The sequence below is a fragment of the Bubalus bubalis genome, chromosome 4, assembly GCF_019923935.1.
Source record: "Bubalus bubalis isolate 160015118507 breed Murrah chromosome 4, NDDB_SH_1, whole genome shotgun sequence".
NCBI lineage: Eukaryota > Metazoa > Chordata > Mammalia > Artiodactyla > Bovidae > Bubalus > Bubalus bubalis.
Window position 1 is genome coordinate 93,693,743 of NC_059160.1, and position 285,295 is coordinate 93,979,037.

General features: G+C 44.1%; 8 protein-coding genes, 1 long non-coding RNA gene, 1 other non-coding gene and 2 pseudogenes across 49 annotated transcripts; 7 read left to right on the forward strand and 5 right to left on the reverse strand.

Moving 5' to 3' along the window:
* The first annotated feature begins 873 nt into the window (after positions 1-873).
* Positions 874-5,231, forward strand: LOC102393982 (annotated as a pseudogene).
* Positions 5,232-12,315: 7,084 nt separating this feature from the next.
* Positions 12,316-15,809, forward strand: PRR13 (proline rich 13). The gene is made up of 4 exons (XM_006047470.3): positions 12,316-12,460; positions 13,066-13,104; positions 13,459-13,823; positions 15,140-15,809. The coding sequence occupies exons 2-4, from the start codon at positions 13,086-13,088 to the stop codon at positions 15,179-15,181; spliced, it is 426 nt and encodes a 141-aa protein (XP_006047532.1). The 5' UTR covers positions 12,316-12,460; positions 13,066-13,085; the 3' UTR covers positions 15,182-15,809.
* Positions 15,810-21,818: 6,009 nt separating this feature from the next.
* On the forward strand, positions 21,819-43,088 carry PCBP2 (poly(rC) binding protein 2). Of its 24 annotated transcripts, none has more exons than XM_025284262.2 (15): positions 21,819-21,914; positions 24,226-24,368; positions 24,926-24,949; positions 25,038-25,070; positions 25,597-25,713; positions 27,686-27,817; positions 28,774-28,902; positions 29,930-30,016; positions 31,829-31,921; positions 33,030-33,071; positions 34,301-34,373; positions 34,857-34,895; positions 35,834-35,889; positions 36,633-36,802; positions 39,267-39,952. In XM_025284262.2, the coding sequence occupies exons 2-15, from the start codon at positions 24,300-24,302 to the stop codon at positions 39,616-39,618; spliced, it is 1,416 nt and encodes a 471-aa protein (XP_025140047.1). In that variant the 5' UTR covers positions 21,819-21,914; positions 24,226-24,299; the 3' UTR covers positions 39,619-39,952. The 24 variants fall into 24 exon arrangements, with proteins under 24 accessions (XP_025140047.1, XP_025140048.1, XP_025140050.1 ...); XM_025284263.2 differs by having other exon boundaries at positions 35,837-35,889; XM_025284282.2 differs by lacking the exon at positions 39,267-39,952 and adding an exon at positions 42,635-43,088 and having other exon boundaries at positions 21,820-21,914.
* LOC112584776 lies at positions 26,122-26,228 on the forward strand. Its single transcript, XR_003109181.1, has one exon. It is a non-coding gene; the product is annotated as a U6 spliceosomal RNA (small nuclear RNA).
* A 576-nt stretch (positions 43,089-43,664) lies between the features above and the next one.
* MAP3K12 (mitogen-activated protein kinase kinase kinase 12) lies at positions 43,665-58,246 on the reverse strand. Of its 4 annotated transcripts, none has more exons than XM_025284252.2 (15): positions 58,114-58,241; positions 57,601-57,662; positions 49,525-50,006; positions 49,003-49,186; positions 48,620-48,811; positions 48,187-48,345; positions 47,874-48,032; positions 47,068-47,176; positions 46,703-46,812; positions 46,460-46,576; positions 46,199-46,336; positions 45,398-46,022; positions 45,162-45,232; positions 44,799-45,072; positions 43,665-44,407 (listed from the first exon to the last, which is right to left on the reverse strand). In XM_025284252.2, the coding sequence occupies exons 2-15, from the start codon at positions 57,606-57,608 to the stop codon at positions 44,288-44,290; spliced, it is 2,748 nt and encodes a 915-aa protein (XP_025140037.1). In that variant the 5' UTR covers positions 57,609-57,662; positions 58,114-58,241; the 3' UTR covers positions 43,665-44,287. The 4 variants fall into 4 exon arrangements, with proteins under 4 accessions (XP_025140037.1, XP_006047535.1, XP_006047536.1 ...); XM_006047473.3 differs by lacking the exons at positions 57,601-57,662; positions 58,114-58,241 and adding an exon at positions 50,143-52,772 and having other exon boundaries at positions 49,525-49,733; positions 49,833-50,006; XM_006047474.3 differs by lacking the exon at positions 57,601-57,662 and having other exon boundaries at positions 58,114-58,246.
* Positions 58,247-59,849: 1,603 nt separating this feature from the next.
* Positions 59,850-65,308, forward strand: TARBP2 (TARBP2 subunit of RISC loading complex). 4 transcript variants are annotated; one of them, XM_025284293.2, is made up of 9 exons: positions 59,850-60,161; positions 60,715-60,879; positions 61,672-61,774; positions 62,370-62,465; positions 63,032-63,104; positions 63,333-63,450; positions 63,746-63,873; positions 64,522-64,723; positions 64,877-65,308. In XM_025284293.2, the coding sequence occupies exons 2-9, from the start codon at positions 60,720-60,722 to the stop codon at positions 65,032-65,034; spliced, it is 1,038 nt and encodes a 345-aa protein (XP_025140078.1). In that variant the 5' UTR covers positions 59,850-60,161; positions 60,715-60,719; the 3' UTR covers positions 65,035-65,308. The 4 variants fall into 4 exon arrangements, with proteins under 4 accessions (XP_025140078.1, XP_006047555.1, XP_006047556.1 ...); XM_006047493.3 differs by having other exon boundaries at positions 59,853-60,161; positions 60,710-60,879; XM_006047494.3 differs by lacking the exon at positions 59,850-60,161 and adding an exon at positions 60,263-60,409 and having other exon boundaries at positions 60,710-60,879.
* Positions 65,309-65,558: 250 nt separating this feature from the next.
* NPFF (neuropeptide FF-amide peptide precursor) lies at positions 65,559-69,257 on the reverse strand. Its single transcript, XM_006047495.3, has 3 exons — positions 66,355-69,257; positions 65,870-65,991; positions 65,559-65,757 (listed from the first exon to the last, which is right to left on the reverse strand). Exons 1-3 carry the CDS (start codon positions 66,580-66,582, stop codon positions 65,640-65,642), a joined length of 468 nt encoding a protein of 155 aa, XP_006047557.1. The 5' UTR covers positions 66,583-69,257; the 3' UTR covers positions 65,559-65,639.
* A 157-nt stretch (positions 69,258-69,414) lies between these two features.
* Positions 69,415-167,059, reverse strand: ATF7 (activating transcription factor 7). Of its 9 annotated transcripts, none has more exons than XM_025284257.2 (12): positions 166,905-167,059; positions 149,510-149,578; positions 99,768-99,864; positions 94,821-94,939; positions 90,518-90,655; positions 86,216-86,373; positions 85,086-85,185; positions 84,443-84,556; positions 83,713-83,865; positions 80,689-80,886; positions 79,315-79,423; positions 69,415-74,901 (listed from the first exon to the last, which is right to left on the reverse strand). In XM_025284257.2, exons 2-12 carry the CDS (start codon positions 149,555-149,557, stop codon positions 74,684-74,686), a joined length of 1,452 nt encoding a protein of 483 aa, XP_025140042.1. In that variant the 5' UTR covers positions 149,558-149,578; positions 166,905-167,059; the 3' UTR covers positions 69,415-74,683. The 9 variants fall into 9 exon arrangements, with proteins under 9 accessions (XP_025140042.1, XP_025140044.1, XP_025140043.1 ...); XM_025284259.2 differs by lacking the exon at positions 166,905-167,059 and adding an exon at positions 166,572-166,889; XM_025284258.2 differs by lacking the exon at positions 166,905-167,059 and adding an exon at positions 165,300-166,546.
* Positions 167,060-203,936: 36,877 nt separating this feature from the next.
* On the forward strand, positions 203,937-204,522 carry LOC123333313 (annotated as a pseudogene).
* A 4,934-nt stretch (positions 204,523-209,456) lies between these two features.
* On the reverse strand, positions 209,457-218,206 carry ATP5MC2 (ATP synthase membrane subunit c locus 2). Its single transcript, XM_006063736.3, has 5 exons — positions 218,117-218,206; positions 213,359-213,428; positions 212,221-212,298; positions 211,340-211,539; positions 209,457-209,715 (listed from the first exon to the last, which is right to left on the reverse strand). Exons 2-5 carry the CDS (start codon positions 213,395-213,397, stop codon positions 209,601-209,603), a joined length of 432 nt encoding a protein of 143 aa, XP_006063798.1. The 5' UTR covers positions 213,398-213,428; positions 218,117-218,206; the 3' UTR covers positions 209,457-209,600.
* LOC112584612 lies at positions 217,258-234,167 on the forward strand. Its single transcript, XR_003108923.2, has 2 exons — positions 217,258-217,571; positions 233,247-234,167. It is a non-coding gene; the product is annotated as an uncharacterized LOC112584612 (long non-coding RNA).
* Positions 234,168-245,618: 11,451 nt separating this feature from the next.
* On the reverse strand, positions 245,619-259,784 carry CALCOCO1 (calcium binding and coiled-coil domain 1). Of its 3 annotated transcripts, none has more exons than XM_025284299.2 (15): positions 259,637-259,784; positions 257,319-257,498; positions 256,878-256,980; positions 255,745-255,935; positions 254,138-254,296; positions 253,583-253,731; positions 251,857-251,947; positions 250,750-250,905; positions 250,293-250,547; positions 249,710-249,835; positions 249,130-249,225; positions 248,675-248,783; positions 248,273-248,475; positions 247,620-247,723; positions 245,619-246,646 (listed from the first exon to the last, which is right to left on the reverse strand). In XM_025284299.2, exons 2-15 carry the CDS (start codon positions 257,472-257,474, stop codon positions 246,469-246,471), a joined length of 2,076 nt encoding a protein of 691 aa, XP_025140084.1. In that variant the 5' UTR covers positions 257,475-257,498; positions 259,637-259,784; the 3' UTR covers positions 245,619-246,468. The 3 variants fall into 3 exon arrangements, with proteins under 3 accessions (XP_025140084.1, XP_025140083.1, XP_025140086.1); XM_025284298.2 differs by having other exon boundaries at positions 247,620-247,726; XM_025284301.2 differs by lacking the exon at positions 250,293-250,547 and having other exon boundaries at positions 247,620-247,726.
* Positions 259,785-285,295: the final 25,511 nt, after the last annotated feature.

Genomic DNA, 285,295 nt, shown 5'->3' on the forward strand with positions numbered 1-285,295 from the left:
GGGTTTGATCCCTGATCAGAGAACTAAAATCCTGCAAGCTAGGCTTCCCTGGTGGCTCAGTGGTAAAGAATCTGCCTGCTAATGCAGGAGACACGAGTTCGATCTCTGGTCCAGGAAGATCCCACGCTCTGCAGCATGTGCTGCAGAGCAACTAAGCCCAGGAACCACAACTACTGAGCCTGTGCTCTAGAGCCTGGGGACCTCAACTACTGAGCCCATGTGCTGCAGTTACTGAAGCCTGGGACCCCTGGAGCCTGTGCTCTTCAATAAGAGACGCCACTGCAATGAGAAGCCTGCACACTGCAACTAGACACCAGCCCCTATGCAAGCCCCCACAACTAAAGAAAAGCCCATGCAGTAAGGAAGACCCGCCACAACCAAAAACAAATAAAATAATTGAAATCCTGCAAGCCGCACAGTGCAGTCAAAAAAAAAAAAAGAAATCTGAGTTTCAACCTGAGGAAGAATTTCCCAACTAACAGGTAAGTGAAGAGAGGTATGGAAGATACTGGCAATCTATAAGGGTCCTGTAGGGAGATTAAAAATCATCCTGAGTGAAAGTCGTTTAGTTGCATCCGACTCTTTGCGACCCCACAGACTATACCGTTCATGGCATTCTCCAGGCCAGAATACTGGAGTGAGTAGCCTTTCCCTTCTCCAGGGGATCTTCCCAAGGCAGGGATCGAACCCAGGTCTCCTGCATTGGAGGTGGATTCTTTACCAGCTGAGCCACAAGGGAAGGCGAAGAATCCTGGGAATCACCTGAATCTAACAGTAATAGTTCTTAATATAAATGAGAATCATGATACTACTACATGGTAGCATATAAGTGCTTATTATGTGACAGATACACAATTATCTCATCACAACCCTATGAGGTAGGTACCATTGCCACTGTTTTACAAATGAGGAAATTGATGATCCAAGGGGTTACCTTATTCAAGGTCACACCTAAGTGTCAAAGTCATGATTTGAATCCAGGTCTGTCTGACTAACTCCAGAACCATCATGCTCTATTCCTCCATTTGTTCATTCATTCATTCATGTAGTTATTTAAGTTTATTCATTGATACCCTCCTATGTACCAGGCACTGTGTGAACTGTTAACTGTGAAGTGTCCTTCCTTTCAAGAAGCTTACAGTCGAATGCAGGAAGCTAACATAAGTAATTACTCATTCATGCATGATTATAAGCTGAGATAGATATGCTAAAGGGAAGGCTAGGACCTACTAGCGGCTACAACAAAGGAGTTTACCTGACTAGAGTATCAAGGAGGCGTCCCTGAAGAAGTGATCCTGGAGCTGAGAGCTGATGAATGAGCAGGAGTTAAGTAGGCAAAGTGGAGAGAAATGGGGAGAGCATTCCAGCCTGCAGGGGCAGCAAGTGCAAAAGCCCTCCCGCAAAAGGAACTAAGATTTTCTGCAGGGAAGAAAGAGGCCTGGGGGCTGAAGAGCAGAGAACGAGGGGTGAGGAGTATGAGAGGAGAGCAGAGAGGCAGTAGGGTCAGACCACTGCAGACACTGCAGTAATACGATGTTGAGTTTTTTTGGTTTGACAAGTTGGAAGAAACAGATACTCATACAGCTGGTGAGAAGGTGAAAGTGAAAAATGAAAGTCTTAGTTGCTCGGCCACGTCCGACTCTTTGTGACCCCATGGACTGTAGCCCGCCACGCTCCTCTGTCCATGGAATTCTCCAGGCAAGAATACTGGAGTGAGTAGCCATTCCCTTCTCCAGGGGATCTTCCCAACCAAGGGCTGGAACCCAGGTTTCCTGTATCACAGGCGGATTCTTCACCGTCTGGGCCTCCAGGGAAGCCTGGTGAGAAGTAAATTAATATAACCTCTATGGAGGATAATTCATCAATATCTATAAAAAGCCAAAATATGTAAAATGACATATCAGGGTTATTTATTTCAGCATTGTTTTTAGTAGCAGAAGATTGAAAATAACACAAATCTCTCGATTGGTTAAACTGATTATGGTACATCATATAAAAGAATAAAATGTAGTTGTGAAAAAGAGTGAGGACATACTCTCTACTGATATAGAAACATCTCCAAGATATATTTAGTGGGGGAGAAAAGTTGCAAACTAAACTCTGCATAGTTTGCTGTTTGTATATTTAAGAGAGGGGATATAAATTTATGTCAGCATTTGCTTGATTATAATGAAGAGAATGTGGAAATGTATACAAGAAACCAATTATGTGGTTATATGTGTTATGTGAATTGGGAAAGTTGGGTAAATGGAGAACAGGAGTGAAAGGGAGACTTTTCCCTTTATACCACTTGGTCCTTTTTGGTTTTCTAACATATTACCTTTTCAACAAAAATGAATACATTCATGTAAAAATAGTTTCAACCTTTGTCTAAAGGATAATGCAATGCCGCTGAAGAATTTTAGGCAGCAGGGTGATGTCAGAGTTGGCTTTAGAAGACAATTTCCAAGGTTGAAATGTGGAGAATGAATTGAAAGAGGGCCAGAGTGGATGCTGACAGGACAGTCAATGAGACACCACTTCATTCGCACTAGAATGTCTATACCCATAAAGACAGACAGTAACAAGTGTTGGCGCAGATGGGGGGAAATTGGAACCCTTAGACATGGTTGGTGGGGATATAAAATGGTGTGGCTATTTTGGTAAATAATTTGGCAGTTCCTCAAAAATGTTAAACAAAGAGTTACCATCAGTTCAGTTCAGTTCAGTCGCTCAGTCGTGTCCGACTCTTTGCAACCCCATGAACTGTAGCACGCCAGGCCTCCCTGTCCATCACCAACTCCCGGAGTTCACTCAAACTCACATCCATCGAGTTGGTGATGCCATCCAGCCATCTCATCCTCTGTCATCCCCCTCTCCTCCTGCCCCCAATCCCTCCCAGCATCAGAGTCTTTTCCAATGAGTCAACTCTTCGCATGAGGTGGCCAAAGTACTGGAGTTTCAGCTTTAGCATCATTCCTTACAAAGAAATCCCAGGACTGATCTCCTTCAGGATGGACTGATTGGATCTCCTTACAGTCCAAGGGACTCTCAAGAGTCTTCTCCAACACCACAGTTCAAAAGCATCAATTCTTCGGCGCTCAGCTTTCTTCACAGTCCAACTCTGACATCCATACATGATTACTGGAAAAACCATAGCCTTGACTAGATGGACCTTTATTGGCAAAGTAATGTCTCTGCTTTTCAATATGCTATCTAGGTTGGTCATAACTTTCCTTCCAAGGAGTAAGCATCTTTTAATTTCATGGCTGCAGTCACCATCTACAGTGATTTTGGAGCCCCCCAAAATAAAGTCTGACACTGTTTCCACTGTTTCCCTATGTATTTCCCATGAAGTGACGGGATCAGATGCCATGATCTTAGTTTTCTGAATGTTGAGCTTTAAGCCAACTTTTTCACTCTCATCTTTCACTTTCATCAAGAGGCTTTTTAGTTCCTCTTCACTTTCTGCCATAAGGGTAGTGTCATCTGCATATCTGAGGTTATTGATATTTCTCCTGGCAATCTTGATTCCAGCTTGTGCTTCTTCCAGCCCAGCATTTCTCATGATGTACTCTGCATATAAGTTAAAGAAGCAGGGTGACAATATACAGCCTTGATGTACTCCTTATGACCCAGCAATTCCTCTCATAAGTAAATACCTAATAGAATTGAAAATATATGTCAGTGCTCATGTCCCATGCACCCTTGCAGTGAGTGGGTGAGCTAGGGCAGCAAGGCAGCCTCCTTATAGCTCTGTGGAGTGCCTCTAGCCTCCCTACTGGAGTTGCTGGCAGGGGCCAGCCTTGCAGTGGTGTGTTCTACATCAATGGCTCTAGCTGGATTCATTGGACTAGGCAAATGGGGCATCCCATGGCAAAAAAAAAAAAAAAAAAAAAAAAAAATATATATATATATATATATATATATATACCACGGACATGGCTATCTGCTTGTAATTTATGATGTGTTTCCTGACGCATGCAGAGAATTTCTAGAAGCAAGTGAACAGGTAGTGTCTTCTCCAGCAGATGTAGCCGGCAAGGACAGAATTATTACAATGTTGCCCACCAGTATCAATGGAATAGAAGCTTATTCTGGAGCAAATGGGATTCCAAAAAAAGCAAAGTAAGGCTCACTATTAACAGACTCTAGTACTGCTGCTGCTGCTGCTAAGTCGCTTCAGTCGTGTCCGACTCTGTGCGACCCCATAGACGGCAGCCCACCAGGCTCCCCGTCCCTGGGATTCTCCAGGCAAGAGTACTGGAGTGGGTTGCCATTTCCTTCTCCAATGCATGAAAGTGAAAAGTGAAAGTGAAGTCGCTCAGTCGTGTCCGACTCTTAGCGACCCCATGGACCGCAGCCTACCAGGCTCCTCTGCCCATGGGATTTTCCAGGCAAGAGTACTGGAGTGGGTTGCCATTGCCTTCTCCGATAGTTTGGGAAGATTTGGCCAAAGAAGTTGAGAAAATGGGAGCAATTTTCAGGGTTGCCCCTGTTTCTGGTGGTGTGGAAGCTGCTCAGTCTGGGGACCTCACGTTTGTGGTGGGAGGTGTGCTGTGCCAAGTTGCTTCAGTTGTGTCCTACTCTTTGCGACTCTATGGACTGTAGTCCGCCAGATTCCTGTCCATGGGGATTCTCTAGGCAAGAATACTGGAGCGGGGTGCCATTTCTTACTCCAGGAAATCTTCCTGACCCAGGGATCAATCCTGTGTCTCTTATGTCTCCAGTGTTGGTAGGTGGGTTCTTTATCACTAGTGCCACTGAAGGAGTCACAGACAAATTTGCTGCTGCCCAAGAGTTGCTGGGGAGCAAGGATTCCAATGCGCTGTACTGTGAAGCCTGTGGGCCTGTGCAGGCTCTGAGGATCTGCTACAACATACTGTTAGCTATTGGTATGAGTGAAACTGCTGATGCTATGAATCTGGGAATCAGGTTAGGACCTGACCCAAAACTATCGGCCAAAATCCTAAATGTGAGCTCAGGACAGCATTGGTAAAGTGCTGCTTATAATCCCATATCTGGGGTGATTGATGGAGTTCCCTTCCCTAATAAATATCAGGGTGGATTCAGAACAACACTCATGGTTAACGATCTGGGATTAGCACAAGACTCTAATGTTAGCACAAACACACCAATCTTTCTGGGCAGTCAAATCCATCAGATCTCTGTGGATGATGTGTGCAAAGGGCTGTTCAAAGAAAAGCTGCTTGTCCGTGTTCCAGTTTCTATGAGAAGAGGAGACATTCTGAGTCTGTCCACCTTTGGCAGTGGACACTGTTGGAAACCAAACTCTATCTCGGAACCTCTTTCTCTTGCTCACTCTGCAAGTAAATAGGTCTGTTTGTTTTCAATTGTCTAGGTCACAGTAAACCCTGGGATTTTTTTCACCCATTTTTAGCTGCTTACTCTTTTTTAAATCTATTTAGCAAATATGTAATACCTGAAATTTTTTTCCCTGTAAGCCACTAATGATCCCTTGCTAACTAGCTGATTGGCTTTTTCAAAAATTTGAGAACTTCTCTGGTGGTATAAGGATCCCCCTGCCAATGCAGGGGACACGGGTTTGATCTCTGGTCAGGGAAGATCCCACATGCTGCGGAGCCACCAAGCCCATGTGCCACAATTACCAAGCCTATGTGCTGCAGCTGCTGAAGCCGGTGCACCCAGAGCCTGTGCTCCACAACAAGAGAAGCCACCACGAGAAGCCCGGGCCCCACAACAAAGAGTAGCCCCAGCTCACCGCAACTAGAGGAAGCCCGAGCGCAGGAACGAAGACCCAGGACAACCAAAAGATAAAAGATCCCTGAGCATCTTTAAGTAAATTGTTGCATATTTCAATTACTACAATTGACAAATAAAACCTATTTTTTTCAATACAATAAAACCCATTTTAGAGGGAAGAAAAGAAACTGCCCTGAGGGAAGGAGATAGAAAAAAGGAAAGAATAGTGAATTACTACCGATGTCCCTCAGAAAGTTTGTCCCTTTTGTAGTATTCTTGCATTACTGTCGTTGTTCAGTCGTTCAGTTGTGTTTGACTCTTTGTGACCCCATGGACTGCAGCACGCTGGGCTTCCCTGTCCTTCATCATCTCCCAGAGTTTGCTCAAATTCATATCCATTGAGTCAACGATGATGCATTACTGAGGTTACTGATTTATTTTCTAGGAGTTGATAAAGCAAGAGAACGCCTTGCGGTATGTTGTATAATTTGGACTCTGTTACATTTATCTTGGTGTGTCCCTCTGTACAACTCCCAATACTTAGTAAGCTTGTTTTTTATATATTTGCTTCCTTGTACATTCTTACTACATATTTTTGACTTCAAAAGTATACCTTTATAACTGTTTCAAAGCCAAGAATGATACGTGCTTTCGATAATTATTACATTATTCTAAATATAACCATATAATCTTGAATTCAAATAAATTTCTGTGCTGATAATAAAAAAAAAAACATATGGTCACACAAACTTGTCCATGAATGTCCACAGCACCAAGTACATAATAGGCAAAAATGTAAGACAATTCAAATGTTCTTCAAGTGAATGGATAACTAAATGTGGTATAGCCAAAGACTGGCATACTAGTCAGTACTTCCTTCATAAAAAGGAATGAAGATTCATACTATGTCATGGGTGAACCTCGAAAATATGCTAAGTGAAAGCAGCCAATCACAATAGGTCACATATACAATTTTCCATTTGTATGAAATGTTTCAGTTCAGTTCAGTTCGGTTCAGTTGCTCAGTCGTGTCCGAAATGTTTAGAATAAGACAATTTATAGCAAACATTAATTAGTGGTTGCTTAGGGCTTGAGTAAAATGAGGGAGAGGTAAGGAGACAAATGAGGATTCACTATTAATGGGTATGAAATTATTTTAAGGGGGACAAAAAAATCTTCTAAAATTAGATAATGGCGATGGTTACACAAGCTCATGAAATGCTAAAAACTATTGAACTGTACACTGTACATGGGTGAATTGTATGAACTGTATTTCAATAAAGCTACTTTAAATAAGAGATAGTTTTCAAATTTCTCTCTGGTGGTCCAGTGGTTAAGAATCCATCTTGCAATGAAAAGGAACCAAGTTCAATTGCTGGTCGGTGAACTAAGACCCCACATGCTGCAAGGCAACTAAGCCCACACACCGCAGCTACTGAGCCCCCATGTTGCAACTACTGAAGCCTGTGTGTCTAGCCTGTACTCCACTAGAGGAGCCGCTGCAATAAGAAGCCTGCGAACCAGTGAAGACTAGCCCCCGCCTGCCACACTAGAGAAAACCTGTGCACAGCAACAAAGACCCAGTGCAACCAAAAGACAATAAATAAATGATAAATTCTAAGAGGAATCATGCCCATACAGACATACTCATAATTTCTTTCAAACTCAATGATCTTTCAAGAAAGAAAAAAAATCAGGTATCAGTTCAGTTCAGTTGCTCAGTCGTGTCCGACTCTTTGCGACCCCATGAATTGCAGCACACCAGGCCTCCCTGTCCATCACCAACTCCCGGAGTTCACCCAGACTCACATTGATCGAGTTGGTGATGCCATCCAGCCATCTCATCCTCTGTCATCCCCCTCTCCTCCTGCCCCCAATCCCTCCCAGCATCAGAGTCTTTTCCAATGAGTCAACTCTTCGCATGAGGTGGCCAAAGTACTGGAGTTTCAGCTTTAGCATCATTCCTTCCAAAGAAATCCCAGGGCTGATCTCCTTCAGAATGGACTGCTTGGATCTCCTTGCAGTCCAAGAGACTCTCAAGAGTCTTCTCCAACACCACAGTTCAAAAACATCAATTCTTCGGCACTCAGGCTTCTTCACAGTCCAACTCTCACATCCACGCATGACCACAGGAAAAACCATAGCCTTGACTAGACGAACCTTTGTTGACAAAGTAATGTCTCTGCTTTTGAATGTGCTATCTAGGCTGGTCATAACTTTCCTTCCAAGGAGTAAGTGTCTTTTAATTTCATGGCTGCAGTCACCATCTGCAGTGATTTTGGAGCCCAGAAAAATAAAGTCTAACACTGTTTCCACTGTTTCCCCATCTATTTCCCATGAAGTGATGGGACCGGATGCCATGATCTTCATTTTCTGAATGTTGAGCTTTAAGCCAACTTTTTCACTCTCCACTTTCACTTTCATCAAGAGGCTTTTGAGTTCCTCTTCACTTTCTGCCATAAGGGTGGTGTCATCTGCATATCTGAGGTTATTGATATTTCTCCTGGCAATCTTGATTCCAGCTTGTGTTTCTTCCAGTCCAGCGTTTCTCATGATGTACTCTGCATATAAGTGAAATAAGCAGGGTGACAATATACAGCCTTGATGTACTCCTTTTCCCATTTGGAACCAGTCTGTTGTTCAACGTCCAGTTCTAACTGTTGCTTCCTGACCTGCATACAGATTTCTCAAGAGGCAGGTGGTCTGGTATTCCCATCTCTTTCAGAATTTTCCACAGTTTATTGTGATCCACACAGTCAAAGGCTTTGGCATAGTCAATAGCAGAAACAGATGTTTTTCTGGAACTCTCTTGCTTTCTCCATGATCCAGCGGATATTGGCAATTTGATCTCTGGTTCCTCTGCCTTTTCTAAAACCAGCTTGAACATCTGGAAGTTCACGGTTCATGTATTGCTGAAGCCTGGCTTGGAGAATTTTGAGCATTACTTTACAAGCGTGTGAGATGAGTGCAATTGTGTGGTAGTTTGAGCATTCTTTGGCTTTAAAAAAAGTTCCAATTCATCTTAAATACCTAGTAGAAGCCTGATATAAAAACACATCAAATTGTACTGTGGTTATGCAAAACATAGTATTGTATGTCAAGTGTATTTCAATAAAATATATAGCAAAAACTTTTTTTTTTTAATTTTATTTTATTTTTAAACTTTACATAATTGTATTAGTTTTGCCAAATATCAAAATGAATCCACCACAGGTATACATGTGTTCCCCATCCTGAACCCTCCTCCCTCCTCCCTCCCCATTCCATCCCTCTGGGTCGTCCCAGTGAACCAGCCCCAAGCATCCAGTATCGTGCTTCGAACCTGGACTGGCAACTCATTTCATACATGATATTTTACATGTTTCAATGCCATTCTCCCAAATCTTCCCACCCTCTCCCTCTCCCACAGAGTCCATAAGACTGTTCTATACATCAGTGTCTCTTTTGCTGTCTCGTACACAGGGTTATTGTTACCATCTTTCTAAATTCCATATATATGCGTTAGTATACTGTATTGGTGTTTTTCTTTCTGGCTTACTTCACTCTGTATAATAGGCTCATAGCAAAAACTTTTAATTAAAAAATTAAAATCTATCAATTTTTGTTCAAGACGATAAACTCAGCATAAGATATATCTTCATATTTTTGTACCTTACAAATTGGGGATGTAATATTTCATTATGGTTTGGTTTAAAGTATTTCATTTCCATACTATTTTATTCTTTGACTCAGAGTTATTTGGAAGACTTTTGCCTTTTTAACTTCCAAATATATGTTTGTTTTGTTGAATGCACACAAGCTCATGTGTCCAACACACAGTGAAGGCCAAACAAACCAGAACATTGGAGTTTGGAACAGAGAAAGGTATGTTGCTGAATTGAGCAAGGAGAATTGGTGGTTAGTGTTCAAAAAACCCAAACTTTTGTGATAGTTTTTGGAGAGGAGTTTTTATAAGCAAAATTGGGGGCTAAGCCTGCAAGGCACATGACTTTCTTCTGATTGGTTGGTGGTGAGGTAACAGGATGGTATTACATGAATGTTGGGCTCAGAAGAAAGCTACCATTCTTTACCTGGTTGGGGGTCTTATTTCCCACAGAAAAACTAAAAAATAAATTGTTATATATTTCCCTTGAGGAGAAACCAGGGCTCTGCTTTATGACTGCACTATTGTTTTTTAACAGTTCCTCCTTTTTTTTTGCATTCTCTATCTTCCCAGATTAGCCACTATTTGAATCTGCCCTTTGGAATTCTGGGACAGTCTAGGAAGCTGAGGGCTTCCCAGGTGGCACTAGCGGTAAAGAACCCACCCGCCAGTGCAGGAGACATAAGAGATGTAGGTTCGATCCCTGGGTTGGGAAGATTCCCTGGAGCGGGGCACAGCAACCCATTCCAATATTCTTGCCTGGGGAACCCATGAACAGAGGAGCCTGGAGGGCTACAGTCCATATGATCTTGACAGAAGTGATTTAGCATGCATGCTAGGAAGTTAAATCCGTTTTCCTACAAACAAGAAAAGGGGACCAGGAAAAGGCTTGTGGGGCCTTCACGGGTACATGTGAAGGCCCCACAGGGCCCTGCTCAGTTTCATTTGTATTTATATTTTACACTGTGGTCAAAGAATACAGTATGTATTACACAATTCTCAAGTTTGAATTACATTCGTTGAGACCGATTTTTATAAATGTTTTATGTACACTTAAAAGGGATAAGTAGTTTTTACTTTGGGTGAATGGTTCTACATGTTTATTAAATCAAGCTTGTTAAGTGGGTTACTAAAAAAAAAAAAAAAAAAAATTGAGGCCATTGCAGCAGTCCAGTTAAGAGATGATGGTAGGCTAGGAGCAGAGAAGATGGAGAGAAGTATAGAGATTCCAGATTTATTTGGGAAACAAAACAGACCCTTCCTGATGTTGGAGGGGGATGGGAGGAATGTGGAGAGATCCATTAAGGATGACTTTCTTGGTTTCTGGTTTATGCAATTTGCCAGATGGCAGATATATGAAATTAAAAAAAAATTTTTTTTTAAGTTCTACCAGTTTATTGCCAGCAACCCATCTCCCTCCACCCTCATGCATGCATGCTCAGTATATAACCCCATGGACTGCAGCCCGCCAGGTTCCTCAGTCCATGGACTTTTCCAGGCAAGAATACTGGAGTGGGTTGCCAAGATATATGAAATTGAGATAGGGAATTCTAGGAGAGATTAGACATCTATATTTCCCCCAAGAATGTTTCTTTGCTTTCTATGGGGGCTAAGAGGGCAGTGGCAAATATTGAGGCTATGGGTGAGAGCATCTCCCTGCCATTCCTTAAGCCCTCTGCGTATGTATGTGTATCTGTACAACACATCACAGTACAGTAAGTCCCTATGGAAGAATGAGTTCCATTCCAAGAGTGTGTTCTTAAGTCCAATTTGTTTGTAAGTTCAACAAAGTTAGCCTGGTTACCTAACTAATTTTGGCTATATAGGCTAACACAATAGGCTTTATAGTTGTTCTTCGGTTGCTAAGTCACATCCCACTCTTTGTGACCCCACAGACTGCAGCACACCAGGCTTCCCTGTCCTTCACTATCTCCTGGAGTTTGCTCAAACTCATGTCCATTGAGTCGGTGATGCCATCCAACATCTTGTCCTCTGTCGTCCCCTTCTCCTGCCTTCCATCCTTCCCAGCATCAGGGTGTCTTTCAATGCGTCGGCTCTTCCCATCAGGTGGCCACAGTATTTCAGCTTCAGCATCAGTCCTTTCAATGAGTATTCAAGGTTGATTTCCTTTAGGATTGACTGGTTTGATCTCTTTGCAGTCCAAGGGACTCTCAAGAGTCTTCTCTAGGACCACAACTGGAAAACATCAATTCTTCAGCCTTCTTTATGGTCCAACTCTCACATCCATACATGACTATTGGAAAAACCATAGCTTTGACCATATGGGACCTTAGTCAGCAGAGTGATGTCTCTGTACTGTAATAGGTTTATAATACTTTCACACAAATAATACATACAAAAAATAAGGAAAATAAATTTAAAGTACCTTGAAAATTATAGTAGTACAGTACAGCTGGCATACAGTAGTGGTAGTAGCTGGCATACAATAGTACAGCAGCTGACATACAGGAGCTGGCATCAAGAGAACAGGGAAGAAAAATTACTGACTGGAGGAGGGAGAAGAGGTGGCCGAGGGTAGAGCGGAGGGATTCGTCAGCAATAAGAGACAGAGGGCAAACTGCACGTGACAATGTACGCCAGACGAGTGAACCAACTTACCTAATTGGACACGTGAACATACGCACATTCACATCTTCGAAAGTTCATAACTTGAACGTAAATTCATATTGGAAGGGTGTGGCACCCACTAGACGAACAGCTCAGAAGTCAAGGGTCGAATTTCCTCTAGGCACTTGGGGACCTCGCCCTGAAACTGCCCAGCCCTCTCCTAGCTTCTCTGAGCCCCGCCCACGGGGATTTCCGGCTGCCCTTTTGCACCCGCCTCTCCCTGAAGCCCTTGGCTCCGCCCCTACTGCCACCGTTGCCTTCTAGCCTAGAGAGGGAATGGAGTGATTGACGAGTAAGTTCTCCAATCCTAACGCAGAATGAACACATATTACCAATTAGACGGTAGCAGGGGCGGATGCTGAAGCCTATGGTTAGGAGGGTTACCAGGAAGTGAGTGGAGGCTAAGAAGGACAAGTCCGCCCAGGCAGTGGTCTAAGGGTGACCGGACAGCTAGATACCCCAGTCTCCTCCTTTCTCCATTCCTGGGTGAGGAGTCCCTTCGCAGCTGGGAGTCAGGATCTTTATTTGCCCTTTTGAATGGCGGGGGGGAGGGGGTGCGTCTACTATGTAAGCATTTGAGGATCTTTCCTGATTCTCCTACCTCCTTTCGCCTCAAGTCAGGTCCTTCTCTTAGCCTGGGGTGGGGGTCTTGTCCCCCGTCTCTCTCCGCCGGGAGCGGTAAAGTGTTTAAGGTCTTTCCGCAGCCTCTGGGTGGTTAAAGTCTTCCGGACTCGGTCATGGAAAGGCAGATGAGTTTATAGGGAGTTTAGGTTTAGGGAGATTGGCGGACTCAGCCTCTCTCCCGACAGGAGAGAGGAGTTAGAAGCCTCCTGCCGCGGCCAGAACTAGTGGAAGGTGGAGGGGCTCTGGGAGCTAGGTTCCTGTGGCTAGGGAACTAGGGATAGAATTAGGTATTGGCAGGCGAAAGAATGTGTGGAAAGAAACATTTCTTCCGTGGAGGTCGTGGAAGTTCTCTAAGGGACTGCATAGAGTGGAGCCGGAGTCGTTGGAGTTGGGCCTGGGGCTTGGTCTCTAAAACCCCCACCTACTTGTGGGCCATCAGCTGTTTGCCTTCATTTCTTTCTCCTCAGGCTGAAAGAGACATCTGAACATGTGGAATCCCAATGCCGGTAGGTGTTTGGGGGATCGCTTCTCTCGCCCCAACCCCTTTTCAGATGGGCCACAACAGGGGGTTTCTGCGTCAGTTTCTCCTCCTCCTCTCCACTAACCCGCAAAAGCAAAGTCCTTAGTTGCTGACCCATCCTCTCGTCTTTCCCTAGAGTTCACTGTCTCCATTTCTCCCCCGCCCTGACAGGGCCCTTCCCTTTTCTCTCTCTACTGTTAAGTTTGCCTCCCCTTCCCTTCGTTCTCTTTCCTCACCTTCCCATTTGCCCTTAACTATCGAGTGATTCTTTTTGTTGTTGTTTGTTGTCAGAGGCTCTGGGCAGTTGTAATCTTAATTTATTCTTTGTTTCTTCCACCAGGGCAGCCAGGACCATATCCACACCCCCCTAACACTGGGTATCCTGGAGCTTGCAATCCTGCCCATCCACCACCTGCCAACCCTCCCTTTCCTCCAGGCCCCTTTCCCACTCCCCCAGGAGCACCCCAGGGGAATCCAGCCTTTCCCCCTGGTGGGCCCTGTCATCCTGTGCCACAGCCAGGATATCCAGGATGCCAGCCCTCAGGTCCCTACCCGCCTCCATACCCACCACCTGGCCCTGGCATGTGTCCTGTGAATCCATTGGTTCCTGGTATAGTGGGACCAGGAATAGTGATTGACAAGAAGGTGCACAAGAAAATGAAGAAAGCTCATAAAAAGAAGCAGAAACACCATAAGCATGGCAAGGTAAGTGCCCCTGGAGCCTGGCTGGGAAGGGGTGCCCCTTCCAAGGGACTAAGGAGGCAGGGGAGGGCAAGGAATGGGGGGTTTGAAGTCTGAGGATGTGGGACAGTGACTGTGTAAAGGATTCCCACTGGGAAGAATCTGATAAGCCTAAAAAATTTTATTAGGCTTATTAGGCCTTCTATCTGGGAGGTGCTAGGCTGAGCTACAGAATGGATGTCAGCATCAAAAGTCTTTCTAGTTTGCCTTTCTCTTCCTAGAACTCCCCACCCCACCCGCACCCCATGCTTGTTTTAGCAAGTTGGACACACCCACTGAGGTGGTCAAACATCAAGTAATAGAGTCAGTCCTTTGACAAAGCAATGTCTTATATAATGATTAACTTGTAATAATCTGGCCCTAGGTCCTGGAGTTTCTTTCTCTCCTTCAGTGTTCTCAGGGTGTTGTGTTAGTTACATGGGCCCCATTGTCCTACTGTTCAGTAGGGAAACTGAGGACGAGAGCAGTCAGTGACTCTCAGCTTCTAATAAAACCTGAGTTTCATGCTCAGCCCCAAGGCTAAATATCTTTACTCCAGAGGATTGTTCATTAGCAAGAGTAAAAGTAGCTCTCAGGACAACTCTGGAAGGAGTGAACCAACCCTGATCTTGAGGAGGCCTTAATTTACATTTTTCTGCCCAATATTTATTTGCCTTATGGCTTTGGATGCTAACTCTAGTTCTTCATCTTTGGTAGAAGTCTGAGGAGGAGGAAAGGTGAGCTTGAATGGAGACACTCAAAAATGTTTTTGGTGACAGTTTTGATGGGAGTATACATGTAAAGAACCTTGACTAGGACTCTCCCAGCCTCCTCTCCCACTTTCCTCACTTTCTCCCAGTTGGGACTTAGGAAAAAGTAGAGATAGATGCACACACAGCTACTGGTTCTACTCACTTTTCTTAGTCTCATAGCCATTAGGAATGTCCATGCAGCTAATAAATACTATAAGGGACCAGCTGTTTCCTTGTATAATTCTACTCTAGTGCCTATAATTTATTCCTTGCCTAGGCATTGGCTCAGGTAAAGAAAATTGGAAACTTTCTCCAAATGCAGCATGTTAAATTCTGTGCAATGATTTAGGATGGTTTCATCCATTCCTGTATGCTCACTGCTGAAGGAAATCCTTGCTTTTGCTGTTTAAGGGACAGTCGAGTTGAAGACTCCTGACCTTCTTAGAAAGCAGAGGGCACTGGGGTGGAGGTATAGGGCACCAAAGAATGTCCCACAAAGTAACAAAAGTCATTTGGATCTGATGTATCCTTTCCCCTTTCCCCTTGCAGCATTCTTCCTCCTCCTCCTCTTCCAGCAGTGACTCTGACTGAATACAGGGCCTGGACCCTTCCCTCAAGTCTCTCCAGTTCAGCTCTCCCATCAAGCTTCAGATGCCATCTTGTACTGGGGGAAGTTAACTCTTGCTACCCCTTCCCCCCACCCCTGCAATCTAAGCCTCATTCTGCTGTTCAGCATTAACTAGCTAGGACAAATTGGAAAAGAATTGCCATGGGCTAACAAAGGCCGTCTTCTCACTGCTTGGATAGAACTTTTAGCTGATGGGTTTGATAGAACTGTTTTTTGAAGATGGTAAGATTTGAGCTAAAATACTAAAGACAAGTCTAAGATCTGTAAAATGTGATTTTTGTTTTTTTTACTTTCTTTTGTAATACTTATGATTGAGGAGATGCTGTGGACATTGAGTTATGGAAAGGAAAAACGACCTGTACCTTTCTTAGAATTGTAGCATGCTTGGGTGATTCAGTGGCAAATAAACATTTCCCAGCAGGCCTCTTATTGGTGGCGCTCACTGCAAGGCTGATGGCAGGTCGAGTCTATTTGGTGGATGAGCCCTGACTGCCATTTTGAAAACTAATCTCTCTTCTCTCACTCAGTATGCTGTCTCAGGCCCTCCTCCCACTCTCCAACTCTCAGTCCAAATAAAGCTGTTTCTCCTGGTCTCTGTTCACCTGTACCATTACCTTGGTTAGCACCTTCTACTAGTTCTGCCCTAAAAAAAAGGATAGATTTATCAAGTGGATGGTGGAGAGGAGCTGGGAAAGGCGTGTGCTTAGGGAACAGGGTCTAAAGCTCCACAGCATGTTTGGGAATCACAGGTATCCATCCCAGTGGGGCTAGATTAGTTCCCTGCTGCCAAGTCGCTTCAGTCATGTCCAACTCTGTGTGACCCCATGGACTGCAGCCTACCAGGCTTCTCTGTCCATGGGATTCTCCAGGCAAGAACACTGGAGTGGGTTGCCATTTCCTTCTCCAGATTAGTTCCCTAGAAAGTGTTTATTGAGGAAATACTGTGTTCTGGTGCTGAAGGTACAAAGATTTAGAATAACACAGTCTCTGCCCTTCATGGCCTTTGAGAGCTAATGAAGCAGATAGTCATGTGAATATATGAATGGGTTATTATAGTATTGTAGAAGTGAATGAGGCAGGGATCAAGCAGTTGGGGAGCAAAGGAGGAGTGACAATGCCACTGGGAAATGAGTGAGGTCCTGGCTGGGCCTCAGGGGTTTCCCTGTTATAAATTACAAAAGCTAACACCCAGCATTCATTATGCCCCAGGCACTAAGCGCTTTGCATTTATAACTTGTGTTCATCTTCATGGCAGCTCTATGAGGTAGGTACTACTGTTCCCATTTTGAGGAAGAAGAAAACTTCAGTCAGGATTTGAACTTGGGCAGTGTGGGTCCTGTGTCTGTGCTTGTAACCCAGTGGGTTTCCAGCAGAAGAAGCAGTTTTGTAGAGGCAAAGATTTGTAAAAAGGTGAAGGATGGACGTTCAGGAATTCCTGAGCCGGAGATACCAGAGCCTGATAGCAGAAGGAGTGGACCTGAGCGATGTTTCTTAGGTGGAACCCACAGGGTTTTAGGGATTTAAGTGTGGGACTTGAACAGGGAAGTTGTGTTTTCAGTTGACTGGGTTTCATCTATGACTTGTCCTGGGGGTGAGATATATGAAGTACATGCTTAAATATATTAGATCTAGCTTCTAATTTTATTAGGAAATCCAAGACCAAGCTGGAGAAGGAAATGGCAACCCACTCCAGTATTCTTGCCTGGAAAATTCCATGGACAGAGGAGCCTGGCGGGCTACAGTCCATGGGGTCACAAAGAGTCAGACAGGACTGAGCAACTGAGCACCAAGACCTGTTTTCCAGTGTCCTAATTTTGGGGCCATTCTAAGGCCCCATTCTAAATTTTCTTCCTCTGTAACACTGTTTTCATTTATTTATTAGCTCTTCCTTTTCCAGGAGGAGAAGGGAAAGGTGGGCATAAGGGGATTGTGAGGTGAAAGAAAAACAGTGTTGAAAAAATAAACCACAAATTAAGGAGAGACAATGAGAAATGGCTCAAGGGGGAGAACACAAAGAGAAACAAGTTAGGGAGAAAATTCACCCACCTGCTTGCCCAGTTTTAATCATAAACAGCCCATTTCCCCTTCCTGCCTTTTATTTTTCTAACAGCACCTTGCTATTTTGCTATCCTTGTATCTTCAAAAGTCCATTAACTTTTTGAAAGCTAAAAGTAATACATGTACCTGGGGGGCGGGGGTGCGGAATGTAACGTTTCTAATAGGATGTTCAGCAGAAAAGTAAGGTTCTCCTCATAGCAGACATCTAGTTTACTCCCCAAAGGCAACTATGACTACTAAATTATTTTGTGAACTTTCAGAGCTGTTCTGCACATAAGTAAACATCCTCTCTGTTTCTACCTTACATGGTTCCTATTGCTTCTAGCCCACTTTATATCAAATGAGAGCCCTCTTTTGGATCTAACATTTTCCCATTTAATTATCTATTGGAGTTGATTCCATATCAGTGTGTGTGTGTAACATTTTTTTTTTTGGTAACATTGTTTTTAATAGCATTTTATTCAATTTTTTTTTTTTTTTTTTTGCTGGAATTTAAAAATGTTTCCATCTTTGCTATACACTTAACTGCTGTGGGAAATTTTGGTATGTATATCTTTGCCAGAGGTTGGAACATTGGTTGCTCATGGCTATTTCTGGCTATGGACTTTTTTTTTTTTTTGAGGGACTATGTTAATTATCAGACCTTTTCAATAAAGGTTTGGATTTCACGTTTCTGAAGACAGAAATTTCTGAACCACTACTGACCCTTCCTTATAGATGGATTCTATACTCTCCAGGGGCTTCCCTGGTGGCACAAGTGGTAAAGAACCCGCCTGCCAATGCAGGAGATATAAGAGGCTTGGGTTCAATCCCCTGGAGGAGGTCAGGGCAACCCACTCCAGTATTCTTGCCTGGAGAATCCCATGGACGGAGGAGCCTGGTGGGCTACAGTCCATAGGGTCGCAAAGAGTCGGACACGACTGAAGTGACTCAGCAGGCAGGCAGGCATGCTCTCCAGTCTTAATCGTCCTTTCAGCCTCCTGTTGCCTTTCTTCAGGCAAGTTACATTAGTTGCCTGGCTCTCCGGAGCATTGGGTTGGCACGCCCTGTTTTGTGCATTAGTGTAAGACTCCAAAGATAGTGGTTGTCAAATGTTTTTATTTTATGCCCTATGTCCATGAGAGGATCTGGAGTTCTACCATTCTGTCCTTACTAGAAACTAAGTATAGTAAGAGTTCCACACAATTAATTGAAAATGGGAAAGGATAGGAAACCCATTAAATCTGAAATGCAAATTGACACTTCAACTTTGAGGACTGTAAGTCATGGGGCGAAGCATCAGTTTGCTGTCTTTCCGGAATCATTTCCCTGTATCAGGGTGTTTTGTAGTCATAGACAAGTTCACTCTCTTGACTAGTTTGGTTCTCCTTCTGAGAAGAATTTATTAATTCATAAAACCATTGAATGTTGTTATTGGCTGCATCTCTTTCAAAGCTGGCTGCAACTGTTGGCTGGCCCCACCAGAAGCCAGGTTATTGTTAATAGAGTTATGTTGTGTTACTTTGTTGTTCAGTCACTAAGTCGTGTTATTTTATCAACTTTTAATTTGATCTTTGTTTTGTCTACCATTATTAGAGATGACTTCACAGATAGCCACTCACTTTATTTTTTTGCCACTCACTTCTACTCCAGCTCTTAGAGTCCCTGGGGTGTAAATGACCCAACTGCAAAATCTTGAGGTTAATTTGACCTTCAGCCCAGGCCCTCACTGGGGCTTCCCAGGTGGTTCAATGGGTAAAGAATCTGCCTGAAAAGCTAGAATAGACGTGGGTTTGATCCCTAGGTCAGGAACATCCCCTGGAGAAGGGCATGGCAATCCACTTCAGTATTCTTGCTTGGAGAATCCTATGGACAGAGATGCCTGGTGGGCTACAGTCCATGGGATCACAAAGAATCAGGCATGAAGTGACTGAGCAACCCAGGCCTCATTGGAAGACTGCTCTTTGGTTTGCTTTTCTCTGTGTGTCCTAACATTTTCCTACTTCCTTTACTCTCGTTCAGTATTTGCTCTGCTCTTTGCTTTTGTTAAACGACAGACTTCTTTTTATTTCTCACACTGTTCCTAATGCCCACCTATCATTTGGAGGGTGGCAGGAAAGACGTTGGAGTCCCCAAGCTTTATTTTCCACTTCAGAAAGCTATCTCTTTCAGATAACTCCACTGAATTGGAGTTGCCCAATAAAACCTGATGAATATAAAGGCCAGAACTGACACCCAAAGAAGTTGAACATGGGATAAACAATAACCCTATAGTAGCTATCTCTTTCAATAGCCTTTTTTAAAATTTCGTTTTGTTCTCTTTCAGAGTTCTTCTCTATTTTTTGAACAAAGGTTTTAATGTGGAAACTTACAGATATGTAAGAGTAGGGAAAGCAGATTTCCCATAACCTAGCTACAGTAATTATTAACAGTTTGTTCATCTTTTTTTTGTTTGGCTTTGTGTGTGTGTGTGTGTGTGTGTGTGTGTGTATTTCACACACCCCAACCACTGATCAATCCTGAAACCCCTGCAGTGGAAGCACAGAGACTTTTTTAAAAGCATTTAAAAAATATGACCCAGCAGTACCTTGCTTTATTTATTCATTTATTTGGCTGTGCTGGGTTGTAGTTGGCGGCACATGGGTTCTTTGTTGCCACACACAGGATCTTCCTTGTGGCATGTGGGATCTAGTTCCCTGACTAGGGATGAAACCTGGGCCCCCTGGGAGCGTGGAGTCTTAGCCACTGGACCGGACCACCAAGGAAGTCCCACAATTTGCAATCTTGTTCCATTCCACATCATATTTTCCCCAATTTTTATTATGAAAATTATTATTATTATTCTTGTTATTTTTGGGCATGCCACACAACTTGTAGGATCTTAGCTCCTCGACCAGGGATTGAACCTGGGCCACAGCAGTGAAGGTGCAGAGTCCTAGTCAATGGAGCAAAAGGGGATTCCCTGAAAATTATTTTTTAAAAGTCTGAAGAACAGTACAATGATCACCTATAAACCTACCATCTGTACTCAACAACTGTCAACATTTTTTACCAAATTTGCTTTATTGATTTAATCATGTGAAATATTTGAATCTGTTCCCATGCATCACGACACTTCATTTTAAATAGTTCATTATGTACCTCTTAGAACAGCGTTTCTCTTGGATATCCATAATTCCATTACCACACTTAAGAAAATTAACAATACCTCCTAATATTAGCTAATATTCATGTCTGAATTTCCTCCGCTGTCTCCAAAATGTCTTATATAGCTATATAAAAAAAAACCCAGAATCCAAACAAGATCCACACTTTATATTTGTTTATTATTGTCTTTTGAATTTATCCTCTCTTTCGTCCCACTCTGTTCTATTAAATTATCATTTTGATGAGAACAGGCTAGTTGTCTTGTTGAATGTCTTGGATTCTGGATTTGCTGATTATCTCCATGATATGTTTAACTTTTTCCTTGGTCCCTTGTAAATTTCCTGTAAATTGCAAGTTGGGTCTGAAGGTTTAATTCGATTAAGATTAAACACTTGAGAAGAATACTTAATAGATGATGCTATGTACTTACTGCATCTCATCAAGGTACTATGTCAGAGTTGTACTATTAGTGATACAAGGTTTGATCACTTGGATAAGGGGGTGACCTATCTGATCTTTCCATTTAAAACTTTTGGGTTCCTTTTTTATTTTTTTTTGCAAATAATCATGTGGTGATATTTGTCACCAGGTTAGTATCCTTTTCCCTAACAAATTTTCCCTTAAAGCTTTGATGATTGATGACACTTGCTTAAGTCAATTATTTCATTTTGGGTTGGAGAATGAATGATTTTCTAATTTTTAAATTTCTCTACATTCATTATATGGAATTCTTGAAAAAAAAGTTTTCCCTTGTGGACTAAAGATGAACTACAGTTCTTCCTAAAAGAAAAAGTGCTTCTTTCATTTTAATTAACAATTTTCAGAGTAAAGAGTTGGTGTAAAAGTGACCTCCAAGGTGGCAAATTAGCTTTTTTCCTATTTGTATTACTATAGACTAGGGGTTTGTCCCAGTAGTCTCTTCTTACACATCCCATTTTCCTGTCTGGTTTATCCATGACGATTGCCAAGTCTCTCTGCACTTAAACGTCTGGGCTTTCGAACCAGCCCGCTAGGGGTCACTAGTTTCCTCCCTGCCCCACGCTGCCGCTCTATCATGCTCTTCGCCATTTGCTACCGGTTGTTCTCTCGCTGGTGCCAACGCTGTCCACGGAGCCGCTCTAGGCTGTTGGGAGGCCGTCCTCATAGCGTGGGGAAGGTTTGGACGACGCAGTCGCCTCGCCGGCCCCCTGGGCGGTTAGAGCTTCCAGGGTCGGAGGGTGCGCGGGGTTGAAAGCGGGCCGCTCCGCCCCGTCCCCCTCCCAGACCAGCAGAGGCAGCCGCCGGAGCCTGCGCCCTCTCCCGTCGCCTCCCGCCGCCCTCCACCCCCCGCCCGGGGTCTCTTTCCCCCTTCCTCCTCCTTCTCCTCCTCCTCCACCCCCTCCCCTTCCTTCTCCGCCTGCCCGCGGGCCCCCCCCTCGCCTTCCCGCCCGCCCCTATTGTTCCGCCCCCGGCCTCCCGCACTTCCCCTTCCCGCCCGCTCCCCTTTTCCCCTCACTCCCCTCGCGCCTGCAGGTAAGCTTCAAATTTTTCCCTCCGCCCGCGGCTATGGCTCTATTTCTACGCTTGCCATCTTTCTTAGCGGGCTCCGGTGCTCGTCACGAGCCCCGGCCTCGCGTAGTCCCGCGTGAGCGCCTGCCCTCTCCCTCTGTCTGGCCGGCCATTCACGCGAGGCCCTGGCTCCGACGAGGCCTAGTAGGCCTCGCGCAAGGCCTCCTCCCCTTCTAATCGCCTTTTCCCGGTGGCGGCAGCGCAGGAGTCAAGGAGGGCGCGCGCGCGGCAGGGGGAGGGGTGCGGCGGTGGATTTGTTGCTTGAGGGGGGTTGGGGAGGCGATGGCCGGCTTGCTGGCCTGGCGGGTGAGCGCGGCTCCCCGCGGGGGTCAGGCGCTGGCGCAGCCACTCGAGGAGGCGCTACTAGTCTGGCCCCTCCCCCTGGATCGCAGCGCCCCCCCCCGACCGAACCGTTTATTTTTTCCTTCTCTTTTTCTAGTGGAGGGATGGGGGGGTACATTTTTTGAGTGGAAAATGCTTGGATGGCCAAGGGGAGGGGGGCTGTGGAGTTAAAGAAAGGGTAGACGGGCTCCCAGTTACCGAGTTATTCAGGACGTTTTCTCTGGGTAACGAATTTTGAAATTACAAAATGCCTGCCGCTATAGACCCAGACCGAGCTATTTATAGGAGAAGGGGTAATGGATGCAGGATTAACAGCTGGATTCCTGGGATTGGGTACACTTACATTCTCCTAATCAGGAGAGAAACATGACAGGGATTTCTTGAGTGGTTTGGTGTTGGAAATGCACCTTTGTGCCATACCTCAAGAAATGGCTGCAAATAGGTTTCCAATTTTCTTGCCCTTTCGAATTTGCTTTTGTCATGGTATTTGTAAAGTGCTTCTTATTCTGTGAGTGAGGATAAGGGATTAAACTGCCACGTTTTTTCCATGTCTTATTAAAGTCGTCCTTACAGACCCAACTATTTTCTCCCTACCCCCAGTACAGTTGTTTTTCCTTGAGTGAAAAGTGTTGAATTCTGGGATTTTTTTCAGCAATTGTATTCTGAAAATGGGGGAATGAGGTTCTTTGGGGATGCAAAGCCCTTCTTTTAAGTAATCACACACTTGAGGTAGCCATGGGGCAGCTTGCTATATACAGGATGGTCTGGCAGCTACTTAACACTTTTAGGATGTTTAGGATATGGCTTTGTGTTAGAGCAAAGTTGAAAAGGTGGCTGGTTTGGTGAAGGAGGAAGACTGGCTGTAGGAGAGACATTGATGTTGTTTTGAACAAGAGGTGGATACAAAAAATGTCACTGGAGACATTTCACCACTTTGGGGAGGTCCTTTTCAAAACTAACACTGTTAGGTCCTAAGGAAGCATTGTAGGCTGACGTATATTCAAAAACATTCTTTATCAGTTAAAGCAGAAATGTTAGTAACATTGCTTTAGTGCTTACGTGGGGAAAGGGCCTCAGTAGGAAAGTCTCATTACTGCTCTTGCTTAAAACAACCACACAATAAATTTTTAGAGATACCAGCTATCATTTTGATTGTTTCCTTTGGAAGAAAATTTAAGATTAAATAATTTGAATAAAGACTTGAGTAGTAACAGGTTAATAAGGAAACAGGTAAATTCAGATCTTGAGTGACTATCAAGTTTGGTTGGGAAAAGAGGACTCAGGCTGCACTTAATGTATTGAGTCATTTCCCAAAGGGGAATGTGGAACCCAGCCTGCATAGAAGGCATTTCAGATAATGCCTTTTTCAGTGAGGTTGTTGATTTAAATCTTTTAAAAATTATTTGGTGACATGTATTCACATTCAGAATTTTAAGGTGAAGATACATCTTAATTTTTTTAACCTAGAAATTGCTGCCAATAAAAACATTTACATGTGTCCTTTGTAGCTTTCAACCTGAATGGCTTCATAACAGGGAAGCCAAAGTCATAGCCCTCAGTGTATAGTTAGCTTGAGGTTTGCCCTCATAATTTCCAGGTGTTTCTGTATTCTTTTGAAGCTTATTCTGCTGAAGGACAACTGGTGCACGTTCAGCAGTTCCCTTAGAACCATTGCCAGTTGAAGGAATCTTTCACATCCTGAGAGTCAGCGGAAACCCTATCATTAATGAGAGTAGACTGGAAAGTTGCTTTATATACTTTGTAACAGAATCTGAGCTGTTACTGCAGTTGTGCTGGATGTATACAAGCCTGCCGACTGATACACTGTCATTTAAGGAAGAGTCAGCTAGAAAACATTGATAATGACTAAAGTAACATTGGGAAATATTTCTATTGTTTTCCTACTCTGATTTTGGTCATGTTTGCATTTCAGTTTTTGGCTTTCACCCCCACCAGTGACCAAAGACTTGACCACTCAAAGTCCAGCTCCTCAGAACACTGCTCGACATGGACACCGGAGTGATTGAAGGTGGATTAAATGTCACTCTCACCATCCGGCTACTTATGCATGGAAAGGTATGCAACAGCTTGGGAAATTGGGTCATAGTAACTGCTAGAGGAGGGGCCAGGAAGAGAGGGCATGGATCTTGGAGCTCATCAGATTAGCTCTGTGGGAAGTCTGGCTTTAGCACTCCTTCTCTAGTGGACTAGATGAGAGTGTAGTGGGAAAATGGACAGACTTTACTAGGAAGCTCCACTGAGCACGAAAGGCTTAACCAGAGGCTAGAGCCAAAACTATCTAGATGATAAGATTTTTCTCATGGATGTTGTTATAGCTTGTGATAGGTAGATTTCCACTGCCCAAACAATTTTGGGTAACTTTAAGGTGAACTGGTACTTGATATTTTAAAAAATGATTTATATTAAAGACAGCACTTTATTACTCCACTATTTCTTGACAATTCTTTGATAGCTTCCCTTATGTTTTGAGCAAAGAAAATAATAAGCCTTTCCATTCCCCTTCCCAGTGAATCCTAGTTTTTCCATTGCTTTGGATTGTTTTAAAAATTACTTTTTGTGATAACCATTGCTTCAAGTTTCCTCATATTTGACACAAGTATTCTCCATTGTAGGAAGTTGGCAGTATCATCGGAAAGGTAAGGCATCAGTTGAACTCTAATTACTATTTAGTCAGCCTGGGTTTAAGTAATAATTGGAACTCATTTTTTACTTTTCCTCTTTCAGAAAGGAGAATCAGTTAAGAAGATGCGCGAGGAGGTGAGTTATTGGGGATGGAGGGATAGGGACTGTTAACTTGGAAAGTTAGAAACTTCTAAAACAAAAGCAAAGTTTCTGTTTAATGAGAGATTGGTAGGGAGACTTTTTTTTTTTTTTTAATAGTTTGGCTGCACTGTGGGAATGTGGGATCTTAGTTCCCCAACCTGGGCAGTGGAAGCATGGAGTCTTAACCACTGAACCACCAGGGAAGTGTCCCAGAAAAGGGAAGATCTTAATAGGAGAAGCTGGTTATTTTTCTGGCTTGGGTTATTTGTATGACAAATAGTATGCTGGGAAATGTAGTTTTAGGAAGTCTGCATTCAAGACTTAAAGCAGCTTCTGTAGTTTGTTGGAGGATAAATATGGAGCTGTATTTTAAATGATGTTGATGGTGCCTTTTATCAGGATCATGTACATAGGCAGCTTCTTGCCCGTCTTGTTTAAGAGGGATTATTTATGTATTTGTATGTGTGTCTGTGCTTAGATCTTTTTTGTCTATTAACTTTTTGGCTTTGTTTCTATCCAGAGTGGTGCACGTATAAACATCTCAGAAGGGAATTGTCCTGAAAGGATTATCACTTTGGCTGGACCCACTAATGCCATCTTCAAAGCCTTTGCTATGATCATTGATAAACTGGAAGAGGTTTGTTGTTCCCTGCCCCTCATTCTTTATTTTTTATTGCTTCTTGATAGCTTAGTGATTTCCAAGAGCTTTTAAAATTGAAGAACAGACTAGGTCATAAAGCTCTGTAAATGGGTTCTTTACTCCCATTCAGCATCCCCAAAATCGGACCATTTATAGTTAAAAAGTCACTTGAGTTGGTTAGAAAAATACCATTGACCATAGAAGAACATGAGTTTGAACTATGCTGGTCTGCTTGTAGTTTGATTGTTTCAATAAATAATGTATTACAGTAGTATAAAATATGTACTGTGGAATTACACAGTCAGCGATTGGTTGAATCTGTGGATGTGGAACTATGGATAAGTTAGACTTAGACTTTTGACTGGGGTGGGGGGTCAGCACCCCTAACTTCCAGCTATAGTTAGAGTGCTCACTTTGGCAGCACATATGCTACAATTGGAATGATACAGAAGAGATTGATGTGGCCCCTGTGCAAGGATAATACACAAATTTGTGACGCATTCCATATTTTCCCAATTATGAGTCGTTGGGGGTTTATATATACAGTATAAGGAATGTAGTCAGTAATACTGTAATAACTTTGGTAACAAACGGTTACTAGACTTACTTTGGTGATTTTTTTAATGAATTTAAATGTCAAACAATACGTGTACACCTGAAACCAGAGTGTACATTGACTGTGCTTGAATTTAAAAAACAACAACCAAAAAAACCCCAAATAGTTTGTTATTAGGAACTCTAAAAAAATGTAAAAAAACAGCATCTTTTACTTCTTTACCAACAATTTGAAGGTATGCCACCATTGTGTTCATAATTCTGTCCCCTGACTTTTAGTTGAGTGAACTAAATTAATAGGGATTTGTTAGGAGCCCTGCTAAACACTAATATACTCTATAAATACAGGTAGGCAGTTACACATTTAAAAAAAAAAGCCTGGAAACTGTCAGAGCTATACTTGGAGGGGAGGGAATAGTTACCAGAAGCAAAATGTCAGTAGTGGGGATTTTTTTCTGTTTGTTAAACTTGCTCAGCCTTACAGTGCTGAACCATCATTGCCCTCGGTTCATCCAGTTTTCAGCGTCCCAGCTTCTGTAGTAATGCTGCTAATAATGGAATTGATACTGCAGGCAGAGTAGGGCTTCTGGGCTGTTGCTAATGCCTTAATGGTGCCTGAAATCTTACTCTTGCCAAGATCAGAAATGTTATCTTTTTGACCTGTAAGACCTTGCTAACCCAGAGCTTGTAGCTTTAAAAAAATTCAGAAAATCTATTCATACTTTAACAAATAAGAAACATGGTCTTGACTTAAGGGGCTTATGTCTGAGAAATTCCCAGGTCTATCTAAATACATACATACTATATACATAGAGATTAGGCTAAATTCTCAGAAGGCTAAATTTAATTAGTTTATAGACAAGATGCAGCATATTGTTATGGGAGATACTATGGGCTTTGAAGCCAATACAGTCTTTTAGTTTAAAATCTACAACTTTTCAGATGTGATTGGGGTAAGTACTCAGCTTCAATTTCATACCAAGAAAAAAGGATAAATAAAAGTACACTATTTTTAATCTCTACATAGTTTAAGAGGACAAAATTGGTCGCTTGAATTTGGGTTGCATTGTCTCATCTTTTCTCTTCAAGTTTAATGTTGACTTCACCAGTATGGTTTTATTTTGCTGAGAAAACTTCTTATTTTACTTAACAAAATAAGTTTTCTCTCTACTAAGAACACTGCTTTTGGCATGAAGGAACATATATTTAAGGCTAAATCTGAGGATATTTGTAGGCCATTTTATTTTTTTAGTAATAAGTTGTTACTGTTTGGGGCAGGGGCAATGTTTAAATGTTGTTGGAGATCATGACATAATATGTCCCTCATAAGGTTCTTTTATGCCAGTTAGGGGTTCCCAGGGATCTCTTTAAACTTGTATATTCTTGTGGTGTTTTGACCAATTGCTTTTTGTAGGACATCAGCAGCTCTATGACCAATAGCACAGCTGCCAGTAGACCCCCAGTCACCCTGAGGCTGGTGGTCCCTGCTAGCCAGTGTGGCTCTCTCATTGGGAAAGGTGGTTGCAAGATCAAGGAAATACGAGAGGTTGGTTAATTTGTGCTCTTTCTCTTTTTGAAGTGTAAATTCTAAATGAGCTTCCTCTACTAGCTTTTATTATCTAGGAAAAGTTAGCATTTATTGAGATGAAGATTTTTATTAAAGTAATAGTCCTAGAAGACTATAATTTGGTTGATATGCATATTTTTCTTAGATTTCATATATGTCAACAACAGTAAATCAGAAAAGTTAACCAGAATTTCTAGCTATTGCGTGGGACCTGTTGGTGACTTTTCCATGAGGCTACATAATCCTTTTTTATGTCTAAAGAACTTATAATTTGATATGTAATAATATCAAGTGTTTTTCTTGGCCAAATTCTTAAATAGCATGGAGGAAATGAAGGTATATTGGGATGTAGTTGTAATTCTCCCTTCAAAATTATGAAAGTTAATGGTGAATTATGGGAGCTTTTATTTATATCTGGGAGTTACTGAATTGGATGTTGGGATGAAATTTGAACAGCTCCTATTTGAATTGGACTTACCTGGGAGCCTATTACACATACTATGTGAGCAGGGATTTTTATTTTGCTCATTGATACATTCCAAGTACCTGGGATTGTGCTTGGCACATAGAATGGGCTTAATATAAACATTTGCTGAATAAAAGGTGGGTAATATTTATGAATATTTTGTTTGATGACCCATAGAGCTATCATTAAATGAGAGGAAACTGTCTAGAAGGACCTTTCTCTTAAGAGCAGGTTAAATTTAGGCTGTTATTCAGGCTTATTCTCAGCTTTCAGAGGCTAATTTATTTATAACTGTGATTAAACAGTCTTATCTGGAATAAGAAAAGAGAGGGGAGGAAGGATTAAAAGGGTTAGATAGGAGATGGGATAAATGTTTACTGAGCTTCAGACTCTAAAATTTCTGCAGGGAGATGTAAATGGTATGAATGATCTGTTTCTCTGATTTTTAAAATTTCCTTTTACCCCAAAGAGTACAGGGGCTCAGGTCCAAGTGGCAGGGGATATGCTCCCCAACTCAACTGAGCGGGCCATCACTATTGCTGGCATTCCGCAATCCATCATTGAGTGTGTGAAACAGATCTGCGTGGTTATGTTGGAGGTAAGCCCTCAGGCTCATGCTGAGAATGGGGGGGAGGGTGATTTAGGGAGACAGACTGATCTATATTTAGTAAGACTAGAATTAGGTGAGGCTGTTAGAAGCCTCACATGGGGGTGGGGAAGAGGTTCCCTGAGTTCATCTTTTCCTTCTCCTAGCTTTGACTTTTCTTACAGTCCAAGCAAAAATAGAAACTTAAGCAGCAGTGATCATTTGGTTTATAGCAATTTTAGCAGGGTTGGTAGGGGGAAGATTTGCCACTTGGAATTCGAGGACAAAAGATGTATCTGGGGTCTTGAGAAGCTAAGTTAAATTTTCTTTCAGGTTACAGTATTTTGGCTACATGCAACTTTGATACGTTTAAATTAATTTCTATGTTATAAGGCAGGATTATTCAAAATGATTGATAATAACAAAAAATATCCATAGTAGTGTTTCTGAATGACTTACGAGGTCCTGGTGGATGTTATTCAATTAACAAAAAGAATAATAAAATTAAGGAGAATTAAACCTTTCTAGAATTGTCATAGGGAATTGGTCCCATATTGGTGAGAAAGGAAAGTAGAGCTTTTAGGTCGAGTTTAGCAAACTATTGACTGAATCATTGAGCTATTAATGGAAAGTCCTGAATTACCCTAGATTAAAAGTTTGAGAGCTTTATTTCCTATTTGATTTTATTTCCTATTCAGGTCAAAATGTAGTTACCAACTCAAAGGTACATGGGTACATCTAGAGGTTTTGGTTTTTTGTGTTAATTAGAACAATTTGAACACATGGAAATAATGCCTAAATTATTACAGGGGAATCTGCCTTGGTGAGAATTAGTGTGAACTGTATAGTCCACGGACCACCTTACTGTTTTAGAGGCAAATAACTGCTGATGATTTGAGATTAGATTTAGCCAGAGACAAAGTTGGTAGGTGAAGGGGTGGAAATAATAAAGTTTTTAATTTAACTGACCTGTGTGAGCTTAAGCCACACAGCTGAAGCAGCTTTGAAACCTTATCTCTTTTTGTTTTTTTCCCCTCTGACTCTCTCCCAGTCCCCCCCGAAGGGCGTGACCATCCCGTACCGGCCCAAGCCGTCCAGTTCTCCGGTCATCTTTGCAGGTGGTCAGGTAAGAAGTTTTTTATTGGTGGGCTAAGGTGAACAAGATTGTATTTGAAATGTCAACTTTGCCAGCAGCACACCAGGCCACTCTGCATGCTTGCTGAAACCTGTACTCTGGCCATAGTTTGACCTGCTTTCAGTTTTATTTTTTGTACTGAAGACAGCTATGAATGCCACCTTATTTAATTATTAGCAGGCATTGGGAGTTTTGTAGGCACTCGGAAGAGGTAATCTGCTTAGTAATTTAAGGTGGGTTGGGTTAGAAGAAAAGATAAAATTGCTTTGATGTCACTGCTCTCCCTACCCCCACCCCATCCATGTTTTTTCATGTGTGGGGTGTTCTTTAGAGGTCCAAATGAAACATAATAAGGAGTTGGACCTATGAAATAGATTCTTGGATGGTGGTCTCAAATTGGGGGCTCCTGAAATTGAGTGTCCTACAAACTTCCCCTTTTCCCCACCTCACCTCCCCTACTCCTTCCCCTTCACTCCCAAATTCCAGTGTGTTGTCCCTGGGCTCTTAACCTCAAACACTGGTTTGAACCCACATGGCATAACTGAAATCAGCTGGGGTAAGAGTTCAGTGTCTAGGAGCGGGAAGAGCATGTTGGGCTGTGACCTTTGGTGTTAGAGTAAGAACACCAAAGCACCCCTTGGCCTCTCCTCCTTCACCAACCTAAACTCTGGATCCTTGGTACATGGTTTATTCTGAAGTTAGAGTTTTATGACAAAAGGCACTGATTAGCATCATGTTAGTTTTATGCTTTTTGGTTAGTGTTTGAGGCATAGGTAGGTCAGTTTTAAAATAATTGGGATTCAGGCTGAAATAGTGACCTTCATTTTGGTAGCTGCCTAAACAAGTACAAGTGTCCCTTTTCCTACGTGGGGCTGACCTGTTAACAAACGCAGATAACTCACCTATTTCCATCTTGTATTTAAACTGGGGGAGCTCTTAGAGTCCATCTCATTCCCATTCTATTGAATTGTCATAAAACTGAACAAGTTTTGGGGAACTTAGTTTGTCTTGTAATTCTGGAAGCGTTCATAGGAAGTTAATCATATCACAGTTTTGTACCTTTTAATACTAGCATTGTACAAACTGGTTTGGTCAAAGTGTGCTTCGTGAGTCTGGGTAGTTAGGCGGATAAACAAAGGCCCAGAGTTAGAGTAGCAGGGAGGTTTAGCTTCAGGTGTTTTCCCTTCTCCCCTGGAACTACAAGTTCCTACTTTTCTGGATTCTTCCAGGTCACTTGGGATTATCTAGAGTCCATACCGCACAGCAGCAGTCCTCTCTGTTTACAATTCTGCCTTCATTTCCCTTTCCTTCCTTCCTCTTCCCACTTCCTCCTTCTTACCTCTTTGCTTTCCTTCCCTCCCTCCCCTTTATTCAGTTGACCACTCTAAAAGCTTGCAGCTTCTTCTTCCACGAGTGGCCCTGTCTTGGATTATTCCCATGGGCCTTTTTAAATGGACCAGTTTATGCATTGTCCACAGGTGAACCTGTGTCTTTTGTTCCTTTGTGACAAAGTGGGCTCTATAGGGGTGCAGTTTAATCCCACATTGACCAGGAGCTGGCATCAGCTCTGTTGCCCCACTCCTTCATTCTTACTGAAAATAGTCCAATTGTGCAGTGTGAAATCTGCCACTATAGGTAACTTTTTTTTTAAATTCACTGATTGCAGCTCGTTTCAAATTGTGTTGTGAGCTCCTTTTTAAAGGAAAAGAAAAAATTAAACAACTTTTTTTGTGTGAATTTCATGCTGGTGACAAGGTGCCGGATTGACAGCCCTGGAGACTGAAATCCTCTATTTATCCACAGGACAGGTACAGCACAGGCAGCGACAGTGCGAGCTTTCCCCACACCACCCCGTCCATGTGCCTCAACCCTGACCTGGAGGGACCACCTCTAGAGGTGAGAGGGGATGTTCAGTCTCCAAGGCTCACTCAATCCTTCCGCCTCAGCCGAGACTGCCAACACGCGGGGGGCCAGTGGCGCTGGTGATTTTTGTGCTGTGGACACCACCTGTCCACGGGGACCTGGACTGACCCCCCCACCTCATTTCACACAGGCTGCGTAGCCCACCAGATGGTAACACCAACTCTCTTTTTTTTTTTCCCCTTTTTTTTTTCTTTTTTTGTTCAACCCCTTTTCCCTGTCTCCTATTCCTCCTACCCCATTTTCACCTTCCCACCCCCACCTGGGTACACTTTTGGGGGTACTGGCCACTGTGATGTGAGAAGCTTCACATCCTGTTAACCAGCTGCTCCTTTCTTCCCTTCCTGATTCTCCTTGTCCCCCACCCCATTGCCCTAAAGACCCAGCTCCCTTTTTGGGAGGTTATGGTGTGGGGGGAGGAGGGCGTAGTGGGAGCTGCAAGTGCCTTTTATGGAGGGGAGGTGGGAGAAAGCAGGACCTAGAACATAAGATTTTTTCTTTTTTTTTTTTTGTATATGTGTTCCTACGGTCAGCTCCCTAGTGCTAGGGACCCAACTAGCTTCCAGTGCACTTAAGGTCATTAGGCAGATGTAGAGAAAAGTAAGATAGGAAAAGGGAAGTGTTTTGTTTTAACATGCCGTGTGGGTCTGTGCAGATATAAAACATGTCACCATGATTGGTAGAAGGGTTGGGGTGGTTGAGGAAAAAAAATCATTTTCCTCTTAGGCCATCTTGTACAAAGGGAGAAAGAAGGGGGCTCAGGCAATCAAGGCATTGTTTAATCCTATCTCCCACATTTTTGTTAAGAAACAAATGTGTTATTTTGTCTTTGATTGCAGGGAACATGGCTCCCTTTATAGGCATCCTGAAATAAGCCATCATATTTAGGGTATAAAGAAGGCCAACTCGGGTTTGACTGTATTTGTGAGATACCATCTACTGCTCAACCCCTGGCCTCCCCATTCTCTGGTTCAACTCTGGCTTCCTGGCTAGTTGAAATCTGTCTCCCCCCACCCCCCCACCCCCCAACTGGGTGGCTGTCCGTGATTGGTTTTTAATAGGAACTGTTTTCCTCCTTTTGTAGGCCTATACCATTCAAGGACAGTATGCCATTCCACAGCCAGATGTAAGTTTTGTTTTCACTTGTTTTGAAAAGCTCCCTCTCCCATCCAAAATTGTCTCAGTCCTTTCTCTGTAGGCAGAAGTGAGCTGGGTCTCAAACATTTGCAGTATTGTTTCCCTCACAAGGTGAAGTCTGTATTTTGACCCTTAAATAATCTTTAATCAGGAAAAAGTAGCACCTTGTTTTGAAATTTAATCCCTGGAAATTATAATGTAATAGATTATTATATTCTACTTTCTCCCGTGTTACAGATTACTCTGAAAGAGAAATGTTCCACTGTTTACCGTCATTGGTTATCCCAGGGCACAATGTAAATTTACAGTGTGGACTGTGCATCTTTGCATGAAGTCCTTTCTATGGAGGGAGGGTGAGGGGGTGGGAGGTTGGGTTCGCTTTTGTGTACTCAGTCTGAGGTGGTAATGTAAAAAGCATCTGGAGGGGTGGGAAAGGGACTTATTTAACAGGGAGGGTTAGGAGCGAAATAATTTGGATTCAACTCAGTGAGATTCCTTGTCACTAAAAACTCCAATTTAAAAAGTGCTGGTATTTAGACTTTTAAGGGCATTTCCTTCTGCACTTACTCTCTGCCCTTACTAACCTTTTCAGGTGCTGAGAGCTTTAGATTTGAAAAGTTGGGAGTTTGGCTTTTGGTTAGTGGTAGGCCCCTGGAGGAGAAGTAGACTTGGAGAGAGATGGTTTTACAACAGCCAGGACAGTTTATATAGATGAAGAAAAATAGCTAGAGAAATCATAGGGTCAGGGTTGCTAAACCCAGTTTGGTTTCGCCTTAATCTCTCCTCCTCGCAGTCTCCCTATCCCCTCATTTCCTTCCCTCCTCCCAGTACTGACGGAACCCTGCATGGTGTGTTTTCCCTAGCACCACTGCACAGTTTGTTTACCTAGCCTGTCTGTGCTTGTCCCTGGGGGCAACTGTTGCAATGGCTGCAAACACCTTCATTAAATAGCCCACAAGGGGGTGGTTGTCAGGCGGTGCTGCTGCATTTCACACACCCCAAACGCATATATTCTCTTTGTACTGATACTCCATTTCTAACCCTCACCTTGTGCCCATCCCCAGGATTGTGATACCAGCCCCATTCCTTAGCCTCTGTCATAGTTTGAGTAGTAGCCAACTTTGAGGATCAGGAGCTCTACATTTTCTAATTTGAATGTGCTTGAGCTTTGGCTGTGTTACTCTTTTAATGTCAACCTCTTCTGTTTCCTTCCTGCAGTTGACCAAGCTGCACCAGTTGGCAATGCAACAGTCTCATTTTCCCATGACGCATGGCAACACCGGATTCAGTGGTATGGATACCTCAGTGTTGATTTTTGTAAGGTGTAGGACAAGACAGAGGCCAGCCCCAAGGTCTCCATTTGACATCTGTTTAAAACAAACTTCATTACCCAGCGTCCTGCTGGCTTAAACTTGCCTGTTTTCTATGGCTAAACCGAAGGAGGTAATATGTTTGTTAACTTGGTTTTCATTTGGGGTGAGTTATTCTAAAAGAGAAGAAAGGCCCTTGGAAGGTTTGGGGTGAGGTCTGGGGATGCTTGTCAGGCAAAGGGTAGGCTGATATTTCTTCTAACCCATCCTTATTGCTGCCCCTTTGATCTGATCGGCACCCCCTTTCTCTCCACCAGCTATTCATAGATCTGGGTAGAAACAATCCATTTGTGTAGTGTGTTTTTGTTTTGTTTTGTTTTTTTGGGCTTTTCTATATAAGGAATAACTTGTCCGATAGGGTTAGGATGAGACCACCAAACTCATTTTCACTTGTATCTTAACAGGCATTGAATCCAGCTCTCCAGAGGTGAAAGGCTATTGGGGTAATGATTAAAAAAAAAATCTGTAGTATTCTACTGTTATATTAATAAACTGGTGGGAGTCTTGTTTCACTGCCCATGACATACCAGCAGAACATGCACATGGCAAAAAGGAGCTGAGAGAGCAAAGCGGGGGTGGGCCTGGTGCCCCTGAGGGTCCCTTGATGGATCTGGCCTACCCCCTTCTAAAAATCTTGTTTCAGCAGCCACAGCTGAGAGCAGGACTAGACTTACGAGTTAGCCAGCTGGCCTTGTCTAGTCCAGGTGTCATATAGATGGGTATGGGTGTTTGCTGATAGCATTTTTTTTTCTTCTTCTTTTTCTTTGGAAAGCAAAAACCAGAACAAATTATTGAGCAAAGGACAGGGAGTAGTTTGGAGAAATGAAATTCCCACACCTCACTGCCATTTCTTTCTCACTGACCTTTAAGTATAGGTTAGGGTAAGGGTGTTGGGATTGGTTAATCTGGTATAGGTATATTTAAAGCAACTCTGCATGTGTGCCAAAAGTCCATGTTACCCAGTAATAGGCATGGTAGTGGTGCTGGTGATAGCATCAGGTGAGATAAAATTGGGATACAACAATAGGAAATCCAACCAGAAAAGGGGAGAAGTGCAGAAGGACTTGGTTAGATTTCGGTCCTGAGAATTGAGAATACCACATCCCCTTGCCCCGTGCTTCCACCCCCTTAAACCCTAATAGCCTGGGCTTTGCAGGAAATGGCATGAAATCAGCCTCTTTTGTTGGTACAGAGGAACCTTTCCAGCATTATTTCTACACCCCTCTCCCCCTCTTTCCTCTTTGGAGGTTTCCAAGTTAGAGATGAATCCCAACAGCCAATGCTGGGTTTCCAGTTCATTTTCCTTCTGTTAGGTTAATGTGCAAATCAGTGGGAGTTGTATGCTGTGCCTTGAACTTCTTTGCTGTCTTCTGTCTTTTAGCAGGTTTGGATGCATCTGCTCAGACTACTTCTCATGAACTCACCATTCCAAACGATGTAAGTAAAAATAGAGGTTGTGCTACTCTTAACACCTTGGGGAAGAAAATGGAGTTACAGGCACTAAAATTCTTAAGACTGTAAAATCTCAAATAAAAACTGATGGAGATTGATGAAATTATTGTGTGAGTTATCTTGAGCCAGAGGAAACTTTTTGTCTCAAATAGAAATTCCCATTTGCTTTTGCTTCTTGTAGAATCTGCATATGTAATCCCTAATGGAGTGGTCATTGGATGTTGTCTGTGCTGTCCAACATGGTAGTCACTAAGCACATGTAGCTGTTTGAATTGAGAATAATAAAATGATAAACTCAAGTTTGTCAATCTCACTGGCCACATCAATGTTCAGTAATGACATTATTAGTGTCTACAGTATTGGAGAGTGCAAATGTTGACCAATTGTTTACTTTTTTCCTAGGCAAAAGCGTTAGAAATTAGCCAGAATCCTTGTCACTATAGTAAAGTAATAATCATGGCAGGATGAGTTAAGGCATCTTTATTGCCAAAAACAGAATATACTTTTACATTTAGCCCTGGTAAAGTAGGTTTATCATCATCTTTGTACTGCTTTGTCTTTGGAATTAGTACTCTGAAGAAATGAGCTAATGGTCCTAGGAGTCACTCAGTTCAGAGTTGAATGCCATGTTTGTGGGCCTGAGGTATAGAAGCCTGAGGGGTGGGGTGGAATGCTGGGACCTAGCCATGCAACTCTTAATTTGGTATGCCTTGTTTTTCTTCCTTAAGTTGATTGGCTGCATAATCGGGCGTCAAGGCGCCAAAATCAATGAGATCCGTCAGATGTCTGGGGCGCAGATCAAAATTGCGAACCCAGTGGAAGGATCTACTGATAGGCAGGTTACCATCACTGGATCTGCTGCCAGCATTAGCCTGGCTCAATATCTAATCAATGTCAGGTAAGGGTTCCCTATCTTTTGTGTTATTGATGCCAACACAAGTAATGTGTGTGTTGGGAAAAGTTACACTGTAATATTAAGTATGGGATTCTCTGGGGGATGGAAATGGGAAGGGTAGAGATTGCAAAAGAAAAAGTATCTAGCTCTACTTCTCATCCTTTAGTATAGGGGGAAAAGTAATCAGACTGTAATGAGTTTGCATGGGGTTGGGGGAAGGGAAGTGGATTGTTTGCATTTGACGTTTTGTTGGTTTGGGGAATGGAAGGTATGGAGCATGTCTTCCCTTTGTAGGACTGCTCTGGCTGGAGCACCCATACTGACTTAAAACCAAATGTAGGTCTCATTGTAGGTGTCATACAGACTAATACTTCACTGGGTTTAGGCTCCCAAGCACCCTTAATTGAAATAAAGATAATGACAGCAAGATAGTTGCTTCGAAGCAGTCATTACTGTTTATTCTGAACACATCCATTTGTGCCATTGTGTTCCATTGTTTAGAGCTTGTGTGAAAGGAGAGGTACAGGTATTGGAAATTTCTAGAAATGCTTAGTATTTTCTTTACCGCCCACCATCTCATCTCATCCCGTATTGACCTGCTGAGGTTTTACTTTTCTTATCCAAAGGTAGCTAATGTTAACACACACAGTTGTAGCAGCACTGTTACAGTTAGTGGGCATCTTTCAGGGCATTTTGTATTTCTTGCTTTCTCAGCACATGTACTTAAGTCGTGTTCTTAATTGCTTACTAACATCTTAAAGCAGCCCATTCTGTAAGGGACTTAGTTTTCCCTTTTATGTAGACTTTTACCTAAGTTGTTTATCTCTGTCACAACTAGTTGGTCTCTGTTGTATAGACAGATTTTATGGGTTCCTAAATGTAGTGCAAGAGAAAGGAATTCATAAGTATGGTATGGGGTCTATTTTTTGCCATGCTTACGCTGACCATATATTTATTCCATGGTCTTTTATCCCCTGTAAGAATTTATCAGTTTCCCAATAGTGGTTCCAACTGTTACCATATCTCTTCATGCCTTGAAGTATTTTCTTGTCTCTGTGTAGAAAAGATTTCTATACCTAGATCTGCTTTCTATCTTCTTGCTGTTTGCAAGGGTTTGTTCCCCTGTTTCTGATTGTGGTGCTGTATTGTTAAGAGGCAAGAATTACGTTCTTGGAAGCTGGACGCGTCTGCTTGAGTAGATGTGCACTGAATATTGTCAGATAGTGTTTCCATGTAACCTGCTTGCCTGACCCCTCTACTAGGTTGATGGCTAAGTCTTAAGGAAGCAAAACTTGGCTCCACCTTCATTTCTTGATTTAGTCACTCTTTTCAGGACCATCCTTTTTACATGAAACTGCCCAAGCTGTGGATTTGGGACAAAACTTTTAAAAAACTTGATTTATTAACAATCAAGGACTATGCATGCACGCAGCTAACTCATATTGGTCCAATTTGAACACAGAAGACTGATTTTATTATGAATATTAGGCAAGAAAGATGTCTCTGTTTTTAGTAATAGACTTTGAGAGTTTCTGCTGATTGTGGCAGCTTTTATGGATTTTAACTGTCCTTGGATTTAGGTAGACAAAATGGGAGTCTTGAGGAGCCTCCCTGCCTTGGAAGAGTTAGTCTTATGCCATAGGATGTCCAACAGACTTCAGCACATAGCTGCAGTTCTGGCATAGGCCCATGGAGGCATTGGGAGCTACAGGTCATCACTATTACTTAGAGCTCATTTTAGAAGTAGAAGTGATGTTTTTAGCTCATTAAACTGAATTTTTCAGCAGTGCATGAAGTTTCTCTTCTCTAGTTTTGTAAAGTCTGTGTAAGAAGCATGGTCAGTTAAACAAAAGAACCTTCTTTTCTCCTCACCCATCACCAGAAATAAGGCTTATCTGTGCTTCTGTTTTCAGCATTTTTCATTGAAAATGCTACAGAGTTTGAAATGAGTGACCTACTTTGGGCTCTTGTCCCTTTCTATCCTGATAATATTAGTTAGTTGACTGGCAATGGAAACAAATTTTGATATTAATTACAGGGGGAAAAAAAACAATTTGAAAAATTCTTGGGGTTAGTGTCCTAAAGCTTCACAAGTGCTTGGTGGATGAAACATTTATTTGGGAATTGATGAGTATTCTTTCATTTTCTGCTTGAAATCTTTTTCTGCCTTTTGGGTTGCATCAGTATGTCAGGTACATGAAAGTGTGTGATGTCTTTTTTCAGTCCGTCAGCCTTTTCTTCACGTAGAAGTTCTCGATAGCATTGGAATGGAATTTGGCAAAGAATGCATTTTTAGAGGGTGGGACACAGAATAAAAGCTTGTCACAAGCTGATAGAAGTTTTCGTAGTTGGCAACCAGAGGCACTTACTGATAACTGAAGCGGATTTTGTCCTGTACTTTTTCCCTTTTGTGGTCTTCCCTTCCACCCACCCTTTTTTTTTTGTTCCTTTTTTTCCTCTGTTACAGTTTAGAAAACGCTAAACCCTCCTCCCAGGCAGCCTCCGTCACGATCCCCGATCACCTCAGCATCAACCTCTCTCAACCCTCCACCCCTTCTTCTTCTTCTTCCTCCTCCACCACCACCCCCTCGCTCGCCACAGCGGGGACCTCCGACGCACCCTCCAGCCTCCCCAACCCTCTTCCGACCGCCCCTTGTGTCTCCAGTCTGCTTGGCATGAAACCCATCCCTCTCCTGGCTCTAAATGTTGTGTCTGCTGCTAAGGGTACCGGGGCTTCAGCTACCACCACCACCACCTCTGCTGTGCCATGTGTAACTAACAAACTGAAAGGCGAGAAACAGAGATTCTCTCCCTACTGATGGCATATGTCTTGGGGCACCCCCTCAAGTATTTCTTGGTTTTTTTTCCCCTTTGTTAAATATTGGTGAGAACCAAACAATTGTGAGCTTGTGACCGTTTCCTTTTTACTGTTTCGGGGGGGTGACAGGGTGGGGGTAGGGGCTATGGGAAACTGTTTAGGTTTAGGCCATTTCTGCTGAGTGCCTGTTTCAGAGTCTGACTTGTTGAATTCTTTATCTAGAGCCACAGTTCTTGCTCTTCTTTCTCATTCTGTTACTTTTTGTAGCTTTATTCTGCCTTGCAATATAACAATGTGTTAGGCTCTGTGTTAATGAATAAAAAATTCTCAGTTAACTTTTTTTTTCTTTTAATTATTTCATGGTTAAGTTATCAGCTGTCCTCCTTGGCCAGATTTGTGTTTCTAGTTGTAATAAAGTTGCCACAGTAAGAACCTTAGTTGACTGCTGTGTAGGAAAGAAGTTTTTCTTTACCCAAAATGGGGAGGCAAGTTGGGAAAAGTCTAATAAAGTTTGCCAGCTTCTGTCTGCATTCCTCTGAACTAGTATTACTTAAATCTCAACCAACCAACCAGTGACATTGCCTCAAATTTGGCAAGATCCTGCCTGTTTATCCTAAATCAACTCTGATTACTCAAACAGGACCCTTTACCCTTTTATCCCCACCAACCTGTCTGTCCCTCGGTACCAACCCTGTCATACTTAGAGGATTAAAGACCTGTAAGATCAACTTTAACTCATTGATCCACTTAAGATTGTTCTAAATTCTCCCAAGCCTTATTCTTTTTTGTATCCCAAGATCACAGTTCTCTCTCCATAAGAGTAGAGATGCCCTGAGTAAAATGGTGGAAGGCCTCTGATAGTCTCCACTTAGCCTGAGTATATATTGCCAGGGTAATGAAAGTACAGTGCTCTTAGGGCTTATGAGAACCAGTGTGGAGACATTTTTTTCCCGGTGACCTTTTCCCACATCCCCCTTCAGCTTACATTGTTTAAAAAAACCTAATTATATTGTAGTATATTAACTACAGTATATTGTTGGCCTTAAGATTGGGGCTGTAAAAAAGTCTGCATGAAGGACTAGTGGGGTGAGTTTCATTGTCCAGATGGGGGTTTTGTTGGTTGTTAGATGATGCTTTATCATGTGGTGCAGTGCCCCTTAATAAGCTTTTTTAATAGCTTGCTGATACCATCTCTCCCCAGAAACCTTTTTTTTTTATTATTATTTTTTACCTAGTTCTTTACCTAATGAGTACTCCCTAAAGGATTGCTGGGAAGAAAGTCAGAGGTTTTTTTTTTCCTAAGTGCTGACTAAAATCCAGAGGTCCTTGGTGTTCAATTTTTTTTAGCAGCTTACAGCTCCCCCATGTGGTCTTTCTTTTGTAGAGTCCTTAATATATTTTAGTTGGGTTTTCCCTTTCTTTGTTCTCTGTCCCTGCCACCCCCAATTCCTGCCCATACAGGGCGTAAGTTCTGGACAGTCCTTTTTGAGTTCTTTTTGGTGTCAGAGTGCCACCACCTTCTTGTGTGAACTTACTAATTTTTTTAAGTCCTAGATCTGTTTGCAGCAGCTCCTTTCCTGAACCTTCAGTTCCTACTTAAGTCTTTGATTAACGGTCTGTTTTTTATGTTGCCCTAGATCATCCCATTTTGAGGTTGGCAAGAATCTGTCCCCTATTAACTGTTTTCCTTTATACTGAGGTCAAAATACCATTTCTGACTTGAAACTATATGCAGTTTGTAATTGAAGGAGCTCTGTGTTTCCTGGCTTTCCTCCTGGCCAGTTTTTCAATTTGCATTATTCTGGAAGAGATTCAAATGGGGAAGTATTCATGTTCTCTTGACAAGGAATGCCATTACATTTAAATCTTTACAAAATAAAGTTACAAAGTGCAAGGCTTCCCTGGTAGTCCATTGGTTCAGCTTGCACACTTCCTTTGCAGGGGGATGGAGAAGCTCCACACGCCCCAAGGTGAGGGTGTGCTGTGCTTAGTAGGTGCTCAGTTGCTCAGCTGTGTCCATGGGCTGTAGCCCGCCAGGCTCCTCTGTCCATGGGGATTCTCCAGGGAAGAATACTGGAGTGGTTTGCCATCCTTTCCTCCAGGGGATCTTCCCAATCCAGGGATTGAACCCTGGTCTCCTGCATTACAGGCAGATTCCTTAACTGTCTGAGCCACTGGGGAAGCCCTGAAGTGCGCCACCCGCCCACAAAAAAAAAAAGTAAAAATGAGACTGGGTCTTAGACATTTAGCTCTGTTCAAAATGGGAGCCAAGTCTTGCTGCCTACTTAGTATCAGAGAAGCAAGCTGATCACTGAACACCTAAAAGACCTTTCCTTCAAAGCCCCAAGCTGGATTCCAGGACTTCGAATGATCTATTTGAAACAGGCATTGTTGCCACATGTATTTGAATGGAGAGTTTGGCCTAATAAGACCACAAATTGGGGAGCCCTTAGAGCAAGCCTAGGGAGTTGCTGAAAATGGTTTTGATTTCCACTCCAAGTCTTGAAAACTAGACCTAAAAATTTTAGGTTGAGTATAATTCTTAATCCAAATTTACTGTATTTGCTCCCTCTTTAACATGGCTTAGTTATAAAACACTAGTATCTCTTAATAGTAATAGTCTTTACATTGATAGAGAAACCCAGGACTGTTCTGTCAGCTTAGAAGAAGCCAAAATAAAGCTGGGCAGTAAAGTCCTAAGAGGAGGCTTTTGTGTGTGTGGTGTATTTTTGAGAGAATGCTTAATGTATCCCACAGAGATACTAAGAAGAGCATAGTTTGAGAGAGAACTATGGTTCTGAGGTAATTTGCCCTAGGAAGCTTGGATTGCAGGGCTTATATAGGACCACGGTACTGGTTAACCCAAGAAATCTTAAAATCAATGTCTCCCTTGATGCAGAAACAGATTTATGTACTCCTTCACATCTTATCAACCAGACTAAAAGTTTTGGAGGTGAGGTACTGCCGGGCACTCAGGAAACTAACTTCGAGTTTTTTTTTTTGTGTGTGTGTTACAGGCTTTCCTCGGAGACGGGTGGCATGGGGAGCAGCTAGAACAATGCAGATTCATCCATAATCCTTTCTGCTGTTCACCACCACCCATGATCCATCTGTGTAGTTTCTGAACAGTCAGCGATTCCAGGTTTTAAATAGTTTGTAAATTTTCAGTTTCTACACACTTTTATCATCCACTCGTGATTTTTTAATTAAAGCGTTTTAATTCCTTTCTCTGTTCAGCTGTTAATGCTGAGATCCATATTTAGTTTTATAAGCTTCTCCCTGTTTTTTTTTTTTTTTTTTTTTTGGCTCATGAATTTTTTTCGTTTGTCATGGAAATGTAAGAGTGGAATATTAATACATTTCAGTTTAGTTCTGTAATGTCAGGAATTTTTCAAAAAAATTAAAAGATGGACTGGAGCTTTTTCTTTGTGAATAGAAACTGGATGCCACAGTGATTTCATGTGGGTTTTATTCTGGTGTCTTGCTGTTATTTTTGCACCTTTTATCCCTCAAAAGGATAAGTACCCTGCTTGGGTTTTTAAGCGTTTGTTCCAGTGAAGATGTTTTCTTCTGTTTTACCACTCCCATCTTTTTCTGTAGCCCTTGAGCGTGCATTGCAGAGTGATCTTAATAATAGCTATAGCAAGCTGGCTGTGCCCTTGGTCCAAAAGAAGGGGGATTACAGTTTTCTAAGACATGCCTGCAAAATGTAAGCAAGCACTTCCCACTGGAAGGGTGCACACGCATACACACAGAAGCAGCAGAATTTGTCTCACTGGGATTCACCTTCCTGGGAATACCTACACCCTTGTCCAGAAATCACTCTGTTTAATAAGGATGGATATTATCTAAGGTCTGTCCTAGTACAATCCTTTATAAAGATAGACCTGTTTATGCAGGTTTTAGGTTGGTGCTCTTAAGTGGTTAGCATCACTTAAAGCATGAAAGGAGCAAGTCATTCAGCGTTTTAGGTAATTTCCAAAGCCCACGGCTCCTACTTAACCATGCAAGCTACCCCATTCATTCACCAAGAAAACCCTCAACAGCTGGGCCTGCATGGAGTGGTTATATTTCAAGGTTTTTCACAGGGGTTACAATATGACAGTCCCCACCCCAGTCAGGCACCAAGATAAAAGTAGGGACTTAAAACAATACCCCAGTTCTTCAGCCTGAGCCATCACATGCTTTCACAATCTCCTGGCCTCCCCTAGGCCCTAAGCCAGGGCTTGGGCAGAGAAATGGAGGGACAAAGAAATTACATTGCCACCTGAGAAACCTCAGAGGGGAGGACCCAGCCTTAGCCTCCCTCCTCCCAAGTGCAAAATGTGTAAACAGAGTAAACAGAAAACAAAAAAAAGTGCAGTCTAAATGGCTCCCTTTCCTGCTCCTTAGGGGTTGGGTAGAAAAAGTAAAGGAACATAGGCAAGTTGGGCTTTCATGTTGCCTCACCACTGGTTTAACTCATGGGGGTGAAGCAGGAAGGGGCCAGTTTGCCCTTAACCATATCTCTAGGGCAGTATTTATCCTTCATTCCCACAGCTGCCAGTGTCCCTAGAGTTTATCAGGTGACTTGGTTAGGGGTCAGTCTCCCTTGAGCCCAACTTAAGGCTGGGACAGCCCTGTCTGTATTGATTATGTGGCGCATATATATTACTTATATAAATCTCTCTCTATGTACAGGGACGAGGGTGGCTCTCGTGGAGGGAGGGAGGCGGGGGCCGCAAGGCTTCACCGCTGTTGGCGTCCAGTTCAGCGCTGTCACAGTCTGAGTCCTCAGAGTTGGGAGGGCCCTGTGAGGCAGAAGACAGTGAGGTGAGACTCGGCGTCTCTTGGCAAATAGATTGCTTCAGAATCCTTCACTGAGATCTTTGTAGTAACAAGTTAGTGATTTTACTGTCTCTAAATTTCAGTGGTTCAGGCCATTCTCCAAGGCACCAGACTGTCAGGATTTCCCCCTGGTTGCAATTTATAGGTAGCATGCAAGCAACCTTACTAAGTACTCTAAACCTCCCAGAGTCGATCAGGTGAATATCTGCTCTTCAGTATGGGAGGGAACAGCTTCAGCTACAGAGTGACAGAGGCTAAGTACCTCTCTCTCTGGCCTGTGCATCTGTCAACCCAGTGGCCCTCAAATGATCAGGCTGTCTCCTCCCTGGTCGGTACCTGGTTGGTGTGACGTACCTGCTCCCCTCTGAGTAGGTCGTGGTGTGGGACGGGCAAGGAGCTGGGTTCTGGGCCAGTAACCACCTCAGAAGCTGGTGGGTCCAGTGGGATTTCTGAGCCCTGCGAGCACATGTCATCAGACCGTTCATCCGGCCGCTCATCTGTGTTGGTACTGCCGACTTCAGGTGTGCCGCTGGGGGAAGGCTCACTAGCTGTGCCCTCCTCCCCATCTGATGGATTCTCTGAGCTGAAGGTAGATAGTGACTGGCGCATTTTCAGGCCCTGAGGCCACCTGTTTGTGGGAACAACCAGGGTCACAGCTTGACTACACCTTGCAGTGGAAAGCGAAGAATGCCATTACCTCCTAATTCCATCACTCACCTCTGGCTTGAGGTCAGTTCCACTTCACTGTCCACCTCTCCTTCCTCTTCCTCTGATGAGATGCCACGTTTCTGCAGGAAAGATGAGTGGACTGGTCAGAGGAGGAAAGAGGTCAAGAACTCAGGATAAGGAAACGGTTATATAAAGTGTTAGAATGGCTTGAGAAAAAGAACGGAAGGTGGGAGCTACACTGGGGAGAAGGGAAGGGGAAGAGGTCAGGCAGCATCGTACTTTACCTGACTTCGGGTGACGGCAGCCCTGTACAGCAGTGCGGCTGGGGTCAAGTGCTGGGACCCAGCCCGGCTTCCTCCCCGTCCCGCCGTCCCTTCCCTTCCAGTTCCCAGCAGCCCTACACTGTCACCAGGTCCTACTGGTGGAGGCGGCTCCCCTTTGGCTCCCCCTGGTGAATCCGGGCTGGTGGAGCCAGGTGCTGAGCCCTCGCTTGGGGGCGTGTCTCCCCGGGCTGGAGGTGGTGAGCCAGGATCCCCAGCTCCCCCCGTAGCCCCCCGGCCCCGGGCTCCCAATGCTGCTGACAGCAGATCTGGCGATGATGAAGACATCTTTCGGAGCAGGAGATCATGGTGGAGCCCGCGGAGGGCTGGAGGGCAGGCTTCCCAGGCTGAGGGTCCCCCGCCTAGCCCCACGGGGCTTCCTGGTCCCCCAGGTTCATGGGGTGGCACGGCTGCACGAAGCCCAGGCAGGTCCCCACAGCTGCCCTTGGCGCTGGCCTTGCGGTGACGAGTCTTGCCACGGCGACTCCGTCCTGGTGAGGGGGGGCCCTTAGCACACCCAGGAAGCCCCACCCCACTCAGGGCTGCATCTAGTTTGGGTAGCAAAGACTCAGTCTTGAGGATATCTGGCCTGGTGGGAGAGGGAAAGTGCAAGTTGGAGATTTAACACATTACTTAGGCAGTAAAAGGTACCTCTCTCCCACCTAAGTATCGTCTATCCTGGCATTCTTGAGCCCTACACCTGTCTCTCCAGCACCCCCTTGCCATTCTGGAACTGTGGCACTTGTCAACTCTGGTTGGTCCTACCTTTTGCTGTGGGGCGACAGTTTCTGTGGGACATTCCTCTTCTTGATTAGTTTCTCCATTGTGTTCCCGTGCAGCAGGCCCCGGGAAGGGTGTGACTTCAGCAGACCTGGACACCGCCGCTCTAAAGCTTGCTCCCTCCTAAAGACAAAACGCCTTAGGCATGTGACCAGGGAGCTGGGCCAAGGCTCAGTAGACTCTGGGAGTCAGGTACAGCTTTAGAAGATGGGAATTGGTGCTTGAGGTGAGGGCGTGTGTGGTTACCTGAGTAGCTCCCGTTCCTTCAGCTCCAGCTGCAACATAAGGGCATTAAGTTCCATGTACAGGTTGTTGGCTCTCTCCAGTTTCCGCTCATAGTGCTCCCTAATGTCCAGGGCATGTCTGAAATGGGTAGAAGTGTTGAGAGGTGAGCTGGCTTCACCTGCTGCCATCATTTATCCCAGTCTCTGGGAACCACTCTACCGGCCCTGCAGTTGGTGAGGTCACCTTGCCAAACACGGCACGCACCTGAGCTCCTCCCTCCTCCGCATCACCAGCTCCTCTTCTAGGCGGTGCAGACAGGTCCCTTCTGACTTAATTTTTTCAAAATGCAGCTTTACCTCTTCACGCCACTCTGCCTGGGGGTGGAGAGACATTTCGCAGTGAGGGACATCCCTTTACCTGTCACACCTGTAGGTGCCTGCGCTGCTGCAGACTGTGGTGTGTGGGAGCAAAAAGGATTGGGGCACGGGATCAACCAAGACAGGTCCCAGCCCTTCAAGAGCTGATCTACCCATCCCCAGCCACCCTTCTTCCCAGCCTCCCCTCAAAGGGTATCATTATCTCTGCAAAGAGAGGGAGCCGGGGCATTCATCTTCCTCTCCACAGCACACCTGGGACTTAAAGTAAGTCTCCTGGGGTGTGGAGAGTACGTCGGCTGAGGCAATGTCCAGATGCAGCAGGATCTGTCGGAATGATGGGCGGTTTCGTGGTTTGCTGTTCCTAGATGGAATAAAGTTTGTGGGGGAGAGAGGCATTTCAGGAAGGAATTAGAGCACCCTTTCCCGAAGTGTGTCCTGGTCCTGGAGAATCCAACCCTAGAATGTTTGCTGTGACAAAAGGATTCCCTGGTCAACTAGCCAGGACATGTTACAAGCTGTCTGTAGTACCTCAAAGTCCTGCAGTAAGGAAACCTATTTAATCCTACCTTGCAACTTGTTTGCCAAAACAAACCTTTTTGAGTAACTCCATTAAAAAAACACTTTGGGAAATGGCTTAGTGAAAAATTAGAAATCTCCCACCTTCCTCCACGGTCTAGGTTCCAAACAAGGATGCAGGGCCCTGGCCTTCCAGGGAGTGTCCTGAGGCAGTCTACTTGAGGTCCAGCCAGCCGTGCTCGGCGGCTGTGCTGGGCCTGCACTGGCGCTTCATAAGCACCCTCTCTATCAGATGCTGCTGTCCCTATTTTGCAGATAAGGAAACAGGTCACACACACCCCTGCAGACTACTGGTCTCCCCAGCTCCTCTCAGTTCTTTATCCTAGCGCCCCTGATCCATACTCTGAATCCTAGGGTCTTGGAGAGCCGTATCTGGGAGCCCGGTTCCCCTTTCCCTGTTGAGGATTCTGGGCCTGGATGCCCGGATCCTGGGTGCTGGCTAACCATCATCCATACTCCCTTGCTTCCCAGGTGGTCCTTACCAGCACTGGCGAAGCAGGATTTTGAAGCCGTCTGGGCAGCTGGAGGGCACAGGTAGATGGAGACTGTTGCTTCCCACACCCCAGATGATGGCTGAGGAATCTACGTCTTTGTAGGGGATCTCACCAGTCAGCAGCTCCCACAGCACCACGCCAAAGGACCTAGGGATGAGAGGGGACAGCACTTTGGAGGAGGCCCTCCTCCAGAGGCCCTGCTCACTGCAGGCTCATCTCACTTGCACTCAGGCCCTGGAACAACCCTCTCCCCACCCACCGCTGGCCACCTGCCACCCTCAGTCCTCAACCTGGCCCTCACCAGATGTCAACCTTCTCAGACACAGGTTCGTTGCGGATCACTTCAGGGGCCATCCAGGCTACTGTCCCTGCAAAGGACATCTTGGTGCTCTTGTCACTCAGCTCCTTGGAAGTGCCAAAATCGGAGATCTTCACCACATCGTCGTAGGTGATTAGCATGCTGGTAAAGAGTGTAGTCAGCTGGGGTCCGCGCCCCTCCACGCGCCTCCTCTAGCTGCAGCAACTCTTACTGTTTGAAGTCGTTTGGGACACCCGGAAATGGAGGGCTTACCACAGCCCTCTCAAGATAGGGCTGTCACTTGGGAAGGGTTTCTGACATGGCCATGTGGACTTTAGGACAGGGTCTGAAAGCAGGGAGATGGCCACACTGCCCTGGGTGGGGACACCTACGGGAGACTGCACAGGCGCGTCTCCCTGCTCGCTCGCTTACTCACTTGGGGGACTTGAGGTCCCGATGGATAATCTTGTGCAGGTGCAGGTAGTTCATGCCGCCGGCGATGCCCATGGACCAGTCAACCAGCAAGGAGGGCGTGACGGGGCGGCCAGCCCGCAGCACCTCGTACAGCTGGCCCTGGGCGCAGAACTCCATGAGGATGCAGTAGCAGGGAGCCTGGGTGCACACACCCCTGGGGGCCGAACACAGTGGGATGAAGGCCTCAGCCATCCCAACAGCCCCGTGATTCACACCTGGTACCCCCTTCCCAACTGTGCCATTTTGATACCCACTTCAGGAAGATCCCTTGCTACCCAAGTAGGTCTCTGCCCTCAGAAGAGTGCGCTGAGGGGAGAGTACCACGGCCCCTGCCCTGGACCTTACTTGAAGGTGATGATGTTTGGGTGCTTCAGCTTTCGCAGGTGCTTGATGTCAGTTTCTTTCAGGTCCCGCACCTTCTTCACAGCCACCTCCTCCCCATGGAAGCGCCCCAGGAAGACGGCGCCCTGGGCCCCTGAGCCCACCCACTGCAGGTCCAGGATTTCCTCAAAGGGGACCTCCCAAAGGTCTGTGGACAGGAGGCACAGTGCCATAGGCTCAGAGAGCCACACTCAGGGCCTTGGGGTGGTCAGGCACAGGGGAAAGCCTGGGGTTGGCTGAAATGACTCAAAGAGGGTGAGGTAGAAAAGCAGCTAAAATAGGCCAAGAAGGTTAGATTTGAGGGGACAGGAGGAAATGAAGAGGTGGCCTAAAATAAAGCTGGGGACTCAGCGGCTGATGGACAAATAAGGGGCGGGGGCTGGGCTCTGGGGGGTGAAAGGGTCATCAGGCGACTTTGGTGCGGCTGTCCAAACACATCTCGGGCTCAGGGAGACGGGAAAGGGCCCCCTTATGGACACAGCCTACCTTCCTGCTGCTGCTTGTGCTCCGTGGAGTAGGCTTTGCCGATCATGGTCCAGACAGGGCGCAGGCAGCCGAAGAGGCCCTCCAGGAAGCCGCTGCCGCTCTGGCACTGGAGCCGTACCTCATCCGCTCGGACCCTGGACGCCCGACTCTCAGGGGACCCAGTGGCTCCCCCTGGGCCCCCTGCATCCTGCTCGTGGAGCTGCAGGACACTGTTGGCAAAAGGCTCAGGGGGCGGCTCTCCACCTGGGGAGGGGCTGGGCCCGCCCCCGCCCTGACCCCCGAGCGGCACTACGTCTCGGAGTACACACTGGGTAGGCGTCAGGTCCTTCTCGGGGGTGCAGTCGGAAGTGTCTGGGTCCAGCTTGCGCATGGATGCCTCGCTTAGGGTGGACACGAAACCCCCAAAGGAAGGGGAGGGTGTGCGGGTCTCATGGAGGCAGGCCATGGCCTCTGGGCCCCAGTGTGGTGGTAAGCGGTGGGCCCTGTGGAAAAAGAGGGAGGAGCTGTCAAAGCCACAGGTGCCCAGCTCAGGTACATAGAGGCAGAGGCACAAGTTGGGGAGCTGGGCACACAAGAACACTCTTAGAAGTAACACGTATTTTAGCTTCAGGTACCCACCTTCCTCCAAGTTTCAGCTGGGACCCATCTTGGGGAACCTGATACACAGGCTTCCTCTCTAGCATCTATTAGTAACATAAGTCTTCCTTCAGTTCGGTTCAGTTCAGTCGCTCAGTCGTGTCCGACTCTTTGCGACCCCATGGATCACAACACGCCAGGCCTCCCTGTCCATCACCAACTCCCGGAGTTTTCCTTACTCAGGTATATAGGCAACATACCTAAGTATCACTCTCAGGCGGATACAGCTAACAGCCCTGCTCAGGTAGATACTGGGGAAGTATATCCCAATCTCAAGTATGGTAACAGACTAGATCCCTTCTCCCTGTAAGAGTGCTGTAATTCACCTCTGGAAAACATGTTTCTTTCACTTGAGGCTCACATGCACACGAGTGTTGTATTAGGGTCTTTCAGATACACAACTTTTACTTTGAGTCTCAATCTTACACATGTTAACAGTAACATGCAGGCCTCCCTCGCACTGAAGCAAAGACAGATGACACTGCTCAGACTCTGCCCTCAGGCACTCTCAATGACATCTCCACCCCTCCTGCGTGCATGTGATACACCGGGGCCTCACACTCATGTACTTGATACGTGATCCTGCTGAGAGTCTTATCCTAAGGCACACTCAAGGCTCACATCTGGGTCTCTCAGGTGCTCACAGCTACACACCTGGGCTGATCCAAGCGACAGCTGATCAGCTCTGTGCCCAGCACAGACACAGAGGGAAAAAGGTAGAACTGTCCAAGGAGGAGGCAGAAGCTGTCAGGGCAGGCTGTGTAGCCAGCTCGCTGGGTCCCCCCTCTCCACCATCCACCCACCTTATCCCTCCCATTAGTCCAGCTGCTCCCTCAGGGCTCACTTAGAGAAGGGCCTATCTCCTTTCCTCTTCATTACTCTGTCTTCTACTACCTAGCTTTCCAATCAGTGGAGATTTGTCCCAATTGATAGCTGACCTCAGCCAAGCTGTATCTGAGCCTTGATTTCTCCAACTGCACAAAAGGACAGACTAGCTATCGTTCAGGCACAGCAGATTTTTCAGCCTGACAGAAGTCATCTCATCTCCCATCTCCCACCACATCTTACTAGTTACCAGATTCTGAGAGGTAGGGATTTCGGAGGCCAAAATGCCTCTCTAACACTACTCAGTATAGTAGGGTCCCTCCTTGACCCCTTGCACCGGAGCTTCTGAGTCACTACTGGAGAGGGGTGGCAGGAATCTACAATAAAAAGGACTCCCTGGGTGGGGATGTATGCACAGAGAGGCCTGGCACCTCTGATGGGCTCAGCTCTTTTAACAATTTCCAGGCCTCTCAAATACCTAAGTGTTTAACAAGCACCTGAGGTGATACTTACGCCTGGCACATCAGTAAAGACCAGAACCAATGCCTTACTAGTTTCTCCTCTATTCCACACTACTGCCTTAATCCAGGCCTCAGTAGCTGTCACGTGACCTAGGACAACTGCCCCTTGAATGGTCTCCAAGTTCTTCCAAGATCCCCCTCCACCCCATTCTCCACCCACCCTTTAGAAGGATCTTTCTAAAGCACAAATTGGCCTTTTGGAGCTCCCCTTTTCTTCAAACCCTCTAGTAGCCCCTCCTTGGTCCTGTAGCCTCACCTCCATGCTCTTGGCCCCTCCCCAGCCTCATCTTCCATTGCTGTTTGTACCCAGGCCCTACTGAACTGAGCCTGTTCCCAAGCTTCATCAGGTGTTTGGGCCAGGGCACCTAATGAGAATGGCTCACACTTATGGAAAGCCGCCGCCTATATTAGCCTCTGTTATAGGTCCATTAGCTTATTTAATCCTAAAATCTCTTAAGTTAGGCGTCTAAGTTACTCTCATTTAACAGAGGTATTACAGGTCTTAAATAACCTGTCCTAAGTACTTCAGCTAGGATGAGGCTCCAGCTCAGTGCCCAGTCGTTCTCAGTCTGGAAGGCGCTTCTCACACACCATCTGTTGTCCTCCAAGTTTCACTTCATCCTGGAAGTGCCCCCCCCCTCCCCATGCTCTGAGTTAATGTCCCGTCTGAGCTGTGCTTCCTGCATGATGGCTCCCATCATCCTGGAGGCACAGTACGGTCGGGCGTCCTTTGAGAGCCTGTACTCCTGAGAGTGACGACGCCACACGGGATCCCAGGGCTTCCAACAGCATCCAGAGCGCATGAAGGTGCCCAGTTAGGTGCAACCACTGTTCTTTGCATCCGAGGATCGTCCTAAGGACCACATGTACTCTACGCAAGCATTAGCTCCCTCACTCCTCAGAACTCTCCAGGGAAGGAGGTATTATTATAGGTCTCTTTACACTCTTGAGAAAACCGAGGCTCAGAAAGATGAAATCCCAGCCTCCGGACCCCCAACATATCCTGCGAGATAACGGGGGCTTCAAGGAGTGAGATGCACATAGTAAGACAAACGACAGGCCAATTCGCTGGAGAACGTCCGCTGGAGGACCCGAGGGCTTTTGCCTGTGCCCCCTCAAGCCGACCGCCCCTTTGGGGCCGCTGAGAACGAAGGCTGGGGCTCCCGGCACTCCGCCCGGGCGGGTCTGCGGGGAGGGCTGGCGGGACCGGGGCGCTCAGACAGCTAGAAGCCAGAGTGAGGGCGGTTCGCAGCGGAGACGAAGGGGTTACGGCCCCAGCGCCCCCTCCCCCTTCCCGACCTCCTTCCTGGCCGTCACGTGGAGCGGAGCTGGGGGCGGGGCGGGGGCCCGGCCGTGAGAGGAGGGGGTCCGGGAGGGGACGCAGCGGGTTGGGGGAAGCGCTGGGCGCTGCGGCGTAACCATGACGACTGGACCCGAGGCGGCGCGTGAAGTCACCGGGACAAGATTAGCCCGGAGTCACGTGAGCGGCGACCGCGGGGGTGGGGCCGCGCCAGGGCCCCGCCCCTGACCTGGGCTGGCCCACGTGCTGGTTGCGGGCTCGCAGGCAGGGACCACTGACCCCAGCCACCCCACCGCGTCTGCGTCCCGTCTTCCCCATGTTCATCCCCGTCCCCGAGTGCAGCGGAGGGAGAGCTGTGGTGAAGAGAGCGGACTTGGGTCGGCATTGGGGGTGCGGTGCCATAGAGAAAGCAGGAAATGGGAAAACTGGGAGACTGGACAGGAGAAAGGGCGAAAGGCAGACCAGAAAAGGAGGGCCTGTCTAGCTGAGAAACAGAAGAGCGTGAAACACTGGGAGAGGCAGTCCTAAGAAGGATGGACTGAAAAACTGATTTGGGAAGCAAAGGACACGGAAAAAGGAGCTGAATGAAAGGGGATTGAAAAACAGGAGATCTGTGCCCTCCCTGATTCCTTTCCTATTTAGAAGCTGAGTTCTGAGTAGGTACAACACCTGGCTTTGTAAAGGAATTTTTCAGCCTTCATCTGGTGTTTGGCAACCAGGAGGCTTAGGCATAGAGAGGGTGACACGATCCATGACACTTGAAGCCAATCTTCCCTCCAGCTGCCCAGGTCTCCCCAGGGGCCCCTCCTGTATCCAGGGCCGGCAGCTGGGGAGCGAGAGAAGCCATTTCACCTGTTTGTCTTTTCGGGCAGCGGAAGAAGCTGAAGAAGTAGTGGATGGGACCAAAGAAAAGGGAGAGAACCCAGCCAGGCTCAACCCACCCTTTCCAGGTTCTCAGGCTAATGACAGCTCTTCCAGATTGACCTGAAGGAGTGAGTGTGGTGTGCACGTGCGTGTGTGTGCTGAGGGGAGTGGAGGTGGCAGAGCTGAGGCCCCAGGGAATTCTAGTGAAGGAGAGATTCCTCTCTCCCCGTGCACACCCTCTCTGTGTCCTTTATCTCTGACCTGCCAGCTGTGTCCCACTGCCCCCCAGCTGGGCCCTGGCGCCGAGGCTTTGGAGGGGGATATCACGGCTAGGAGCCCCTGGCCCAGACACCCGGTCACCCGGGGGGAGGGGAGCTGTCTCCCTGGCCATCAATTATGCAGAGTGTGGGGGAAGGGCTGGGATGTGATGGGAGCGGGTGGACCTGTCAGTCATTCTGTCACCCATGTTTATCAAATGCTCACAGTGCAGAATTCTGCTTCAGATTGGGTATGGGGCAGAGTGGCCCGTAAATTATGCAAAAGAGGCTCTGTGAGCACCCGGGGCGGGGGGGGGGGGGCCAGATCAGTTTCAGGTACCAGATTCTCTGTTTGCTGATGGTACTGTGGGGGCAGGAAGTACCCGCCCCCCCCCCAACCTTGGTTCTCCTGCCTAAAAGGCTGGAGGCCTGTGGCAAGGTAAGCCTTTAAGTCCTTTCTCTCTCCCTCCTGTTTAACAGCAGAATGTCAACGCCAGGCTGCTTGTCTGGCTGTCTTGGGGGTTCAGTTGAGAGGCCAGGCCATCTGTCTAAGTCTTGGGCTCCCATAATGAGCCCTCGCCACTGTCTTGGACTCTGTTTTGCACTCAGGAAAGGGAGGAAGATTCCCCATCTCTCTTGAGTGGGGGTGTAAGGAATGTCTTCCCAGGGAAAGGAGCCCCAAGACATGGGACTGGGAATGATCTCAGTGCAGGATTTGAGATCCTGAGAGAATAAAGGACTCTAACCCCTCCTGGCCAAGGGTCCTGGCCCCAGGGTTATTCTCAGCTGGAAAGAACTGTAGCTTGTCTGTTATGTCCTCCTGAGGGGGGAATGCTTTCCCCTGAGAGCCAGGGTAAAACTGGAGATCACCCCTAACTCCAGGCCCCCAGCCTCACACAGGTCCAGCCCCTAAACCTCTAGCTAGCACCACTTCTTCCAGTAGAGTGGGTACTGAAAGGGCTGGGAGGGGGCAGTACTGCTTAGGAAAAAAGGAACCAGCTTTGGATTTGGAGAGATCAGAACTAGAACCTTGGTTTTGCCACGAATTAGTTTAAGGACCATAATCCCTCTGAGATTCCCACCCCTACCTTATGGGGTAGTGAGGGCTAAGTAAGATGATGTAGGGAATGCCATGAGCACAGTGCCGGGCTCCTGGCTTTGTCTTTCTGGTTGGCTGGACACCAGGTCTTTGTAGATTCTGGAGTCTGGAGAGGCCGTCTCTTCTCTCTGGTCAGAAGGGAGACTTGGGTCTCCAACCTATTTCCCCAGGACACAACTTGTTTTCAGGTCCCAATGGCAGTGGTGTGCTTAGAGGCCCCCCGTCCTTCCTCTGCAAATCCTTATATCCCACCTCCTCTGAACTGAGGGGGAAGGCCTCCTTCTCTGCACCCTGTCGTCACCCCATGGTTCTCGTGGCCCAGGATCACCCCTCAGCCCTACCGTTAAGATGTGAGGGGAAGGGGAGGCAAATAGCAAGGTATGGTGGCTCATAGGGGTCCCTGCTACTCAGGACTTCAGGTGGGCCTGGAAGAAGTTCTGTGTATTTTTAACAAATTGTTCCTGAGCCGGGTGCTATTGAAAAAGATATGGAAGGACAGATACCAATGTATAACCATTGCTAAGTAGATGGAATTGTGGGTATTTTTATTAAGAAATTTAAAAACCTATTTTAAGTTGAAAAAGAAGAAATGAAAATTACAGAATGCCTTTTATTGATTTCTGTCACCCAGCCTTGGACAGTAAGATAGGGAGGGAGCATGGATGACCTGAGAAGCAGAGTGGCCTGGTTGAGGGCCTGTCTCTGCTCTTGACCGCAGTCTCCAGCTGGGTGACCTGGACTACGAGACTTTTTTTTGGCCGCGTGACATGAGGCATGTGGGATCTTAGTTTCCTGACCAGGGATTGAACTTGTGCCTCCTGTATTGGGAGCATGGAGTCTTGACCACTGGACCACCTGCAGAGTCCCTGCCTGAGACTTAACAAACCTCAGTTTCTTCATCTCTAAATGGGGACTCACTAATTCACACGGTGGCAATGCAAGCTATTACGAGGGTGAGAACACAGGCTCTGGGTCAGACACACCTGGATTCAAATCCTAAACTCTTTGGCCACTGATTTTTTGATTTTGAACAGATTACTTAACTTCTTTAAGTTTCAGTTTCCTCATCCCTAAAATAGAGATGATGATCACACTACCTCTCAGTATTGTTATGAGTGGTATTGAGATAATCCAAATAAAGTTTGTGGGCCTGTTACCTGGCATACAGGAAGCTCCCTATAAACATTAGCATATGGAAAGGACCTAAGAAGCAGCAGTAGGTTTTTATAAACAGTGTCCCTTCCCTTCTTTCCCCTGTCTGCCTCCTCATAGCAAGAGGCAGCGGGGAAGGTACAAATGGAGAGAGAGTTGGGTAAACACAGGGGATAGAAAAGGGAGTAAGGAGAGAAGGAACCAGAGAAAGATCCTTAGTCTACTCTGGAGTAAGCGCCCCTGCCTCCTCATCACCTTTCCCCAACACACAGCTGCCCCTAGTTCTTCTGGGAGCAAATGAAGCAGACAGACCAGTGTCTGTGGCCAGCCATCGTGAAGCTCCTGTGTCCCCTGCTGGTGTCATTTCCACACTGTCCTCTGTTCTGCCCCAACAGGGACTCCTGAAAGGGTTGATTCCCTAATCCTTTCTTTCTCCCAGCCCAGCAGGGCAAGGTGGGACTGCCTGTGCTAAGTCACAGGGCGAGTCCATGTAGTGGGTACTAGAATTTAGGGTCCTCTTCCTGGCAAAGCCAGAGTAACACATCATCACCTCTCGGGGAGGAGCCTACAAACAGCAGTTGGATTTTAGACGGGTTCTGACTTCCTTAGCTGGAAGGACACCCAAGAAGTCCTGAGCCACTTTTTTATGTAAACTTCTTGACTCTCCTGCCCGTAACTGGGTTGAATTACAGGGTGGATATTTAGTTGCTTGTTTTCACAAGTGCTGGAGTTAGTGTCTCACACCATTGGTCTTCCCAGCATCCCGTAGTCCCTATAGTGAGTGAGTGGATGGGCTGCCCGGCTGGAGAGGGCAGAATTTTTTTCCACTTTTAAGTGTGAGATAGGACAGAGCAGGCCCTAAAGCTTCAGAGAAACTTCAGTGTCTGGACAGGAAGACCCAGGGCTTTTACTCAAGTCCTTTCCTTCCTGAATCCCTGCTACTTGCCTTCCCTAGGTATGACCCTCTGGCTGAAAAAGCAGAGCTCTCAAAGCCATGGTGTCCATTCTGTGAGCTGGAAGGGAAATGGTGTTTAGAGGGAGGCACTGACTGTGGCTTGAGAGGACCCTGAGTGCAGGAGAGACCTCGTGTGCACCCCTTCCTAAGGCCCTGACCCACTCTCCTCCCAAGACGGAGCTAACGGTGGGACTTTTCCTTCAGTTCTAAGGGACACCCCACTATTTCCTTCCATTGTCATGCACACTCTGACCCCTTAGCCAAGGCCATGGTTAGAGGAGTTTTAACTCTGTGGAAAGGATTCTTGCTTATTTTTAGGCCAAGGAGTTTAAAGAGTGTGTAGGGAAAAGGGAGGAGGTTCATGAAAGGCCTGGGCTGGGGAAATGGGTTAGAGGAGCCAGAGCAGATGGAGAGATGGAGAAGGGAGAAAGCCATATATGGATGGGGGAGGGGAAGATGACCATCACCTGGGCATCCAGGAACAGGTGCTGTCTGCCTATAATCCTCAGGTCCAGCCTGCAAAGTGTGCCTGTGCGCGCAAGGGGTGGGGAGGGGGAGTGAGGGGCCTATGAGGCCTTGTCCTTCCTCTCCTTCCCTGTGGGGCCGAAACTCTTCCTCCTCCTCCTTCCTTTTCCCTCTTCCTGAGGGTGAGTGGGAGGAGAGGAAGATGTTCTCTTGCCCGCTGTCCTTTAAGTCTGTCCCCCAGTCATCCCCCTACCCCCACCCCATACATTCCTTTCCAGCTTTGGAGGCCCTTCGCCTCCAAGCTGGGCCGCGGCGTCCCTCGGCTCGGCTCCCCTCCTTCCCATCCCCACAGGCGGCGGGTCCAGGTCCCCAGTTCCTCCATCCCGTCTCAGCATCCCCGCGCCACCCTCCCCACACCCCGCCACATCTTGCGTCCCGACCCTCCCTGGGACCTGGATCCCAGGACCCAGACCCAACCCTGCCCCCCACCCTCCACAACTCGGCCCGGCTCTCACCTCGGGGGCTCCGCGGCCGCAGCACAAAAGGCGGCGCTGCTGCAGCTCGGCTCCGGATGCTGCTCCCGCCTCCTCCTCCTTCTCCTCCTCCTTCCCGCCTCCCCCCACTGCCCTCGACCGGACCAGGGGCGCCGTCACAGGCGATGCTCGTGAGGTGTCCGGGTGCACGGGTGTGTCAGTTCCAGCTTTCTCCCCCCACTCCCCGACCCCAAACCCAGTCCTCACACGGCTTGAACTCCCGCTCCTTCCGAGGCCCCCGCCCCAGGCCCCCCGGGACGGACACGCCCTGAGCGGGGGATGCTGCGCTGGAGCCACGGCCTCTTAAAGGAGCCCGTTGCTGCCATCCGGCACGCTCCAGGCTAGTCCCTGGCCCGTCTGGTCCTCGCACCTCCCTGCTGGCGGTGACCTGGAGCGATCCCACCCCCGACCTTAAGCCCTATGACCGGTCTTATAAGCTCCCTCCTATACCTTGAAACAGCAACCCCTCAGATGGGAACCCCCTCCTCCGCTCAGCGCTCTTGCATCGCTCCCCCTGTCAAACGATCTTGCCTGTCTTCTTTTCCCTAATTGCCACCACTCCGGGTCCACCAATTGGAATCCACTCAGCTCAACGCCCCGTCCCTTTCCAGTGTTCCTGGATGACCCCTCGTTTTTATTCCAAGATTCCATCGGACCTCTAGCCCCACACGGAGCAAGCCCATCTCGTCTCTGACCCATTCCCAGAAGCCTCATTAGAGTCAGACATTTTTCGTTATTTCTTTCTCTCCAAGGTCACAAAAATTTCCCTACATCTTTCACGCTAGTGGCTGAGACTTTGGCGAGGAGAAAATGGAACTCTGGGACCCAAAAATACGGGTTCTGTTCCGCACAGATTAGTCGATTAATCTTAAGAGGCCAGAATTCTCTCTTGCCCTCTCTTGAGCTGAGACCCGGGACACATGGCAGAGGGAATTAAGACCACTATGTGCCTTAGTCCTTCTTATCTTGTCCCTTATAGCTTGATTCTCAGGCCCCGGAGGTATCTCGTGGTGTAAGGGGAAAAGGTGTAGGTCCATTTTAAAAAGGCTTTAGAAAATAAGCGGAAATCGACAGCCTGCAGAATTAATGAGAAGGGTGGTGAAGGACAACACAGGAAAAAGAAGCAGGTTCTATAAGACGAAGGCCCGAGCGCCAGAGGATTAGGCCAAAGGCTGAGGGCGAACTGAGACTGAGGTGCACCAGGATTTACAACTGCCCCAGCTCAGAGGGGCAGGGAATAGTCGCCTCCCGCGTCCAGGCAGGGCCCACCCTCCTAGACTGCAAAGAGTCAGCAACCGACAGCGGCCTCTCACCTGGGCCAATCACAACCTTTTCTCAAGAAAGAGGCGGGGTCAAGAGGGTTGACTCTTCCTTTGTCACCGCCCCTTTAGATGAGGTAACCAATCGCAATCCACCTGGAGCGAGCACGCAAAATTGGGACTAGCCAATTATGCCGCGAAACTTTTCGCGCATGCTGCCTCCCAGCTGCGACAATGATGGCGCGCGAGCTCCTGGGTTCTGTAGTTTTCTTGGTACCCGAAGTATCCCTCCCCACCTTCCTAGGCTTGAGTTCGCCCTTACTGCCCCGCCCCCAGCCACTTCCACTCTGCTGGTACGCATGCCCCGAGTCCCAGCCCGGGGCGAGGAGACGCGGAAGGAAGGAGGCGGGACGTTGTTAAAAATAAAAAAACAAAAAACCACCCTCAACTCGGGAAGCGACAGTGGAAGGGTCCACTCCTCCCAGAAGGCGGTGCTGCCTGCCTGAACGAACCACGCGGAGGGTTGTGGGGCGGATAGCTCCCCTCCTGATGGAGGCTCATAGAGTCCGGTGGGCGGGGGACTCCATATCCCAGCATGCCCCGCGGCGGGCCCGACCGGCTGCGACTTGGGGCTTGGCCCCGGCCCTAGCTCGTCGGCGGTGTATTGGGGCGCGTGGAGGCTGCAGTCACGGTGGCGCCTGCGGGGACGGAGGAGGGAATGAGTGAAGAGGAGCAAGGCTCCGGCACTACCACGGGCTGCGGGCTGCCCAGGTGAGCCGCCTGGTACCGATCCCTGCAGGGCGCAGAGCTTGCCGCGGTGCGGAGAGAGTAGCGGCGCGGCCCCAGCATGCACCTGGCCTGAGGGTTGTTCCCGGCAAGCACTGGGGTAGTGGGCCGTGGTTCCCGGCATGCACCCCGGCAGTGGCCACTGCCTCCAGCTTTAGCTAGTTGGGGGTTGGCCCGGTTCCCAGACTGCACTGGGGCACTGGGCTTTATGCCCCCGACATTCAGTGCATTTGGTGGGTACTGGGTTCCTGGCCTGCACTGTGTCAGGGGACATGCACTTCCAACCTGCACTGGGGTACAGGATCCCCCGCCCTAACTGAGACAGGAACAGTGCTTTCCCTGCTTGCCCTGGGGCAGTGGACCCTGCTTTCCCAGCCTGCACCTCTACTCCACTTTGACCCCAGCCAGTGGCTGCCTGAGGTTTCCTGGACCCAGTGTCCCCCATAGTGTGCATGGGTCTGATAATGGCAGTGCTTGGCCAGGTGGGTGCAGAGAGGGGAGATGTGATGAAGGGTCTGTGCCCCTCCCCCCAGTATAGAGCAAATGCTGGCAGCCAACCCGGGCAAGACCCCGATCAGCCTTCTGCAGGAGTATGGGACCAGAATAGGGAAGACGCCCGTGTACGACCTTCTCAAAGCCGAGGGCCAAGCCCACCAGCCTAATTTCACCTTCCGGGTCACCGTTGGCGACACCAGCTGCACTGGTGAGGAAGGCTTGGGCAGCCTGGCTGGGGTGTGCATTCACAGGGCCCCATTGGCTTTATTGCTTGGAGTCTCTTCACGGTCCTCTTCTCCAAGACCAGTAAGGGAAGGAGAAATTTTAGGGGAAAAATCACTGACTGGATTGGGAGAACAGGTCTGTGAGGAGGTACGTAGGACTTAGGAGAGTTAGAGGAGCAAGCAGGACTGGCACAGTGATCGGGCAGATCGTTGTCATCCTAGAGGAAAAAGGAGATTAAATCGAAATCTCAGTGCAGCATTTGGGGGAGTGAGTGCCTGCTGTGCTGGACTCTGTTCCAGGTGCTTAATCAAATTCAACTTAATCTTAAACCTTGGTCGAATCCAGTGATGTAGGTGGTAGTATTTTCATGTTGAATGCGAGGAAACCAAGAGAGAGATTCAATGGCTGGGGTGAGACCACATGCCTAGTAGATGGCAGAACCAGGCTTTGACTCGAGCCTACACTTTTACTATTTTTCCAGCAATCTCTATTGAAAGAAAGTGCTCCCCAGAGGAAAGTAAGGCAGAGCAAAAACTTCCAGATGGCTAACCTCAAGGATAATTCTACCTGGCATGACTTGATTTGGGGAACTTGTGGAAAGATAAGGGCCCTTCCTTCCAGCAGTTAGAGTAACACTTTCAGCGTTGGGCAAGGGGAGGTTGGTGAGATGGGGCTTGGTTGATTCCCTCTGGTTGTGAGGAGAGAGGCTGTGGGATGCTGGTTTCTCTTCCATCCTTCTAGTGACCTCCAGTATTGCCCACACCCCCTCTCTCAGGTCAGGGCCCCAGCAAGAAAGCAGCCAAGCACAAGGCAGCTGAGGTGGCCCTCAAACACCTCAAAGGGGGGAGCATGCTGGAGCCAGCCCTGGAGGACAGCAGGTGAGGGAGGAACGGCCGAGGATCCTAGAGGCTCTGTCAGGAACCCAGGCCCCTGCGTCAGCCCCTCTGCCCCATAGGCTTCGCTTGGTGACACTGTACTGCCTTGACGTGGCTGCTTCCTGAGAGCTTCCCCTGAAACCTGAGCAGGATGTTTCCAGGGCTCCTGCTGCTGTGAGGGATGCTGGGAGGCAGTGGCCAGCCGCAGTGTGGGGTTGTGGCTGTGGTTTGGGTCCCAGGTTGGGCCTGGAGAGGGAGAGGGGTGGAGGCTGAGGCTGGAGGGGGTTGCTCCCCAACATACTTCTCCTCTCCAGCAAGATGTTGTTCCCCCTTCCGCACTCAGGTTGGCGTTGGTTGCTCCCACGGTTCTTGGGTAGGAAGAAACACCCCTCCCACTTTTCTTAGTATTTTTGATCAAGTGTTTGACACCAGAAGATCTCAGGTGGAACTGGTGGTTGAGCTTCCCTGAGTTTTTGGCTTCAGTGGGAAGAGATTTTCTTAGGGGAGGGCAGGTCAGGAGGACCTGGGTCCCCCACCTTTTATTCCCCACCACCACCCCATGTGGGTGTGAATCAAAGGCCCCCTTCCCCTCGGGAAGTTCTTTTTCTCCCCTAGACTCTTCACTGCCTGAGGACGTGCCGGTTTTTACAGCTGCGGCGGCTGCTACTCCCGTTCCATCTGCTGTCCCAACCAGGTATCTTGTCTCTCCTGACTGCCTGAGGAGGGTGGAAAGGGGTCCTGGCTCCCGGCCTCCCAGCCCTTAGACCCAGGCTGGTCAGGCATGAGGAAGTCTGAGAGTGAACAGAGGATGGAATAGTTGGGGACCAGAGTTTGAAGAATTTGCACCAGCTGGTAAGCTCTTGAGACAGGAGGTAATTTATAATTTGGCAGTACCATGTGGATGGTATTTGACCACACTAAAGGTCTTGCTGGTCCCATTTTCTTCTGAATTGGCCGCATGATGGTCCTGTGTTTGAGTCCCATCAGGTGCTTCTGGGGACTGGATATACCCTCCTCTCCACTGTCCTGTCTAGGTGGTGATCAAGTGTTCCAGAAAATCGAAATGAGCCTGGGATCTGGAGGAGACCTCGTCGGGGGGAGGGGGTGGGAGGCGGTCTTGATGTTTGGAGAGACAGCTGCCTGCCTGGTGGGGAGCAGGGAGCTGGCAGTGGGGAAAACAAGAGCAGGGCGGAGGACTCCTGGGCAGCTGCAGAAGGAGCCAGCCCCCTCAGCTTTGGCCCCGGGCCCTTTTTCCTTCAGGAGCTCCCCCATGGAGGTGCAGCCCCCAGTCTCTCCTCAGCAGTCTGAGTGCAACCCGGTTGGTGCTCTGCAGGTGCGCCGCATCCTCGTTTCCCATTCCTGCCTGCCTGCCTGCCTTTGCTTGTCCCCGGGGCTGTGGCGGAAGCTGATTGGGGGCGGGTACCCTGTTCTGAGGGCTTTTCCCACCCACCTCCCTTTACTCCTCCTCTAACGTGGAACCTGAGACTCCCAGGACGGGAGCCGGGAGGATGTGAGGACTCCTCTCTCACACTCTTGCGCGCCCTTGTTTCTCCCTTCCAAGGAGCTGGTGGTGCAGAAAGGCTGGCGGTTGCCTGAGTACACGGTGACCCAGGAGTCTGGGCCAGCCCACCGCAAAGAGTTTACTATGACCTGCCGAGTGGAGCGTTTCATTGAGATTGGTAACTGGGCGGAGGGGAGTGCTTGTAGTGACTACCCCGCAGCACTCCAGCCCTGGCCAGGGGCCGCTCCCAGCTTCTCTCTGCACTCCTGGCTGAGACCCCAGCTTGGCTGCTGCTTCCTTGCACCCTTTCTTGCCTTTCTCTTCTGGCCAGCCAGGTTCCCGGGTGCCTGGCAGGTCCTGAGCTCCCCTTTTCAATTGACAGCCACTGAGGGGACCCTCAGCCCAAGTTTAAGCTGGGTGGAAGCAACGGGTCTATTGGGAGCCATAATTCAGCAGCCCTCTCCCCTGTGCAGGCAGTGGCACGTCCAAAAAGCTGGCAAAGCGTAACGCAGCGGCCAAAATGCTGCTTCGAGTGCACACAGTGCCTCTGGATGCCCGGGACGGGAACGAGGCAGAGCCCGAAGACGATCACTTTTCCATTGTGAGTGGCTTGTGGGCCATGCCCCGTGCTCCATCCTCCATGCCAGGGCAGGGCACTGAGGACTCAGGTCTTTGACTTGGAAGTGAGCCTCCTGGGCCCCAGGCCGCCTTCTGCCCATTTTCCTTCTGGACACAGGGACCCGTGGGCCCCCTTTCAGCCTCAGCTGTAGGCCTGCGTGGTGAGTGCTTTGGGGGAGGGAGCTGGCCTAGGGCAAGGGACCTGTAGGCTTCTGTTATTGGAATAAGAAAGGCTGCCTGACCATCTGGTCCACAGTCTAGTAGTTAGAAGGGGCCACACAGGGATTGGGCTTCCCAGGTGGCTCAGTGGTAAAGAATCTGCCTGCCAAGCAGGAGACACGGGTTCGATCCCTGGATCAGGAAGATCCCCTGGAGGAGGAAATGGCAACCCACTCCAGTATTTTTGCCTGAAAAATTCCATGGACAGAGGAGCCTAGTGGGCTACAGTCTGTGGGGTTGCAGAAGAGTCAGACACAACTTAGAGACCAGACAATCCAGGGATTGACTGGCAGGTGGGAGGCAAACAGGAGGAAGCATTCTTTGGGCTTTTCTCTCCTTGGGCATAGAATGTCTCTTCAGGGCCTGGTTTCAGAGCCCCTGGCTGCATCCTTCCCCCTCCCTGTCTTGTCAGGGTGTGGGCTCCCGCCTAGATGGACTTCGGAACCGGGGCCCGGGCTGCACCTGGGATTCTCTGCGGAATTCTGTGGGAGAGAAGATCCTGTCCCTCCGCAGCTGCTCCCTGGGCTCCTTGGGCGCTCTGGGCCCTGCCTGCTGCAGTGTGCTCAGTGAGCTCTCTGAGGAGCAGGCCTTCCATGTCAGCTACCTGGATATTGGTATGGCTAGTCGGGGGCCGGGGGCCGGTGGGGACTAGACCAGAGCAAGTATGGATGGGAATGAGGGCTCCGGAGGGCATGACAGTGACATGGACCTGCCCCGGTGCTGCCTTCCTGCCCAACACTGCCTCCCTCTTCTCTCTCGGTCTCCAGAGGAGTTGAGCCTGAGTGGGCTGTGCCAGTGCCTGGTGGAGCTGTCCACACAGCCAGCCACCGTGTGTCATGGCTCTGCAGCCACCAGGGAGGCAGCCCGTGGCGAGGCTGCACGCCGTGCCCTGCAGTACCTCAAGATCATGGCGGGCAGCAAGTGAAGCCACGACAGGACTCATGAAATACATCCTCTGCTCCCTGCTCTTCCTGCACCTGGCCTGTGCGCCTGCCCAGCTCTGGTACCCCCTGGAGGTGCCCCCTCTACCTCTGACACAGACTGCAGGCTGAGGAGGGCACAGGGCCAGGAGCCAGGGACCACAGGGCCTCAGCTGGCCCAGGTTCTGCCGTCATGTAACTGGTGATGACCAAGGGGAATGAAACTGGGGGCTCTCCCAATAGAGCCCCAAATAAATGTGCTGCTTTTTGGATTCTTCAGTCTTGGTCTGTTTCCCTGAGTGGTCAGCAGCAGGGGGGTTAGCGCCAGCTGGCGTCCCCGGTGCGCCTCCCCGCTCTGCTCCCCACGCGTCCCCATGTTTCCCTTTCTGCTGGGTGCGCTGACGTCTGGGCACACCATCGCCTGTGTTCCCGGAGAGTTGGGTTTAGTGGAGGTGGGGGAGGCTGTGGTTCTTGTCTTGGGACTCCCTCCCATGTCTCATGTGGATGCAGACACATGCACACGGATTCAGAAGCCAGACAGCTTTATTTGCAGGGGACACATGGCAGTTTGGGGTGTGCGCCTTGCATGCAAACCTCAGAGGATGGCATGTCACTTCTTCCCAAAGCGCTGAGGGGCAGCCAGGCTCCAAAAGGGGGAACTCAGCCCCTCTCCAGCTCGAGGACTCAGTCTTTTGTTGCTCCAGAAGCCCCGGGTGTTTCTGCCAAACCTTAGGAGAGATCCACCCTCAGCTATGGGTCCTTCCAGATCCCCCCTTTCCTCCTCTCTTCCCACTCCTCTCCCTTCAGCCCTGGCCTTACCTCTGACCCTCCTAGACTCACCTCTGGGGCTGAAACAGGAAGGCTGGACTCCGGCCAGGTCTCTGCATGGCCTGGAGCAGGGAGCGCAGGAGCGACCTAGGGGTCTGAGCATCCTGTGCTGGGTGGGCGCCGCTGTCTTCCTCCTGTGGTATAGAGCCATCCAGGAAGGAAGATGGGTGAGGGCCTTGGGCATTTAGATCACAAAGGGAAGGGAGTGACCTCCAGGACAAGTTGTAGGAGGCTAAGGAGTCATTTCCTCAGATGTGAGGACCCAGTGACCCTGGGAGCCAGAGTATTTGAACCTGGAGTGTAAGTCTCAAGCTGTTGTTTTGAGTCACTCAGTTGTGTCCGACTCTTTGTGACCCCATGGACTGTAGCCTGCCAGGCTCCTCTGTCCATGGGATTCTCCAGGCAAGAATACTGGAGTGGGTTGCCATTTCCTTCTCTAGAAGTCTCAAACCAAGGTCCAGGAAAATGGTGAGATGGGGACGGGCATGCTCACTTACCATGAAGATCTGGTCTCCTCCATCCCGGCCCCCTGGTCCGTCAGCGTGGCTCCAGTCTGTTACTAACAGCAGCACCAGCAGCAGCGCTGCTGCCTGCCTGGCGTCCATGCTGCCATCTGCCTTGCTGTGGCCACACCCGCCTCTTATACCTGCTGTCCCCCTGTTCCTCACCTCCCACAGCCGCCTGAGGGGGAATCTAGAAAAGGCAATGGAAATGCACAGCTCCATTAAGAGCCGCCTGGGACCCCCCTCCCCGGCCCCTGTGGGACTTCCTGCTCTCAGCCTCCGGCCCCAGCCCCTAAGCTTGGAGTTACAGACTTTATTAGATGCATAAATCCTGTCTCCAGAGCTCAAGAAGCATCATTAATTGCAGATGCTTTGTCAGAGCCCTGGGGGGCCTTCAAGAACTCCCAATCCCTCAACAGGTTGGAGAGCTCCCATGGATCACCTCCTCTCTTTGCTAGCTTGTAAAATAAAACACAGAGAAAGCCCTGTCAGGCTAGGCATCATGTCCTGGAAAGGAAGGAGGAAAGAGCCAGGGTGATCCCGTCTGGGGACTTGGGAGGCTGCAGGCAGGGCCTCCTGGCCCATTTACACCCACGTGGACATGCCTCTTGGAGGGTTAAAAATGGAGTCACTACTCTGAGATGTGCCTGTGGAGAGAAAAGTGAGGTACAGGAGACAAAAGAAGTCTCAGAGCCCCCCAGAAAGTGGAGATTGCATCAGATGTTTGGAGACAGACCCCATCTTCACCAGCACTGCTCTGGAGCAGCCCCACTTCGGAGTGCGGAGCAGGGCTCTGCGGCCGAAGCACCGCTGCCACCCTGCGGCCACGGCTGTGCACGCCCGGCCTGGCCGTCTTCTCTCTGGAGTAGAGTTCAATGAAGGCGAGGTCCCAAGGCCCTGACGTCAGAGTCCCAGAAAGGCAGGGGCAGGATCCTGGGGTTAGATTGTTGTTTTTGTCTCTTCCTGGCTCTGCCTCTGACCGATTGGGGCAGGTACCTAGAATCCCCCTTAGGAAAAATCAGTCACTGCCTCTCAGGAAGTATTCCCTTCAAAGTCACCCTTTTGATCCTAGTCCTTCCTCAGTATTCCCGCCAGTGTGGTTCTTTAGCTGATGCCAGAGAGGTCTCATGACATAAAGGGCCTATGAATCAGCTTTGGGAGAGATGCTTAGCTCTCTGTAAGTGAAGTTTCACTTAAAACATGGCAGCGTTAAAAGGAAGCACTTTCAAAGGGGAACATTATTTGAGACGCTTTTGGTAACCCTGGCATAGAGGAGGGGTCCTTAAAACACTAGCTGTGATTGTCTTTGCACGTCCGGGTCCCAGGGAATTTACCATCTCCTGAGCAGTCCAGACAGAATCATCCTTGCAAGGAGTTGGCTTTCATCTTGTGGCCTCCACCAGGGGTTCTGGTTTGCCCCACTCTGAGTGGACCTGTCATCTCACATTACAAGCCTTTCCCATGTTTGAAGACAGATTGCGATTCTTCCACTCTGTAGACTTGGGAAGCATTCACTTTCTTTGAAGTGAGGCATCTAGAAACCAACTCACACTTTGGAAAGGTAGATGAGAGCAGGTTTTGATCTGGATGGCCTAGATACTCGTTTCTATCCGTGCAACCTCAGTTAGGGTGCGCCTTTCTGTGAGGTTTGTCTCCTGGATGGTGCCAAGCACAGAACCTGACCTTCATCGTCATCGTGTTTTATAGTTTCACCACTTCTTAAAAGGAAGTGTCATGTCCACGGGTAGATGGTTTTCCATGGGAAATGGATTGTGCACCATACTGAGGTCCTTGTCCATTCTTTTCCGACAAAGTTCAGAGGAGCAGGGTATGAGGCCGGTGGCGCACTGCAGAGCAGCTCCCGGGTCGAAAGGTTTTAATGCAGCTGTTAACACTTCACTGTGTGCCTTGGTCAAGGGTCTCAACCTATACCTCATCATCCGTGACAGGAGGCAACTACTCGTTATCCAGAGCGCTTGCGAACGGTAAGTGACTTAATGAATGCCAAACATCTAGCACTCCACCAAGCACGGAGCGGGCTCACCGAACACATTTATCCTGTTATTTCTCTGATCACCACTTACAGATGGATCTGAGCTGAGGCTGATTCAGAAAGGAGCTGTTCTAGCTGCTTCCTGTGTCCCGGATGGAGGTGATGGGCCTCTCCTTCGGCGAGAAGTTAGAATGGGTTAGTTCTTCTACCTTGGGAAACTGTCCTGCTCTCAGTTTCATCTCAGCCTCCCAAGCCTCTGTCTCGGCTTTGGTATTTGGCCGTTGGCAACGCCCTTTGCCATTCGCTGGATTCTCGTGCTCTCGACCACAGTGAGGACCACCCTGCCTTCCTGCTCTCCCGCAGACTGGAGCTCCCTGTTTGTGTCAGTTGCACCAAACATCAGCCATGAACGGCATGTAAATCGCCTCTCCTCCTGGACACTCCCCTGGAGGCAGCTGGCTATCTCCCAGTCGGCTTCTTCAGCCTGCTCACCCTCCTCATTTGTGGTATCAAGGAACGCAGAGATACAAGACATTGGTAGTGACTGCCCACACCTCCTGACAGTTCCTGAGTACTACCTGATTTTCTTGTGAACTACCTTATCTGCTTCTAAAGAAACTCCACCTCTCATTTCTAGATTCTGTTCTTCCCACACCCATAGATTCACAGAATGCTTCTCTAAGTCTTCGTGTACTCCTAGCTTCTTGAGGGTAGGGCTTATTATTCTCTAATTGTGGGGAAGTGGGGACAAAATGCTGAAAGGCTAAGAGGCCACTTCACCTGCCTTCCAACATCGTCTGATCTCCGAGTTCTTTCTAGGTGGGCTCCCATGATGCCGAGGGCCCTTGTCCCCAGGGCACAGCTTGAGCCTTCTGGTGTGTTATGTAATTCCTACAAACCACCCACCTCCTCTAGGCTGTGTCTTCCCCTGCATAAAAAGGAGGGATAAGAATGCCAGCTCTTTCTGTCCTAAGAATTGGGAGAGTGAAGATCACAGGCATGAGAGCCCAATGAGTTCCCAGAAAGAACGGGACTTGTAGACTGAAGCATCAGACAGGACAGTGGTTCTCTTCATAGTTTAATGTTATATTTGCAGCATAAATAAGGCACAATATACGTCAGGGCAAGGCTGGGAGAGGGAGAAGGCATGGCTGGGGTGACTGCTATGTGGCGAGGGGAGAGGAGGAGGGACGGGAAGGGAGAATAGAGTGAAGCCTCCGCCTCAGCCCCGTCCCAGGAGACTGTGAGAACCTGCTCACAGGGATCATGCTGAAGTGGGTGGGGGGAGAAAGGAAGACAGTTTTGTAACAAAACAGCCTGTAGCACTGCATCCTCCTGCCTGTCAAAGTCCACCACTGGGGCCCGGGGAAACCCAGACCCAGAGTCAAGTTCCTTAATGACATGGAGAGGTGTTGCTACATGTCAAAGATATACAGATGAACAGAGAAAGAACCATAGATACACACAGCTTTCTTTTCAACAGATACTATGTCAGGAGACTATGGCTTCCACTGCTGGGGCTGGAGGCTCATCTCCCTGCCTGAAAGGTGTGTTAGGGGGTGTGGTGGGTGGGAGAACAGGACAGCTGGTCCTTCCTGTAACAAAGAACATGGAGTAATCCGTCCGCGAGGGGGTATGGGCCAACTCCTGTCCGGATCCATGCAGGACAGGTTTTGGGGGTAAGTACAGGAAGACAAATCTAGGTTTTGAGATGAGTGATGTTGTTATTGTTTTAATGGCAGTGGAGAGAGGGACTGGACAAAATGGAAAAATGTTAGTGCTGCGGCAGAGGATGGGACACCCTACAAGGATTTCCCAGCTCGCCCCTAAGGCAATGGTTCTCAAACCTCAGTGTGTCTGAAAATGGCTCTGAGTGCTTGTCAGAGCCCATCCCCAGAATTTCTGATTCAGTATGTCTGGAATGGGGCCCGAGCGTGCATGTCTAACAAGTTCTCAGACGATGGTCCTGCTGGTCCCGGACCACATTCTCAGAACCACTGCCCTAAGGGAAAGTCAGTGAAACTAGTGCTCATAGCCACTTCTTACAGCTAAAGCAGCACTCACCAGAGGTTAATGCTGATGAGACAGCTCTAGGCTACCAGCCCCCATTAAAAAGAGAAACTCTGTGATACAAACCTGCATCTGCCAAGGACGGAAGCTGCCCTAAGCTGCCCTACACTCCCCAGCCCCTTCTCATTCTGGGAAGAACTTTACCCCAAACAGAAACGAATGAACGGGTCTGGAGGGTGGGAATGCTGGCCAGCAACCATCTCTGCTCATTCCTGCCGGGTCACCGCCCTGGAGTGTGGCGTTTAGGCCTGTGTGCGCCTGCATGCGTGCATGCAGAAACAGAGAAATCAGTTCTCTACAATGAAGGGAATGATTAGGGTTGTGGGAGGCTGAAGTAGGACTGCGGGGCAGGATCCTTTAATTTGCCTTAGGATCCTCACCTGTCCTGCTCTTCCCTCCACCCCTGTCAAAAAATGTCTAAAGAAAGCAGAAAGAGCGTATCAACAAAGGCATATGTGATATACAGCTAGAAGGACTGGATTCTAAACAGACTGGTTATGACATTAAAAAAAAAAAAAGAGTACATTTCCTTCCTGTGTATACAATGTATAATATTACTGAAAAATAATGATTTCGGGATGGGAAGGAAGTTAGGAAAGAAATGGGATCCTTGTGGGGAAGAGCTGTCTCAGGGCTAGCACCTTTCAAGGAGCCTCTCAGTGTGAGCGAACAGGGGAGGAATACTTTGGTGTCTGCTTGGTGGTTTCAGGCTGTAGTTGGGGCGTTGTTATGGTAAAGCACCGTCTACCAGGATGGGTGGTGCGGGAGGGCAGTAAATCAGGAAAGGAACTGAACAGCAGAACAGGCATAGGGAAGGCAGCAAAATGTGGTTCAGTTACGCCATCTCCTCCTTACTGCCACCAAGAGTGTAGAGTCTAGGGCTCAGGGCCAAGGAGGGGACCAGAGGCCAAAGGAAGCCAGATTTGGGACATACAACCAACAGGGTAAGATGAAGCAAAGGAGGTCCTACTCCTTCTAGTCCTTCCTAATAGAGTGGGAGGCTTTCCCAGACTTTTCAACTCCAAACAAGCTTTAAGACAACGTGGCTTAAAGTCTGTGAACCAGAAGACCTGGTTCTGGCCCCTCCTCTATGGCCTTGCATCTCTAGCAGCTGTGTCCTTGGGGTGAGTGGGAGGACTGAGTCCTGTGTTCACTTAGGAAAGTCCCAAGGCATCACTATTCCCCTTTCAGAAAATGTCTTCCCTTAAAAGTGAAAGTATTAGTCGCTCAGTTGTGTCCAACTGTTTACAACCCCACGGACTGCAACCTGCCAGGCTCCTCTGTCCATTGAAGTTTCCAGGCAAGAATACTGGAATGGGTAGTCATTCCCTTCTCCAGGGGATCTTTTTGGCCCAGGGATGGAACTTGGGTCTCCTGCATTGCAAGCAGATTCTTTACCATCTGAGCCCCCAGGGAAGCCCATTCCCAGCCGCTTTCAGAATGTGTCCTCCCTTAGGCCCATAGAAAGGCCATGGTCCTTCAGAAGGAGTAAGTGACACCCTCCATGATGTTTGTTCTGGTTCATATGGGTCTGGAAGGCAAGGAGCGGGGTGAGTGGCCACACAGCTGGCTGCAGTAACAAGGTAAGTGTCATTCTCCTTGACTACAGGAGAGGCTTCAGCTCAAGCAATTGCTCTGCCTTCTCAGTGAGACCAAGGACCAACAAGAGAGCTGTACGGGTCGGGGCGGTCCTGTCGAGTCCCTTCCACAACTCACTGCTGCTCCACTAAGGTTCTGCCAATGCCTCTCAGGTCCCCAGGACTAACTTCCCACTGATGAAAATAAAATAAGGACTTACTTAGACATGGGGACTAAGAAATTAAGACCCGCTCCATAAATTAGACTTCCTACCCAGGGAAGACCAGCAGGGACTCCAACTTCCCTCAAGGTTAGGCAGTGAGGCACACACGTGCAGTGCCAGCCTGATCCTTAACTTGAAGACACTTGACTAAAGGGGGAAGAAAATTAGCCAAGGGCCTTATGAAGGCTCCTTAGGAGCCATAAACGCAGTCAAGCTTTAGGGCAAGGCTACTAGTGGGAAATCAAGGTAACAAAAAAATGAAACACAGCTAAGGCAGAAGAAAATCCCAGACAGCAACCATCTACAGGAAATGTCCTGAGCATAAGTATGGCTGTGAAGTTTTAAAGGCAAGCAGAGTCCCTGGAGGTGGTAACCTGTATCCTGACCATCTGCCGTGCCGTTTGCTAGTCTGAGTCACCACAGGGGCTGTTCCTGTTGGGTCCTAGGTGGGGGAGGATGAGAAAACCATGTTTTTCTCTCCTTTCTCTTCACCAGGTGTGGCTTCTTCAGCACCAGCTCTGAACACAGGAAGGGAAATTAAAAACAAATGCAGTAAACATGTCATCTGGCTGGCTCACCAGTTTATCAGTCTGAGGAGACAGGGATCTTGTAGTTTAGACCATTTCCTCATTCGTCTCTGACAGCCAATTTTGGAAGATAAGAAAGGAAGCTGGCAGTTACTCTGTATGCATGTATAAGATGGAAGTAGGAAAGAGAGAGAGAGACAGAGAGAAAGGGACATTACTGACATAGGCAGATGGCAGAAAGTGGCTCTGGGACAATTGGAAGGGATTCATACTGAAGGGCTATTAAAGCTGACCTATCTATCCACAGGCCTCTGGCTTTGGACTGCTTCCTATGGCCTTGGTAGAAATTGCATAGTTCAGAGCCAAAGGAAGACGAGAAGTCTTAATGGGGAAGAAAGAGGGGCAAGAAGGATAAAAATGTCCCCCCTGCAACCCAACTTTTCAAAGTAAGAATGGCTGAGAGCAATAGTCACTAATTTCCCAGCAGGTTGGACCTTTCAACAAACAGGGCTCTTTGGTGGACATCAGTATTCCACCTCCCCTTCCCGTGCCTCCTTCCAACCTATCTCATACTCAAGAAAACCCACTCTGGACCTTGGCTAGGATGCCTGAGTCCTGGGGCTTAGACTACAGAGAAGCATCACATCCCGGGGGCAGAGAGCAGAAAAGAGCGAAAGAAACACTACAGAACCAGGAGACCTAGAGGCCAGGCTTGGAGTCGCGTGCGAGAAAGAAGGTAGATCAGTGAGGCTCGTTCGTGCATGTAAGACCCTTGCTCATAAAAGAAGACAGGCATGTGAGGCTGAGAGATGGGGGTGAGGGGAGTGAGGGAGCACAAAAGTCCCCTACATGACAGCCTCCAGAGGGCTGCATCAGAACCAATTACAGAAGAGAGACAGAGGCAGGGACGCAGGCAGGGGGACAAAGAGACAGAGACACAGGAGTGTAAAGATGACCAAAAGGAGTATGTATGCTTTGGCTGATATACTGTTGTAAAACATAATCAATCCAGTAAACTGATGGAACAAGCTTTAAAACTACATTGTTCCTCTCTGTCCTGGAGGATAGAGGGGAAGGGAATCAGCCAGTCAGATCCTGGGCGTTTTCTCTTTTCACTACTGAGCAGTATCTAATAAGGCCATAAGATGAAGTTGCTAAGGCTTAGTGGGAGGTGGAAAAGACCTCACCACCAGACTGGGAAAACTCAAGAGAAAAAATGAGGTACCCAAATAGCTCTGAAATAAATGAGAAAGTACTAGAACTTTTAAGATTTCATTTCTTTTTGTTTTTGGTGGCTGGTAGGGAGAAGGGCTAAAGTTTATGGAAGAGCTGGGAAATACTGCTAATTCATACATTAGAGGTAACCTTACATTCTCCGTAAGTCCATGTTTTAACTAGAATTTATGAAGGGGAAAATGGGACCAATAAGCAGCTACTGGGAGATGAAGTCCTGAGTCCACAGGGTGGCTAGGGACGGGTCAGCAGTGATATGCTGTCAACTCTAGCCTCCCTCTACCGAGCAGGAAGTGGCATGCTGCTAAGGATCAAGAAGGTATCATCCATGGCTGGGTGGGAAGAGAGGCAACTGAGAAACTGAATCCCAGAAGTGCAAGCGTTAGTGTTAAGAGACAGGTACACGTGCATGGGCAGGGTGATTGTTCAGACCATCCATAAAGGCCTCTGGCTGTGGGTACATCAGAAACTCCCCTCTTGGGGAATGATCTATGTGGCTCTGGGGCTGGGAGGCTCCTAGTACAGGTGTCAACGTACATGACTGTGTGAGAAAAGCCCCACATCTGACCATTACTCACAATACGCAATTCCCTCCCCCATATTGCCGTGTCCAAGGCAGACGGGAGAGCGTAAGATGACGTCTCTCTTGACTCTCGGGCGGGCGAGCTCTGGCTGGGGACCCCTCCACCAGGGGAGGCATCATCTGCCTGCAGACTGAGACTGTGGGGTCATGATCACATGCGACTGTATGGGCATGCCCAGTTCTGTCCTTTGGCTGGCCATTTGAGTGAGCACTGAGGTGGCCACAGCTTCGGCTGCAGAGCGAACACTGAGGCCGTTGCTCGGGACTGTTGCTGAGCTGTGTTGAATCACAGGGGCTGGTGAACCCGTTGGCTCTGAGCTTTCCTTGGGGCTTTCTGTCAGGAAGCAGGGCAAAAAACAGAGCAAGTGGTTAGGAAACAGAATCCACGTGGACGTAGGCAGAACTACCTTTCCCCAAAATTCTAAAGGGCCCCAAAGGAAAACGAAGCCCATATTTTCAGTGGGAGAAACTTTCCAGAATCTTGGCTTCTAAGGCACAAATGGGCTAGGAAACCACTAGTTGTGAGAAGGGAAGTAAGCTAGGCCAAAATTCACCTATTCATCCCAATAAAGGAAATCCCCAACATGTTAATTACACTACCTGGCTTCTTGGTCTCTGCATAGTTCATTAACCCATTGGAACACTCTTCCTCTTATTCATGTCTTTAAAGGTGATTTAAAATAAATCTCTCTTTTTAAGCTATCCTCTCATTAATGCTCACAACACTGCAATCATTCTATTACTTTTAATATTCCTTTAGCATGGAGTTGCACTAAGGATCAGTTCAGTTCAGTTCAGTCGCTCAGTCGTGTCCGACTCTCTGCGACCCCATGAATCGCAGCATGCCAGGCCTCATTGTCCATCACCAACTCCCGGAGTTCACTCAGACTCATGTCAGTTGGTGATGCCATCCAGCCATCTCATCCTCTGTCGTCCCCTTCTCCTCCTGCCCCTAATCCCTCCCAGCATCAGAGTCTTTTCCAATGAGTCAACTCTTCGCATGAGGTGGCCAAAGTACAGGAGTTTCAGTTTTAGCATCATTCCTTCCAAAGAAATCCCAGGGCTGATCTTCAGAATGGACTGGTTGGATCTCCTTGCAGTCCTAGGGACTCTCAAGAGTCTTCTCCAACACCACAGTTCAAAAGCATCAATTCTTTGGCACTCAGCCTTCTTCACAGTCCAACTCCCACATCCATACGTGACCACAGGAAAAACCATAGCCTTGACTAGACGGACCTTTGTTAGCAAAGTAATGTCTCTGCTTTTGAATATGCTATCTAGGTTGGTCATAACTTTCCTTTCAAGGAGTAAGTGTCTTTTAATTTCATGGCTGCAGTCACCATCTGCAGTGATTTTGGAGCCCCCAAAAATAAAGTCTGACACTGTTTCCACTGTTTCCCCATCTATTTCCCATGAAGTGATGGGACCGGATGCCATGATCTTTGTTTTCTGAATGTTGAGCTTTAAGCCAACTTTTTCACTCTCCTCTTTCACTTTCAAGAGGCTTTTTAGTTCCTCTTCACTTTCTGCCATAAGGGTGGTGTCATCTGCATATCTGAGGTTATTGATATTTCTCCCGGCAATCTTGATTCCAGCTTGTGTTTCTTCCAGTCCAGTGTTTCTACACTCAAATCATGTTATGAATGACCAGTCCTTGGCCAAGGCTGTTAACACAACCAACTACATGAGGTCTATCAGACCCTCCTGATTGTCAACTAGCTAGGCATTAATGATTTAACACATTTACTCTGAGTTATACCACCCCATGTAAAGTGACAGTAACACTTTACTACTAAACACAAGTGTCTGAGGTGCATACAAAGATATCCACATGCTGCTCAACATTCAGGGAGTTTCATTAAACATTGGATAGCCTCTCTGGCTCTTTAAACAGAGATGTGTAGAGTAAGGGCAAATTCCAACAGTTGGTTGTATTTTTGACCTCCTGATAAATGCCTGTGTCTTCTTTCACAACTTAAATATTACCTCCTCTGTGAAGCCTTCTTTTTGTTATGCTCAGGAAATTTAACTATTTCATTGTTTGTGCTTTCAGAGCATACTTCATTTATTCACTAAAGATTTACCAAGTATTGGCTGTGTGCCAGGCACTGGGGTATACAAAGAATATACAGGCTTCCGGTCCTCAGGAAGTTCCCAGTCTAGGGGGTCTTTGGCACATCTGTGCTTACCTTACCTATGAGTCTCTCAAAGATAAGGACAGTGTCTCGCTGGTCTTGTGTCAGGCACTCACTGCAATGTCCACACCACCCAGTAGGAACTAAATATATCTTTGCTGTAACAAGTGATTTCAAAGACTAACTACCTGTCAGAGTTCTTGTAGGGACTGAATAGAAACCCTACTGTATATAGACTTCATACTGATAAATGCTCAGTCCTTGTCTTAGCTCATCAAAAGGATTTGAAATAGCTAATCACTAAACTTCCTGAAATACTTTCTTATCTTGGCTTACAGAACACCACACCCAGCTAACTCAGCTGGTTTTCCTCCTACCTGTTTGGCTGCTCATTCTCAGTGTCTCTTATGGGTCCCTTCTCATCTCCCTGACCTCTAAATGTTGGAGTACCCAGGGCTCAGTCTCGGAACTTCTCTTTTTCTACCTATGCACTCTGTCTTGACAATAGCATCTCATCCAGTTTCATGGCTTTAAAAACTAACCATCTTCTGCTGACTGTCAAAGTTGTACCTTCGGCTTTTCCTTGGAATTGCAGACCCATACAACTGCCTGGTTGACAGCACCACCTGCAAGCCTAAGAGGCTTCCAAATCTGAGCTCCTAATATACCAGCGAGTCCACCTGTTCCTACACTTGCCCCATCTCAGTCAATGGCAGCTCTGTTCCTGTAGGTGCTCAGGCCAAACAATTTGGTGCATTTTTTTTTTGGGGGGGGGTGCAATTTTTGATTCTTCTTTTTCCTCACATATACTGTCCCATCTAGCCATCATCAAACCTTGTTACTCTAACTTCAAAATCTATCCTGAATTAAATCCCTTCTCACCACTTTCACTACCACCAACTGGTACAAGGCTCCATCCTCTTTTGCTCAGGACTGTGACAGTCTCTTAAGCAGACTGCCTGCTCCTGCCCGTTCATTCCTCATTCTCTACAGAGTGACCCTGTTCAAACTAAGTCAGGTCAGTCACGTTACTATTGTGCTGAAAACCCTCTAGTGGGTCCCCAAAGTAGAGCGAAACCTGAAGTCCTCTCTATGATCGATGAGGCCCTCCAGAAAAATGCTCCCATTGCTCCTCCTGCCTCATCTCCAAATACTCTCTAGTCCCCATTCTCTCCAGTCCGGCCACACTAGCCTCCCTGATGATTCCAGAATGTGTGAGACATGCTTCCACTTTGGATCTTTGCATTTGTTGCTGCTCTTGCTTGCAGTACTTTTCTCCCATATTAATGTGTGGCTAGCTCTCTCAATTCCTTAAAAGTCAAAAAGCACCTCATCTAAAATTTCAACCCTGCTGCTAACATTTCATGTTCGTCTTCCGTTTTGTTTTTTTCTTCTAAGCACTTACTCTTATCTGACATAATATATATTGTACCTATTTATCTCGTTTATTGTCTGTCTCACCCACTAAAATATAAGCCCCTTACAGGCAGGGACTTTAATCTATTTGGTTCCATATTACGCCCTCAGCATGTAAAACAGTGCCTAGGACAGGCTCAATCAATATCTGCTGGATGAATGAATGTACTCTGAAGTACACATTAAAATTAAAATTGTTGTTCATTTGCTAAGTCGTGTCTGACTCTTTGTGACCCCATGAACTGCAGCACGCCAGGCTTCCCTGTCCTTCACTATCTCCCAGAGTTTGCTCAAATGCATGTTCATTGAGTTGGTGATGCCACCCAACCACCTCATCCTCTGTCGCTCCCTTCTCCTCTTTCCCTCAATCTTTTCCAGCATCAGGGTCTTTTCCACTGAGTTTTTATTTAAATTAAATTTAAATAGAGATGTTTAAAACTGGTGATATGGTCACTCTCTTTCTATGGGAACATATCTTTGAAATGATAAAGAGAGTTAGTGGAAAAATAATTCAATATATCAAAATTTGATAGCCAACATTTCTATGAATTTAATTTGTAAAGGGAAATCATTAGTTTTTACTGTCCATAAACAAATTATTCACAGTAATTTTAATTTCAGGATTGTGCTTATCCTGAGCATGACTGTGACCAGCTCTTCCTAGCCCTATATTATGCGTTCACAGATTACAAGAAGAAACCAACATTATCCTGTCATTAGAAAGATAAAACATACCGCCAAATCTCAATGCTTGACAAACCCCAAGATATCATCTGCTGTTATATCCTCTTTAGACTAAGATGGCGGCTTTGGAGTAAGGAAGAGCTGGACGTGAATCCTGGGTCTGCCACTTCACCAGTGGCGTAACTTCAGTTACGAGACTAATATGAGTGAGTAGAAATGGAAGTAATATCTATTTCATGAGAGAACTGGGAAGATGGTTCAGTGCCTCATACAAAACAGGTACCCAATATATATTGCTACCCTTTATCTCCAAAAGGACAGATAATTAGGATAACTACGTTGTTCTCAAAAATTTTTTTTGGCAGGACTGGTTGTTCCACAAAGGCTGCTCACTCATCTGTCTGGGCCCCCCAGAACATTCAGAATGGGGTTATAAAATTATAAACAGTTGAGACACTCATTACATGCAGTTTACTGACTGACTGGCATTGCTCAGGTTGTGAGCCACTCACCTAAATAGCCTTGGGTCTTTTTCTGTAGCGCTGTGACTGGGCAGTCTTTATGAGCTAGCAGTAGCTGTTTCAACTGAGCCACCTCATTGCGTAGTAATGTGACTTCATTCTGAGGAGAAAGGGAAGAAAAGAATATGAAGAAAATGCATGCTCCACTCTTGAAGCCCCAGTGACTATCCTCAGAGTGAGGACAGAAGGCTGCCTGGATTTTCCCCTTCGAATCTAGAAAAGATCCAGCAAGGCTTCAGACAGCCCAGGGCCAACATGGCCACAAATTCAATGACAGAAGCTGCTTTCAATGATAGTAGGAATTTTACACAGAAAACTTACTCCTTTGTAGGGTAAATATGATTATACAAAAATTAATAATACATATGTCCTTTGACTAGTAAAGCCTACTTCTAGGAATCTATTTAACAGAGCTATTTACTCAAGTGCATACAATGTACACTGCAACACTGCTGTTCTGGCAAAAAATTAAAAACATGATCTGAATCTTATAACCAAACTATAGAATGCTACATTGTACAGCTATTGAAAAAAATGAGGTAGGTTCTCTGTATGCATGACTAGATCTCCAGAAGATAACTGTTTTATGTTAAAACAGACATATAGTCCCTCTATGGCTCCCCTACAAAAGCTAAAAAATGAAAAAAATATTAGAAATATATATAGATCTGGTAGGTACAAACTTATCTACAAGGAATAGAATGAGACTGGGAAAGACATACTGAAGAGAGACTTTATTTTTAATCTATACTTCTGTGTGTGTATGTATGTGTATACTACATATATGTTATATAAATATATTACCTTTGTAACTGAATATTTTTAAAAATCAGAAGAAGGGAAAAATATTCAAGAAAATATCTGGATTATAACTGTTCTATTTGTACTTGTGTGGTTTTTTTCTTTTCTTAAGTGAAAGAAAGCTCATTTAGGAAAGAAACACACTTCATAGACAGAGTTAGGCCATCTCAGAAGGTCAGAGAGGCCTTTCTTTCTTTCTTTTATTAAGCTGCATTATCTGGACAAATACTTTCCCTCTAGGTGTTCCACTACCAGTCAGATTTTACTGATGATTTAAGAGAGCACCCTGGGGCACTTCATTTATTTTCCTTCATCCAAAAGGGTCTATGGATGACTCATTCTGTAGCTGACTTGGGATTAGATGGTGAGTGTCCTTTCCAGTCCCCAGGGAAGAGATTTCAAGTCTGACTGGTAAGACATTCGTTCTGTATTCTTCCTGGCATATGTTCTGAATCCATCTTAATTTAAAGAATTATCATCTTCTACTATATTGTCCCACTTTCTCATGATTCAACATCACTTTCCAGATTCAACAATCCTAATAAGCACCCAGGACCCACTCACACTCAGCTGAATGTTCTGAGAAGTGAGTTCCTCAGCCTTCTTCTCTAGGGAGGACACCCACAGCTTCCGCTTTTGACGGCAGCGGGAGGCTGCAGCCCGGTTGCGCTCCAGAAAGCGCTGTCGCCGCTCATCTGGATCTTCATCAACCGTGCGCCGACGTCGACCTCCAGTACTAGGAGTGGGTTGGGCTGGTGAGACCTGTTGCCCAGAAGGAAGAGGAGTTACTTGAAGATCTGGTTAAAGGATCTACCAGCCTCTGTCACCACAGCAAGTCTCCTCACTTTGTCCCTTAGCTTCTCTTTTGCAGTAGTTCCTCATTCTGCCTCCTGTTTCCTTTCAGTCTTCTCAGTTCCATACTTAGACAAACTACCGTTCAATTGGAAACTCGGATTGTTTCTGAGACAGACAGACAAAAATGAAACTAGGATCATTTTTTGTTTCTTAACAGTAAATATGGTGGGCAGGGAAATTATAATCAGGAGAAGTGTCAGGGGAACTTTCAGGGAGACTGTGGAATAAAAAATTGGAGAACTACTGACTTGGCCCAGCAATATAGACACACAACTGCATGCTGCAAGTTTCAGAAAAGGAGAAGAGATTTTACCATCAGTGAGATACGAGCTATCATGGAGATATATGAATTAACATATTCTTTTTTTTTGCTGTACCACGAGGCTTGAGGGATCTCAGTTCCCTGACCAGGGACTAAACCTGGGCCGTGGCAGTGAAAGCCTGGAATCTTAGCCATTAGGCCACCAGGGAACCCCTAGTATACTCTTTTTATTTACAATCAGTTATTAGTCATCCTCAACAATGGCCCTGCTTCCTGCTTTGTTTGTTCTGTTTTTAAAGAGAAAAACATTTTTAAATCCCTTTACAAATTGGTGATTTAAGACCATCTTTTTTTATTTTTTAAAGTTTTTATTGAACTTATTACAATTTAGCTTTTTTTTTAAATGTTTCTTTGCTCTCGAGGCATGTGGAACTTAGCTTCCAGACCAGGGATCAAACCTGTACTCCTTGCATTGGAAGGTGAAGTCTTAACCACTGGACCACCAGGGAAGTCCCTGAGACCATCTTTTTTTAAAAAAATATTTATTTTCGGCTGTGCTGGGTCTTCGTTGCTGCGTGTGGGCTTTCTCTAGTTGTGGTAAGTGGGGTCTACTCTCCAGTTGCTTTGTGAGGCCTTCTCATTATGGTGGCTTCTCTTGTTGTGGAGCATGGGTCCTAGGGTACTCGGGCTTCAGTGGTTGTGGTGCACGAGCTCAGCTGACTCATGGCATGTGGGATCTTCCCAGACCAGGGATCAAATTGGTATCCCTTGCATTTCAAGGTGTATTCTTAACTACTGGACCAATAGGAAAGCCCTTTCTTTTGTTTTTAAACTTTAGGCTGATGTCTCTTGTTTCTAAAGCACTTTTGAATCATCTTCCTTTTCTGTTAGCTGGTATGTATTCAAAGAAGATAGACCAATCTTATAATAATGGCCAAAATTAAAATATAGAAAGGTCAGCCATCTGTATAAAAGAAACTATGTAATGTAAAACAATGCCAAAAATTAATTCTTCCCGAATCTGTTGCTATTAGAGAACATCTATATTGGTAGTTTCCAAATGCCAGAGCTCAAATCAGTTGCATGAGGATAAACATAAACTCATAAGAAAGCAGAATCTTATTCTACTTTGGGCCCTACTGAATCACAGTCTCCAGTAATACAGATAATGAAGAGATAATTTTAATTATTCAGATTAATAGTCTCTCCCCCAAATGAAAAAAAGTGGAGAAGAAATTTCAAACTCATTTTAATGAGCTACAGGCCTTGGGGTTGCTGCTTCTTACTGTACTAAGGGAAGTTTACACAGATTCTCTTGTGATTTTCAACTTGCTCTTTGTTCTAAGCTCACTGGTGCACACGTAAAGACTGGCAATTGAGGAGGAGAATGGGGAAAAGGAAATGATGGATTCCTATTCTCTCATAGGCAACTTAATAATACATGCAGGGAATGGAGGTAAGAGAACAGACCAAGAGAAACTTGGGAAGAATAGAAGGAAAGGAATTAGTGGTAACTAAAAACGAAGTCATGTCATTTCCTCAAGGGGAAGCAGCACAGTTTGGGCAAGGGGGCTGCTGCTTTACCATTTCTAGAAGGGACTGGCATCAGAAGGGGTTACAGGAAGGTGGGCAGGCTTAGCTTCTAACAAGAAAACTCAAATGAAAGCTTTTGTTGTTGGCCAAGCTTTAAGGCAGCATATGGTCATTAAATGTTAGGACATGTGGTGGTAACTGATGAAGTAGGTGGTGACATCAGGAAAAGGGGATGGGCCAAAGACGTAACTCTACAAACTGATATCAGGTTGTTGTCACCTAACCAGTACAGACAATACGAAACCAAGGCTTACTCGGTTTCCAAAGAAACTTAGTAAAACTGAGGCCTCCTTGAAAAAAAAGAATTGGGCTTCTAAAGATCTCTCTGGCTTTTTTAAGACTTTAATTTCTCCTGATAAAGAAAGATTAAATTGATAAGGAAAACGTGTTTTTCAGCATATGTATTTGTTTACTGAGCCATCTTAATGCTGTGACATCATATTTTATTAATATATTGTTAGTATCTGATTTTTTTATAAATATAATCAGTTAAGTTTTTTGGGGGTTGGTGGGGGTTAAAATAGGAGAGACTAGAGACTTTGTTGTATAAAGTAGCTTGAAATGAGGTTCAGTCACATTTTAGAGGGCTCTACAGATAGAGCACTCACATGTAGAAATAACAAAAAAGCAGAAAACAAAAACTGAGACCTCTTCTGCGGCAGTTCTGCATTATCCAGTCTGCTTGCATTTTGTCTAACAAAAGGACGGATAAAGCAGAGTGCATTTTGCTGTCAAACTGTCAACAAGAAACAAAGTGCAAGTCGAAGCCCAGAAGGCTGAAATCCATTCCTCCTTCATTTTCCTGCTCCTTGAAAAAACAGATATGACCTAAAGAGTAACAGCGACAAGCTGGTTCCCCCATCAAGGGTCTAACTGACCTGTGGCTGGGCCGGGGATGGGGCGTCAGGGTGCTGGATGAGGATCTGGCTTTGCTCTGGACGGGCTGTCACCATGGTGCTGGCAGTCCCCACCACCATTCCACAACCACCATTGATTGAGGAGACTTGGTGGGTTAGGGTAGCTTTTAGTCTCTGTGGTAAAGGATAAGAAAAAATAGCTTGTCAAAGGTGAGATTTATTAAGGGTGAGAAAAGTGGGCTTAGATTTTATTACTGGCCTTACAGACAAAATTCCCACAGTGATTTTCCCTTAACAAAGGGATTAAAAGAAAATGACATAGAGAGAAAGAGTGCCCATGACCCCTAAAATACCTACTCTGTTCCCTCACTATCATCCTGGGCACAGTTGGAAGGTGGGGGTTGTTGAACCGATAGAGTCCAGATGAAAGCTCTACCCTGGAACCTGGCCAGGGGCTGGTTACGCAGTTATTCACCTCTTGGCCAGCTCTCCTGCCCACTCATCCACCCTCCATCTGTCACCCTGGAACTGAAACAGCAAGAGTTCCATCCAAACAATCTGTGCTGCTTCTTTTCACTGCCATGGCCTGTGTACCAGGCTCTAAAGGTGGAAGAGAGGAGATAAGAGTCATGAATCAGGGTCTGTTCTTCTCCAGACCCGGCAACTGGGTAGGTCTTTTAGCTCTGCAAGCCCCAGAAGATACCACTTCTTTCAGAGGGGCCAGCACTGCTCCAGGTTGGGATGTGCTCACCATCTTGGCTTCTGATGGCATAGGGTGGCCAGAGGGAGAAATGGAACCACTGCTGTTAACTGGTGGGCCAGGGATACCAGGAATGTTGGGCACCATAGACACAGGTCTGGCCAGCTGGATCAAGAAAAGGAAGAAAAATCAGAAGGGGACATAATGCTATTAGTGGGGCAACAGCGTCCCCAAATGAAGTGCTTTTGAGGCTGGCACATTAGGGCCTGTTCTATGCACCCTGTCCATGGGGCATGCAGAAAGTCTGGGAAATACCTTCCCTCATGGAGCACCACAGGATAGGGGATCTAATCCTTCAGCGCTGTGACAGTTTCTATGGGAAAGGCTGAGGCTGTGTCTTGAGGAAAGCGGTGGGCAATTTGTGAGGTACTTAGTGCCAAGTGAAATAAGCCAATCAGCAGGCTGGCAAGATCAATTCCTAGACCAGGAGCCAACAGTCCAGATGAGCCTTTGTCTAGTGTTCCATAGTGCTGGATTGGCAGCAGTTAGTGAAAAGTATGGGCAGGCTGCCATGCTCAACTAATACAGACCAGAGCCCATGTTTCCCTGGGGCTCATGTGTGTTTATGAGCATTCAGGTGGAAGGGAGGGGTTCGTGTGTTGGTAGGGTTGGCTGCCCCAACTACAGAACTCACCGATATAACAGAAGGCATCTGTACTGGAGGCCCTGGCAGCACAGGCATGGTCTGTCCATTAGCAAGATGCATGACGAGAGGGAGGGAGCCGGTGGGAGACCTAGAGGAGATATAAAGTGAAATGCTCACAATACAGACTCCTTTGCCAATGATCTTCTTCCTGTAATTATAGCAGATTTCCCCAGTCTTTTCTAGTTATGGTAACACTGTAAAATGTTGACACCCTCATGATGGCAGATAAAGCAGGGAATGCTACTTACCTTACCTTATAGATGGAGAGAAATGGCAAGACCTTTACACCTTGCAAATTAAGCAAACACTACTGAATTCAAGTGGGTGGGAAGCTAACTACTGAGTTTAGAACAAATAAATAAACATTCCTACACTGGCATGTATAAATTCTGTGCTACCTTAGATAAGGACTACTTCTATCAAAGTTGCCATTTTGCAAGGCTGTGTCATATGATAGCCAAATCTGAGTAAGTTACTCCTGTTCCTTTCCATGTTTTGCTCTACTCTAGCCATTCCTTTGTATTGTTCTTAATGGGTCTAGAGAACAATAAGCTTTCAGAGGCTGAAGCCTGACAACAGCCTCTTTAACCCATGGGTACCTGGAGACAGGATCTTAAGTCATCCCATTAGGAAATCTGCATGGGCCACGCTAGGAGTGAAGACAAATAGACAAAATTAGGGATAGCAAAGACCAAGAGCCTTAACTGGGACTGAGGGGAGCAACCCGACTTAAAAAAGATGACTTAATGGGTTTCAGCCCCTCATTCAGTAGTTCCTCCATAAACTTCTATAAAATTGAGGCCAAGAACTAAATATATACTTTCCTGTGTGACCTCAACCATTATAATGAACTTCCTAAAGTTCAAAGGATTCTTCTTTTAGGCTGAATAAGTATTAAACCTCCAAATTAAGGAAGTACACGCTCAAATAAATACTTGCTTGCCTACCAAAAAGGTAAAGAAGATTCTGTTTATGGGGTGAAAAAAATTCATTTTGAGACACAATCTCAGTAACTTGTTTTCCTTGAGAATTCAGAAACAGTCTCTATTTTATAAAATAATTTCATACAGAGCAAAGAGATTTAAGCTTTGCTGCTTCTCCCTGCTCTCTATACTTACCCCAGTTGCCTGTTGGATGGGGGAGCCTGTGTGATGACGGAGGTTGGGGAAGGAAGGGTTGGGTGAAGTGGATCATAGCCCAAATGGAGAGGCAGGGAGCCCGGGCGTACGATGGTAGGCGTGGGAGTAGAGATCACAACAGACTTTGGGGCAACATCCTGGGGAGAAGAACCAACAGATCACAAAATGCTTTAAGGGGTGCTTATAGGGAAATACAGAGCTGGTAAAATCTAGTATAAATTTATTAGAAAGAGCACTCAGGCTACTAAGGTAAATCGTGACCTGATTCCACGGTGATCATGGATCCACACCTCACTAACCCATTCAGAAGGAATGATGAGTTAAGACCTTTGGTTATCTCCCTTCCAGGGATAATGGCAATATGAGTGGGATGACAGTTTGGAAGACCACTTGAAATCTCTGTAGAAGCATTACAGTAGCATATAAATTCTAAGGAGTGATATAATTTTTGTTTGTTTTGGGGCCATGCTGTGCAGCATGTAGGATCTTAGTTCCCTGACCAGGGATTGAACCTGCATCCCCTTGTAGTGGAAGCATGGAGTCTTAACCACTGAACCAAAAGGGAAATCCCAGGAGCATTATAATTTTTCGTAATCTAGGTACTTTCATTCTAAACTTGATGCTCAAGTGTCCACTGATCTCTAATGGGAAAAGACAAGTATAAGACTGGTAATAAGGCAATCCAATATCTCCTACAGACCACTTAAAAAAAGGGCTATGGAAGTCTGAATAATGACCATATTGTGATAAAACAAACTGCTTCCCATTGTTAACCCATTAGGACCTTAGACTGCCAGTGCCCACAGTGGCCCTGAAAACTTCTCTAAGCAGCCTCTAGGACCTGGCTGCTGCTGGAAAGAGGAGGAGGGGAGGATAGCTGCAATGTTTATGGAGGGAATAGTTTTGAGATGTTAGCAAACTAGTTTTGGAGAGGTTAAGATGAGGTACAGATGCTCTATCCACAGTGGATACTAAATAATAACCACAGTAGAGGCTGGAAGGGGCCATAAGGAGACTCCTGAGGTTCTGATAATATTTTCAAAGTGTTGGTTATATACACTGTAAACTGAAAATTCAGTAAGCTGTATACTCACAATTTATGTGCTTTTCTGTATGTGTACTATATTTAAATAAATTTATAAAAAATAATATCTCACAAAGTGATTGCTTCAAAAAAGTAACACTAAGAATTCTGATAAATATTTCCTTCGAATCACTTAAAAATGTTCCTTTGGGAAGATTTTTTTTTCTAAATGGTTTAATGTTCAATTTATGAATTATGTGATTTTTCATTTTCACTTATTAATTGAAGTAGTACAACACATATGATCTAGTACAATATACATAAAGTATATAAATTTAAAGGATAAAACAAAAATACATATGTAAAATAAAAACAAAGCCCAGTTTTAGCACCCCAGAACATTCTCCTGTGTTCCTTCCTAATTCATACCTTCCCTCAAGAGGTAAAGGGTTTCCTCCAATTAAAAATAAATAAATTAAAAAAAAAAAAAAGAGGTAAAGAGTTGAAGATGAATTCTATCATCTTCAAATAGTTTTGCCTCTTCTTTACTTTTTTTTGGCTATACGGCATGTGGGATGTGAGCTCCCCAACCAGGGATCAAACCCATGCCCGCTACATTGGGAGCTCAGAGTCTTAACCAATAGATTGCCAGTGAAGTCCCAGTTTTGCCTGTTCTTGAATCTGATGTAAATGGCTTCACATGGTACGTACTTTTGTGTCTGAAATTTGTTGTTGTTGTTGTTCAACATAATGTCCACATTGCTGTATATATCATTAGTCTATTCTTTTTTAATGCCATGTGGTATTCCATTTTAGAAATATACCACCATTTATTTATTCCCTTGTTGAAAGACATGTGGACTGCTTCCAGTTTTTTTACTATCATGAATATGAATTAAATTGAAGAAAGTGGGGAAAACCACTAAAGCATTCAGGTATGACCTAAATGAAATCCCTTATGATTATACAGTGGAAGTAAGAAATAGATTTAAGGGACTAGATCTGATAGACAGAGTGCCTGATGAACTATGGAGGTTCGTGACATTGTACAGGAAACAGGGTTCAAGACCATCCCCAAGAAAAAATAATGCAAAAAGCAAAAATGACTGTCTGAGGAGGCCTTACAAATAGCTGTGAAAAGAAGAGAAGCAAAAAGCAAAGGAGAAAAGGAAAGATATAAGCATCTGAATGCAGAGTTCCAAAGAATAGCAAGGAGAGATAAGAAAGCCTTCCTCAGCGATCAATGCAAAGAAATAGAGGAAGACAACAGAATGGGAAAGACTAGAGATCTCTTCAAGAAAATCAGAGCTACCAAGGGAACATTTCATCCAAAGATGGGCACAATAAGGGATAGAAATGGTAGGGACCTAACAGAAGCAGAAGATATTAAGAAGAGATGGCAAGAATACACAGAAGAACTGTACAAAAAAGATCTTCACAATCCAGATAATCATGATAGTGTGATCACTCACCTAGAGCCAGACATCCTGGAATGTGAAGTCAAGTGGGTCTTAGGAAGCATCACTATGAACAAAGCTAGTGGAGGTGATGGAATTCCAGTGGAGCTATTCCAAATCCTGTAAGATGATGCTGTGAAAGTGCTGCACTCAATATGCCAGCAAATTTGGAAAACTCAGCAGTGGCCACAGGACTGGAAAAGGGCAGTTTTCATTCCAATCCCAAAGAAAGGCAATGCCAAAGAATGCTCAAACTACCGCACAATTGCACTCATCTCATACGCTGGCAAAGTAATGCTCAATATTCTCCAAGCCAGGCTTCAGCAATACGTGAACCGTGAACTTCCTGATGTTCAAGCTGGTTTTAGAAAAGGCAGAGGAGCCAGAGACCAAATTGCCAACATCTGTTGGATCATTGAAAAAGCAAGAGAGTTCCAGAAAAACATCTATTTCTGCTTTATTGACTATGCCAAAGCCTTTGACTGTGTGGATCACAATAAACTGTGGAAAATTCTGAAAGAGATGGGAACACTCAAGAGATGCCTCTTGAGAAACCTATATGCTGGTCAGGAAGCAACAGTTAGAACTGGACATGGAACAACAGACTGGTTCCAAACAGGAAAAGGAGGACGTCAAGGCTGTATATCACCCTGCTTATTTAACTTATATGCAGAGTACATCATGAGAAATGCTGGGCTGGAAGAAGCACAAGCTGGAATCAAGACTGCGGGGAGAAATATCAATAACCTCAGATATGCAGATGATACCACCCTTACAGCAGAAAGTGAAGAAGAACTAAAGAGCCTCTTAATGAAAGTGAAAGAGGAGAGTGAAAAAGTTGGCTTAAAGCTCCACATTCAGAAAACTAAGATCATGGCATCTGGTCCATCACTTCCTGGCAAATAGACGGGGAAACAGTGGCTGACTTTATTTTTTGGGGCTCCAAAATCACTGCAGATGGTGATTGCAGCCATGAAATTAAAAGACACTTACTCCTTGGAAGGAAAGTTATGACCAACCTAGACAGCATATTAAAAAGCAGAGACAAAAAATAAATAAATAAAAAGCAGAGACATTATTTTGTCAACAAAGGTCCATCTAGTCAAAGCTATGGTTTTTCCAGTGGTTGTGTATGGATGTGAGAGTTGGGCTATAAAGAAAGCTGAGCCCTGAAGAATTGATGCTTTTGAACTGTGGTGTTGGAGAAGACTCTTGAGAGTCCCTAGGACTGCAAGGAGATCCAACCTGTCCATCCTAAAGGAGATCAGTCCTGGGTTTTCATTGGAAGGACTGATGTTGAAGCTGAAACTCCAATACTTTGGCCACCTGATGCAAAGAGCTGACTCCTTTGAAAAGACCCTGATGCTGGGGAAGATTGAGGGCAGGAGGAGAAGGGACGACAGAGGATGAGATAGTTGGATGGCATCACCGACTCAATGGACATGAGTTTAGGTGAATTCAAGGAGTTGATGATAGACAGGGAGGCCTGGCGTGCTGCGGTTCAGGGGTCGCAAAGAGTCGGACACGACTGAGTGACTGAACTGAACTGATGAATACAACTGCTATGAACATCCTTATATACTTCTTTTGGTAGACATATGCACTAATTTCTCTTCCATACAGACTTAGAAGTGGAGTTGCTGGGTCAGAGAATAGGTGTTTTTATATAAATCCTCTAAACAATTAACATTTATTTAAACATAATCAATCCTTCTGTATCACACTATGTTTATACAACTATCACATCAAAACATCATCTATCAGTTAAAGTTTCAGATGACTCCTGGTCAACAGCTTTACCTTCTCCTTAAGCGGTGGGGAGCAGGGGCTAGAGGCAGGACTGTCAGGTGGGGATGAGTCTACCTCCACTGGCTCTTCTTCTTTGATTTTGATGTCTGGTGTAGAAGGCAGAGACATGTCAAGGGGCCCAGAAGCAGCCTGTTAAAAAAGAGAAATGAGCATAGTTCAATCCCATGATTCCCTTCAGGTTTGATCTATATCTTCCCAGTTAAAAGATGAGGGAATATACTTCTAAGAAGTTCAATCCTTGGTCAAAGCACCAAACTGAAAGTCAAAGAAATGTGGAACCCAGATTTTACACACAACTCTGGCCAAATCGTTTAACTTCTCAGGGCTTCTGTTTCCCAACTATAAAATGAGGTTATTTACACCTGCCTCACCATGGATGAACACTGATAAAGATTCTGAAAGGAGGGGAAAAAAACCTTTAAATGCCTATGAAGACTGTGAAAGGAGAAAATAAAAAAAAGATGTCATTTATCCATCAAATTCTATGATTATTTTTTAGGAAAGCACAACGATTCCTGAATCCAGCGCCTTCCTATCCTCAACCAGCTCCACTGGCTACTAGAGAGCTGTGAACACTTTTTCTGCCAATCAGAATGACTAGGTTACCCAATTATCAAAAGCAAACAAAATAAAATTGGCTATTAAACTACTGTCAATGAAAGAGGAAATATCTTTTCTGGGGAACTCTCCATGCTTGATGGTGTTCTCACCCCCAAATCTGATGCTAGGCGCTAGAAGTTAGGAAGATAGGGTTTTGGGGTAACAAAGAAAGGAAAGGTTGATCATTTGATCAGTCAAAGAAACTAGAACTTGGGACTAGGGGCAGGACTGGAGAAAACGAGAAGGGAAAGAGCACTCTTCTGGCAGTGGTGCAATCACCTCAGAGAACTGGGGAGCCGTAAGTGGCTTTGAAGAGAACAATAAACCGTCTAAGATGACCCTGATACTACACAACAGGGAGGCTGGCGTTGCAGTTCAGTTTCATGACAAAGTGGATTCTTGGTTCTATTCTTCCCACATCCTAGGCTTCTTGGTGAAAGAGGAGCTTGTTTTTAATCTATCCCTTGCTATTTTAATCACTAGAAATCCTGGTATTTGAGTGAATTGAAGATAATCTGGTATCTACTACATTAGAGAAGGTGGTAATGGTTCTTTCTCTCCAATCTGATAAGGATGAGCAACAGCAAAGATGGTTTCCATTTCTGCCCTCATTTTTTTCTACACAGATGTCAGGTCCAAGTAGGCTAATTCTTGGATCCCTGAAGTCAGAGGGTGGTGGGAAGGAGGGGCCTCTTAAGTAAATACAACCACAAGTTTAAAATCTCCTAGAGGCATCTCCTAGAAAAGTTGTGGTTCAGAGAAGTTTTGGGCTCATAAAACACTCCTGGAGATAATTTTCCACTGAGCCTATGCTTCTCATCAAGAAGAGGTGAAGACCACTCCTGACCAAGCAGGGAGAAACACCAAGAGATGCCCAGTGAGTAAAGGCATGACTGTGTCAACTGAGCTAAAAGGGCAGTGGGAAAGACTTGGAGCCTTTAAGAGGAGGCTAATTTTCTTGAATTTCCCTATAATGAGTTTGGTTTAAAATCCTTCACAACCTGGTGGAAACAATTTGACTGATTTCTTTGTTTGGGGCGAGGAAGAAATGACAGGGGGGATGAAGTAGAGAAACTGTAAAATAAAATTATACCACATAGATTGTAAGCAAGTGACTGATAGACCACGGCAAGTTCTGCCATTTGAAAGGAGAACTACAAATATATGCCACTGAGTTTCCCCCAACTTTCTTTTAATACGTGGGAGATAACAGGAAATGAAGATGACAGAAAGCTATAGAACTTGGAAGGACCCCCAGTGATAGGAACACTTCATTCTTATAATTTAAGATGGATGGAAAAATTGTGCACAAACTCTTTTGATTTACCTGCTGATAGCTTATAGTGAATGGTGTTGGATTTGTGGCCTCGAGAGGAGAGAATTTTGATCTGGGGCCAGAGACAAGGCTTGATCACTCAGAGTTTTGGGTAGCAGAAGTTTTATTACAGTGTAAAGAGACAGCTTCAGACATAGACATCAGAAGTGGGCAATGAGTGCCCCAATCACTAGTTTGGGTGGGGCTTTATATACTTTTTCAGTTGGTACCAACAATAGATCAAAAGGGTATCTTAAGGTTGTAAAGGTCTTATCAGACCCACTCCCACAACATAATCTTAAAATAATAGGATTAGTCAGAAGGTTTCTGTTAATGAGAAGCATGTCTCCAAGAAAGATACATTGTTGCTGCTGCTGCTAAGCCGCTTCAGTGGAGTCCAACTCTGTGAGACCCCATAGACTGTGACCCCATAGACGGCAGCCCACCAGGCTCCCCTGTCCCTGGGATTCTCCAGGCAAGAACACTGGAGTGGGCTGCCATTTCCTTCTCTGAGATATATTGTTGTTATATAATAATTATATACTATATACAGAGCTTAAGGAAAAACACACCATTGAGCAAGATGTGCTGTTCTGTTGTGTAATCCTTAGCTCTGGACTTAAAGTTGGTCTCAGTAGAAACAGATTGTTGCCATAACAGCTCAGAGCTTTCCAAGGGCCCTGGTCTCCTTATCGACATACCTAAGAATAAGCTCTCTCACTGCTATCTCCCTCTTAGAGGGAAAGAGTCCTCCCTGGAAATTTTTTCTTAAGTCTTGGCTTTCCTGTATTCTGATAAGATTCCATGCCTCACTGCACCATCCAATTATGGGAGGTACATGTGTTAATGTGTATATGTTCTGAGATAGAGATACTGGAATTTTTTCTGAATTATTATGGAACAGATATCTGATTTTAAGTAGTGACTAATAACCCAGAATTATAATTCTAAAATAGAGTAAACTTTGACTTTTTCTTTTGCCCCCAAACCCCTTATTCCATGGGAACTATTTTTCTTTGACTCTGCTTCTTGAACTATTTCCTCTGATCTTCCAAACTAAAGGATTCTCTAGGGATCTTGAATATAAAGGTTAAAATCATGATCACAGCATCTCAGAATCTGAAGTGATTCCAATATTTTAATCCTCTCCACAATATCTATCCTAAGAGACCTCCATATAATTGGACATACCTTGTGATAGCTTCCTATCCTGGTCCTATTTCTACTTCTGGGCCACAGAGAGTAAGTTTAACCCCTCTCTTACACAAAAACTCTTCAACTATTTGAAGACTGCAATTTTGTTTCAATAAAATTTCTTTTCACACTTCCCTGGTGGTTCAGGGGTTAAGACTCCACATTCCCACTGCAGGGGGCATGGGTTTGATCCTTGGTTGGTGAACTAAGATCCCAAGGCCACTGCTGCTGCTGCTGCTAAGTCACTTCAGTCGTGTCCGACTCTGTGCAACCCCACAGACGGCAGCCCACCAGGCTCCCCCATCCCTGGGATTCTCCAGGCAAGAACACTGGAGTGGGTTGCCATTTCCTTCTCCAATGAATGAAAGTGGAAAGTGAAAGTGAAGTCACTTAGTCATGTCCGACTCTTAGCGACCCCATGGACTGCAGCCCACCAGGCTCCTCCATCCATGGGATTTTCCAGCCGAGAGTACTGGATGGGTTGCCATTGCCTTCTCCCCGCAATGGCACTGGGTGTGGCCAAATCAAAATAAGAAAATAAAACAGGAGACAAGTATGATCCTTTCTATGCAATAAAATGTGTATGCAGGAAAAAAAAAAAGCGGTTTCTTTAAATGTTCCCAAAGTGACCTAATTTCTGGTTCTTTCACCATCCTGGCTGATCTCCTTTGAAAGGCTTTTAAGAACATCCTTCCTTAAGCTTAATGTCTTCTTGACTATTACTACAGAGTTATTCGGAGGTAGGAGTTACATACACTGAAACAAAGAAGAGTCAAAATTCAGTAAATGTCTACTGACTGGCTGACTGAATAAAACAATCCAGGTGAGAAGTCTGATTAGTGCAGAAAAGAGTGGGATTTGGCAAAAAACCAAAAACCCATTATATAACAAAATTTGAGTAACATATCCAGAACAAAAATAGTTTAAAAAATAGATTACTGAACAATGTCCACTAGAAGGGCAAGAAAACTGGTTTTTGATGAAGACCCAACACTTGTGCTTATCCATCACCTGGACCCCCTAAAGACTTGAATGGCTGACAAGGATAAGTGAGTATTATCTGGTTCTATAGACCCAAGCCCATAATTTGTTGCTTTAACCAATTATGCAAATTATCCCAGGGCACAGTGCAAGTTGCCTAGATCTGAACACCAGCAATTTTTTAGCAAAAGTCCCGCCTCTTGCCTTTTTTTCATCTTCATCTGCAGCTTTTTTGAATTCATGTTCAAAGGAGTTAGCTAGTTCATTGAAGAGTCCCACCTCTTCACAGTTCTTCAGGAATCGAGTTGGAGTAGGAGTTTGATCTGTAGACATGAAAAGAAAAGGAACCTTTATTTTAGTTTTGATCCGAAATTAAAACTAGAGAGCACATCAAGAACACATTTTTATTCTTCTGTTTGGAAAGAACCTCTGTGTTTAGGCAGGTTCACTTTTATGGAGCCCTGGTCAGTAAAGACTGGTGCTGGGCCACCAGAGGGCGTCTGCGCCGTGTCGCCTCAAGGCCAGCAGGGGGACGACAGAACGGTGTTCCGTTGTGTGACCATCCATATGTAACCGCCTTTCAGAGGCTGGTTTCAGCCCCCTCACCCCCAAAACAAAACAAAAACTGCCCGCCCAGGTGGAGTCTGTGAAACTTTTAGGTGGGAAAATCAAGTACAGTTAAGTGACATTTTCTGTTTACACTTATTCTCTGCTAGGTCTGAAGTGAGTAGGTGTAAGCAGATGGACACTAAAATCTGATAAGGAGAAGAGACTGAGGATCAGATGGCTGAGTCTACTTGCTAAAGCTACCAAGTAAGAAATGGTGCCTTGTTTTTCAGCTGTCACTAAGGTAAGAGTCTGTTACCTTCTTGAAGGCATTCCAGGCACATCTAGGGGCTGGGGAACAAGATAGCAAGATCGTGAGCTAGAAAAGGAAACTGCAAACAATAGACCTCACTGCACGGAGACCTGGGACCAAGAGCAAATTCCGGAAACCAGGATATTTGGATTTAGATTTGCCAGCCAAAATATCCTCTCAGAGGCTGCACACATCTTTCCTCAGCACGCTGCCTCTGCCCTTGGGAAGAAGGAGGCTCTGGGTAACCCACGGGAACTTTTCAAGCGACTTGAATTTGAGATTTGAGCTTCTCTCTCCCCATCCTGTTTTTCTAGTTTTCCCATGCTAAGTTGCTTCGGTCGTGTCTGACTCTTTGTGATCCTATGGACTGTATCCGCCAGGCTCCTCTGTCTATGGGATTCTCAAGGCAAGAATACTGAAGTGGGTTGCCATGCCTTCTCTGGGGAATCTTCCTGACCCAGGAATTGAACCCGTATCTCTTATATCCCCTGCAATGACAGGTGGGTTCTTTACCACTAGTGCCACCTGGGAAGCCCCTTTTCTCTCTTAGGTCAGTTGAATCTTGTTCTCTGGTCCTAACTCAATTATGACGGTTTTCCTTGCACTGCTAATCACCTTGGGGATTCATTTCATATTCCAAACTGCTAAACCGAATGATAGGGGTAGAATGATGTTTAAACAATATTTTAAGGAGTGAGACCTGGGGCTAAAATCACTCCTCCTAGCATGATCAATAGAGAATAGTCCAGTGGGATTTTCCATGGAAACAACGTAACTTTTTTTTTTTTTTTAATTTAAACAAAACCTCTTCTGAATCAGAGTGTTTGGAAAACTTACCACTAACCTCCCAAAATAGTTTTAAAAGGTTCTCTGGCAGCTTTGGTTGGCCAACGATAAAGCCACTTTCCCTCCATCCCCGGGTGAGTGGAGGTAATATTCCCTTATGCTTAGAGAGTACTTCAGTAAGGGCACATAAAAAAATCACAACTCAAGTGGAACAGGACGGGGCAGCTAAGGGCATGGTTACAGCAGAAGAGGGCCTTTTGGATCTCTGATCTGAGGCTCATATAAACTTTTTCCATTCTTGAACAAACAGCCAGAAAATGTATATAAGAAAACCCTTAGCTTGCTCTGATGATTCCAGAGAAATCAACAGGTGTTTATTGAATGCTTTCTGTGTTTTGCTGCTATATGTATAAACTGTGTGTACGTTGGGGGGAGGGGGAGAGGGAGAGATAGAAGTATAGGAGTTTGGGCCAAAAAGAAGATATGGTTCTTGCCACAGAGAACTAAGAGGATGTTTTTTAGTTGAAGAAATAAAATTAATTTATATAGAGAATATCACAGTATACAAAAGATATGTGCCATGTATGGCAGAGAATAAAACTGTTACAGAAATAAAGACAAATTAATGGCAGAACAATTAGGAAAGATTTCAAGAAGTGGGACTTGAGCTGGGCCTTAAAGAATGGCTTCAGAGGGTAGATAAGAGAGAAGATTAGTAGGCTAAGAGGAGTCAGGCAGGTGAAGGCACAGAGAGAAGCAGGTATGGCACCAATACATAGATGAGGAGAAAAAGGTATGTGCAGGTCAAAAGACAGTCATGTTAGGGATATAAGTTGCATTTAAGATGGGTAAATACCACAGGGCAATGTTATAGAAAGCTTGAAAACCCAAATAAAAATAGCCTTAAAAGATAATGACAGATTTTGAGCAGAGGACAAGAATTTCAAGAAGTCTGGCTTTTCAACAGAATGCAAGATGGATGAGAATGAGAGACCAGTCAAGAAGGCCAGCTAGGAGACTATGGAGGGATTCAAGCACACTGATGGTGGATGGCAGGAAGCATAGAAAGGAATACAACAGTCAGAATTGAAAGAATAAAACAATACAAGATTGTGAGAATATTGATATCACTGAATATCAAAGAGGAGGAGCTGGTTTTGGGGACAAGGAATTCCTTAATTGACAGTCACTGACATTAATATCTGAAAACAGAAAGATAGCCAAGTAAGTGTTCAGTAGGGGCTGAAATACATGTGAGGTACCAGGTCTTAATTTGGAGATATGAGAATCACCAGACTAGACAGGAGAGCTGAAATGGGCAGTGGGATGAATGCCCTGAAACAGAAGGCAAAGAATAACAGAAAAACATTTTATCTCTTTGGGACTGTCCTGTGTCATTTTCTCTCCCCACTCATGGAGGGTGGCATAGGCATTTCCACGCATTTGGAATAACTTCTCCAACTTGATAACTCTGCCCCAAATTTGGTGTGTGTGTTCAGTCATTAAGTTGTGTCCAACTCTTTGCAACCCCACGGACTGTAGCATGCTGGGCTTCCTTGTCCTTCACTATCTCTTGGAGTTTGTCAAACTCATGTCCATTGAGTCGGTGATGCCATCCAACCATCTCATCCTCTGTCGCCCCCTTCTCTTCCTGCCCTTAATCTTTCCCAGCATCAGGGTCTTATTTTCCAATGAGTCGGTTCTTTGCACCAGGTAGCCAAAGTTTTGGACCTTCAGCTTCACCATCAGCCCTTCCAATGAATATTCAGGGTTGATGTCTTTGAGGACTGACTGGTTTGATCTCCTTGCTGTCCAAGGGACTTTCAAGAGCCCCAAATTTACCTCTTTCATAAACTTCTTCGATCAATTTCACTTAATAATAATTCTCTGAGTACTGATGCTGTTTGTATTATTCACTTATACTTGACTTAAAATACTAAAATTTTTTCCACATATACATGCCCCAACAATAAACTTAAGTATGTGTTGCCTGCATACATGTTTATGCCCTCTCCACTCGTCCAAGGACCTTCCCCAGGCTTTTTTAAGGATTACTAATGACAATGTCCCAAACTTTAGTCTTTTTTCAGGAATTACAATCCACAAGCTCCCAGCAAAGTGCCTGGTACACACAGTAGATATTCAACAAATAATAAGGTACAGGAGATCTGTAGGGCAAGCCCCTTCCTTCATGTACAGAACTACGGGAGGAGGTTCTCTCTTTTCTCCTCTGTGTCTCAAACAGCACTTTGGCTAGTAGTACTTAGAGAGATTGGGCTTTCCAGGTGCTGCTGCTGCTAAGTCACTTCAGTCGTGTCCAACTCTGTGCAACCCCATAGACGGCAGCCCACCAGGCTCCCCCGTCCCTGGGATTCTCCAGGCAAGAACACTGGAGTGGGTTGCCATTTCCTTCTCCAATGCATGAAAGTGAAAAGTGAAAGTGAAGTCGCTCAGTCGTGTCCGACTCTTAGCGACCCCATGGACTGCAGCCTACCAGGCTCCTCCGTCCATGGGATTTTCCAGGCAAGAGTACTGGAGTGGGGTGCCAATGTAGGAGATGTGGGTTTGATCCCCAGGTTGGGAAGATCCCCTGGAGGTGGAAATGGCAACCCACTCCAGTATTCTTGCCTGGAAAATTCCATGGACAGAGGAGTCTGGCGGGCTGCAGTCCATGTGGTTGCAAAGAGTCAGACATGACTGAACACACGCACACTTAGAGAAATTGTGCCTTACCTGTATTATTAACTGATACTATACAATAATCATCATTAAATTCTCCACTGGTTAAACATGGAGGTAAGCTTGCTAAACTCAGGCTAAATCAGAACCCCTTGTGGTAGCAAAAGAAAGAGCCCACTTTGTCTGCCTGTCTAGCTGAAAACAGCATGAGAGAACTGCTGCAGTGTTTGAGAGGAGTTGCTGAGAATGCTCCCTTGAGAATGGCACAGGCAAGCAAAACAGTATCTAGAGCAACCGGTGAGAGGTTCCAGTTGCCCAACTGCCCTAGAAAAGCCCACTGTTTGCCCTCAGTCATGTCCACGGTCATAAGGGAAATTGAATCTACGAACCGACAACCTGCCTGCTTGGGGGGAAACTGACACCCAGTGGAAGAGAAGCAGCCAGGCCAGGCCAACTTCCTTGCACTCTTTTGTTCACCCCTTTGCTGTGGGTAGGGAAAAATGTCAAAGGCATCTTTTGTCTGCAAATCTTCCAAACTCTTAATAAAAAGAAGGGAAGGAGGGAATAGACTGAAAACAGCTAAGACAAAAACCTCAACACACCCACCTCAAAAACCGCAGAACCCAATCTTGTATTAAAAACTGAGAGAGTGGAGGGCACAATAGAAACTTGGGAGCTTTTACTGTTCCTTTCTCCTGATTAAATGCAGATCACATAAGGGCTCTTAATGGGAGAAGGGGAGTACAGCTCCCAGTACATCTGGTCCCTGGTATTAATCTTAACTGTCTGGTGATATCAAGGCACGTGGCTTCTGGGGCAGCAAATACCTGCGATGATGACTGAGTCAGTTCGGGCTGGGCCAAATTTCAATGTCATCTCATGCTTGTGTTTATGAACTGCCAGGTGGTCCTCGTTTGTAAATCTCTGAAACGAAACAGAAACAGAGATGTGAAAAAAAAAAGAAGTGACTCAGTGCCCTTTTAAAAATGTCCTACCAAACATCCTACAGTAAGGTTGGTCCCTGGAAAGGGACTGGAGAGGGAATGGGAAGGAAGAAAAAAATGGAAATGATGGAAAAGGAGAGGAGATGGATTCAAAAAGAGAAAATAGGAAAGGAGAAAATGAAGCACTAGAAATCTGGAGGAGAGGGGAAGGGGAAGACCGTAGCACCAACTGCTCTGTAATACCAGGTCCAAATGAGAGAAATGGACAGATTGTTGGTGAAGTGGGATCCAGGCAGGAGGTTCCAAATGAAAAAAACATTAAGGCTAGCTCGTAGCAAGCAAGGGGAAAATAATGTTTAATAATGATAATAAAGGAGAAGGGAAAGGCTGGGTACTAGTTGGTCATCACGAAAATATAGGAAATTCAGAATGAAGCTCTCCATGGTAGGGCTGAACTGGACTATTTATGAGGGGCCTAACAGAGAGATAAATTATGCAGGATTAGGAGAACCATTTAACTTCCTGGCCCCTACAGTGCTGCAGCAGGCGCCTGCCCAGCTATTTGGCTGAGGGTTTTAACGAGCCAGGATGGAGCTGTAGAGGACAGAGGCCCAATGGCCAGAAGTAATGGCACACACCAGCCCCATCGGCCAAATGCTGTCTCCCTTCATCGGGCAGCCCGCCTGGGCTCCATCAGCCATAAAGGGGCCAGTGCAATGCTGTTGACTACATAATGGTAGAATAAAAATGCAAGCAAAAAAAAAAAAAAATTTTTTTTTTTAGGGTAGGGAGAAGCCTGTAGGCAGGATGAGGGAAGAGAAAAAGGAGATGGTATGGAAATTGTATTTATTTAGGGGTTTGGTGAAAGGACAATGAAAATGTGAGGCTAGGTCTGCCTCAGTTTATGACTAAGTGAGACAGGGTTATTGGACAGTAATTTATGCTCCCCCCCTTTCTTTAGAAGGGGGTGGTGAAGAGAACAGATGAACAGCAGTAATTCAAAAGAATGATACCCTCAAAATTCCCTTTGAGGCTGCCTGGCCATGTTCCTTCGTTAAAACATGCCTGCAACACAGTTAACAGCTTGGATGCCGCAGTTTTCCACAGCTCTTTCACTAGCCAGGCTCTGAAACATGGTTCTATTTGTCTTTTTGTTTCTAAAAATAATGATTGGTTAGTCCTCTTTTTTTCACTCTTATTAGATAGATACACATTTCCCACCAAAACTCTTCCTTTGGCTCTCTATCCACAGCTCTTCTTGACTTCAAACCAGTCAGGAGTTGGCTCCATCCTAGCACCTATCTAGGCAAGAAAGCAAAACTGAACTTTTAAAATTTCTTTATTTTACCTAAAAGTAGCTTTCCCCACATTTTCTCTAAGCTCTATCATAACTGAAGCTTAAGACCTAAAATCCTTCCAGGCTAGGCCTACAAGCCTGAAGGGTAAAGGGAATTTTCAATTAAACATATTAAGAATCAAGAAGTAAAAGAATCAAAAGAAGACTGCCTTCGTTGTTTGCAATGGATCCTGGACAAAACTGAATAGACTGTGTGCATATTTAGCCAAGAACTTTAGTTTTCTCCATTGTTGGCCAACTTTAGGCAACGTAGACATTGATTAGTTATCACAGGCATCAACTTTTTCAGTCACAGATTTTTCCCTAAGGAAAGGATGGAGAGAGTGGGAAAGGGGGGGAATAGTCTTTTAACCATGGGTATGACATTTCTAGGTTAAACAAATCAGTGCAGAGGGTTTGGGATTGCTGGGTATTTGGTAAAAGGAAATGAGCAGAACTAGTCTACGAAAGAGAGAAAACAATCACTTTACAGGGACAGGAAGGGTAGCGGATTAGGGTATATGTTTTCAAAATGTACTGGTGATGTTATGACAATCTTTTTTCAAAAATACATTTATAGGTACTTCAATGAAATTTTCTGTAGGTAGTTTAAAAAATTTGGCACAATGTTCTAGAATACACAAGAATGACTTTCAAGCAAAAAGTCCTCTTCTACTATCAGAAATCTAGCTTGGAGAAAGATTTTAAATCTCCAGGCTTTGCTCTAGTTAGGATCATTTAGTATTTTAAAAGGCAACTTCCCTTCTTGTTACAACTTTTCTGCATAGTTGTGATCTGTTTGTTCTCTAGTTCTTGTTCCTCTCTGCTACACAACCCCACTCCCTTCACATTACCCTATTCCCCTTTCAGCGGTTTATTTTTTCCAAACCAATAGCTGGTGTCTGAAGAGAACTGAACATGACTAAAGGGATCTCCCACCCATCAGCATCTCATAGGGTTTTGAAAACTGTGATCATAGGAAAAAAATTACATCTTCATTTTCACTAAACTCTGAAATTTAGCATTCCTAATTCATCATAGAAATTGCACTTATTCTCATATTACATTACAGTTATTGTAAGTATCTCAGAATAGCCTTTCTACTCATCACTATTTCAAAATTATGACAGTCACCAGACCTACCACTAGAACTTACAGACAGTATTATGCTTAAAAAAGCACATGTATTATCAAATATTTTAGAAGTATTTTGATAACTGTATACCAAAATAATCACTTTGTTTGTAATCCTATGTCTTTTATTTTACTGATTTAAAAATATTATTCTGAGGAGGGGTTCATAGGCTTCATCAAACTGCCACTGTGGATTATGACACTACAAAAACTAAGAATCCTTCTGAACTAAATCAGAGTATGCTTCAGAGGAGGAGGGAAAATGGCAGGAGGAGGAGCTTAAGAAGCAGGGCACTGGCACGGTTTGGCTCCAGTCACCTCTCCCTGCCAGAGTAAGGAAGAGAATAAAAGTTTACTAAAGTTTTTTTTTTAGTGAAAGAGTGTCGAGGTTTTTTAAATTTCCAGTTGTGTTGGTGTTTGTTGCTGCACACGGGCTTTCTCTCGTTGCGGAGGGTAGTGGCTACTCTCTAGTCGTGGTGCACGGGCTTCTCTAGTTGTGGAGCACAGGCCTCGGGCGCATGGGCGTCAGTAGTTGTGGCCCAGGGGTTCGTTAGAGATATGGCTTGAGGGTCCCGGAACACCAGCTCAGTAGCTGTCGTGTGGGGGCTTAGTTGTTCCATGACATGTGGCATTTTCCCGGACCAGGGATTGAACCCATGTTCCTGGCATTGGCAGGTATATTCCTGTTCGCCGCACCACCAGGGAAGTCCTAAACTTTTTTTTTTTTTTTAATCAAAGCGAATGTCAATTTGGCTATTATTTTCATTGTTCCTTATATTCTCTCTTGTTATATTTAAGAGTTAACTCAAGAATTCTCTGTGAAGTGTCAGTCGCTCAGTTGTGCCTGGCTCTTTGCGACCCCATAGACTGCAGCCCACCAGGCTTCTCTGTCCATGGGATTTTCCAGGCAAGAATACTGGAGTGGGTAGCCATTTCCTTCTCCAGGGGGTCTTCCTGATCCAAGGATTGAACCTGGGTCTCCTGCACTGCAGGCAGATTCTCTACCGACTGAGCTATGAGGGAAGCTTCTAGGTGAATCTTGAACCACATGCTTAGGAAACCATCCCTTTAAAAGCAATTTCTCAATTAAAAAGTCTAAAATTATTCAGTGATAAAAATTTGACCTTATTAAAAATAGATTATTCTATTGAATTAAATAAAATGGGTGGAGAGGCTTCTTAAAAAGATCTCCTTTTTGAATTATTGCCCATTTAAAAATCCAGCTCTCTCATGTGTTAATACAGTTAGTGAGTCTTCCTTTGTTCTTTGCTCTTACCTATTCCTAAGGTTTTGGCAAAGAGCCACTCAATTTAGGGGAATATTCACTCTGGTTGTAGAGTAAAAAATGATACTTTTCAATAAATGTATAGATATTAACCATCTCCAAGACAACTGAGGGTTGATATTATTCAAAATTGGACTGAAGAATTTAAGTTATACTGGATCACAAAGGCAGTTTATATGCCTTGGGAGAAGATGTAAATAGTAACACAATAAAGTTGTGAGTTGAGAGTCTTATTTGCCCAAATAAATGCATCAGGACAGCTTCTTGGCATAAATGGGAGAGGGAAAGTATTATGTGCTAATTTGCATCATAGCTAGAGCCCAAGATGACTTAGATTTGCCCTATCCAATATGGTAGCCACTAGCCACATGTGGTTATTGAGCAATCGAAATGTGGCTTGTCCAAATTGAGATGTACTGTCCCGTGCTGTACACACAAGGGCTTCCCAGGTGGTGCAGTGGGTGAAGAATCTGCCTGCAATGCAGGAGACACAGGAGGACATGGGTTCCATCCGTGGGTCAGGAAGATCTTGGAAGAGAGCATGGCAACCCACTCCAGTATTCTTGCCTTTAGAATTCCATGGACAGAGGGAGCCTGGCAGGCTACAGTCCACAGGGTCGCAAAGAGCTGGACACGACTAAAGAGACTTAGCACCCACTCACGCATGTACTAAGTCAAAACACATACTGGATTTTGAAGACTTAGTATGAAAAATGAAAAAGAGAACATAAAATATCTCAATTTTATTTTGATTCTATGTTGAAATGATATTTTGAATATATTTGCTTAAATAAAATATATTAAAATTAATGTCACTTGTTTATTTTTACTTTTTAATGTGGCTACTAGGAAATTCAATACTACTTATGTAGCTTGCATTTTGTGACTTGCAATATATTTCTTTTGGAGAGCTCTGATCTAGATAACATGCCTGAAGATCCAATGGGAATTTTAATCATGTGCCACACTTAATTTTTTTTTTTTTCCTCCAAATTAACTTTTTTGGCCTTACTGCACAGCTTGTGGGATTTTAGTTCCCCTACCAGGGATGGAACCCATGTCCCCTGCAGTGGAAGCACGGAGCCCTAACCACTGGACTGCTAGTGAAGTCCCCAAACCTGCTTCTTTCCCCTCAAACACTTTCTCTAAATACAGTTTACACTCTATGGTAGTGGTTCACAATTAGGGGCAACTCTGCCCCCCAGGGGACACTTGGCAATGTAACATTTGCTTATTACAACCTAGGGAATGCTACTGAACTATAGAGGGCAGAGGCCTGGGAAATGCACTGGACAGCTCTCTAAAATAAAAACAAAATTATCTGACCCCAAATGTCATTTGTGTCTCTGCTGAGAAACTCTGCTTCAAGATAACAGGGAAAAGAAAAAACAAACAAACAAAAAAGCTGTTTTTTAGTTTCCTTTGCCGAACTGCCAACACATGTTTTTGGATATGAAACTTGGAAGGAAAAAAACACAGGCAGAAAACTCGCAACCTCATTTCAGAAAATGGCTGATGTACTGCCAATCTGCAAATACTTAGGAGAGGGAAATTAGGAAGATGAGACAGAAGGCACTGTAACTGGGAGAAGAACAGACTAAATGCAGCTGTCATGCACTGCCTTGTTAGTAGCAAAGAGGTAACACCAAAAAAGCAAATCGGCTATTTCCTTTTTGGCTATTTTGGATTTTCACTCCTCAACAGAGGGAAAAAAAATATCAAGAAAGGAAATTTTTTTAGTTTAAAAAGCATAAAATAGACTACAGGACTATGAGGAAGTCAATCTGAAAAGTGATAGTATCAGAATGGGCACAGAAGGTACAGTTTTGGTAAAAAATACTTTCCATTTCTAGGAGGTTTCATTCTCACCCAGTCTCCTGTAATAAGAAACTGGACTCCCACCTGCTAGTAAACGGACTAAATAAACAGAACGAAGTAAAAAGTTAGGAATGGCTTGAAGAATAAGCACAGTGGGAACTGGAAATCAGGAATACATGTCAGTGAATGAAGCCTTAAGTTTTTAAAAAGTTGATGTATAATGTATATAAATTGCAAAAATCTCAAGTGTAGAGCTCAATGAATTTTTATATAAGTATGAAAATAAATAAAGTGAAAGCGTTAGTTGCTCAGCTGTGCCCGACTCTTTGCAATCCCATGGACTGTACTGTGTCAGGCTCCTCTGTCCATGGAATTCTCCAGGCAAGAATACTACAGTGGGTTGCCATTCCCTGCTCCAGGGGATCTTCCCAACCCAGGGATTGAACCCAGGTTTCCCACATTGCAGGCAGATTCTTTACTGTCTGAGCCACAGGGAAGCCTACGCTGGTGTAATCACAACCCAGGTCAAGACAGAAAACATTTCAGGCTCCCCAGAAGGAACCCTCATACCCCACTTTTCTTAAGCTTTTAAATGAAATAGTTATATAAAACTTAGTACCTGGCACACAGCATATATTCAGTTAGCTCTCCCCTCTTTCCCTTTTTAAATCTTAAGGTAGACAGGTATATTTAAAAATGAGTTTTTCTTTGTAGAATAATTCTAAATGAGTCAATGCAGAGAGAGTTTTTTTCCTAATCCCGTTAAGACAAGTTTCCCAGACACTTGTTGAAATAGCACCGCTAAACAGAATTGAAGAGAAGGCTCAGGGCAAATGAGAGCTTAGCCCAAACTAAAGATAAATTTTTGTCTATTGACTTTGAGCCAGGCATAAGCATATGGGCATTAGAAATGTAGTAGTTTTAAGCTAAGTCCTTGGTAAATTTTTGTGACCAATGAAATTTCTGTGCAATATGCACTCCACCCTTAGCCAAATTCATTCCTGAAATGTTGTTTTTGGCCACCACAGCTCCAGTTTCCATGTGGATTTGCCTCACATTTTAAAATGCTCTTATATCCTGACCTATGATTAATTCACGTCCCTTTCCTTGTTTTAGAAGAGAAGACTGGGGGAAGGAGACAAATCAGAACTCTTTAGTTACTAGGAAATGAGTCCTGGATGCCTAAACTATCAGGGAACTGAGTTTCTACTTATGATAGTCTGAAAAATCACTTATGCTGAAACCTAACTATACTCTTCTCCAAAGTTTGTGGGTTTGGCAGCACTTTATGAACAGAATAGCTTTCTTTTATTATAATATCTACACTCAAGCATATCCTGATGAAAGAAAATAGTTTGAAAAAGCAGGAGAAAACTGATAACTATAGGTAGAAAGCTCTAGAATATAGTGATATTGGTGCTGAGCAGGGTGGAAAGAATAGCTGACCTTTTCAAAAACACTATTTAATCACTTCAACTGATCATGTATTCTGAAAGAACAAACTGGGAGATCTCCAACAGTCTTACGCTTCTCACCCTCACTGGAGAACTTCTATTCCCAATGCAAGATATCATTTAGGTTTGGGAAAGCGGGGAAAGGGAGAAGGGAAGGGACTAAACACACACACCTCAATCCAACATAACTTTCATTTGTACCTTAGTTAATCTTAGGTTCCTGCTTTCTACTTCAAGATGCTGCTGTTTATGAAATGAGTCACACATCCTGCTTTGAATGCTTCATGGCTCTTGAATGAATCATTTCAAAGCACAGGATTGTTCAGCAAATAAACACAACCACAGCAGCAGCAGCAGCTCCTAGGCTGCATGTGTGAGCAAGGTAATTTATAGAGGAAAAATAAGAGCAGGAAACTTCTTCCCAAAATATTCTAAGAGAAAAATGTTGTCAGGGGAATGAAGGATATAAACTGAAGGGAGGGGGAAAAAAATCCACCAAACTGTACCTAAAGAAAATCCTTCTGTCTGTGGACTGAGACATTTTCTGCTTGGAAAAGGCTGTTTGAGTGTCTTAAAGAGAAGATTTTGGCAGATGACTAAATTAGTCCATTTTGAAAAAAGAAAGAATTTTTAGAGGAGAGACATTATTTGATAGTTGGCCTGGCAGAGAAGCCATCTGATAGAATACAAGCCCCTCAAGTGCAAGAATCCTCATTCATTTATGGAAGTACCATGAGCACTGAACAGTACCTGCACACAGTGGATGCTTAATAAACATTTGTTGAATAGATGCCAACTAGCATATCACATTAAGGGCGACAAAGCACCCCCAACTTAGAAAACTCTTATTCATGTGTACAATGGTGCGAGCATTTTCATTATCAATATTCAAAAGGGGAGTTGATATTATTATAAACATTAGATCTTTCCTATAGAACTAAAGGCTGGGCCCAGTGAGGACCAAGAATACTCTAATGGGAGGAGCTTAGAATAAGAAAAAAATAGAATTTCAAAAATTAAGACAACATGAAAAGGTCAAAACAACAGCAAAAGGGATTTAAATCACTGAGAAGAATTTCTCGACTCTGAGGGTGAGGGGGCTGAAATCGTTCCCAAAGGAGATTTTAAAGGAATGTAAAATGTATTCGTTTTCTGGACCTCTTTTATTTTTATAACTATTTTCTCCTGTCCTTCCATTAGTGCTTTCTATCCAGGTGAGTCTCTCCTGATCTGCAAAATGCACTTGTTTTCAATTTTGTGCCTACACACAATCCCTCTACTCTCAGACATGCCTTCCTCTCTTGCCTCAGTTTATCTAAATACTATAACCTTCCAAGGCTCAGCTGAAACCCAACTGCTTTTTGAAAGTTTCTCTAATGATTCTAACCTTCAGTAGTCTAACTTCCCTGAACTTGTATGGCACTTTGAACAATCTGCACCATATAATTTAGAATTCTAGTCTACATGGTCTCACAGTCTTTATCCTTTAAAGTGGACTATAAACTACCAGACAGTTAAAAGTGTATCCTACACTTATTTTTTTTTGGTCATGCCAAGTGGCTTTCAGAGTCTCAGTTCCCCAACCAGGGACTGACCCAGGCCCCAGCAGTGATGGCGCTAAATTCCGACCATTGGACCACCAGGGAATTCTCCATACTTATTCTTTACCCTCCCAACCAACCCCATCTTGGGGCTTAACTTGGCAGAGAGCACACAATGGGTACTCAATAAATTCCTTTTCCAGTGATTCAGTTCAGTTAAGTCGCTCAGTCGTGTCCGACTCTTTGCGACCCCACGAATCGCAGCACGCCAGGCCTCCATGTCCATCACCAACTCCCAGAGTTCACTCAGACTCACGTCCGTCGAGTCGGTGATGCCATCCAGCCATCTCATCTTCTGTTGTCCCCTTCTCCTCCTGCCCCCAATCCCTCCCAGCATCAAAGTCTTTTCCAATGAGTCAACCCTTTGCATGAGGTGGCCAAAGTATTGGAGTTTCAGCTTCAACATCAGTCCTTCCAATGAACACCTAGGACTGATCTCCTTTAGGATGGACTGGTTGGATCTCCCTGCAGTCCAAGGGACTCTCAAGAGTCTTCTCCAACACCACAGTTCAAAAGCATCAATTCTTCGGCACTTAGCTTTCTTCACAGTCCAATTCTCACATCTATACATGACCACTGGAAAAACCATACCCTTGACTAGACAGACCTTTGTTGACAAAATAATGTCTCTGCTTTTTAATATGCTGTCTAGGTTGGTCCTAACTTTCCTTCCAAGGAGTAAGTGTCTTAATTTCATGCCTGCAATCACCATCTGCAGTGATTTTGGAGCCCAGGAAAATAAAGTCTGACACTGTTTCCCCATCTATTTCCCATGAAGTGATGGACCATTTGCCATGATCTTAGTTTTCTGAATGTTGAGCTTTAAGCCAACTTTTTTACTCTATCCTCTTTCACTTTCATCAAGAGGCTTTTGAGTTCCTCTTCACTTTCTGCCATAAGGGTGGTGTCATCTGCATATCTGAGGTTATTGATATTTCTCCTGGCAATCTTGATTCCAGCTTGTGCTTCTTCCAGCCCAGCATTTCTCATGATGTACTCTGTATATAAGTTAAATAAGCACGGTGACAATATACAGACTTGACGTACTCCTTTTCCTATTTGGAACCAGTCTGTTGTTCCATGTCCGGTTCTAATTGTTGCTTCCTGACCTGCATATAGATTTCTCAAGAGGCAGGTCAGGTGGTCTGGTATTCCCATCTCTTTCAGAATTTTCCACAGTTTATTGTGATCCACACAGTGATTAGGTCAAGTTTTATATAGTGGTATAATTGTTGAAAAGCTTTTATCACCTTTAGATTCTAAGACCTTTAACAGGTACACTTTCAGAATGATCTGCTCCCTTTCCATCTCCATTTCCAAAGTATATTTCACTAAGCAAATAAATGAGAATCAATGTATCCCCCTACTATTTTGTTAAGACACCAGGTTCCCTTTATTATAGAAAGGCACTTTGGACACTTTCAATAACTGCAGTTATATTGTTGTTGTATGAAAGGGCATTCAAGCCACGGCTTGCGGATCAATTTACTGTCTTTGGGTATCTGATTCCATCACTGAATTTTGGTTGATGTAGCTGCAACATCATGTCCAACTCTTTGCGACCCTATGGACTGTAGCCCACCAGGCTCCTCTGTTCATGGGATTTTCCAAGCAAAAATACTGGAGTGTGTTGCCATTTCCTTCTCCAGGGCGTTTCACCACCCAGGGATTGAACCTGGGTCTCCTGCATTGCAAGCAGATTCTTTACCAACTGAGCCACCTGGGAAGGCCTCACTGAACTTTACTACCAACTAAAATGTTCTGTGCAAAAAAATATCAATTCATCAACAGCAACCTTTTCCTTCTTCACTCCCCAAACCACCAGTGGTAGTTTTAACCACATCCTTTTAAGCATTTTCTTTTAGGATCCCAATTACTTGAATTTTATTGGGCAGAATATCAGCAACACACACAGAAATCAAGCCATATCAAGAACTGGATCCCTCCCTTTACAATGTTTGCCCTGGAGTATCTGACAAGAGGAAAAGGTACATTACAATCAAACTGACAAACCAGTTGGCATTTGGAAAAAGAATATTCATACCTATTGTCAACACTGAATTGCTGGATCTTCACTGTTAGGATCTGGGGTTAATACTAACACATTATTCATAACATACAGACGAATGATGCAAAGTTTTAAATGCTAAGCCACACCTCATCACTCATTTTTATTTTTGTTCCTGTTCCCTCCTCCTGTTTATGACAAATGTGAAAAATCATGAGCCCCATGGGTAGTGTTTTTTGCCAAGTAAGTTACAGGTGCCTAATAAATCACAGCAGAAAGGAAAAGAGCTCCAAAGGTCATACAGGCCAACTCCAACCAGGGACTGGGCAGTGTAGAAAAGGGAATGGCAAATATAATTTCTTGTGAGTTTTATAACTGAATAAAAATAGGTATTTTATTTTTACTTTATTTATGAATGTTACTTACTATGGGACTGAGAAATATAATTTTACTTCAGGTTTCAATGTACTTAGAAAGTCCTGGTCATCTCAACTTCTAAGGGATTCCGTAGTATCACAGTAAAGCAGGAAGTGTAAATCTTTCCTCCTCCTCTTGCTTTTTTTTTTTAATTGTGATAAAATACACATGACATAAAATTTACCATATAAGCTGTTTTACCTGTACAGTTCTGTGGTATTAAATACATTCATATTATTGTGCACCCATCACCACCATCCACCCCCCATAACTCTTCCTCTTGTAGAAATGTAACTTTATACCCATTAAAAAGTAACTCCTCATTTTCCCCTCCCCACTCTCTGGCAACCACCATGATATTTTCTGTCTGTATGATTCTGACTACTCTAAGAACCTCATATGAGTGAAATCATGTGGTATTTGTCTTTTTGTGACTTATTTCACTCAGCACATCCATGTTGTAGCATACTGCAGAATTTCTTTTTAAGGCTGCATGAAAACCCACTGTATGTATATATACCACATTTTGTTTATCCATTTATCAGTAAATGGACAGCTAGGTTGTTTTATATTTTAACTACTGTGAATAATGCTTTGAATGCAGTTGAATAAATATCTCTGCTTTTAATTCTTTTGGGTATATACCCAAAGTGGAACTGCTGGATTATATATCAACAAATAGTAATTCTATTTTTAATTTTTTGAGGGAACTATCATACTGTCTTCCTCATTGGCTGTACCATCTTACATTCCCACCAACAGTGCACAAGGGTTCTAATTTCTCCATATCCTTGACAACACTTGCTATTATCTGGGTGTTTTTTTGTTGTTGTTGTTCTTGAAGCATCCATTCTAATGGGTGTGAAGTAGTTATCACTGTAGTGTTAATTTGCATTTCCCTAGTGATTAGTGATATTGAATATTTTTTCATGTGCTGGTTGGCTATTTGTAGATCTTTTTTGGAGAAATGTCTATTCAAGGCTTTTTGCCCATTTAAAAAAATTATTTATTTTTAATTGGGGGATAACTGCTTTACAATGTTGTGGTGGCTTCTGCCTTACATCAACATGAATCAGCCATAGGTATACATATGTCCCCTCCCTCTTAAACCTCCCTCCTCCTCCCATTCCATCCTACACCTCCACGTCGTCATAGAGCACCAGGTTGAGCTCCCTGCGTCATACGGCAAATTTCTGCTGCTATCTATTTTACATATGGAAATGTGTATGTTTCAATGCTGCTTTCTCAATTCATCCCACCCTCTTCTTCCTCCACTGTGTCCACAAGTCTGTTCTCTCTGTTTGCATTTCCATTGCTGCCCTGCAAACAGGTTCATCAATACCATTTTTCTAGATTCCATATATATGTGTTAATATATGATATTTGTTTTTCTCTTTCTGACTTATTTAACTCTCTATAATGGGCTCTAGGTTCATCCACCTCACTAAGTGACTCAGATGTGTTCTTTTTTATGGCTGAATAATATTCCATTGTATATCTATGTACCACAATTTCTTTATACATTTGTCTGTTGATGGACATCTAGGCTGCCTCCCTGTCCTGGCTATTATAAACAGGGCTGCAGTGAACACAGGGGTACATGTGTCTTTTAGAATTATGGTTTTCTCAAAGTATATGCCCAGTAGTGGGATTGCTGGGTCATATGGTAGCTTTATTCCTAGTTTTTAGAGAAATCTCCATACTGTTCTCCATAGTGGCCATATCAATTTACATTTCCACAAACAGTGTACTAACAGGGCTTCCCCTGGTGGCTCAGCACTAAAGAATCTGCCTGCCAATGACAGTGATACAGGTTCAATTTCTGGGTTGGGAAGATTCCTGGAGAAGGAAATGGCAACCCACTCTAGTATACTTGCCTGGGAAATCCCACAGACAGGGAAGCCTGGCGGGCAACAGTCCATGAGGTTGCAAAAGGTCAGACACGACTCAGCAGCTAAATAACAACAGTGAAAGAGGGTTCCCTTTTCTCCACATCCTCTCCAGCATTTACCATTGGTAGTTTTTTTTTTTTTTTTTTTAATGATGGCTATTCAGACCAGTATGAGATGATACCTCCTTGTAGTTTTGATTTGCATTTCTCTAATAATAAGAAATATTGAACATTTTCCATGTGTTTATTAGCCACCTGTATATCTACTTTATAGAAATGTCTGTTCAAGTCTTCTGCCCATCTTTTGATTGTTTGTTTTTCTGCCATTGAGCTGCCTGAGCTGCTTGTGTATTTTGGAGATTAATCCTTTGTCAGTAGCTTCGTTTGCAATTATTTTCTCCATACTGAGGGTTGTCTTTTCATCTTGTTTATGGTTTCCTTTGCTGTGCAAAAGCTTTTAAGTTTAATTATATTCCATTTTTGTTTTTAATTTCCATTACTCCAGGAGGTAGGTCATAGAGGATCTTGCTGTGATTTATATCAAAAGAGTGTTCTGCCTATGTTTTCCTCTAACAGTTTTATAGGTTCTGCTTTTATATTTAACTCTTTAACCTATTTTGATTTTATCTTTGTGTAAGGTGTTAGGAAGTGTTCTAATTTAATTCTTTTACTTATAGTTGTCCAGTTTTTCCAGCACCATTTACTGAAGAGACTATCTTTTCTCCACTGCATATTCTTTCCTCCTTCTCAAAGATAAGGTGCCTATAGGTACATGGGTTTATCCTAGGGCTTTCTATCTTATTCCACTGGTCTATATTTCTGTTTTTGTGCCAGTACCATACTGTCTTGATGACTGTAGCTTTGTAGTATAGTCTGAAGTCAGGAAAGTTGATTCCTCCAACTTCATTCTTCTTTCTCAAGATTGCTTTGGCTATTCAGGGTCTTTGTGTTTCCATATGAATTGTGAAATTTTTTGTTTTATTTCTGTGAAAAGTACCATTGGCAATTTGACAGAAAGTGAAAAGTGAAAGTGTTAGCCACTCAAGTCGTGTCTGACTCCTTGCGACTCCATGGTCTGTCCATGGAATTCTCCAGGCAAGAACTTGATAGGGATTGCATCAAATCTGTAGATTGCTTTGGGTAGTATATAGTAATTTTCACAATGTTGATTCTTCTAATCCAGGAACATGGTCTATCTCTCCATCTGTTCATGTTATCTTTGATTTCTTTCATCAGTGTCTTATAGTTTTCTGCTCGTTTGTCTCCTTGCTGCTGCTGCTGCTGCTAAGTCACTTCAGTCGTGTCCGACTCTGTGCGACCCCATAGACGGCAGCCCACCAGGCTCCCCTGTCCCTGGGATTCTCCAGGCAAGAACACTGGAGTGGGTTGCCATTTCCTTTTCCAATGCATGAAAGTGAAAAGTGAAAGTGCAGTCGCTCAGTCGTGTCCAACTCTAGCGACCCCATGGACTGCAGCCTACCAGGCTCCTCCATCCATGGGATTTTCCAGGCAAGAGTACTGGAGTGGGGTGCCATTAGGTAGGTTTATTCCTAGTTATTCTTTTTATTGTAATGGTGAATGGGACTGATTCCTTAATCTCTCTTTCTTATTTTTCATTGTTAGTATAGAGAAATACAAGGGATTTCTGTGTATTGACTTTGTATCCTGTGACTTTTCTAAATCACTGATTAGCTATAGTAGTTTTCTGATCATACCTATAGGGTTTTCTACAGATAGTATCATGTTGTCTGTAAGTAGTGAGAGTTTTACTTCTTTTTCAGCCTGAATTCCTACTATTTCTTTTTCTTCTTTGACTGCCATGGCTGGGACTTCCATAATTATGCTGAATAACAGTGGCAAGAGTGTTGCCCATATTTTAATTGGTTGCTTTGTTGTTGCTGAGTTTTATTTTTTATATTTTTAATTTTTATTTTCTTTTTTGGCCACACTGTGTCTTTACTGTTGTGTGAGGGCTCTCTCTAGTTGCGCTGACCATGAGTTACTTTCTGGTTGTGGTGCGTGGGCTTCTCACTGCGGTGGCTTCTCTTGTGAAACACAGGGCCTGGAGCGCCTAGGCTTCAGTAGGTGCGGCTCACAGTCTCTACAGCACAGGGTTAGCAGTTGCGGTGCACGGCTTAGCTGCTGCACAGCATGCAGGATCTTTCCAGACCAGGGATTGAACTGGTATCCCTTGCGCTGGCAGGTGGATTCTCAACCACTGGACACCACTAAGGAAGACCTGTTGTTGAGTTTTAGAAGTTTTCTATATATTCTGGGTATTAATCCGTTATCTGATATACGATTTGCAAACATTTTCTTCCATTGTATAGGTTGCCTTTTTACTGTGGATACTGTCTTTAAATGTATAAAAAAATTTTTACTTAAATAAAATCCAATCTATTTTTTTCTTAATTGTTCCATTGGTGTTATATCCAAGAAATCACTGCCAAATCCAGTATCATGAAGCGTTTGTCCTATTTTTCTTTTAAGAGTTTTCTACACAGTCATTACATATTTTTACTGCACTGAAACTTTTATTAACATATAATATCCTTCTTTATCTTTTGTAACTTTTTTTTAACTTTCATTTTGATCTAAAATCTATTTATTCTTATATCAGTAGAGTCATCACTGTGCTCTTTCAGTCACTACTTGCATGGAGTATCTTTTTTTCATCTATTCATTTTCAATCTGTTTGTGTCTTTGGGTCTCAAGCGAGTTTCGTATAGACAGCATATAGTTGGATCATGTGGGCTTCTTTTGTTTTTATTAAAGTACAGTTATTTACAATATTTTGTTAGTTTCAGGTGTACAGGGAAGTGATTCAGTTATATTTTTTCAGATTATTTTAAATGATAGGTTATTACAAGATATTAAATAGTTTCCTGCAATATACAGTAAATCTTGTGGCTTATCTGTTTCATATACAGTAGTGTTTATCTGTTGAGCCCATACTCCTAATTCATGCCCTTACTTACTTTCCCGTTTGGTAACCATAAGTTTGTTTTCTATGTCTGAGTCTGTTACTGTTTTGTAAAAGATTCATTTGTATTATTTTTTAGATTTCACATATAAATGATATCACGTTGTCTCTCTGTCTTATTTATTTCATTTGGCATGATATTTTCTAGCTCCATCCATGATGCTGCAAATGGCAATATTTCATTCTTTTTTGGATCATGTGTTTTTAGCCATCCTGCCAATCTAAGTCTTCTGAGTGAAGAGTTTAACCCATCTATACTTGAAGTAATTCCTGATAAGGAGGAACTTACTTCTGTCTATGTGTTTTCAACATGCCTTATAGTTTTTACCCCTCATTTCCTACATTACTATCTTCTTTTGTTGATTTTTTGTAGTGAAAAGTCTAAATTTCTTTCTCATTTCCTTTTGTGTATATTCTACAACTAGTTTCTTTGTGGTTACCATGGGGATTACATTCAACATGCTGAAGTTTTAATACTCAAATCTGAATTTTACCAGCTTAACATCAATAATAAGCAAGAACTCTGCTCCTTTACAGTTCTCTGATGATCTCTTTCCATTGCTTATGTCACACAATTAAAATTTTATACACTGCAAACTCCCAAAACATAAATAATTCTTATAAATGCATGAATCTCTTAAATTACATGGAAAACAAGATTTGAAGTGACAAACCAAAGTTACAATAATACTATCTTTCACAATAGAAATGTTTTTCCTTAAATGCATTACTGTCTTAAATCATACAGAAAACAAAAAGTGCAATTACAAGTCATTCATTCTTGTAGTTTTATAATTGCCCATGTATTTACTTTTCTAGAGATTCTTATTAATATTTCTCCAAATGGCATTGAGTTACTGTCTTGTACACTTTCATTTCACTTTTCAGGACTCCCAAGCATTTCTTTCAGGTCGGGTCTAGCAGTCACAAACTCCCTCAGCTTTTACCTCTCTGGGAATGTCTTAATTTCTCTCTCATTTTTGAAGGGCAATTTTGCTGGATATAGGATTCTTGGTTGACAGTTTCTTTCTTTTAGAATTTTGCATACATTTGGTCAACTGTCTTCTGACCTCCAAAATTTCTGATTAGAAGTCTGCTTGTAATCTTATTGATGATTCCTTGTATGTGATGGTTCACTTCTCTTTTGCTGCTCTTATGATTCTTTGACTTTGAAAATCTGCTTATAATGTGTTTTGATGTGGGTCTCTGAATTCACCTTCTTGGAGTTTGAGATTTTTTGGTTGGGAAGTGGTCAAACATTATTTCTTCAATGTTTCTCTCTGTTCTGTCCTCTTTCTCTCTTTCCTGCCTCCCTCCTTCCCTCTATTTCTGGACTCCCACAATGCATATACTGGTCTGCCTGATGGTATCCCAGGGGTCCCTTAGGCTTTGCTTGCTTCTTGTCAGTATTCACTTTCTGTCCTTCACACTTGATAACTTCCAAATTCCTATTTTCCTTTTTTGGCCATGCTGTGCAGCTTGTGGGATCTTAGTTTCCCAACCAGGGATCAAATTCAGGCCCTGGCAGTGAAAGCATTGGGGCCTAACCAGTAGTCACCTAGGAAATTCCCCAAACTCCTATTTTCAAATTCACTGATTCTTTCTTCTACCTGCTCAAATCTGCCTTTGAAACCCTCTAGTGAATTTTTCATTTCAGTAACAACTTTTCAGCCCCAGAATTTCATTTTAGGTTTTCTATCTCTTTATTGATATTTCCATTTTGTTCATACATTGTTTTCTTGTTTTTCTCCACATCTTCCTTTAGTTGTTTTGAGATTTAAGACAGGTGTTTTAAAGTCTCTGTCTAGCAGATTTGCCATCAGGTATTTCTTAGGGACAGTTTATGTTGATTTTTTCCCCCTTTGAATGGGCCATACCTTGCTGTTTCTTTGTATGCCTTGTCATTTTTTGTTGAACATTGGTTACTTGAATCTAATAAAACAGTAACTCTGGAAATCAGATTTTTTTCTCCCCTTTCCCAGAACTTGCTGATTTTTGCTTTTTTTTGTTTTGTTTTGTTTTTATGATTGTTGTAGAGTGTTTTTGTGTTATGGATCAGCCTGAGGTGTAAATTTAATGTTTTCTCAGGTCTTTCCTGATCCTTTCCCCAGGCATGCACAATCACTTTCTAACTTTCCACATATATGTGGTTGTTTTTGAATGTCCTAGACTTTAACAATATGAGGAGATTCAACAAAATGGTTACCTGTTTACCCCTCTGTGATCAGAGCAACAATCAGCACCCTGAGATACAGCCCTGATACCTAGAAGAAAGGGTTCTTTTTGCCCATCTCAGCTCCCTCACGTTCTGTGTGCAAACTGCATGCACAGCTGCCTGGCACTGGCTAAGGGTGGGAGGATAGGTAGTTGCTACTGTGTACAGCCAAACTTGACAGAAATAGCCACAATTTACCCTTCAATTCTTCCCCTGGAAGTTGTAAGCCCTCAACAGACTCCAAAGTTCTAAAATAGTTACATCAGACAGATTCTGCCTGTGCAACTGCTGCATAAGCGGAGAAACAGATTCCTGGTCCTTTCTACTTTGCCACCTTTCCAGAATCCCTACTTCTCTTTTTAATAATATTTTTGTGACTTTTTTTTTTTTTTCAGTAAGGCCATAAATAAATTCTATGTCCAATGGCTTTAAAAGTAGAAATCAATATAGCTTATTAGGCTTCTCTGGTCCTGAGAAGACTGTTGTCAATTAATGCCTTGCATACTAGATTGTTTGGGGGAAGGTAGGGCGCTGGCATGGGGTCTGAGGACAGGCAATAGGTTTGGGGAATAGGTTTACTCCCCAGTAGGTTTATTAGCTTCTAAATCCCAATAAGTTTTAGTTTTAAAACTCAACCCTTATTTCCAATGCCTCCCATCACAAAGGCTGAAAAGCCAGATACTTACTTTTCCAGTTACACATGCAGCTAAGATTAAATCTGTCATACCGTTCAGGCCAATGAGACATAGAAAACTACTGTGAGTCAGGGTAGAAGACTGCATTTCTGGGAAAGCATTTACTTCCTTACAAAAGGGAAAGCTGCTGCTGCTAATTCACTTCAGTCGTGTCCAACTCTGTGCAACCCCATAGACGGCAGCCCACCAGGCTCCCCCGTCCCTGGGATTCTCCAGGCAAGAACACTGGAGTGGGTTGCCATTTCCTTCTCCAATGCATGAAAGTGAAAAGTGAAAGTGAAGTCGCTCAGTCGTGTCTGACTCTTAGTGACCCCATGGACTGCAGCCCACCAGGCTTCTCCATCCATGGGATTTTCCAGGCAACAGTACTGGAGTGGGGTGCCATTGCCTTCTGGTGCTCTTCCTTTTTTCTTCCTTATCTGACAGTGAGGCAACAAAACTTGAGACTGAAAGGTAAAATAGCTAAAAAAAGGGCAGAGCAGAGAGGCAGAAAGAGCTGTCTTCAACAACCTTGCTTAACTGCTCCACCTTAATTCTTAGAACTTCTTGTGTTACATGTATTTATAAAGTTTTAAGTTACTGTTAGGTATCAGCAACTGAAACCATTCCTAACCCATACATAATGGTTTTCAGGATATAGATTTTTCCTCATTTTCTATTTAAGGAACGTGGATATGGAATATGCACTAAAATATCTTGCTCTATGTCTTCAAGAATAGTTATCAATTGTACTCTACTGCAGAATTCCATTTTCACTTTCACACAGTATACCAAATAAATTATTCTATCTCATCATCAGCTATAGCCTCCCGGGCTCCTTAAAAACAATGCCTACACACTATCTGGGTTTGGGGAAGGGGCAAAACAGTAAGAGTGAAGCTACCTATGATGCTGCTCTTGAAACTGAAGCAGTTGAAGATTACTAAGGTACGGAGGTTGAGTCTGAACCACATCTTTTCTTATTCCTGGCTGCCCCTCTTCCTCAATACTTAATGGCTGGCTCTTCATTAAACACCAGGATACTCTTGGGAACTATGCTAAAGATTTAACAACAGTAGATCCATTATCTTTCTTTAGATGGCAGCTACTTGGATAGATTAAATGCTCAACAAACTTTAAAGGACCAGTGTCTAAGAGCACAGAAATCCCAGGGACAATTCAGCAGGGCTGGGTCCTGTGTCAGTTACATGGTTAATTGCTTTCTCCATAGCTCTTGCCTAATGGTAGACCTTTTAATATTTTACTTTCCAGATGTAGCCACTTAGTTGGGGTACCATTAAAGTTCCCTAAGGAACAGCTTTAGTTCTTAACCAAGCAAGGAAAGCTTCTTTTTGGGTCAAATGATTACCACACAGTCCTATTAAGTTCTTACTGATATTACAAGCTAATATTTTTCAATCTCATTTCTCTTCCCAAATTCTTACTAGGATATTATGAGCTCTTAAAAAAATCAAATACTTTTATTTTTTAATTTCCTACACAGTAAAAAAAAAAAAAATGTCATTCCTGGGACTCACACATATGGGTGGAAGAACAAACATGCAGTGTGAACAGTGTGGACCTTAACCATTAAAGTTAGGAAAATCTACTACACTGTGTTTTTCTCGTGGGGTGCAAAAAATTTGATTATGGAAAAAGAATACTCTAACACATCTAAACACATCTCAGATATGCAGATGACACCACCCTTATGGAAGAAAGTGAAGAGGAACTAAAGAGCCTCTTGATGAAAGTGAAAGAGAAGAGTGAAAAAGCTGGCTTAAAACTCAACATTCAAAAAACTAAGATCATGGCATCCCGTCCCATCACTTGATGGCAAACAGATGGGAAAACAATGGCTCCAAAATCATTGCAGATGGTGACTAGAGCCATGAAATTAAAAGATGCTTGCTCCTTGGAAGAAAAGCTATGCCTAACCTAGAGAGCGTATTAAAATACAGAGAGATTACTTTGCCAACAAAGGTCTGTCTAATCAAAGCTATGGTTTTTCCAGTAGTCATGTATGGATGTGAGAGTTGGACCATAAAGAAAGCTGAGCACCAAAGAAATGATGCTTTTGAATTGTGCTGTTGGAGAAGACTCTTGAGAGTCCCTTGGACTGCAAGGAGATCCAACCAGTCAATCCTAAAGGAAATCAGTCCTGAATAGTCATTGGAAGAACTGATGCTGAAGCTCCAATACTTTGGCCACTTGATGCAAAGAACTGACTCACTGGAAAAGATCCTGATGCTGGGAAAGACTGAAGGCAGGAGGAGACAGGGAAGACAGAGGATGAGATGGACGGATAGCAACAGCGACTCAACGGACATGAATTTAAGCAAGTGCCGAGAGTCGGTGGACAGGGAAGCCTGGCATGCTGCAGTCCATGGGGTCACAAAGAGTCAGACACGACAGAGCAACTGAACTGAACCAACTGAAACACATCTTGTAAATACAGGAGATTCTGAATGCTTACAATAAGCTGAGCAGAGCATATATGAGTCACAGAACAGAGTATACAATAACTAAAACCCTGCCTTGTAAGGGCATATAGAACTTACTACTGTAACAGTTAAGCCAAAAGAAAAATTAAGCTGAGGGAGAGAGAGAGAGAAAGATGGAGGGCAGAGGGGAAGGAGAGAGAGATCTGTCTCTAAAAGTGTGCTTAGATTGTTGGGGCAAGCTTACAAGATTACACTCACTCACTCTAAATAATTCCAAAACACAGCAATGCATTTTTGTTTTAAATAAACTATCAAATCTTAAGTGCCCAGAGCCTTAGCAACCACAGAAGAGGTTACAGGCTGATAAAGAAATGGGCAAAGACAAAGACTCAAATGGTTTGGCAGCCTCTAGAATAAATCACCTTATAGCTGTTAGGGGAAGCACACTGACTGAAACCACCCAACCTGGCCAGGTACCATAGTAACCATCTGAGTGAGTTATTTTATGACAGGAGGTCCTGGTAAGGAACACGTAACTAAAAAGCCACTACTAACCAGAAAAGTTTGGGAAAGGTCAAAAGGAGACACCACGTGTCCTATCACCTCCCAGAATCCTTCTTGCTGACATCTATCTGAGCTGAGCAATGCGTGCACCACCAGGAAGGACTCTGAGTCAGAACAATTGGCCAAAGACAACCAGGAAATGAATCCCATCACCATAAAATCCAAGCTGCTAGCCATGTGGCAGAGCAGTCCTCTTGGCTTCCCCTACCCTACTGCTCTCCGCCCAGCCCCCCTTCCCAATAACATCTCTTGCTTTGTCAGCTCATGTATCTCCTTGGGTACTTCATTTCCAAGTGTTAACCTTTTGGGCCCTGGAAGGGTCCCCCTTCCTGCAACACAGGTATACTGATTCTGCCTTGCAACCTTAATTTAATACAGCAAAAACTTCTTACCCCAATTTGTTGACGTATTTGGCTGATATATTTTTGTGTCTAAATAGTTTTTAAATAAAACCAGGCAAATGGCAAACTTACTAAACTTTGAATGTTTGCTTTTTAGACATTAGAGATAAATTTTAGAATGCTGGCCACTGAATAGATGTCTATAATAAAAGAACACAGGCAGGCAGAGGAAAAGAATGGAATCTATGCTGCCTAACAGTAACACTTATCCACATGCTACTTGACTTTCATAGTGATCCAAAATAGCAACAACATCAGGTAGTGGGGAAACTGCCCCTGCTAACCTCTCCAGCCTCATCTTCGACTGCTCTGCATCACAATGTGTGCTCCAGCAACATAAAACTATATGCAGTTTCTCTGAACATGATATGCTGCTTCATTTTTTTGTATATGCTGTTCTCTTACGTGTGGAATACTCTTATCCACCTTCTGTCTGGCAAATTTCTACTTATCTTTCAAAGCCAGTTAAAGTATCATTTCCTCCATGAAACCTTCCCTGATGTCTAATAGACCTCTCAATACTTGAGAATACTTACAAGTAACTACATTTTTATGTCTGCTTCCCCTATGAGACAGTGAATATGTTGATGTCTTACACATCTTTCTGTCACAGTATCTAGTGTTATGCCGAGCACGTTGCAGATATTAAAAAAAATTTTTTTTAATTAAATTGAATCCACAAAAGCTAAAGAGAAGATCTGAAGAAACTGAGAAAATTATTCATTGACTAGTTTCTGTAAACCTGTTTCCAGGCTTACTCAAGTTTGGAGGTATCTAGCAAAATACACAAAGGGAAATGCCTTGATTTTAACAATGGATCTTTTTTGTGCACACAGTCTTACTAGAGACCTTTGTGAAAACCAATAGTCAATTTCTGATTGTGGTTTAAAATGATAACAAATTGCTCCAATTACATAGAACCTCCATCCATTCGGTGGTAACGGGATCCTCTTAACCATCATATCCCATTACAGCATGTCCATTCACCAGTTAGGGGAAGATAGGAGAGAAAGGATAAATATAAAAGCCATTAAGCATACCAATGGGTGTCAGGGAGGAGTTAATATGACGCTGGTACTCCTAGTTTCCACTTTTTGGCAACAAACCACTACCGCAACATGGTAGGCCAACAGTGGCTCCCATACTAGCTCACTAGAGTTGACAAAGTACCACAAACCTGCAGGTGTAAATAACGATTTATTGTCTCATAATTCTGGAGGCCAGAGTTTGAAATCAAGATGTCAGCAGGGCTTGCTCCTTCTGAAGGATGTAAAGGGGAATCCAACCCATGTTCCTCTCCAGCTTCTGGTGGTTTACCAGTGATCTTTGGTGTTGCATGGCTTGTGGCAGCATAACTCCACTTTTTATGCCCTGGGTATACATCTGTGTCCCATTTTCTCTTTTTATAAGGACATCAGTTACACTGGATTGGAGACCTACTCTACTCCAGTATGACCTCATTATCAACTAATTACATCTATGATCCTATTTCCAAATAAGGTCACATTCTGAGGTACTTGGGTCTAAGATTTCAACATGTATATTTAGGGGCATAATTCAACTCATAACAGCTCCCCAAAATATGCCCATGTCCTAATTCCTAGAACCCATGAATGTTACTTTATATGATGACTATATTAAAGGTTTTGAGATGAAGAGGTTATCCTGGATTATACAATTGGGCTCTCAATGCCATCACAAGCACCGCTGTTAAGAGAGGTGCTTATAGACAAAGAAAAAGGTGATGTGAAGGCAGAATCAGAGACTGAAATGATGTGGCCACAAGCCAAAAAATGCTGGCAGTCATCAGAAGCTGGAAGAGCTAAGGAGGTAAGGAAAGGATTCTCCTGAGAGCCTCCAGAGGGGGTGTGGCGCTGCCTGCACCTTGATTTTGGACTTCTGGCCACCTGAACTGTGAGCATAACAAATACGGTATATATTAAACCAACTATCAGTAATCAATAGTCACTTTAAATGTCAATAGTCTAAATACATCAATTAAAAGAGATGATCAGAGTGGATCAAAAGACAAGACCTGGACTTCCCTGGTGGCTCAGTGGTAAAGAATCTGCACCAATGGAGGGGACACAGGTTCGATTCTGGGTCAGGGGAGATCCCACATGCCACAGGACAAATAAGCCTGTGCTCTACAACTACTGAATCAGTGCTCTAGGGCCCACAAGCCACAACTACTGAGCCCACACACTGCAACTACTGAAGCTTGCAGACTCTAGGGCCCGTGCTCTGCAAAGCCCTCACACTCCAACTGGAGAGTAGCCTGTGCTCTCCACAACTAGAGAAAGCCCACGTGCAGGATTAAAGACCCAGCACAGCCAAAAATAAATAAATAAATAAATAAAACAAGACCCAACTATATGTTGTTTACCAGAAACTCACTATAAGTATAAAGACATATATAGATTCAAACTATGGGATAGGGAGGGGATGAGTATATGCCTATGGCTGATTCATACTGATGTATGGCAGAAACTATTCCAATATTGTAAAGTTAAACCACCTCAATATTTTAAGTTCAGTTCAGTTCAGTTGCTCAATGGTGTTCAACTCTTTGCAACCCCATGGACTGCAGCACGCCAGGCCTCCCTGTCCATCACCAACTCTCAGAGCTTTCTCAAACTCATCTTCATCAAGTTGGTGATGTCATCTCATATTCTGTCGCCCCCTTCTCCTCCTGCCCTCAATCTTTCCCAGCATCAGGGTCTTTTCAAATGAGTCAGTTCTTCGCATCAGGTGGCCAGAGTACTGGAGCTTCAGCTTCAGCATCAGTCCTTCCAATGAATATTCAGGACTGATTTCCTTTACGATTGACTGGTTTGATCTCCTTGCTGTCAAAGGGACTCTCAAGAGTCTTCTCCAACAGCACAGTTCAAAAGCATCTATTCTTTGGTGCTCAGCTTTCTTTATGGTCCAACTCTCACATTTATACATGATTACTGGAAATCCTATAATTTTGACTATAGAGACCTTTGTCGATAAAGTAATGTTTCTGCTTTTTAATATGCTGTCTAGGTTGGTCACAGCTTTTCTTCCAAGGAGCAAGTGTCTTTTAATTTCATGGCTGCGGTCACCATTTGTAGTGATTTTGGAGCCCAAAAAATAAAGCCTGTCACTGTTTCCATTGTTTCCCCATCTATTTGCCAAGAAATGATGGAGCTGGATGCCATAATCTTAGTTTTTTGAAGGCTGAGTTTTAAGCCAGCTTTTTACTCTCCTCTTTCACTTTCACCAAGAGGTTCTTTAGGTCCTCTTTGCTTTCTGTCATAAGGGTGATGTCATCTGCATATCTGAGGCTATTGATATTTCTCCTGGCAATCTTGATTCCAGCTTGTGCTTCATCCAGTCCAGCATTCCACATGATGTATTCTGCATATAAGTTAAATAAGCAGGGTGACAATACACAGCCTTGATGTACTCCCTTCCCAATCTGGAACCAGTCTGTTGTTCCATGTCCAGTTCTAACTGTTGCTTCCTGACCTGCATACAGATTTCTCAGGAGGCAGGTCAGGTGGTCTGGTATTCCCATCTCTTGAAGGATTTTCCAGTTTATTGTGATCTACACAGTCAAAGGCTTTAGCGTAGTCAATGAAGCTTAAGTAGATATTCTGGAATTCTCTTGCTTTTTCTATTATCCAACAGATGTTGGCAATTTGACCTCTGGTAAGACTAGGGATCTCTTCAAGAAAACCAGAGATACCAAAGGAACATTTCATGCAAAGATGGGCTCAATAAAGGACAGAAATGGTATGGACCTAACAGAAGCAGAAGATATTAAGAAGAGATGGCAAGAATACACAGAAGAACTATACAAAAAAGATCTTCACGACCCAGATAATCACGATGGTGTGATCACTGACCTAGAACCAGACATCCTGAAATGTGAAGTCAAGTGGGCCTTAGAAAGCATCACTATGAACAAAGCTAGTGGAGGTGATGGAATTCCAGCTGAGCTATTCCAAATCCTGCAAGATGATGCTGTGAAAGTGCTGCACTCAATATGCCAGCAAATTTGGAAAACTCAGCAGTGGCCACAGGACTGGAAAAGGGCAGTTTTCATTCCAATCCCAAAGAAAGGCAATGCCAAAGAATGCTCAAACTACCGCACAATTGCACTCATCTCACACGCGAGTAAAGTAATGCTCAAAATTCTCCAAGCCAGGCTTCAGCGATACATAAACCGTGAACTTCCTGATGTTCAAGCTGGTTTTAGAAAAGGCAGAGGAACCAGAGATCAAATTGCCAACATCTGCTGGATCATCAAAAAAGCAAGAGAGTTCCAGAAAAACATCTATTTCTGCTTTATTGACTATGCCAAAGCCTTTGACTGTGTGGATCACAATAAACTGTGAAAAATTCTGAAAGAGATGGGAATACCAGACCCCCTGATCTGCCTCTTGAGAAATTTGTATGCAGGTCAGGAAGCAACAGTTAGAACTGGACATGGAACAACAGACCGGTTCCAAATAGGAAAAGGAGTTTGTCAAGGCTGTATATTGTCACCCTGTTTATTTAACTTATATGCAGAGTACATCATGAGAAACGCTGGACTGGAAGAAACACAAGCTGGAATCAAGATTGCCGGGAGAAATATCAATAGCTTCAGATATGCAGATGACACCACCCTTATGGCAGAAAGTGAAGAGGAACTCAAAAGCCTCTTGATGAAAGTGAAAGTGGAGAGTGAAAAAGTTGGCTTAAAGCTCAACATTCAGAAAACAAAGATCATGGCATCCAGTCCCATCACTTCATGGGAAATAGATGGGGAAACAGTGGAAACAGTGTCAGACTTTATTTTTCTGGGCTCCAAAATCACTGCAGATGGTTACTGCAACCATGAAATTAAAAGACGCTTACCTCTTGGAAGGAAAGTTATGACCAACCTAGATAGCATATTCAAAAGCAGAGACATTACTTTGCCAACAAAGGCCCGTCTAGTCAAGGCTATGGTTTTTCCAGTGGTCATGTATGGATGTGAGAGTTGGACTGTGAAGAAGGCTGAGCGCCGAAGAATTATGCTTTTGAACTGTGGTGTTGGAGAAGACTCTTGAGAGTCCCTTGGACTGCAAGGAGATCCAACCAGTCCATTCTGAAGGAGATCAGCCCTGGGATTTCTTTGGAAGGAATGATGCTAAAGCTGAAACTCCAGTACTTTGGCCACCTCATGCGAAGAGTTGACTCATTGGAAAAGACTCTGATGCTGGGAGGGATTGGGGGCAAGAGGAGAAGGGGACGACAGAGGATGCGATGGCTGGATGGCCTCACTGACTCGATGGACGTTGAGTGTGAGTGAATTCTGGGAGTTGGTGATGGACAGGGAGGCCTGGCGTGCTGCGATTCATGGGGTTGCAAAGAGTTGGACATGACTGAGCGACTGATCTGATCTGATCCTCTGCTTTTTCTAAATCCAGCTTGAACATCTGGAAGTTCTTGGTTCATGTACTGTTAAAGCTTAGTTTGGAGAATTTTGAGGATTACTTTCCTAGCGTGTGAGATGAGTGCAATTCGGTGGTAGTTTGAACATTCTTTGGCATTGCTTTTCTTTGGGATTGGTATGAAAACTTTTCCAGTCTTGTGGCCACTGCTGAGTTTTCCAAATTTGATGGCATACAGAGTGTAGCACTTAACAGCATCATCTTTTAGGATTTGAAATAGCTCAGCTGGAATTAGCTTTGTTCATAGTGATGTTTCCTAAGGCCCCCTTGTTCACCCTCCATTAGCTTTGTTCATAGTGATGCTTCCTAAGGCCCACTTGACTTCACACTCCAGGATGTCTGGCTCTACGTGAGTGATCACACCATCGTGGTTATCTGGGTCATGAAGATCTTTTTTGTATAATTTTTCTGTGTTTTCTTGCCACCTCTTCTTAATACCTTCTGCTTCTGTTAGGTCTATGGCTACGTCCCTGTCCTTTATTGTGCCCATTTTTGCATGATACGTTCCTTTGGTATCTCTAATTTTCTTGAAGAGATCTCTAGTCTTTCCCATTCTATTGTTTTCCTCTATTTCTTTGCAATATTGTAAAGTTATTTTAAATATTATCTTCCAATTAAAATAAAAATTTTAAAAAGTAAGGGAATGGAGAAAAATACCATGGTAACACTAGTGAAAAGGAAGGGGAGGAGCTATATTAATTTCAGAGAGAGCAGTCTTCAAAGCAAGGAAAGTCATCAGGGCTAAAGAGAGGCATTACATAATGATAAAGGGATAAATACTCCAAAAAGACAAAAAAAAAATTCTTTGTATGTACATAACAACAGAGTGTCAACACATGTGACCCCAAAACTGACAGAACTGCTAGGAAAAACAGATAAACCAACTATTATAGTTGGTGACTTTAACATTCTTCTATCAGAAATGGACAGATCAGCAGGTAGGAAATCAGGAAGGACACAGCTGAACTCAACACCATCAATCAACTGAATATAATTGACATCTATGGAATACTTCATCCAAGAATAGCAGATTACATGTTCTTCTCAAGTTCACATGGAAGGAACATTCACTAAGACAGACCTTAACAAATAATCATACACTATCTGCTCTCAGATCACAATGGACTTGAAAAAGAAGAACAAATTAAAGCCAAAGTAAGTAGAAGAAAATTAATAAAAATCAGAACAGAAATAAAATATACTTAAATACAAGAAATCAATAAAGCCAAAACCTGATTCTTTGAAAAGGTCAATAAAGTTGATAAACCTTTAGACAGGCCAAGAAAGAGAGAAGACACAAATTACTAGGACCAGATATCAAAGAGGGGGCATCACTCCAGATTGCATGGATGTTAAAAGGATAATAAAGGAATATTATGAATAATGCTATGTCCACAAACTTGATAACCTAGATGAAATGGACCAATTCCTTAAAAGACAAAATCTGCTAAAACTCACACAAGAAGAAATGGACAATCTGAAAAGGCCTGTATCTTTTAAACAGATTGACTCAACAATTAACAACTTTCCAAAACAGAAAGCACCAGGCCCAGATGTGTTCATTGCTGAATTCTACCAAACATTTAAGGAATAAACTATACAAATTTTCTTCAGTCTCCTCTAGAGGACAGAAGCAGAGAGAAAACTTCCTAACTTATTCTGTGAGGCCAGCATTACTCAAATACCCAAACCAGAGAAAGACATTACAAGAAAATATGACTACAAACCATTCTCTCTGATGAACATTAATGCAAAAATCCCCAACAAAATATTAGTAAGTCAAATCCAACAACGTATAAAAAGAGTTATACACCACAACCAAGTGGGATTTATTTCAAGTATGCCAGGCTTGTTCAACATTCAAAAATTAATGAAAGCAATGCATCACATCAGCAGGCTAAAGAAGAAAAATCTCATGATCATATCAATAGATAAAGAAAAAGCACTTGACAAAATCTTGCATGAATTCACGATAAAAACTCTCAGCAAACTAAGAGTACATGGGAACTTCATTAACTTGATAAAGAACATCTACAAAATACCTACAGTTAACACTAAATGGTGAAAAGCTCAAAGCTTTTCTGCTAAAATCAAGAACAAAGCAATGACATGCCCCACTCTCACCACTCTTTTTCAACATTGTACTGGATACACTAGCTAATGCAATAAGATAAGAAAAGGAAATAAAAGTCATAGAGATCAAGAAGGAAAAAAGAAAACTGTTTGCAGTTGACATGATCATCTATGTAGAAAATCCAAAAGAAATAACAAAAAACTCTAAGAATAAATTATAGCAAGATTTCAGGATACAAGGTTAATACACAGTCATCATCTGTTTTACTATATACCAGAAATAAACATGTGGGATTTGAAATTAAAAACACAATGCCATTTACATTAGTACCTCCCCAAATTAAATACATAGGTATAAATCTAACAAAATATGTGAAAGATCTACATGAGGAAAATTATAAAATTCTGATGAATGAAATCAAAGAACAACTAAACGGGTATTTATTGTAAAGATGATATAATTTCTTCCCAACTTGATCTATATATTTAATGCAATCCCAATCAAAATCCCAGCAAATCCCACAAAATTATTGTGGATGTCAACAATCTGATTCTAAAGTTCATATGAAGAGGCAAAAAACCCAAAATAGCCAAAATAATACTGAAGAAGAACAATGTTGATGGACCAACAGTACCTAACTCCAAGATACACTATAAAGCTCTGGGTAATCAAGACATAGTATTGGTGAAAGAACAGATTAAAAGATCAGTGGAACAGAGCAGAGAGTCCAGAAATAGACCCATCTAAATATAGTCAATTTAGTTTTAACAATGGAGCAAAGACACAAACATTCTTCTCAGGTGCACATGAAATAGTCTCCAGGATGAATCACATGTTAGGCCACAAAACAGTCTTAATAAGTTTAAGAATACTGAAGTCATACCAAGCATATTTTCAGATCAGAAGGGTATGAAACTAGAAATTAGTCACATGAAGAAAACTAGAAAATTCACAAATATGTGGAAATGACATATGCTACTGAACAACCAATAGGTCAACAAAGAACTTGAAAGAGAAATAAATTCCTTTAGAGAAAGTAAAATGGAAATATAAAATACTGAAATTTATGGTATGCAGCAGAAGCAGTTCTAAGAGGGAAACTAAGAGCAATAAATGCCTACCTCAAGAAATAAGAAAAATCTCAAATAAACAACCTAACTTTATAGTTCAAGGAACTTAAAAAAGAACAAACAAGGCCTGAAGTTAGAAGAAGGAAAGAAACAACAAAGATCAGAGCAGAAATAAATGAATTAGAGACTAAAAAGACAATTAAAAAGATCAGAGAAACCAAGAGCTGGTTCTTTGAAAAGATAAACAAATTGACAAACATTTAGCTAGAATCACCAAAAAAAAAGAGCACTAAATATTTAAAGCAACAAGAAAAACCAAACAGAAATGAAAGAGGAGACAGTACAAGTGATACCTCAGAAACACAAAGTATCATATGAGACTACTACAAACAACTGTAAGTCAACAAACTGGACAACCTAAGAGATATGGATAAATTCCTAAAAACATACAAGTATCCAAGACTGAGTCATGAAGAAATAGAAAATATAAACAGACTGTTTACCAGTAAGGAGTTTGAATCAGTAAACAAAAGCCTCCCAACAGACACAGGTCCAGGACCAGATGAACTCTACCAAGCATTCAAAGAATTAATACCAATCCTCAAACACCCAAAAAATTAAAGAAGAGGGAATACTTACAAACTCATTTTACAAGGCCAGCATTACCCTGATACCAAAACCAGAATACTACAAGAAAAGAAAATTATGGGCCAATATCCCTGATAAACATAAATGCAAAAATCCTCAACACCATATTAATAGAATTCAACAATACCTTAAGAGGAATCATATACCATGGTCAAATGGGATTTGTTCTAGGGATACAAGGATGGTTCAGTATCCAATACACCAATCAATGTGATATACCACATTTACCAAATGAAGGATAAAAAGTATTCCATTATCTCACTAGATGCAGAAAACATATGACAAAGTTCAACATTAGTTATGATAAAAATTCTCAACAAAGTGGTATAGAGGAAACATACCTCAGTGTAATAAAGGTCACACATGACAAGCCCATAACATCATACTAAACAATGAAAAGCTAAAGTTTTCCTCTAAGATCAGGAACAAAACAAAACACCACATTTACCATTTTTATTCAACACAGTATTGGAAGTCCTAGCTACAACAGTTAGGCAAGAAAAAGAAATAAAAGTAATCCAAATTGGAAAGGAAGAAGTAAAACCGTCATTATTTGCAGATGATACATAGAAAACCCTAAAGACCACCAAAAAATTCTTAAAGTGAATTCAGCAAAGGCTGAGGATATAAAATCAATATACAAAAAAATGTTGTATTTCTAAACACTAATAATGAACTATCATAAAGAAAAATTAAGAAAACAATACCATTTATAATTGCATCAAAAAGAATAAAATACCCAAGAATAAATACCACCACAAAAGTGAAAGGCCTGTACACTGAGAACTCTTAAGACACTGACAAAAGAAACTGAAGAAGACACAAATAAACGGAAAGATAATCATGTTCATGGACTGGAAGAATTAATATTGTTAAAATGCCCATACTATCCAAAGCAATATACAGGTTCAGTGCAATCCTTACCAAAATTCTAATGGCATTTCTTACAAAAAGAACAACCCTAAAATGTGTATGGAAGCACAAAAGAATCCGAATAGTCAATGAAATCTTGAGAAAGAACAAACCTGGAGGCATCATGCTCTTTGATTTCAAACTATATCACAAAGCTACAGTAATCAAAACTGTATGATACTGGCATAAAAACCAACATACATATCAATGAAAGACAGCCCAAGATAAACCCATGCATATATTGCTAATTTATGACAATGGGAGAAAGGGGAGTCTCCTCAAAAAATAGTGTTGGGAAAACTGGACAGTCACGTGCAAAGGAATAAACACTGGACCACTATCTAATACCAAATACAAATATTAAAATTCAAAATGGATTAAAAACTTGAATGTAAGACCTGAAACCATAAAACTCTTTAAGGAAAAAACAAGAGGCAATAAGCTCCTTGCCATCCATACTGGTGACTGTTTTTTGAATCTGACACCAAAAGCAAAGGCAGCAAAAACAAAAACAAGTGAGAATACAACAAACTAAGAAGCTTCTGCACAACAAAGAAAATCATCAACAAAATGAAAAGACAACCTACTGAATAAGAGAAAATATTTGCAAAACATATATCTGATAAGGAGTTAATATCCAAAATACATAAACAACTCATACAGTTCAATAGCAAAACCTCACACGATTCAATTAAAAATGGCAGAGGATCCGAATATTTTTCCAAAGAAGACATACAGATGGCCAACTGATACATGAAAAGATACTGGACAACACTATTCCATATCCATGGATACAGAGAGCCAATCATATATGGAATCTTAAAACAAAACAAAACCCCACCAAACTTACAGAGAACAAGTTGGTAGTTACCAGAGATGGGGGGTGAAGGGGGTCAAATAGGGGAAGGGGGTCAAAGGCACAAATTTCCAGTTATAAATAAATTATGGGGATTTAATGTACAGTATGGTGACTACAGTTAATATATTACATATTTGAAAGTAGCTAAGAGAGAAAGTTTTCATCACAAGGGAAAAAATTCTGTAATTATGTAAGGTGACGGATGTTAACAAGATTTACTGTGGTGATCATTTTGCAGTATATGTAAATATCAAATCATTATGCTGTACACCTAAAACTAATATAATGTTATATGCCAATTACACCTCATTTAAAAAAAGAGCAAAAGCAATACGATAATCTTTTCAACAAATAGTTCTGAAATAGTGCTTTTCAACAACTTGAAATCCATAAGCAAAAAAGTGAATATAGACACAGACTTTAAACCTTTTGCAAACTAATTCAGAATGGATCCTAAACATAAATGTGAAACACAAAACTATAAAACTCCCAAAAGATAACATAGGAAAAAACCTATGTATAATCTTGGGTTTGGCAATGACTTTAGAGGTAACACCAAAGGCATGAGCAATGAAAGGAATAATTGATAAGTTGGACTTCGTTAAATAAAAACCTGTGTTCTGTGAAAAACAATGTCAAGACAATGAGAAGGCAAGCTTCAGCCTGAGAGAAAGTATTTGCAAAAGACACATTTGATAAAGGACTGCTATCCAAAATACATATAGAACTCTTAAATCTCAACAATAAGGATGGGGTTTCCCTATTGGCCCAGTGGTTAGGACTCTGCACTTCCACTGCAGGGGGTGTGGGTTTGATCTCTGGTTGGGGAACTAAGATCTCACATGCTGCTCAGTGCAGCAAAAAACAAACAAACAAAAACTCAACAATAAGGAAACAAACAACCAAATTAAAAAACAGGCCAAAGACCTTAACAGACATCTCACCAAAGATATACAGATAGCAAACAAAAACCTATAAAGAGATGCTGCACATCGTATGACATCAGCGAAATGCAAATTAAAACAACAAGGGCATACCACTACACATCTATCCTACTGGCCCAAATCTGGATCACTGACAACAACAAATACTGACAAGGGTGTGACGCAAAAGGAACTCTCATTCATTGCTGGTGGGAATGAAAAAAGACAGAGTCACTTTGGAAGACAATTTGGCAGTCTCTTGAAAACTTACGTCCACACAAAAACCTGCACATGGATTTTTACAGCAGCTTTATTCACAACTGCCACGACTTGGAAGCACCCAAGATATCCTTCGGTAGGTTAATGGATAAATAAACTGTGGTCCATTCAGACAAAGGAATATTACTCATTGCTAAAAAGAATTGAGGTACCAAGCCATGAAGGAATCTTAAGCATTTTAAGTAAAAGATGGCAATCTGAAAAAACCTACATACTATATGATTCCAACTATGTGGCTTTTTGGAAAAGGCACAGCTATGGAGACAGCAAAAGATCAGTGGTTGCTCGGAGTGGGGGAGGATGAGGGGAAAATGAATAGGTGGAGCACAGAGGATTTTTATGGCAGTGAAACTATTCTGTGTGATAATATAATGATGACTATATGTCATTATATATTTTCCAAACCCATCAAATGCACACCAACAAGAGTGAACTCTTAGGTGAGCTGTGGACTTTGGGTGATTATGGTGTGTCAGTGGAGGTTCATTAGTTGAAACACATATGCCACTCTGGTGGGGCGTGCTGACCACAGGAAAGGCTACGTCTGTAGGGAAGCAGGGAGTATATGGGGAATCGCTGTACCGTCCTCTCAATTTTGCTGGAAAGCAATCTTAAATATTTTTGGAAACCACCAAGAAAAGTAAATTGTTCCAAGTTTATTTTCAGAGTGCTTAGAAAAGAGCCTGAAAAATTAAGCCTGAAGTAGAATGAATACTCATTGCTTATATTTCTAATGTGAAGACAGAAAAGCATGGTAGAGCAGAAAGTCCAGCTTTCAAACAAGAATTGTTGTCTCTGTGACAGAGCTCCAATCTAATTATGCCCTAGCCACTGATTTTTCTATCACCACTTCCCCTTTGTTTCAGAGACAGCATCCACGACCTTCTGTCCATGTGGTGGAGGAAGAAATTGCTTCCCAGAAAGGCTTAGCCCACTGCATTTTACTAGATAAAGAAAAAACAAAAAGCCATTCGACTCTGACAAGCCGATTATTGTCTATGGAGGAGCAAAATGCCTCCCTTAGGACTGCAAGGTACAATATGTTCAAACCTTTAACCACTGCTCTGCCATGAGCTGCTATATGTGCGCACACAACTCTCTCCTCTGAGCAGTCACATGCATAACTGAAAGTACAAGCCTCCAAGAAGCCCTGTCTGGCTGTAGCTTTAAATGCATATAAAGTAAAATTAAAAGAATGATGAAATAGTCTCTCCTTTTCACTTTTGCAATTATCTAGGTAAAAATTAAAAGGGAGGAAAAAGAAAGACTGAAGAGGGAATAGGCAAATTACTGAATCTAACATGATGCTTTAGAGAACATATGTAGACATCTAGACCCCAGAAAATTTTAGAGTAACTACTTTTACTGTTCCCTTTCAACACAGTTTAAGTGGACTGCAGTCTCTTCCTTAATCCCAAGAAATACCTGAAACTGAATAAATGTTAACACAGTGAAAAAAATTAATGCACACAGATTGCCACCATGTAAAAAAAAAAAAATGATGCTCACTTAAGTGACAAATGTCTGTAATATTATTTGCCCACTCTGGTATTATACAGTTATCTCCACCTACACACCACAACAGATCTTTAAAACTATCTTAACAACTCTCTTCACTTGAGTCAAATAACTTATAGCAGTGAAAGATTTTTGTTGCTGTTGTTGTTTTGGTCAGTAAGCTTGAGAACAGAGATACAAAAAGGAGGTAACTGAGGCTAGCATTAAAATGTAGGGCCTTTTTCTTTTTAAAAAAATAATCATCTATCCTGCTAAGCTGTCACTGTCTACCTGATAACCTCTTAGGAGCCAAGCTTGCAGTTTCTGTTTGATAGGCTGTTGCTCTGAGTCACCTCTCCTTTGTATTTACAACTTTACAGAAACTTTTGGCAGGAGACAGACACACACACACACACACACACACACACACGCACACAACTAACTGGCTTGTCAGAGGTATCCAACAAAATAAACAAATGCGATCTTTGGACATCCAGAGTTATCATTTTGATAGTTTGTGACCTTGCCCAATAAGGAAGGCATTCTCAGCTCTGAAGCCAAGAATTTGACTTCATTGTCAGAGGTAGAAAAGAAAAGACTCCAGTCAGACATATCCTGCAGCTGAATGTAGAGTTAGTTTCACACAGTCCACAGTTATATAATGAATCACTATCAGAATCAAGAAGGAAATGTACATTTTAAGCAACTTTCCAGTAAAGAATGAAGACATTTAGACAAAACATACAAAGAATACCTTTGCTAAAAACATCAACTATAGAGTTGGACACGACTGAGCGACTGATCTGATTTGATCTGATAAGACTCTCCAATCTCTTTTGATCCTTTATGTGTTCATGTACATATTTTTTAAATCACAAATTATTTCACATAAATATTTCCATGTATCTACTTGGTTATGTGATTCCACTTCCAATGATAAAATGTCCACTGCATCAACACACCACAGTTCATAAGAGAAAAGGAAAAAGTAGATCCATGGAAGTGTTACGAAGTCAAAGAAGGAAAGAATGTGAGATCTGAGTGGAGACGAATTCTATTAAGTCAACAAGTTAAGACCTTCCATGCAATCATACCTCCAGAAAGTCAGAAAATAAATGCGTTATCAACCACTGGGCAGATCACATATCTCACTACACTGTCAAGTAAGTATTAGTCGCTCAGTCGTGCCCGACTCTTTGCGACCCCAGGGACTGCAGCCCACCAGGCTCCACTGTCCATGTGATTTTCCAGGCAAGGATACTGGAGTGGGTTGCCATTTCCTCCAGGGGATCTTCCCAACCCAGGGTTCGAACCCGGGTCTCTGGTACTGCAGGCAGATTCTTTACTGACTGATACTACACTGGTGATACACTCCAAATCATACTCTAATTCCACCTTAGTCATGTTTCCTCTTGTTACCAATCAGTGCTACAGCCACAATAACAAAAGCCCCACTGCTACATGGCACTACATAAAGCAAGACACCCAGATACCATCCTCTGCATCTTACAGCCATAAAACTAAGAAGGGAAAGAAGGGAATATAAAACAGGAAGTGACTAAGTCTACAATTCACAAAGATGACAGCACAGTGCATCTTTGGGCCCATTAGTGGGGAGGCTGAAGTTATGGTTTTTAGGTCACAGTTTTCCAGTTCTATCTACATTTCTGGTTAGTCAAGAATTGGTTTTCTTTCCCATCCTAAAATCATGCCCTTGCTACTAAACAGTAGCTGTTTGCCTCACAGAGAGTTAGATACATCTCAGCAGCATTCCCAGGCAGATAAAAAACGCAGATCAATAAGGCTGAGGCAGTTGCAGAGATGGCTCTTCATTTTAGTAAGAACTCTTACCTCTTCATACAGGCAGAGCTCAGCTGTTGATCCAGCTCTCTGGTATGGCAGCCAGATGTCTATCTAGATCAGTAACAAACTACAGCTAGGACTTAAACTTAAGAGATTGCATTTGGACCAGTGCAAAAAAACCCACCACTTCTGTTCTTCTTCTGTGCTAGGTGTGCATATTTATATGTTTATGGGAAAGAATAAGGAAGCAATTTACTCTAGTAAAAGTGGTCTGAAGTCTGTCTGGCCTTATAGGTCCATCACAAAGTACTATATGACCTTGTACGAGTTATTTAACCTCTCTGAGCCTTAATTTTCTCCTCTGTATTGTAAAATGAAGATAATATTATACTGTCCCTCAGGGGATTTCTATGCTAAATAAAATAATATCTGTAAACTACTTCTGCACAGTATATAAGAGCTCAGTTAGCTCTAGTTATTATTATTCTGCTGTTATTAGACATGGATAAAGTTAAACCCTTTTCTTTGCTTTTGTTCTCTCCCATTTCCCCCATATGATCTCCACATAATTCCTGTACATTATATAAACACAATATTTCCTCTAAGTTGTAGATGTATGTATGCATATATACAATGTTGGCCTGCACTAACTGATGTTAACTCTAAACATTATTCTATAGAGCCTACCCTAGGTTAGTGTTCATTTTTACCATTAAGTCATCTCAGTTCAACAAGTAAGGAAATTAAATAAGTACTGAGGCCAAGAATCGGAAAGGGCAATGGCACCCCACTCCAGTACTCTTGCCTGGCAAGTCCCATGGACGGAGGAGCCTGGTGGGCTGCAGTTCATGGGGTCACTAGGAGTCGGACTGAGCGACTTCACTTTCACTTTTCACTTTCATGCATTGGAGAAGGAAATGGCGACCCACTCCAGTGTTCTTGCCTGGAGAATCCCAGGGACGGGGGAGCCTGCTGGGCTGCTGTCTATGGGGTCACACAGAGTTGGACACGACTGAAGCGACTTAGCAGCAGCAGCAGAGGCCAAGAATGAATCTCATATATAGCCAAATCTAAAAGGTAAAGAGTTAGTATCTCTATGAAAAGAGATCTTGCCTAATACTATGGAGTTAACATTCTAAGTGACAGGAAATTTGAATCCCAGAACTAAAGAAATCATGTCACTCCATTTCTCTCATATTTTATCAATCTAAAATGTCCATGGGAATTCCCTAGTGGTCCAGTGGTTAGGATTCCATGCTTTCACTGCCAAGGACACAGGTTCAATCCCTGGTCAGGGAATTAACATCCTGCAAGCCTGGAGGCACAGCCAAAATAAATAAGGCAATGGCAGCCCACTCCAGTACTCTTGCCTGGAAAATCCCATGGATGGAGGAGCCTGGAAGGCTGCAGTCCATGGGATCACTAAGAGTCAGACTGGGTGACTTCCCTTTCACTTTTCACTTTCATGCATTGGAGAAGGAAATGGCAACCCACTCCAGTGTTCTTGCCTGGAGAATCCCAGGGATGGGGTAGCCTGGTGGGCTGCCGTCTATAGGGTCACACAGAGTCGGACACGGCTGAAGTGACTTAGCAGTAGCAGTAATAAGAAATAAAATTTCCAAACCAGGACAAGCAGGAAATGTCTCTATCAAAAAAGAATTAAGTTGTTTCTAATGTTTATTGGTGCCCTTAAAATTTATGGTGGTGGTGGTTTAGTCGCTAAGTCGTGTCCAACTCCTTGCAACTCCATGGACTGTAGCCTGCCAGGCTCCTTTGTCCACGGGATTTTTCAGGCAAGAATACTGGAGTGGGTTGCCATTTTCTTCTCCAATGGATCCTCCCAGCCCAAGGATCAAACCCAGGTCTCCAGCATTGCAGGCAGATTCTTTATCGACTAAGGCCACCAGGGAAGCCTTAAGATTTATACTTCTTGGGAATTCCCTGGCAGTCCAGTGGCTAGGACTTGGTGCTATCATTGCTGGGGCCAGGGTTCAATCCCTGGTTGAGGAACTAAGACTCTGCAAGCCATGCATCATGATCCCCCACATCCCCCACACACAATTTTTACTTCTCAACTAGTATCTAGCAGAAGGAAGTCAAGATAGCCCAAACAAAGCTAACAAGTAAATCTGTTTATTTTTGACATCCTCATAAGTTGCCACGTCTCCTTTGCTCAGGGGCCATTCCTCCTAAGCCAGTTCTCATCTGCTCAGTCGTGTTTTTGTGACTCTTTGTGGCCCCATGGACTGTAGCTGGTTGGGCTCCTCTGTCCATGGGATTTTCTAGGCAAGAATACTGGAGTGGGTCGCCATTTCCTAATCCAGGGGATCTCCCTGACGCAGGGATTGAACCCACATCTCTTATATTTCCTGCATTGGCAGGCGAGTTCTTTACCACTAGCACCACCAGGGAAGCCAGTTCTCATCTACTAACCCTTAACCCAAATAAAAACATCTATTACCTTATGTGGGCTTCCCTTCTGGCTCAGCTGGTAAAAGAATCCGCCTGCAATGTGGGAGACCTAGGTTTGATCCCTGGGTTGGGAACCCCTGGAGAAGGGAAAGGCTACCCACTCCAGTATTCTGGCCTGGAGAATTCCATGGACTGTATAGTCCATGGGGTCACAAAGAGTCGGACACGACTTAGTGACTTTCACTTTATTACTTTATGTAGCCGATATTACAACTGTGTTTGTTAACCTAAGTGTGATTGTCAGCTCCCATTTTTTAAAATAATATTTACTTACATGAATAATTAATTTAAAAGTACAGGAGTTTATTTACACTGATTTTTTTCAATCACAAATAAGGCTGCCAATGGGAGAGGAGAGATTTTATTGCTCTCAGCTTCAACAAATGAAAAGGAATCATAGGTTTTACTTCCTCTCACCTTGCCCAGCCCTAATACTTTGACTCCCCAAACAGTCCATTCAGCGTTCATCCAGTTCTTGTTCCCAATACGTAGAATCAGTAAATATGTCACCAGGCAAGCCAAGTCTTGAACATCAGAGAGACTCCCAGTACAGCTGGCCACGTAAAGCTCCCTAGATTTGATTCTTGTACTTTGAGAAAGACCTCAGAGCTATGACTTCACATGGCTTAATTTTCTCTCCTCCTTTTCCCAGCTATTCCAAATTATATGGTTATCTGCTCACGACTTCAAAAAAAAAAAATCAGAGGAAGGCGTGATTCTATACAACATTCTGGGCTTAGACGGTAAAGAGTCTGCCTGCAATGCAGACGACCTGGGTTCGATCCCTGGGCTGGGAAGATCACCTGGAGAAGTGAAAGGCTACCCCTCCAATATTCCTGCTGGAGAACTCCACGGACAGAGGAGCTTGGCGGGCTACAGTCCATGGGGTTCAAAAGAGTCAGACAGGGCTGAGCGACTAACACTTTCACATTTCACTTTCACATGAAGACTGTAAAACAGTCAGTAATTAGCAAAGTCTGGGATGGGGTAGTGGATCAATAGGTGGAATAACTGGGGATTTTTAGGGCACTGAAACTATTCTATTTGACATGGTAAATGGAAGATACATGTTATTATATATTTGTCAAAACCTATAGAAAGTACAACACAAAGAGTGAACCCTAATGTAAACTCTGAACTTTGGTTAAATAAGAATGTATCAATATTGGCTCATTAGTTGTAACAAATCTACCCCACTAATACAAGATGTGGAAAGCTGAGGGTGGAACAAGGTGGGGGTATATGCTTCCTCTCTTCTCAATTTTTCTGTAAATGTAAAACTGCTCTAAAAAAATAAAGCCTATTTATTTTTCTTAATTAGAGGAAACATTGGTTAATAATCCCTGTCAGGTACAATGGCTCATAAGAGCCAAGATAAGCAGTAAAAGAGGAAGGCAAAAACGTAATAAATTTAAGACTATGGGGCTTGATTTCAAACTGGAGAGGACAGTAACTCAAGACAAGGAAAGAGACTTGAGAAAGACAACTCTTGCAGCACTTTCATAGTGACTGGTGTGCAAAACACTAAAGTAAATGTTATCTCTCTCAGAGAGAGAGAAGAGAAGCCAAGCTTATACAGGGGACTGAGATACTCAGCAGAAAAACCACCACCATTAAGCCTCTGGCATACTTATGAGTGTCACCCTGATGTCTCTCCCTGTGGCTAAGAAATCAGAGCTTGTCATTGTAACCGAGTCTGCAGCCTGTGCTGGTGCCAATCTTTATAGTAGCTTGAGGTATTTTTCAGGAAAAATCAAGGGGTAATTGACCAGTATAGAAAGAGGATCTGACCCTTGGGAGGAGAAAAGAGGCGTTCCTTTTGCCATTGGATGATTCTCTCCGGAATAACATAAATGGCTCTCAGAGAGATTATGTATTTGATAAGCAGAGCTGCAGCACTGACAGCCAATCTGCTGAATGCCGCACAGAGCACTCAGCTTTCTACAATGACTCAAAGGACACGGCAAAGCTGCACATTTATTCTGCTGACTTTCCTTGCAGAGCTCCTTAAGTTTTTCAAAGGCAAAAAAGGAAGAACTCTCTCCTTCCAATCCAAGGAATCGCAAATTTCACCTGGGATCGAAAGACAGGACCAGGTGTGTCCCAGTTCTGACATCATCAATGGGAACAACAAGATTTAAAAGCTGGAATGATGGCTGGCAATTTTAGTCTTTAGAGCAGAAGTTGGTTCAGCTCTTCAATCTGCCAGCAGAATCGGCAGCCACACAGGGCACATGGTGTGCCAGACTGGGAATGGGCTAATTTCACAAAATTCATTCTCATTCCCTCTGTACTTTCACATGACAATTGCAAATAGTCCAGATTCTTATCAAAGCACAATCTTAGGTAGCATGTTTCACTGCACAAAGAAACTTGAAAGTAAAAACACAAAGAGATAAATCCCCAAACTTCCATCTTTTCTCCATGATGCTTTCCTTCTTGAAATCGTTTCCTTAACCTGATAATTTTATGTGAAGACTTAAAAAGCAAAATCTATCTACAATAAACTATTGATAGCAGCATTTCTTGCTCACAATTTGTATGTCACTTCTTAGAGATGAGATTTTTAAAAGAGAAAAGCTTTCTATACATTCTAACTGGGATGTAACAGCCACCTGTGATAATTTATAGGACTTCCCTCTGTGGTTAAATAGACAAAAGAAAATTAAGCTGAAGAGTTAAAAGATACCCAATTTTTAAAAAACCTTTTTTATGTTACCTTATGGTAAGACAAGATTAAAAACATTAATGTTTAGAGGTAATCAGTTTTATTTTGGTTTTCAAAAACATGCATTATTGTACTGAGCAAGGATCCTAGAACAGATACTGGAGGAAGGGGACTAGTAATAACAAGATATAGAATAGAAAATTATAAACAGGCTAAACCAGAATAATATGTTCCCCCCAACAAAATACATAACCCTTTTTAGAAAAACGAAGAGGACAAAAATTAAAATGTTTTGCTCTAAAAATAATATGGACAAACAACATATGCCTTAAATTTTAGACATAACCCAAAGTCTAAAATTTTAGCTAAATGCTAAGCATTTACTAACACTTGCAACTATAACTCTTTCAAAGGGATTTATCATTTAGGTATAAAGACAATTAAGACTGAAACCTGGCCATGACCAAACTTCAGCTGAAGGGGCTTTTCTTGTATTATAAAGTCCAATTTAAAAGGGGCATTTTGTTTCATTTAAGTCACCAGCATAAGGTTAAAATGCTTAAGTTTGCCCAGTTACATCCTTTGAGCAGAACACTGAAGTTCTCTTTCTTCTCCTACGAAAAAGCATTCAAAGAACATCTCCTGCAACTTGTTCATAATGCACAATTTATCAGCATTTTGTTTCCTTTCTAAATGGCTGGGAGGGAAGAAGAGCTCCACAGCCACTGTGCGTGGTTAGTAATGGCGCTTTTACTTGTCATTGTACAAAGCCTGTTAAATATTTACAACACAGACAGCAATAGCTAGTCCTAAACACCCAGTTGTGAGTTTGAATTTTTTTAGAAATAAATCTATGACAAGTTTTCTCCAGCAAAACGCCAGAAGACTCTCCTAACAGCTTCAAGAGACCCAGAGGGTCCAGAGGAGCAGTTATAGGCCATCTGGTGATTACTTATTATTATTTATACAGCACTGTAGATGTACACACAGATGTGTTATGAATCCACATACCGGGTAGGCCTTAACAAGGGTTTCAGACAAAATGCAACTGCTGAGCAAGTCAATCTGCATTAAAGAAACATGCTAACCAGACAGAGGGAGCACACTGACTGTTCTCCAATCTGCCTCATTAGCTGGAGGAGTATTCGATAAAAGAATGAAGAATTCTATATAATGCTGACAATATCTTGTAAGTTAACAGCCTAGCAATACGTATGTGGTTTTGCAGGGGTGGCAAAAGAGGGATGAATGAAAGACAGGCTCTCCGATCTAGAAGGCAGTATATAAACTCAGCAGTTTGTAAAAGAAGGGACTAGGAAAGAGCCCCTTCTCCTGACTAAGGATGAACTGAGATGCAAAGATAGAGGATTTTTTTTCCACCAGGAATATTCAGAGAACAGTTTCTGGGCTCCCGTTCCAAATATTAAGTCATATCCAAGGAAAAACAAGAGTGAGTAACTGAAAATTTTCACCTTAATTTCTTGAATATAGCTCCAATTAGGTTCATACAACAGTCTCTCTTTTTGGCACACTGGAACAGGGATGCTTTTAACCTACTATGCTCTTAGTAACATAATAACAAATACAACACAAAAAACTAAAATAACCAACCACTTGTTTCTAAGGGCAAGTGTCAAGAGTGCCAGATCTGACATGAAAAAACTAGGGTTTAATTTCTTGCTCTTAACATGTCTACATTTTTTTCATCCCAGTCCCAGTTTTCTTCTTTACTATGTCTACTTCTATTACAAGATTACATAAAACTGCAGCATTCTCAGAGTGGACTGAAAGTTACTGCAAAATCAACATATTATTACAAAAAACAAGGTTAGCATTTGGCCTAATTGTGTATAATGCAGTGTATTTTCAGCAGCCTGACAGCATGCAGGCACTCTTACCAGATGGGAACTAGATGAATTATTGAATGAAATATGAATTATTAAATAAAAATTTGAATTTTTTTAAACTCTTGGCAGGGGGTGAGAAAAAAAGGCTTATTTGTTTGCCTGAAACTGTCCTCACCTGTCGAAGCATGTAAAGATAGCACATATCACCACAAATGGTATTTATGTACCAGAGCCATTTTTTCCTATATAATTCTCTAATTCAAGATGCTCCTCTAACATAAAGAATTAGTAACAGCACCAGTCATTCTTCCCTGCTTTTCTTTTGTGCCAATGCCAGTTAATAGGAAAACTTGCCAAAGGGACAGAATTAAAAATCCAGAGTCCCATAGTACCAGTAGGGCCCACTTAATGGGAGGGCTGGGATAACAGGAATAATCTCTATAGATGTGGGTTATATAGGCAATAAAATACACACCTTTGTAGCATGCCAGCATTTAACCAATCATAGAAGCTATTTGTTGCCTCATATATTACAAAGCAATAGAGATTTAAGGGATAATGTTCATGGAGGCAGAGGATACAAAGCAATAAACAGCACTGGAGGTTGGTTAAATGCCAAGTGAAGCCAGGACTACAGCACCATAAACATTATTCCTATTATATGACAAGATAAGGAGGTCAAGAAGCAGCCCTCCATCCCACCACAACTAAGGCTCTACTGCTACCCTTGGCCTCAGAAAGGGAAAGCAAGCCCTGGAGGTCTATGAGCTAGTTATACATTTCATGTCTCAGAAAGATATGAACAGAATCTCAACCTGTACCTAAATGTTCTCTGGGAGAAGAAAAGATCTGGTAGTAGATATCCTCAAGGGGGAAAAAAATACAGCTCCTCAGGGTCACAACTGACAGAGAAACAATCAAAGGATTTTTCCTTTAAAGGACAAAATTGATACTGAGTGGTTATGATAGAAACCTTTCTCAATGGCTAATGGGATGACACTAATTGTCCATTAATAGTATCTTCTCAGAGGAAATGTGTTCCTGTTCTTAAGGAAATAGACATTCTAAGTAAAAAGCTTATACAACCAGCTCAAAGACTTGATTATGGTAACCGGAAAGGCTACTTAAATCTGCATAATTTGTACTGCAAACCAGTGTCACGTGCCTCAGAGGGAGGTCTAGGAATATAGAAATTGTTGACATTTGGTAAAAAAATTGGACTAGGAACTACGTGGCATCCAGTGGTTAGGACTCCATGCTTTCAGTGCCAAGAGCCCAAGTTCAATCTCTGGTTGGGGAACTAAAATCCCACAGGCATGGGAAAGAAAAAAAAAAAGTTGTGGACAGAAAGTATCCAAAAGGTTAGGTTATCTAACCGTATCCACGTGAAGTAACACCTCAAATTCAAGATTACTGACACAGACACAGTAGTAATTTTTCCTGCTTCCACATGCAATAAGAACAATTTTATAATCCACTTTCAAGTAAAAGTGCCCCTCAAAGCTTTAAAAACTTATGACTTCCTAGATTTAGAATCAAACTGTATTCATATTATTTTAATAACAAAGAGGCAAAGCTATTTACAGTTACAGAATTTTAAAATAGATGCTATCTTATAAACATTTCTAGGACCCATACACCTCAAATTCAACCAGCCGTTTACCACAGAGTAGTATCTGGGGCTCTGTTGCCTTAACAACACTAACCCCTTCTCTAAAGGCAGTTCTACTATTACTGTTACCACATTCCAGAGAGAGATATTAGCAGGGATATTACTTTCCCCAAGTTCCTCTTCCTGAGGGTGATGAGGGCTCAGGGGAAACAGAGACTACAGAAGAAGAGGAATGAGAGAGCTCAGAAAACCCGATCACCTGTCTTTTCAGATAAGAATGCAAAGAACACAACCTTCAGCAACCATCTTTTTTTAAAAAGTACACGTAGCGTATTTAGAACTCAGCTGTGTCACATCAGACTTACTTTTGGGAAGTGGATCATGAACAGAATCCAAAAATAACAGCCATTAAAGACCTAGCAACCAAAACATGTTTACGTATCCATTGAAGGCCCGGTGGTTTTGATTATATGGTGGACAGCATAATCCGCTAGTCTATTTTAGGTGAATTTTCCTTTCACCTCCCCTTAATATTAAAGTGTAAGATGATTTCTGAGTTTAGGGGTATACAGGGTAAAACCTGGGCAGAGAACAAATATGTAAATAATTACAAGATTCCTACAGGTTTTGCTTTATGCATAGATCTCTTGAATTATAATTTGCTTTCTTTCCTGCTTCCTCTAACTGGTAGAAGCCACTGATTTTTGAGGTTTCTATGGTTGCTGAGTTCTAAACATGCCTTGTGTAAATTACCATGGTCCTTATTACCTCTCCTGGGACTTATATGACCTTTTTATTATTCTTCCATTTCTGGAGTAATGACTTTGAATCAATGATGATCGATTATGAACAGACTTGAAGGCCTCAAGGAGGCTCCAGAATGAAACCATTTTCAAGGTATATAAGGAAGCTGGAACAACAAGCCAAGGGTAGTTCACTTTACCAAATTTATCTTCTTTGCCAGATTTTCACTATTTTATATAACATAAAGCAATCACAGTAAATCTTATAGAGACCTCTCTAGAGTTATTACTAGATATTGGGGGAAACTTGAAAGGAGACTAAACATTACTAAAGAACTGCAGTCTCACATGACTATAAGGTTTTTGACATGCAAAGGAGGTAAAGGATGAATCATGCTACCCCAAAGCCTTAAGTTACAGCTTTTTATCCTTTTTTTTCTATGAAACAAGTAACTCGAATCCAAAAGAAGGTAGCAATCTCCCTCAGTTCGACATTCACTGAGGGGAAAAAAAAGCCTTCAGAATCTATGCCAGAGGTTACAGGAATCCTAATAACCCAAATACCAACAAACAATTTCAGAAATGGGAAGGAGGAGTAAGAGAAGGAAAAGGCTTATGGTAAACAGAACCCGACAACACAAGAAAGAACTAAAGTAAAGAGTCTCTGTTTTCCTACCTCTAGTTCAAAAATAATGCAAAACAAAAACAAAACCCTTCTAGGATATCACAAATCTCAGTGAAAACTACTTTTTTCTGATGAGACAGCCTGAAGAAACCCTACTGCTATATTTTCTTTCTTAGAGAGTTTAAGAGATGCTCTTCCTATGTATTCCTTTATTTTTATCTTCCATTTTTATTTATTTAAGTCCTTGTCTGGGTAGTCTAAGCATACAACATCTAAGTGGGGGCACTGAGCAGCTTAAACAGTCAGTGAAGAAAAATCTTTTCATCAAAAGTGCAGACTCTTAAAGTGAGAGAAGTATTGTAAAAAAAAGGTACCAGGTTTCAATCATGGGAGTCACAGTAAGTACAATTATCAACAAATTCACACACAAAAATTTGGATAAATCAAATTTAGGTGTGTACTTCAATAAGGCCATTTGAAAAGTGAAACAAATTTACTCTAATTTTCCAAGTGGCTTCTATTGAAAAAAAATTATATATATATCTATATAAACCTTACAATGATAAATACTCAGAGTATATTGGTTTTTCTTAGTCTTTTATGAAATTTTTAGCATTTATTGGAATCTGGAATCGCCCTTCTGACTGTTTCTTGTTATCAATCCACCCCATCCCCCTCTCAAATTCTAATTCTTAGGAATCTCTGGAACTTAACTCTTTTCTTTTTATACTTCTCTAAAGTATTTACAATGTTTAATAGAACTAGTCTGCAATCTCACATACTACCTGTAAGTGTCACTGGACAGTCACATGACATATTCCCGTGTGTGTGTGTTAGTCGCTCAGTCGTGTCTGACTCTGTGACCCCGTGAACGTAGCGCACCAGGCTCCTCCGTCCATGGGATTCACCGGGCAAGAATACTGGAGTGGGTCGCCATTTCCTTCTCCAGAGGATCTTTCCGACCCAGGGATTGAACCTGGGTCTCCTGCACTGCAGGCAGATTCTCTACAATCTAGCTACCAGGGAAACTCTGGCCATATTCCTAACTGAACAGAAATTCAACCCTTCAGGCTCCAGAAAATCAACTCATGAGGGAAATAAAACTTTCTTGATAAGGCTTTCTTTGTATTCCTTTCTTCATCCTTTATGGAACATGGCAGAAGGGGAGGGTCTAGGAATAAGAGTTAAGAAGGTATTGAATAAAAAAATGAAAAAAAAAAAAAGGCAGTTTCAACAAAATTATTTAAAAAGTACATGATGAAAAACTGTTTGATATATAATGATATTCATACAAACCATGACACGGCAGCTAACACACAGGAGGTATCTTACGGCATCAGACAGGGAAAATGGCTGAGAATTCCTGTGTTTATATATTGCTGTGAGAGCTTGGGTTCTGTGTTGGATTTGTCTTTCCTGGACAGGTATTTGCCTTAGCTGCTAACAATGATTTTCTGGGTCAACAAACAAAAGAAACTATTTTTTTCTTATTTAAAAAATCCAAAATAGGCTCTGCCAAATAGAGGTTCACAATGAATGGGTGCATTTTCAGCTACTTATCCAAATATGTTGAACAGACTTTTATATTCATGAAGGCTGAAGAGAAGATACTTCTAAACTTGCTCTGTATTTATATCAACAGCTTTAGAAAGGGTGCAAGAGCAACATGTATTCCTAAACACAGTGTACTGGGAAACAAACACCAGCAGAATAACAATATGAAAGAGAGCAAGGCAGATTTCATTACAGTAGAGTGCCTACCCTTCCTCATAACTTGGATTTACACACTGCAAATCCTCTGATCTGATTACCTCCAGTGATCACGTAAAACACCGGCTTTAAACTCTTTGCCTTAGTGATAAAACAGCCACTTTGATTCACAACGAGACATTCACAATAAAGTATATTGTAAACGTACCTGTCCACAGCCCGGGGCATTGCACACAAACGGTCTGTCGTCTCCCATATTTCATAGAGCAGAGCGGAGCTGAGGAGGGGGAGGTAGGGGGAAAAGTTATGTTAAATACGCAGGAGTTTAAAAAAAAAAGTGCTTCAAAAATATCAAGCCCAGAAACAGGTGTTCCAAGAATGCTGTCTATCAAAGCTGTAAACACAGGCTACTTTGGGGAGACCCACTAGACAGGTGGCATATGATCTACTGTGCCTCAATTGAAACTTTTAATTAGAAAAATGTAGACCTGAAGAGTCAAGGAATTTCAAACCTTTTGCTATTTTCCCTCTTTCTGCTATAGTATATAACACACTTCTCCAGTCTGCTGAATTACAACCAGTGTAGTTCCCTATGTCAATAAATCCACTGAACGCTTGATGCGGAAGCCATATTTCTGAACTAGAGAAGACCAAAATTTGTCATTTAATTAATTAAGGGATTATAGGAGGGGTGCTCCATTTTACAGGGCCATAATCTGGCTCCCTGGTGTATAAACTATGAGACTGTTGGCAAGGGCTGTTTATCCCAGATTATTGCCAAAGAAAACAAAGCACCCATCCTATTGGGCTACATGGGAAATGACTTTCATTAATAAAAAAATAAAAATAAAACCTTTCTCTCCCTATGGGGAGCCTCCTTCTCCCCCCACCAATCATCTGTGGCAAATGGAGAAATATCGGTGCCCTTCCCCCCTGATTCTATTTATGGCTAGGTTTTTAAAAGCAGCAATAAAACAAATGTCGACTCTTTGGGGGTTTACTGGGTGAATATGTTCCGGCTGTTTGTGCTGCTCTCGGCCAGAGTTCTTGGGCTGCTCCATTGCAGCCAACAGATGTGAGCTGCTGCAGGGGATAAAAGAAATGGCACTAAAAGGCATCACCATCCATCCTCTCTGTTTCTCTGAAGAATTAACAGGGTTTATACTGTTGCTGTTTTTTAATTATTGAAGCTAAATTCTTGAAATGTTGATCAAAATTCTTTGTCAAAGAACAATAATTCCAAATGTATGTGTTGGGGGAAATTTCTCACATCCTAACTAGGAATAAAAATAGAGGTGGAGATGAATAGATTAGAAATGTAAATCATAGTAAAAATATTCCTAAAAGATATACCATATTTTGAAGGAGTAAAACAGAAAAAATGGAGGGTCACAAAAATAGTATTTTAAAATAAAACCCCTAAAGGACATTTTCAAACATCCTTCTACGAGAGAGAAAGCTGTATGAAAGAACAAGAATAAGAGAAGATGAAAGAGAAGAACTACAATCTGAATATACCTAGAAACGATTTCAGAACTGTGGCCAAACTTTGAATTTTTATCTTGAAGATAAACCAAAATGTCAGGTTAACCTCAGTCAGGTCTACATCAAAATAAAATATTAAAGTGCTAGATGGAATCTGACAATCAGAAACTTAAAAACATGCTTAAAACTCAGATGGGAGTGGAAACATCTTTCCTACTCTGTTAAGACTCACTCTGGGTTTGGAAGCCCATATTTCTGGTAGTCTGATCAGTAATTCCACAACTAATCGGTGTTTAAAATTGTGGGGTGCCCCATAAAATAGAAAGGGCTTCTTAGTAATCCTTCAGTGTGATAGGAACAGGGTCTAACTATGAAGGAAACTGATGCTGCAGCACTGCTGTAATGGAAGAGGGCCTGTATGTACATAGGTGTACACAGATTTATCTCACATTTAGCCAGGATAAATTGCTTCAATAAATTCTGTTCCTGGGAGAGGCCAGTTCAAGCTGATGACGGGGTACTGGGAAAATGAGAGCTTTATTCTTCACATAGCCCCAGGACAAGGGGGTTTTCTGGTTTGTTTGTTTATGATGATTTTTTAGCAGTTTCTACAACTACATCATAGTGCAAAAAATAAATACAAATATCAATATATAACAGTAAATAAATGCAAAGACCAATGCCACTATGGCTGAAAACTCAGAACATTTCTGGAAAGCAATTGATCTCCGGAAAAATTCCTAACAACTGCTCTGCTAGAGATAATTCTACTTCCTAGTCCCAGAACCTGCTTTCCTAATATAATCACTAAATGAGAATTTTATTCCAACAAGATCCTCTAACATATTTTTAACCAGGAAGCAAGCTACAAGGTCTAGAATAGATATAACACAAAGAACCAGGCAGGATTCCTAATTTTTTACCTCGGTTGTTTTTGGAGGCTAAGTTTTCTGTTTTCTACCGATTTAGAGGGAAAAAAAGGGTCTTGGCTGAGGAATGGGACAGTACTGGAATGGTTTTCCTCAAACCACAGAATTCAAAAGTTTTGATTTTGCACAGTCACATCACAATATATGGTTTTCAAATTTTATTTCATTGCACCCTTACTAAAAAATAGAGATGAAAAACTATGATTTTCTAAAAGTGGGGAAAAGGGCAAAATAAGTTTGGGGGAAAAGCATTAAAATGTAACAAAAGCAAGCATTCTCATGCCTCTTAAATACTCAAATTTGACAGTCACTAACTAGGATTTCCTGCTTCCTTCCCATTTTGCTGGCTTTTGTTTTGCCATTTTCACCAAAGGGAGACCACAATGGGAGGAAGAAGGCCCTCTCTCTTAAATACCTACAATTCTCCTTCTCTTTTTGGGCTGCAACACAACGCATGTGGGATCTTAGTTCCCTGACCAAGGATCGAACCAACACCACCTGCATTGGAAGCCGGGAGTCTAACCATTGGACTGCCAGGAAAATCCCCCTACAATTCATTCCCTCAGTCTCTTGCCTTCTTTCATTTCCATCATTCTTGCTTTTAGCTTCAAAGTGATGTCTCTTAGAAATATTTAACTACAATAATGATCTGTCTCCCCACTTAAAAAAGAATTTCCAGTTAGCATCCTTTAAAAAATTTCTCTTTCATTCCCAATCTGCTGTATCAACTGCTGCACCTAAAGAATGGGATTGCCTATTCCTCTTTGATACTTAAATCTCTAATTACGAAAGGTCAAACTGATGCTTCTCAAAAAACAAATAGCAACACATTTCTGTAGTACAAAGACTGAGACAAAAGGTGAAATCTTGAATGATGATGCTGTCATTGACTAGAATTTAACTCACAGCCCATCTGTAACTGTACTGCTTGACAAGTAGATCACGTGTCCAGGCATGGCACTCAAGTCTGTGGTCTGTTTCTCAATCTATTCTTCAGGATGAAACTCAAGCATTTTACAGAACTAAGCAATAAATAACAGACAGAGGATACATATATTTAGAAACATTTCCAAGGAAAAGTGAAATGCTCTCAATGGAGATCTCAAAACAGGAAAACAAAAATGCAAAAAAGGGCTGTACTAGGGGCCAAGAAAAAGGCTCACACACTCAGATTCACCAGAATGCAGGAATGATAAAACTGGTACTCACTTAAAAGAGAGAAAGTTATCTGAATGCTGACAGGAAAAAAGTGAAGAAAATCCTAGGTTTAGAGAATGATTTTTAATGACTGGGGTCATTTAATAGAATCTTTCTTATATAATTTTGTCAGAGCCAGAAATATACCCTAAAATGTATATAAAATGTATATACATAAGTACACATATGTATATCTATCTGTTCTTTTTTTAAACAGAATGAGGATGGAGTCTGTCACTGAGGTCTACAAAGTCAGTTCTCTGGAACTGGTGGTAATGATCATTTCTTTAGTAACCAACTGATGTTAATAAGATGACCCAACTTTAGGTAAGCAATAAAAGCCATGGTAAGGAATAAAAGCCACGTACAAACACACCCAAGGGCCTGTTTTAGGTTCCTAATAACAAAAAGCAGATATTCCTAAGTACAAAAAAATGAGAAGGGCATATGCACCATAAACATCAAAGATTCATGAAAATCTAGAAGGGGTTCAGACTAACTATCATGCATTTTCAAAAACATTACGAAGAAACTACTAAGTGCCAGGCAAAGTAGACATAAAAATAAAGACAACAGTCATTTGCAAAAAAACAATCTTTCATCTGTGTGAAAAACCCAGAACTAGACAGTAGTCAGGGCTTCCCTCGTAGCTCAGCAGGTAAGATCCTGCTTGCAATGCAGATCTGGGTTCGATCCCTGGGTCGGGAAGATCCTCTGGAGAAGGAAATGGCACCCCACTCCAGTACTCTTGCCTGGAAAATCCCATGGACAGAGGAGCCTGGCAGGCTACAGTCCATGGGGTCGCAAGAGCCAGACACGCCTTCGTGACTAAACCACCAGACAGTAGTTAAGCAGTAAAAAGCAGATTTTATTTAGGAGCATTGCAACAGAAGCTAAGAGACTTCAGTACGTAACTGGGCTCAGTTTTAAATATACCATCAGTGAATGGGATTTATAGCCAAGGTATAGGGTGGGGGTCAGTGACTAGAAAATTACCAAGAGGAGCTATAAGGGATAAGGAAGAGTCTGGTTAAACTAACCTAACAAGATTCTTCCTAAAGACAGGCCAGGACGATCAGACATCACCTGAGTGATGGTAGAGGATGAAGAACCTGATCAGATATGAGCATGAACAGATTTTGAGGGGGAGGGGGTTCTTGGTAAACTGACTTAGCAAGGTTCTTGCTAAAATTCAATTTTACAAGGGAGATGGGCCTAAAAGAAGGTTCAGGAGCCTGACTAAAGTTTGGCCAGGCAAAGAATCCTATTATCTAGCATGAAACATGCCAAGTTAAGATAAGAATGATGGCTTAATTTACAAGTTCAATTAGTCAGAGGTTGATCAGTGTACATATTAGATCTCTTATTATTTCTCCTATTCCTTAAGATCATTTATCAAATTATTTTGCTAGCAATTCCAGAATATATATACATGAGCACAAAAGAGATGGTTAGGTCTTGGTAAAATATTTGACAAAGAGATGTATGAAACGAATAACTAAGATTCATCGTTGGGATCAAAAAGTAAATTTATATATTTATCTATAATTATTAATATGTAATTATATATTAATAATGAAATAGATTATTAATATATAAATTTACTTTAATTTAAAAGTTCATTAATTCACTGAACACCTTTATTCAGCACCTAACACACACTCTAGGCTCCAAAACTCAACAATGAGTCAGACAAGATATCTGCCCTCATAGTGCTTACTTAAGAGTCTACAAAGATGAAACAAATACAAGTTAAAAATAATTTCACATTAATAGCAGATAATTGCTATAAAAGATGCAATGGTAATGTGTTAGTAACAAGGAGTGGACTACTTTAGTTTCATAAATAAAAAGGAAATGGCTGTATTATCTGTGACCAGAAGGAAAATGGGGTAGAATATAGAGATTCAGTTTAAAACTTCTGGAAGCCCTTCCTTTCTTAACACAGTTGATGTTCAATAAATGTTTATTAATTTAATCTGAAGTCAGTATTCAAGTATGCTGCTACTGCTGCTAAGTCACTTCAGTCGTGTCTGACTCTGTGCGACCGCATAGACGGCAGCCCACCAGGCTCCCCCGTCCCTGGGATTCTCCAGGCAAGAACACTGGAGTGGGTTGCCATTTCCTTCTCCAATGCATGAAAGTGAAAAGTGAAAGTGAAGTCGCTCAGTCGTGTCTGACTCTTCGCGACCCCATGGACTGCAGCCTACCAGGCTCCTCTGTCCATGGGATTTTCCAGGCAAGAGTACTGGAGTGGGGTGCCGTTGCCTTCTCCGATATTCAAGTATACTTTGCTGAAATTTTACACTTATCTTTCCAAGTTTTGCAGAAAGCTGCTGGGTTCACAAGACAACTGCAATGTAGATTATTTATGTAGTTAAAGCAATATATATTTAAGACATTATTTTAAATACATATTTACAATTACCTTGTGCCTAAGGAACTTTATGTGACTACACCCAATCAATTCTATGTTCTTATCATACAAATAACATAGAAGAAGTTCTACAGTTTTTGGTTAGAGTGTTAAAAATGGGGAGAAGAGAGGTATTCATCAAGTTAATTAACCCTTGAAAACAAAACCTAGACCACAGATTTTAAGATACATTTTCAAGTATAAAAGAATGCTTGCTAATCAAGGATGCAGCAGAGAGGGAACCTTAATATGAGACTTTGGGGAGTACATTATTTGGACAATCTTTCTGGAAAGCAATCTGGCAATGTTTATATTAAGTGTCTTAAAATGTTTTATATCCTTTGAACAAATAATTCTTCTTTTGGGACTTTATTCTGAGGCTAAAGCCAGAAACATGGATAATCTATATATGAAAATGTTCACCACAGTCATATTTATAACAAAAAAAGGAAAAGGAATTAAATAAAATGTTTACAAAGGATGGAAAAATATAAACTGAAACACTGTCTTACAATATATATAAGTTGTTAATAATAACATTTCTCAAAGCTATTTAACAACATGAGAAAATGCTATACATTAAGTGCTATACATTAAGTAGGATACAAACTTGCACATGCACCATAATTCCAAATCTATAAAAAAGCAAACAAAATAATAAGCACAGAACAAGATGAGGGCAACATCATCAAATGTTAACAGTGGTTATCTCTGGACAGTAGCAGTCTAGATGACTGTACTTTCTACCTGAAGTGTTTCCCAAAGTCTCTACAATGATCATAGATTGCTTCTAATAAATCAAATAATAATATAATTTAATAATAAAAATACTGATTTGCACGACTAAAAAATGTCTGAGTTTTAAAAAAAAGGCTTGTATCTGCTAGACTATTCTAAACCACGAACAGTATAGTATTTAAAAACCATACAAAGTTGTTCACTCTACATTACAAAGCAACAGAACCATAGAATCAACTGATAACTTCAAAATGGACTACCAAAAAAGCTTTCTAAAAATATAAACTAACAGCATCATAGATCAATAGAAATAGATGTGGTAGAAACTCAGATTGATACACAGGGTAAATCAAGCATTTCAAGATAATTCCTTCTTTGTTACCCTTTAGGATCCATTTTCAGAAACCCACGAATGCTGCCTAACAATAAAAAGTAGTACTTATTATTAAAACACCTAGAAATTGCCCAACCATTCATCACAAAGGGAACAGAGCTGAAATCAAGGTACAGAATGTCTTTCAGTGAGCTACAAACAAGCTAAAACATTCAGACACCCAAACAGAGCTCTATAGGCTCTATGCCCCTATGATACTGAAAAGAAAAAAATTATACACAGTTCTCTTCTAAGAACATAACTCTGGTTACCAAGTTTCAGATTCTAAGATAATTTAGCTGCTGCTAAGCAAAGAGCACAAACACTGAAGGGGTCCACCACAGCAGTCTCAACATTTTATTCTACACACAGTAGGATACTGTGTTGCTGTGATTCGAATTACACCCAAAACACTGACTTAAGGAAAGGATTCCAATAAACATATGAGACTATAATGAAGGTATTTAACCCCAGACACCATAGAAGACTCAAGTTTAACCAGACAGTAGATTATTTAGGAAGTGAAATTTCTGTTCATAAAATCTGGGTTCATTTGCCACTGTATGATTTAGCATAACAACAGTTTAACACATTATTTCATTAGCAGGTAAACCAAATGCCTCAAAAGGATTACATAAAAAGCATGTATACTTCTATAAACTTAATTAGCCTTTTATAAGGTACTTTGGTAACAAATTGGAAAACTGAGGTAGAGAGTTAAAAAAAAATAGGCAAAAGATAAGTCAAGTAGTTGAAGTTGGACTAAATCCTAGTTACCTGTTCTCACACATCCCAAAGAAGATATAAAAATGGACACCGTATCTTTTTGTAATACCTGAAAGTTGTATGGTAACTTGCATATTGTATGACCACTTTCAACTGAATAGAGCATTTCCAAGTTTACACACAAGTGTTTCTTATATAAATGAATGTCCAGAAACATGACTTTGAAGGACTACAGTTTCTTGGAGCATTATTTTTGTCTAGGAAAATTAAATAATGTTTATGGCTTTAACAATAAGTATGTTTTATCATAATAATTTTTAAACTCATAAGCCAGTTACAGTATACATTAAGGACTGGCAAACTCCAGCCCATAGGTCAAATCCAGCCTGCCATTTGGTCTTTTTTGGTCCACGAGCTATGAGTGGTTTTTACACTTTTAAATGGCTGAAAAAAAACAACAGAATGATCTTGAGAAAGAAGAATGGAACTGGAGGAATCAACCTACCTGACTTCAGGCTCTACTACAAAGCCACAGTTATCAAGACAGTATGGTACTGGCACAAAGACAGAAATATAGATCAATGGAACAAAATAGAAAGCCCAGAGATAAATCCACGCACATATGGATACCTTATCTTTGACAAAGGAGGCAAGAATATACAATGGATTAAAGACAATCTCTTTAACAAGTGCTGCTGGGAAATCTGGTCAACCACTTGTAAAAGAATGAAACTAGAACACTTTCTAACACCATACACAAAAATAAACTCAAAATGGATTAAAGATCTCAACATAAGACCAGAAACTATAAAACTCCTAGAGGAGAACATAGGCAAAACACTCTCTGACATACATCACAGCAGGATCCTCTATGACCCACCTCCCAGAATATTGGAAATAAAAGCAAAAATAAACAAATGGGACCTAATCAACCTTAAAAGCTTCTGCACATCAAAGGAAACTACTAGCAAGGTGAAAAGACAGCCTTCAGAATGGGAGAAGATAAGAGCAAATGAAGCAACTGACGAACAACTAATCTCGAGAATATACAATCAACTCCTACAGCTCAACTCCAGAAAAATAAATGACCCAATCAAAAAATGGGCCAAAGAACTAAATAGACATTTCTCCAAAGAAGACATACAGATGGCTAACAAACACATGACAAGATGCTCAACATCACTCATTATCAGAGAAATGCAAATCAAAACCACTATGAGGTACCATTTCACACCAGTCAGAATGGCTGCGATCCAAAAGTCTACAAGTAATAAATGCTGGAGAGGGTGTGGAGAAAAGGGAACCCTCTTACACTGTTGGTGGGAATGCAAACTAGTACAGCCACTGTGGAGAACAGTGTGGAGATTCCTTAAAAAACTGGAAATAGAACTGCCTTATGATCCGGCAATCCCACTGCTGGGCATACGCACTGAGGAAACCAGAAGGGAAAGAGACACGTGTACCCCAATGTTCATCGCAGCACTGTTTATAATAGCCAGGACGTGGAAGCAACCTAGATGTCCATCAGCAGATGAATGGATAAGAAAGCCATGGTACATATACACAATGGAGTATTACTCAGCCATTAAAAAGAATACATTTGAATCAGTTCTAATGAGGTGGATGAAACTGGAGCCTATTATACAGAGTGAAGTAAGCCAGAAAGAAAAACACCAATACAGTATACTAACGCATATATATGGAATTTAGAAAGATGGTAACAATAACCCTGTGTACGAGACAGCAAAAGAGACACTGATGTATAGAACAGTCTTATGGACTCTGTGGGAGAGGGAGAGGGTGGGAAGATTTGGGAGAATGGCATTGAAACATGTAAAATATCATGTATGAAACAAGTTGCCAGTCCAGGTTCGATGCACGATACTGGATGCTTGGAGCTGGTGCATTGGGACGACCCAGAGGGATGGTATGGGGAGGGAGGAGGGAGGAGGGTTCAGGATGGGGAACACATGTATACCTGTGGTGGATTCATTTTGATATTTGGCAAAACTAATACAATTATGTAAAATTTAAAAAAAAAAAAAAAGCCACACAGAAGTAAAACGAGAAAAAAAAAATTTTGTGACGTGAAAATTTTATGAAATTCAAATTTTAGTGTCCATAAATAGTTTTATGAGAACACAGCCATGCTTATTCTCTGCACGTTGTCCCTGGCTTGCTACTTTTGTGCTGCAATGGCAGAGTTGTAGTTGTAACAGAGACCTCATGGCTTCAAAGCCTAACATATTTACCAAGAGGCCTTAGTTTGCAAACTTTTGGTATTATGATAACTATTATTAAAATACAACATTAAGATATCCCAAATATGACAAATGTCAGAGTGCTTGATAATAAGGACTTATATTAGAACTATTCAAGTACCAATTTTTTTATTTGACTTCTTAAAATTTAGAAAATAGATTTTCTTAAAATATGATTAAGCTATCTCCATAGTTTTCAATCTTTAGCATATTCATGTAGACACAGTGTAAAAATACAGATCCCCAGACCTCCTCCTGGATTCTCTTGGCTTTGGTGCCCAAAAATCGACACTAAAAAACACCCTGGGTAATTTGGATGCACGTGGTCAGTAACCCACCCTTTGAGAAGCATTAAGATGGTTGGATATTCCTCCTACATGATAAACAGCTGTATTTTTCAAGTGTGGTTCTCAAAGAGGGCTCCAGGGATCCTTACAGGTCCTTACAGAGGGTTCATGGGTATTCAGAACATACATGGGCAAAAGACCTGTTTAAGGTGCAACATAAGTCTGGGTGTTAAAAGTTCACAGATGTGGTATCAGATTCTATACAACAGCCTACTTTTAAGAAGCTATCACTTTTCAGATTTTGATGTAGTTATCAAAGAAGAAAGATTATCAACAGTTATCTGAAAAGAATCTTTTCTTTTCCTATTACATATCTGTCTAAGCACAGGTTTTCTTCAGATACTTCAACCAAACAACATATTGTTAACAGATTAAATGCAGAAACAGATACGAGAATACAGATATTTTCTATCAGCCAGACATTTGATGTTCTTCTCCCCAACTTTTTAAAACTATAGATACATTTATACTGTTATTTTAAAATAAGTATATAAAATATTTTAAAATTTTCTCCATTTTAATTTCTAATATGGTAAATACAAGTAGATACAATTACAATAAGCAAAAGCTCTCTGGAGTCCTCAATAATTTTTAAGAGTGTAGAGGGGTGGGTACTAAGACCAAAAGCAGTTTGAGACCCACAGTTTGAGAAATAAACAGTAGAGTGCCCTGAATTGATCAAAGAGAAGGTTAAAATTAATTTCTGGATTTCAGGCTCAGACATGCAGCGACAGGTTTCAAAGAAAGGAGCCAGTTTAAATAGACCAAATAGTTTTGTAGCAAATGACTGAAAACAGATGGGAGTGAGAATTAGGCTGAATCATAAGTTAGGCAACACATGGTCAAAGCTTAGAAGCTGTATGGAAGTAGCTTCATACAGGCAATTACTAGACTAGAACTTTTTAAAAGCCTCTCCAGGCTTTTGGAGGATTCAAGCAACTATTCTGAGCTATTCTCAGGAAGGTTAATAAAGCAAAAACAAAGAAGAAATAACTTGCTAAAGTGATAGCAAGGAAGCGGAGTTAGAAACAACTAGAGAACATTATACCTATCTATGCTTGGTCTCAATAAGATTTTAGAAGTAAAAAAATTCCTGGAAACTGGTAGGCTGTCAAAAATCTGGTGTTGTGTTTTGTTTTTTTCCTACTCATTTTCAGGTAGTGTGTTCCCTGAAACAACAAAGCAATAGCAATCAAAGGGCCAACACTAATCTTTGAGGATAAATTTTAAATCTTCATGGACTTAAATAGGCTGCAAACAACAACAAACCTGATAGACTTTAATATTAAACCCGAGTATGAGTTTGGTCCCAGATAGGAAATAGCTATAATATCCCACAATGATAATCATGGAGACCCTCAAAAGTTCTCAAGAAAAAAATTTATTTTCTAATACTGTCCACATACTGGCAACACAGTGACCTATCTAGGGTATTGCAATGTTCAATGACTTTCAAAAGTCCCTAACATAGATATGTAAAATATTAGCAAACTACTGCTTGACCAAAACTTAAAAAAAATTAAATGGTGCTATGAAAGACATATCAGTACCAGAAATACCAGAAAAATCATGTTAAATCCTAGTTTTATTTAAGTTTGATAAAGCTTAAATAAACATTACTGGCAAGAAACTTGGTGACAACACAAATCATTTATAGCAATCGTGTTATACTCAATAAATCATCCTGTTTTTATAATAAAGGCAGGCATATTCGTATTTCAAAAAGAATGGTTATATTCTATTTTTTAATCTGAAAAAGTGACATTTCTCTTACATGGTAAATTTTAAGCCCCAAATAAAACTGACCAATTTAGAACATAAATCTCTCTCTGTTAGGTCAGAAAGAAGCACCATACCAGATAAGAAGATATTAGTAAATAACTTCACTCAAAGAAAACAAGTTGGGTTTTGTGAGGAGGTGAGACTATGGCAGAAGAAAACTATTCCCAGGGAAGCCCATGACATAAACTCACAAAGTAACTTCTCAAGCTACATCTTGGCTCTTGTTAGACTTTCACAAATTGATATTTATTAAGGATAAATGCAGTACTGAATTAGAGAAACTTTTGGCACAGTCAGGTTTCAAATACATGAAAACATTTAGGATTAAATTCACCAAAAGATGAGAAGCTAACAAAGTTGTGAGTTTGTAATGAGTTTTGTTTTCCCTCATGACACTACTGTATTAGCTCACCTTTGGTTTAGTTGGGAATCTTTCCTAGATGTCTGCTTCAAAAGTTTTAAAAACTGAGTAGTAAATTTGTCTTTTCATAAAATCTCTCCTGAATTTTAACATTCATCCTTCCTCTCCAAGGAAGCCAAGGAGTTTATGTTTACTTTCAAAACTGAACTGAAATTTGCTTCACTGTATACAGGCAGTGAATATATTATTCAGATTTTTTTTCCCTTAAGTTTCTCAACAAAAGGACAAACAAGAGAACCAAAGGAAACAAAATACTATGATTTAACAGAAGAAAAAAAAAACAAAACCAACCACATTCTTTCAACACAGTGTCCACCAGGGAAATTCTGAAGAGAAAATGTCATGATAAAATACTTTAAGACATAAAATGACCCCAATGCAAAATATTTGTTGTTGATGACTTTTGTTCTGCTTTTAGCTCACAGGAATTATTATTTCTTGTCATTTATGTTCCTTGCTTTTTGTTTATCCATTCCCACTGGGTCAGTAGAACCATTTCAATTTCATTTTCTTTACATTCTACTTTTCTTCTTGATTCTTAAATAGTAAGTTCCTTGATCTGAGCCTCTACTTATGAATTTTGGGGCTGGAAAGGACTTTGAGGGGTCATCAAGTCCATATTTCTGCTTTCTAGGAGAATTCATAATTACAATTTTAGATGGATGAGAACGTATCAGAAGAAAATGTATTCTGTCCCTATAGCGTGCTACTTCATTCCACACAAACATTTCCATACAGAATGTGCAATTTGCTAAAAATGAAAGTAAAAATTAAAACCCCAAAAGAGGAAGATGCTTTAAAATTGCATTTATCAGCTAAAATTGCTCAAACATAAATTGAACTATCAGGCTAAAATTAACACACAGTAAAGTTGTTGGCTGCCAACATAAAGTCTTCAGTCCCTAGAGATGTCTTCTGATGTTTTATCTCATTTGTAAGCACAATTTTACCTACAGAACAGAGCAAGACAAATTTAGACCACCACACTAATAAACTATAATTTAAATATGTATTTACATATATGGGCTTCCCTTGGTGGTAAAGAATCCACCTGCAATGTAGGAAACAACAGGTTCGATTCCTAGGTCAGAAGATTCTCTGGAGAAGGAAATGAAAACCCACTCCAGTATTCTTGCCTGGGAAATCCCATGGACAGAGAAGCCTGGTGGGCTACAGTCCGTGCAGATAGCAAAAGAGGTGGACACAACTTAGCAACTAAACAACAATATACATATATATGTGTACATTTTTTCTTCACAAATGCTATAGTTTATTTCAAACATAAAACATAGATAGGGATAAATGCAAATTCAACTGAAATTTTAAAATTAATTATATAAATTAACTGGATCTTAGGCTTTAAGAACAGAGGTACTGGAACTTCCCTGGTGGTCCAGTGGCTAACACTCCTCGCTCCCAAAGCAGGGGGCCTGGGTTTGATCCCTGGTCAGGGAACTAGATCCCACATGATGCAACTAAGAGCTCACACAACTAAGACCCTACCCAGCCAAATAAATAAAATCAATTTTTTTTTTTAAACTATTGAGTGCAGTGAAAAAAGAAGCCCTACTTGCCCCTGTACTTTGTATTGATCAGATTATATCAAATGTTATATTCAGATCTAAATAAGAAATTCTAAAAACTCAAGCAGGTTGACAAGGAGGCTGAACTTTATTAAAAATGTAACTTAAGGAATGGTTGAAAGAACATGGGATATTTACCCCAGTAAGAGAGAAGTTTTAACAGGACATAACTGTCATCAAACATTTGAAGGGCTACCATGTTGACAAGGAATTAGGTTTATTTATTGTAGCTTCAGATGGCAGGAGTAAAGAGCACCACAATGTAAAGAATGTTCTAAAAGTAGAGCTCCAATAATGGAACAGGGTGTCTATGAAGTAGGGATCGCTTCCTCACAGCATTCAAAAGTTAAAAGACCATCCACCAAACATTCCAAAATGATGTATTTCCACATTTCAAGAATATACTTGATCCTAAAAATAGGCCTGCTAGGGGAAGGCAACATTCAAAAATGAGAAGACTAAAAATCATTTTGTCATGTTTCTGGAAATGGAAGACTTTCTCCCATGAACTCTAAAATCATAGTGCCACAATCAGAGAAACCAACAACAAAAGAAATACTGTTTTTCTTTTTAAATGAATCCTGCATTTGTTTTTCTCAAAGAAACAACATATGCACCTTAACTTTTGTACCTTTATCAAGGGATAAGGGACTGTATGCCAGCCTGCCAACTAGTTTCAAAAAGAGAGCTGTTTTTATTAGACATTTATATGGCAATGCTATTTGCTCCACCTAAAACTTCCTTTCAAAAAGGTTCCTCCTCATCAGACACGGATAGGAGGCTGCTGTATCACTGACTCCCTCCTACTGCAGCCTAGGAAAAACTCACTCTTGACGTGTACAAAACAATAACTTGTGAGAATTTCAGAGCAGCTGTGTTCAGGCAGAGCCAGGGACTTAAAGCAGCAGTTTGAGAGTTGGTTGAAAAAACAAATTTAATTCTGAACTGGACGTGGGAAAGGAAAGGAGACGAAAGAGGGAGAGGAAAGGGACAGGGAAGAGAAAGGAGATATACAACGGTATTTATTAACATTTTAAAGCCATGGTAAGCAAAAATGCTTAAAAGTTACAACACTGAAACTATCACAGGTTGTACCCGTTGATCAACAAGTTTAAAGATGAGCAGTGTTTATTATTCTCTAGCCTTCTGCTAGGTGGTAACACTAACGAGACAGTGCTCAAGTCAAAGCCATCACAAATTCTAGGATGGAAGAATAAAACAAGGAACTTTGCTCTCTCATTGGAAATTTCTTTGTGCTACTGCCAGGCAAACTGTGAAAATGTCCGAATATCCAAGAGCAATGCTCTGAATGTGAAATACTGGAACCCAATTAAGTAATTAATGCTATAAGGACAGTAATTAATTAGTCTCAATGTGCTGTAGGGGTAAGTTCCTGACCAGGAGGATAAATGGTTGCTGAAAACCAAAGGTTAATACAAAGCAACATACTCTGGTTTCTCTTCATATAACACCGTTACTGGTATTTCAGATGTCATTTTGCTTCCAAAAGTAAAAGAAGAAAAGGAATGTAAAAGACAAATCTGTGCAACAGCAAAGAAGTTATTAATTGACTGTACTAGCTCGTTATTAAATAATAAACAAATATCAAACAAAGGGCAAAGACTTGTCCCTTTTTTGTATAGAATTAAGAACTGGTAAGACTACTTAGTATAGCTGCCAGACTTTTCTTTAGCTTCTTTTATTACTGACATGTTACATTTCGCAATAGTCTCCACTTACCTTATATCCTCCATGTTTAAGTACAAATTGTGTTTGATTTCCCCAACCCTTGCCCCTAAGATATTATGACATATCTTTAGCTTTCTGATCTGGACACAAAAGAAGAAACTGAAAAATTTTCACTTTCCTGAAATACGTGTCCATTTTATTTACACCACTTAAAAAAAAACATAAGCTGGCTAAAACTAACTGCAACCATCCATTTGGCAACTCAAGTGGGAAAGAAACAATTAACAAAACAAACTTCAGTATAGTACATTTTTCTGTGCTTAGAATACCTATAAAGACCGATGTCTCTGCAAGAATTACTTACACTAATGCAAAGTTTTTAAACATAGGAATCAAGTGAGCTTGTAGAGCAAACTCTGCATACCCCCACAAAACTACACTTAACTATGACACAACCCTCAGAGGTACTAAAACACTCTCTGGTAAGTAGAAAACAAACTTTTAGAGTCAGGAAAGTAGCAACGCGGGAATCTGGGTAGGAGGTGCCCTGGGCAGTAAACACCCCAGTCAGAGAACATAACAAGCAATTCAGAGCAACATATAACTCCCGATGGGGCTTTGACTTGGCCACCGAAGTCCCAATCCCCCATCCCTGAGCTGAGGAACAGATGAAGTCGGGAAGAGGAAGAGACGGAGAAAGGAAATCAGAGTAGAAGTGATGAAAGTGTTCTATTTTTCTCTTTACCACTATCCCAGCTTTCTTGCAGGCTGGTTACCAGACTGGATGCCATATTCACCAAAAGCTCTAAAATCAGTTCTCAGACTTCTGATACCTAAGCTAAACACCTGTCCATATCAGCCGTCTCCCAACCAAATACCTCTCCTACCCTTCTGGATTCCCCCATATCCTACCCAAAGTGATGCCTTTTGGCCACTACACCCACCCCTATTAAATCTTCCTAAACTCATCCACTTAATTTTCTTCATATCCATACTTTTTCTCTGATATCTTGTCCCTGATAGGTTTTCTTATAATTCAATAGAAATGCCACGCTCTCACTTCCACTTACTCCTTCCTATCTTCCCATCAAAACCAAATGCTATGTTTTCACCTACTCAACCCTACCTCCTGCCTATTACCCCTAACTCTTCCAATGCCAAGCCTCTAACCCCACTCTTTGGAGAAGTCCAGCGTCTTCAATCAGTTTAGTACCCTTCCCCTTTCTCCCATTCCACCCCATTCCAGGCTCCACTAGACTTCCATTCCCTCAGGATTCAACTCCCCTCTTCTTGCCACGCCCTGTGCCCCCCGGGGCTACTTACCCCAAGTTCTCCCCACACTTCAGGCCTCTGGCCCCGCCTTCCCCCCCCAAAGGAAGGAGGCGGGAGGAGGGAGAGAAGAGGGGCGTCACTCCGCAAGGTAAAGATGACCTCTCATTAGTAGTTGTGGCCGCCAATCGTAGCTTCCTTCTTTCTTATTGGTCGGCGTTAGTCCATGCCCCACCCTCTTCCTCAGACAGGGCCCGGCCACCGCCTCAGCGCCCCCGTCCAACACATACTGGGAGGGGAGACCCCGGTCTGGGACGCTGGGATTGACCAGAGTTGACGGGGAGACGCCCGTCAGGTCATGGACTAGTTAATGTTAACAGGACTCACCCTCTGGTAGCTCCGTCGCCTCCCGCCCGCCCGCGATCGGTCCCACAATCTATCTCCAGCTCCTTCTTTCCCCCCTCAGCGGAGCAGATACTTTTCTCTCGTCCGGCCAGGCGCTCTCACTTCTCGCGAGATGTAGAGAGGGGCTGGAGGAAGGGCGAGATCCGCCGAGCCAGGTCGGAAAGAAGCCGAGGGGCCGGTCTCCGGAAAAAGAAGGGGCGCGACTTTCGGTGGGCAGGGCTAGGGAGGGAGGCTGAGCGAGTTCCCTAGGCGCTGGTCACACGTGTTCGACTGCAGAGTGTAAGGGTAGAAAAATAAAAAGAAGGAAAGGGAATGCTTACAGGTGCCTGTAGTAATGGAGATCCAAAGTATTTTCATACTAGAGAATTAGATTATTACAAAAGAGCACACTTTAAAAACAAGACAAGGTTATATACCTCAATAAAGCTGTTTGGGTTTTTTTTTCTTTTTTCTTTTTTTAAAGAACGGGGGAAGGGAATTCCCTGGCCTACCAGTGGTGAGGACTCCGCGCTTCCACTGCAGGGGCCACGGGTTCCAACCCTTGGGGATGGAACAAAGATCCTGCAAACCCTGTGGGACGGCCAAAAATTTTTTTTTAATTTTTTTTTTAAAAATCGTTTTAAAAGGGGGGAAAAACCGAGACAGCTACACAAGGTGATTCAGTGTGCCAAACAGTCGAGTAGTTGCATTTTCTTCTTGGCACTTAGAATAGCATCACTGTAGCCGTAGTCTCTGCTCTCTCTGTGTGTGTATGGGAGTAAGGGGTTGCTGTATATGGAGGTGGAGAGTTCTATCATTTTCTTTGAGTATCTTTACAGTGGGGCCAGCAATCCCATTTTACTCAGGGTTGTAATAATCAAATGAGATAAGCTATATGAAACTTGTTTGGTATTAAAAGGCACTATACTTATTACTCAGAAAGTATTTTAACAAATTCTTAGAACATACTGTGTACAAAGAACTAGGCATGGGGAGAAGAGTAGACAGACCAGGTCCCTACTCTGGTAGAATTTACAGTTTTAGCAGGGAGGTTGTTGTTGTTTAGTCACTAAGTCACATCTGACTTTGCGACCACATGGACTGTAGCCCTCCAGGCTCTAATTCCCAGGCAAGAATACTGGGGTGGATTGCCATTTCCTTCTCCAGGGCATCTTCCCCACCCAGGATTAGAACCCGTGAATTCTTTAACATGAGCCACCTGGGAAGCCCTTCCGTGGGGAGGGGGAGACAGTTAATAAACATAAATATTTCAGTTAGTGAAGAAGGCTTTCAGGTAATGAGACAGAAAGTGACCAAGAGTAGGAAAGCAACTTTACTTCTGCATTGAGAGACCTCACTGAAGAAGTAAACATTGTATTGAGTTGAACAATGAGGAGACAGCTGTGGGAAGATTTTGGGTGGAACATCAAATGTAAAGGCTGTATTTAAAATTTTCTCATGTTGTTACCAAGGGGTAACAATTTTATATTATGCAGTTTTTTTCTGTTTTTTTTTTTTTTTTTAACCACAACTTAACAACAACAACAAAAAACTTTAAAAATGTTAATGTAATTATAAAGAGGGTTAACTCAAAATATTACCTATGGAATCTATTTTCTCTCAGGTAACTTCCTTTTGTGGCTTTATATTACTCAAATTTCTGAACTTCCTTCCTAGGATCTCATTTATCTTCCTAGCCTCTGAAAGGTAGACAGAATCCAGGTGATTTCTCCCTATTGTACAATTATGCTCATTTTACATGCTAGCAATGTAATGCTCAAAATCCTTCAAGCTAGACTTCAACAGTAAGTGAACCGAGAACTTCCAGATGTACAAGCTGGATTTAGAAAAGGCAGAGGAACCAGAGATCAAATTGCCAACAACCATTGGATCGTAGAAAAAGCAAGGGAATTCCAGAAAAACATCTATTTCTGCTTCATTGACTATGCTAAAGCCTAACTATGTGGATCACAACAAATTGTGGAAAATTCTTAAAGAGATGGGAATACCAGACCACCTGACTTTCCTCCTGAGAAACCTGTAGGCAGGTCAGGAAGCTATAGTTAGAACTGGACATGGAACAATGGATTGGTTCAAAATTGGGACAGAAGTACATCAAGACTGTATATTATCACCTGGCTTATTTAACATCTATGTGGTGTACATCATGCTGAAATGCCAGGTTGAATGAATCACAAGTTGGAATCAAGATTGCCAGGAGAAATATCAGTAGCCTCAGATAAGCAGATGATACTACTCTAATGGCAGAAAGTGAAGAGGAACTAAAGAGCCTCTTGATGAAGGTGAAAGAGGAGAGTGAAAAAGCTGACTTAAAACCAAACATTCAGAAAACTAAGATCATGGCATCCAGTCCCATCACTTCATGGCAAACAGATGGGGAAAAAATGGGAACAGCGGCAGATTTTATTTTCTTAGGCTCTGAAATCACTGTGGATGATGACTACAGTCATGAAATTGAAAGATGCTCCTTGGAAGAAAAGTTATGAAAAACCTAGACAGCATATTAAAAAGCAGAAACATCACCTTGCCGACAAAGTTCTGTAAAGTCAAAGCTATGGTTTTTCCAGCAGTCATGTATGGATGTGAGAGTTGGACCATAAAGAAGGCTGAAATCATGATGGTGTGATCACTGACCTAGAGCCAGACATCCTGGAATGTGAAGTCAAGTGGGCCTTAGAAAGCATCACTACGAACAAAGCTAGTGGAGGTGATGGAATTCCAGTTGAGCTATTCCAAATCCTGAAAGATGATGCTGTGAAAGTGCTGCACTCAATATGCCAGCAAATTTGGAAAACTCAGCAGTGGCCACAGGACTGGAAAAGGTCAGTTTTCATTCCAATCCCAAAGAAAGGCAATGCCAAAGAATGCTCAAACTACCGCACAATTGCACTCATCTCACGAGAAGGCAATGGCACCCCACTCCAGTACTCTTGCCTGGAAAATCCCATAGACGGCAGAGCCTGGTAGGCTGCAGTCCATGGGGTTGCTAAGAGTCAGACATGACTGAGCGACTTCCCTTTCACTTTTCATTTTCATGCATTGGAGAAGAAATGGCAACCCACTCCAGTGTTCTTGCCTGGAGAATCCCAGGGATGGGAGAGCCTGGTGGGCTTCCATCTATGGGGTCGCACAGAGTCAGACACGACTGAAGCGACTTAGCAGCAGCAGCAGCACATGCTAGTAAAGTAATGCTCAAAATTCTCCAAGCCAGGCTTCAGCAATATGTGAACTGTGAACTGCCTGATGTTCAAGCTGGTTTTAGAAAAGGCAGAGGAACCACAGATCAAATTGCCAACATCTGCTGGATCATGGAAAAAGCAAGAGAGTTCCAGAAAAATATCTATTTCTGCTTTATTGACTATGCCAAAGCCTTTGACTGTGTGGATCACAATAAACTGTGAAAAATTCTGAAACAGATGGGAATACCAGACCACCTGACCTGCCTCTTGAGAAATCTGTACGCAGGTCAGGAAGCAACAGTTAGAACTGGACATGGAACAACAGACTGGTTCCAAATAGGAAAAGGAGTACGTCAAGGCCGTATATTATCATCCTGCTTATTTAACTTATATGCAGAGTACATCATGAAAAACACTGGGCTGGAAGAAACACAAGCTGGAATCAAGACTGCCAGGAGAAATATCAATAACCTCAGATATACAGATGCCACCACCCTTATGGCAGAAAGTGAAGAGAAACTAAAAAGCCTCTTGATGAAAGTGAAAGAGGAGAGTAAAAAAGTTGCCTTAAAGCTCAACATTCAGAAAACGAAGATCATGGCATCTGGTCTCATCACTTCATGGGAAATAGATGGGGAAACAGTGGAAACAGTGTCAGACTTTATTTTTCTGGGCTCCAAAATCACTGCAGATGGTGACTGCAGCCATGAAATTAAAAGACGCTTACTCCTTGAAAGGAAAGTTATGACCAACCTAGATAGCATATTCAAAAGCAGAGACATTACTTTGCCAACAAAGGTCTGTCTAGTCAAGGCTATGGTTTTTCCTGTGATCATGTATGGATGTGAGAGTTGGACTGTGAAGAAGGCTGAGCCCCGAAGGATTGATGCTTTTGAACTGTGGTGTTGGAGAAGACTCTTGAGAGTCCCTTGGACTGCAAGGAGATCCAACCAGTCCATTCTGAAGGAGATCAGCCCTGGGATTTCTTTGGAGGGAATGATGCTGAAGCTGAAACTCCAGTACTTTGGCCACCTCATGCGAAGAGTTGACTCATTGGAAAAGACTCTGATGCTGGGAGGGATTGGGGGCAGGAGGAGAAGGGGACGCCAGAGGATGAGATGGCTGGATGGTATCACCGACTCGATGGACGTGAGTCTGAGTGAACTCCGAGAGTTGGTGATGGACAGGGAGGCCTGGCATGCTGCGATTCATGGGGTCACAAAGAGTCGGACATGACTGAGCGACTGAACTGAATTGAACTGAACTGAATTGTGCTGCTAGGGAAGACTCTTGAGAGTCCCTTATACTGCAAAGAGATCAAACCAGTCAATCCTAAAGGAAATAAACCCTAAATATCAGTCATTGGAAGGACTGATGCTGAAGCTCCAATATTGTGGCCACCTGATGTGAAGAGCTGAATCATTGGAAGAGACCTTGACACTGGGAAAGATTGAAGGCAGGAGGAGAAGGGGGTAACAGAGGATGAGATGGTTGGGTGGCTTCACCGACTCAGTGGACATGAATTTGGGCAAACTCTAGGAAATAATGAAAGGCAGGGAAGCCTGGTGTGCTGCAGTCCGTGGGATCGCAAAGAGTCAGACATGACTTAGCAACTGAACAAACAAACAAAGGTGAAATAGAAATGTATAGTCCCTTGTGTTTGTGTGAAGTGAGAAAAGTTGAGAGTAGTCTTGGCTCCAATCTGTTGTTGTTTAGTCGTTAAGTTATGTCCAAGTCTTTTGCAACTCCATGGACTATATAGCCCACCAGGCTTCTCTGTCAATGGGATTTCCTAGGCAAGAATACTGGAGTAGATTGCCATTTCCTTCTCCAGGGGATCTTCCTGACCTAGGGATTGAACCTGAATCTCCTTCATTGGCAGGTGGATTCTTTGCTACTGAGCCACCAGGGAAGCTCTGGCTTTCAATCTACTCTCTCCTAAAACAATTCCTACTTAAAGGAATGCAATGATAGAAACTGACCCTCAATGTATGTGGAAGATTTGTGTATAACAGAGGTGGCATTACAAATCAGAGAAGAAGGGATTCCACAAGTTATGCTAGGCCAACTGATTATTACTCTACACATACAAAATAATATAATAGCTAATGTTTATAGATCTTACTATGTTCCAGGCACCATTCTATGTGTATTACATGTATTCATTTTTCTCCAAATGTATATCTCCAATCCATATATCTCCCCTGAATTGCAGACTAATATTTCCAACTGCCTACTTAACAGATTGACTTGGATGTCTAAGTTTGGTATTTCAAACTTATCATGTGCCAAAGTCTTCCTTTCTCTCCCACATGGGCCCCTTCCCTAGTCTTCCCTGTCAGTAAAAGTTACCATTCCAGTTGTATTTTTTTATTGTGATAAAATTCATATACCATAAAATTCATCTTTTTTTTTTTTGTTTTTTTTTTTTGGCTGCACCATGCAACTTGTGGGACCTCAATTCCCTCACCAGGGATTGAACTCAGGCCATGGCAGTGAAAGCACTGAGTCCTAATCACTAGACCACCAGGGAACTCCCCAAATTTATCTTTTTAAAGTGTACATATAAATCAACTGTATTTCAAAAATAAAGTATACAATTCAGTGATTTTTAGTATATTCACAAAATTATGTGGCTATCACCAATACCTAATTCTAGACCATTTTCATCACTCCCCAAAGAAACCCTATTCTCACTAGCAGTCACTCCGCATCACCTCCATCAGACCCTGGTAACCACAAGTCTACTACCTACTTTCTGTCTTTGTGGATCTGCCTATTACAGACATTTTGTATAAATTGAATAATATGATGTGTGGCCTTTTCACTTACCATAATATTTTCAAGGTTCATTCTCATTGTAATGTGTATCAATCAGTACTTTATATCTTTCATGGCTGAGTAATATTCTATTGAATGAATATACCAATATTTTTAGATTTTTTTTCACTTGGACCATTAAAAAATCTTTATTGAATTTATTACAGTATTGTCTCTGTTTCACGTTTCGTTTTTTGGGATGAGAAGCATGTGGGATCTTAGCTTCCTGACCAGAGGTCTAACCCACACCCCCTGCCTTGGAAGGCAAAGTCTCAACTACTGGACCACCAGGAAAGTCCCCAGTATACTAATTTTTGTTTATGTATTTATCAGCTGATGGGCTTTTGGGTTGCTCCCACTTTGGGGCTATTATGATAATATGACTTTGAACATCCATTTATAAGTTTTTACAGGGACATTGTTTTCAATTCTCTTGATATGGACTTACTGGGTCATATCTATATCTATGTTTAACTTTTTGAGAAACCGCTATACCAATTGGAACATTTTACTTTTAACAGCACTATATGAAAGTCCCAATTTCTCCACATCCTAACACCAACACTTTTTTATTCATCTTTCTGATTCTAGTCATCCTAGTGGATGTGAAATGGTATCTTATTGTAATTTTGATTTACATTTCCCTAATGGCTAATAATGCTAAACATTGCTTCATGTGCTTATTGGCCATTTATATATCTTCTTGAAAGAAATGTTTATTCAAGTCCTTTACCCATTTTTTAATTGGGTTATTTGTTTATAATTATCAAGTTTGGATGGATACCAACCTAATTTCAATAGCAAACAAAATCTTTGCTCTTATACAGTTTTGCTCTTATTTCCTTTCTCCTTTTGCTGCTGTAATCATATATATTTTAATTGATATTCTCTATTTGTGCTGCTGTTGTCATACAAATTGCGTCTCTCCGTATTGTACTGAGGTAGGGGATAGATAGGCCGAACAGCTGCAACTAGCTTCCCCAGGCTGAGCCACTGTAGCTGGTCTCCTGCTGATGCTTCAGGACGGTATCACAGTGGGAGCACTGGCTCCTGATTGGTGCATTCTTGTGGATTTTCCAGCCCAACACATGCTCAGAGAAGGCCCTCAGGCTAGGGGAAGGACTGAAGGAGAGAGAAAATGCTACTGGAATCCATTCTAGCTGAGAGATTAGCATGCACACCAGGACCAAATATGGAAATGATTGGCCAGAAACAACCCGGAAAACTGCCCCCATATAACTGACTCCAAGTCTGCCCATGTGTTCTTCCACACACACTATGCTTCTCATAAACCCTTTTATCTTTTTCACAATCTTGGTCTCTTTGCTGAATTCTTTCTTCAAAGAAGACGAGAACTGAGGTCCTTCTAGCTTTTCACTGCCAGAATCAGTATGATTATCAATATAGATTCATGATTATTATTTTATATAATTATCTTTTAAATACTATAGGAGGAACAGTGTTACAAACAAAAATTATGTTTCTACCATCTTTTATATTTACCTGCTACTACTTTTAATTTTTTCATGTGACTTAGAGTTACTGTCTAGTTGACCTTTCACTTCAGCCTAAAGAATTCCCTTTAGTATTTCTTATAGGACAAGCTTGCTAGTGATGAATTCGTCTCATTTTTATTTATTTGGATATGTCTTAATTTCTTATTCATTTTTGAAGGAAAGCTTTGCTGAATATAAGATTTTTGTTTGACAGTCTTTTTGTTCCAGTACTTTGAGTATGACACCCTACTGCCTCTAGCCTCCATGGTTTCTGATGAGAAATTGTATTGAGAATTCCACGTATGTGGTGCATCACTCTTGCTGCTTTCAAGATTCAATCTTTGCTTTTTGATGGTGTGGTAATCATGTGTATAAGTAAGGATCTGTTTGAATTTTTCCTACTTGGAATCTGTGGAATTTCTTGGATATGTACATTAAGTTTTGTCATCAAATATGAGAAATTTTTGGTCATTATTTCTTCAAATATTTTTTCTGTAATTTTTTTCTTCTCTCATCCTGCAGTACAACTGATGGCATATCACAGGTCATTTTTCTTCATTGTTTCTGCTTATTCCTCAGACTGGATCATTTCAATTGACCTGCCCTCAAATGCACTGTTCTCTCTTCTGTTTGCTCACATCTGCTGTTGAGTCCTTCTCGTGAATGTTTTTATTTTTGTTATTGCATTAATAAACACCAGAATTTCTATTTGCTTCTTAAAAAAATTATTCTATGTTTTTACTGATATTCTCTATTTGATTAGACACTCTCTTTCATTTATTTCTGTAGACATGGTTTATTTGAGCTCTTTGAATATATTTTATTTATTTTTAACTGAGGTAACGTTGGTTTACAACTTTATATAAGTTTCATGTGTACAACATTATATTTTGACTTCCTTGTACACGACAGTGTGCTCACACCAAAAGTATAGTTTCCAACTCTGTCACCACAGAGTTGGCCCCCATTAATCATTTTGCTCTCTGTCCCCCACCACCCCATCTCTGTTCTTTCTACATCAATGTGTTTGCTTTTGTTTGGTTTATTCATATATATACGTATAATATTCACATATGAGTGAAATCATATGGTATTTGTCTTTCTCCATCTGTCTTATTTTACTTAGCATAGTACCCACAAGTTTCACTCATATTGTTGCATTTGGCAGATTTCATCTTTTTAAAGGCTGGATAGTATTCCATTGTGTGTGTGTATGTGTGTATCACATGTTCTTTATCTGTTTTTTGAATATATTTAAAATGGTTGTTTGAAAGTCTTTGTCTAGTAAGTTCATTATCTGATCCTTCTCAGAGACAGTTTCTATTGGCTACATTTTTTTATTTGTATAATCTGTGTTTTCTTGTTTCTTTGAATATATCATAATTTTATGTTGAAAACTGGACATTTAAAATAATATAATGTGGCAACAATAAAAATCAGATTCTTCCCCTCCCCCAAGGCCTGTTTTGATGCTGCTTGGTGTTGGTAGTTGTTTATTTTAGAGGATTCTTTGTCTGTATTTTTTGTCATGTGTATCCTCTGAAGCCTCTGCAGAGTTAGCCTAGCAATAGGTAATTAGTTGACAGAGATTTTCTTAAATGTCTGGGACCAACATGTCTTTGCCAAGGGACTCTGATTTCATATTGGGGTTTGTCTTCAACATATTGGGGTTTGTCTTCAACATTCAGCCAGGCAGTTCACAACTCTACCTTAAGCTTCACTTTCTGCTTGTACAGAGCCTTAAGTTTAGTCAGTGGTGAGAGTTTAACAGCTTCTAAGGTCTTACCTGACCATGCACCCAAACTTATGAATGTTCATGGCCTCCTAGACTCCTAGGAACATGTCAAAACATTCCAAACCCTCAGATCAGATCAGTCGCTCAGTCGTGTCCGACTCTTTGCGACCCCATGAATCACAGCACGCCAGGCCTCCCTGTCCATCACCAACTCCCGGAATTCACTCAGACTCACGTCCATTGAGTTGGTGATGCCATCCAGCTATCTCATCCTCTGGCGTCCCCTTCTCCTGCCCCCAATCCCTCCCAGCATCAGAGTCTTTTCCAATGAGTCACCTCTTCGCATGAGGTGGCCAAAGTACTGGAATTTCAGCTTCAGCATCATTCCCTCCAAAGAAATCCCAGGGCTGATCTCCTTCAGAATGGACTGGATGGATCTCCTTGAAGTCCAAGGGACTCTCAAGAGTCTTCTCCAACACCACAGTTCAAAAGCATCAATTCTTCGGTGCTCAGCCTTCTTCACAGTCCAACTCTCACATCCATACATGATCACAGGAAAAACCATAGCCTTGACTAGACGGACCTTTGTTGGCAAAGTAATGTCTCTGCTTTTGAATATGCTATCTAGGTTGGTCATAACTTTCCTTTCAAGGAGTAAGCGTCTTTTAATTTCATGGCTGCAGTCACCATCTGCAGTGATTTTGGAGCCCAGAAAAATAAAGTCTGACACTGTTTCCACTGTTTCCCCATCTATTTCCCATGAAGTGATGGGACCGGATGCCATGATCTTCGTTTTCTGAATGTTGAGCTTTAAGCCAACTTTTTCACTCTCCTCTTTCACTTTCATCAAGAGGCTTTTGAGTTCCTCTTCACTTTCTGCCATAAGGGTGGTGTCATCTGCATATCTGAGGATATTGATACTTCTCCCGGCAATCTTGATTCCAGCTTGTGTTTCTTCCAATCCAGCGTTTCTCATGATGTACTCTGCATATAAGTTAAATAAACAGGGTGACAGTATACAGCCTTGACGTACTCCTTTTCCTGTTTGGAACCAGTCTGTTGTTCCATGTCCAGTTCTAACTGTTGCTTCATGACCTGCATACAGATTTCTCAAGAGGCAGATCAGGGGGTCTGGTATTCCCATCTCTTTCAGAATTTTCCACAGTTTGTTGTGATCCACACAGTCAAAGGCTTTGGCATAGTCAATAAAGCAGAAATAGATGTTTTTCTGGAACTCTCTTGCTTTTTCCATGATCCAGCGGATGTTGGCAATTTGATCTCTGGTTCCTCTGCCTTTTCTAAAACCAGCTTGAACATCAGGATGTTCATGGTTCACATATTGCTGAAGCCTGGCTTGGAGAATTTTGAGCATGACTTTACTAGCGTGTGAGATGAGTGCAATTGTGCGGTAGTTTGAGCATTCTTTGGCATTGCCTTTCTTTGGGATTGGAATGAAAACTGACCTTTTCCAGTCCTGTGGCCACTGCTGAGTTTTCCAAATTTGCTGGCATATTGAGTGCAGCACTTTCACAGCATCATCTTGCAGGATTTGGAATAGCTCAGCTGGAATTCCATCACCTCCACTAGCTTTGTTCTTAGTGATGCTTTCTAAGGCCCACTTGACTTCACATTCCAGGATGTCTGGCTGTAGGTCAGTGATCACACCATTGTGATTATCTGGGTCATGAAGATCTTTTTTGTACAGTTCTTCTGTGTATTCTTCCCATCTCTTCTTAATATCTTCTGCTTCTGTTAGGTCCATACCATTTCTGTCCTTTATCGAGCCCATCTTTGCATGAAATGTTCCTTTGGTATCTCTGATTTTCTTGAAGAGATCTCTAGTCTTTCCCATTCTGTTGTTTTCCTCTATTTCTTTACACTGATCGCTGAAGAAGGCTTTCTTATCTCTTCTTGCTATTCTTTGGAACTCTGCATGCAGATGTTTATATCTTTCCTCTTCTCCTTTGCTTTTCGCTTCTCTTCTTTTCACAGCTATTTGTAAGGCCTCCCCAGACAGCCATTTTGCTTTTTTGCATTTCTTTTCCATGGGGATGGTCTTGATCCCTGTCTCCTGTACAATGTCACGAACCTCATTCCATAGTTCATCAGGCACTCTATCTATCAGATCTAGGCCCTTAAATCTATTTCTCATTTCCACTGTATAATCATAAGGGATTTGATTTAGGTCATACCCCAATGGTCTAGTGGTTTTCCCTACTTTCTTCAATTTAAGTCTAGCAGATATTATAATCCTCAGATTTTCCTTTTAAATTTTTTGGTAGCCTATTATTTATTTATTTATTTTTTACCTCAACTGCTGTCCACCACTACAGGCAGCTGTAATGTTGAAAAATTGCCTCATATTATTTTAAACTAATGCCTCCAGGAAATAAGCTGTTTGCATGAGGAAAGCTCTGAGTTAGATCAAATAAAGATAGCCTTGAGTGGCGATCTTCCAGAGAACCACCAAGCAGTTCGAATAATGACAGTTCTCTGAGGATGAGGCTTTGAAGGCGCTCCAGCCCCATTCTGCCCCTCCACAAGGCTATGAGGCTGCGGGTTTTTACCGTGGTTACAGGATTTTGGTTTTCAAGGTTATCATGGAGCTTGGAGGAGGTGAAGATGGGAATAGGACAAATTAAAATGCCACATAATTCACTGTTCTTACTGAGATTCAATCTTTTTTTTTTTTTTTTTTGCATAAACTCTCCCTTCATTGTTGCAAACTTTTGGTTAATTTCCAAAGTTTTAAGAAAAGTTGATCCTGACAATTATGCCAGTGTTCTCATTGTTTATGGAAGAGTAGATTTTTGGAGATTCTTATTCCACCATTTTTGCTGATGTCACTCCTTCCAATTGTTTTAAAGTCAAATTCTTTAGAGTCATCCTTGATGTCTGTCTTTCTCAACATCCTATATCTTTACAAATCCTGTAGAGGCAAAAAATTTTCTACTTTCAAAATATATCCAGGGTGCCACCAATCATCACCACCTTCTCCTTTCTAATCACTCATTATTTTCCAACAACACCACCTCCTCACGTTTCCTAAGACTGCCAAGCATGGTCCTGCATTTTTCTACCAGGTATGCACATTCCCTTACTTCCTTCAAATCATGGCTCAAATGACATCTCCTCAGAGATGCTCCTCTGACAACTCTACACCTCATACCCCATCACTCTATCCTCCTCATCTTGGTTTATATTTTCCTAGCACTTATCTGACACTATATTTACTCATATTTATTGTTTTTCTGCTCCCATTAGGATGTAAGCTCATAAAGTTAGAGACTTTGTTATGGAGTTTATTGTTCTATCTTTAGTGCCTAGAACAGTTGGCTCATGTTGGCAACCAATAAATTCTGGTTGAAAGTATGTCATTATCTTTCATTTGCTTCTCCAGATCCACTCTGCACCGTTTTCTCAGTGTCTAGTATGGACATTAGTGGACTCCTCTGCCCTCTGGATTCAGCCTGTACAGACGGAAGAGGGACATTTGGAGGATGGAAGGACAGCAAAATCAGAGTACCTATTTCACAGGCTCTTCCCTGCCAAATTGCTTCAGATTTACCCTATGCCTAGATCTGAGATCACTATCTTTCCAATAACCACCACCTACCCTATTCCTCCCTTTGGGCCTCAGTGTTAGAACTGCTCTTACTACCCTCAGGATATTGTACTGCCTCTTATGGTTCCCCTTTACTATCCATATCTCTGTAAATAACCCATCTTGTATCATCCTAATTTAAAAGTAACATCTGTTTCTTTGTGTCTCTGCCTCATACAGATGAATAATCCTAAGAACAACCCTACGAAGTAGACATTATTACCATCCTCATTTTAAAGATGAAAACTCTGAGTCTCACAAAGATTAAGAAGCTTGCCCAAGATTACATAGCTAGTAAGTAACAGAGGTAGAATTTACCTTAGAAAAAAATATAGGAGAATACTTTTATGACAACACAATAGCGAATGAATCCTGTGTGTGTACTCATTGGAAAAGACTCTGATGCTGGGAAAGATTGAAGACAGGAGGAGAAGGGGACAATGGAGGATGAGGTGGTTGGATAGCATCACTGACTCAAGGGACATGAGTTTGAGCAAGCTCTGGGAGTTGGTGATGGACAGGGAAGCCTGGCGTGCTGCAGTCCATGGGGTTGCAAAGAATCGGACACAACTGAGCAACTGAACTGAACAGAAGTAACAGAGCTGGGATTTACTTCAGGAGAAAATATGGGAGAATATTTTTATGACAACATGATACTGACTGAATCTTGTGTATGTGCTCAGTTGCTTTAGTCATTTCTGACTCTTTGCAACCCTATGGGCTATAGCCTGCCAGGCTCCTCAATCCATGGAATTCTCCAGGCAAGAATACTGGAGTGGGTTGCCATGCCCTCCTCCAGGGGATCTTCCCAACCCAGGGATCGAACTTGAGTCTCCTGCATTTCCTGCATTGCAGGAGGATTCTTTACTGCTGCGCCACTGAGGAAACCCCAGGGAATGAATCCTGAAGAAAACTAAGAAACATACCTATAAAGTAAAATACTAAAAAAACTTAAACTCTCGATATCAAAAGATAACATAAAATAAAGAGATAAATCACAAACTAGAAGATATGTGCACTCCACATAAAGGATTAGCATAGAGAAGATATAAAGAACTCCTAGAAATTAATTTTTTAAATTTTATTTCTGATTGCTCTGGCTCTTTGTTGCTGCATACAGGCTTTCTCTAGTTGTGGTGAGCAGGGGGTACTCTTCCTCACATCTTACTGCAGTGGCTTCTCCTGTTGCAGAACACAGGCTCTAGGGCATGTGGGTTTCAGTAATTATGACCTGTGGGCTCTGGCGTTTGGACTCAGAAGTTACGGTGCTCGGGCTTAATTTCTCTGCAGCATGTGGAATCACCCCACACCAGGGATTGGACCCATGTCCCCTGCATTGGCAGGCAGATTCTTATCCACTGTGTCACGAAGGAAGTCCATGGAAATTAGTTTTTTAAAAAAGCACAAACACCACAGTACAAAAATAGACTGGGCAAAGGATAAGAAGGGGAAAACAGAGGAGGAAACCCAAATGGATGCTAAATATTTAAAAAGATGTTCAATCTCTCTAATATCAGGGAAGTGAAAATTAAAATAATGAGATTCCATTTCATACCATTTGCCAGATGAAAACTTGGAGAAGTGCAGTAATTGTTGGTAAGAATATAGCTGGTGGGAATGTTAAGAATAACTACTTTGGAGAACAATTTGACAATACTTCATAAAGCTGAAGATACATATAGTTCCTTACCTAGTATTTTCAGTTGGAGGAATCTTCCCTAGAGAAATATTTACTCTTGTGCACAAGGAGACATGCATACTATGTTCATGGCTACACTGCTGGAAACTGTCTCTCAGTGGGAAAGTGACTACCATAGAGCAGTTAAAATGAGTGAATAACATTGACATTTACAAAGATGGGGGGCTTCCCAGGTGGCTCAGATGGTAAAGTACGGCCTGCAATGTGGGAGACCCGCGATCATTCGCTGGGTCAGGAAGATCCCCAGGAGAAGGGAATGGCAACCCAATCCAGTATTCTTGCCTGGAGAATCCCATGGACAGAGAAGCCTGTTGGGCTACTATCCATGGGATCACAAAGAGTCGGACATGACTGAGGGACTAACACTTTCACTTACAAAGATGGACCGCAGTCCAGTGGATAAGACCACTGCTTGGAACTGGGTTCCATCCCTGATCGGGGAACTAAGATTGCACAAGCCATGGAGTGCAGTAAAAAAATTTAAAAAGCAAATAAGAAAAAGATCACCGCCAAAAGTTTCACTCCTACTCATCCTCTGGCCAGCTTTCTATAACCATGGATGAGCCTTCACTCTCTAGAATTCTGTACAACAAAATCATACGGTATGTACTATTTTTAAAAATCCAGCCTCTCACTCAGCATAACTGTTTTGAGACTCATCCATACTGGTGCATGTACCAGTAGTCCATTCTTTTTTATTGCTGAGCGGTATTCCATTATTTGGATACACTGCAGTTTGTGTACAAATCTTTCTGTGAACATATACATTTCCGATTCCAATGGGAGTGGCTGGCCATACACTTTCATTTTCTTTGGGAAATACCTAGGAGTGGAGTTTCTGAATCATATGTTAGATGTGATTTATTTTTTGAACTTTCCAAATTGAATATATCATTTTTCATTCCCACCAGGAGTGTCTAAGAGTTCCATTGGCTCTAAGAGGTGTGTGGTGGCAGCTCATTGTGGTTTTAATTTGCATTTCCCTAGTGACTAGTGATGTTCATCATCTTTTCAAGAGTTCATTTGCTATTTACATGTCTTCTTGGTGAATTATCTGTTAATAATTTTTGCCAATTAAAAATATTAGGTTGCTTGCCTTCTTGAGTTATGAAGATTATTTACAATAGTTCACACTTAAATCTTTCTTCAGCTATGTGTTTGGCAAATACTTCTCCCCAGTCTGTGGCTTGCCTTCCTTTTTAATTTATAGTGTCTTCTTAAGAATTTAATTAATTATTTTGGGGGCTGTACTGGGTCTTCGTTGCTGCGCAAGGGCTTTCTCTAGTTGTGGGAAGTGAGGGTTGCTCTCTAGCTGTGGTGCTCAGGCTTCTCATTGCGGTGGCTTCTCTTGTGGGGCAGGGGCTCTAGAACATGCGGGCTTCAGTAGTTGTGGCACACGGGCTCAATAGTTGAGGTTCGCGGGCTCCAGAGCACAGGCTCAATAGTTGAGGTCCGCAGGCTTAGTTGCCCCATGGCATGTGGAATCTTCCCGGATCAGGGATTGAACCCAGGTTCCTTCCTTTGGCAGATGGATTCTCAACCACTGGGCCACCATGGAAGCCCTACAGTGTCTTTTGAAGAACAAAAGATTTTAATTTTGATGAAATCCAATTTGTTGATTTTTGTCTGGTTAAGTTTATGTGTCAGTTTGACTGGGACATAGGGTATCCAGATATCTGATTAAGCATTATTCTGGGTGTATCTGTGAGGTGTTTCTGGATGAGATTAATATTTGTATCAGTAGACTGAGTAAAGCAGATTGCCCTCCTCAGTGTGAGCAGGCCTCATCCAATCCACTAGAGGCCTGAATAAAACAAAGGTAGGGTAAGATAGGGGCTTCCCTGGTGGCTCAGATGGTAAAGAAGATACCCAGGTTTGATCCCTGGGTCAGAAAGATCCCCTGGAAAAGGAAACAGCACTCCAGTATGCTTGCCTAGAAATCCCATGGGCATAGGAGCCTGGCGGCTTACAGTCCTTGGGGTTGCAAAGAGTTGGACACAACTGAGCTCACACACACACACACACACACAAAGGTAGAATTTGCTGTTTTCTGGATGGGATATCAGCCTTCCCCTGCACATGGACTAGAACTCACACCAATGGTGCTCCTGGTTCTCAGGCCTTCAGACTTGGACCGGATCTTATACCATTTGTTCTCCTGGTTCTCAGGACTTTGAATTTGGAAACAAACTACACCATTGGACTGGGTCTCCAGTTTGCAGAAAGCAGATTGTGGGATAACCTCTACAATTGCATTAGCCAATTATTTATTTATTTATAATAAATCAACAAATAATCAAATTACTGGTACTGAATTATTTTAATACATCTTATAATAAATCTCATACATAAGGATGAAGGAGTTCTCCTGTGGCCTAATGGTTAGGATTCCAGTTGATCACTGCCATGGCCCTAATCCAGTCCCTGGTTTGAGAACTGAGATCCTGCAAGCTGCACAGCATAGCAAAAAAAAAAAAAGAAAGTTAAGGATGAGTTCTGAATTGGTTCTGGGGTTTCTGAAACTGACTCTCTAATCTAATTAGATTGATAGATGCTATCAATCAGAAACATGGATGGGATCCCTGGATCGGGAAGATACCCTGGAGGAAAAAATGGCAACTCACTCCAGTATTCTTGCCTGGAGAATCCCATGGACAGAGGAGTCAGACGGACTACGGTCCATGGGATCCCAAAGAGTCAGACATGACTGAGCACACACACACAACAATAAGATCCCATATGCACAGCCTGACTGAAAAAAAAAGAAAGAAAGAAACAGCTGGTTGACTGTGGTATGTGATACCTCAAACATTTTTTATTATTATTTAAAATTTTTTATTACTGCGGTATATTTGCTTTACAATGTTTTATTAGTTTCTTCTGTACAAAAAGTAAATTAATCATCTGTGTACATATATCCCTTCCCTCTGGAACCTCCTTCCCACCTCCCCCATCCCACCTTAAGAGGGTGGGTTGCACCACAGAGCACCAAGCTGAGTTCCCTATACTGTACAGCAGTTTCCCCACCAGCTGTCTATTTTACACATGGCAAACATTTCAAGAAAACTAACAAATATAATGAAATTGCCTGATTGCTCCTGCTACTGGACAGCATTGGAAAAAAAGGACGAGTTCCGAGATTAAAGTTTTCGGTTCAGTCACCACATATAAAATGAAGGCTTCTGTGTGTACCCTAAAGGAGACCCTTACGTCTCAGAAAATCAAATCTAGAATTTCATTCCGTGACTAGCTGAATTACAACTCAAGTTGAATTCCCAGCTTTGCAGAGTATCTATTGTTAAAGTGGGGCATTGATTGGGAGAGAATGGGGTCCTTTAAGATGGGATGGGGATATGTGGGAAAAACCTGATGATGGTAAGGATGTTGAGCCTTTACTCTGATGAGTCTTCTTTGCCAGTGAAGAGACCTCCCCACCCCCAGCATAAGTGGCTTCCCACACACAGTGGTATTGGTCTTCCTATACCCATCTGAGGGGGCTAATCCTACATTGCCTGAGGAAACTAATGATTGCTCCTGAGACATTCGCCATGTAAGACAAGGTTGATTCTCCTCAAGACTTACTGCCACTCTCTTTACTTCTGGACTGGTAACTAAACTCAAGTCCCAGCAGACCCCTGAAGATGAGATAACAAGTGGACCTATGAGAAAGTGTGTTATGCTCCAGAAGAACTACTTGAATTTTTTGGTTTAGGCAGACAGAAAGCTAGGAACTACATATACCAATGGCGTGGGATAATGGTGGAAGGAATCTAAAGTTGGATCAGGCCAAATTTATTGACAGGGCCACACTAAGCAGAGAGTCTGCATTTAATATTGCAGCAAGGGGAATTAGAAAGAATTGTAACAAATTCTTTGGTTGGTTGTCTAAAATATGGACCAAAAGATGACGCACAGTGAGCAAATTAGAGTAACCAGTTATGCCTTAGTTTAATGTAGAGAAAGGGATTCAAAGCCTTAGGGAAACTGGAATGAATCTGTCATTTAAGACTTAACCATAGTGGGAGGATCCAGAAGACATACATTTTTTAAAAATATTGTTTATTTATTTGGCTGTGCCATGCCCCAGCATTGGCACTCAAGATCCTCCATTGTGGCACTTGAAATCTCCAGTTGCAGTCCACAGGCTCGGTGGTTGTGGAGTGTGGGCTTAGTTGCTCTGTGGCATGTGGATCTTAGTTCCTCAACCAGGGATCAAACCTGTGTCCCTTGCATTGCAAGGCAGATTCTCAACCACTGGACCACCAGGGTAGTCCCCAGAAGACAGATCTTTCAACACTACTGTGAGAAATTTGTAAAGGGAGCCCCAGAATCCTTGGAATCTGTGATCGCTCTTCTCTGTAGGCCAGACCTTACAGTGGGCATTACAGTCACTGAACTGGGAAACCTAAATATGGTGGGAGTAATTGGATCTCGGGGTGGCAGGGGCCAAGTGGCAGCACTCAACACCAAAGGCAAGGTAGGCATAGTTGCCGTAGTGAATAGCAGAGTCAAAGCAGCAGTCTGAATAGTCTGACTCTCACAGACCTATGACATCGGCTAGTTGATCATGACATTCCTAGAAGTGAAATAGACAAGAAGTCTACTAAATTTCCTACTTGAGCTGTATAAGGAGAAAATTTCTAGGTAAGGCAAACAAAGACATAACTTGGATCCTGAAAACAGAGAGTCATTGCCCTTCAATCAATTCCCACACTTGAGCTACTTTACAGACTTGGGACCACTTGAATGAAGGGGAGGCTGGGTTCCTTCCCTTGAGGAAGCACCCTGGTACACCACCAAAAATTTCATAATCTTTCTCTCATCCTTCCCCAAAAAGACCTAAAGCCTTTTACCAGGATGACTGCATTGGGGAAAAGAAAATAATCAGACCTTTCAGGGACTACTGTGCCTTAACTCTGAATTGACATTAATTTCAAGAAACTCAAATCAAACACAAACATCACTGTGGCCAACTAGTCAGAGTAGGAAGTTAGGTGATCAATGGAGACTTAGCTCAGGTCCTTCTCACAGTAGGCCCAGTGTTTCCCCAAACCCATCCAGTGCTTATTTACCCAGTTCCAGAATGCATAATCCCATAAAACTTGCCTATTTGGTCTGTGCAGAAGACAGATGGATCTTGGGAAATGACAATGGATAGGCTTAACCCGGTGATCACTCCAATTGTAACTGCAGGATGAGGTGTAGTTTCATTGCCTTAGCAAATTAACACACAACTCTTAATCTGGGTTTTTTTTTTTTTCCTCTATCAATAAAGCCTCCCAGAAGCTGTTTGCTTTAAGTTGGCAAGGCCAGTGATACACTTTCACTGTGCTACCTCAGGGGTGTATTAACTCTCCAGTCCTATGTCTTAATTTAGTTCACAGGGATCTTGAAGGTCATTCGTTTCCACAAGATATCACACTGGTTCATTTCATCATTGACAGAATGTTTACAGATGTAGTGAGCAAGAGGTAGCAACTATTTTAGATTTATTGGGGAGACATGTGCATGGCAGAGGGTGGGAAATAAATCTGACAATTCGGGAGTCTTCTACCTCAGTGAAATTTCTAGGGATCCAGTGGTGTGGCGCATATCAAGATATCCCTTTCAAGATGAAGGGTAAGTTGTTGTATCTGGCCCCTCCTGCAACCAATAAAGAGGAACAATGCTTAGTGTGGGCCTCTTTGAATTTTGGAGGCAACATATTTCTCCTTTGGATGTGTTCCAAAGTGACTCAAAAGTTGATAGTTTGGAGGGAGGGGCCCAGGACACAAGAAGGCTCTGCAACAAGTCTTGTGCAAGATGCTCTCGCACTTGGCCACATGATCTAGCAGACCCAACGGTGCTTGATGTGAGTTGTGTATATGCTCTTTGGAGTTTTTGGCAGGCTCCTCTTGGTGAATTGCATCATAGCACCTTAGAATTTTGGAGCAACACCCTGCCATCTCTGCAGATAAATCCTCTCCTTTTGAGAAAGTTTTTGGTCTGCTATTGGACCTTTCCAGAGACTGAATCCTTATCACTGAGCAACCAAGTTACCATGTAACCTCAGCTGCCCAGCATCATGAACTGGGTGTTACCTGGCCCACTAAGTGAGAAAGTTGTGTGTGCAGAGCAGTACTCTATTGTCAGATGGAAGTAGTAGATATGAGATTGGGCTTGACCAGGCCTTGAGGGCACAGTAAGTTATATGAAGTGGCTCAAATGCCCATGATCCCCACTCCTGCTACACTGCCATCTCTCTCCCAGCCTGAAACTATGGCCTCATCCAGAGTATCCTGTGATCACTTGACAAAGGAAGAGATGTAGGCCTGGTTTACAGACAGTTCTATGTGATGTGCAGGTATTAGGCCACAGTAGACAGCTGCAGTATTACAGCCCCTTTCAGGAATATTTTTGAAGGACATTGGAGAAGGGAAATCCTCCCAGGGGGCAGAACTCAAAGCAGTACACCTGGTTGCTCACTATGCTTGAAAGAAGAAATGGCCAGGCATGTGATTATATATACCGATTTATGGGCTGTGGTTAATGGTTTGGCCAGGAGGTCAGGGACTTGGAAGGAACGTAAGTGGAAAATTGGGGACAAGGAAATTTAGGGAAGAAGTATGTACACAGGGAAATCCCTGGAAGTCCAGTGGTTAGGACTCAGTGCTTTCACTGCCGTGGGCCTGGGTTCAATCCCTGGTCAGGGAACTAAAGATCCTGCAAGCCATGTGGCCCAATCAAAAAAATTAAAACAACAACAAAGAAAGAAAGAAAAACAAAGTTATGTATTCAGACTTCTTTGAATAGGCAGAAAAAAAGTTGGAATATCTGTGTACATTGTGAAAGGTCACCAAAGGATGACCTCAGCAGAGAATTTTAATAATTCTGTGGATATTGGTCAGCCTCCTTCCCAAGCTGCTTCTGTAATTACTCAGTGGGCTCATGAACAAAGTGGCCATGGTGGCAGGGATGGAGGTTATGCATGGGTTCAACAACATGGACTTCCATTCACTAAAGCCAACCTGACTATGGCCATTACTGAGCACCCATTATGGCACCATTCCTCAGGGTGATCAGCCAGATACCTGGTGGCAGGTTGAATACCCTGGACAATGGAAGGGGCAGCATTTTGTTTTTACTGGAATAGATACTCTGGATATGAATTTTTCCTTCCTTGCACACAATGCTTCTGCCCAAGCTACCATCCATGGATTTATGGAATGTTTAATCCACTGTTGTGGGATTCCATACAGTATTGCTTCTGATCAAGGAACTCATTTCACAGCAGAATAAGTGCAGCAGTGGGTCCATGCTCATGGAATTCACTGGTCTTACCATGTTCTCTACCATCTAAAAGCAGTTGGTTTGATAGAACAGTGAGACTCAATTATAGTCTGCTGAGTGGCAACATCTGATTATTTTTGCTAATGTATTGGGTTGGCCAAAAAGGTCTTATGGAAAAAACCGAGTGAACTTTTGGCCAATCCAATGTAAGAATAGTTGATTTTTGCATGTTGATCTCGTATCCTGTGAACCTCACTAAATTCTTAAGTCTAGTGGTTTTTTAGCAGAGTCTAGAATTTTCTGTAAAAGTAATCATGTTACCTATGCAAAATGACAGTTTTACTTTTTTTCTAAAATGTATGCTTGTTATTTCTTTTTCTTTATGCACCGACTAGAATCTTGAATATGATACTGAATACAAGTGGTGAGAACAGTGAAAAGTGAAAGTCGCTCAGTCGTGTCTGACTCTTTGCAACCCCATGAACTATACAGTCCATGGAATTCTCCAGGCCAGAATAGTGGAGTGGGTAGCCTTTCCCTTCTCCAGGGGATCTTCCCAACCCAGGGATCAAACCCAGGTCTCTCACATTGCAGGCAGATTCTTTTACCAGCTGAGCCACCAGGAAAGCCTGGTGAGAGCAGACATCTCTATAATTCTTGGTACATTTCTATATATTTCAAATGATTCACATTTGAAATTAAATGTCAAATTCAAAGGACATTTAGAACATCACCTACATTGTAATTCCTGACAAAAATGCATAATCTGAATAGAACCATGAGGAAATATCAGACATACTTGATTGTGGAACATTCTACAAAAAACTATACTATAATCTTCAAAAGTGATGTTCTAAATTAAATGTTAAAATTAAAGGAAAAACACAAGAATAGTAAAGGAAATGATGTTCTAAATTAAATAGTAAAGGAAGTGATGTTCTAAATTAAATGTCAAAATTAAAGGAAAAACACAAGAATAGTACAAATAACTCTTCCCCCGCCTTTGAGACATGATGTCTCATCAGCTCTGAATACTTTGGTGTCTGATTTCTATCCAGTAGGGCATTCTCCTACACAACCACAATAGAGCCATCAGAATCTGGAAATTGATATTTGATATACTACTACCATATAACCCACAGACCCTGCTCAAGTTTTGCCAGTTGTCCAAAAATATTCCTCAGTGCAAAAGGATTCCCTTTTTTTGTGTGTGCTACTCAGGTAGCACAGAGGTCATGTGTTGCATTCATTCTCTTTCAATATGGAATTTGTCTTGGCCTTTTCTTGATTTTCATGATCTTGACACTTTTGAAGATTATAGGATAGTTTTTTGTAGAATGTTCTTCAATCAAGTATGTCTGATATTTCCTCATGATTCTATTCAGATTATGCATTTTTGTCAGGAATTACAATGGAAGTGATGTTCTAATTGCATTCTCAAGCCTGTATATTATTTTGATTTGTCCCATTAATGGTAATGTTACTAACTTTCATCCCTTATGGTGATGTCTTCCAGATTTCTCCACTGTAAAATTATTCTTTTCCCTTTTTTAGTTAATGAGTATTGTGCGGGAAAGTACTTTGAGAGTATGGAAATATCCTACCCGTCATCAAATTTTCATTTGTTTTAGTATTCATTGGTGTTTTGTGGCTTAATTATTACTGATGGCTTCTAAATGGCGTTTTCTAAGTCCATCATTGCTTCTGCATTAATTAGTTGTCATTTTACTGAGAAAACCTTTTTCTTCTTCCCTTCTATTTATTAATTATTACTATCAGAATGACTCACAGATTCCTGTTTTATTCAGTGGATTATAATCTTTTACTGTTATTATTTAGTTTGATGTTCAAATTATCACAGATTTGGCCAGTGGGAGCCCCTTTAAGCTCTTTTTTTTTTTTTTTACTTTTTTTTATTTGGAATAGTTGCTTTAAAGCTCTCTTTTATATCCTTTTGAAATGATGTCCCCATCATTTTTTGGAAATATAATTGACTCACAATTTTATATTAGAGGTGTGCAACATAGTGATTTGATATTTTTGTACACTGCAAAATGATCACCATGATAAGTCTAGTTGCCATCTGTTACCATACAAAGTTATTACAGTATATTATTGACTACTCCCTATGCTGTACACCACATCTGTGACTGATTTTATAAGTGACATGTCCCCATCATTATTTGAGCATTCCACACTTTGTCCTGGAACAACCATATATTTCAGGTTCATCTTGTAGTTCCCTCCCCAGACCCTGAAACAACCATTTTCCCATGGAGCAATGGTTCTTTTCAGTAGAGAATTAGTATTTAGAAACCATAGATCAATGTTTTGGGGTATCACTATTCCCAAGTCCTCTCAGTGAACTGAATTGGGGAGAAATGTGTGTATGTGTGTGTGTGCTAAATTGCTTCAGTCGAAAAAATAAATAAATAAATTGCTTCAGTCGTGTCCGACTCTTTGCAACCCGATGGACTGCAGCCCGCTAGGCTCCTCTGTCCATGGAATTCCCCAGGCAAGAATACTGGACTGGGTTGCCTTGCCCTACCTCCAGGGGATCTTCCTGACCCAGGGATCTAACTGGTGTCTCTTATGTCTCCTGCATTGGCAGGCGGGTTCTTTACCACTAGAGCCACCTGGGAATATTTTTTGTATATACATTTTACCCAGATACCTATAATTCTAACCTAATGTTACAGGGTTCATTCTGATTTTCTTTTTTTCCACAGTTGAGCCTTTTATCTGGCAGAAGAAACCTGGCTCCCTTTGTCCTCAATATATTTATGTGACCAATCCCACTTACATATAACCAGTTTTCTGTTGTTGTTGCTGCCGCTCCCTCTCCCTGACCACAGATGCCTGCGTAAGCTCCAACGCTCCATGCCAGGCTCCCACCATGGTTTCCAAACATGGAATCGGAGCCCTCTTGACCCTCTTCAGGCCCTAACATACTGCATGAGGCACTGCTGCTACTCATTCTAGCTGGACTCCTACATTCCCCACTTAATGGCTTTTAGGCTGAATTATTCACGAAGGAAGGAGGAAGAAAGGAAGGAAAGTAAGAAGATAGGCAGGCTCATAATTTCTTCACTAAGGGGAAAAAAGCCTCCAATCATTTTGATTGCTGATTGTCATTCATAGGAGTATTGATGGCTGCTCTTTTACTTGTGGCCAAAAGAAAATGAGGTTTTATTAAACTGGGTATGGTTAATCTGTGTTCATGGTATTTTTAATGATTTACATAGTTATAGCCTAAAGAACTATGTTTCAGATAACCAGATATGCAAATTTAGGAGACAAGAAAAATAGAATAGTTGGGTCCAAGAGAGCTACCACTCAGCATTACTCTTTCATCTTTGACTAAGCTCTGAAGTACAGGCTTCTATTCTAGCTGAAGAATATGCCTCAGACACTTACAGATAAGCCATGCTCTGCAGCTTTTGTTATACTGAGTCAGTTTTAAGATTTGAGAATTATCTTAGATGGGAGATGTCAGATCTGGACCAATAATGGATGATAAATATTTCACACAGATTCAGGAAGGCAGCAGCACAAAAGAGCATGGGCTCTGAACCCACACTGGCTTCCAATCTGCCTTCTCATATTTACCAGTAGTGGGAGCTTGCAAAAACTGCTCAGCCTCTTTAGGCCTCAACATCTTCATTTCTAAAATGGAAATTCTGTATCACAGGGTTGTTTAAGCAGATTAAGCAATACCCTTAAAGCAGTGTCTGGCATTAGAGGTGGATTTGCCTTGAAAACTAAAGATATTTAAGTTTCAGGGACTCTCACTTGCACAGGGTACCTCCATGGCCCTGCAATTAATTTTATATTTCTAATTTTTTTCTTTTTCTTAAAGAGAATCCCCAAATTGTATAAACTTCAGGCCCTACTCATCTGGGTCTGCTCCTGTTTGGCACATTATAAGTACTTGGTAAATGTTAGTTTTTATGACTTACATCTGATAGTAAGAGTGGTCCTTTATGGTATTTTTATTTTCAAATTTTGTGTATGTGTATTTTTTAGTTTTTAAGTTGCCCCAAGAGATTTAGCATGCACCTTGTAGACAGATAAACTGTAAGATAACCCATAATGTAGGATATTTCTTTCATTCATTCATCCATTAAAAAAATATTTATTGAGTGGCTACTATATCATAGGTGCTCACAGTCTTGTGGCCAAGACTGACATGTACGTATATAATGATAGTATGAATAGTAAGTACTATAATAAATGTATATACAGACACAAAGAGGAACAACAAACTCTAGAGTGAGTTCACGAACTTGGGCTTTTGACTGAGATATTTTAGTGGACAAATATGAGATTTGGAGGGTGGAGGATTAGACATATTCAAAGGACTTAATTCCTTCACTGAATAAATATTTATCAAGGATCTGTATTATGGCAGGTACTGTTCTAAATTCTGAAGATACAGTGATAAACGAGTAGGGGGAGAGCTAGGCTTTCGTGGAGCTTACACTCAAGTGGTGGGGGCACCGAGCAAGGTAATGACAGAGTGTTACACAGTGTATGAGTGTGTGTCCACTCTAAACTGAAAATGGTAAGAGAAGGTCTTTCTGAGGAGAAACCATTTAAGGTGAGGATTGAATGACAAGGAGGAGTCAGACGTGAAAAGATGGGGAGAGAGAGGGGCACTCAAATGCAAGAGCTGCTGGTAACAAGACCTGGAATAGCCACAACACTTTTGAAAAAGAAAACAAAGTTAGAGGACTCACACAACCTGATTTAGAGATTTACTATAGGGACTTTCTGGTGGTCCAGGGGTTAAGAATCTGCCTTGCAATGCAGGGTACTCAGGTTCAATCCTTGGTTTGGGAACTAAGATCCCACCTACTGTGGAGCAACTAAGCCTGTGCACCACAGCTAGAGAAGCCTGGGCCACACAACTAGAGAGTCCATGAACCACAACGAAAGGTCCCACATGCTGCAGAATTTACAACTCATACCTTGCACCACATAAAAACGTCAACTTGAAATGGATGATAGACCTAATTATGAAACCCCAAACTATAAAACTTCTATGAGAAAATATAACTGAAAGTCGTTATAATTTTGGGTTAAGCAGAGATTTCTTATCTAGGGCACAAATACCACAAGCCATTAAAAAATTGATAAATTTGGACTTCATCAAAATTAAAAACATCTGTCTTCCAAAAGATCCTATTTAAAAATATGAAAAACACGGCCATGGATGGGGAGAAAATGTATGAAAAACATATACCTGATAAAGACTGCTATCCAGAATACAAAAAGAACTCTCACAACTCAGAAGAAAACAATCTAACTTTTAAAATGGGCAAAAGGTTTGAACAGACATTTCACCCAACAAATATATAAAAAGATGCTGAACATCACTAGACTTTATGGAAATGCAAATTAAACCACTGTGCCATATTACCATATACCCATTAGAATGGCTAAAATTAAAAACAGATAATACAAAATGCTGGGGAGGGTGAGGAGCCACTGGAACACTCACACACTGCTGACAGGAGTGTAAAATTTCATACCCCCTTTGGAAAACAGTTTGGCAGTTTCTTATAAAGTTCTACCAGAGAAGGCAATGGCACCCCACTCCAGTACTCTTGCCTGGAAAATCCCATGGACGGAGGAGCCTGGTAGGCTGCAGTCCATGGGGTCGCTAAGAGTCGGACATGACTGAGCGACTTCACTTTCACTTTTCACTTTCATGCATTGGAGAAGGAAATGGCAACCCACTCCAGTGTTCTTGCCTGGAGAATCCCAGGGATGGGGGAGCCTGGTGGGCTGCTGTCTATGGGGTCGCACAGAGTCGGACACGACTGAAGTGACTTAGCAGCAGTAGCAGCAGCAGTAAAAAGTTCCACATACACTTACCATATAACCCAGAAATCCCACTTCTGGTTATTTACCCATCAGATCAGATCAGATCAGATCAGTTGCTCAGTCGTGTCCAACTCTTTGCGACCCCATGAATCGCAGCACGCCAGGCCTCCCTGTCCATCACCAACTCCCAGAGTTCACTCAGACTCATGTCCATCGAGTCGGTAATGCCATCCAGCCATCTCATCCTCTGTCGTCCCCTTCTCCTCCTGCCCCCAATCCCTCCCAGCATCAGAGTCTTTTCCAATGAGTCAACTCTTCACATGAGGTGGCCAAAGTACTGGAGTTTCAGCTTTAGCATCATTCCTTCCAAAGAAATTCCAGGGCTCATCTCCTTTAGAATGGGCTGGTTGGATCTCCTTGCAGTCCAAGGGACTCTCAAGAGTCTTCTCCAACACCACAGTTCAAAAGCATCAATTCTTTGGCGCTCAGCCTTCTTCACAGTCCAACTCTCACATCCATACATGACCACAGGAAAAACCATAGCCTTGACTAGACAGACCTTTGTTGGCAAAGTAATGTCTCTGCTTTTGAATATGCTGTCTAGATTGGTCATAACTTTCCTTCCAAGGAGTAAGTATCTTATGCCTACATAAAGAGTTGTACATGAGTGCCTGTGGGAGCTTTATTATAATAGCTCAAAACTGGAAATTACCTAAATGGCTATAAACTAGTGAATATATACATAAATTATAGTACATCTGTATAATGAAATACTACTCAGCAACAAAAAGGAATAATACATGCAACATGGATGAATCTCAAAAGCATTTCGTTAAGGGAAAGCAGACAGACACAAAACCCTACATACTGCATGATACCATTTAGTGGCATTCTGGAAAAGACAAACCATAGGGACAAGAATCAACTCAGTGGTTGCTTGAGGCTGTGGTGGTGGTGGTGGAGGGGAATGACTACAGAGGGGCATAAAAGAAGATGCTGAGGTCATAGAAATGCACATATCTCAACTGCAATGATGCTATTACTATACACATCACCAAAACTCAGCACATTTAAAAATGGTGAACTTCCATTGCAACGGAAACAATAAAATACTTAGGAATATATCGACCTAAAGAAACTAAAGACCTATATATAGAAAACTATAAAACACTGGTGAAAGAAATCAAAGAGGACACTAATAGATGGAGAAATATACCATGTTCATGGACTGGAAGAATCAATATAGTGAAAATGAGTATATTACCCAAAGCAATTTATAGATTCAATGCAATCCCTATCAAGCTACCAACAGTATTCTTCACAGAGCTAGAACAAATAATTTCACAATTTGTATGGAAATACAAAAAAACCTCGAATAGCCAAAGCTATCTTGAGAAAGAAGAATGGAACTGGAGGAATCAACCTACCTGACTTCAGGCTCTACTACAAAGCCACAGTTATCAAGACAGTATGGTACTGGCACAAAGACAGAAATATAGATCAATGGAACAAAATAGAAAGCCCAGAGATAAATCCACGCACATATGGATACCTTATCTTTGACAAAGGAGGCAAGAATATACAATGGATTAAAGACAATCTCTTTAACAAGTGCTGCTGGGAAATCTGGTCAACCACTTGTAAAAGAATGAAACTAGAACACTTTCTAACACCATACACAAAAATAAACTCAAAATGGATTAAAGATCTCAACGTAAGACCAGAAACTATAAAACTCCTAGAGGAGAACATAGGCAAAACACTCTCTGGCATACATCACAGCAGGATCCTCTATGACCCACCTCCCAGAATATTGGAAATAAAAGCAAAAATAAACAAATGGGACCTAATCAACCTTAAAAGCTTCTGCACATCAAAGGAAACTATTAGCAAGGTGAAAAGACAGCCTTCAGAATGGGAGAAGATAAGAGCAAATGAAGCAACTGACAAACAACTAATCTCGAGGATATACAAGCAACTCCTACAGCTCAACTCCAGAAAAATAAATGACCCAATAAAAAAATGGGCCAAAGAACTAAATAGACATTTCTCCAAAGAAGACATACAGATGGCTAACAAACACATGACAAGATGCTCAACATCACTCATTATCAGAGAAATGCAAATCGAAACCACTATGAGGTACCATTTCACACCAGTCAGAATGGCTGCAATCCAAAAGTCTACAAGTAATAAATGCTGGAGAGGGTGTGGAGAAAAGGGAACCCTCTTACACTGTTGGTGGGAATGCAAACTAGTACAGCCACTATGGAGAACAGTGTGGAGATTCCTTAAAAAACTGGAAATAGATCTGCCTTATGATCCAGCAATCCCACTGCTGGGCATACACACTGAGGAAACCAGAAGGGAAAGAGACACGTGTACCCCAATGTTCATCGCAGCACTGTTTATAATAGCCAGGACATGGAAGCAACCTAGATGTCCATCAGCAGATGAATGGATAAGAAAGCCATGGTACATATACACAATGGAGTATTACTCAACCATTGAAAAGAATACATTTGAATCAGTTCTAATGAGGTGGATGAAACTGGAGCCTATTATACAGAGTGAAGTAAGCCAGAAAGAAAAACACCAATACAGTAGACTAACGCATATATATGGAATTTAGAAAGATGGTAACAATAACCCTGTGTACGAGACAGCAAAAGAGACACTGATGTATAGAACAGTCTTATGGACTCTGTGGGAGAGGGAGAGGGTGGGAAGATTTGGGAGAATGGCATTGATGTAAAATATCATGTATGAAACAAGTTGCCAGTCCAGGTTCGATGCACGATACTGGATGCTTGGGGCTGGTGCACTGGGACGACCCAGAGGGATGGTATGGGGAGGGAGGAGGGAGGAGGGTTCAGGATGGGGAACACATGTATACCTGTGGCGGATTCATTTTGATATTTGGCAAAACTAATACAATTATGTAAAGTTTAAAAATAAAATAAAATTTAAAAAAATAAATAAAAATAAAAATGGTGAGCTTTATTGTACGTAAATTCCTTACTAGGTCTGAATTAAAAAATAATTACCTATAGGAATAAGTGCAGTTTTAAAATGTTCCCACAAATTCTACACTTGATCTTAGTCAGAAGGCTGAGAATTGATTATCTACAAATTCTCTGACATGCCTCACTTCAAAAGGCAGAGCCTAACTCTACTCCCCTTTGGTGTAGTCTGCGCTGACTTAGTGACACACTGCTAAGAAACAGACGATGGCAGAGGGACAGTGTGTGACTTCTTTTGCCAACAACCATTTAGGTGAGACATCTTGGAGTTAGATCCTTGAACCTCAATCCTTGAGTCAACAGGGGCTGCAGCTCTGGCCAATTTCTTGTCTGCAACCTCATGAGAAATCCTGAGCCAAAAGCAACTAGCCAAGCCAGTTCTGAATTCCTGATCCACAGAAACTGAGATAATAAATATTTGTTGTTTTAAGCCAGTAAGTCTGGGGTAATTTGTTAGACAATTGTAAATAGATTATTGAGATGAGAGGAGTAATCTGAGGTAAAGTTGGAGAGGTAGACAGAGACAAGATCTTGTAAAAACTTAACAGGCATTGTGACAACTTCAGATTGGATTCCAAGTCTAATGGTAAGCCACTGGTGGTTTTATTCAGAAGAATATGAATCACAATTTCAGAACAGTGATTACAAATCCCAAAGAATACAAATCACGATACCAGTTTCATTTTCAGTAATCATTTCACTATGGAGTGGTCAAGAATGAAGGCAAGGAGACCATTAGGAGGTCATTTGGTAGTACAGGTAAGAGGATGGTGGCTGAGACGAGGGTGGTGGCAGTGGAGATGGATGTATAGAGTGAAGGAAGTAGAGGAATCAAAGATGAGCCTAACCTCCCTGGCAGTCCAGTGGTTAAGACTCCACACTCTCAGTGCAGGGGGCACAGGTTTGATGCCTGGATGGGGAACTAAAATCCCACATGCAGTGCAGTGCAGCCAAAAAAAATATTTAAAAATAAAATTAGCCTACAGTTTGTTTTTTTTTGTCTGAATAATTGAAATGATGATAACTGCAAAAAGGGATATATTGGGAGAGGTGATGAATGAAATCAAGAACTGAAGGACTGTATAAGCATAACGTATTTGAGAAACTGCAAATAGGTCAGTATGGTTGGAGTTTATGGTGATTGCATAGGAAGAGAGTGATGAGAAAGTAGGCTGAAAAGACAGGCATGAAAGAAAGGCCCTCTTTATCACCATAAAATGTCTGGTCCTTATCCAGTTAGTCACTGGGAGTCACTAAAAGATTTTTAGGTAAGAGAATGATTGATCAAATCTACACGTTAGAGAACAGCCATATAGAGTTTGGATTGAAGATGAGAGATAACGGAAGGCAGCAGACATTACAAGTAACTTTCTGATTTTTAGGAGGTAGCATAGTACAGCAGAAAGAACACAAATGACTTTGGAATCAGAGGGACTCAAGTTCAAATCTTGGCATAGCAAGTTACCATCTACTACGGCTTGAACTGTGTCCCCCTCCAAATTCATGTGTCAAAGTCCTAACCCCCAGTACCTCAGAGGTGCCCTTTTTGGTCAATAGAGTCATTGTAGATGTAATTAGTTAAGATAAGCTAATACTGGAGTAACGCAGGCTCCTAATTCAATATGACTGGTGTCCTTATACAAAAGGGGAAATTTGGTCACAGACATGCCACCTAAATATGAAAGCATAGATCTACAAGTCAAAGAATGCCAAAAATTACCAGCAAACCACTAGAAGAGAGGGGAGAGGCATGGAACAGACTCTGCCTCATAGTCCTCGGAAAGAACCAACTCAGCCAACACCCGGATCTTAGACTTTTAGCCTTCAGAACTGTGAGAGAATACATTTCTGTCAAGCCACTCAGTTTGTAGTACTTTGTTATGGCAGCCCTAGGAAACTAATACACCATCTGTGTGACTTAGGCAAATTATTTTATTTTGCTAATCTCCAGTATCCTAATCTGTAAAATGGAGGCAATTGTATCTACCTGATAAAATGGTTACAGAGATGAAATGATATGGGATTTGTAGATCATCTGGCACTGCATAAATACTATTTTACATTTGTGAGACACTAATGCTATCCGCCGGCAATGCAGGAGACCTTGGTTTGATTCCTGGGAAGGTCCCCTGAAGAAGGAATAGGCTACTCACTTTAGTATTCTTGGGCTTCCCTGGTGGCTCAGATGGTAAAGAATCTGCCTGCAATGCAGGAGACCTGGGTTCAATCACTGGGCTGGAAAGATCCCCTAGAGAAGGGCATGACAACCCATTTCAGTACTCTTGCCTGGAGAATCCCCATGGACAGAGGTGCCTGGCAGGCTACAGTCCACAGGGTCACAAAGAGTTGGACACGATTGAGCAGCTAAGATTTCTTTCAATGCTACCCAGTGGGCATCCCTGGTGGCTCAGTGGTAAAGAATCCGCCTGCAGTGCAAGAGACACAGAGACACAAGTTTTATCCCTGGATAGGGAAGATCCCCTGGAGAAAGAAATAGCAACCCACTCCAGTATCATCACCTGGGAAAACCCATGGACAGAGAAGTCTGGTGGGCTACAGTTCTTGGGGTTGCAAAGAGTTGGACATGACTGAGCGTCTGAACAACAACAATGCTATCTAAGGAAAATGGGACATTTCTGGACATTTTGGGAAAGACTGACTACAAGTATAAGAGTCATGTGCAATACAACCTAAGAGGAACAGGTTGGAGAAAATGATCTTGGGATCCCTATTTCCTGTTGGACTCCTTAGAAAGGAGTCCTGGGATTGTCTTGCATTCTGTGAAAATGTAGCTTCTTTGGGGACAGAACACTAGTAGAAGAACCAAAAACACCCTCAAAGGCAGGAAGGTTGAGGTTAACTAACATCCTATGCTGCGGTAACGTTGGGAAGGAAAGAAACGAACAAAGCTGGAGAAGAATGGGCCAGATGCCTTAAGCCTCCAGCTTTCCCAGCTCACTTCCTTAGGTAAAAGATTTAGGCTGGGGGTTGTCCTCTTCTCAGATCCATAAGGGAAACCTAACAGAGGCCTCACCAGTCTCTGGAACGCCTAGTCCTTTCAAGCAGGGAGTCTCTTGCCAAAGCAAACAATCCCAGCTCTACGATTGTGCTCTGGCTGGGGTAGGGGAGAACAAAGATCCCTTTCTTTGCTTCCCCAACTCTATGGCTCCAGCCAAAGGCACTGTTTACACAGTCTTCCCTGGTGAAGAATTTGTTCCGTTTCTCTCTAGGTTAAAGTTGGAAAAGATTGACTCCCTCCTTGCCTGATCCTTTTCCCTAGACCCCTGGACAAGAAAGGTGTCCGATACCTGAAGCCTTCCACCCTCAGAAAAGATGTCAGCCCACAGGAGTAACTCCAGACCCTTTTGTGACATGACAGAAAACCTTACAGTTTTGGTGGCAGAAAGCCTGTCTGGCTGGGAAAGGGAGGCTGGCTGGAGCAATCAAGAGCCTAACTTGTCTCCATTCCAATTCTGTTTATCCCCTCTCTCTCTCTCACTCCCCAGGGATTCCTAGGCTTTCCCAGGTCCATATCTAGGAGTGAATCAAATAGACAAAATCCAGGGCAGACTTGGGTTCTTTCTTTAAAAGGATATTAAGGTGGGTAGGATGAAAACAATGTTTTTTTAGCAGGAAAAGTTTTCTGTGATCTTTAGTTTACTAACTCCAGCAGCACATATGTTTCCCTCCAGCTCCCAAAACAAAAGCAAGAAGGAGAAAAGGAAGCCCCAGAGTGGTGGAGTCTAATTTTAGCCCTGGCAGAGAGTCCTAGTGTTAAATTACTCCTGGTAAATTGGTAACTAAGAAACAGAAGAGATAAAGACAATTTACAAGATCTAGGTCTCCAGCAAGAATTTTTTTTTTTTTTGGCTGTCCTGGGTTTTAGGTGTGGTACGAAGGATCTTCGATCTTTAGTTACAGCAATGTAAACTCCTAGTCTTGGAAAGTGGGATCTAGTTCCCTGATCAGGGATCAAACCCAGGTCCCCTGCATTGGGGACGAGAGTTATACCCACTGGACCACCAGGGAAATTTCCTCCAGCAAGAATTTTAAAATCTGATTTAATTTATTTCTATGTCATCTCTAGGAGGCACATCTCAAGAAAATGTGCGTCTCATTTCACAAAGGGGAAGGAATTGAAGCACGAGAAGAATTAACCAAAAGTGACTTGAACCCAGGATTGTGGGACTTTCAATCTGGTCAACTCCATTGGCTAAGCTGTTTTTGAAAAATTTATGAGTTTTTGCATTGTACAGATTTTACCTGAGCTAAATCCCCACTGACTATCCCCCTGTTGTTAAGGGAGTTATGGGCTAGGTGTTTGTTACACTTTGCAGCTATGTTTTGGAAACTTAAAAGTCCTTGCTTCAGATATTGGAAGAAGTGGATTGAAAAGCCTTAGGGGTGCAATGGGGATGGAAATCTGTTAGGCATAGATATCATTCCACAACATACATATAAACACTACCCCCTCAACTACCCTCCCCAGTAAGATCTACAGAATTGGTTTCTCTAAAAGCAGCAACGCAGTTCCTAGAAGGTTCTAATCCACAATAGTTAAAAAAAATATCTATCTTGGGGCAAGAGCTGAGCCAACCAGCTAAACTGAGCCTACCCAGAAGGCCAGGAAATTACCAGCAGTGGATAAAATGAACACAAGGGTAAGCAAATGCTAACTATCTGCAAGGTAACCACAGAGACGATAACTATAAGAAAAACAGATCAGTCTCCTTCACTGAGAAATCTAAAAAACTGTCCAGATTCATCTTTCCCTCTCCTTCAATGATATCCTGGCCCCCACACCTTGTGGTGTGGCATAATGCAAGGAGCTCTGGTCATGGGTTTCTGTTCTGTTCTATCAGTTTCCACCTGGGTGACCTCTAGAAAAAAGTCATGATTCTTGAATCTGAGTCTTAGTTTTCTCACTTGTTAAGCCCAGAAAAAAATATCTACCTCACACAAATGAAATAGCTATAGTAAAAATAGCTATAGGCATACAGTTTTTGCTTATATGTCATTCCTGGAGTTCCTTGGTGGTCCAGTGATTAAGACTTCATGCTTCCACTGAAGGGGGCACAGATTTGATCCCTGGTCAGGGAACTAAGCGGAGAAGGCAATGGCACCCCACTCCAGTACTCTTGCCTGGAAAATCCTATGGATGGAGGAGCCTGGAAGACTGCAGTGCATGGGGTCACTGAGGATAGGACATGACTGAGCGACTTCACTTTCACTTTTCCCTTTCATGCATTGGAGAAGGAAATGGCAACCCACTCCAGTGTTCTTGCCTGGAGAATCCCAGGGACGGGGGAGCCTGGTGGGCTGCCGTCTATGGGGTCGCACAGAGTTGGACACGACTGAAGTGACTCAGCAGCAGCAGCAGCAGGGAACTAAGATCCTGCATGCCACATGGTCTTGCCAAAAAATAAATAAATAGGCAAATAAGTAAGTAAATAAAATTAAAAGATTTTTCCTTGTTTTGCCTTCTTGAGCTAGGTTAGAGTCAATGAAGTTAGGAGGCAGAGGGTCAGATAAGTCAACCTTAGAATTCCTTTCAACACAAGATTCAGATGAAACTTCACTCCTTTTGCAGACTGGAAAACTGCACTTGTGTTCCCTTTCTATTGCTACATAACAAACTATATAAACTCAGTGGTTTAAAACAAATTCCGTTTATTTTCTTACTTTCTGTAGATCATAAAATCCAGGCAGGTTTACATTTCCTGTTCGTGTGTGCTCAGTCATGTCCGACTCTTTGCAACCTCACAGACTGTAGTCCTCCAGGCTCCTCTGTGCATGGAATTTTCCAAGCAACAACACTGGAGTAAGTTGCCATTTCCTCCTCCAGGGGATCTTCCCAACCCAGGGATTGAATCTGCGTCTCTTGTGTCTCCTGCATTGGCAGGCGGGTTCTTTATCACTGTGCCACCTGGGAAATCCATGTTTCCTGTTTGGTGTCTCACAAATCCCAAGTCAAGGAAGGTGTTGACTGAGTTGGGCTCTTATCTAGAGGTTGTAAGGAAGAATCCACTTCCCAGGCTTATTTAGGCTGTTGGCAGAATTCAGTTCCTTGCAGTTGTTGGACTGAGGTCCCATTTCTTTGCTGGCTGTTGGTTAAGGGGTCAATTTCAGATGTAAGAAGCCACTTACATATGGTCCCCTCCAACTTCAAAGCCAATAATAACAGTGTATCGAATCCTTTCTTCAAATCTGATTTCTCTTTCTGCCACTAGTCTGAGAAAGCTCTTTGTTTTTAAGGGCCACTTGATTAGTTCAGGCCCACGCAGGTAACCTCCCTATCTGAGTCAGCTGTGCCATATATAACATTACAATAGCTTTCCTTTCACCTCTGTGGCCGCAGCCATGAGTATGCTCAGGCTTCAGAAGAGGCTTGCCTCCAGTGTCCACTGCTGTGGCAAAAAGAAGGTCTGGTTGGACCCCAATGAGACTAACAAAATCGCCAATGCCAACTCCCGCCAGCAGATCCAGAAGCTGATCAAAGATGGGCTGATCATCCAGAAGCCTGTGACTGTCCATTCACGGGCTTGATGCTGGAAAACACCTTGGCTTGCTGGAAAGGCAGGCATATGGGCATAGGTAAGCGAAAGGGTACTGCCAACACTTGAATGCCCGAGAAGGTAACCTGAATGAAGAGGATGAGAATTCTGCACCGGCTGCTCAGACAAAACCGTGAATCTAAGAAGATTGACCACATGTATCACAGCCTGTACCTGAAGGTGAAGGGTAACGTGTTCAAAAACAAACGGATTCTCATGGAACATATCCACAAGCTGAAGGCGACAAGGCTAGCAAGAAGCCTCTGGCGGAACAGGCTGAGGCCTGCAGGTCTAAGACCAAGGAAACCCGCAAGCGTGGTGAAGAGCAGCTTCAGGCCAAGAAGGAGGAAATCATTAAGACTCTGTCCAAGGAGGAAGAGACCAAGAAATAAAGTTCCCCGCCTCTTCTCTGTACATAGTGGCTTTGGCAACTGCATAGATCATTCATTCAATAAAAAACAAGCCTACCTCTCTGCTTCCAAAGTCTCTGGCTGCCTGGTGGGTCTTCACTGTGTACTGGACCGGAACTGAGGACCGGGATACAGGCCCTTCTCTGGGTTCCTGCTTTGTTGCTTCCTTGGCTCTTAGCCTCTGGTCAGGTTCATGCCCCCTCCATCCATGGAGTGTGGGGCCTACTTTGAAGGGAGGAGAGAAATGACTTCTATCCAACTTTCAGATACTGTGCTTCAAAACTGCCCTTTACAGCAGAGTATGAGTGGGATCTCAGACACAGCCTCAGATGTTGGTTGTTATTCAATTGGGAGTTGTCACATTATTTAAAAACAACAGAAAATAGTATGCTTGCACTCCTCAACTGCACTGAGGTTCAAGGTTGCAGTCTGCTGCCTTAGAACTCCAGGCCAGTGGGGACTGAACCACCACCACTCCAGAAGGTATGATCGACCTGAACTGCTGCCTGCTGCCCGAGCTATCTTTAGAGAGCCTTAATGAGACAGAACTGAAGCCATCATTTGGAGTATCCCTATTTTTATTTCTAAACCTATTTTTCTTTCCTGTCCTTATCAGTACTGTTTCCTGTTTTGTTTTTCGGTTTATAACCATCAAAAGTGGTCCAAAGGAAAAAAAAATCTTTCTTGGCAAGAGTTGGAATAAAAGCACGTAACATACACACTTGTCACAGCCATTTTGAGCTGACTTTATACTCTTTTTGCAAATGAGAAGTAGGTTTTATCTTGCCTCTTATCTGGTAGTAATAACCAATAAATTTTTCAATAAAGTATCTGCTCTACAAGCCAAGTTAAAAAAAAAAAAAACAACATTACTACAGGTGCAATAGCTAATCAAATTCACAGGTTCTGGGGATTATTTTTAGGGGGTCATTTAGAAATTCTGCCTGCCACAGCACTTATTCAAAAGATGAAAGGAAATTCTTTTGGGATGCGGGGGAGAAGGAAGTGGGAATAAACTCTCTCTAAGTAAAATACTAACAGGAGAAGCCAAGCATTTGCGATGAGAGTCCTGACCTCATCCATGGTGTCCTACCCATTATATCTTCTGCCACCTCTAGAGTGGCTACTTTGGTCACAATGTCCTATCACAGTGTCTTGAGGTAAATGGTCAATAATAGACATTTTAAGGAATGCTTGGGCACTAAAAAACTCTTGCCATGCTTTAGTTTTTCCTCATCAAATGGTGTCAACACCAAACCCTCCAAGAACTTGTCCTAAGAAAACACGTTGGAAAGTGCAGCTTTTTAGATATGGCTCAACTAGGAGAGAATTTCACTGCTCAAAACTCGGAGGACCAGGATAACACCTCAGTACTCTTCTTACATGTTCTACTTCAGGATTCAAGGTGGATATTCATCCCTTCACCTCATTTCTCTTCAGTGAAGGTTAAGACACAGAGCAGCCTCTATGTTCCTGTGTACCAACTTCGGCTAAACACCAGGGTTGTTCCTGAGCTGCTTTTTCATCCTGGTGACCTAAGAAGATCTCAAACTAATAAATCCATCCTGGAAGGCAGGCTGGAACAGGGTTTCTCATTATTAATATTTAGCATGTAGATGGTTTTCAAAGAACATCATTTTCTAATTAGGATGATACTTTTGCCTGGTACTGAAGAAACACAACTTGGGGAAACTGAAATCTAAGAGGGGACCAACTATATGGGAAAAGAATATAAAAAAGAGTGGATATATGTATGTGTATAACTGATTCACTTTACTGTACACCTGAAACTAACATAACATTGTGAATCAACTATACTCCAATAAAAATTTTAAAAAAGAAAAAGAGGGAAACCAAGACTTGCTGCCTTCAGCATCCCTGGGGTTTTTTTCCTCCAGGTGCTTTATGGCCAGACTTGCCAACCACAAGAGGGAGAAACTGTGTGAAATGCCTGTAACAGGCTCTGAGTTTCATGGAGAATGAGAAAGAAAATTATAATCAATATACATTGATCTTTCAAGTCACCATCCTTTTACAAATACCCAAGGTCACCTTTGTGTACATGCACTTAATTCTTTGGATGAGAATTATTATCCCGATTTAATAGATGGGGAGAAACTGAGGTCCCAGAGTTATTTATTGTGATCTGACCACCATCACAGTGGCCCAGGGAGAAGAAAGATTACAATAACATCTAATTTCAAATCATGCAATCTTTTTGAAATTACAAGGACAAATAGAAAGCTTTCATTGCATGTTATCAAACTGGAAAGATCTTCAGAAAAGTTCCTCTTGGACCCTGTTTCTACTAAAACAAAGCACTCCTCCACCCCAAACTTGGCAACTTGGGTTGCCAATAGATACCTCTTGGGACCTGAAACTTAAGAGGATCCTGGTTGCCTCAGCTCCTTCTGAAGAAATTTGCTTCCAAGCGTCTTACAGCACCATCTCATCATTCACCTCAGGGAGAACAAGAACACGTGGGCCACCAGATGTGCTCTCTCCAAGCGCCTGAGTTGTTAAGGAGTCAGTTTCAATCCCAAAGAAAGGGGCAAGGAGAGAAATAAAACACGGATGCGTTTGATCTGATGATTTGGTAACAGAACTGACAAGAGAAGCCCTCACCAGAGGTTCAAACTTAAGTGAACAAAACAGAGAGAGCACTTTGATTATCCCCAAATATGTGCATACCTGTACCTACTTATGGCTGGAGGAGCTATTCTTGTGAGGTCCGCCTAGAACCCCAAAGGGCAGTAGGGTATAGTTTTTTGGAATAGTATAGCAATCTAGAAGCAAACTGTAGATACGATCCCATTCAATCTTTGATGACAATAGCGAAAGGACAGGGTGAATCATTCGAGGTGACCTGCTTCCTAAGCATCAGTTTATTGTGGGGTCAAGTATCTGCTCTAGGCTTTAATTACTGATTGAACCAAAAGAAAAACTGTTATGATCATCGACATTATCATGAAAGGACTTTTATACCCAACTTCAAGCATATGTAAGATAAGTCTTAGTTGAAGTTTAACACTTTTCTTCAAAAAAGATTTAAGAAAAAATTCAGTTTAGCTGTGCTGGATCTTCGTTGCTTCGCTTGGGCTTTCTCTAGTTGCAGTGAGCAGGGCCAACTAGTTGCGGTGCTCAGGCTTCTCATGGCAATGGCTTCTCTTGTTGAGGAGCACAGGCTCCAGGCATGTGGACTCACTAGCTGTGGCACATGGGCTCCATTGCTCTGCAACACGTGGAATCTTCCCCAGACCAGGGATGGAACCCATGTCCCCTGCGGTGGCAGATAAATTCTTAGCCACTGCGCCATCCACTTCTAAAGTTTAGCCCTTTAAAAATTTTATTTTTGGTTAAATAAATTTATTTTTGGTTTAATTTATTTTTGGTTAATTTTATTTTGGTTTAAATTATTTTGGGTCTTTGTTGCTGCACGTGGGCTTTCTCTAGTGTGGCGAGCGGGGGCTTCGTAATTGCAGTGGCTTCTCTTGTTGCAGAGCATGGGCTTCAATAGTTGCAGCATGTGGGCTCAGGGGTTGTGGCTCGTGGGCTCAATAGTTGTGGCACACAGGCTTAGTTGCTCCAAGGCACGTCAGATTCCTGGACCAGGGATGGAACCCGTGTCCCCTCACCGGTAGGTGGATTCTTAACAACTGGACCACCAGGAAAGACCCGAAAATTTAGCCTTTAGAAAATAATAATCCTTTACCTTTATACTAACCCTTGTCCAAAAGTCCCTCTTGAGGCATTTTTAAGGAAAAAGGTTTATCATTGCTTATTCTGCTCTTTTTGGATTGCTTGAGAAAACAGCAGTCACCAGCAACACTGGAAGAGAACTAGACCAACAGTGCGGTCGTCATACACCCTGGACTACAACACGTGACCTGTGCTCCCACTCAAGCTCTGCTAATAAATGTTCCTGGGAGAATCCTTTGATATCTCAAAGTCTGTTCCCTCACTTGTGAAGTGAGGTGGCTGGTTTAGACAATTAAATTGAAAATTTGACTAAGATATTGCTGAGATGTGTCATGCTAAGATACTTCTAAGGATACGAGTATGACAGAGTTCCTGCCTCAAGAAACTAACAATCTAACTTAGAAGATAAGGCACACATTTGTGCATACATGCACATAAGCCCACATTTATCATACACAGTTAAGCATTACAAAGGACGCAGCATGCTTTATAGTCCTTTATATGGACTAATGCTCGTTTGACTGAAAGTAGAGGGAAACCAGACGAAAGCTTCATGGAATAAGAGGTAGCATTTAAAGTAAGTCTTTCAGGATAACAGGGAGAGTTTGAAAAAAAGAAGAAAGTGACTAAAGATTCAGGCAAAGAAAACAGATGGACAAAGTGCAAGGCCTGCAGATATGTAAGGACAGGAAAGCAGGAAAGTGAAAAATGACTAACAGTCCACTTTGGGTAGAGTGTAATGGGAATAAGACATAAAGCTGAGAAAGTTGAATCAGACTATTTTTGAATTGGTCAGTGGCAGAACCAGTCCTGCATTTACGGATTAACCTGGCAGTGGTGGGCAGAAGTAAATGCCAGAGGGTAGAGACGGCAGGCAGAAGGCCAATTAAGAGGTTATTGCAATAGACCAGTGGGTGGCAATAAAGGCATCAGCCAGGGCAGTGGCACTGGCAACAGACAGCCACTTTAGTCAAAATTTTAAACCAGCTCTGTATGTTGCTTCTGTCCCAATTCTCCATGGTAATAGGCCATCCCAAGTGAAAATTATTAAAAAAGAGCACTAATTTGAATAAAGCTTTCCCAACATAGAGAATGAAAAATAAGTGAGCCCAGATCCACGTTGAGTTTAAAACCATCACTAACCTCTGGCCTTATACTTTCACCAAGGCATTCAGCCAACTGTGGAAAAGAAATATACACAGGAGACTCAAGAAACATCTTATTAATACAGTATTTATTTGTCTTCCTTCTGTCAAGCCCTGAGCCAACCACTTTCCCCAGGTTGCCTGGGGAGGTACAGGAAAAGAAACATACAGGGCAGATGAGACACGGGAGAACTATGGGAGGTGGAAACGGCTCCTTCACATGGCGAAGAGGATGAGAAAGGCCACCATCAGGCAAAAGAGCCCCATGGCCTCCGAGAGGGCAAAGCCCAGAATGGCGTAGGAGAAGAGCTGCTGCTTCAGAGAAGGGTTCCTGGGAGGGGAAGAGAAAAGACTGAATTTCTAGTCCATATAAAGCAAAAGACAAACATTAAAGGAGGGCTCAGGTAGAATCCATCTCAAGCTGACATTTCAGTAACGAGTCTCTCAGGGTGACACCATCATGCCCCATTTCTGGCTCTGACACATTAAGGTCTCTACAGAGATGAAGGGGGGAGGGGACAATCCAAAATTCTCCAACACAGCCCAGGTACAAACATTACTTCCTCTACTGTATCACCACATCTTCCCTGGGTCTGGACACTTAACTATCCAGGGCTCAACCAGGATGGAAGACGTCTCTGGGTGGCAGGGTCTATCAGAGCAGCGTTTCCAAACTTAAAGCAGTAGAACCCCATAATACAAAACGTGTAACTGCTAAAGTGTAATGGAGTGGCGGAGTTGGAAGTCTTGTTTGGTCTCCCCTTCATTCTCTAGAAGTCTCTGGGGTGTACCCTCAGAACCCTAGGGCTTGTGTAACACAATTAGAGAAACACTATTCTAGTGGACAAGGACATCAGAGGGACAAATAACTTCTCTTATTTCAAAATAGTCAAAAGATTTTGACTACAAACCGCCTTGGGGGGGGGGGGCACACATTTAGACAATATGAGTCAAAATGGGATAGACCAGATCAGATCAGATCAGATCAGTCGCTCAGTCGTGTCCGACTCTTTGCGACCCCATGAATCACAGCACTCCAGGCCTCCTTGTCCGTCACCAACTCCCAGAGTTCACTCAGACTCACGTCCATCAAGTCAGTGATGCCATCTAGCCATCTCATCCTCTGTTGTCCCCTTCTCCTCCTGCCCTCAATCCCTCCCTAATTCTGAAAATCAATATATAATTTCTATTTCCCTTACTGTTGCCTCCGGAAGACTTGATGGATAAGGTAAAGCAACACTAGCTTTTAATAGAATTGTGGACATAGAAGTTTCTTATTTCATACAAATCCTAAGAAATAAACTTATTTCCCCAAAGACACTGAGAGAACTTGCAGGTCTCTAAAGAATTAATTTAGCTCTAACACTGAGTTGCCCAGAGTTGTTGGGGACCAAATAGTCTCAAGTGTCAGGGAGCACTGGGGCTGGATGCAGAAGCAGTTTTCCCAGGAGTGATGAGGGAATTCCCGGGGATGGGGAAAAACAGCAGCGAAGCTACTATGCTGACTGAGGCTTCAGACTGGGGGGTAGACATGGCAAACTTTTTCTGTAAAGGGCTAGACAGCAAATATTTTAGGCTCTGTGGGTCACATACAACCTGTTACCTTTTTTATTTTCATGACCCTTTAAAAGTATAAAACCCTTCTTAGTTCAGCTATACAAAACCAGGCTGGCCCAATACAGACCTCCTGCCTTAGTTTGCTAACTCCTACTCTAAACCAAAGCTGTCCAACAGAACTTTCCAAAATGGTAGCCACGAGTCACATGTGGCTACTGAGCTACACTGAAAGTATACAAAAGTACACTTAAGTCAGTGTACTTTTAGTTAAAACTCACATTTGAATAGCACTACGTGGTTAGTGGCTACTGTATAGGATACTGCAGCTCCAGAACCCCAAATATTTCTGCCCAGACCGGTGGAAGCACATTAGAGAGCCAATGGAGGGCCCATCTTACCTGGCATAACCAATGATGAGACTCCCAAACACGGTCCCAATTCCAGCTCCAGAGCCGGCCACCCCTACTGTGGCAGCCCCAGCTCCAATGAACTTGGCTGCTGTGTCAATGTCCCTTGAAATGGCACTGGTTTGGAAGCTGCGGCTAGGAGTAAGTGAGGTGGTCAGGGGACGGGGAACTACTGCCAAGCTGCTGTGGCTCTGTGAAGAAGCAGCAGATAGAAAGTTTTTAGGAAACCCTTTTTTTGCTTTGGAAAACTTCTGTACCACTTAATCCCTTTATGCTATCAAATCCCATCGTTTCTCCTCCAAACAGAAAATCTTTTAACTCCCCAGAAAACTCTACTGCCAAACAGAACGCTTAAATCCAAGAAGGTGAAGTCGCTCAGTCGTGTCCGGCTCTCTGCGACCCCATGGACTGTAGCCTACAAGGCTTCTCCGTCCATGGGATTCTCAAGGCAAGAATACTGGAGTGGTTTACCATTTCCTTCTCCAGGGGATCTTCCCGACCCAGGGATCGAACCCAGGTCTCCCGCATTGGAGGCAGACGCTTTAACCTCTGAGCCACTGTCAAATACCTTCATGACTCAGGTACAGTCTAGAAATGGAAGACTACAGCCCTGGCCTGTTCCTGATGCCTTGAGGAGATCATCTTCCTGGGCTACATGCTCCCAACTCAAGTCAGCGCGCTAGATCAAGTAAAATGGGAGTTATAAGCAGCACACAGGGGCATGTGCTGCCAGTGGCGAAAGCTGGAACACTAGGGAACATATCACATGGTATATGGTATCATGAGTCCTCAGCAGCCCCCCTCCTGGTTCTGTCAGGTAACCCTCCCTTCCCCACCCCGTCCCCACAGGCCCAGTTCCACTCATAAGGTACCTCATCCGTCAGTGTCTCCGGTTGTCTTACCACCACTGCAGACAGTGATCGGCTCAATGCCGTCGAGGTTCTCCTGATCTAGCCGGAATAATACAAGGTCAAAAAAGGCTGTGGAGAGTTTTAGAACTACTGCAAATTATTACTGAGATACCCCATTTATTCACTAGAACTTAAACTGGAACCTCAAAAAAGAATCTGGAATCATTCATTTAAAGCATTTACTTCACTCAATAAGAAATCTACACATATACTGGTAATGGCAAGCTCATTAGAAGGAAGTGAATGACCGGAACATCTTTCCCTGAAGACACTGTTCTGGAAAATAGACATGAAGACCTATGCTGAAAATGTACCCCCTCCTGGAAGCCCTTTTCTAACTCCAAGCCAGCGTCTCCAAAATAGACAACATGGTGGTTAACAGCCAGGGCTTTAGTCATATATAACTAGATTCAAATCCTAGCTCTATCTGAGTTGTGTGATCTTAGGACAAGTCATGTAAATCTTTTTAAGCCTGCTTTCTCATCTATCAAATGGGAATACCATATCTCAGGGTTGACTGGAGGAGTAAATAAGATTATGTACATAAACTGGTAGACTTAATGCCAGGCATAGCAAGTGCTCAATAAATAATACCAACTCCTTTTCACTTATGAGTGAATGAACCGATTGCCTCCACTATCTAATACTCTTCCATTTCTTCCATCTTGTTGCTTTTGAATCAAATATTTTTCCTATGTGTATTTTAGCTTCCCACCCAAATTTAAGCTTCCAGAGGAACTCCTAGCTACAGCTCTCTGACACTCAGGACAAGATCCTGTACACAGTGCACACTCAGTCTGACTTAGGCAGTTTATTTCATGTTTACCATTTCTGGTGGGGCTCCAGTTTACAAGGACACAGTGTTTCTGGATAGGAATAACCTGATCTTAGCCTAGATGCTCATTTATGCTCTTCTGTTATGACTGCATGAGAAATATCAACCGGCCTTCATGGGAAACAAGGCAAGGAACGCCTAGGAAGCATTCACTCTCTTGTCAGGCTAGCCAAGCAAAGGGCCCAACTGTGACGCATAAGGTCTGAGAAGGAAAAGACAAAACACCCCTCCTTAAAAACTTTCTTGGGAAAGGTGGGTACTCACCAAGGAGGGGGTGGAGACGAACTTGGTGCAAGTATACATTTTCAGGGGATGAAGGGCTGCGGCAGGAGAGCTGCAATTACAGAAGCAGCAGTGTAAATGTTTTTTCTTGCTCATCAAAAGACCGCCGTATTAGCAAGTGCTCTGGAAAACTTAATGGCCCAGAAAGCAGTGACTGACCTCAAGTCTTAGAGATGAAATGAGAACCCTGAAGTCAGGATTTCCTCCACACAGCTTCTAAGCTTTCCTGATAATCAAGTGACTTCTCTTGGTTTGAACAAGAAGCCACTTGGTCCCAGCTTCAAGACATGTTATCTCTTTCCATAGCCTCATGAGTTGGGGTTGTAGATGAATTTTCCCAGCATCTTTTGCCCAAGTTTCCCCCCCAGTCTCTTACTGAAAAGGAACTCTTCTCAAGCCTTCATTTCCTGGATCTCAAAATGATGCCCTTTAAGACCCTCCACTCCAGTACTCTTGCCTGGAAAATCCCATGGACGGAGGAGCCTGGTGGGCTGCAGTCCATGGAGTCGCTAAGAGTCGGACACGACTGAGGGACTTCACTTTCACTTTTCACTTTCATGCATTGGAGAAGGAAATGGCAACCCACTCCAGCGTTCTTGCCTGAAGAATCCCAGGGACGGGGGAGCCTGGTAGGTTACCGTCTATGGGGTCACACAGAGTCGGACACGACTGAAGTGACTTAACGTAATGTTAAGACCCTCAGGGTAATTCCCTGGCAGTCCAGTAGTTAGGACTTTGAGCTTCCACTGTAGGGGGAATGGGTTCAACCCTTGACTGGGGAACTAAGATTCCGTAAGCCATATGGCACAAGTCAAAAAAAATAAAAAAGACTCTTGGAAGATACGTGTGGAAGGTGAAGGCTCTGAAAGAGTCTCTAACAATCCTCTTATTGAATTACCAGGAAGCATTTGTCAAAACATGTCAAAAGATTTGTTAAAGATGTTCAAGCTGGATTTAGAAAAGGCAGAGGAACCAGAGATCAAATTGCCAACATCCACTGGATCATCGAAAAATCAAGACAGTTCCAGAAAAACATCTACTGCTACTTTACTGACTATGCCAAAGCCTTTGACCATGTGGATCACAACAAACTATGGAAAATTCTTAAAGAGATGGGAATACCAGACCACCTGACCTTCCTCCTGAGAAATCTGTATGCAGGTCAAGAAGCAACAGTTAGAACTGGACATGGAACAACAGATTGGTTCCAAATCGGGAAAGGAGTTCATCAAGGCTGTATACTGTCACCCTACTTATTTAACTTATATGCAGAGTACATCATGAGAAATGCTGGGCTGGATGAAGCACAAGCTGGAATCAAGATTGCTGGGAGAAATAACAATAACCTCAGATATGCAGATGACACCAGCCTTATGGCATAAAGCGAAGAACTAAAGACCCTCTTGATGAAAGTGAAAGAGGAGAGTGAAAAATTTGGCTTCAAACTCAACATTCAGAAAACTAAGATCATGGCATCTGGTCCCATCACTTCCTGGCAAATAGATGGGGAAACAATGGAAACAGAGACAAACTTTATTTCTGGGCTCCAAAATCACTGCAAATGGTGACTGCAGCCATGAAATTAAAAGATGCTTGCTCCTTGGAAGTTATGACCAACCTAGACAGTGTATTAAAAAGCAGAGACATTACTTTGCCCACAAAGGTCCATCTAGTCAAAGCTATGGTTTTTCCAGTAGTCATGTATGGATGTAAGAGTTGGAATATAAAGAAAGCTGAGCGCTGAAAAATTGATGCTTTTGAACTGTGGTGCTGGAGAAGACTCTTGAGAGTCCCTTGGACTGCAAGGAGATCGAACCAATCCATCCTAAAGGAGATCAGTCCTGAATATTCATTGGAGGGACTGATGCTGAAGCTAAAACTCCAATACCTTGGCCACCTGATGCGAAGAGATGACTCATTTGAAAAGACCCTGACGCTGGGAAAGATTGAAGGCAGGAGGAGAAAGGGACGACAGAGGATGAGATGATTGGATGGCATCACTGACTCGATGAACATGAGTTTCCATAAGCTCCAGGAGTTGGTGATGGACAGGGAAGCCTGGCGTGCTGCAATCCATGGGGTTGCAGAGACACGACTAAGCGACTAAACTGACAGACTGAGGAAGCATTTGTCAAAATATTTATCTCCTTTGTTAATTAACTAGATAAGGCAGACCAAGGAGAAACTCTGTCATTACTCTAATTAGCAATGACTGTTAAAGTATTCATTTCCACCACTGTTTTAAGGGGTATTCAATTTTGTATCCTCAAGACCTTAAACAGGGGTTAAGACTTAGCCTTCTGTGCAGGGGGTTCGGGTTCAATCCCTAGTCGGGGAGCTAAGATCCCTCATGCTCAGGGCAAAAAAACCCCCAAAAGATAAAACAGAAGCAATGTTGAAACAAATAAAGACTTAAAAAAAAAAAAGACCTTAAACAATGCTAACACCCTGGAGGTACCTATGTTGGTAGAACTGAGAGAAGAGTGGGTGAGTTAAAGATCTCCAGGCAGGGTTTTTCCAAGTACAGCTGGTGTCCCACCTGAACTAGTTACAGGAGGGTAGGGGCTGGGTATGTGTTAAAAATGTGGGACTTCTCTCACAGTCCACTGGTTAAGAATCTGCACTTCTGCTGCAGGGATCCCTGGTCAGAGAACAAAGATCCCTTGACCATGAGCTGTGGCCAAAAAACAAACAAAAAGAAAAAACAAAAAATGCAAATTCTTGGGTCTCACCTTAAGACTTTTTGGGTCAAGATCTCTGGGAATAAGGCCCAAGTACTCTATTTCAGGGTTCCCTGGTGGCTCAGCGATAAAGAATCCGCCTGCCAGTGCAGGACACTAAGGTTCAATTCCTGGAGAAGGAAATGGCAACCCACTCCAGTATTCTTGCCTGGGAAATCTCATGGACAGAAGAGCCTGGCTGGCTACAATCCACAGGGTCACAAAAGAGTGGGACACGACTTAGCAACTAAATAATAACGTTCTGTATTTCAATGAAGCTTCCCAAATGATTCTTAGGTACTTGGGAGAGCGTGGTCTTAAACAGTTTTAAAACTATGGCGGTGGTAGAATCAGAATTTGAACTCTTCTCACTCTTAATGCAGAGAAGGCAATGGCACCCCACTCCAGTACTCTTGCCTGGAAAATCCCATGGATGGAGGAGCCCGGGAGGCTGCAGTCCATGGGGTCGCTAAGAGTCGAACACGACTGAGCGACTTGACTTTCACTTTTCACTTTCATGCATTGGAGAAGGAAATGGCAACCCACTCCAGTGTTCTTGCCTGGAGAATTCCAGGTTCAGGGGAGCCTGGTGGGCTGCCGTCTATGGGGTCACCCAGAGTTGGACACAACTGAACCGACTTAGCAGCAGCAGCAGCAGCACTCTTAATGCTTTCTAATATGCTACAGGTTGAAATACTCAGTGATTACTTAGGCCTGTTAAATGACACTTCCTTGAATGAACTGGACTAATACGTTGCCAGATTAACTTCCGATTCCAGAATGTTACTTTTACATTAATGGATGTCTTCAACTCTTGTCTTTTCCGGAACTCTGATTTCTGCCCATATTTAACACTAACCCAATTTTGCTGCCAGGCTATTCAGGTTTTCTTAGGTCAAAAATCCAAAATTTCTTTTAAGCTTTAAAAAAAGAGAGAGACTGTTTTTTCCCCAAGGCAACAAATCCTCAGTATCATCATTAAAAAAATATAGTTCTTAGAGGAATGAAATGAAAATAACATATGAAAAGAGCCTGATGCAGAACTGAAGGAAGCCTGCAGGAAGCGGTGATCCCTCTGCTGGCCACCTAAACTTGGCCAAGTCTGCACTTGTTCACCAATATCACCTTGGGGAACAGCACTACCCAGGTTCATGGGTTTCTTCCTCAGTGGAGGTCAGCCAGGGAGTTACAGGGCTGCTAGTTAATCGTTCCCTTTCCTTAACCTTCTTTTCCTCTTGAGGGCCGAGTCTGGGGACTCTCAGTAAACACCTTGACAGGAAAGCTGGGTAGCACCCCATGCTGGCCCCTCCACTTTTTAGGCCTGTTGCCTCAGAAGAAAACCTCACACAGGCCACGACTTGTGTTTTTCCCGCTTCACCGCAGTGGAAGAAGGAACGCCACTGGGAGACAATCCGCGGTACCAAAGAAACCTGCCTCTTTTCTGATACGGCTCTCTCCCAGTCCACAGCCTGAAGGTAGGGGGTGCTTTGGCTGTGCTGTTCATTTCTACCACTTTCATGGTTTATTTTTTAAATCGAGGGGTGCTGCCTAGAGGGACTGGTGGCTTTAGACGACCCACCAAACTCCACTGCTCGACACTTGAGATCCTGGGGCCAAAAGTCTGGAGGTTTCAGGATTAGGCAGGCACGAGTCTGGATGAGAAGAGAAAGCAGAGATAGGAGGGGAGAGTCTGGGGGTTGGGACAGCTCTGAAAGGGCAAAAGGGTGAGAAAAAAGCGTTTGCAAGCGACTGGTGAAATGAGCACTCTGGGATTTGACTTTCGACAGCTCAAGGCGCCCTCCCCCCACCCACGAGACATCAAAGATGGCGCCAGACCCGCGCGGGTGGAGGTCACCGGCACGCGGAAGGGGCAGCCCTAACGCGCGGGGATACGGGGGCAAGGGAGGGCGTGAGGACCCAGGTGGGAGCACGCGAGGTAAGGGCCTCAGACCATCCACGCGAGGTGGGCGCCCGGCGCGCGTGCGCGGCGCAACCCGGGCGCGAGGGCCCAAGGCCTTACCTGCTCCCAGTGCAGAGAAGACAGAGAGGGGAGGGAAGGGGGCGGGAATAGGAAAAGGAAGGCTCAGCGCAGGCGCGGCCCGGACCAAAGAGTCGCTCCGCCAAGGCTAGAGAGATTGCAAACTTGAGGGTCGGCCCAGGCACCACAGCGCCGCCTGCCAGCTCTGTGGCGGTAGCCGGCCAGTCACTCCACCTGGCGTTTGAGAGGAGAAACTGCAGGCAGAGCCTGAGAAATGAGGGCACTCCGCAGTGTAAGCCGATCCGTAACGTGGCCTGCGGTTTGCTCTGCACAGCGGCTGGGATCTTGTATTTGCGTCTCTTTTCCAAGCATGCGCGGTCGGAAGAAAACCCAACTGTCCAGAATTTCAGTGTTAAATGGCTTACAATCGAGATGGGGTTCAATGTCCAAAATCTAGCAGGAGGAAGATGAGGTCACAGGATTCCCGACGCCTGTTGCCACCGACCCAGGCTTTACGGATGGCAAAACTTATTCAATAGGCGGATAGTCAGGAAAAAGCCCCGGCTGCCTCTAGTGGCTTCACCTTTATTTCCCTCTCCTTATTCCAATGATCAACTATGAGAAAATCAGCATCAGGGAACCAGAAGATAGGGGCTAAAGATGATTAGGGCTCGAGAGCCCTGACCCTAAGCATTCTTTCCTGAGGCCCGAGACAGTCGAGGAATAGAGGGCGTCAGTGACCAGCAGTGAGGTTGGGAGGTCACCCCAGGCATGCCAGGGCCTCTGCTCAGGCTTCATCTACACGAGTTGAGATAAGCAGTCCCCCACCCCTAGGAGGTGCTCTTATGGAGGCCCCTCAGCTTCTTCCCCTTGACCTTTTTGCTCGTTCTTTCCTCGATGGGAGAAAGTAGGGGGCCTCCTGGCCCTCACCTCTTCTTCTAGGCTGCTTTATGTCCCAGATAGGTCTGACCTGTTCCTCTGGAGGGAGGTCCACAAGGCCTACCCACTTCCCCTCACGTCCAAACCTCGGCCGTCCAGGGGCATCGTCTTGAACTAAGCACAAGAAACACGGGGAAAGCTCGCCAAACCCCCATAAAAAATAAAAAAATAAAAAGAAGGCCGCGGCTGTAAATAAAGCCAAATCCGCCACCCTCTGAGGGGCCGTTTGTCCTCCCCTCCTTGGCCCCGTCCTTCCCGCCGCCCCCTCCCGGCTCCCGGGCCCCGCGGCGCCCCGGCCCCGAGCTCCTCCATTTAATCGGATTTGGGAGAAGGGGAGGATAAATCACGGCAGCAGCTTTACGGTCCCGGAGGAGAGGCGAGCCGCAGCCAGGCACACCCCGGCCGGCGATAAAAACCGCCGCTGAAAGCCCACGGAGCAATTTCCCGGGACCCCGAGCGACGCCATTACAGGAATGTAATTTTGCCCGGATGAGGCCCCGAGTTTAATTATCCTCGCGGAGGAATTTCAATGCGGCCAATCCATCTTGCAGGCGGGCGGCAGAGGGATTTATATGGGCCCGTTATTTCACACCGATCCTCCATCTGCATTTTTATGGCCCTGAGCTTCTGAAAGGGAGGGGAAGGAGTAGGGAGAAATCGGAGAAGCGGGCGAGGAGGAGAAGGGTGGGAGACTTCCCGCCTTTCCTAAATCTAAGATTCCAGCTCGAGAATGAGGATTCTCACTGGTTCCCCTGAAATGCCCAGATCTCTCTCCAGTTCCAGTTGTTGACTCAGGGTGAGGTTGTGGGTAGGTGAGAAATGGAACTGGTATCCTTGGGAATCACTCAACAGGTATTTACCAGGTACCAAGCGGTGCCAGGCACAGGGTGAGATGCTCAGAGGAGAAAGGGAAAATAGGCTACAAGAATATCTCCTGGGGGACTTCCCTGGCGGTCCAGCGGTAAGGACTCCAAGCTCCCAATGCAGGAGGTGGGGGTTCAATCCTTGGTCTGAGAGCTAAGATGCCTCATGCCTGGAAGCAGTTGGCAAAAAAATAAATAAATAAATCTCCTGAGGTCCCCAGACACCCCAAGCCCGCCCACTGAATTCCTTTTAGCCCGCGCCCTAGCCAGTTGTTGCAGCTGTTTGTTGCGAAAATTTAGACCCCTCTCAGATATCTAACAATTCAAAGGAGAATTGGAGAAGGCGCCTGTGTCTGATATGTTTATTTCTCCCTTACCTCCATTCAGTGGTAGGCTCTGGATTCATACACCTGGCTTCCCAAATTGCTGTGTGACCTTGGGCAAGCTGTTTAACCCCTCTATATCGATCTTCTTTTATGTAATTTGGGAATGATAATAATTCTTCATAGTCGTTTAGTCACTAAGTCTCATCTGACCCTTTTGGGACCCCATGGACTGTAGACGACCAGGCTACTCTGCGGGATATCTCCAGGCAAGAATACTGGAGTGGGTTGCCATTTCCTTCTCCAGGGGATCTTCCTGACCCAGGAATCGAACCCAAGTCTCCTGCTTGGTAGGTGGATTTCTTTACCACTGCGCCACCTGAGAAGCCCGATAATAATGCTTGCTCAGCAGCAAATATTGGGATAATATACATGAAGCTTTTGGGCTTCCCAGGTGGTGCAGTGGTAAAGAATCTACCTGCCAATGCAGGAGACGCAGTTTCCATGCCTGGGTCAGGACGATCTCCTGGAGGAGGAAATGGTAACCCCCTCCAGTATTCTTGCTGGGAAAATTCCAAGGACAGAGCAACCTGGAAGGCTACAGTCAATGGGGTTGCAAAGAGTTGGACATGACTGTGCAGAGATACCTGAAGCTTTTAGCAAGGAGCTTGGAACTTAGTAACAGTTCAATAAATTCTAGTAATATAATAATACTGGGTTGGTGTGTTTTGGTTTTTTTTTTGGTGTTAGTAGTGGTGTTATCTGGAGAAGGCAATGGCACCCCACTCCAGTACTCTTGCCTGGAAAATCTCATGGACGGAGGAGCCTGGTGGGCTGCAGTCCTTGGGGTTGCTAAGAATCGGACACGACCGAGCGACTTCACTTTCACTCTTCACTTTCATGCATTGGAGAAGGAAATGACAACCCACTCCAGTGTTCTTGCCTGGAGAATCCCAGGGACGGGGGAGCCTGGTGGGCTGCCGTCTCTGGGGTCGCACAGAGTCGGACACGACTGAAGCGACTTAGCAGCAGCAGCAGTAGTGTTATAGTTGGGAGCATGGCAGCTCAATTCTGCTCTGCTTCCTAGAGACTTTATTGCAAGCTTCTTGCAACGATAGCTCCTGAAAGAAACTAAACTATGGCTTACTGAACTTATTTACCTACATAAATCACACAAAGGAGTTACTTGACAGGTTAGTGGGTGGGGATCTGTGGCGAGGGCTGAGAATTCCCAGGGCTGTTGCTACCAGATTTGCAACCAGACATTAAATCCGGAGGCATGAGACTACAAAACGTGGTTGGAAGTATGTGCAGAGGGGTGAATTTGAAGACAGCAAAATATGATCCAAGAGAACATTAGCTAAGGGTCTAGGGATTTTCTTAACCAAGGGCTTGGGAAAGGGTTCTTCCTTCACTTCACTGAGGGAAAACTAGGGTCCAGAAAGGAAAGGGTGTGGAGCCAGAACTATCCTTTCCAATCAATCCTTTTCTTTTCCTACCAGACCATGTAACAAGGTTGGCCTGATTGGCCAGTTTATCTAAGGACTGTTAGTGGCAGATTCTGACTGGTTAGCCACCTCCCTGCACAGTGGTGACGGTGAAATGAGATTGATCTTTTCTTTCTTAGGATTGGTTAACAACCCTCAGTGGGGCCAGAGACTCATTTTAATTGACTGGAGAGGCTAGGAGGGAGGTCCAGCACCTTTCATATAGAAATTCTGAGAGTTCTTTTTCCACAAAGGTCACCAAGAAAGAGTCTTGACTGGCTTATGCATATTTGCCTTTGGACTGGAAACAATAGCTTAGAGAAGAAAAATCAAGAGAGTCATGCAGGCATGCTACAGTTCAATGTGAAACCCAAACAGAGAGAGGGATTCACAGAGGGAAACAGAAGAGTGGTAAAAAGAGAGAGACTAAGACACAGAAAAATGAAAGAAACAAAAAAGCCAAAGAGGATGGATTTGAATAATTTGGTTTTCATTTCTGGTGGTTTAAGAGGAGGTTACTTTATGATGCATTTTGTCAGATGCACATGTTGCCAGCACGTGGCATGGGAAGAACAGTTGTCTTGGAGGCAGGAGACTAGGAATTTGGTCCCAGCTCTGCTACTAACTAGCTGAGTAGCTATGCAAGTTACTTCATCTCTCAAAGTTTCAGTGTCCCTGTTTGGAAAAATCAGGGGGAGAAGTAGGTGATCTGTAAGATTCCATCCAATATTAACTCTCCTGATTCTCTTTCTGACAAGCAGTCTGTTTTCTAAAGCTGAAGTGGTAACTTTACACTGCCAATAAGGACTATTCTTGGGTGCTATGTTCCTCTATTTATTTGAGTTTGTTAATTTCAAGCTTTTGGGCCTGGTAGGCACTGACTGATGGATTTTTCTATTTTCTCTTGCTAAATCAGTTCCCCAGAACAACAGGATTAAGCCATCAGTAAACCTCCCTACTCTTGGAGAAAAAAAAAAAGTAGATGGAAGAAGAAAAAGTGTCATGGGTATCCAGGATTCCAAGACAGGGATCAGTGGAAGGGTTGGTGACAGATAGCCGGACAAGTTTTTGCTGGGAAGAACCTAAGTTCTTTTGAATTTGTAAGATGAACTTATACATGCCCTACATATTTATCTAGAAACAATGATTAAGTATTTATGTGAACAAATTTGGTCCCTGCCATTTATTGTCTCCCAAGCCAAAGCACACACAGAGACAAAACAAAATGAAAGTCATTGTGATAATTGACATACATATACCACCCTATGTAAAGTAGATAGCTAGTGGGGGCCTCTGTATAGCGCAGGGAGCTCAGCTTAGTGCTCTGTGGTGACCTATAGGGGTGGAAAGGGGCAAGGTGGGAGGGAGGTCCAAGAGAGAGGGGATTTATATGTACATATAGCTGATTCACTGCCTTGAACAGCACAAACTAACATATTGTAAAGCGGTTATACTCCAATTGGAAAAAAAAAAAAAGGTCATTGTGATACATTGTAAAGAGCTTAAGACTGAAAGTTAGAGATCTGAATGTAGATGTGGGAATATCTTTAAAAAAATAATTTAATTAATTGATTTATTTTTGGCTGTGCTGAGCCTTCATTGCTGTGCAGTTTTCTCTGGTTGCAGAGAGCAGGGGCTACTCTCCAGTTGCAGTGCCTTCTCTTGTTGCAGAGCACAGGCTATAGTAAACATGGGCTCAGTGGTTGAGGTTCCCCGGATCTAGAGCACAGGCTCAATAATCGTGGCCCACAGGTTTAGTTGCTCCAAGGCATGTGGGATCTTCCCGGATTAGAGATTGCTCTCATGTCTCCTGCACCGGCAGGTGGATGCCTCACCACTGAGCCACCAGGCAAGCCCTAAATTTGGGATTGTTCTTAATTATGTGACTTTGAAAAACATCAATTCACCTCTCTGGACTTCAGTTTTCTTAACTGCACATTGTAGGAAAACACTTGCTGATTATTGAATTCTTTTTTGGCTTTAAATATAAATAGCATAGATCTGTTCTTCCTGTTTTGCCCTCATCTCCTGTGACTTTAAGTATTCGACCAGTATTAACTGAGCATCTACTGTATGTGAGGTGCTGAACCATGTATTGTGATTAGGAATAAAAAAGGAGAAAGCACAGTCCCTTGTCTTCATAAGTTTATAATCAGTAGGAAAAACATGTACATATATAACTATAACTTGCAGCAAAATTTAATGGTTTATATGGGTTATAGGAGTTGAAGCAGTATGATTTCCATTTAGAATGATCAAGGGGGCACTATGATTAAAAAGTAGTTTTTTTCCTTCTTTTAAAAAAATTTAAAGTATTTGAATTACATAAAGGAATGCAATTAATGAATATAATTTATGCAACAGATATTTTTGGAGATCCTACTATGTGCCAGGTGCTGTTCTAGGTGCTGGAAACACAGATGTGAATAAAATAAGACAAAAATCCTTGCCTCCTCAGAGGTGACTTTAATATAAATTATGAAGCATAATAATAAAATAGACATCCATTAAATGACCCCCAGTTTATGAAAAGAAAAAAAAACCCTACTAATACCACTGAGCCCCCCTCCCCCATGCATCTCTCCTATAGTAAAGTAATCCTTGAATTTTATGTTTATCATTTCAAGATTTTTTCTCAGATTTTTACCGTATTGCTTATTTTGGTCTTTTCCCCCTACTGTTCTAAAAGTGATATATTATTTGTATCCTTCTTTACTTGCTCTTTTCATTCAACATTATGTTTCTAAGATTCATTGAAGCTGATGTAGGTAGCTATAGTTTATTTACTTTCATTGATGTATCATCGGAGAAGGCAATGGCACCCCACTCCAGTACTCTTGCCTGGAAAATCCCATGGACGGAGGAGCCTGGTGGGCTGCAGTCCATGGGGTTGCTAAGAGTCAGACACAACTGAGCGACTTCACTTTCACTTTTCACTTTCATGCATTGGAGAAGGAAATGGCAACCCACTCCAGTGTTCTTGCCTGGAGAATCCCAGGGATGGGGAGCCTGGTGGGCTGCTGTCTCTGGGGTCTCACAGAGTCAGACACGACTGAAGCAACTTAGCAGCAGCAGCAGCTGCACCATAGCCCACCAATTTGTCAATTAATTTCCCTGTTGAAGAATATTTAGGATTGTTTTCAGCTGTTTGCCACTACAAACAATGCTGCTCAGAACATTTCTCCTAGTATACAAGGGTAAGAGTTTCTTCAGGGTACATATGTATGAATTGCTGGGTTGAAGCATATGAATTTTTTAACCTCTCTGGATAATGTCAAATTGTTTTCCAATATTTATGCCTACTAAAGTATATAAGAGTTTTGATTGCTACCCTATCCTTACCAATTTTGGTTAGTCAATCTGTTGGATATAAAATGGTGATTTGAATTTATACTTAATTATATTTGCCTTATTATTAGTGAAGTTGAGCATCTTTTCATATATTTATTGGCCACTCATGCTTCTCCTTATGTGAAATGCCTATTCATGTATGTCTTCTGCCCATTTCCTATTGGGTTATTTGTCATCTCCTGTGGATTTTTAGGAATTAACAAATATAGATAGCCTAGTCCTGATTCTTTGTCAGTATCAGTTATCTCCTTCCAGTTTTTAGCAGGGTTGGGATTTTAGTAGAGGCTTAAAGGATGGATGATTTCGGTTCCAGCTCAGAGTCCTCATTTAGTTGGATTAATTAATTCTTAATTCATTCATCAAATATTTATTGAATGTCTAGCCAGACGTCATGCTAGACTCTGAGAATACGAATATATTCCACACTTGCTCACCAGTTACCACTTCCAAGATCTATCTAGGTTCAAGCCAGTGACATCTCCTGGTGGACCACTACTATGGCCTTCTAGCTGTTCTGCCTTTTCCAGTCTGGTCTTACCATGGTCTACTCCACCCAATAAGCAGCTAAAGTGATCTAATGAAATGTAGATCAGATCATGCAACTTAAAACTTCCCAATGGTTTTCCAGTTCTCATAGAAAAAAAATTCATTGTTCAGCTACACTAGGCTCCTATTGACCCTCAGTCACACCACACTTACTTGTTTCTGCTTGGAACCTTTGCTGTTTCCTCCGCCTGGATCGTTCTCCTAGATTATGCTCACTCTCATTTCGTCTAGGTCTCATTTCAAATATCACCTCCTTAGAGAGTGCTTTTCTGACCACCCAATCTAAATAGCTGCCACTCCCCGGCCCCTTTTAACTTTCTGGCCACGTTGCTTGTGATATCTGAATTCCAGGACCAGAGATGGGTCCTGGAGGGGTTCAGGGGTCCAGAGATTCCAGGGCCCGGCTGCCCGCTCATTGAAAGCGCAGAGTCTTAACCACTGGACCACCAGGAAACTCCTCTACCTTCCCTTCTTTATCTCATTATCCTCCTTCATTTTTCTTTTTAGCACTTATCATAGTTTTATTTTTATTGCTTTTTTCTTCACTAGAAGATAAGCTCCACTAGTTGAGAGACCTTGTCACCACTGTATCCTCAGCATTTAGAAAAGTGCCTGGCACTTAATAGGCTCTCAGTAGAAATTTTGTGAATGATTGAATGGTGAATCAGATAGAGTCCTTGCCCTTAAAAAGCTTTAGTCTATCAGGGAATACAGGGAAGCAAAAGGCAAATAATTTCAACACAATTTGACAGTGTTCTAAGATGGATAAGCGCTGGATGCTGTGGGAATGCATAGGGAGGACATATATTTCGGTCCTGAGAACTAGTAGTCAAGGGAGGCTTCCAAGATGAGGTGACATTTACAAGAAACTCAAAGGACCTGGAAAGAGAAGGATGTTCCACAGAGAAGAAGTAGTAAGGACAAAGCTTGAAGAGAGGGATAAGTGGTCTCTTCCACAAAGGCAAGTAATTCAGTGTGGTCAGAATGAATAGTTGTGAGTGCAGCAGAGCGCAGAGACTGGTTGTTAGTGGCTAGATCCTGAAGGCTCTTGAGCATCAAACTCAAGCCGTTTGGATTTTATCCAGAAAGCAGCCAGAAGCCATTTAAACCAGAGAATGAGCTCAGATTTGCATTTTAGAAAAACCATTGTAGGTCAAGTGTGCAGAATGGATGAGAGGGGGCAGGACAGGGGACAGGGAGCGCTGTAGGGGACTGTCGTCAGAATCCAGGTGGGAGATGGTGGTGGCCTGAGCTCTGAGGTGATAGCTGGGATGGAGAAAAGTAGGCAGAGCTCAAGAGGTTTAGGAAGAAGAACCAATGGGCCTCAGTGATTGATTGTTATGGGGGATGAAGGAGGTGAGAGAGGTGAAGACAGTGCCCAGTTCTCTGGCCTGGGTCACTGAGTGGTGCCATTCTCTGATTGGAAAAGAGTCAGAGGGTTAGAGTGAGATGCGCAGGCCAACCCCTTATACTTGTGAGGCCCAGGGCAAAGTAAAAAATATAGCCTACATACCAAATGTCTAAATATGTACAAGTTATAAATCAAAGCTAACAAACTGTTAAATAAAACATGTTCTACCCTCTTATCTTGACAAATATATCAATATCAACTGGGAGATTTATATTTAGAATCCTGGGACTCTTCCAGCCCCAGTCTGACCCTCGGGTTCTCTCTCCGTTTCTTACTCCATCCCACTACCTGAGGGGCTTCACACCAAAGTGCATGCTGGGGGCAGCCTCACCGCTAAACTCCACACCAACAAGGCTGGTGCTGCGCTCCCCAGCAGCTCCTTCTGTGTTTTCAGGAAATCAAACCCCAGGAAGAGGTCCTGGAAGTCAGCCTGGGGCAAATTGACAGGATAGCCTGGCCACTGGAGCATGGTCTAGGAGTGGGCAGGCGTGAGCTCTGGGTAGGCACACCCCCTTGGCCTAAAGTTATCCGCCCCCTGCAAGAGGAAGAGACCCTCTAAAACTGTCGCCCAGGGTAGAGGTCCCTTTTGCCTGGTCTAAGGGCATAGACTCTGAAATCATACAGACTGGGTTCAAACCCCTATTCTCATGTTTATTTACTCTTCTTTGAACCTGGGCAAACTCTCTGAGCCTGTTTCCTTCCTTGTAAAATGGCAATAGTAATATCTACCTCATAGGGTTATTGTGAGAATTAAATAAGAGTATCAGTCTTGGGTGTCCATTGGAAGGACTAATGCTAAGGCTGAAACTCCAATACTTTGGCCACCTCATGCGAAGAGTTGACTCATTGGAAAAGACCCTGATGCTGGGAGGGATTGGGGGCAGGAGGAGAAGGGGACGACAGAGGATGAGATGGCTGGATGGCATCACCGACTCAATGGACATGAGTTTGAGTAAACTCCAGGAGTTGGTGATGGACAGGGAGGCCTGGCATGCTGCAATTCATGGGGTCGCAAAGAGTCGGACACAACTGAGCGACTGAACTGAACTGAATATATGCAGAGCACTTGGTATTTAATATTCCCCTCCTCCCCTCCCCAGTTTACATTGTTTTCTTCCCATTCATCACTGCTTTCCCTCAAACTAATCATGGAGGCTGGGGAAAATATGAAGTTTGTTCTAGGTAAATTCTTTTTTTGTTTTTCTGGGAGGAGTGGGTCCAGGAAAAAGGAGTTTATAAAGGAAACAGTAACAATCCAGGCAGCAGTAATCCCAGCTCAGGCTGGGGCCATGTGGGAAAGGGGGAGTCAGTTGTCTTGTGTGTAGATGAATGAGAAATGGTAATAGCGTAATTGCTTTTACAATCTGTTTGTTTTGCTGACAGTAGCAGCTGGTTACTGTTTCAATTCTTGGTTTTCATGTTAAGACAGGGGAAGAAGGTGTGAATAGAAAAAGAATAGAAAATCCAAACATAATTTCTTGGAGACCAGGAAAATGGTCAGAGAAACATGGTTGAAAACACAGATGGTTTCCATCTTTCAGACATAGCCTGGTCCTCTCATTAAGTTGATCTTGTGTTGTTGTGTGACATGTATAGATTCTTACCACATGCTGTCACTCTCTCTACTCCTGCAGCTAGAATGCCCTTTCGCTCCTTCTCAGCTGTTCCAAATTCTACTATTTCAGGCTCACTCCTTCCATGGTAAGTATGACCCTCCCCACTTCCTCTGAGCTCTTCCTAGTCTGTCTGTGCTGTACTAGGTCGCTTCAGTTGTGTCCGACTCTTTAGACTCTATGGACCATAGCCCACCAGGCTTCTCTGCCCATGGGAATTTTCCAGGCAAGAATACTGGAGTGGGTTGCCATGCCCTCCTCCAGGGGATCTTCCCAACCCAGGGATCAAACCAGCATCTCTTACGTCTCCTGCATTGGCAGGTGAATTCTTTACCACTAGTGCCACCTGGAAAGCCCCTAGTCTATATCACCTGGAATTTATTCATGGTCTTAATATGTTCAGTCTTGTTCTCTTATCGTTTAAAAATTATTTTAATTTTTAAAAATTTATTTATTTGACAGAGTGGCATGTGGGATCTTAGTTCCTCAACCAGGGATCGAACCCATGCCCCCTGCAGTGGGAGCTCACGCCTTAACCACTGGATTGCCAGGGAAGTCCTGTTCACTTATCCTTTTATGTGCACAAGTCTTATCTCCCCAACAAGAGTTTAAGCTTATTAAGGGAAGGAACTATATTTCTATTTCTCTTCCATTTCCCATAGTGTCTATATATTCACTTAATATACATTTATTGAGTTACCATGTGCCTAAACTGGGGTTCAGGTGCTGGGGATACAAAAATGAAATATATATATTTCCTCTTCACTAGTGAAGCTAGTAATGGACTCATGGTTTAATAACTGCCTATAAAAGTGTTGAACACATAATGCTTCCTCAACAGAGGTTTGATGGATTGATGAACCATGCTGCTTTTTGACTAGGCATTCAATGAATGAATGAATGAATGAAATTACTGGATAGCAACCCTGCAAGCTGTTCCAGGTGTATCCCTCCTATATGAAACTAGTTCTCACAGACTTAAAGGTGTGAGACTGGTTTGAGGGGAGAAGTGCTCTCTAGAGGCATCAAAACAGAGAGCCTACTGTCTTTTCAAGGCAGTGTTCACTCCATCCCTTAAGGCCTAGTGATTAAAACACAAAGCATTTTACAGGCATTGGTGAATGCCATTTGCCAATTTGGGTCATTCAGGTTGTAAATTATGAGAACTGTGTCCATTTTTCATAATAAAAAGCAGCTATTACTGAATATTGATTATGTGCCAGATATTTTGCTGATTTCTTTACATGAATTATTTAAATCCTAACAACAGCCCTATGAAGTAGATATGATTATTATCCCACTTTACAGAAGAGGAAACTCAGGTACAGGTAGGAAGCAAGAAAAGACAGAAATTGAATCCAGGAAGTCTGTGCTGTCCAGGCGATGAATTGGGAGAGTGGAGAGCTGAGTTCTTCAGCCCGCCCTGCTGTGTGCTTGCTGTGTGACCTGCAAAAATCATCTCAGGTCTCTGGTCTTCGGCCCCTTCTGATCACCAATCTTAAAGCCTACTCTTTTGAATTCAAGTCCTCTGCTTCTCCACCAATATCAATTGCCTAAATCTGGTTGTGATCCCCTAAATCTCATCTTTCATCTCCTTGTAGTGTAAGAGGCAGCTTGTGATATTGTGTTATTCGTAACTGGAGCATCCTTTTCTGAGACATTATATATGAAGACCTTGATGACTTCTTGAATGTCTTGGTTCATGGCTGCAGCTGATAGAGCTGCAGAAGGACCCCTGAACCCAATTTCTTCCTGTGACTCCACCCCTCAACTCCTAGTTAAGTAAAAATATTTCCCAGTATTAGGATGCTTGTTATCATGAATCCATTCAGAGGACACAGCCAAAACCAGGCACTAATCAAAAGGAAGGTGGTGGGTCTGATTCATTTCTGTGCGTGGAGATTGATCAACACAGGCAAGAGATTGAGACCAGGTAACATGAAAGAGTAGGCACGAGTGGATTTGAAAGGTCGATTTCTCTGAGGAGCCTCCACATAGAAACTGAAGCTGCTCAAATCCTCCATTTTGTCCCTTCATAGCTGGAATTTTCCCTTCCTTGTATGCAGACAAAGGATAATAACTATCTGAACAAGTGTGCTTGGTTAGCTGGCATCAGTGTTTTAAATTGGTATGCTTAAATACCAATGACTTGCTGTACCCTTCATGTTGCTATTTGACTCAGCTCTCTCTGCTTAGTCTATCTTGTCTGTGCATCAAGAGTAGCCGTGTGTTCTGTTCTCACCAGGGCATCCTCTGGCTGGGGTGCCTACCAGTGTCCTTTCCTAGAGCTTCTTTAATACCAGGCAACCTGGCAGGATGGTTTTTATGTCCCTGCCCTCACTTCCTTCCCTGCCTCCAATTTCCTCTTGTTGTTTTCCAGAATCATTTGCATGGTTCTCCTGTATTTTTCCCAACCTTCTCTATCCCTGCATACAATTCTACAGAGAACAGGGACAAATATCTACTAAAGAGAAATCAATCTCTCCCCCGGCCACCCCACCCCTTCTCTCCCTTTGTCTCTCTCTCACACACACACAAACACACACAGAATGGATGGCAGACTTCATTTCTCTTCTGACCTTATCATGCTCCCAAATACCAAATCAAGATCACTCCCAAAACCCAAACCCAAGCCTAAAAGCAACACAGAGAAAGAGAGAATCACTTTTCTTCTAGGAGATGAATGCACCCCTTTTGGGGATCCACCTGAGGTTATTGAAGGGTTTAATTTCTGAAGAATCTGCTTCTGTCAGTTTTGCCTGTATTCCTGTGTGTTATGGGTTTGTAAAGATGTCTTCCTTAAGCAGAAGTTAACTTTGGTTGTAGGTTATAATTCTAACTGTGAGTGTGGGAGAGAAATTTTGGTGAGGACAAAAATCCTGTCTTATCATTTAAAAGGGATTCAAAGGGAAGTCCTGGTACCCGCCTTCTGGGAGGCAGATCTCTGGGTCAAATGGGATGAACCAGAGGAGGGAACACTTGAACTTTGTTTACAAACCAACATTAACATACAATGACAAACGAGTTCACGCAAGGGCACCCACAGCTTCAAATGGAGGACAGAACTGGGAAAGAGTGCTGGCACAAGGGCAGTACTGAGAAAATTAGGAAAGTTTCTTGGAGGGAGCAGTGCGCGGCGAGGGGGGCTGGGAACCGTGGCTGAGGGAACGCACACCCGGGCTGCCTTTCCCGGGGTTTCCTGGTGGCGAGCTGGGTGAGGGGCTCTCTGGGCAGGTCCGCTCTCTGCGTCCCTCCATTACCGATGTCTCCGGCTCTCTCGCTTCCTCATGTCATCCCCGGGCCCCTTCCTCCACATCCACTCCTCCTAGCTCCCCCTCGATAATCTCCTGATATCTCTTCAAATCCAATTATCGAATTAATTGATGTGCTAACCGAGAGGCAAACAGAAAGGGGCGGCAAACACCGGTCGGCTCAGATTTATCCTCCCGGCCTCCATAGGCCCCGGCCGGGCGAGATTTACTGGGCCTCGAACACGACGACAGTTCAAACCTTTGATTAATCATGTTTTTCTCCCGGCCCCATAATTTAGTTGCTCTTTTTCCCTCCCTGCTTTTTTTTTTTTTTTTTTTTTTTATCAGTGGAAACAGAGACAGAGTCCTCATCAGCTTCAATTACAAATATTAAGCCCCCGGACAGCACTTTGACAGAGAGGCGGCCAGCCCCAACTCCTTCCCGCCCCCCTAAATCATCCCCGAATTAACATCACAATCGGCGGCTGGCGCGCGTTCAGATTTAAATGGTGGCATATTGTTCGCGGACGGTCTAGTTCAGACCAGCGGGTTCTCAGTTCCCGGTGGCGGCCCCCGCCGCTCCCCTCACTGCCCCCTCCTGCCTCCCGGGATGCTGTGACTCAGGAGCCGCGGGAGGCTCCGGAGCCGGGTCTCCTGCAGCGGAGGCTGCAGGCAGGGGTACACCGGAGTGGGGGCGAGCGGGCTGGTGAGAGGGGGTAGAGTGAGGAGGAGGGGGCGAGTCAGGCACACGGAGAGGGAACTGCAGATGTAGGGTGGAGGGGAGGGGGGGGCCGAGTCCGGGCAGAGGCGGGTGAGTTTGGGGGTAGCGGAAAAACGGCATTGATGCAAATGAGATGCAAATGAAGATGCAGAAACCACGGGTTTGAGAATGCCACTATATAGCCACTATATGGCCGCCTCGACCTTGGCGCGGTCTGCAGGGCATCCTTGGGTGGTAGTGGAGGGGCCATTCTGCAGGGAAATCTCTTGCTCTTTGAGTCTTGCGGTGTGAAAGAAGAACGTGGGACAAGATTTCTCGTTTCCTGAGCATGTTAGAGAAAATGGTTCATAAACTACAGCCAGGAGGCTTGAAGGTAGGCCTCAGGAAGGACTTCCTAAATGGGGAGACTGACTATGAGGCTGGAATACCTCCGGGGGATTTTTTTTTGGATTAGAACACCTTCGAGGCAGCCAGATTTCTCTGAAGGCGTTTTGGGGAAACGGTAACTATTTGGCTCTGTCCCACTGTGGAGGAGAAAAGGAAGAGTGATTCCCCTGACCCCATTAATCCTTTAAGAATGAAGGAGCTCAGGAAGAAAAATGACAATCCAAGAGTCTAGGTTTCCAGATATTCTCATATCCACCTGTCTCTCCGGTCTTGCCCGCAGCGATCTCCGGGACCTCATTTCTGCCTAGCAACATCACAACCAATCAAAATGCAATTAGGCCTGGCAGTTTGGCTCATCCTTCACTGGGATTGGCTGCTGGCGGTGAGCGCATCCTAAGTTTTCATTGGCTGACGGCCACCTGTATGGAAATGAGAATGACAGGGGACTCTCAGCGCCTTCTCTGCGACGTGGACCTGTGGCTTACTGCACTGAAACCTGCAAGCTCAGAGCCAGAACTCCTGGGCTTTTTTTCTGCCTTCTCTCCCTGTTCTTCCGCCAAAGAGATATCTCAAACTTTTCCCTCAGCTCCTCTGTCTGAGGCCCAGTCGGAAAGAAATTCGCAAAAAATAAGGCGAATTTGTATGCTTTTTTGCATTTTCTTTTCCTTCTCTCGGTTCTGTATCAAGATTTTCCCCCTTCCGTCTAATGCTATGACAGTTCTTGATCCTTTCTCTCTTCCATGTCCATCCAAGGAGAGGCTTCTCTCCGTGTGGAGTCCCTCGGGCCCTGCCCCCTGTTGCCTCAAACCCTCCCTTCGGGCTCAGCTCCACCAAATTCCCAATTGCCCCCTTCCTCCCTCTCAGGATCCAGGCGCCTCGCACAACGATCTAAAGCCCAGTTTAGAAGGGAGTTAGAGGGGGAGAGGACTCCCCCACCTCCCCCCAAAAAAACCTCCATCCTCGCTCCCCATCCATTTTCTCTGAGGGAGCCGAGTTTGACAGCGAATTCATTCCGAGAGGGGAGGGTGATTTATTCTTCAAATATACCGACAAGTGCGGGCATGATGGAGCCCATTAAAATGTTGGGAGATTGTTTTTATGATTGAAGTCTGTATTACTCCAACCATAAAGAAAGAGAGCAAGGAGTCATTAGCATTTTCATGATGGTGTATTTCTGCTTGTCTCCGCGCCATCACTCATCTTTACTGCCCGTCCCTTTGCTCTCGCTCTGCTACAACGAGGAGAGACTGCAGCCTGAGTTGGGGTTGGGGGTTGGGGGGAGGCGGGGGCCAGAGATCCCCTCGCCACTCTGCCCTTCACGCCAAATCCTCACCCTCCCTGGGACGCAGATCATGGGGTGAGAGGCCGAACGCAGACAATGATGTGCCTCAGCTTTCTCCAGCCTGCTCTCCCTGCCCCTGACTGATGGAAGCTGGGGGTCTTGTCCAAATGGTGCTTGGAGATCTGCGCAGACCTGGGTTGAGAAAGGCGGAATACCCCTTCCTTCCTTTGGCTCTTCACTTCCTGGCCTACATCATTTAGAACTTTCCAGGGTTATCCATATAGACAGAAAGTCAGAAATTCCTGGCTGAGTGCCCTGGGCTAGAGACATCAGAATAGGAGAGGACAGAAGGAGACCCCAAGTCCCTAGGTTTGGAGACTGAGTTGGGAGGAAATTGGAAGCCTGGATCTTTGGCTTCTGTCTTGCTACTCCCTCTTTAGGGTTAAAATCTTCTGTCACTACCCTAATTCCCTTGCTCCTGCTCTCTCCTAATTCCTTAAGTCCTTGATTCTTTCTACCCAGTACTCACAGGTACTCCAAGGAACAAATTCATAACCTCCATGAGAATAGTGGAGCTCAAAATAATCATTGTCAAGATAAGAGCTTGGAGAAAGTTGGTTACAGGTGAAATAGTGTCTACAGGTACCCAAGGATTGTGGGAGTCACCTGTCCTCACCCCTGGCTCCGGACAAGACTCATAACCCAAAGAAACATTCATTCTAGGTTGGACACAACCTTGCCTCCATACCCTATTGAGCCAAATCGTGTGGTAGCACTTGTGTGAGCATTGGTTGGGATAAAGGCTAGTTTAAGGGTGGTGAGAAAATGGAAGTGTAAGCTCACAAGAAATCAATGGTGATAATAACAATTAGTGGACCACTTTCCTGTTGGTTCAGTGCTTTTTCATGGATGTCTCACAACAACCTGAAAGGTAGGTTCATGACTGCCATTTTACAGATGAGGAAACCAAGGCTCAGGTGAGTGTGTGTGTGTAACTTAAGATCACTTAGCTAGTAAACTGGGCTGTTTTCATTATCTGATACTGCCTGAGAAGGAGTTCAAGAGCTCTAAAGTGGAAGTCAAGATGACCCATAAACTTCATCTGAGTTTATAAGAAGGTGGGGAAGACACTCTAGTGAGTGTTAAATATTTTGGGAGAAATCTTAGTAGGAATAGTCATCCCTTGGCCACCAGAGCTGGGGACCTAGTGGTGGTTAGCATTGCTAGGATTAACCCTTCTCTTCTTCAGGGAACATTTATTGAGCAGCTAGTATGTGTCATCTTATGACTGACCCCGCCCCTTTCACAGGCCTCCTCCTCCTTTTGAGAGGGGGTATATGATAGGGCTCTGGGGTCCTGGGCAGAGTTAGAGCCCTGGGCAGCTGGGCAGAGATGGAGCAAAGCGGGGTACAGAGGTGAGAGCCCCCCTACAGCCTGCACAGTGCCCAGAGGCAGTTGCAGCAGCAGCCCCAGATTTACAACTGCCCTGGCGCTGATGTCATAAAAGCAAACGATCCTTCTCTGTACTAATTTCTGTGTAATTAGATCTCTCCTGGCATGGAAAGTGGGGAGTAGGGGTGGCCAGGAGGGGAGGGTGCCAAGGACTCTTCGCAGAGGTGGAAGGAGGGGTTGTGGGACACACATGGCTTCGTGTCGCGGAGCTTGGGCCCAGGGATCTGCGTGCACTGTGACAAAGATGGAAAAGGAAATCATGCACATACGGAATGCGAGGAGGCAGGAGTCCTAATATGGTAACACCCTTGTGCCCAGGATAGGGACAAAGCTGGAGTCCTGCACAAAGATCCTGAAGCCAGAAGAATAACTCCTGTGTATACATAGGAGGAATTGAAATCCTTGGAGGAGTTGCATATGGATACCCCCACAGGCAGCCAGATAACCAAAATCCCACAGAGAAGCCTGAAGAGTGAAAAAAATGTGTGGCCCCATCACATTTACAAAAGACTATAGGTGGCTTAGATAGTAAAGAAATGCACCTGCAATGCAGGAGCCCCAGGTTCGATCCCTGGGTTGGGAAGAGCCCCTGGAGAAGAGAATAGCAACCCATTCCAATATTCTTGCCTGGAGAATTCCATGGACAGAGGACCCTCGCGGATTACAGTCCATGGGGTCGCAAAGAGTTGGACATGACTGAGTGACTAACACACACATACACATGTATCTGCTCTCATGTTTAACCTGCATGAGAACAGATACACACTTCTTAAATGCAAAAAAGACAGCAGCTACACTAAATAGGAACTCAATAAATGTTTGGTTCCTCCTCTGCCCCCACCTATTGCTTGCCCACCTCTTGGAGGCAGAAAACTAAAAGATGAAAAAAGTCTTTTTTTTTTTTTTAAAAAGCAAAATTTTCTTTAAGATATTTGAAGATAGAAAAAAAAAAAAAAGAATTAGAGGAATGTGGGGATGGTTAAAGAGGGAACGATCCCGGAATCTTGACTTTCCTTGGGAAGAACAGTCTTGAATGGGAAAAGTATATAGTTATTATTACTATCCCCCCATCCCACCCCATGGTAACAAACAATGGCCTTGGGTGTGGCAGTAATGTCATTTGGGACAACACTTATACAGAGCTAAGTATTCATTATTCACGGCAGTGTATTCGTGGAGGCACCTCAAAGGGCCTCTTATCCAGGCTCCCTCTGCAGCCCAGATTTCTTTCACGGTAAGCCTGCCAGGGCATCAGCCAGCTTCTGCTTCAGTACTTCTCCCCAAAAGGAGCTCTTTACTTCATGAGCAGTTTGCCCTCTGTCACTGGACAGCTGTAATGGTTAGATATTTTTTGGTAGAATTGAAGTCCGTCCTCTTTTAAATTTCAGAATATACTGTTTCTAACTGCCTGTCATATCTCGAGTTATTCTAATGTTTTAAGACCAGTTCAATCAAAGCATTAATCATCCCCCCACAACAGCAATAACAATTAGATACCCATTGGAAAATCAGGAGATTCTGATCTGCACAGATGACTGTCATGTACTTATCTTAAGCCCTTGTTCTAATGGGTAATTCCTGATTAACCTGAGTAATGAAAATGTATCACAATAAAGAAAGATTTGTCATGCCTTGTTATCACTTCATAAGGCTGTCCTACATACCTGCCATAACATCAGGATATTTCTATCCCAATAAAACATGATCATGATGTGCTTGGCTAATAAAAAGGGAAAAAGCCACGTATTAAAAATATGTTTAAAATGATTTGCGTGAGTGATGTAAATATAAACCACCACCATCATCAGTGTCAACAATATCCTCAGTTCATTTGCCTTTTGCAATCCCTGAAACATCTTCGGGGTGGGAGGTAAAGGAAAAGGGAGGCAGAAAATCAGCATCTATTAAACGCTTTCCATTGCCAGGCACTGGGCTACGCTCACAATAACCCTGTGAGATGGGTATTAACATGCCTTTCAGGTGAAGAAATTGGACTCAGAGAAGTTAAGTAACTTGCCTGAGGTCAGATGGCTAGTACAGGGAATCAGGATTTTAACCTAGGTAAGTCTGCTTCGAAAGCCCACACTTTTCCCCCTAAACTCGGACAGGTAAATTTTACTTTGATGCCCGCAGAGCCTCAACGAGTGGGTTCGTACATGACGTTAGTGAGGCGTCTGTTGGGCTCAGAGACCTCCCCCTTCCCAGTCTGGACTCCCTGAGGGGCAGCCAGGAGTTCAGAGCCTGAACTTTGTGACTTTTGTGCTCGGTCATATTACTGCCATCACCCAGGGGTGCCCACATATAATCTCAGGTGGGGTGCCATAGGCACCGCGACCGCTGTACGGTGACACACGCACAAAACGCCGTGTCATATTCAACCCACGCTGGGACCCACACAGGCCGGCTGTTCCTTCCCTTCTCCCAGGCAGTGAGGTGCGCAGCCAGCAGGGGTCGCCGGCACACCAGGAATTACCACTCGCTGGGCCCGAACAGAACGGCAAGTTCGTCCTCTGTCTTCTAAAATCTCTCGCTAATCGCCCCCCTTTCCTGCTTTCCCTTTCTAGCACCCCTCCCCTTCCCCAGGCCCTGTAGTTTCCTGTTGATGAGCTGGATAGTTGCTCCTTATATAGCACCTAAACTGCCCAATCCCAGCCTAGGCTAGGGACCAGGGTTTTAGGCTGTCAGTCCTGCTTTGGGGATGCAAGTAGCAGGTAAGGAGCCTGGATTGCGCAACCTTCTGGTTCGCCCTTGACCAATTAAGAGTCTGCCTCTTCTCAGTGTCTTCCCAGCACCATGTCTTGATCATCCATTTATTGTCCCATTGTTCATGTAACGTATGTCCCAAACATCCCGAGACTCCCAGGGTCCCTTAGCTCCTTCATCTTGGGACAGCCTAAAAATGAAGGAGGCAGCAAATCTCTGGTGGAGTGAGTGACCTGTGACCTGTGGTTTTAGATGAGAAATCACAATTTGGGGAGTACAGGGAAAGGACCCAGGTACCCTGATTCCCAACAGAAAGAGGGGTCAGGCGTTTGCTCCCTGCAGGAAAGCTGTGGTCGCCTTCTGGGAGTGGCATCTCTCTGCTCTTTTCTGCCTCTCCCCTCCCATGCTGTAGCAACAACGCCCCAGCTTTTCCAAGCCCCCTTTTCTCTGCAGCCCCCTCCCTGCAACTCCTGGAGCCCAGTGATTGGCGGCTGCCTGCTGCAGGGCCGGCTGGGTTTATGGCTTTGCGGCAGCTGGGGAGAAAGCGAGGCCAGAGACAGAAAATGGAAACCAACCAACAAATCGAGAATGATGAAAGAGTAAAAGAGAGGGAGACTGAGAGACAGAAAGACCTTGAGAATACCAGATACGCCAAATCAAAATAATGAGAGGGACAGACTGAAGCAGAGATGGACACAAAGAAAATCATAGAGATGGTGATAAAAGATGAAAAAATGTAAGAGGGATCGGATGAAAAAGAAAAGAAGAGCACACAGGAAGACTTTTGGATGAGCCCAGAGAGTGGGGATGTTCAGGGCTTCCCAAGGCGATAGGAATTGCTGGTAGTACGTAAGGGACTGTACATCTAGGGTAGACATCTAGGGATTCCTAGAAATTCTGAGACAGAAGAGGCCAGAGGATCTTGTAGTTCTCCCTACACCTGTGCTACCATTTATCTGTTCTAGCCTTTTCCATGGTCACACCCTCCTGGAATTTTAAAGGTTTTTACAAAAAGTGTCCTCCTTAAGAATGACCCATGGGACTTCCCTGGTGGTCCAGTGGTTAAGAATCCACCTACCAATGCAGGGGACGTGGTTTGGATCCCTGATCTGGGACGATCCCACATGCAGCAGAGCAACTAAGCCCATATGCCTCAACTATTGAGCCTACGTGCCCAGAGCCCGTTCTCCACAGCAAGAGAAGCCCCTGCAGTGAGAAGCCTACACAGTGCAACTAGAGAGCAGCCCCAGTTTGCTGCATCTAGAGAAAGCCCGCATGTAGCAACGAAGGCCCAGCACAGCCAAAAACAAAATAATAAAAAAAAGAGAGTGACCCAAGATCTAATGTGGAAGCATCTTGCTGCATTTTCCATGAAATGAATGGGAACACTGAGGTCTGGGATTTAGGAGGGATTTCAACATTAGAGCTACACTTTGTTGCACATATATTAACCTGTAAGGTTGTTGGCTCTGTATACACCTTGACTGGCACATACCAATGTTTATCTTATGTGATAGTAATTTCTCTATCCTTTTTGCTATTATATAAGTAGGCTCTTTAACAGCGAGAGCTGTGTCGGCCCTTCTTTGTGGCTCCCACAGTGCCTTGTTCTTGTTTATTGAGTGAACCAGTGAATGGCCCCTGGAGATGTTTAAGCAGAGGTTGGATGACTACCAACGAAGGATGGAGTCTAGGAGATTTCTGCACTGAATGGGAAGCTGGAAATACACCTCTAAGCCCCTTTTTGGTTTTAAGATTCTGTTAGTCCATATACATGAAACTGAGTTTGCTGTTTCTTTTCCTAATTCTCCAGATATTCAGGGGAAAGATGCAAAGTGAGAAACCCCAAGTTACAAAGTAACTATTGTGGGCCTGGCTCTGCACAAGGTGTTTTACACAGCTGTTCTCATATAATCATCACAGATCCGTTTTGCAGAGGAGGGTTCAGAGAGATGAGGTGTTTCACTCCAGGTCACGTGATTAGGAAATACGGCAAACTAAGTTTGCTGCTGCTGCTGCTGCTAAGGGGCTTCAGTCGTGTCCGACTCTGTGCGACCCCATAGACGGCAGCCCATCAGGCTCTGCCGTCCCTGGGATTCTCCAGGCAAGAACACTGGAGTGGGTTGCCATTTCCTTCTCCATTGCGTGAAACTGAAAAGTGAAAGTGAAGTCGCTCAGTCACGTCTGACTAGTAGCGACCCCATGGACTGCAGCCTACCAGGCTCCTCCATCAATGGGATTTTCTAGGCAAGAGTACTGGAGTGGCTTGCCAAGATCTCTAAATCCTGGTGATTGCTACCACGCTGTGTTTCTACTGGTTTGAGAGATTTCCAAGGTTTCAGAAAGGCAAAGAAGGAGTTGAGAAATGGAGGTAACAGGAAGACATGGCTTTTAAATTTAGGGATGGGAGACAGATTTGGAACTCTTAGGTAGGCGGAAAAAATCTACTTTTCTGGGAGTTACAATAGGACATTTCTGTTCTTATCTGATTATCAACAGGTACCTGGAGAAGAAGGGACAGGCACAGAGAAACTGGGAGTTTGGGTACTGAACACTGGAATCTCTTGCTATGGGTTCTGGCATTGGGAGCATGAGACATACAGGTACCTACTGAATGCAATCTTGGGATTGGATCCAGGCCTTTCTCTTTCTGCTAGGAGGATGTTGGGAGGCTGGGTGAATTTAGGGATATCCACGTTGTAGGGGTCCTATTTAGTGGCAGAGCTTAGACCAATGCTGTGCAGTAGAAATTTAATACGGGTCACATACATAATTTAAAATCTAGTGCCTGCATGTATGCTAGGTTGCTTTCAGTTGTCTCTGATTCTTTGTGACCCTATGGACCATAGCCCACCAGGCTCCTCTGTCTATGGGATTCTCCAGGCAAGAATACTGGCGTGGGTTGCCATGCCCTCCTCCAGGGGCTCTTCTGGACCCATCTTTTACTGGCATCTTTTACGTCTCTTGCGTTGGATAGTGGCTTCTTTACCACTAGTGCCACTTGGGAAGCCCAAAATCTTCTAATAGCCACATTTGAAAAAGAACTAGGTGAAACTACCTTTAATAATGTATTTTATTTAACCCAATCTATTCAAAATATTATATCCCTTCAACATGCAGTCAATATAACATTATTTTAAATTTGTTTTAGTTTTGGTGTTAAATATGAAATTTGTTATGCGATTTGCAGTTGACAAATCTGTCGGCACTAGTCACATTTCAAGCGTGTTTTAGTGGAGAATTCACTGGTGGTCCAATGGTTAGGACTCAAGCTTCTGTTGCACGGGGCACATGTTCTATCCCCGGTTGGGGAATAAGATCCCTCATGCTGCAAGGCCAAAAAGCAAAAGAAATTAAAAAAAAAAAATCAAGTGTTCAGTAGTGGCATGTGGTTGGTGGCCACCATGTGGGCAGTGCAGGCTTAGAGAGTGCCTAAACCTGATTGGTCACAGGCAGCAGGATCTTTGATGTGGGATCCAGACATCTTGGTTCCCACCCTTGATTGTTCTTACACCTTGACTTAGGAGTCCTTGTTTTTCTGTGAGACTAGAGACATGTCCCCAGTTCCCATGGGTCAGAAGAATTGCATATCTATTGCAGGGTATCTGTTTCAGGCTCTATGAAGTCCAGCTGTACAATTACTTCTACCTGAAACACTCTCCTTAAGTGCCTCTTGCTGAGTTGCCAGTGACCTCCTGGCTGTCAAACCAGCTATTTCCAGGGAAACTTTCCCTGTATTCTCTGTTGCACCTGCTGCTGTGGCCGTTTTCCTTGACTCACCTCCCCTGAGTTGCTTCCTACCTCTCTGAGTCTTCTATCTTCTCCATGGCTCAGCACTCCCCATCCTTCTCTTCCATGTTGATGGTCTCCTGAGTGCTGCCCTTGGTCTTCTGACCTCTCACTCTACACTCAAGGAGGCCTGGGTAATCTTTCTTCACTTGTATCATCTTTACTTACAAGGATCTTAAGTTTCTCTCTTCTGCTCTAAACCCATCCGGAGCTCTGGACTTAAATATCTATCCAATTGCCTACTGGGGTCCTGTTTCCTTTGAAAGATCTTTAAGACACTGAGAATTCAACAAGGCAAAATTGCACTGATAACCTTGTCCCTCAATGTATTATTTCTCCATTTGTATTATTAATTTGGTGAATGGCATTACTGGTTATCTGGTCACTGAAAGCAGAAACCTGGGATCAACAGGACTCTTTCTGTTCAATTCCCATATCTGATTATTAACAAGTCCCACTAATTCTGCATTCTAAAGAATTCTGCCTCTTTGTCTCTTGACACCGCTTAAGTTCAGTGCACACTGTTTTTTGGCCTCGCTGACCAGCTTTTGGGATCTTAGTTTCCCAAGCAGGGATTGAACATGGGCCACTGCAGTGAAAGTGCCAAGTTCTAACCATTGGACCAGCAGGAAACTCCCTAGTTCTAGGCTCAATATTCTGGCCTGGGTTATTACAGTGGGTTCCTAATTGGTTTCTTTGGACTTTCATGATCTTGCAATAGAGTGTAAGCTCTTTGAGCGTACACATTCCTATCTGTTCATGTAGCTTCCTAGTGCTTAGAACAGCACCTAGCACATGGTAGGCATTCAGTGAGAATTTGTTGAGGAAATGTATGAGTAGATGTCTATGATCCATCTGTCCAGCTTCACTTCCCATGTCACATCCAATCCTCATTCAGAGTTGAGTGAGGATCAAGAATTCTTAGTGTTGAAGGTTGGGATTTCTTAGTGAGTTCGGTCTTCCCTATTTTGTCCTGTCTGCCTGCACACACCAAGCTAACAAGTACACATTGATTAAGACTCAGCCCCCATGTCATTATCCACAGGAAGCTTTGTCTCCCCGAGTCTTGATTAATTAAGTACCCCTTCTCTCAAGCTGCATATCATCGAGAGAGAAGAAAAACTTGCAAATACATATAGCGAGTTTTGACAAAGTGCTAGCATGTGGTACCTCAGAGGATAATGAAGGGGATGAAGAAAGGTTTCATGAGGAGGTGTCTTTTGAGGCAAAAGCATGTGCTCAGAGGCATACAAAAGCAGTGCCTATTTCTGTGGAGTGGTTCTGTAAAACTGGAGACCAGGGTTCCCCAGGGTAGGGTAGGAAATGGAAAGGCGAGTTGGTGAAGTGCCCCGACTGCACACATTGCATTGCTGTAGGTAACAGGCAGCCGCTGAGCTTCTGTAAGGGAGGAGTGATGTTTGGACTCATTCATCCCTCCCCAAATACTGACACCTGAGTTCCTATTTGCTGCTACTTGGTCTGAGCCCATTCAGGTCCATCACTTTCTGCAAGAGTACTGGGAAACAGAGGAAGACAGACGATCCATTACAGGAGGGGAACAGTAGGAAGGCTGAGTTGCCAAATACCACACTGTGAGGAGAAAACTCTGATGGGAACCCAGCTGTCTTCCTTCCCTGCCTGTGCAGTCAATTACTCTCCCCTGAGTGCCCCGTGTCAGGCACTGGCACCTGGGGTAGGAAAATCATAAGTGAGGAAGAGAAATCATTCTACTTTTCCAGGGAACTCCTAGTCTCAAGGTGCAGACTGCACACCAGAAGACATACTAAGGGCAGAGAAAGGAGGGGCTGGAAATTCTAGATGCCCAGGTTGAGGGGTCTGATGAGGGACTGGGGGAGCCTCATGAAGGAGGAGAGTATGGAGTAGATTGGGAAGGTGAAGCAGAACTGGGCTGGGGAGAAGGGAAAGAGGTGAAAATGGCCTATGTAGCTGTGGAGGTGGGAAAGAGTGAAACTTACACTACACTCCTCAGAAGCACTTGAAGTCTGGCAGCCTCTGTGTCAATGGCCTTGTGCAGCTACCCTTGTGGCTCCTACCAGGGTGTGTGTGGCTTTGCAGGGGCTGTGGGGTGGCAGTAAAGGCCTTGGGTCCCTCTTTCTGCTTCCCTTCCTCCTCTTTTGCACTGGGGGGGCGGTACCTTTCTAGAAGCAGGATGTCTGGGTTCCAGATTCTTCCTTCTCCAACCTCCCCCAGACATAAATCACAAGTGATTTCATTAAATGCACCTCCTGCTGGGGATGTTGGCTCATAATTCCTCTCTGATTAACCCCCACTACCCCGGCAAGTTTATAGGCCAAGAGAGGGAGGCGATAAGGGGGAGGAAAAAAGGAGGGTTGGGGGAATCCCAGGCGGGTGATGGATGCTTCTGTCAGCCCAGCTCGTATTTATTAATAGTCTTAATACGGGAAGCAATAAAGGAAGAGAGGGATTCTATTAATTAAATCATTGTTATAATTAACTTTCATTAAAGGAGGATCAATAAAGAGGAGTAGAGATGGAGAGAGGAGAGATCCATTATCTCTAATTTCCTTGGAAGGGATTCAGGGAACGAGATGGGGTTGCTAGGAGACAGCAACGTGAGAGAAGGAAGGATGTAAGATGTCACCCAGGTGGGGCTGGAAGGGGGTGGGCAAGGAAGGTTTCAGGTGGATGCAGAGAGGGAATGGTGGGGGTGGCCCATCCATGGGCCCTGAAGGGAATGGAGGGTGGCTGATAAGAGAGCAACTGGAGTGGAGAACAGTGGGCTGTAGACATGGCTAATGCCGGGTACTGCCGAGAGCCTTGGTGAGCACGTGGGTCCTTAATTCATGCTTTGTGATGCCGCGTGTGTGTCTGTCTAGCCTGTGAAGCTACTTAGGGTGGATGAATGTGTTTTTGTGTTTGTAGAGTCTGCATGTATCTGAGGATTGGAACAGAGGGAGAGAGGGAGGCAGGGTTGGGAGAAATTCAAATAATTCTAGAGATAGGTTTAGGACATTTTTTACAAAGCTGATACTCAAAGGGGTGTACTCTTAACGGGAGTAATGTCTGTCCTTTGGCTCAGGTACAGTGAAGGCTGCTTTGGAGAGTAAAGGTCTCAGCGGTGGAAACTTCACCCTACTTTCAAGACACACACCTCGGCCCATATCCCAGGTCCCACATTGCTCCACCTTGGAACAACCCTCCCCTCCCCCTCGGTTTGCCCCCTCCTGCACTGCAGTGTTCCCCAACCAGACCCCCATCTGAGACAAAGGTTCCTCTCTCCTCACTTTCTACCGGTGGCCAGCATATCAGGAGGCATCATGGAAAAATACTGCTAGCCTCCTCCCTAAGGCACGGGGCTGGCCGGGGGGGCCCTTCCTCCCTTCCACTTCCCTCCACCAAGGTCTAAGAGCCAGAGGTCTTGAGCATCTTTGCTCTAGTCACACCTCATGGTAAGAACACATTTTATTAGAATAGTTATACATATCATATAAATATATTTGTTCAACTACTGGCAGGGGGAGGGCAAGGGGGGAGGAGCTCTTATTGCTGAGGGGGGATGTGGTGAGCGAGGGAGGGCTGGCAAGTGGGGACACTTGGGACCATTTGTTCCCCCATCCCTCAGAGAAGGCACAAGTACATTATTTCTTTCCATGTGAGGACCCTGGGGGATGGTGGTGGAGAGGGACAGGAAATAAAGTACAGAAAACCTCAAAAATACAAAAGAAACCTCCAAACTTATATCTAATGGTATGGAAAAGGCTGGGTTGGGGTATGGAAGGCAGCGGGGGAACAGGAGGAGGAACCAGAGAAGCTCAGAACCGGAAGAGACCTAAAGAGGTCATGATGTCAATGCAGGCCCCAGAGAAAACTCAGGTAAACAAACACAGACCCCGAACAAAAGTGGGGGCGTGCCCCAAGAATTGGCTTTGGGGCATCAGAGAGTGTGAGTGTGTGTGGTGGTGGTGGTGCAGTGGTTGGTGTGACTAACAGAAGCAACTGGAGCCAGGAGGGGGTGATTCCATTCCCCCTAGAGAAGGCCTCCTCCATCTTGGTTCCTCCAAAACCGCTTTTAGGGAGTAAATTCAGCCACTGCTTCCAAGAAGGAACCCCTGCCTGGACAGAAGAGCCAGCTGGGAGAGGATGATGTTGGGGAGCCTGGGGTGTTTTCAGGCAACAGAATATCATGGAGCAGAGGGTGTTGGAAAAGGGGCATGAAACCTAAGTGTATGTCTATGCATGAGTGTGTGTATGTGTGTAAGTGTGTGTCTGTGTGGACTGGGAGTGGGGGGTGGGGTCACTCAAAGGTGAAAGGGTCCTGGGTGCTGAAAAAGAAGTGTCCATCCATGTGGTCCTCCATGGCATCCTTGTCACTCTCGGCTGGGAAGCGCTCCTTACAAATAGGACACTCCTTCCACGGCGGGGTGGCAGGGCCCCCAGTGCTGGCCTCTGTGAAGGGACCCACAGCAAAGCCACTAGAGAAAGACAGATGGGAAAGATAGGGTCAGCATGCTCTGCTGCCTTCTCGGCTTTTGGACCTCAGGGAGGGGGACCCACATACGGGGGCTCCCAGATGACCCTGTTCCTAACGTCCTCTCCAAGCCTCTCACAGTCCCGTCTCCCCACAGCACTGGAAGCCTTAGCTTCCCAGCTCCCCCGTGCCCTCTTTTCTTTAGTCCCTGCTGGTTGCTCCAGTACAAAGCCCTTCCCCCAACCCCCTGCTCTCCTCCCTCCATCTCCGTCTGCTGCCTAATGAGGCTGAAAATGAGTCTGACACCGTCCTTCATCTCCTGCTCCAGCCGGGAAGGATGACAGCATCACCTCCTTGCCCCGAGCCCATCTCATATCCAGGCGAAGCTGGGGGCTGGACGATAAAACCTCTCTTGCCTCCCTGCCTTCCCCTCTTGACCTGCGGGGGAAAAGGGAAGGCGGAGGGTGGAGGGGGGCGCGGGCGGGGCACAATCTGACACCTGAATCCGCCACCCAAAGGATTGCCCAGGGGAGTCAGAGAGGAGCGACAGCATCTGCGGGGTGATCAGAGGGATGCTGGACCCCAGTCTTCTCTCTGTTCCTGTCCCTGGGGGCCTTGGTCACCTCCCTTCAACCCCTGACAGAGCCTAGGCACTTACCTGGTGGCTAGGGAAGGGGTAGGGGCAGGAGAGGGGGGATGCAGGGCAATTTGGGCTCCGCAAAGGACGGTGCTAGAACAACACAGAAGCCAGTTAAAGGCAGGGCCCGAGTGCGCATGTGCACTGATAGGATGGGGGAGCGCTGCCTGAAGGCACCAGTGATCTGGGGTGCTGGGTCATTCTCTGTGTCAACACAGCTACATCTCCTTTTCTTAGCTGGGGCCAAGAAGAGGGAGGTGGTGGAAGCGCATGAGGACTGTTCACCTGGGTGCCCTTTCCACGGGCATCCTCCCTGCTGTCTGCCCCCTTGAGCACTCACCTGGCCATGTCGTAGAAGGCACTGCCCAGTTCCGGAAGTAGCAGGTTGGCCTCCTCACCCCCACTCTGCACAGCTGCCATCAGGACCAACTTCTCATCTTCAGCCTCCTGGGCACCAAAGGGATAGGGCTGAGTCTTGGGGTAATGTCCCAAGACGGGGGGAGCAGAGTGCTGGGGTAGGTAAGGGACGAGCACACTAGGCTGAGGTTGTTAAGAGGGCTGCAGTAAGTGTGGGGCATGAGAAGCATTTTTTTTTTAATGTTTATTTTTGTTAATTTATTTGGCTGTACTTGGCCTTAATCATGGCATGTAGGATGTAATTCCCCAACCAGAGATGGAACCTGGGCATTGGGAGCGAGCAGTCTTAGCCACTGGACTGCCAGGGAAGTCCCAGGAGAAGCATTTGGATGGGGGCTGGTGCACAGGAAGAGAATGGGCATGGGAAGGGGGGTGGTAGCAGTGAGCTACTGGGTCAGACTGGGTTTTGGGGTGGTGTCTACTGGGTGGCCTTAAAGACAGCCTGGGCCTTCCTTGCTCTCCTCCAAGAGAAAGAGAGCCCTGCATAGCTAAAGCTCCCTGCTCTGCAGGCTGGGCCACTTGGGATTGGGCCTACCCCTTGTCCCTGCCCCTGTTCAGTCTCTCCTCTCTGCTCACCGAGTCTGAGCTACTGTCCTCAGCTGGCCCTGAGAGTTGGGGAGCGATGGGGGCTGGCTGGCTGATGACCACGAGGGAAGAAGCCTCTCGCAGCCCTGTGGCAGGGGAGGAGCCCAGGTCCCCACTCTCACACAGGCCGTAGGGTGGGAGCCTCATGTCTTCTGGAGACTCGTCCTCCGAGTCTGTCAGAGCTGCTGGGCAGCCTGCAGGCAAGGGAGCAGGCAGAGAAGAAAGAGGGTTGGATCAGCTCTGGCTTCTCTGGAGGAAAAATATAGTTAACAAATCGGGGACTAGGGTCTGGGAAGGAAGAAGGCAAAACACGGAGGGCAGAGGCTGCTCCCAGAGGGTCACATGGGGAGGGAGAGTTGGGTGGGGGTGTCACAAGACTGTGGGTGTACAGACTCAGCCCCACGGCGGCCTCCTCGTCCTCTGTGGCAGGGTCCTCACTCCACTTCTCATCAGCCACCTTCTCCAGGTGGGCCTCCAGCTTTCTCATGTACTCCAGCAGTTCCTGGAAGTGGGGAGAAGTGTGAGAGGCTGAGAAGGTATGAACCAGGCAGCCCCACAAAGCCTTCCCCTCATCCAGGGTGATCTCTGAGCTCCTGAGAATTTGATGCCTTCATCAAAGGGTGGGAGGGTTTAAGGCAGATTTCCACCCCGCCATGCCCACCCTGCTTCCCCCAGCAACCCTCCCCTGTCCTGCCAGGTAGGCTTCTAAGAGGAGCCATGGTCCCATTTTTAGCCTCTGGGCCCTTCTTACTGATGCCCATCTCTAAGTCGAGAGATGACAAGAAGACACCGAGCTCCCAGCCCTCGGTCCTCCTCTCAGGCATCCAGGGGCGCTTCTGGGCTCTCACCTGCTTCTCCTCCTGTAGTTGCTCCTTTTCCTTCTGGAGCACACGCAGCGCTGAGCGCAGCTCTGTCAGCTCCCGCTTGCTCTCTGACAGCTGCACCTGGGGGGAAAGGGCCAGATGGAATCTGGAGCCTAGAACGTGCCTCCTAGAACCTGGATGCCACAACGTGGAACCACGACTCTTCATGCCTTCACTCCTCGCTTGCCCCGACACACGGGAGGCCTGACTCTCCTCCTCCGAGAGCCCCGTCTCAACCGCAGGAGACTCACCTGAGTCCTTGCCTCCACCTCCCAAGTGGGGACTGGGAGGACTGCCTCTGGACTGGGGTGCAGAGGCCTTGGTCAGAGAAGGGCCACCCTAGAATTCTCCTGAGTCATCCCCACTGGGCCCAGAATGTGTGCCGAGAGCAGAAAGGCACTGGCAGGCTTCCGACCAATGAGGGCTGGGAGGCCTGCAAGTGGAATGCCGCCCACCAGGGAAGTGAGTGCTCAGCACTTCTGAGCCCACAGCCAAGGCAGAGGGAAGGGGCACTGATGCCTCGGGAGGCTCCCGCCTGGGGCTCTTGGGAGGCTGGGTGCCTCACCAGGCTAGAGTCCTTTTCCCGGGCCAGTTCAGTCTTGAAAACTTGGCTCTGAGTCTTCTCCTCCTGCACTGCCTTTTTCAGTCGAAGTATCTCTGCACTCAGCTTCAGGATCTTGTCCTTCTCTGCCTGGAGATGCCGAAGAAGCAAACGGGACGTTAAGGGTAAGGATGCCACTGGTAACAGAGCCATTCCTCACTGTGTCTCTTCTTTATTGGACTGAATGTTTTGGAGCCGTTTAGAGACATCTTCCCTTCTTGCCTCCCTCATTCCCTGAAAGAAGGAAGGGCTCTGACAGCAAGGCACCTTGCTGAGTAGGAATGGGTATCGTGCAGGGCTGGGGCGTAGGGTGGAACATGTATCTGAATCAAGATGTTAACAAAGGCAGGTGCTATGAAGATCAGGAACTGGACACTCCTTGCAGGGAGGGGCCACACCGGGACAGTGAATATACCTCCCTCATGGGCCCTCCTCACCCCTAAGTCCATGAAGGTTCTCACCCTTGTTTCTGTCCCCCCAGGGGATTTGACCACACTGAGGTGGGGGCAGTAGTGACCAGGAACCTGCAGATCCCCCATCCCACTACCTCCACACTCTGCAGCAGCCCTGCCCGCTCCTTGCTCCACTGGCTTTTTTCCTCCTTCAAGTGCAGACTGAGCTCAGCCAGCCTGCCGTTGACTCCGGCCACCTCCAGACGGCTGCGGTGCAGCTCAGCTATGGTGCGATCCCGGGCTCCCGCTGCGCTGGCCAACTCCTCCCCAAGAAGGGCAGCTTTCTGCTGGCTTGAGGCTGCAAGCTCCTGGGCCCCTCGAAGCTGCTCCTTCAGGGGCTCTAGCTCAGCCTCGGGAGAAAGGAGGAGATGGAATCAGGGCTCCCAGCAGTCATCTCTTGAGCCAGGAAGACAACTAGGTTCCTTCCTGTCCCCCATTGCATCAGGACCTCAGGCCTGGGTTCTTTAGTCTTGAGCCATGCCTTTCCCCCTATTTGTTTACAATGAGCCCTGGAACGTTTGCTGCGTCCTGTTGCCCAGGGCTTTCACTCACCACCCGCTGCTGTGCCTGGCCAAGGGTGTCCTTCATCTGGGCCACCTTGTCCTTCAGTCGCTGGGCCTGAGCACTCTGCTCCTCCTGCTGGTCCTTGGCCTCCTGCAGCTCCAAATTCAAGCGGCGGTTCTCCTGCTGTGCCATCTGGAGCTCAGCCTGGTGGAGGTGGAGAGGAGGTAAGGAAAGGGAATACATATTTGGGGTGACTGGGCAGATGGACCTCTGTGATGAGAAAAGCCAAGGATCCACTCCTCAGATTTAACACAAACTCAAGCCATCAGCCCTGGCCAGCCCTTCCTGGGTTCTCAGCACAAAGCAACTCAATCCTGAACGTCCTATCTCCAGTGGCACAGCCTGGGGTCTTATGTGAATCTAGGCATCCCATGCCTCATGTCTGCTCCCCTACACTTCCTTTTAGACCAAAACTCAACTTGGATGTCGTGTGGGCCCTCACACTCGCCATATTCCACCTCCCACTCCGCCCCGTCCTTGCCACTTGTTTCTGTCCATGGTACCAACTCCTTCCCAAGTCATTCAGGCTGGACACCTTGGTGCCATGTGCAGTTCTGTTCTCTCCCTAGCAGCCCAGAGGATGGATGCTTCTCCATCCTTGGGTTCTGATGAAGCCATTTGGAAGCTTAAATATTTGATTTCAGTTTCTTCCAAATTATGAAAAATTATGTTGGAAAACAATGTATAGACTCACATGTTAGCACACTGGAGAGCCCCAGGCACTGACATGTGCTTCCAGGTTAATCCATTTTTGTGAAAACCTCAGAATAAAGTTTCAACTGTATTTTCTATTGACGTGAAGAGTGAACTGAGATTGCAAGGCAGAAGCTTAAAAATGATCATTTGTACTGGTCTGTGAGACTCAAGGTATACTCAATACTGTATAACCACACACGATACAGAAACAGGTTAGCTGCTGAGGCCAACAAAACCATCATCCATAACCTCCAATTTCAAAGTTTGGTATCCATCAAAATTATCTAATTGCTTTCATCATTTTATAAGGAAATGTTATACATCTGAATTTATAGAAGTAAGTTTATAGTAAAACATGGGATGGACAACTGAGAGAGCAAACCAACTTGGAGCCCTTACCTTGCTTTGCTCCTTGTCTGCCTGCACTTCCTTCAGCTGCCCAAGGAGCTTCTCTTGTTCCCGAGTCAAGGCCTTTACCGTGTCTCTAACCCTGTGAGTGGTGGACACAATGTCAGGTGACTTCTCGGTTTCCAGAGAAGGAACAAAAAGACTCAGAGTCTGTCATCAGCCCTTCTGCTGGGGCTCATCTAGCCTCTCTGGGACACCCAAATTCCAGGTCTAAGCCCCAGGTATCTGAGATTGCTGGCTTTGGAGCGCAGTCTGGGAGTAGACAGTTGTTCCTTCCTCTCTGTGTGCCACTTTGAGGGAAGCTCTGCTGATGGCTTCCCAGTTGTCCGCACTCAATCAAGAGACTGGAATCCAGATTTTTGTAGACAGGGGCCAGTCATCGTTAATGACAAACTTTTGATTTAGGTCAGAAGTCAGTAGATGTTTTCTGTAAAGGGCCTGAGAGGAAGTATTTTAGTTCTGCAGGCTGTGTGGACTCTGTGGCAACCTCTCAACTCTGCCACGGGAGTGTGGAAACAGCCATAGACAGTATGTAAATGAATGAGCCTGGCTGTCTCAATGAAATTTTTATGAAAACTGGAATTTGAATTTTATCTGATTTTTACATGTCACATAATATGACTATTCTTTTGTTATTCAAGCATTAAAAATTGTCAAAACCATTCTTATCTTGAGGGCTATACAAAACCACGTGGTAGGCTGGATTTGGCATGTGGGCCACAGTTTGCTGACCCCTGGTCTAGACAGTCCCTGATCTTTTCCAGGTGCTTGGTTTGATCCCAACGTTTCTATTCCATGATTTAGAACCTAGACATTTAGTATCTCCCTAGGGCAAGACTAACACATCCTAGACTGAAGAGGCCTTAGGGACCAACTCACTTTTTACTCTGGGTCTTGGATAGCATGCTGCTTTTCTCCAAAGAGTTTTTAAAAAGATATTAAATCTACCAGCACTGAATGAAAGAAACTTAATTATGTCATTTGATGAAAGAAGTGTTTCTCCTGGTGAAAATCTGAAGGAGAGGCAAGGGAGGTGGCCAATATTTGTGCTTTCTGGTAGAGAGAATAGTTGTCTAGCAGAAGATAGAAATTTATTCTATGTGGCTCCAGAGGTCTACACTAGGACCAATCAGGAAAGCTACAGCAGAGTAAATATGACACAAGAGATAAAAAAAATGATGGCTTTCTGATAAAGAGGCCACCTTCTGAGGCAGTGATCTTCCCTCACATACCCTCTTAAATACATTACATTTCTCCCAATGCTAAGGTTCTGTGATTTGTACCTGTTTTCAGGGCAAAGATCCCATAACATTTCTTGATCACCAGTTCTAACATTTCCTAATAATGAGAACAGAGTCTAATCTTATGCTTTGCTGAAGTAAAATCTGAAATCCACCCTCTCTTATCTTGCCTGGACCATTCTATCCATTCCGTTCTTCCAAATGTTGCACTCCTAGCTCCTGCTTCACCTTCGCTGCACAATAAATACTAATGATTATTTCTAAAGGTAAGGAATACAGAATAGGTTGGATTCCTATTCTGAAAGATGGAAGAGAGCTTGGCAGACAGAGATATCTTTAGGAACTGGAATACCCTGAGTGAAGTTGAGAAGGGAAGGAGAAACCATCAGGCAGGTCTTGCCTGCCTGATACAGGAGGCTGAGGTTCGAGGGTCACAGGAAGCGAAGGGAAGTAATGGGGGTGGAAAGGTGCCTCACCTGTCCAGCTCCACCTCCTTCATCAGCACTTTCTCACTGATGATCTGGATGTCCTCTTCCAGCTCCAGGATGCGGGCCACATGGTCTCCCTGTTGTCGGCTCAGGATGTCCCTCTCTTCTGTGAGCTCCCCGTGGGACCGGGAAAGCCCCTGGAATTAAGGTTCCCCAAGAAGAGAAAAGCTGAGACTCACCTCGCAATGAGTGGACTAAAGGCTTAGGAGGAGAATTCCTAAGTTTGACTACCTACCCTTCTACCCAGTCACCTTCCTTGAAGAAGAAACTGTAAGGGAACATCCCCTTCCAGTGAAGATGGCCACCTCCACCCTATCTCTGCACTCCTGTGACTCAAAGAACTGAGTCTCACTACCAATTTGGGACAAGTGTCCCATCACAGCCAGTTTACTACTACTTGTGAACCCTTCAGCCTGTGTCTTGGATGCCAGAACCATTAAGAGCCCACTAACATCTCCCTTTCACTGTCTTCATTTTACTGGGTTTAGATTTTGGACCCCAGGTAGGCAGCCAGGACCTTCCCCCCACCGGCCCAGCTCCCACCTTATACTGCTCTGCCAGCTCCGCATGCTCCTGCCTGGCCGCCGCCAGAGCCTTCTCAAGCTCCTGCACTTGGCTCTTCAGCTCTGTCACCTGCCCCTCCAGTTGTAGCTTCAGCTGCATCAGGTCATTCCTCTCTTGCTGGCTCTCATCCAGCTGGTTCTACAGGGGACAGGATGAGAAGTTGGGTTCTGCCTGCGAAGCGCCCATTCCAAGGTCCTGTCCCCACCACTCTGCAGATGCGTGTCAGGGTGGGGAAGTTACATCAGTACAGGCTATAAAGGGGAGAGTCAGGGAGGCCTGGTGTGCTACCAAATCCTGCCCACCTCCCATCACACACGGGATCCCCGAACTCTCAACTGCCCACCCCTCTTCTCTTTTCCCCCTGAGGTCTTGCCCCTTCTTTGCCCAGCAATGGCAGGAACTCCTCACCTGGCAGAAGTCTTTCTCAATCCACACAGACAAAAGGGATGGCTCCCCTAATTTTACCCTATTTGTTCTGGAGTCAGACAGATGTGGGTTTAAATCTCCAGTATGATTTTTTTTTTTTAATAGCTAGGTGACCTTAACAAAGTACTTAATTTCTCTGAGTCTCTCTCCTCATCTGTCGTGTGATTCCCTAGCCTGGATTGTTGGAAGGTTTAAATAAGAAAAATGAATGTAAAAACAGAAAGTGGGTAGGAGTTCACCCACCGCTGACTTACGTAAGCTATGAGCATCTTCTTCCCATCCTTCTGGTGATTCCATAAACTTAGAGGGTTCCAGAGGGCAGGAGTTTGCGTAAATCTCAAACTACTCATTCCCACCTTCTGAGCCTTCCCCAGGCCTGTCCTCTTGTCTGGGGCATGGACATCCTCCCCATCAGGCCCTCTCTTTCCCCTTCCTTCAGAAGTCTTCCTTGCTAACATCTGCCTCCTCTCCCTAATTCTTCTCTATTTGGTCCAATAGAAAAATAATACAAGCTACATATATAACTTAAAATTTTCTAGTAGACGCTTAAGGAAAATAATAAGAAACAGATGGAATTCATCTAATCCAGTCGATCAAAAATGTTATCATTTCAACATGGAATTGATATAAACCATTATTGAGATCTTTTACATTCTTTTTTTAATACTAGGTCTTCAAAACCCAGTATGTATTTTATCCATACAGAACATCTCAGTTTAGACCAGTCACATTTCAAGTGCTGAAGAGCCACATATGGGTAGCTGCTCCGCAGGTCTGGGGCCCTACCGATCTGCTATCCCTCCTCACTCATCCTGGAAATGGGTCTCATCCTTCCCTCCCTCAGAATGTTCCTTCCCCAAGGAGCCTCCCTCCACCCTCTGCAGCTTCCTCTAGAGCCCAGGGAAGGATGCAGCCCCAGAAGGAGGAGGTTCAAAAAGTTCTTAGGAAATACTGAGTGATGCTGGCCTGTGGGTGGTCTGCTTTCCTATCCTATGTGTTTGTGAGTGTCGGACTGAGACTTTCCTGTAGGCAAGGCTTTGGGTAACTCCCAATGAGGTCGCAGCTGAGGCTACAGCAAGGGCAGGGAAGCGGGAGGGGCCCCCTGCAATGCTATCCTCCCGCGCCCTTGCCTGGGAGCAGCCCTGCTGCTCTCTTCTCACCTGCAGCACAGTTGCCTTGGGGACAACCAGCAGGATGTCAGAGCCACCATCAGTCTCCTCCAGGGTCACCAGTTCATCCATGGGCCGTGGCTCTCGGAACTGGAAAGGGGGGCTCTGCCCACACACCCGGCCCTGGCGGTTCACATAGCGAAACTGGTAGAGCTGGGCTCCGGGTTTGGGCAGGTAGCTGGCTGTGGGGAAAAGTACAGACCCAGGACCCCAGTATGATGCCAGGCCCTCAGGTGCTCAGCAGACCCTCTTCCCCTTGGTGTGTCTTATTAGCCACTGTCTTTGGCTCCAGCCCCTTGCTCCCTGTTCTATAGATTGTTTTCTCTCCTCTCCGTCTCCCACAGGCTATTTCTGATCCCTGGGATACTCTTTCCCTCCTTTCTGCCTCGCCTTCTCTTTCCTCTCTTGCCCAAACCTACCCTCTTAATAACAACAACAATAACAACAATGCTGTTGTTGTTGTTTAATTGCTAAGTCATGTCCCATTCTTTTGCGACCCCATGGACCATAGCCTGCCAGGCTCCTCTGTCCATGGGACATCCTAAGCAACAGTAGTGGAGTGGCCTGCCATTTCCTCCTCCAGGGGATCTTCCCGACCCAGGGATTGAACCCAGATCTCCTCCACTGGCAGGTGATTCTTAATCACTGAGCCACTAGGGAAACCCAGTAATAACACTAGTTATCATTTTTTTGAGTACCCATTATGTGCCAGGCACTGTATTAACAGCTTTATCTGTATCATTTTAAATCTTCATATTGTTCCTATAAGCCAGGCATCCCTTTTTACTGTTACGATAACAGACACAGATAGGGTAAGTAATTTGCCCAAGGTCAAACAGCTTATAAGTATTAGAGCTGAGATTTGACACTTTCAGAATCTAATGAGCATCTTCTTAAAATACGACGCCACTTTTCCCTCTTCCCTACCTCCTAATTCCACAGGAGGAGTCCCCTCCTTTTTTCTTAGGAGGCAGGGTTATTGGCCCTTTACTGTTCCTTTCATGTCTGAACCCCTGATGCTGTGAAAACCCCATGATTCTATCAATATATCTGGTGAGCCCATTACCCTCTTCCAAACTCTATCCCTTTGACCCCTCCCTCCCGATTTTTCCTCTTCCTTGTACCTTGGAACTGGACGCTGGCATGGATGGGAGAACCATCAGTAACACTTTCAGGCACCAAAGACCACACAAATGTGTGGTAATCCCGGACACAGGCAGCCTCCACCTGTCAGAGCCACAGTGGGAGAGGGGTATGGCAATGCACCTCCCAGCTCCGGGTGGTGCAAAGGGCTGAGGGACTGAGTGGGGGCGGGCAGGATGGTGTGGCTGTGGCAAGGATGCTGAGAGACGGGAAAGTGGAGGGATGCTAGTGTGTCAGGAGAGAGCAAGGTTAAGATAGGGAGAAGGTGGGCTCTGCTTACACAGATGGCCTTAGCCATTTCTGACATCCTTCTCCCTTCTTCCCTATCATTATGAGGTTGCGAATCCAGAAACCAAGTCATTCCCCTTATTCCAAACCACCCATGACCCATAAACCTGAGCCCAAAGGGGATCTAGGGATACCTTGAAGATGCCAATCCAGTCGCTGGCACTGGGCACGGTGCCTGGCGGGAGTGTGTAGTGACATTCCACCTTGGTGTTGGGAATGTAGGTCCGGGCTACATTCAGAAAGTTGACTCCACCCCGAGATGGTGCCCGGCTTAGTGATGACTCTTCCATTCTGGTCTCGAGCTATCTGCCCTCCTGTGAAACAAAGATTTAATATTCTAAAAAGTCTCTCCCCTCTCTGGCCCACAACTCTGTTCCTACCCACCCACAGCCCTTGCCCCTGGAGATGAAGGTGTATCTGGTTTCCAACCCCTGTGAGTTATAGGACTCTTTAAAGGTATCAATCTTTGTTTCTAGGGCATAGGTCTGGCCTTCGTGGTCGGTACACATCTTGGCTCACACTGCACCCTCTGAGTCATCGACTTTTCCTAGAATTAAGATCTAATTTCTGCTCCCTTTTCACAGCCTCACTGACCAAGCCTCAGTACCCCAGAATCTGCTTCCTGAAGTCAGTCCCTTCTTTTCCATCTCTTAATAGCCTTGGATATTCCAAATTCTTCAGCCTCCATCTCCTCACCCCATCCCTCACATCTTCTGGCTCTTGAATTTAACTTCCAACTGAGGTGTGGGCCCTCCCTCATCCTGAGCAGGTCTCCTTGCTCACTCCAGCTGTACCCAGAAATGACTTATGACACCTGAAAACAGCAGCCATTTCTGAAAGTAACAAGCCAGTCTTTGGAGCCGGAATGTGGCTGACCAGTCCTGAAGCCCGTGAACTCTCACCCTCTCTTCCCATCTCTCGCCTGTCTTATGCCATGAATAATAATAATAATAAAGCTACTGTACTCTTATCCAAGAGACAAAGGGAAAGGATGGAAATACAGCTTCTCTCCCTCAATTATTACTCCAGAAAGTCAAGAATTCTGGAGGTGGCTGCTTCAAGGGTGAGGTGGAACACTCAGTAGGAATGTGGTGCTGTGGGGAGATGGAATGTGGGGGCCTGGAGCCAGGAAAGCCCCACCCCCAGTAGGGACAGCCTGGAAGTATGGGCCCTTGGAATGGGGAAATGTACACATAATGTTGAGAGGAAGAGAAACAGTTCAAAAAGAACCTCACATTCTTTTCTTCAGGTCTAGAGCAGGGCTCAAAACCTACTGGTTTGACTGTTAACCCATCTCTAGTTTTCCCCTTCCCCCTCATTTTCTCTGTTCCCCTTAGCCTCAATTCTAAATGTCTGAACCCTTCTATCTGCTTGGACTGGTAGTTGGAGGCATGCTATAGGATGGGATTAAGAAGAAAGGTGTTCTAAGTTGGCTGAGGAGAGTTCACTGGAAAATCTGAGGGTAGAGTGAGGAAAGGTAACAATAATCAAGAGAACTCTGCAGCGGAGGACTGTAAGATGGCCCTCGTCAACTCTCATCTCCAGCCCACTGAGCTCAGTCCTGTGTCAACCACAGCCACTAGTCATGTGCACACCCTCAAACATCACAAACCCACACCAGGCTTAAGTCAGGTGGGCAGGGACTTTAAAAGACAGAAACTCAGTAGAGAAGGGAAGGTGGGCCAGCTCTATAAAATGGAGCTACTTCTCCCTCCAAAATGGAGACTTAATTGACAACAAGAGGTGTCTCTTTATTTTCATCTCTGAAAAATCCCTAGTGAAAACTAATCTATGTTTTTCCCCTTCAATACAATTCTGGCTTTCTAAAAGGGGCTGAATTGTTCTCAAAGACATTGTCCTGGGGACCCAAGACAATATTCCCCACAAAATTCATAACAGCTGGAAATATCCCCCAGGTTTGAAAGAGAGTTATGGGCACCTAAGGTGTGTATGTGTAGCCAGATTCAGGTGTTTGCGGGGGTCGGGGTGGGGGGTTCCCATCCCCCCACCACGCTGTAGGGCTCTAGAGTTCTTTGACATTCTACATCTTGGAAGGCTTCCCTCCCCACGGATCCAGCGTAGTGAAGGCCTTTGGACTGGTTGCGGGGAGCAGCGTAGAGGGTAAGGGGAAAGAGAAGGTTTGTGGGGCCAAGTCTTGCTGGGCCGAGAACGAGCAGACTTCAGCCTCCCTTGAGTTCCTTTAAGCGTATCACGCTTTATAGAGAAGGACTGAGAGGGAGGCAAGAGCCGTTAGAGGGCACCCCCGTGATCAGGCCCCCCATGAGACCACGAACTCCCGAAACATTGGGGATGGCTTCTCCAGTACGGAAAGTGTTAACGCTCAAACGCTCCTGCTCCCCTTCTACGGTTCCCTTCGATGATCCTTTCACAGATTGGAAAGTGGGGTGACCCCCCCATAAGATCGCCCCCAAATTAGGCCAAGTTTTCTTACCCCACAGACGGATCAGCTGTTCCCTCACCTTTCACCAACAACAAAAACAGCACTCGGACTCCGAGAGGGAGGGAGATGGGTGGGCGCGAGGGCTTCTGGGGTTTGTGGTTCCCCTGCACTTTTTTCCTGTTGAACCAGCGCAGAACTGGGACTACATATCCCAAGAGGCTGTGCGTAAGGAGGGCGGAGTAGAGGGCGGCCTTGGTGGCTGCCTCACCGCTGCATCCTGGGAGGCGTAGTTCTCACTTCCACTGCAGCCAACGAGGGTGGGGCCACCAAAGGACTTCACGGCCCAAGATGCCTTGGGAGGGGGCAAGCTATATTAGTGGCGACTGCCGGTTGGTAATGTGCGTGTTTAGGGGGTGGGGAGGAGTTACGGCTCTAACGGCCGTTGTACAATTCCTTAGAGCCGGCCGAAGCGTTCGGGTACACCCTCTTGTTTACTTTTTTTTCCTCTTTCGTTTACTTTTAACACAACATGTGAGATAGGAAGTTTTGTTATCCACTCTCTACAGATGTAGGAGCCAAAGCCCAGAATGGTTACGGAACCGGTCTAAAGTATCAAAGCTATGAGATGTTAGGATTGCAGGACTCCGAGTGTCCTTGCCATTACATCAGGGCGACCCTACCGTTTAGGGGATAGGAAACTAATATCTGTGGCAGTAGTTTCTCTGCTTCAACATCACGTTCAGCCCCGCAAAAACTATGGGCTGGGCACCGCTGACGACTTTTTTTTTTCTTCCAACTTTAAGGTCTCAGTGCCAGAGGTCTGCCAATACAATCCTGGCCTGGCATCCCTGGAATGGTCTCTAGGTCCAGGAGGATCCATTGTCTAACGTGGTGGTTGGGGGGAGAAGGAGGTAAGATGAAGTTCAAGTTGGAAAGGAAACCTGGCATAGTACAGGACGGGCCACACACACCAGAAAAAGCCACTTAGGGGACTACTTTGTCCAAGCCTCTTAACTGGCTTAAATTTAGGATAAGAGACATATTGTTGCTCCTGTTTTTGTTTAGGAGAGGTGAAAGATTCACACTCCTTCCACACCCTGAGTTTTATTAAAGACTTGGGTATCCTGCTTCCCCTGTGCGCTCTGGACCCTCCAAGTAGTCTGAGACATTCAGAATGATCTCTTTGTGTCTGTCTCTGTATAAAGGAATTACAGTCTAAGAATTGATTTGCACTTTCTGGGTGCCTACTTTAATTCTCTCCTGCATTAAGTTATGGAGCCTCTGCCTTTTCCAAGTTTGGGGGTAGTATTTTGCTTTTATGACTGAAAAGGATATCTGGTGCTTGCCCTTGGGTGCCTTTCATCTGAAGATGACCAAGCACTTAACAATAAGTCATTGGGCTTCACAAACATTAAAGTGACATGTCTGTGTCATTAGTCAGGATTTATGAGTTAGGGAACAAGCTTCTGGTTGCTGAGATGGCTCAAGGTCCTGGGGTGGACGCAGAATGAGGCCTGTCCAGGGACTCAAGTCTCAGTTGTTCTTGGTTTTTGTCTTCCACTTAGAATAAAGGCTTATAGGAAAACTCAGTTTTAGCTGGAGCTAGAAATAATAACTTCATTTATTTGGTGTTTACAATGTGTTTAAATGATGACCGCAGCCATGAAACTGAAAGACGTTTGCTTCTTGGAAGGAAAGCTATGACAAACCTAGACGGTGTATTAAAAAGCAGAGATATCACTTTGCTGACAAAGGTCTGTATAGTCAAAGCTATGGTTTTTCCAGTAGTCATGTATGGATGTGAGAGTTGGACCATAAAGAAGGCTGAGTGCCAAAGAATTGATGCTTTTGAACTGTGGTGCTGGAGAAGACTCTTGAGAGTCCCTTGAACTGCAAGGAGGTCAAACTAGTCAATCCTAAAGGAAGTCAACCCTGAATATTCATTGGAATGAGTGACATTAAAGCTGATGCTTCAATACTTTGACCACCTGATGCAAAGAGCTGACTCTGGAAAAGTCCCTGATGCTGGGAAAGATTGAAGGCAAAAGGAGAAGGGGGCAGCAGAGGATGAGATGATTAGATAGTCAGATAGCATCACTGACTCAATGGACATGAATTTGAGCAAACTCTGGGAGACAGTAAAGGGCAGAGGAGTCTAGGGTGCTGCAGTCCATGGGGTTTCAAAGAGTTGGACTTGACTTAGCGACTGAACAACAGCAACAACAAAACCATGCTAAGGATTTTTCCAATTAATACAACAGTCTTATATATCAGATCAGATCAGATCAGTCGCTCAGTTGTGTCCGACTCTTTGCGACCCCCTGAATCCCAGCACACCAGGCCTCCCTGTCCATCACCAATTCCCGGAGTTCACTCAGACTCACGTCCATCGAGTCGGTGATGCCATCCAGCCATCTCATCCTCTGTCGTCCCCTTCTCCTCCTGCCCCCAAGCCCTCCCAGCATCAGAGTCTTTTCCAATGAGTCAACTCTTCGCAGGAGGTGGCCAAAGTACTGGAGTTTCAGCTTTAGCATCATTCCTTCCAAAGAAATCCCAGGGCTGATCTCCTTTAGAATGGACTGGTTGGATCTCCTTGCAGTCCAAGGGACTCTCAAAAGTCTTCTCCAACACCACAGTTCAAAAGCATCAATTCTTCGGCGCTCAGCCTTCTTCACAGTCCAACTCTCACATCCATACATGACCACGGGAAAAACCATAGACTTGACTAGACGGACCTTTGTTGGCAAAGTAATGTCTCTGCTTTTGAATATGCTATCTAGGTTGGTCATAACTTTCCTTCCAAGGAGTAAGCGCCTTTTAATTTCATGGCTGCAGTCACCATCTGTAGTGATTTTGGAGCCCAGAAAAATAAAGTCTGACACTGTTTCCACTGTTTCCCCATCTATTTCCCATGAAGTGATGAGACCAGATGCCATGATCTTCGTTTTCTGAATGTTGAGCTTTAAGCCAACATTTTCACTCTCCACTTTCACCTTCATCAAGAGGCTTTTTAGTTCCTCTTCACTTTCTGCCATAAGGGTGGTAGCATCTGCATATCTGAGGTTATTGATATTTCTCCCGGCAATCTTGAATCCGGCTTGTGTTTCTTCCAGTCCAGCGTTTTTCATGATGTACTCTGCATATAAGTTAAATAAACAGGGTGACAATATACAGCCTTGACGTACTCCTTTTCCTATTTGGAACCAGTTTGTTGTTCCATGTGCAGTTCTAACTGTTGCTTCCTGACCTGCATACAAATTTCTCAAGAGGCAGATCAGGTGGTCTGGTATTCCCATCTCTTTCAGAATTTTCCACAGTTTCTTGTGATCCACACAGTCAAAGGCTTTGGCATAGTCAATAAAGCAGAAATAGATGTTTTTCTGGAACTCTCTTGCTTTTTCCATGATCCAGCAGATGTTGGCAATTTGATCTCTGGTTCCTCTGCCTTTTCTAAAACCAGCTTGAACATCAGGAAGTTCATGGTTCACATATTGCTGAAGCCTGGCTTGGAGAATTTTAAGCATTACTTTACTAGCGTGTGAGATGAGTGCAATTGTGCGGTAGTTTGAGCATTCTTTGGCATTGCCTTTCTTTGGGATTGGAATGAAAACTGACCTTTTCCAGTCCTGTGGCCACTGCTGAGTTTTCCAAATTTGCTGGCATATTGAGTGCAACACTTTCACAGCATCATCTTTCAGGATTTGGAATAGCTCCACTGGAATTCCATCACCTCCACTAGCTTTGTTCGTAGTGATGCTTTCTAAGGCCCACTTGACTTCACATTCCAGGATGTCTGGCTCTAGGTCAGTGATCATACCATCGTGATTATTTGGGTCGTGAAGATCTTTTTTGTACAGTTCTTCTGTGTATTCTTACCACCTCTTCTTAATATCTTCTGCTTCTGTTAGGTCCATACCACTTCTGTCCTTTATTGAGCCCATCTTTGCATGAAATGTTCCCTTGGTATCTCTAATTTTCTTGAAGAGATCTCTAGTCTTTCCCATTCTGTTGTTTTTCTCTATTTCTTTGCATTGATCGCTGAGGAAGGCTTTCTTATCTCTTCTTGCTATTCTTTGGAACTCTACATTCAGATGCTTATATCTTTCCTTTTCTCCTTTGCTTTTTGCTTCTCTTCTTTTCACAGCTATTTGTAAGGCCTCCCCAGACAGCCATTTTGCTTTTTTGCATTTCTTTTCCATGGGGATGGTCTTGATCCCTGCCTCCTGTACAATGTCATGAACCTCATTCCATAGCTCATCAGGCACTCTATCTATCAGATCTAGTCCCTTAAATCTATTTCTCACTTCCACTGTATAATCATAAGGGATTTGATTTAGGTCATACCTGAATGGTCTAGTGGTTTTCCCTACTTTCTTCAATTTAAGTCTGAATTTGGCAATAAGGAGTTCATGGTCTAAGCCACAGTCAGCTCCTGGTCTTGTTTTTGCTGACTGTATAGAGCTTCTCCATCTTTGGCTGCAAAGAATATAATCAATCTGATTTCGGTGTTGACCACCTGGTGATGTCCATGTATAGAGTCTTTTCTTGTGTTGTTGGAAGAGGGAGTTTGTTATGACCAGTGCATTTTCTTGGCAAAACTCTATTAGTCTTTGCCCTGCTTCATTCCGTATTCCAAGGCCAAGTTTGCCTGTTATGTTAGGTGTTTCTTGACTTCCTACTTTTGCATTCCAGTCCCCTATAATGAAAAGGACATCTTTTTTGGCCTTATATATAGGCCTTATTATTATCCCCATTTTCCATTTTCCATATGATAAAAACTGAGGCACAGACAATTTAAGGGACTTACCTGGGGTCATCCAACTAGTAAGTGGTAGGATTAGGATTCAAGCAAAACTAGTCGATACACCTTATTACCACCCCAGCAACTCCTGGAGTACTAACTCCCTTGGTTCTAATGAACAGTGCCATTATTCAGTGGACAAGTGTTCACTGAACATTTGTGTACACGGTGTGAGGTGATGTGAAACATTAATTCAGCAAATAGGTGTGTCAGGTAGTATGCTAGGTATTCAGTACATTTTGTTGAATAGAATGGGATCTGAAAAGGATAAGCTTATACCAGGCTGAAGCAAAGATGCAGCAGTGGGAATGTATAACTTTTTCTGGAGCCTAGGAAGTCACATGGGCTTCCCTGGTAGGTGGTAAAGAATCTGCCTGCAATGCAGGAGACCTGGGTTTGATCCCTGGGTTGGGAAGATCCTCTGGAGGAGTACATGGCAACCCACTTCAGTACTGTTGCCTGGGTAATCCCCATGGACAGAGGACTGGGGGACTACAGTCCATGGTATCCCGAAGAGTCAGACATGACTGAGCGACTAAGCACAGCACAGCAAGGAAGTCACATAAGAACTGCACATCAATTTCACCTTTTCTCCTCCAAACTCAGATTATTGGTAATGACTGCCTGAAATGTTGTGTTGAGGGTTCTGAGGAAAGAGTGCTAGGATTAATTAGTAATGTCTGTCAGGTACTCTAGGTGGAAGATGGCCATATTAGATTGACTTTATTATTTGAGATTATTTACTTTCTCCTTCCCTGCTCATTGCCATGTGGCTTGCAGTATCTCCTGTGGAAGGAGTACATGTCTCATTTTATTGACTTTGCTTTTGTAATGTTTACATTTTTTCTTTGGCTGTACCAGGTCTTAGCTGTGGCATGTGAGCTCTTAGCTGCAGCATGTGGGAACTCGGTTTCTCAACTAGGGATCGAACTGGGCCCCCTGCTTTGGGACCATGGAGCCACTGGACCAACAGGGAAGTCCCCTCATTTCACTGACTTCGGACTTGATCACTTTTCATGTTTTGGCCAACGGAATGTGAACAGATGTGGCTTATGCCATGTTTGAGCGTGTGAATTTATACTTTCTTGTTCTTCTCTGCCACTGGAATGGGCATATTCCATATGAGGGCTGTTCCTTTTGCCTGAGTCCCTGATGAGAAGAGCTGGCTTACATGTACATAAGTTAGAGATAAATCTCTGTTGCTGTCAGTCACTGAGATTTTGAGATTGGTTGTTATAGCAGCAAAGCTGATTAATGCACATGTCTAGGTAATGGTATCAAGTATGATAGGTAAGTTTAAGCTAGGGTGTGGAGAACCCTGAATGCCAGGTAAAGCAGAGCCTCCTACGTATTTATCAGAATCTCTTTCCTTCTTTTTCCTGGACATAAAGATGGACCACATTTTTTGGTTTCTCTCTGATGTGTTGCACTCTCACACCTGGCTTGTGAAACCTCCCAAGGGAAACCCTTCATGTTCTTTCCTTTTTAGCTTCATGCATAGGACCTTATGCACAGTGATCCGAAGGTTAAATGTTAAAGATGGCGGGGCTACAGGTTGGAAGGAACTTAGATCCCTGGATCACTACTCAGCAAAGAACTGTCTGCTAATCAGGAATTAGCAGATTGATTGATTATATTCTTTGCAGCCAAAGATGGAGAAGCTCTATACAGTCAGCAAAACAAGACCGGGAGCTGACTGTGGCTCAGATCATGAACTCCTTATTGCCAAATTCAGATTTAAATTGAAGAAAGTAGGGAAAACCACTAGACCATTCAGGTATGACCTAAATCAAATCCCTTATGATTATACAGTGGAAGTGAGAAATAGATTTAAGGGACTAGATCTGATAGATAGAGTGCCTGATGAGCTATGGAATGAGGTTCATGACATTGTACAGGAGGCAGGGATCAAGACCATCCCCATGGAAAAGAAATGCAAAAAAGCAAAATGGCTGTCTGGGGAGGCCTTACAAATAGCTGTGAAAAGAAGAGAAGCAAAAAGCAAAGGAGAAAAGGAAAGATATAAGCATCTGAATGTAGAGTTCCAAAGAATAGCAAGAAGAGATAAGAAAGCCTTCCTCAGTGATCAATGCAAAGAAATAGAGGAAAACAATAGAATGGGAAAGACTAGAGATCTCATCAAGAAAATTAGAGATACCAAGGGAACATTTCATGCAAAGATGGGCTCAATAAAGGACAGAAGTGGTATGGACCTAACAGAAGTAGAAGATATTAAGAAGAGGTGGCAAGAATACACAGAAGAACTGTACAAAAAAGATCTTCACGACCCGGATAATCACAATGGTGTGATCACTCACCTAGAGCCAGACATCCTGGAGTGCGAGGTCAAGTGGAAGTCAAGTTAGGAAGCATCATTACAAACAAAGCTAGTGGAGGTGATGGAATTCCAGTTGAGCTATTTCAAATCCTAAAAGATAATGCTGTGAAAGTGCTGCATTCAATATGCCAGCAAATTTGGAAAACTCAGCAGTGGCCACAGGCCTGGAAAGATCAGTTTTCATTCCAATCCCAAAGAAAGACAATACCAAAGAATGCTCAAACTATTGCACAGTTGCACTCATCTCACACGCTAGTGAAGTAATGCCCCAAATTCTCCAAGCCAGGCTTCAATAATACCTGAACTGTGAACTTCCAGATGTTCAAGCTGGTTTTAGAAAAGGCAGAGGAACCAGAGATCAAATTGCCAACATCCATTGGATCATTAAAAAAAAAGAGAGATCCAGAAAAACATCTATTTCTGTTTTATTGACATGCCAAAGCCTTTGACTGTGTGTATCACAACAAACTGTGGAAAATTCTGAAAGAGATGGGAATACCAGACCACCTGACCTGCCTCTTGAGGAGGAATCTGTATGCAGGTCAGGAAGCAACAGTTAGAACTGAACATGGAACAACAGACTGGTTCCAAATTGGGAAAGGAGTGCTTAAGGCTATATATTGTCACTCTGCTTATTTAACTTATATGCAGAGTACATCATGAGAAACGCTGGGCTGGATGAAGCACAAGTTGGAATCAAGATCGCTGGGAGAAATATCAATAACCTCAGATATGTAGATGACACCACCCTTATGGCATAAAGCGAAGAACTAAAGAGCCTCTTGTGAAAGTGAAAGAGGAGAGTGAAAAAGTTGGCTTAAAACTCAACATTCAGAAAACTAAGATCATGGCATCTGGTCCCATCACTTCATGGCAAATAGATGGAAACAGTGACAGACTGTTTTCAGGGGCTCCAAAATCACTGCAGATGGTGACTGCTGCCATGAAATTAAAAGATGCTTGCTCCTTGGAAGAAAAGTTATGACCAACCTAGACAGTGTATTAAAAAGCAGAGACATTACTTAGCCCACAAAGGTTCGTCTAGTCAAGGCTATGGTTTTTCCAGTAGTCATGTATGGATGTGAGAGTTGGACTATAAAGAATGCTGAGCACCAAAGAATTGATGCCTTTGAACTGTAATGTTGGAGAAGACTCTTGAGAATCCCTTGGACTGTTGGAGATCCAACCAGTCCGTCTTAAAGGAAATCAGTCCTGAATATTCATTGGAAGGACTGATGCTGAAGCTGAAACTCCCATACTTTGGCCACATAATGGGAAGAACTGACTCATTTGAAAAGACCCTGACACTGGGAAAGATTGAAGGTGGGAGGAGAAGGGGAAGACAGAGGATGAGATGGTTAGATGGTATCACCGACTCAATGGACATGAGTTTGAGTAAACTCCAGGAGCTGGTGATGGACAGGGAGGCCTGGGTTGCTGCAGTCCATGGGGTCTGAGTAACTGAACTGAACTGAATCAGGAACATGTGTTTTAGATTTCACTTGACGAAAAAAATCAATTTCTATTTTGTTAAAGCACTAACATTTGGGGACTTATGTTTGATAGTAGCTAGTCTTTTCCATCAGATTAAGAGATTTGGACTTGATTCCCATTAGGAGTAAGAAGTTAGTCACTGAGAATTTTTTTAACAAAGGGAATAATATTGTGAAGACCAATGGAAATTTAGACTTTGCTGGTGGTACAGTGGATGAGAATCTGCCTGCCAATGCAAGGGATATGGGTTCGATCCCTGATGTGGAAAGGTTCCTCGTGCCTTGGAGCAACAGAGCCCATGTGCCACAACTGCTGAGACTGTACTAAAGAGCCCTTGAGCTGCAACTACTGAAGCCTGTGTGCCTAGAGCCTGTGCTCCACAAAGAAGAGTAGCCTCTGCTCACTGCAAATAGAGAAAGCCTGTGCACAGCAGCCAAGACCAAGTGCAACCTAAAAAAAGAAAAAAGAAAAGACCAGTGGAAATTACAGTTGTAGGGATTGAAGAATCCTTCTGAGTGAGGTTGTGAGATCTTGGGACTGTTGGTATTTTCAGAATACAGGCTGACTCCTGATTGGGCTGGGGGAAGATTGCCATGATCCTGGGGAGGCTTTCTAGAGGCTGTGGAAGGAGCTGCTACAAAATGAATCCTATATTCCTGAAGTTTAAAATCTCTTTTCTCTTTGGTAAAAGTCCTAACTCTGGCATTGCTTCATCTAGCCCAGTGCCTGATCCATAATAAATGTTGAATGGAAGTTAGTCTTGTACTCTTGGAATGCTTTGAGGAGCTGCCACTAGTTGAGTGCCTACTGTGTAAGAGAGTCCTTTCACCCACTGAATCATCACAAAAACCCTGCAAGATGCGGTCAGATTTTACAGATGAAGAATCTGAAACTCTGAGAGTAACTTGCCCAAGATCTCAAAAAACAATCTTATTCTGAAACCCATACTTTTTCCATTATAACAAGATGCCTTCTCAGAAAATCATAATGGCTAATATTTACTGAGTGCCTGCCAGTGCCAGGCGCTCTGCTGGGTGCTTTACAAACATACAGAAGCAGCTGGTGCATCAGACATTGTAGGCTGTTACTAGTGTATCCAAACTGTGGACTCTGTGGGAAGTAGGTATCTTAGTCTGCTTAGTCTGCTGCTCAGTCTGCTCAGGCTGCCATAATAAAATACCATAGAATGAGTAGCACAAACAACAAGAATTTATTTCTCATGTTTCTGGAAGCTGGAAAGTGCAAGATCACGGTGCTAGCTGATTTGGTTCCTGGTGAGGACTCTTTTTGGAGAAGGCAATGGCAACCCACTCCAGTACTCTTGCCTGGAAAATCCCATGGACGGAGGAGCCTGGTAGGCTGCAGTCCATGGGGTCGCTAAGAGTTGGGCACGACTGAGCGACTTTACTTTCACTTTTCACTTTCATGCATTGGAGAAGGAAATGGCAACCCACTCCAGTGTTCTTGCCTGGAGAATCCCAGGGACGGAGGAGCCTGGTGGGCTGCCGTCTATGGGGTCGCACAGAGTCAGACACGACTGAAGTGACTTAGCAGCAACAGAGGACTCTTTTCCTGGTGAGTAGACAGCTGAGTTCTCACTGTCTCTTCATGTGGAAGAGAGTGAGAAAAGACAAGCTCTCTGATCTCTTCTTAGAAGGGCACTAATCCCATCATGAGGGCCCCACCCTCATGACCTCAGATCAGATCAGTCGCTCAGTCGTGTCTGACTCTTTGCGACCCCATGAATCACAGCACGCCAGGCCTCCCTGTCCATCACCAACTAACCCTAATTACCACCCAAAGGTCCCATCTGCAAATACTCCATTGCTGTTTAGGGTTTCAATATATGAATTTTGAATGGACACAAACAGTCTATACCAGCAGGAAAATATAAACATTATTTTAGGGCAAAATTGGATTCTTTTGGACTTCTCTTTAGGACCCCTGGCCCATTTTCTTTTGTCCTCTTAGTTCTTTGGCTCTATTTCTTCAGGCTAGGTGGAAGGGTGATCCAGGGTTTTCAGTAATACTCAGGTCCTGGAGTTCCCCTTCACTATATTGAATCTCAGACCCACTCTAATCTGAAGGTGTTCATATCACATCAGTCCCTCCTTTATTAGTGATGAGAAGATGTGGCTCTGAGAACTCACCTATACATTTATTCTCATTCATTTATAGCTATTTATTAAACATTTAAGGATTATGTGTTAACAGCTGGAATAATAGCCAATGACAATGTAGCTTTCCGGTTTCAAAGGCCTTTTGCCTTCTTGGACTGATTTGATCCTCACAATCAATACTGTGAAGTGGGCTGTATTATTACTATGTAATTAAAAACATTTATTTATTTACTTTTGGCTGTGCTGCGTCTTCACTGCTGCATGGGGTTTTCTCTGGTTGTAGTGAGTGGGGGCTCCGCTCTGGTTGCAGTGTGGGGGCTTCTCATTGTGGGGGCGTCTTTCGTTGCAGAGCACAGGCTCTTGGGTTTGTGGGATCCAGTAGTTGCAGCTCCCAGGCTCTAGAGCGTAGGCTCAATAGTTGTGGAGCATAGGCTTAGTCGCTCCAAGGCATCTTCCCAAATCAGGGATCCAATCCATGTGTCCTGCATTGGCAGACAGATTCTTCACCCCTGAGCCTCCAGTGGCTTCACCACTAAGCCACCAGGGAAGCCCCTGTTTATTACTGTGTAATTTTTATCAATGAAGGAGCCAAGGCTCAAAAATACTAAAATGCTAAATAACTTGACCAGAGTCACAGAGTCACAGAGATGGTACAATATTCAAATCAGGAATTTCTGAATCCTTGAAATTCCCTGGTGATCTAGTGGTTAGGGCTTTGCGCTTCCACTTTGGGCATCACAGGTTTGACCCCTGGTCAGGGAACTAAGATTCTGCATGCTGAAAGCATGCCCCCAAAATAAAGAATTTCTGAATCCCAAGTGCTCCCCTCTACCTTCTGCATCCATTACAATGCAAATTCTATGGTGCCTTAGGCCTGGTTTCTTGCTATTTCAGCCTTGTTACCTTAATTTGTAACTTTAGATAAAACAGTTGTAGCAGACAACCCCCAGATCTCAGCATCTTAACATGATAAAGACTTCAGTATCACATAGTCCAGTGCGGATGCCTATGGTCAAGTAACTCAGGAATCTGGATCTGTTCACGCTGTGGATCTGTCATCTTAACTATGTGGCCTCAGGTTGCCCAGGTGTCATCCTGCCAGCAGATGGGGAAGAGAAACCATGTGGAGAAACGGTAACCACTATTAACCTCTTCAGTCCAGAAGTAACACATCACTTCTGCTTATATTCCATTGGAGATAACCAGTTCTATGGCTTTACCTCACTGCAAAGGGGCTCGGAGTCAAATGTAGCCATGTGCCATTTCCACTTTCCATCAACGTGGGGTTGAGTCAACATTCAAGATTTGATAAGAGTTGTCCTGGAAGAAAAGAAGCCTCTGGGGAGAACTTCAAATGTTGGTGAAGCATCAGGGCCCAAGGTGACTAGTGATAGAAGTGGTCTTTTCCCCTCAAGAAAGAGTTATTTCTGTAGTTTTTATGATTTTTATACTCTGCTGAAAAGTTTGAAAATTTTTACAGTATCACAAAGTAAACAAAGCTGTGTTAGTCATAATTTTAGTCATTGATTTCATGCACTTGACAATTCTATAACCTTTCTAGCAGTTTCAGAATACTTCTCTCTGGGAAATTGTGTGGGTGGAAATGTCCTCTAAGCTTCTTGGGCCTCCCCAGTGCCATCAGAATAGAGAGGGTTAACCCCGGAGCCTGGGAAAGCAGTAAGGAGGCAGTTCAGTCATCTTGCTGAGAGCGCCTCAACTGCCAGAGAGAGTGGAGCCAAGTGGGCAGGTTCAAGAGTTATTTAGGGACTTCCCTGGTGGTCCAGTGGTTAAGAATCTGTGCTTCCACTGCAGAGGGCACAGGTTCCATCCCTAGTCAGGGAACTAAGATCCCACATACCTCAAAGTGAAAAAGTGTTAATCAATCAGTTGTGTCCAACTCTTTGCGACCCCATGAACTGTTGCCCACCAGGCACCTCTGTCCATGGGATTCCCCAGGCAAGAATACTGGAATGAGTTGCCATTTCCTTCTCTAACCTAGGGATTGAACCCCCTGTCTCCTGCATTGCAGACAGATTCTTTACCATCTGGTGCAGCCCAAAAAAGTTCTTTAGGAGGTGTCATGGACAGGGTGTGAGGGTGAAGGAGAGGGAGGCAGGACATTTTGATTTTTGAAGTCATTTGGATGCCAATGGAATGTGACTCTAAAAAAGTTTGACTTTTAGCTTAAAAAAAGATTCCCTTGTCCTATCCCTAAGCCAGGGAGAAGGAAGAGTCATGGCTGATCACGGGTTCTTGGCTCAGTAGATGGGAGTTCCTCCTTGAGATGGGGAACTTGTTGGAAGGAGCAGGTGTCAGGGTGAGGCTGGGTGAAGGAATTTGTTCTCCTTCGGTACATAGATGGTTTGAAATACTTCCTGGTCTCCAGAGAGTCATTCTTTGTATTATGGAGCTAGGCCTTTCTTGCAATCTTTCTATTGCTCCAGACATGCTCTTAAAGGAGAAGACAGAGGGTGGTTCAGAAATTCAGAAACAGGAGTCAATCACAGATGAAATAAAGAGTGTGTGTGTATGTGTAGATACCATTAGGAGCAGGTTGGGGTTACAAAGACAATAGATGCTCTTCTGCACTTCATAACATTTGCACATTAATTAGCACACATAAAAATGCATAAAGACTCCCCCTGCAAATCTCAACCACGCTCCTAATTTAGGAATTGTCCTTCTCTTTTCTGGTTGCACCCCAAACCCCTAATTCCTGTTGTGTAAGGTTGGACTTGTCTTACCTGAAAGAACTGGCTGGCCTCCCTCCTGCCAGTTCAGGGGAACTTCCCTTTATGCCTGGGTCAGAGCTGTGGGGGAGGGAGCAGCTGTTGAGGGGCCAGGATTGGGGGAGAGATTGGCTTAGTCTGGTCTTAGGGAGTGTCCTTGTCTGTATCTATCTGGGTTCCTTTTTCTGTCTCTTTCCTCTCACAGATTGTGTGGCATTTTGGAGGGTGGAGTGCCTGGGCACCCAGCCCACTACATCCCGCCCCAATCTGGCCCTGGGCATGAGCCACATGGTGCTGGCCATCAGCCTGGCCTCTTGCCCATCCATTATAGCCTCAGCTGCCAGACTGGCACAGGTATCAAAAGGAACTGCTACTCGGCCCTGCCCTCCCCCAATTCTGTTGCTGGGGCCAAAGTGAAGGAGAATCAGATGGAGAGAGAGCACCCTGGGTAGGGAACCAGTGTCAACCCCACCCTCCATAGTGGAAAGGGTCATCTGGACCTTGGGGTGGATGCCAGGCTGCAGTCCATGGAGGACTCCCTTAGTGTAGGGATGGGTTGGGGCAGTGTTGGGAGGAGACAGCATTGGTTGCTTGGGTGTGAAGGAAGACGCCCTTCTAGGTCCTGGGAGATGTTCCCCTTCTTTCTGTGTCTGTGCAAATCATGTGAGCTGGTGCATGTTTCCTGCTTATGGGTTTATCCCCTGATGGGACCATGCACAGGGCTCTGATGCTGTGGGGAGGGGCTTTTAGCTCTGCCCAGGCAGCGCAGATGTGAACCTGCCGTGAATACTGCATGTCAGGCTGTATGAATCTGTTGCATGTGGGAATGACATCTGTGAGAGTACTTTTAGGGTACAGGAGAAGTACACGTGTGACAGAGGCATGGGGCCTTTTAGTCCCCTGGCACGGACCAACTGTGTCTGTGCTATGGGGCACTGAGTATCACATCTTTGGACCCTGGTTGTAGAACCCATGTGCCCTCTTTTCTGAGCACAGCGGCTTGGCCCAGGTGTAGACTGCTTCTGGTCATGGGCAGACGGGGATTGTCTGGTGGGAGCTATGTCTCTGGAGCGTGCTGGCTATGCCTTGTCTTTCCACCTATGTGAACCGTGTGTTCAAATATGTGAATCCCCTCGAGAAATGTTGGGTGGTGAGGGGGTCAGAAGCCTGAAAAAGATGGGAGAATTTATGAGCTGCTTTTGTCGGGAGACAGTCGTAATGAAGAAAATTCAATTTTCTGCAGCTCGAAGAGTCAATATGTTAAATCTTGGAGAAGCTGTGGAGTGACAGCAGAATGGCAAAGTCAATGGGACGTGTGTGGGGGGAAGCCGTCTGTCTGCGTCTGCAGTGAGGCAGCCTCCTCTCTGTACCCTTGAACTGCAGCTGGAGACAGGATGGAGTCCAATACCTGAGTTCCTGGAACTGCCCCTCTCTCCCATCCTCTTCCACCTCAGTGGCCATCGTGTCCTACCTCTGGGAAAGCTGCTCTCTCCCAGATTCAATTCTACCCTAGTACCTTCTCAGGAAGTCCTTCTTATAGTCTAACCACCACTCCCTCTTGCTGTAGTTACTAATTTCACAGTGGCTGTTTATAGCCCAAAGTGATTAGTAGGAAAATTTTCTTTTCCTCCCAACTTTTCATCCCCACTCTCCCTGCAGCTACTCCATGGCTGGCCTCCTGTTTTCCAGCAGGTTTCAACTTTTTTCTAACCAGTCTTTTCCTCCTCCTTTCCAGCTTTCTGTTCTAGGAGGCAGGAGCACAGCAGGGGTGGGGTGGTGGGGTGGGGACGGAGGTGGCAGGGTTGGGGGAGGGGCTGATGGGGAGTGGAGAGAAAAGCTGGGGATTCCTCTGTGAGCCACAGTGTCACCAGGAGATGTGATTAGCTGAGCTGCTGGCTGTGTAATTAGTGTGTGCCCGCATCTCAGGGGTCTGGTGTGTTAACAGCGGGTCCCTGTGGTGGGTAACGAGATCGTGCCCATGGCTGGTTGCACACGCTAATTAATTAGTGCTCCTCTGGTGTCGAGGAATGAAGAGGATCTGGGGGAGCTGATGGTGGGGGTGTCTCAAAGCCCAAGAGCCCAGCTGTTCAGAGCCCAGAGGTCACCTAAGGTTCTGCCAGAATAGGTGCATCAGGCTGGTGTGCAGGGTTTGGGTCACAGACTTGGGAGCCCTGGCTGAAGAGAGGGTGTGTGGGGTACGGTGGCCTGGGCTCTCAGTGGTGGGTGTCCTGGAGTCCTGGGCTGGGCTGGTGGAGGTGGATGGAGGGGGGACAGCCCCCTCAGCTTAGAGCAGTCTCCAGGCTCGGGGCCTGTCTTAGAGCATCCTTTCTCCAGGTGGCCCAGAGAGGAAGGGAGTGGAACAGGGAGGAGACATTCGAGACCCTTCCAGCCTCATTCCTGTTGCCTCTACCTTCTCTCACCTCACTAAGCCCAGCTTCTCAATCAGCCATTTCACACTTATTACCCGCTCACAGTGTGCACAGAGCTCCAAAAGGCTCTCTCCTGTTCTCATCTTAATAACCACTGCCTTCTTTTCCCCTTGCTGCCCATGCAGACAGAGACTCAGACTCCTCAGCTCCTGGGTCTATCTTAAGAGCCCAGAGTGTCTTCTGTAGCCTGGGATGTGGAACCTAGATACCTGGAAGAAATACCATGAAAAACCTAAAGAAACAGGGGGAGGAGAGAAGGTTGGGAGAGAGCCTCATAATTTCCCAGGACAGTACGGTCACTTATGGCAGCAAGAAAGACTAAGGTGAGAGGAGAGGAAGAACTTCCAGGGAGCAGCCAGCTCTCCTCGTTTCCCGAGGCAGAAATCCTCCGCCCGATCCAGGAAGGGGTCAGGAGGAAAAGGGACCGAAGGAAGGATATCCTCTCCCCTTGAGCGGTGGGATTTAGCAAGGTGTGGCGGGAATGGGGAAGGGGAGACAGAACAGAGAAAACGGGCAGAAAAGAAGATGAGGCTGCGGCTTCCGTGTGGAGGCGCGAGTCCTATTTCTGCACACGGTAATTGCTAAATTACCCGCCATCTGCTCGGCTCTCAGACATAAATTATCTGCGCGGAGAAAAGACGCAGAGGCTGCGCACTTTCCTTTTTCTCCCAATCCTAAGCTAGGAGCAGCGGGGGAGCTCTTCCCTCCAGCCCGAGTGAAGGCGAGGGTGGTGAGACCACCCGATGGGGGAACAGTCCCCCTTTTCCTTCTGCCTTCTCCTGAGGAGGAGTGGCTTTAGGGCGACCGAGATCCCAGAGCTGCCCAGGGTCCTCTCTGACTTGGGGCGGGGCGAGCTGCGGGCCGGCCAGGCCTCGCGAGGCCACTGAGGAGGGGGCGGGGCGCGCCCTAGTGGGCGGGGCTTCCCTCAGGTGTGGCCGAATTGCCTCGGCAGGTTTTTCCCTGGTCACCTTCCACCTCCTCCACTTCCCGCCCACTGCTTTACTCGAGGGGAGAAGTCTCTTAAGCTCTCGTTTACACTTGTCCTGTCTGCCAGAAGGAAGAGAGGGAGGAAGGCAGGCAGAGGGCTTGAGGAGAGAGGAAAGGGGTAGGGGAGTGCGGCCCTTGGTTTTATTCTGCTCTGAACCTTTCCCTTCCCCTTTAGATTCTGAAGAGTGGCAGAGATGTGAAAGCAGATGTAGGGGCAATAACTTGAAGTGGGGCAAAAATGGTAGAATGCAGCAGGTTGCAGAGATGGAGGTAACGCGAAAGCAGAGCTCCCTGGGAGGTGGGGTGGTTTGGGCTGGTGGGCAAGAGAAGCAGGTGATCGGGCTGGGGAGGTGAGCGAGGAGGAGAGGAGGAGGGCAGAGTGGGAGGTGGGCAGGATGAAAGGGTCAGAGAGCTGGAGATGGGCCGGGAGGTGGAGTGATGGAGCAGATGGAGGAGGATGGAGTGGTAGAGAGACATGGGGTAGGGTGGGGAGGTGGAAGAACCAGGATGGGACAATGCCTGATGGAAGCTCAGAGATGGTTAGGGTGGTGAATTGTCTAGAAGGAGAGCCAGAGGAGGCTCAGAGTGGGATGACAGACAGCAGTTCAGAAAGCAGGTCTCTGGAAGGAATGTAGGGAGCAAAGGCTGTGATACAGAAAGCTAGGGTGTTTGTGGGTCCTTGGAGGGTCCTAGGAAGGTGAGCGTCAGACCTTCAGAGCCGCTTCCCACTTTGAGGCTGAGGCCTGACTCTGGAGGGGCGTTGAGGAGGCCGCTTAAGAAGCTGGGGTAGGGGTGCGATCCTGTTCCCTGCCCCAGCCGCAGGCACCTGCTGGGTGCGCACATTAGGGTGGGGGTGTGTTGGGCGGCTTCCCAGTTCTGAGAGCAGAAGCTGGTGGGGTTTCTTCCGAGCGATTGTTTAGTATTCATGGGACGACGCAATCTCTCCCACATCTGCTTAGCACAGCAAGTCCTGTCATATAACTGTCTCCCGCACTGTCTGTCCATAAAGAATGTCTCGGAATTGGTGTAATTCAGAGAAATTAATGACGACTTTCCGCGGGACTGCTCCCTGGGGGATGATTAACACTTCATCGTCCATCTGATGCGCGGGGCCCAGCGCTCCATCGCGAACATTTGGGCCGTGGCCAGCCGCATTAAAGGTTATTACGAAAAACGCGACCTGCAAACGGGCGAGAGGCATGATGGACCGGGAGGGGCGGGGACTGGGTGGGGGCGGGGGAGTCGGATGGAGCCGGCCAAGTCCGAGATCAAGTTTCCCCAGGTTCGCGCACCTGGGGGTCTGAGGCGGAGGGAGGCTGGGTTTCTGTTTCAAGGGATGCAGGACTGGGAGAGTGTTGGGGAGACCCTCATCAGGGGGACTGGGAAAGAAAGAAGGTGACTTTCCACAGTGGATACATTGCTGATGGAGGCTTTCCCTGTCTTTTAATCGTCACAGAATTATTGGGTAAATTTTATTTAACCCACCTTACAGGTGGTGAAACTGAAGCTTAAAGAGGTTGTGTACTGTGTCTTAAGTAACACAGCTTATTCAGAGGCAAAGGTAGGATTTGCATTCAGGTCCTTGCTTCCTGAACTCTTGGTCTTTCCACTACACCACTGGGGAGAAGGTCTCACTCTTATATGTCCACCTCAACTTCAGGCACATAGGCATGTGTGTGGCAGACAGGTGCTCAAACATGTATGTTGTATAAATGAATGAATGAGCTTTGCAGATTCCATTTCAGTGGAAGAGAATCCCAGAGATTCTGGAGGCAGGAAAGGGAACACAGCATAGGAGTTCCAGTTTGGGTCAGGAAACTGGAAATAGGTTTCCTGTGGGTTTCTAAGCTTCCCCTGGGGCATTCTGAACCTCTAGAATCTAGAGGGCTGGCCTCTTCATCCTTAGCCAGGAGGAAGGAGTGGAGACACATGTATGTATGTGTATACATGTGTTTGGTGAGTGCAGGAATATGTGTAAGTTTGTGTGTATATGCTTGTCTGTATATGTATGAGTTCATGAGCATGTGTCTGTGTTGCGTGTGTGTGAGAATGTGAAGTGTGGATGTGTGTGTATTTTGAGGGTGTCTGTGTGTATGTATGTGTGCCTCGGTGTGTGTGTATCTTCATCTATGCAGGTGAATGGGTGTATGATGTGTGTCATGTCCCAGGGGAGCCTCACAGCCGAAGATATCTTTCGTTTGCTGAAATCTCTAACAGGTTCCAGGATGTGGTATGTGGTGGGGCTGAGGTGAGAGGCCAGGGGAGGAAGGCTGTTTCTGCTAGGGACGCGGGGGGTTGGGTAGCCTGAACAGTGGGTGCCTGTGCCCCACCAGGCATGGGGGTGGTGGTGTCAGGGTCCCGGGTCTGAGGCTGGGTGGAGACCCGGGCCCTGAGGTCTTCATTCCGGGCTTGAATTGGAAGTGCTCAGAGGCCCTGCTCTGACCCAGGAGGGCGGTGAGGAGGTGGGGCCCAGACAGGGGCCTGGGCAGTGGAGGGGTCAGGCCTATTCTCTGCACATCTTTGCTCACCAGGTTTTAGGAGTGTCTTCTACCCAGGCTGCAAGTCCTAGCTCTAGGCTCCACCCATTCTGCCTTAGGGTGGTAGAGTCCCCGAAAGTCTTCATGTGAAGGTCTCTGGCTCTGGGGGTGGTGGTGATCCATAACCACAGTGAGAACACTTCTCTCTAGTTAGCACTACTCAGGCAGGTCCAAAACAAATGTCCTTGTCTCTTGGAGACATACAAGCTGAGGCTTTCAGACCTCTTGTGCTGGGAAGTTCTTCCTGGGTCTAACCTTATATCCTCTTGCTATACCATGTGCCCAGTAAGCCCAGGCTGAGTTTGTGAAATTGGAACCTAGCACCCCCTGGCATGGAAGTAGCTTCTTCTGGATAGGGGAGTGGGTTTGAAGTTTAGGGACACTCAGAGAATGGGGGACTGAAGCCTGGAGGATCATAGATGGGTCAGATCATTCTTAGAGAGGAAGGCAATGATCACAGGACAATATCAGAGACAGGAGTTTGGAAACCATAGGTTCCACCTCACTTACTTTACAGACAGCAGCTGGAGCCTCAGAGGTGGGGAACCCTGAACTCTGCTTCTCTTCTCTTGGTTTTATGGAGTTGGGGAGAGAGGGAGGAATACTTCAGCTAATGGGAGGCTGTCCCCCTTCTTTCTGAAGCCTTCAGCGACTCCTTCCGAGTCTTCCCAGCTGGGCTTTGAGGCCCCTCACCCGCCAACACCTGTTCCTTCAATTTCCCATCCCCCCGCAGGCCCCCACCATCTGCTGTCTTAGATGCATCCAGGGGCAGCCCTCACGTCATTCGGTCCTCCCTGCCTTCTCCTAGCCTCATGGTCTATGCCCAGTCTAAACCATTTCCTCTCCTCCTCTTCTGGCAGACTAGCCTCTCAACCCTTTGCAATATCACCTCATACTCACCTCCTCTGGGAAGTCTTCCTTGATTAATCCTCCTGTTTCTGGATCCCAAATGTTCTTCTAAACTACTGCCAGGGTAGCTGCAAGTCTCTCCTGGTTCTTCTGTCTGCTCTTTCCAGCTGTATACCTTGTCCCTGCTCCCACTTCCGAATGGAAAGTGCCTCAATGGCAGGACTGATTTCTCTTCCCTCCCAGGACCCCTCTCCATGCACCAGAAGGGTCAGGACTGCAGTGGAGAATTGACTGAACCTTGTCCCCTTTCTGTGCTCTGGGGATGGAAGAGCTAATGGTGTCCAACTGGATCTCTTCCCGAGGAGGGAGGTGGCAATACATACCCTTCTTGGTCTTTATTCTGGGTTAGGCCTCACCCCTCGCTCCTGTTCCTCTTCCTGTTCTTGGTTGCCTCTGGCCCAGTTAACAGGCCCCTCTACACTACTCTCCTGGGGCCCTTGGGACACTGGCCTGGTGTGGGGAGTGGCAGGAAGCTCCACCGTGATGCCACCCTGCCTAGGCAGGGTTGGCATCCTGCCTAGGGAGGAGGGGGTGGGGTGAGTGGAGATCTGGGTGGAGGAGAGGGTCCTGGCGCTAGTGAGGCACCAGCTCTAGTTCTAGACCAGTCGATGTGTTGGCTGCCACCTTGTGGCAGGAACTGAGAACTGCAGGGATGGAGTCCTGGTGCCAAGAATGGGACCTCCTTGGCAAGAGAGCTGGGAAGGCCGGTAGGGGTGTGCACTGAGGGCAGCAGGCCTCAGAATTCCTAATTGACATTGGTGGTTTCTTCAGGGAGCTTTGGATTCTTAATTGGCAGGGGAGTTGAAACCTGGGAGGAAAGTGGCAAAGTCACTTCTAGATGGAGAGAGATAATGGAAACTCTGTCCTCAAATCTCAAACCTACTATTCAAATTCTCCCTCCCCGAAAGAGCCCTACAAGAGAAACAGCCTGAAACTAAAGCTGGAGGATTTGAGGTCTGACCTTCAGAAGAACTTCCCAATAAATCCCAATGTGTATTTGGATGTCACTGCTTCTGATAGTTGCATAGTCTTTCCAAGCCCACCATACCCAGGATATTGCCCATCTTCTCTGGATTCCCTGATTTCATCATGCTCAGTTCATTGGGCCTATTCAGAAAAGCCTAGATTTCTTAGCCTTTGCTACCCCAGCCTGTGTTGTGGCTATGACCAAGAGGTTAATCTAGAAAGACCCTTCTGTGGTCTAACTCCAGTCCTTCCTATAGCACTGGAAATGGAGAGAACCACCACACAGCTAGTAGGGCTGCCGAGGGGAAGGTGGCCAGAGAAAGGAACCTGTGAGGAAGGTTCTGAGGGAGGGCAACTCTGCCTCAGATTCTCCATCCTCCACTCCCCTGTCCTGCTGGATCCTTGGTGATGGGACAAAGTGGTCCACAGGAGAACTCTCTCTGCTTGGGCCTCAAGATTCACAGGTGCTGGGGAAAGGCAAACCCCTGAGTTTCAATCATGGCCCTTATTATTGTCATCCGTAGAGTGGGTATTGTGGGGCGGCAAGTTGGGGGAAGGTTTTGTCTCCACCGGCCTGAGTCCTTAGGTTTCACCTAGGGTCCCTCTGGAGCCTTTTTCTTTCCCTGCACCTAAATCCCAGTTCCTTAGAAGCCCTCACAATGGTTCCTTCTGCAGCCCCTAGTGCAGCTCCCTTCTGTGGTGGGCTGCTCCTGCTGCTGCTAAGTCGCTTCAGTTGTGTCTGACTCTGTGCGACCCCATAGACGGCAGCACACCAGGCTCTGCCGTTCCTGGAATTCTCCAGGCAAGAACACTGGAGTGGGTTGCCATTTCCTTCTCCAATGCATGAAAGTGAAAAGTGAAAGTGAAGTTGCTCAGTCCTGTCCAACTCTTCGCGACCCCATGGACTGCAGCCTACCAGGCTCCTCTGTCCATGGGATTTTCCAGGCAAGAGTACTGGAGTGGGTTGCCATTGCCTTCTCCCTCTGTGGTGGGCTGAGAGGCATGAAATTCTTCCCACCATCTTCCCTCTGCTCCTGCTGGCACTGCTTGGAGATCCTGGCCAGGAGCCCTGGCTCTGCAGGCTCCGGGTGGGGGGCTGTGCCCTGGTGCCCTCCCTCTGAGGTGCCATTCCTCCCCTGCCTCATTTGCTGCTGCTGACCTTACTGAGTTAAATTAAAAAGCAATGTTCTGTGTGCGGCTCCAGCCCCGTGGAGCTTGACTCTGGGAAGACGAAGACAATTACCGGCCCCTCCATCTCCCTCTCGTCTGGCTGCCTTATAATTTTTTCCCCTGCTGCCTGGTATGCAACATTTATGTTTTTAATAACACCAGAATGGTTTTGACCTTGGGAATTCATAGCAGAATGGGTACCGTGAGAGGCCCCAACGTGATTGGCGTTTGTCTCAGTCCTTTGTGGGGAGGAGGCTCTGGCTGGTGCCTCCCCAATTCTGCGGAAGGTGGGGGCTGCCTCCAAGAGTCTAGGGGGACATCTCGAAAGCCAGAGTGGACAAGGAGGCACATGGGGAAGGGGGAAGACAAAGGAAGGGTTTCGTCTTTTCAGATCTCCCCTGGAGGATGAAAGTTGGAATAAGGTGTTTGAGAGGTTGGGGAGTTTTTCTCCTCTTGTTTTATAAGGAATGAGTCCTGGATAGGGAATGACATGGAATGCACATGTGGGGGCTCTGTGGAAGTGGTGGGGGTGTGGCACCCCCATATGCACATACTCAGCCCATGACTTTGGAGTTTGCATGAGTTCCCACCCCTCCCCAACAGGCCCCATCCCTCCTCACTGCCTCTCACCTTCATCAGCTCTTTAGCTCCAAGGAGAGTGGAAGGAGTGAGGACCGGCCAGAAGGCAGGGGTCATACTCTAGGTAGTACTCCAGCTGAGTGTAAAGGGAGGGGGACAGAGGCCTCTCCTGACTCGAGACTAGGTTCTCTTCCTTGTCTCTCCCACCTTTCCTTCTGTCCCTTCTCTGTGCTCACCTTCCTAGGTGACTCAGCGCTTGAGGCTGAAGGAGAGCCAGTAGCAAGAAAGATCTGGAAGAGGAGGAGGCTAGTCAGCAGAGGGGTGGGAGAGGCAAGCGGGCAGTGAAAGGCTTGGGACAGAGGATCACTGGGAGAGAGAGACCTGGAGGGGTCCCTCTCCTCCACCCGAACAGGGCTGTGGTAGGGAGGACCGAGGTTAGAACGGAGAAAGTGCTTCTCTGACTCAACTTCAAGGAGCCTCTGCAAATATAATGAAAATTGCAAATTATAAATGAAGAGAAGTTTCTCTTGTAGTTCAGAAGTAGGGAGAGAGGGGTGGAGGAGTGTGTATGCCTAAGGATGAGAAGGTACATCTCTGTGCCCTGTGGTTAACAGTCCCATACGCACCAGTTACATATGTAAACGGGGGGAAGAGTGTAGCTTTGCCATCGATTTTGTGTGTGTGTGTGGCCATGCCACTTGACTTTCAGGATCTTAGTTCCCCTACCAGGGATCAAACCCAGGCCCACGGCAGTGAAAGTACCAAGTCCCAACCACTGGACCTCCAGGGAATTTCTGACACTGATTTGTAAGCTGTTTTCCATTGGGATCTGTAAAGTATGTTTTTCTCTCAGAAATGGCAACCAGCACAATGGGAAGAGCCCTGGATTGAAAATTAAGAAAATTAAGAAAACCTTCAGTTGTCAGATGCTGCTGCTGCTGCTAAGTCGCTTCAGTCGTGTCCGACTCTGTGCGACCCCATAGACGGCAGCCCACCAGGCTGCCCTGTCCCTGGGATTCTCCAGGCAAGAACACTGGAGTGGGTTGCCATTTCCTTCTCCAATGCATGAAAGTGAAAAGTGAAAGTGAAGTCGCTCAGTCGTGTCCGACTCTTAGCGACCCCGTGGACTGTAGCCTACCAGGCTCCTCCGTCCATGGGATTTTCCAGGCAAGAGTGCTGGAGTGGGTCGCCATTGCCTTCTTAGAGTTGTCAGCTGAAACCCTATGAAACATCACTTCTTTGCGTTTTGGAGTCATTCGCTGTACAATCGTGATGGAAAAGCCACAGGCCCCTTCTGTGCCAGTGGACCCAGTGCTGGGGGACCAGAAAATGGAAGGGGGCCGGGGTGGGTGGTGGGTGATAGCCTTTCAGGGGCCTGAGAGCCAGAGAAGAGATGCTGGTGGAGAGGGAAGCAAGAGGGGTTTCCTGAATTTGGAAATTCATGGGTTCTTTCTGGAGCAAGACTCCCCCGCCTCAGCCTGTTCAGCCTAGCCCCATCTCAGCACCCAGGGCCGGGGTCTGGCTCGGCAGGGAGCGCCGTTCTCTGCCGCCCTCCTGTGGCCGCCGAACTCTTTGCAGGTCTCCGCTGAGACGGTTCCTCTTAAATACGCAGAGCCGCGTCCTTCGCCCCCTGGTGGAAATTGACTATATTACAAGAAGCGATTTGGGGTTGTCCAAGAACTGCCCCCTACCCCCTCACCATCTCCCTAGTTTCTTGAGGCCCTCACGACTTCCTTAAAGCTGGGAAGGTCTTCCTCAGATTTGACCTTCCGTACCATTGCCTGATATTTTAAGTTTTGCTTTTGGGGGTGTGCGGTGGAGACAAGCGGCTGAGGTCAAGATTTTGATCAGAGAGAACAATTTCTTTTTCTTTGGGTTTCATCTACAACCTCAGTTTCCTAGGATCGTCAGGAGTTTTCAAAGAACGACATCGGAGTCTAGTGATATTCTTGGAGAAAATGGGTTTGGAGTGGACCAGGCATTATGCGTCTGGGCTTCGGCGAATTTGCACCTGAGCTCGGTCGTCAGGCAGGGAGATGGATTGGCAGGAGCCAGGAGGCAGGAGACAGGGATGATGGAGGGAGATGGCATATTTGACAGATGCTGGCAGGGCTCGTTATTTGCTAGCTCTGGAATCCTCTCCCACCCACCAGGCTGCCCTTGGCCCTCCCCTTCTAGTACTCAGTGCTCGTTAGTGACTGTCTTTGGGGAGAAACCCAGTGGGCCAGGTTGCACTGGGGTGGATGAGGGAGGGAGAGGAGGCGGGAGGAACACCACGTAGATGCTGGGGTGGAGTGGTTGGAATAACTGGGATTTGGAGCTGAGGTCCGATAATCACTGGGGTACTTGGAAGGCTTTGCAGGGGGAATTGTCCAGAGAGCAGATATTGAGTTGCGGGGTGGGGGGGGGGGGTGAGTGGGCAGAGAGAATGAGGAGGCATAATTAAAGGAACTGAGCTCCACAGATGTTGGTGCTAATTTTGGGAGAACTGGTGAAATATGTCAGTAATTTTTATTGGGAGCTTCCTAGGCACCAGGAAGGGTTACACGTCCTATGAAGGGGTGGAGGTGAAAGAGGGGCACGCATCTGTGTCTCCTCCCCGGACTTGTTGCTTCGCGTGTGCCTGTCGGAAGGGCGCAAGGAGCTGCGAG

Coding starts and splice junctions, on each gene's coding strand:
- PRR13 (XM_006047470.3), top strand. Junction 13,824..15,139: donor AACACCATAAGCATGGCAAG/GTAAGTGCCCCT, acceptor TTCCCCTTGCAG/CATTCTTCCTCCTCCTCCTC.
- PCBP2 (XM_025284262.2), top strand. CDS start 24,300: ATGGACACCGGAGTGATTGAAGGTGGATTAAATGTCACTCTCACCATC. Junction 24,950..25,037: donor TTGGCAGTATCATCGGAAAG/GTAAGGCATCAG, acceptor TTCCTCTTTCAG/AAAGGAGAATCAGTTAAGAA. Junction 34,896..35,833: donor AGAGGTGAAAGGCTATTGGG/GTAATGATTAAA, acceptor TCTGTCTTTTAG/CAGGTTTGGATGCATCTGCT.
- MAP3K12 (XM_006047471.3), bottom strand. CDS start 50,207: ATGCTAGAGAGGAAGCCTGTGTATCAGGTTCCCCAAGATGGGTCCCAG. Junction 49,187..49,524: donor GCACAAGCAGCAGCAGGAAG/GTAGGCTGTGTC, acceptor TCCTGTCCACAG/ACCTTTGGGAGGTCCCCTTT. Junction 45,073..45,161: donor GAACTGACCTCAAGCCAGAG/GTGAGTGATGGA, acceptor TCCCACAAACAG/GTGGCCTCAGGGCCTGAAAA.
- TARBP2 (XM_006047493.3), top strand. CDS start 60,109: ATGAGTGAAGAGGAGCAAGGCTCCGGCACTACCACGGGCTGCGGGCTG. Junction 60,880..61,671: donor TGGCGACACCAGCTGCACTG/GTGAGGAAGGCT, acceptor CCCCTCTCTCAG/GTCAGGGCCCCAGCAAGAAA. Junction 61,775..62,369: donor CCAGCCCTGGAGGACAGCAG/GTGAGGGAGGAA, acceptor CCCCTCGGGAAG/TTCTTTTTCTCCCCTAGACT.
- NPFF (XM_006047495.3), bottom strand. CDS start 66,582: ATGGAGCTGTGCATTTCCATTGCCTTTTCTAGATTCCCCCTCAGGCGG. Junction 65,992..66,354: donor GAGGAGACCAGATCTTCATG/GTAAGTGAGCAT, acceptor TCTATACCACAG/GAGGAAGACAGCGGCGCCCA. Junction 65,758..65,869: donor TTCCTGTTTCAGCCCCAGAG/GTGAGTCTAGGA, acceptor ATCTCTCCTAAG/GTTTGGCAGAAACACCCGGG.
- ATF7 (XM_025284257.2), bottom strand. CDS start 149,557: ATGGGAGACGACAGACCGTTTGTGTGCAATGCCCCGGGCTGTGGACAG. Junction 90,656..94,820: donor CAGATGAAGATGAAAAAAAG/GCAAGAGGCGGG, acceptor CTTTTTTAACAG/GCTGCTTCTGGGCCCCTTGA. Junction 80,887..83,712: donor CATCCCCGGCCCAGCCACAG/GTCAGTTAGACC, acceptor TCTGGGCAACAG/GTCTCACCAGCCCAACCCAC.
- ATP5MC2 (XM_006063736.3), bottom strand. CDS start 213,397: ATGTATACTTGCACCAAGTTCGTCTCCACCCCCTCCTTG. Junction 211,540..212,220: donor CGGAGACACTGACGGATGAG/GTACCTTATGAG, acceptor GCTTCTTCACAG/AGCCACAGCAGCTTGGCAGT. Junction 209,716..211,339: donor CTCATCATTGGTTATGCCAG/GTAAGATGGGCC, acceptor TTCCCCTCCCAG/GAACCCTTCTCTGAAGCAGC.
- CALCOCO1 (XM_025284298.2), bottom strand. CDS start 257,474: ATGGAAGAGTCATCACTAAGCCGGGCACCATCTCGGGGTGGAGTCAAC. Junction 255,936..256,877: donor TGCCAGCGTCCAGTTCCAAG/GTACAAGGAAGA, acceptor TTTTCCCCACAG/CCAGCTACCTGCCCAAACCC. Junction 249,836..250,292: donor GGCTGCTGCAGAGTGTGGAG/GTAGTGGGATGG, acceptor CGGCATCTCCAG/GCAGAGAAGGACAAGATCCT.